Source organism: Taudactylus pleione, unplaced genomic scaffold (assembly GCF_031769625.1).
Source record: "Taudactylus pleione unplaced genomic scaffold, aTauple2 ptg001288l, whole genome shotgun sequence".
NCBI lineage: Eukaryota > Metazoa > Chordata > Amphibia > Anura > Myobatrachidae > Taudactylus > Taudactylus pleione.
The window spans coordinates 105390-384876 of NW_028285688.1; the positions used below are offsets into that span (position 1 = coordinate 105390).

The 279487-nt window shown below is 44.6% G+C and overlaps 5 protein-coding genes and 1 non-coding gene across 9 annotated transcripts; 3 read left to right on the plus strand and 3 right to left on the minus strand.

Annotated features, from left to right (window-relative positions):
- The first annotated feature begins 80813 nt into the window (after positions 1–80813).
- LOC148443368 (non-structural maintenance of chromosomes element 3 homolog) lies at positions 80814–118125 on the plus strand. The gene is made up of 11 exons (XM_088462917.1): positions 80814–80938; positions 86388–86458; positions 87848–87955; positions 90979–91042; positions 92655–92734; positions 100986–101080; positions 101472–101551; positions 102203–102245; positions 102342–102404; positions 108730–108844; positions 116960–118125. The coding sequence occupies exons 2-11, from the start codon at positions 86399–86401 to the stop codon at positions 117065–117067; spliced, it is 816 nt and encodes a 271-aa protein (XP_088319043.1). The 5' UTR covers positions 80814–80938; positions 86388–86398; the 3' UTR covers positions 117068–118125.
- On the plus strand, positions 113124–113238 carry LOC148443369 (U5 spliceosomal RNA). The gene has a single exon (XR_015875683.1). It is a non-coding gene; the product is annotated as a U5 spliceosomal RNA (small nuclear RNA).
- PFKFB1 (6-phosphofructo-2-kinase/fructose-2,6-biphosphatase 1) lies at positions 116936–162368 on the minus strand. Of its 3 annotated transcripts, none has more exons than XM_088462916.1 (14): positions 161970–162368; positions 135746–135871; positions 133614–133710; positions 132583–132649; positions 130374–130448; positions 129048–129104; positions 128174–128295; positions 125671–125878; positions 124814–124960; positions 124005–124109; positions 122311–122440; positions 121487–121549; positions 118654–118718; positions 116936–118235 (listed from the first exon to the last, which is right to left on the minus strand). In XM_088462916.1, exons 1-14 carry the CDS (start codon positions 161992–161994, stop codon positions 118176–118178), a joined length of 1347 nt encoding a protein of 448 aa, XP_088319042.1. In that variant the 5' UTR covers positions 161995–162368; the 3' UTR covers positions 116936–118175. The 3 variants fall into 3 exon arrangements, with proteins under 3 accessions (XP_088319042.1, XP_088319041.1, XP_088319040.1); XM_088462915.1 differs by lacking the exon at positions 161970–162368 and adding an exon at positions 139005–139337 and having other exon boundaries at positions 121487–121546; XM_088462914.1 differs by lacking the exon at positions 161970–162368 and adding an exon at positions 139005–139335.
- A 2227-nt stretch (positions 162369–164595) lies between these two features.
- On the plus strand, positions 164596–180796 carry APEX2 (apurinic/apyrimidinic endodeoxyribonuclease 2). Of its 2 annotated transcripts, none has more exons than XM_088462908.1 (7): positions 164596–164775; positions 167371–167486; positions 169262–169345; positions 175859–176039; positions 176379–176525; positions 176604–176673; positions 179248–180796. In XM_088462908.1, exons 1-7 carry the CDS (start codon positions 164747–164749, stop codon positions 180193–180195), a joined length of 1575 nt encoding a protein of 524 aa, XP_088319034.1. In that variant the 5' UTR covers positions 164596–164746; the 3' UTR covers positions 180196–180796. The 2 variants fall into 2 exon arrangements, with proteins under 2 accessions (XP_088319034.1, XP_088319035.1); XM_088462909.1 differs by having other exon boundaries at positions 164596–164771.
- Positions 180797–184465: 3669 nt separating this feature from the next.
- Positions 184466–208048, minus strand: ALAS2 (5'-aminolevulinate synthase 2). Its single transcript, XM_088462903.1, has 11 exons — positions 206059–208048; positions 200284–200479; positions 199973–200140; positions 198543–198677; positions 197753–197975; positions 196592–196776; positions 196108–196287; positions 192709–192873; positions 189777–190045; positions 187087–187249; positions 184466–185592 (listed from the first exon to the last, which is right to left on the minus strand). Exons 2-11 carry the CDS (start codon positions 200459–200461, stop codon positions 185429–185431), a joined length of 1830 nt encoding a protein of 609 aa, XP_088319029.1. The 5' UTR covers positions 200462–200479; positions 206059–208048; the 3' UTR covers positions 184466–185428.
- A 53017-nt stretch (positions 208049–261065) lies between these two features.
- TREX2 (three prime repair exonuclease 2) lies at positions 261066–265150 on the minus strand. Its single transcript, XM_088462910.1, has 2 exons — positions 265123–265150; positions 261066–261794 (listed from the first exon to the last, which is right to left on the minus strand). The coding sequence occupies exon 2, from the start codon at positions 261762–261764 to the stop codon at positions 261087–261089; it is 678 nt and encodes a 225-aa protein (XP_088319036.1). The 5' UTR covers positions 261765–261794; positions 265123–265150; the 3' UTR covers positions 261066–261086.
- Between the last annotated feature and the right edge of the window lie 14337 nt (positions 265151–279487).

The following is a 279487-nucleotide window of genomic DNA, read 5'->3' on the forward strand; positions in this document are numbered from 1 at the left end:
CAATCTAAAAAACACCTGGGGCATACTTGGGGTCCCCCTTGGAGTCTATTTTGCTAGTTTTTACGTTTTCCCCCCAACTTTGTACTTTTTCAATGTAATTTTTTGGGGTGTTCTTAAGGTTTTTTAAAACTTTTTTTGACACAGTTTACCTTTGGGGGACTGTCCCAAGGGTGCTGGGTGGATCCTGCAAGTTTGCACCCCAAAACCCCAATTCTGCACTTTTTTTCGACAGGTTTCATAGGCGAATCTTTTTCGCCTATTCCAATGCATTGACTCTCCGCACCCGCAAAAAGTCTTCGGAATTGAATACGGGGATAAGTTTTCGCCAGGCAAAATGATGTCACTGGCAATACTTTTCTGCAGAAATTGACTTTTTGCACCTAATTGAATACCCCCCTTAGAGTTAGGAATAGAGTAACTGTGTACCTGAACAAACCATGTTGCAATGCAAGGGGTGCAAATATTTATTTATTTATTTTATTTATTAAGTTTTTTATATAGCGCAGCATATTCGGTTGCGCTTTACAATATATACTTGGTTTTACCAAGATGCACAGTTACTTGCTCTATCTTATGGTGTGTACACACTGGGCGATTAAAGTGGACGACTGAACGATAACGATATCGTTATCGTTCAGTCGTCCACTTTATCGTCCATTTTTAACACAAAAAAGATGAACGATGACGACGACGCGCGTTCCCGCGGGTCGTTCGTCATCCTCGTTCATCGGGCTGACATGCAGGCCAACCTGACGACCTCGTCAGGTTGCTGCATGTCAGGGAATGGGTGAGAGAGCCCGGCGCTGAACGATATCGCTAATGATATCGTTCAGCGGCTGTGCTCAATGTCATGAACGACATTGAGCACAGCCTGCCGGGGACACACTAGACGATATCGCTCAGGGAGCATATCGTCTAGTGTGTATGCACCTTTACTCTATTCCCTTCTCTGAATCAGGCCTAGTGTTTTGAAAACAACTCACAATTGGTAATTATATAATATATACAACCATGAGATCAGTAATGTGGGTGCTTATATTCATATATTTCTCATTTAAATTAAATATTTATAAAGAAAGTTGCATTAGGAACAATGGGTAAATAAATACCCGTTGATGTGTCTAATACTCCATTCACTGTATTATTATATATTTCAGAATGTCCTCTGGGAGAATGTATATGTATAGTATATAAGGGGATGGCCTGTTGAATAGGATCTATCTCTGTTACTTATCTCAGGAGGAACCCTGTTGGTAAGTTTGGCCACTGGGTGATCCCAAAACTTATTTTAATAATTAAGTTTGGGGAAAGATATTATAAATAGTTTATACGCTACATAGTTTGTGTTTAGGAGACGATCTATGATAAGAATTAGTTCTTTCAGGTTTTGTCGCGCCATCGCCATGGGGTAGTGGTAAAGGTGAGGACTGGTAGGGAGAATTACTAAGATTCAAATCCCAAAGAAGTCAGTTGTTTTTTACACTTATTTAAATTTAAAATATTTTTATTTTTAAGTGATTTTTTAAATGTTTTATCTGCATTATATTATAAGACACGTGTGTATGTATTTCTATATGTAAATTGAATTTAGGAAATAATATTAAAATGTTAATGAATTAAATCCTTTTTAAAATAGAAAGATTATGGTGCGTATTCACCCTCGTAGGCTGTATGGCCTCCGATGATTTAGTATTGATCTTGATGCGAGGGATACTTAAGTATCCAACTCGCAGTGGGGGATAGTTCACACCGGAGCAATTCATCATTGCTCTGGTTAGGGGACAGCTGCTCCAAAAAGCAGCTGTCCCTTGGTTAGTGTCGCAGCTACAGTTGTAGCTGCGTTACTTACCTCCTCTCTGTCGGCCCGGCTAAGCATGCGTGACCCAAGGTCACACATGCACACAGCCACCGGGGAGTCTGTGAGAAGGCGGTGGAGGGATCCGCTCGGATCCCTGTTCGCGTCCCTGGGACTCCTTCCCATAGGAAGGAGCTGGACTACAAGAGCAAGCTCCGTCTGGTGATGGAAGTTGTTCTCGTGAGCAAACTCTGAAAACTTTCAGTTTTCGGCATTTGCTGAATATCAGGGGGTCCTATCGGACCCCTGATGATTAATGGCCCAGTAAGTAAAATGTGTGGAAACTAGTGTTTTTGCATGGTTACTGGGCCATTTATCGATGATGAATAGGCCGCTATGAGAGAAAAATATTCTGTCAAAAATGAATATCAATTACACCTGAGTTAAAATTATACACCAATGAGAATCTAGGAGAACTTGGAGAGGCAGGTACATAAAGACACTCATTTATTGACCACATTACTCTTTGATAAAGATCCCTATAGAAGCACAATGTGTTAGTGAAGCCTTCTAAGGTGGTCTTGCTGCCCCTGCATTTGCTGGTTCAAATGCCAGGTGCACTGTTGATTAAAACATTGCAGTGCTCCCGGGACAGATTCCTGCACTGTGAGAGAGCATCGATGGGGAATACCTGAGTAGAGGTAGAGTGTGCGGCGGTGTAAATATTTCTATGCCCCCGGATGCCAGCATGAGATCAGCTGTGTACTGCTGACCCACCCTCCTTCCTAGACGTGCGTTTCACCTGTCGGCTTTCTCAGCAGGGAGCAGGGTAAGTGTCTTAAAAAATCCAAACCTCTTGTAGGCTGACGGAGAGTGACATCATGAGCCTCCGCCCTTGAAATCAGAGGGGGAAGTACAGCCAATGGCTGTTTCCTAGGGGACGGCTATAAACTACTCCATGGCCATCATAAACCTCCTCCCTTCTTGTTAGAAGGAGAGATTGCATCTACCTTGGGGACGGTTATATACTTGAAATTTCAATATGAAAATCATTGCGGTATATAGTCCATTGTAAAAAACCTTCTTTTAGAGCCGGGGGGGAGAGAGAGGTTCTGTATCCTAAGTAACACATATGGCCTCGCCATTAAGTTTAATGCAATGGATGAACCGTCATATTTACAATTAAAACATAAGTCTATATCACCCACTGATAGACTCTCATGTAGCAAAATGAGGGAAGTATCTACAGTGTGCTGCATTACATCAGCATCGATCACAACATCAGTAACATCGGTGTCAGTTGCTCGTGGCCTGCCAATATTAATTGTACTAACCAGTTCAGGATAAGACCTATTAGGCACATACATATAGGTTTATTAATTCATAGTGCAATATCCCAACATCGCTGGAGGTGTGTGAGACATTAGAATATAAAGCATACAGTATACAGTACATATTTAGAATCACTCGTTCAGAGCGTTCTGTTACCATGGTGCAGGGAGCATATGTCTTAAAGAAATAATGGCACCCACAAAACCATATCAATCCCCACTTCTGAAGTCACTAGGTCATAGCGCTATCTTGCATTAGCGCTGGTAATATATACAACATAGAGATGGTGGCATTTGTCCAAGGATGATTGAGATGGTGCTTTGGATATCTATGAGTAGGGATAATGCCTTTGTGTGCCTGATGCTTTGTATTTACATTACTAATAAGTTATAACTGGATTTAACCCTAATATACCAAATCACTGCAGATGTGTTTACATATAGCCCTACTTGTATGTGATATCCTCCTCACTTGTATGGTCTATGTGTTGTGTCATGTCAAGGGAATTCCTGAAGTGAACAATATAGGATGAATGAGAGGGATCCTGGTACTCAGGATCGAATGAACAAATCAACTATGTGATCTTCTTACCTACTAACTGCACTATGGATTAATGAACCTATGTGTACAGTATGTGCCTAATAGGTATTATACTGAACTGGTTAGTACACGGTTTATATTGGCAGGTCACGATTAACTGACACTGATGTTACCGATGTGTAATCGATGCTGATGTAATGTAGCACACTGTAGATACTTATATCGTCTGTGCAATTTTATGTCTTCCCTCAATTCGCTATAGAAGAGGGTGATATTGATTTGTTTTATTTGTAAATACGACAGCTCATCCATTACATTGGACTAAGGACCTCATTCAGACCCACTCGCAAGCACCTATGCGTTCGCAAGCGGGTCGTTGGTGAGGTCCTGCGCACCTGAAGGAACGCCTGCCGTTTGTAGGCGGCCCTACTGACATCAGCAGTGATGTCAGTAGGTAGTTTCCTGTTCTGTTAGAGCAGGAAGCTACCTGGAGCTTGTGGGAGGTGATCACCCACAGCTTAGCGAGCGTCCAGGAGGCCGGATTTTAAAGAAGCGGCCGCCCTCATTCAGAGCGAGCGCTCTGAGGTTCCAAATGTAGAGGTCCATGGTTTACTTGGAATATGGCACCTCTCTCTCATCCCCCCTCCCCCGGCTCTAAGGGAGGTTTCTTACCCGGACCCGTTCTGCGAATGTGTGTGATCACACGCAGCCCCTTCTATGCTTCTGTCTGATTGAGGGGGGACGCATTCCCAGAAACTAGGGCATGTCAGATCCATTTTCTGGTGGTGGCAAGGCCAGGGCTGCATCCACGAATGCAGTTTCATGGCCTCGCAAGCCAGAAAGACTGCGTAAGCTGAGGCTTGATCAGCTGGTCGGCACCGTCCACCATCACGACCGATGGTCACAATGGTTATCCCACTGTCACTTGGTGCTGGGATCGTAAATGTAGCAGGGGGTGTCATACAGTGGGTGTCATACACCTCTTGCTGCATTTGCATATTTGCAAGGACGGAATTGCAAAGCTGCTTGTGTACCGCTTTACCATCCTTCCTCTGCTGAATTAGCCCCTATATGCTGAATTATTATAAGTGCCCTTATATTAGGGCTGAATAAAAAAAAAACAGAATTCTCCCATAGAGAACTCCCGAGGGGGGGCATGGTGTTTAAGGTACTAAACCTCAGAAGCTGTTGGAGGTACCAAGCTGAAATCTGGCATGGATGGGAAGAACTGTCGCTCGGTGCTGCATGCCAAATTTCAGGGTAAAAACTTAAAAAATGAGCATTTGGGAGTAATCTAAAGTTCCAACTGTCAGTTTTTTCTGACACTCAATTAGGACCACTTTTCTGCTGTTCTCTATGGGGGATTTTTGGGAAGGCATAAGTCAGGGTACAGGGCAAATTTAGACTTGGGGTTTGTCTTATTAGGTAGCTATTGTTCCAGGGTAGGTGCTTTTGGGGTTCAGGTAAATTAGAAACGTAGTTTTTAAACTAGGTGCCTCCAGCAGGGGGGTGTACTCACTGTGGCTTTACTTGGGCGCACAAAGATGGTTGTCTTTTGAAGGCAGTAGCAGCAGTTTGACTCGGGGGAAGGTAGTGGGCATCATCGGTAGCAGCGCGGGTGTTAGCGTGCAGGCAGTGGTGGTGCGGGCTGCAGGACTCACGGGAGGTAACGGGCATTAGCGGCAGTGGCGATGCAGGCGGCAGTGGTGCAGGCTGTAGGATCCAGGTGAGGTAGCGGGTGTTAGTGGCAAATGCAGGCATGGATCAGGAAGATAGATGATGTCTGCATCTGTGTATAAATAAAAACAGATGCCTGGACAGGATCAGTGAGATCCGTCTGTGCTTTTGTGTTTTAAAAAAATGTAACCTGTGTAAAAAAAAAAAAAAAACAGCGTGCCCCCCCCCCAAAAAAGAACAACCAGCCTTGGGTTTTGGAGACCCAGTACTGGTAGTGCTAAATACAGGGGACAAGCAAGGTAGGGGTCCCCTCTATTAAACACAACCAGCACTGGGCTTTCAGAACCAGTCCTGGTTGCCAAAATACAGAGGACAAATGACATAGGGGTCAGCGCAACCAGCACTGGGCTGTGAGCCGGTCCTGGTTCTGGAAATACAGGGGAAAAAAAAATATGTGGGGTCTCCCTGTATTTACCAGAACCTGCACCGGACCCTTTCTAGTGGGGGGGTGGGTAATGCCACAGTCATAGGAGCCCTTTCACCGTGGCCCCCAGTAGCAGCATCACCCCTGACTGCTAATCAGCCCAGGCTGGGAATCCCTGGGGAGCTGGGGACCCCCTCAATAAAAGGGTCTTCCTCTCCAGGGCACCCCAGGCCCAGGCTGGATCTTTGGGTGCCGGGTTGATTGTGTTCAGTGTGGTGCATTTGATGATAGTAAAAATATTGTCTTTTTCTGTGGAACTAAAAGTTCCAGCAAGCCTCGCTTGCATGCTGGTACTTTGAGAAGTACAAGTACCAGCATACGGGGCATTATGGGCCTGCTGGTACCTGTAGTTCCACAGCAAAATAAATATTAAATAAATATATTAAATATATAAATTTTAAAAGAAACACAAGACACACATTTTTATTAAAACATACATGCACACACACATGCACACTCGCTATCTCACATACTCACCTATGCATCCCTGAAGCCATCACGTCCACTTTTCCAGTAGAATATCCATAGGGTACCTGTAATAAAAAAATCCATACTCACCTCCTCCTATGCGTGGATCACGTCATGTTCGTTCCATGTAGCATTTCCGGGCTTGGCAAAACAAAAAAAGGCAAATATGCGGACCCACGAATTTAGTACTGTCATCCAAGGACAGTACTACCCGAATGACGGCTCCGCCGTGGGATTTCACTATATAAATCCCTATGTGGAGCGCTCATTGGCTGAGAGAGGCGAGCCTTCGGCCTCTCAGCCAATGAGTGGTACTTAAGGTTTCTTTCATGCTCATTTCAAAACTATGGCGCCTCAGCGCCATTTTTTTAAATTCAAAGATGGCCGCAGCGAGACAATCACCACCAGCGCTAGTGTACCATTTTGTTGCCCTTCTCTCCTGCAGGTGGCCCAATTTACTGCTCCAGTCCCTGATGGTTAATAAATTTCACGAAGCCTACTGAATTTCTGCCATCCACACCGCTCTGTCTCCTCCCCCCATCCACCCCACTCTTATCCAATCTACGCGGTATGCAGTCGGGAAACCGAGTGCCTAAATACCGGCAGCCGGCTTCCCGACTGTCATATCCCGGCAAGGGTGAAATGCCGGGCGTCTAGATATAGACGCCCACATTTCCCCGATCATAGTGATGCCGGGCGCCGCGAGCGGACAGCCGCGGGGGGAAGGGTTAGGTTTAGGGCTCCCGGGGGGGACTTAGGGTTAGGCACCCCCGGGGGGGACTTGGGTTTAGGCACCCCCCCGGGGGACTTAGGTTTAGGCAGCGGGGAAGGGAGTGGTTAGGGTTAGGCATTTAGAGGGGGGATTAGGGTTAGGCACCCCTAAGGAGGGTTAGGTTAGTAGATACTCACCTATCCACGATTGGGATTTCCAGCGCTGTCGGGCTTCCGCTGCTCGGAACTCTGCTCTTGTTGGGCCGCCGCTGACGGGAATCAAACCGCCGGCCACGCGGCCGGCGGTATTTCATACCCATTCCATCTACGCAGCACTATCTTCTGCATTTTGCATAGACTGCATGTGTGTATTCCAATGAGCACACAATTCTGTGAATTAGCATCTCCACCATTTTGTGTGACAGCAATCTCACTCTGTGAGAGAGCTACATTTGCAGTTAACCACAGGGTGTGATGGCATACCATAGCTGTATTGTGCAAGGAACACGTCCATTAAGGCGTCAGCTTTTTTTTAGGTTGAGTGGCAGAAATTCAGTAGGTTTTGTGAAATTTCAGTTCATGTCTAAGGAGCCTTAATGGGATATGTGAAACCGTAAGTTTTTTTGTCTATGGAATATGTATATGTTCCAATGTGTATGGTTGCTATAATTTATATGAGACCTATTGAAAATATCTGTATCCTCAAGTGACCATTGGTGCATATGTGTACTCCTATGGTTGTCATGGATCATGTGACCTATTGTAAGTAAAAATCAAAGTATTAACTGTAAAACTCCTTAATACTTGGTATCAGGAAGTTATAAGGACTGTATATTATTAACAGTCTCCAGCATCCTATTAAGTATCTTATGTACTTGTGCCATTTATAGTTATTATATGTGATGTTATTGGAGGGTGCCTTTCAACTCTATTCTTTGATAGAAGAGCTGTGTCAGGCTATGGCCTAGGATCGGCTGTTACTCACCCCAGCGCCTATTTCCCCTGACTTCTCCAGCGGTCAGACATCAGGTGCGGCAGCGAGTGACGCACTGAGAATTTTGCCTTAGATTCACTTGGACTCCCATGTGCGGCTCTGTGACTTGATTACTGAGGTTACCGTCATGGGTGTCATGATAGTCTTCATCACCTGACTGACCCTTCGTCCAATGGTAGCATGGTTGTTGTCAGCTGATACTATCCTCCAATGGACTGCTACCTTAGGGTATATAACTGGGCTCTGGACAGCAGGAAGTTACTACTGGTGTATGCTTGCCGTCACTTTGTTCCAGGTTCCTTGCTTCCGCTCTTGAGTCATTTCTAGTCTCTCTCTCCTGTGCCAGCGGTATGTCTGAGTTCCAAGCCCGTGTACTTCGTCTAACATCTGAGTACAACTACATTGCCATTCTCCTGCGCTAGTGGTGCGTCCAGGTCCTCAGTAAGCCTTATTCATTGCCCTTCAGTGTACTACTCCGGAAGTTATTTTATGGTGCCAATACAGTACCAAAGAGGTACAGAATCCTCACTAGTGCTTCTCCCAGAAGTACATCCTCCTGGGCCTCATCTGTGTTATCTCCCTCCATTTCCCACTTGTATCGGATACCTGACCAAAGGGCCACGACCTGTTTGCTGGGTGCAGCTAAACCCATATTCAACTTGGAGTCTCATCAACATCCGATACTTGTGGATGAGGAGGACATACATCCAGGCCCGGGTAAAAGGGGGTGTGACCTAATAGCAGGAGGCGTGGTCACACCCCCTTAGGTAAAAAATAAAAAAGTTTTCAAGTGCCGTAAAGTGGCGCTGCGCGCTGGCGAAGGGGAGCAGTGTGCCCCCTCAACCCGGTGCATAACCAGTGGGGGCGCAATCAGCTTGATTGCTCCCCCCACAGGCATAGATAGGAGACTGCTGTGGCTGCTTCTTACTAGCTGCGAGCAGTCTCCAAGTGCAGCCCAGCACACAGCAGCGTGTGCTGGGCTGCTGTGATGTAGGAAGGGGGGCGGTGCTGGACCCTCTAGAAAGCCCAGGCCCGGGTAATTAGTACCTCCCTCCCTCTCTGCGCCCCTGCATACATCCAGGTCCCTCGCCTCCGATTCCTTCCTCAATCCGGGACCTTTGCTTTCAGCTCCTCAGTAGGAGATCCTCCTAAGTCGAATGTGACAAACTGATTATGTTTTGGCTGCAATATTGATTAGAATTGCTGACATATCCAAATTTGAGGCGTTATCACTGAGAGTGTGTGCGCATTAACCACTCAGACTCATGTGTGTATCTGAAGCATTGATATATGCAAGATTATACTTGGTAGATACTGAATTATCCTTTGCTGATGCATATGACGCTGATGTTTTTGGATATGACTTGCTATATGTAACAACTGGGATATATTCAGAATTATTGATAATTATTTACAAGCATATCTATATCTCACCATTTCTCTCCCGATAAGATGTTATCCGGGAAAAATTATTTTGTATAACCTATTTAATACTTATTTTATTTTGTAATAAATAATGCCAGGAAGTTGGAACACGTTATGTGCAGGCTTGCCGACTTTCTGGCTGCCCCTTCCAGGAGGGAGCAGCCCGATCGGCATTACAGGGGGGCGTGGCCATCGTGGAGGCGGGGCCGGCCAAGTGATGCACGTTTGTGGGCAGAGCGGGGCCATGCGATCGTGTCATTTTGGCCCTGCCCCCGCTACACAATGCCGATATTACAGGCATTCTGAAGCAGGGGGCAGAGCTAAAATGACACGGTTCGGCGTGAATGGCATCACTGCCCCCTCGCTGCGGGAGTTTCTAAGGTAAGTGCAGGGGGGTTAAGAGGGGTGGGCAGCAGCCGGGAGGGGCACCCAATTTTCAAGAGGCTCCCGACCAAATCGGGAGGGTAGGCAAGTATGGTTATGTGTCACCTAACATTTAAAAGTCTTTGAGTATTGTGTACAGAAACGTCAGAAAGTGTCCTCAGTGTCCTAAAAAATGCAGTTGTACCCAATGCCCACTTAACCATGTGCATGTGGACAAGTGGAACAGGGCAGACTAAGGACTATATGACTGACAGCCCACTGGGTAGATGTATCATCTTACGCAGCAACAACAGCAGCATCACCAGTAGCAGCATCTCAGAAACACCAGCTCGTTCCAAGGCAGGCTATGCTGTGTATCACCGGTTTTAGTAAGAGGCACACCGCCGACAACCACTTAGAGAAACTGAGGGAAATCATCGCCCTGTAGCTTACCCCACTTAGACTCTCCTGGGGATTTGTGATATCTGACAATGCCACCAATATTGTGCGGGCATTACATCTGGGAAAATTCCAGCACGTCCCAAAAATTTCTGGCCACTTTCGCCATTCAGCGACTGCGTGCCGAAGACTGAAGCTCCAGCAAACACTCTTGAACCTGATGCAAGAGATTGTGACGAGGTGGAACTCAACCCTCTATATGCTTCAGAGGATGGAGGAGCAGCAAAAGCCTATACATCCACCTATGACATAGGCAAAGGAGGGGGTATGCACCTGACTCAAACGCAGTGGAGAATGATTTCCGCGTTGTGCAGGGTTCTCCAGCCCTTCGAACTTGCCACACGTGAAGTCAGTTCAGACACTGCCAACTTGAGTCAGGTCATTCCCCTCATCAGGCTTTTGAAGAAGCAACTGGAGAAAGTGAAGGAGGAGCTAAGACGGAGCGAATCCGCTCGGCATGTAGGACTTGTGGATGAAGCCCTTCATTCGCTTTGCCAGGATTCCAGGGTGGTCAATCTGTTGAAATCAGACTACTACATTTTGGCCACCGTGCTCAATCCTAGGTTTAAAGCCTACATGGTGTCTCTCTTTCCAGCTGACACAAGCCTGCAGAGGTGCAAAGACCTGCTGGTGAAAACACTGTCAGCTGAAGTGGAACGTGACACGTCAACAGCTCCTTCATTTTCTCCCGCAACTGGGGCTGCCAGGAAACAACTTAGGTATCCTAAGCAACCCGCTGGCAGTGATGCAGGACAGGCAGGACCAAGTTTGGACATCTGGTCTGGACTGAAGGACCTGGCAACAATTTCTGACATGTCTACTGTCACTGCATATGATACTGTCACCATTGACAGAATGGTGGATTACATCGGTGACAGCATCCAAATAGGCATGTCAGACAGTCCGTACCTGTACTGCAGGAAAAAGAGGCAATTTGGAGGCCCCTGTACAAACTGGCTCTATTTTACCGGAGTTGCCCCCCCTCCAGTGTGTTCTCCGAAAGAGTGTTTAGCTTGCTTCCACAAAATGTGTAGAAGATGATGTTCATCAAAATGAATTATCAACTCTTCCAGGGAGACCAGCCTCCAGAACGTACAGAGGGACCAGTGGTGGTGGATTCCAGCGGGGATGAATTAATACTCTGTGAGGATGAGGATGTACGCAACACTGCAGAGGGTGAGGAATTGGTGGATGAGGACGACAACTTGCCTCCGTAGAGCCAGTTTGTGCAGGGACAGATTAATTGCCAGCTTGTTTTGTGGGGGTCCAAACGAACCAATAATTTCAGCCACAGTCATGTGGCAGACCCCGGCGCTGAAATGATTGGTTTGTTAAAGTGTGCATGTCCTGTTTATACAACATAAGGGTTGGTGGGAGGGCCCAAGGTCAATTCCATCTTGCACCTCTTTTTTTCTTTGCATTATGTACTGTTTGGGGCCTAGTTTTTCAAACTGCCATCCTGTCTGCCACTGCAGTGTCACTCCTAGATGGGCCACGTGTTTGTGCCGCCCACTTGTGTTGCTTAGCATAGTCATCCAGCTAACTCGGTGCAACCTTTTGGACTAAAAACAATATTGTGAGGTGTGAAGTGTTCAGAATAGACTGGAAATGAGTGGACATTAATGTTATTGAGGTTAATAGCATAGGAGCAGAAAAACCTGCAAATTCGGTGATTTTAGCTGTTTTTATGCTTTTTAAAAAAAAATACAGATCCAAAACACAAAACCCAAAACACGGAAGGGTGGTTTTGGCAAAACCAATCCAGATCCAAAACACGAAGAAAGATCCAGATCCAAAACATGAAAAGTGGCCGGTGCACACCCCTACTATATAGTGATATGTTAAGAATAATAGGGAACAGCATTTGTTTTGGCAACTGTTCAGACTTTATGGAGTTGTCCTTCACTTCTAGCAGTTGTTTTGTTTTCCTATACTGTATGTCCTAAATGCTTGTGGTCATGTCTTTACGTAAACTCCACTCATCTGGAGAATGGTTTTATTATGAGTTTTGATTGGCGTTAGCTGCTTTAAATAGCAGCATTCAGCGGGAATGCTTTGAAGTTATAAGGGTAGATGTAATAGGCTGTGGCTTTGAGACAGTGTGAGTCCCGTGCGAGACTGCCCAGTGTTTTAAATTAGCAGTCTTTTAATAGGCATAATCAACCTGCATTTGCATACTAAACGACTGCTACTTTAAAACAACTGGAAGTCTCTCACTGGACTCGTCGATGCCTCAAAGCAGCAGTCAGTTACATTTATCCCATAGAATTTACATACTACCACACCTGTGCTCATTTTGCATGATCTGCTTGATTTCTTGACCTCTGTTTGTGACTTTGACTCTCATGTAGTGGCATTTTGGCAAGGCTTTTGGGCTATTTCTTCATTCTTGAAATTAAGGGCAATGTACAACCCTTTAGAAAGGGTTGGGGGGCCACAGACATGACCCTTAAAGTGTAATCAGGGAGCCCACCACTGAAGTATGTTCTCATGAGAAGCAAAAAAATACAATAAAAAAAAAATATGAGATATGGTAAGACCTTACCTTTGTTATCTCTATTTCTACGAAGTCCATAGGGTTCCACAGGATACCTTGGGTATAGGTGATGACATCAGACATCGGGCACCATAGAGTTAAGTTTCTGCCTCCCAGGATGCACTAGGGTCCCCCTACTATACCCCTCCCCCGAGCCAAGGCAACTCAGTTAGTAACTAAGCCATAGGCCGGAGGAGGAGAAGGAAGAGAGAGAAGAAAGATCTGGACACACACGAGAATCACATTCTCACCAAAGGGAGACGGAAAAACCGGTGACCAGAGTAAAGCCCATCTGCAGCACAGATGCGACAGGGCGGGAGTCCTGTGGAACCCTATGGACTTTGTAGAAATACAGATAACAAAGGTAAGGTCTTACCATATCTCATATTTTCTACTTCAGGGTCCATAGGGTATCCACAGGATACCTTGGGGATGTCCCAAAGCAGTATTCTTTAAGGGTGGGGACGCTCCTGTGCTGAAAGGAGAATCCGCCGCCCGAAGGAAGCATCCTGAGAGGCGAAGGTGTCAAACCTGTAATACCTCACGAAGGTATGGACAGAAGACCATGTAGCAGCCTTGCAGATCTGGACTGCAGAGGCACCACGTCGAGCTGCCCACGAAGGACCCACAGACCTAGTGGAATGAGCCTTCACAGAAGGAGGAACCGGCAGGCCTTCATGAAGATAAGTTCAGAAATAGCCATACGGATCCAGGCTGCCAAAGTTTGCTTTGAAGCAGGCCAACCCTTTTTACAGAAGCCATAGAGGACAAACAAGGTGTCCGACTTCCTAAACGAAGAAGTGCGGTCAACATAAGTCCTTAAGGCCCGCACAACATCCAAAGTGGCCTCACCCACTGAAAGGCCAGGTGAGTTAAAGGCCGGAACAACTATTTCCTCGTTAACATGAAACTGGGAAACAACTTTGGGAAGAAATTCAGGACGAGTGCGTAGCACTGCCCTGTTCCCATGAAAAATCAAGAAAGGGGGTCTACAAGAGAGAGCCCCTAAATCAGAAACACGTCTGGCCGAAGCAATGGCCAGAAGGAAAACAGTCTTAGCCATTTAAGATCCACTGAGCCCAGTGGTTCAAACGGCGGTCCTTGGAGAGCCCTCATGACCACAGTCAAGTCCCAAGGCGCAACAGGTGGAACAAAAGGCGGCTGAATACGCAGAACGCCCTTCAAAGACACAAGGCGAAGCCCATGGTCTAGTCCCGCTTGTAGGAAGGCGAGTACCCGAGACAGACGAAACCCCCGTGGTGCATAACCTCTCAGACGACACCACTGGAAGAACGTATGCCACACGCGATAGTATATTCTCGCGGAGGACGGTTTCCGAGCTCTTAGCATAGTACGGACTACAGAGCTTGAAAACCCCCTGGACCTTAACATGGCCGTCTCAACAGCCACGCCGTCAAAGACAGCCGAGTCAAGTCCGGGTGAAGACAAGGATCCTGAGACAGAAGGTCCGGTTTGAGCGGTAACCGCAGAGGACTGTCCACGGACAGACCCTGAAGGTCTGAGAACCAGTGCCGTCTGGGCCATGCGGGAGCTATCAACAGGAGTATCCCTCCTTCCTGTTTGAATTTCCAGATTACCCGTGGAAGGGAAACCGGCGGAAAGAGATAAGCAAACCGGAACGTCCACCGGACGGACAGAGCATCCACCAGAGACGCCTCTTCGTCTCTTGTGCGAGACCCGTACACGGGCAACTTGTTGTTGTGCCGGGACGCCATGAGGTCGATCTCTGGAAGACCCCACCTGTCCACCAGCAGTTGAAAAACGTCCGGGTGCAGGGACCATTCCCCCGGATGAACGTCCTGGCGACTGAGAAAGTCTGCCTCTCAGTTTAGCACTCCCGGGATGAAGACAGCTGATATGGCCGGAAGATTGCGCTCCGCCCATACCAGGATCCGAGACACCTCTACGAGAGCCGCCCGACTTTGGGTTCCTCCTTGCCGGTTTATGTAGGCCACGGTGGTAACGTTGTCCGACTGGACCTGCACTGGGTGACCCTGGAGAACCCGATATGCCTGCTGGAGAGCATTGAAAACCGCTCGGAGTTCCAAGATGTTTATTGGAAGCTCCGCTTCTGCCGGAGTCCACCTGCCCTGGAACAAGTGTGGACCCGAAACTGCTCCCCAGCCCTGAAGACTGGCGTCCGTTGTCAACAGGACCCAATTTGCCACCCAGAACGGACGACCCTTGTTGAGATGGGTCGTCTGCAACCACCAGGCAAGGGACAGGCAAACCTCCGGAGTGAGCACTATCGTCTGAAAGTGGTCGTTGCGGATTGCAAACCTGAGGAACTGTTGATGGCGCAAAAGAATAGGGACATGCAGGTAAGCGTCCTGTATGTCCAATGTCACCATGTAGTCCCCAGGTTCCAGCGCCAGAATGATGGACCGCAGGGTCTCCATCCGAAACTTCGGCACCCGCAAAGACTTGTTGAGAGCTTTGAGGTTGAGTATCAGACGAAACGACCCATTGGGTTTCTGCACCAAAAAGAGATTGGAATAGAAACCCTGGCCCCTCTGGGAGAATGGAACAGGCACTATAACTCCAGCCTGGAGCATAGTGTGCAAGACCTTCCGCAGCTCCGTGGCTTTGTTCCGGTCTGATGGTAGACCCGTGGTGAAGAATCGAACCGGGGGTCTGTGCCAGAAGGAGAGGGCGTACCCGTGTGAGATCACCTCGAGAACCCAAGTGTCTGTCGTGGTGACTGACCAACACCGGGCGAACTGCAGCAGGCGGCCTCCCACTTTGGGATCCCCCAAAGGGAGGCCCGGACCGTCAGGCCGCAGGCTTGTCATCTGGTTTAGGGGTCGGACCTGGTACTCCAGGCCTGCTTCCGGGGCTTGGCCGATTTCTTGGGGCCAGCCTGTCGGGGAAAAGACTGTGCTTTAGGCCTACCCTGGGCCCTAAAAGACCAAAAGGACGATGTACCTGAACCAGAAGGAACAGCAGCCGACGGGAGATATGCTGATTTAGCTGCCGCCAGCGTGGCTATAATCTTGTCCAGGTCCGGCCCGAAGAGAATCTCTCCGTTAAAAGGCAATGCCTCCAAACCCTTTTTGGAATCAGCGTCCGCCTTCCAGGATCGCAACCACAAGGTGCGACGAGCAGCCACTGCCGCCGAAGAAATTCGAGACGCCAGGGTACTAATATCTAAGGCCGCTTCGTTGATATAAGTAGCCGAATCCCGGAGATTGCCTATCAACTCCGTCTGCTCAGCCGGACAGTCGGGATCGAAGGACGCCTCCAGCGTATCAGCCCAGCGCTCCATAGCTCTGGCAACCCAGCAAATGGCCATAGCTGGCCGCGCTGCCTCCCCTGCAGGGGAATAGACGGACTTCAGGCAGATCTCCACCTTGCGGTCCGTAGCATCCTTAAGGGAGGACATGGATGGCATGGGCAATGTGGCACTACGGGCAAGGCGTGTCACATGAGAATAACCTGTGGAGGGGATTCCCACTTGGCAAAATAATTGTCCGCAAACGGATACACCACTGCTAAACGCCTTTGCGGCTGATATCGTTTGCCTGGCTGTTTCCACGCTTCCTCTAGGTGGTCAACTAATTTTCCCGAAAGAGGAAACACTGTGGTATCTCCTTTAAAATCCTTGAAAAAGGCGTATTTGGACTTTGATACCGGAGGTTCCACATCCTCAATAACTAAAGCAGTACGGACTGCACGAATAAGGCCAGGTATATACACCTTAGACTTAGCGTCCGACTCTTTAGGACGGGGAGTTTCCTGGTCAGAAAGATCCAGAATCTCCCCATCATCGGACGTCCCATCGTCATCCTCATAAGGAACGGACTGAGACGCCACCGACCGCTTGTGAGGCCGCATCACAGACTCCCCCTGCAACACGTCTGACAACTGCTGTACAGAGCTTGTTAACGAGTTAACCCACGCAGGCTCATGAGAGACCTGAGGAGGGGAAATAGGGAGACCGTGGCGTACCATTAATTGTCTCGGGAAACCCTGCATGGGTGACGACACCACTGACTGCTGGGACAATCCCATCTGAGTGAAGGCAGGCTGCGGAGCTAACTGGCCCACGAGGGTTGTAAGCGCCTTGGCGAAACAAGCCCAGGGCGGCTCCTGTACCGGAGCCGTGCCCGTAATCGGCCGCGACAATGAATAACACTGCCAACATAGTCCCTTCGCACTACCATCCCCCTCCGCCATAGGTACCTTGCATGTAGTACATAAAAGCTGGAGAGGAAAGTCACTTTCAGACATAATGGTAAGTGTGTGACCCCTCTCACTGATACTCGTTAGTATAGTGTGAGACCACCCTGCAAGCACCGCACCGCAAGGGCTTTAGCAGAAAGAACAGGGACAGTTAAATGCTGACAGATAGAAAACAAAGTACAGGCAGCAGACGCTAGCATAGGTCACATACCGTGTTTCCCCGATAATTAGACCTACCCCGAAAATAAGACCTATCCTTACTGTTGATGAATGGCCCAAAATAAGCTCTACCCCGAAAGTAAGACCTAATAAAATCAAAATTTTTCCCGGCCCCTGCACTATACTAATATGGCCCCAGCTCCGCCCCCTGCATGAAATACGGTACTAAATGAAAGAGCTGGAGGAGGCTGCCCGGCCCGCTCGGGCCGCTCCTCCACCAGCTTACAGTACTGTAGTCAGGTTGCAAAACAAGCTTTCAATAAAGCTTGTTTTGGAGTCAGCATGCGTGACGTCATGACGTCACGGCGCGCCTCCGCAGGTGGACATCGGAGGAGCCAACGGATCGTGGAAGAAGGCGCAACTCTGAAGGTGGTGGAGGAAGGAGCCGCCTCCGGATTCTTCTTATTGTAAAGGTAAGTGAGGAAATGGCTGCATTCAAAGGGGAGAGGGACAGGCTGCATTCAACACCGGGGTGGTGGGGGGGGGGGCGGGGCTGGAGAGGCACAGGCTGTATTCAACAACAGGGGGGGAGAGACAGGCACAGGCTGCATTCAACAACAGGGGGGGGAGGGAGAGGCAGAGACTGCATTCAACAACGGGGGGGGGGGAGGGAGAGGCAGAGGCTGTCAGTGTTAAATAAAATAAGTCCTACCCCGAAAATAAGCCCTATTGTGTTTTTTTGGCCCCAAAAAAAAATAAGACAGTGTATTATTATCGGGAAAACACGGTACAATGCAAAGAAATCAATCCTGCACTATCAGCACTGATCCTCAACTACACAGACTCAGAGCCTGGTAGGACACAGCGCTGCATACACAGACCTTAATCCAATGGAGGAGAGGTATGCAGGGGGACCCAGACCACGATGCCACCGATCTTCAGCGTCCAGCAGCGCTCACCATGCTTTCCAAAGATGGCCGCCGAGGAGCAGAGAGGAGGCCGGCCTGGGGGAGGAGCGCTGACACAGGTCCAGTCAGCACAGTGCAGAGAGGGCTGTGTGCAGCGGGGGAGGGGCCGGCTGTGAGACAGGGAAGGCGCGCTCCCCTGGCATGCATTTAACCCCTGGGATGCCGCAGCGCTACCGCTCTGCCGCGGTCCTGCTGTCCCAGGGGGGTAGTGGAAGCGCAGGTTAGAACCTGGCTCCACGCTGCTGCCAGTCCCCAGGGAGCTCCCTGCCTGGGGACTCTGGACCATGTATCAGCGGGGACCCACCGCGGGACCCCGCTGCTTACCTTTGTCCCCCCTTGATTCCGGCCATGGTCCGAAACATCTGGGGTCACCGCTGGCTGTGACCCCAGATGCCTACCAGCATCCCCGGATCAGTGCCGGCGTTCTGGTACCGGCGGGGGTGTAGGGAAGACAGCTTGGACGTCAGTACTGACTGTCCATGCTGTACTTCCATGATGTGCAGCCACAGCTGCATTTGAAGAAACTTCAGGGGCTCTTCATAACCCCCCTCTAACAGGTGCATCCGACTCCGGCCGGGCACCAAACAAAACTGAGTTGCCTTGGCTCGGGGGCGGGGTATAGGAGGGGGACCCTAGTGCATCCTGGGAGGCTGAAACTTAACTCTATGGTGCCCGATGCCTGACGTCATCACCTATACCCAAGGTATCCTGTGGATACCCTATGGACCCTGAAGTAGAAAGTCTCCTTATATAATCAAAATAATTTTACCGTGCTTCTTTGTATCGGACCACAAAACACACACACACACAAAAGAACAGCTTAAATAAAAAAAATAAAAAAGCACACCCCCCCCCATAAATGTCTGTCACACATCAACATATCTCCTGTCATTAGCAGTTCAGTATTCCGGACATGGAGTAGGAGGGTCATCAGAAACAAATGGTTGGTAACCATCAATGTTATCGATCCGAAGGAAATGCATTTTACATCGTATATTGGCAGGGAGTGTAACTCCAGTGTTGAAACACATGTTTGCTGCAGCATGGCTGCTCCAGGCCTGCTGTAGCTACATCATTATGCGTCAGCTATAAGCGGACAGAGAACTTCAGGCCAGAGCCGGATTACCGACAAGGCGGCACAGGTGGGCACCTATGGCCCTGTGGTCCACCCCTAGGGGGCACGGCACACACCTACCAGTGTGAGTACTGCTGCGTAGTATTCCCTGGATCGGCTGTGTACTAGCAGCCCGGTATATAGAGGCAGCAGAGTGAGAGCTGCTGGTACACCGGACACAAGGGAGCAATGCTACATATATGTGATGTAGCATAGCAGGCAATGTACAGCCAGCCTCCATAATGCAGACGTAAAGCGAGCCCATCATACAGGGACCAATCGAAACGCAAGCTATAGCCGAGACCCCATGCTGGCAACCAATGGGATGAGGCGCCTGGCGAGCGATCCTCCACCAGTCATGCGAATGTTGTCTACCAGTATGGAAGACGGGAGCTGTGGCAGCAGCATGAGACCCATTCGGTAACCGCACTGTCCGACCCCTGAGCAGCTGTCAATAGGTACACTTCAGCAACGTCACCTATCCAAGTGTGTGTTGTGCCACTTCAGCTCTGCAACATTTACCTGCGGAAAGTTGATGCTTGGACATTTTGCATAGAGCATGTAGCGTCCACCACACCCACCCGGGATCATAGCTGTGCGTACTATGATGAACACGCATGCTAATGCACGGTTCTTATGTGTGTGCCGTACACATCTGGGCACCAGTATGAGACAATGTCAAAATGCAACTTAAAGCATTTTAACAGTGTCCCTAATTTAACTATAAATATCCTGGGCAAGCAGCGTGGTTAATTATTTAGTAGCTACACTATTAAAATAGTTAAAGTCGCATTCTTGGCATTGTTGGCACACTGGCGGCTTCCACATATGTAGTGCCCAGATAATGATTGCCACACTGCCCTATGTATTCCATTCCCTCTCTATACATTAATAGGGAGGCCCAAACATGATCTTGCCTTGTGCCCTCCCTTTGGAGTCTATTTGCAAAGCAGTGTTAGGAGATAAAGTGAATGGTGATAAGGTGCCAGCCAATCAGCTCCTAACTCCATGTCACAGGCTGTGTTTGAAAAATGACAGGAGCTGATTGGCTGGTACCTTATCTCCTAACACAGCTTAGTAAATAGACCCATTGGTCTGGCTCTGGTTCAAGGACCGCCATTCGCTATAAAATCCCCCACATCTCTAAACTCAGAAGGTCCGTGTGACCAGTTGCCGGCGTCACGTCGCTCCGTGTCCGGTGTAAATTCGTATCATCATGATAAATGGCAAGGCCACCATAATGGGCGCCAAATAAGCAGCAGCCAATCAGCTGCATTGTTCCCTCACGTCAGGCAGCCTCCATCACGTGACAGGAGTGACATGTGATGAGGAGGGGCGGGGCCGCTGTGTTACGGTGCCAGGAGACCGCGCTGTGTCGCCGCCGTGGTTCTGTGGTTGTCTCAGAGAGGTGAGCGGTATAGGGAGGGACGGGGCCGCTGCCATGATGGTAGCTTCTGTTATTTAGGTTTCTATTCACGTGTGACGTAGTAATAATCCCCTGCTATCCACCATTGTTCTTTCCTCAGTAAACAGTAATAGGAGTAAGCTGGAGCCTTCTGATATGTAATATACACATTGTGTTTCTCATGCTGTAGTTTTGTATGTCAGTAATAAGTAATGCAATGAGTCTGGGGTCTTGTGGTTCCCTCCATCATTCTCTCACTATAGACTGTGTTTTCTATAAATTTGTAGCTCTTAAGGCGCGTATCCACTACACGAGAAAAATGAGCGATTGAACGATTACAGCATCGTTATCGTTCAACCGTTCATTAATCGTGCCATAAAACGCCAGCAACGACCAGCAATTAGCGTTTGTCATCGCCTGAACATGCAAGCAAACTTGACGAGATTGTCAGGTTGTGCATGTTCGGGGATGAGGGAGGGTGCCTGCACTGAACGACATATCGCGATGTTGCTAGCGACTGGACCCGGTAACAGCAAGTGCATATGGACCAACGGCGGGGGACATGCCGCATTTGGCAGCGTGATCCCTGCTAACGATATTGCCCGACGTCAGTGACATACAGCCATGGCCAAAAGTTTTGAGAATGACACAAGTATTGCTTTTCACAAAGTTTGCTGCTTCATTGTTTTTAGACCTTTTTGTCAGATGTTACTATGGTATACTGAAGTAAAATTATAAGTATTTCATAAGTGTCAAAGGCTTTTATTGACAATTACATTAAGTTTATGCAAAGAGTTAATATTTGCAGTGTTGACCCTTTCTTTTTCAAGACCTCTGCAATTCGCGTGGCATGCTGTCAATGAACTTCTGGGCCACATACTGACTGATGGCCGCCCATTCTTGCCTAATCAATGCTTGGAGTTTGTCAGAATTTGTGGGTTTTTGTTTGTCCACCCGCCTCTTGAAGATTGACCACAAGTTCTCAATGGGATTAAGGTCTTGGGAGTTTCCTGGCCATGGACCCAAAATTTAGATGTTTTGTTCTCTGAGCCACTTTTGCCTTATGGCAAGGTTCTCCATCATGCTGGAAAAGGCATTGTTCGTCGCCAAACTGTTCTTTGATGGTTGGGAGAAGTTCTGGCTGCCCCGCATCTCTTAAGGTCATGTCCCGTTTTTGGGTGACCACGTCCCTTTTTCGGGTGTGCACAATAGTACCTCTTTTCACGACAGGCACCCTGCCTCTCTCCTGTCCTGGCATGAATGCCAGGCCTCTGTAATGCCCCAGCCATTTTTCAACATTTTCTTCTGGTTGTCTATCTCAATCACATTCTGTTTTTCTGCAAAGATCTCTCTTCTCATTGTGTCAATGTCAAAGAAGCGTTGATCTGTCATTCTCAATAAAAGCTCTACTACAAACTTGAAACCTGTCACTGAAGTAGGCTATACCTCTCCTGGCATACATTATTTGCGGCACAGGATTTCAAATGAATCCAGAGAAAGTTAAATTAATTATTAATTGCACCGACCTTCTGATTTAAGATCTGTTAAGCCCTTTGGCAGTTGGCTCTTGAGAAGAAATTAGACCTTCTACCATTTAAACTGATCACAAAAAGCTGCTGTATCAGACATCTATCCAATCATCAATCCCAATTGTCTTCTATCTGTTACAACCAAACCAGTCCTCCCCGAGCAAAAAGCTTCAAAGTGCCCAAGTTACGCAGTAAACTGATAAATTGGGACAGAGGACCTCATTCAGAGTCGGTCATAAGCGGCCGCTTGGTCGTACGCCTAACGATTGAGAATCAGAAAAAAAAAATGGCACGGCCGGGCGATCGCAACCAAAGTGACACCCATACATGATCAAAGCACCTCCTCTAGCTAGCGAGTGATAGCAGTTAGCGATCGAGTCAATCGTTGTCAGTCGCTGTATGTTAATTTTCTTCTGATGGTTGCGGCCGCTTGTGTTGTATGCAAATTACACCAAAAATTAACAAAAAAAACGCATAGAATAAGCCATCCCCATGAAATGTATTCTTATTATTCGCTAATGCAAACGCAACTGAATCAATTACAAGCCAATTAGCAGTATTATTAGCAACAACAAACGATTATTATCTGCTTGCATTGTATGGCACAAAGTAGAAACATCAAACATAACATCAGTCACATTCGATAGTATCGATTGTACTCTGGGGCTTGAGAGAGCACATACCCAACCTCAAGCTGTACGATCAGCCAGGCCTCTAACCTGCTCGCAGAGTGACGTTTTACTACTTCCGGCCTTCTATGTCGGTCGTAGCAGGAAATTTATGTACGCCCATGAAACGCCCTGAAACGGTGAGGAACGTCTGCGTTTTTAGACCACCACCCCCTTCAACACCCACAAACGGCCTTTCATGTCAATCAACTCTCGGAAGCCACTTCCTGCTCATAAGCCGTACGATCGACAGTATTTTTTATCGCAAGGTCTCGTACGCACATGCGCACAACTAACCGTATGCATGCGTGGTTTGGAAACATCGGATGCGTACGACCGACTCTGAATGAGGTCCAGAATCTGAACTGGCCGCATATGTTTCAGTCTTACTTATGCTAATGCAAGAAACTGCCTGTGTATGCCAAAAGTCCCTGTGTCTGCGAGGTGTCTATGGAAGCCTATCCTGCCCTCTGTTTGTAAGACCACAGCCATCATCATTGGTGTCTGGACTTGCACATACAGCATGCTGGGTGCAAAAGATCCATATGAAATAGATATCCCATGTCCGTCAGCGCTCTATGATCATGCATGGATGTCGATTTAAATGCCCAAGATACTCTGAGATGGAACAGTTACTCAAATGATGGATCAATTGGTTTGCAGTAGCACTCTGTCTATGTGCATATGCCTGTTCCAATGTATGTGCAGTCGCCGATTTCTTACTTTGGTGTATGTTCCCATTTTTCAGGACACATTGGAGGTTTGTAATACTCTAACACATGCTTCAGAATGGTGGTCAACCCTTTGTTAAAGATGTGGAACAGCTCGGTGGAGCTTTTTGTAAGTGGGCCCAACATAAGGTTACATGCAGTCCATTACTACCACTATCAGTCCCAAACAAACTTAGTCACATATTGCCATGGATTTTATTAGATATTTATCACCTTCTGCAAGACACAACACTATCTGGGTAGTGGTGGATATCTTTTCAAAGATGGCTCAATTCATTCCTTCCAAGGCTCTCCGCTCTGCAGCCTTCCTAGCTAAACTCTTTTTCAAAGGGATCTTTCACCTCCATGGATACCAAGATCATCTCTGATCATGGAGTCTTGTACGGCAATGTTCTGTAGACTCTATTTAATGTTCTTTAGATCCTCTAACAAATATTTGGAAAAGTTCTTCCAAAATTACATTTAATCTTCCAGTGTTCCCCACAGAAAATGTTGCCAGCCAGGTGGCATCAAGAAGTAGCCGGGTGGGGGCCTTCGCAATAATAAAATGTTGCAATCCTGACCTTATATTGATTTAAACTTGAGATTAACATTTTATTTTATATATTATTCTCTTCTTCTTAGAGGCTCAGTTGTCTGCAGCTTTTTTCATAATTAATAGTCTGTAGGATCTGGTCCCTGTCACAAGGAATTCCTCAGTTGGAGGACTAAGAGCTGGGGGCTAGGAAGCACTGATGGGATGACAGTAATAATGTCCTCCTTAAAGGCTAAACCCAGCGATTGGCTAGACCTAACCAGAGGCGCGGAGTCTAACCCACATGGTGGTCTTCACCATTGACACCTCCTATTGGGATTTGGGTTTCGCCGCACCAAGTGAGCAGGTCGCGGCCCTCTGGTCAGGTACCTGGGAATTACGAGGAGATGGGAGATGACACTATATGGATTGCACTGCAGGAGAACTTGTAATGGGAAACACTAGAGATCCAAACACAAACGTGTACTTTAAAATATTGTAGGTGATCCAGACGCAGGATTGCTCTAAGAAATAGCACTGTACATCCAAACACAGGTTTGCTCTGAGAATAATATGAGATATGGTAAGAACTTACCCTTGTTATCTCTATTTCTACGAAGTCCATAGGGTTCCACAGGATACCTTGGGGAATAGGCGATGGCGGCAGACATCGGGCACCTCAAAGTAAGTTTTCAGCCTCCCAGGATGCACTGGGGTCTCTCTCCTATACCCCGCCCCCGAGCCAAGGCAAATCTGTTACGTAACAAGCCATAGGCCGGAGGAGAAGAAAGAGAGGGAAGAAAGTTCTGGAACACACAAGAATCACATTCTCACCAGAAGGAGACTGAAAACCCAGTGACCAGAGCAAAGCCCATCTGCAGTACAGGTGCGACAGGGCGGGAGTCCTGTGGAGCCCAATGGACTTCGTAGAAATAGAGATAAGGGTAAGTTCTTACCATATCTCATATTTTCTACTTCAGGATCCATAGGGTATCCACAGGATACCTTGGGGATGTCCCAAAGCAGTATTCTTTAAGGGTGGGGACGCTCCTGTGTTGAATGGAGAATCCGCCGCCCGAAGGAAGCATCCTGAGAGCGGCGGAGGTGTCAAATGCATAATACCTCACAAAAGTATGGACAGAAGACCACGTGGCAGCCTTGCAAAGCTGAACAGAAGAGGCACCACGTTGAGCTGCCCATGAAGGACTCACAGACCTTGTGGAATGACCTTTAACAGAGGATGGAACAGAAAGGCCTTCATGCATGTAAGCCTCAGAAATCGCCATGCGAATCCATCCTGCCAAAGCTTGCTTAGTGGCAGGCCAACCCTTATTACAGAAGCCATAGAGGACAAACAAGGAGTCCAACTTCCTAAATGAATTGGTACGGTCAACATAAATCCTTAGAGCACGTACCACATCCAAGGAGGCCTCACCAGCCGAGAGGTCTGGAGAATTAAAGGCCGGCACAATCATTTCCTTGTTAATGTCTAGATACCACCTTAGGTAGGAAACCAGGGCGAGTGCGAAGCACCACCCTATCCCTATGAAAAATTAGAAAGGGAGGTCGAAATGAGAGTGCCCCCAATTCTGAGACCCTTCTGGCCGAAGCAATGGCCAGAAGAAACACAGTCTTATCTGTAAGCCATTTTAAATCCACTGAGCCCAGTGGATCAAATGGTGGTCCTTTGAGAGCCCTCAGGACCACAGCCAAATTCCAAGGAGCCACTGATGGAACAAAGGGAGGCTGAATACGAAGTACACCTTGCAGAAAGGTGCAGACATCAGGAAGAGTAGCAATCCTAAGCTGAAACCACACTGACAGGGCAGAAACTTGCACCTTCAGGGAAGCAAGGCGAAGACCATGATCTAAGCCCACCTGTAGGAAAGCCAAAACCCTGGATATCCTGAACACCTGAGGATCATAGCCTCTAGGGTGACACCATTCAAAAAAAGTATGCCACACTCTGTGGTAAATTCTTGCAGACGCTGGCTTCCGAGCTCTGAGCATATGTTAACTACAGAGCTGGAAAAAACCCTGGACCTTAAGAGGGCTGTCTCAACAGCCACGCCGTCAAAGACAGACGACCCAGGTCCGGGTAATGGCAAGGAGCTTGAGACAACAGGTCCGTACGTTGAGGCAACAGCATCGGAGTGTCTATGGAGAGACTCCGAAGATCTGAGTACCAGTGACGTCTGGGCTATGCTGGAGCTATCAACAGGAGCGTGCCTCCTTCTTGCTTGAATTTTCAAATCACTCGAGGAAGAAGGGAGAACGGAGGGAAGAGGTATGCAAACTGTAAGGTCCACCGGACCGATAGAATGTCTACCAGAAGAGCCTCCGTGTCTCTTGTTTTTGACCCGTACACAGGCAGCTTGTTGTTGTGTCGGGAGGCCATGAGGTCTATCTCTGGAAGGCCCCACTTGTCTGTCCATCAGGAGTTGAAACACCTCCTGGTAAAGAGACCATTCTCCTGGATGCACGTATTGACGGCTGAGAAAGTCTGCTTCCCAGTTGAGGACTCCTGGTATGAACACTGCCGAGATGGCAGGGAGATTGCCCTCCGCCCAATTCAGAATGCGGGACAACTCTGTCAGTGCCGCCTGACTGCGGGTTCCTCCTTGGCAGTTTATGTAAGCCACCATGGTGGCGTTGTCCGATTGTACCTGCACGAGTTTTCCGTGGAGAACATGTCTTGCTTGCTGGAGAGCTTTGAATACCGCCCGAAGTTCCAAGATGTTTATTGGAAGCGTAGATTCTGCTGGTGTCCACTTGCCCTGGAACAAGTGTGAACCCATCACTGCTCCCCAGCTTCGGAGACTGGCGTCCATTGTCAGAAGGACCCAGTTTGCCACCCAACAGGCGAGTTGTCTGCAGCCACCAGGCCAGAGACAGTCGTACCTCCGGAGAAAGCACCATGATCTGTGCCTTTATCCGATGGGGCAACCCATTCCATCTTGGGAGGATCAATTTCTGCAGAGATCTGGAGTGAAACTGTGCATATTCCACCATGTCGAACATTGACACCATGGAGCCCAGTAACCTCGTCGCCGAGTGAACAGACACTCGGTGGCTCTGAAGGCAACTGCGTACCTTTGCCTGTAATGCAGAGATCTTTTCCTCCGTCACAAAGATCCTCTGTTGTTGAGTGTCCAACAGGGCCCCAAGATGGAGAATCCTCTGCGAGGGAACCAGGGTGGACTTCTTCCAGTATATCAACCAGCCGTGATTCTGCAACACAGATATTGTCAGTTGCAAATGGCGCTGGAGGATCTCTGGAGACCATGCTAACAACAGAAGGTAGTCCAGAAAAGGCAACAAGCGGACCTCCTGCATCCACAGGTGGGCCACCATGACTTTGGTAAAGACACGAGGCGCTGTGGCCAGACCAAAGGGCAGTGCCTGGAAATGTTGGTCAAGCACTGCGAACCTGAGGAATTGCTGGTGTGCTAAGATAATAGGGACATGCAGGTAGGTGTCCTGAATGTCCAACGACACCATGAAATCCCCAGGCTCCATATAATAATGGAACGCAGGGTCTCCACCCTGAACCGAGGGACCCTCAAGGATTTGTTGAGGGATTTGAGGTTGATGGGCCGGTAAGACCCATTGGGTTTCTGCACCAGAAAGAGATTGGAATAGAAACCCATGCCCCTGTGGGGTAACGGAACAGGCACTATAACTTCAGGCTGGAGCATAGAGTGCAACACTTTCTGGAGTTCCAGGGCCTTGTCCTTATCTGATGGAAGGTCTGTGGTGAAAAACCGGCTGGGAGGCCTTCGCCGGAAGGAGAGGGCATATCCCTGAGAGACCACCTCTTGTACCCAAGTGTCCTTGGTAGTCAGGTACAAACTGAAGCAGGCAGCCTCCCACTCTGGGGTCCCCCAAGGGGAGGCTTGTCCCGTCAGGCTGAAGGCTTATCGTCCGACTTGGGAGTAGGATGTCTTGTACTCCAAGCCTGCTTCTTTGGCTTGGTAGATTTCCTGCTACCCGACTGTCTGGGAAAAGACTTCATCTCGGACTTACCCTGGGCCCTATAAGGCCAAATTACCAGACCCTGATGGGACTGTAGCCGATGGCAAACACACATATTTAGCTGCTGCCAGTGTGGCCACAATTTTGTCCAGATCAGGACCAAACAGGACCTGTCCATTAAGGGCAAGAATTCCAATCCCTTCTTGGAATCTGCATCTGCTTTCCAAGAGCGCAACCACAGGGAGCGGCGAGCCGCTACTGCTGCCGAGGAGATTCTAGAAGTGAGGAGACCTATATCTAAGGCTGCCTCGTTGATGTACGTGGCTGAGTCTCTGAGATTTCCCACTAATGCCACTTGTTCAGGGGAACAATTCCAGTTCCACCTGTTCAGGGGAAGAGTCAGTGTCCAGAGATGCTTCCAAGGTATCCGCCCACCGCTCCATGGCTCTGGCCACCCAGCACACGGCCATAGCCAGTCTGGAAGCCCCTCCAGCAAGGGAATAAATGGATTTTAGGCATATTTCCACCTTGCAAGCCATAGCATCCTTTAAGGAGTACATGGAGGGCAAGGGCAATGTAGCACTCCTCACTAGGCGTGTGACATGAGAATCCACCTGTGGAGGCGTTTCCCATTTGGAAAAATAATTATCCACAAATGGGTATGCAAAGGCCAAGCGTTTTTGAGGCTGGAACCACTTACCAAGATTTTTCCACGCCTCCTCTAAATGATCCACTAACTGACCAGATAGAGGAAATACAGTGGCATCTCCCTTAACATCCTTAAAGAAGGCCTTATTTAGATTTGGCCCGGGTGGATCCTCATCCTCAATAACCAAGGCCGCACGGACTGCCCGTATAAGGCCAGGTATATAGACTTTAGATTTAGACTCCGCCTCCTTTGCACAAAGAGGCTCTTGGTCTGAAAGTCAATAAATTCACCGTCATCAGACGTCATGTCATCGTCATCATCATACTGAGCCGTCTGAGACAATAAAGGTCACAATGGTGCCTGCCCCTGTAAAATGTCCATCAGGTGCTGTACCGTGGCGAACAATGAATTCACCCAGACAGGCTCCTGAGAGACCTGGGGGGGCGAAACAGGGAGTCCCCAAGGTATCATCAACTGCTTGGGGAACCAATGCATGGGTGATGAGACTACTGTCTATTGCGATAACCCCATCTGGGGAAATGCAGAGAGCGTCACCAGCTGGCCCACAAGGGTTGTAAGTGCCTTAGCAAAACAAGCCCAGGGTGGTTCCTATACAGGCGCAGTGACAGAAATCAGGCATGATAAGATAACATGCCCTGCATAACCCTCAGCGTTCACATCTCCCTCCGCTAACAGTACATCACATGTGGTACATTTTAGCTGAAGAGGATATTCACGTTCACTCCCAGACATGATGAGTGTAAACGGAGCGTATGTGACTCCCCTGTGAGGCAATGAACACCCTGCAACACTGCACCGCAAGGGCTTTAGCAGAGGAAGAACAGGGATATTAAAATATCTGACAGTCAGAAGTGAAAGTACAGTCAGACAGTGCTAGCATATAGGACCTCATTCAGAGTCGGTCATTGCGGCCGCTCGGTCGTAAGGTAAAAGGGGCCGGATATGCAAATGAAGTTAGGGTAGGATCGTTAGCTGGACAAGCGAGGAGAGGATGCGGCCATAAGACTAAAAATACGCCCCCTTCTCGTTCGCATTATACATCATCTCCGGGCATATAAGGATGAATCGAGACCATCGGGAACCATCGGAGCTGTTCGTAGAGCTTAAGGTTGACCATACCCTCTCTTAAGCACTACGATCATGTCAGTGTAAAAACCTCCCTTGTCACATGTGCGATGACACTACTTAGTTAATTATGCACTCCCATAAAATGCCGTTTGCATAGTCAGGCACGCCTGCGTTCGGATCTCCACTCCCCCGTTCAGAAGCACCTTCCCCTGTTACCACCCACAAACGCCTCATCCTGTCACTCAAACTAACGACCTGGCTGTGTTCAAGGAGAGAGCAATTTGTGATCGTAATAGCTAGTTTTTGTGCACGCACATTGAGAATTTTACCCATGCGCAGATTAGCGAACATCGATGGCGTACGACCGAGCGGCCGCAATGACCGACTCTGAATGAGGTCCATAGTCACATACCATGCAGAAATAATTAAATAACCTGCACTACAATCACTGTGATCAACTACACAGTCCAGAGCCTGGTAGGAAACTATGCTGCACACTCTGACATTATCGGAGAAGAGGTATGCGGGGGGATCCGGACCGCGATGCCATCTGTATCAAACTCCAACAGCGTTTGCACACTTCCTAGAAAATGGCCGCCGAGGAGCTGAGAGGAGGCGGGCCCGAGCGAGGAGCACTGACAGCTCACCGGACCGCTGTGAAAAGGCACTATGCAGCGGGGGAGACGCTGGCTGTGAGACAGGGAAGGTGCGCTCCCCTGGCATGCTATTAACCCCTGGGATGCTGGAGCATATTCACACTGCTGCAGCCCGCTGTCCCTGGTGTTCTAGTGGAAAGCGCAAGATCAGTACCTGGCTCCATGGAGCCCCCTGCCTGAGGACCAAATGACTGTGAATAGACGGGTACCCTCCGTGGGACCCCGCCGCTTACCTGACCCCCTTGAATCCAGCCATAGTCAGGGATATTCCGGGGTTACCGATAGCTGCGACCCCAGACACCCACCAGCATCCCCGGATTAGTACCGGCGGGGTGAAGGAGCAACAGCATAGACGTCTGGCTGACTGTCTAAGCTGTACAGCTCATCTTGTGCAGCAAACCTGCTTGAAAATAAACTTCAGGGGCTGATGAGGAAACACACAGAGTATCTCAGCTGAGACTGATGAAAGCACACTGGTGACATACAGCCAAGTCTAAAAAGAGTACTGGAGATAAATACACAAAGTAGCACACTGATAGTAATGAAGTTACAATGGAGTTCAGCATGAAGACGGTGCTAAAGTGATAACTGAAGATCCAGAAGCTGATAGGGCAAAGAGTCGGGAAGCCGTAGGACGGAATCCCGACACCGGCTTCCCAACTGTATAATCCCGGCAAGGGTTAAATGACAGGCGGTGAAATCCCGATGCCTTAGGCACCCCTAAGGGAGGGTTAGGGAGTAGAATAGCATAATGAGTACTTAACTTTCGACGATCAGGATTTTCACTGCTGCCAGGATGCCGCTGTCAGGATTTGGTAAATCATACTGAATCCGCTGATAGTAGTCACTAAAAGTGAATGACAACGTGGAATCTGGAGCGATGTTACAGAATCACAGTCACTGGAGAAGTGAAGTTGAAGAGCAGCTTCCTGTTCCTGGAGTCGGACTAAATATAGCGTTCCCGCTAGGCTGTTTTAGCGGGGCACTGCACCCTGCCCTCCAGAAGGAGGGCAAAAAGCGGCCTGCCCTCACAGCCTGCGGGTGCCGTCTTCACCCACAGGTCGCAGTTTCCCGTGGGTGGAGAAATGTGCGGTGACCTGATCACCTCCGGAGAATAGACGCCGGGCGCATGCGCCCGGCATCTATTCTCTCTGTCTGCAGTGCTTGGGGGCTTAGTAAGTGCCGGGCACACCCCCAAGAGTAACGAAAAGGGGACGCATCTTATAGACACCCCCTTTTCGGGCCTGCCGCCGGAGCTAGAGTGAACACTATAAATGCCCTTAGATAGTTGGTCACTGGATCAGAAGATCAGCTGAGTGACTTCAGGACTACCATTGGGAGAGACTAGCCAGGTGATACGGACCAACATGACCACCACCGCGGGAACCAGGATGCACGAAGGTCATCGGTTGCAGCATTAATATAAAGACGCGATTGCGTCCTCCTCTGAGTCAGGCCCAGAGTGTTTTGCATATGCTTTGTGCACCGAGACGTCCTCTTTCTTTTACCCCTATTATTAACCATGCATGTTTTACAGATCTCAGTGTCACAAATGAAATTAGCAGCACATGTGGATATTTTAAAAAGTGTCAGCCAGAAATGAATACATCCGTCCACTAACCAGGAGTTCTGGAAAACAGGAATCATTAGGGGTCCCTGAGGACTTCACTGCCTTAAATGAAGCTACATCTTATGTGCAATCTTTCCTACCATAAGTATCATTGTTTCTATACTGTTAAGTGTATAAGATTTGCAATAATAATACAAGAGGAATGTTTTGTGCACAATTGTAAAGCCTATGTCAAAGACATCAGCTATGGTCTGAAGGAATACTATATAGCAGGGGTTCCCAACCACGGTCCTCAAGGAACACTAACAGTCCAGGCTTTGAGGATAGCCATACTGTCCGCTCGCAAGTGGGTCGATGGTCTGCACTGCGCATGCGCACGACGGAGGGAGTTCCGTCGTGCGCATGCGCGAGACACGACGAGCGAAGGACTTTCCTTCGCTCATAGTGTCTGATCAAAGGGGGCGTGCTGTCGATGTTGATTGACAGCACGCCCCCTTTTAGTGGGCGTGCCGGGAGCGTGCCTGCCAGACGGAGGCGTTCCCAAGGGAACGCCTACCGTCAGAAGCCGGCCCCACTGACATCACTAGTGATGTCAGTGGGAGTGATTTTGGCTCTGATAGAGTCAAAATCACTCCTGGCCTTGCGGTTGAGAAACTCAACCGCAGATTTCTGCTCGCAGTGGCGATGGTCGCGATGGTCTTGACCATCGCGACCATCATCCTGCACGCTCGTATATGCTGTGGGTGGTGACCCACAGCTATATGAGCGTCCAGGAGGATGCTCCATATTAATGGAGGTGGGCCCTGATTCAGAGCGAGCGCTCTGGTCAAAGCGTCCGGCTCTGAATCAGGGCCTTAATTAGTACCTCAGTTAATTTGATTTAACCATCTGTGCTCAAGCCTGGATATCACCAAAACCAAGACTGTTATACCCCTTTTCCACCAAAATTCCGGGTCTGACCCGGAGTTGGAACAGAGGGCCTGATTCAGAGCCGCTCGTAAGCGGCCGCTCGTTCGCTCTGAGCGATGTTCGCACAACTGCGCATGCGTATGGTTCACAATGCGCATGCGCAAACCAGTCATTGCGGTCGGAAATCGTGCGCTCGTAAAACAACGAGGGGCTGCTAATTTGATTGACAGAATGTACCGTTTGTGGGTGGTAACAGGGGAAGGTGCTTCAAAATGGGGAGTGGAGATCTGAACGCAGGCGTGCCTAACAGTCAAAAGGGCATTTAATGGGAGTGCAATTAGTAAAGGAGCGTCATCGACCATGTCACTTGGTTGTCTTTTAGCCTGAACTGCTCGCAGTGATAGCAGGAAGTAAATCCTACCACAAGCACTGCGAGCAGTTCAGATGCCTTTCGATGTTCCCGATTAATCTAATAAATAACGGAGATGACGTGTGATGCGAACGGCAAAGGGGCGTCTTTATAAAATAGCGAGCACATTTTTCGGACGCTCGCTCAGACATAGAGGTGTCAACACAACGCAAAGAGCGAGCGCTCAATTTAAATATCCGGCCCCTTTTTAAGAATGAGCATCCGTAAATAGCGTCCGGGTCTGAATCAGGCCCAGAGTTCCTATCCGGATCAGACCCGGATATTCCCGAGTCGGCGCCGCTCACACCGGAGTTGGGTCTGCATAGACCTGGCTTTCCTGGCGTGAAAGTGGATGCTTGGAGATGACGTCATCTCCAAGCGCCACTGAAGCCGGACCAATCGGCTGGCTAGCAGCGCACTCCAGGTCATCGTGACCTGGAGTGCGCTGTTCTCACAGCAGGGTTTCACAGGCTACGCCCGTGTTAAACCCTACTATTTATCTAGGTTGGATTACCGGGTCATTCGACCCGGCGATCCAATCCTCTCCCCTTTTACACCAGGGAGCTGCCCGGGTTAACCCTGCAATAACCTGGGTTTTAGCTCAGGTGTAAAAGGGGTATTAGTGTGCCTTGAGGAGGTTGGGAATCACTGCTATATAGTTTTATATAGTATAAAGTACAATACCATCAGACAAATAGTATAGAGTATAAACCTTATTATGACAATTGTAAATATAGTACTGTACACCTCAATCACAAAGCACACTGCAAATCACAACAGTGATAAGTCTTGGTTCATCTGGTGGCAGAACAATTCTGCATGTATACGTCACATTAATGATCAGCCTCCTGCCCTTTAGATCCACTCTGTTCATCAACGTGAGCTTTGCCAATGTAGAATCTTTTAAAGCTTGAGTTATTAAAGAAAGGGAGAGAACTTCAGGACTTTCTATATTACATGTGCAACTTTCAGGTGCAAGATGCCGGATAGTACAAGACATGGCTTCTGCCAACTTAAGGGTCGATTCAATAGTGCGTTATGCCCAGGATGTACAGTGTCAATAGAGTGGAAATTGCAACAATGGCCCATCATATCTCCCCGGTTACACCACCCAAAATCGAAGACTTTTATTTGCAGCACCTTTTGCAGGGGGGGGCCCTGTAAGTGCGGCTTACAGAATCATAACAAGGGCCCTGAACACCCTGTACCCGCCCCCATTGGTCTTGATGTCATGACATTGCGCTTAGGAGGGGCAGGGCCGCTGGCACCCAGGACTGCAGTACTGCACAGAGAGTCTTGAAGATGCTCCGGGCAGCTGTAGTTATTGTAGGGTGCCTGCCTGTAACATCAAAAGGACGCTAAAGCCGGCACTGCCGCAGTGATACTGGCTGCCATTCCAGGCACCCTGCTAGCCAGAAGCAAGGGCCGTTGGCTGGTGACGGGGCCGTCTACAGAGCCCTGCACTCTGTGCTGCCACACCGGTCACACACCTCTAGTTACAGCTCTGGCGGCATATGCTCACACTTACTCATGGGCAATGTTGCCATTGCCTGCAGTTGAATTGACCACATACATTCAGCGAATAATGTTAGCGTTATTACCCTCATGCAAAGCAAGAAATGTGCCTAAAATTCACAGTCTCTAGTCCCTTATCTCATTTCCATAAACCTTTTGACACAAAATTGTGTTCCTCCAAAAAGGCCATCACCTTGCCGGGCAAACAAAGCACTTGGCAAATTCTCATGTACTATACTGTACATAATATTTCTGCATTAACGGGAAGCAGATATGGCGATATTTGGAACAAAGTGAACTAGAATATATTGCACCAGCTGTAGTCACAGATAATTGGTCTGCCAGAAGACCAGAGACATTGTGATCTTGACTATGTCATTTATTTGATTCAAGAATTAAGCAAGCGACTTGTAAGCAGTAATATGTAGAGTTAGAATTAGTGAATCTTATTACTCTTCTTGACCTCAGACAGAGCTGCAATGTTTTGAAACATTTATAGGTCTATTTAAGCTTGGACCCACCTGTTTTTGTTTTGGTCTTGGCAAAACCACTCTCAAGTGTTTTGGTTCTGATTTTGGTTTTGGATTTCTTTAAAATTGATAAATAATAGCTAAATTCATGTCATTTGGGACTGTTTACATGCAAGCCAATACCAGAGATTCGTTTTTTAAAACCGAGTTACAGCAGACCCGAGCCGAGACTGCTCGGAACCTCAAAAGTGATGCGAGTCACAATGTGATTGGTTATGCAAAATGCATCGGACACACCCCCTAACACTCCCACTGCAAACCAGGAAGTGTGTGGAGTGTGTAAACCTTCAGCGGCCCTGACAGCGTGGACACCGGGAAGTGAATTACCACTGAAAGGAGCTCATCAGCAGTGTGCACTGGGGACACAGTTCTCTCTACCAGTGGCTGCAGAACAACCGCCCAGCTTACCGGTAAGACCATACAATACCCTCTACACACTGGACTCAGGGCCATCTCTTTCATTGGGCTTGTTGGGCAGTTGCCCAAGGGCCCTAGGTTGTAGGGGACCGCCAACCCGCCCTACTGCAGCTGCAGCCAGTTGGTAAATTTGTGATATTTTTATAAGCTGGCCGCCGGTGCACTGTATTCTGATCTAACCTTCCCCCCCCATCCCCCGGTGATGAGTACTCACCTCAGTCCCAGTTTCACTTCATCCGCTGGCTTCAGATCAGTCAACAGTCTCTCTGCATGTGTGGGAGGTCTGATGGGCATGCAGGAGAATTCAATTTTATTGACAATTTACATTTTTTTCCCGTGAATGGGTGGGTACGGGCCCCAGTGCATTGCTTTGCCCAGGGCCCACACTGCTGTTAAAACAACCCTGATTCGACTTGGTATGCACATCGGTCAATTAAACAAATAGGATCCAAGGTAGGAGACACAATTTGCAAACCACAAGTGGATACAAATTGACTGTTCAATACATAGGCTGCACACAGGGGCATTTCAAGAGAGAAGGGGGCCCATTATGCAATCTCTGTCCGGGGCCCCCTCCTCTCTCTCTCCGGCGGCTGGCAGTGCACTGAGGAGCTCATTCAGACCCGCTCGCTTGATGCGTTCGCTCACACCCAGCTTATGCAAATTCGGCTAAGTGACAGCACAGCAGGCGATCACACCGCAAGGCATAAACACGCCCACTATGTTTAAGCATGTGATTGCTTTGTGTATGTGGACACCCACCAGCCTGTCTTAAGACGCCCTCTTGAGGCTGCTGCCTGCTGATTCCAATGTGAGGGGATTCCCCCATGCAGCTACCTGGGGCCCCCCTCCTCAGCAGTCTCTCCTTGGTGCCAAGTCTGATGCCCGGGGCATGTGCCCCCCCCCCTAGCTCCCCACCTAGTTGTGGCCCCATATTTAGATTAAATTACACACTGAAGATAAGGACACATTATGCTCTAGTATGTGTCACATACATCTAATACTGTACTTATATCCTATTTATTTTCAGCTCCACCTAGGAGACAACCTCCTGAAAGGCAGCCATTACACCCTGATGATGAAAGGACAGGCATTATACTATAAAGTCATTTATTATAGAAATTGTCTACAAAACAACATTAGAGAGTATCAACGTCACCCGCGCACACAGGGGGGGTTTCTGAGTACCTAGCTGCACAGCTGAACTTTTTTTTTTTTTTAAAAGAGAAGCTCAGGCAACTGTGCCTGCTGTCATACTGTGCTGGCTGTAGGGGGAGCTGCAGTGGCAGCGCACAGTCCCTCCTAGGCAGTTCACATGGCAGCACCAGTATTGTGAGAGGCTGAGAGGGAGCTGCTGCCGGGTGACAGAGATCTGATCGTACTGCCGGCAGTCTCTCCTGGACTCGAGCTGCACTGCAGGTCTGTGTATAACATGTGGGGTGTAATGATGCCAGAGCTGTATTTATTTGTGTTTTTAAGTGAGAGGTGTGTGTCAGTGTAGTCTTTGTCAGTGTGTGAGTGTGTCAATGTCAGTATCTGAGTGTGTGTGTGTGTATCAGTAGTCTGTCAGTGTGTGTGTATGTCTGTAGTCTGTCAGTGTGTGAGTGTGTCTGTGTCAGTGTGTCTGTCAGTATGTGAGTGTGTGTATCTGTGTCAGTGTGTGTGTCTGTAGTCTGTGTCAGTGTGTGTGTCTAGTCTGTGTCAGTGTGTGTGTCAGTGTGTGTCTGTAGTCTGTGTCAGTGTGTGTGTCAGTGTGTGTCTGTAGTCTGTGTCAGTGTGTGTCTGTATCAGTGTGTGTGTGTCTGCAGTCTTTTAGATTTTTTTTTGCCATTGATTGTGTAACCTAGCATTTGGAAACCCCCCTTTGCAAATCCTGCGTTTGCCACTGAACGTTATTCCATTATCAAATATTTGCATGTTGTTTTTGGTTTCAAGGCTCATCACGTCTAGGCAGACAGCAGCCCCCTAAATCCACCTCCATCTTGAATGCCGGAAAGTGAGGGTGAGGGTGACACACTGATTACAGCCAAGTTGGATCCATCTCCTGTAGAGGTTTCCGGTAAGGGATAATTATCCTGTAACGTGGAAACAAAAAAGTCATATTGTGAAAAAAAACTTTTACTTAATCTTTCTCCACTTTATCTCTCTTTTCAATATTTGATATATATATATCCCTCTAATTTTCACAACACAAATTGTGATGTTATACAGGCATTGGGGCTGATGTATTACGCAGTGGAAAGCATGGATAAATGAACCAGTGGAGAAGTTGCCCATAGCAACCAATCAGCATGGATGAAGCATTTATCTAGAAAATTCTATTAAATGATAATTAGAAGCGTATTGGTTGCTATGAGCAACTTCTACACTGGGCCACTTCTCCAATCACTTCACAGCTTGATACATCAACCCCTTTGTTATTAAACATACAGTTATAGGCGGATTGTTTGGTATTTCATCTCTACAAGGTTTGATACATCTCCACCTAATTGTGACAATGCAAAGTGGTAATTACTACATGCACAGTAATGATGCTGGTCTGTACTATAAAGACTGCTATATAAAACATTTTACCCCATCTGCATTACTGCACAGCAGGGCCGGATTAAGGCCTGTGGGGGCCCCTGGGCAACAAACATGTGGGGGGCCCTATTAAATGTGATAAACTGGGGCCATGCGCAATGGGGACCTTATGCAGAGCCCTCAGTAGTGTCAGTGCCCACAGTGGTAGTGCCCCGTATGCAGTGCACCCAGTAGTAGTGCCCCTTATGCAGTGCCCCTATTCAATACTCCAATTAGTAGTGCCCACTGTAGTAATGCCCTCTGTTTAAATGCCCCCAGTAGTAATACCCCTGTAGTTGTGCCCCAAATAGTAATGCCCCCAGTAGTAATTGGGAGTGTGCCCAATAGTAATGCCCTAGTAGTAATGCCTCCTGTATAAATCCCCCAGTAGTAATACCCATGTAGTTGTGCCCCCAATAGTAATGCCCCCAGTAGTCATTCCCCCTTCAGTAGAGCCCTCTGTAGAAATGCCCCCAGTAGTAATGCCCCTCTATTAGTGCCCCCAATACTAATACTCCCTCTCTAGTAGAGCCCCCAATAGTAATGCCCTGATTAATGCCCCCAGTAGTAATGTCTCCCCCTCCGAGTAATGCCTTCCCCCCTAGTAATGCCCCCAGTTGTAATTCTCCCCCCAATAATGCCCCCAGTAGTAATGCCTCCCCCCTCCCCGAGTAATGCCCCAGTAGTAATGCTCCCCCCTGAGTAATGCCCCCAGTAGTAATGCCCCCCCACCAGTAATGCCCCCAGTAGTAATGCCTCTCCCCTCCCCGTGTAATGCCCCAGTAGTAATGCTCCCCCCGAGTAATGTCCCCTGTAGTAATGCCCCCCACCAGAAATGTCCCCAATAGGCTGCTTGCACTAAAAAAAAAAAAAAACTTTAAGCTGAGCCCCGCGTCCGCTGCAGTCCGCTCGGCTGCTCCTCTGCACTACGGCAGAGACATCATGACGTCTCTGCCATAGTGCTCTGTGTGAGCCGGAAACTGGAGCTCACGTGAGCTCAAGCCTCCGACTCCGGCTGCCGCTGCGGGGAGGGAGCCGGGCGCCCGCTGGTTACAATGGTTGCCTGGTAAATGGAGCCTCCCTGCGGTGCCGGCATTAGGTTGGCCGGAGGAGGCGGAACTGGTTCTGTCTCCTCCAGTCCACTTTAACCCCGATGGGTGTGGGGGCCCTTAACGTGTGGGGGCCCAGGGACGATCGCCCCTGTTGCCCCCCCGTTAATCCGGCCCTGCTGCACAGAAGTATATAGTCGCCCGGATGTGTTTGTTATAAGAAAAAAAAAAACATCATCACACACTAATAACTTTCTTCTATTGACAGAGTCTGAACTATCGCTCTTTGGTGACAGCAGCTGACATGAGCCAAATGTACCTGGAGATGATGAACAACTGGTGACTCTAGAATGACTTCCAATTAGAATCCGTGGTGGCCACAACAGCAGAAGTGGGGAGGTGAGCAGCAGATGTTATTACTGTATTGTTGTTAATCAACAGGTGTTATTACTGTATTGTTGTTAATCAACAGGTGTTATTGCTGTATTGTTGTTAATCAGCAGGTGTTATTACTGTGATGTTGTTAATCAGCAGGTGTTATTGCTGTATTGTTGGTACTTACCAGGTGTTATTGCTGTGATGTTGGTACTTACCAGGTGTTATTGCTGTGATGTTGGTTATTAGCAGATGACAATTGCTGTGATGGACTGAGGTAAGATGTTATGCAGATGACTGGTTGTCCATGGTTTTCCACCGGTGACTTTCAAAGGAGAAGCCACGGAACCGGCACTGCTCCTCTTCAGATATCACTGGCTTCTCTGATGCCTCCGGTGGTATTAAGTCATCCAGTGTATGATCTTTCAGCATAGTAACTGGGGTCTATGAAGAGGAGACAAATTAGATCCGTCATGTAAACACAAAATAAATGCACAGTAATTGGGCTCTTTGTCACTGTGTCATAATGAAGAATAATTAGGTAATGTGCAAACTCTGCTTACTATACTATATTATGCAATAGCTGTATGTTGCATGATTATATAAGCAATCAATAAATTAATATATTAGATACAACTATAAACTGCACATTAGGTGGCAGATATATGTATAACAGTAACTAGATGCCTCACTGACTTTGGGTTGCTGTATAATTGTTACAGAGTATGTTTTAATTTTTGTTTTTCTGTTTTTTACCCCGCTCTCAGCTATAAAGTAACTTAATTTTCTCAGCACATGATAAAATAGACTTTTTAATATTGAATGTAACAAATAGTAGATACTCTGTAACAATGTTTCTCTCTGTTTTAATGCATTAAGTTCCACATGAATATGCCTGTGCTATATATCTTATTATAAGTTTATTAACTGCCACACAATAAATTGTATTTTAATGTAATTATATTGAGTCCTTTCTGAGTGATATAACTATAGGACGTCCAAGCTCCTTTTCTATTTTTTATGTTGTACTGATCACAGCAGGCTGCAACAGGTAGAAGTCAACGTTTCAGAGCTTTAAGCTCTTTTATCTGATTAATAGATTATGAAATAACGAGGAAATAGCCCACACCTGTCCATGAAATAGCTTTTGAGTTGATAGTCCAATTACATTTGGCCCCTTAAAAAGTGGGAGGCACATATAGAATCCATTGTAATTCCTACACCGTTCACCTGATTTGGATGTAATTACCCTCAAATGAAATCTGAAAGTCTGCAGTTAAAGCACATTTTGTTTGTTTCATTTCAAAGCCATTGTGGTGGTGAATAGATGCCAAAATATGAAAATTCTGTCAATGTCCCAATATTTATGCACATGACTGTATATATATATAGAGCATTCACATCTCTCTTAAAGTGACAGTGACTGTGAAGTCCCTTATAATATTCTTTTAGTGAATCTGGTATACTAAGCGTCAGGTATTGTGTACTCTGGGCCTGATTCACTACAGATTGCTATTGCGATCGCAGCTGCGATTACGCCTGCAGCGCCGCTGCAAAAATATGTGAATGAATGCTATCACAATGCTGTCGCACAGCCGGCATAGAGACGCCCACTGCTGCCCACTACCGTTACCTCACATCATTAATACCTCGCAGTCCTGCGTATACTACGGGAACATTGAGCAACATCGGTCCCTCACTCAGAATTACAACAGGTCTGACCTTACTCAGAAATTGCTAACCTCGTCGCACGCAGTATGTACACAAGCTGCGTATGCCATCGTAATGGCTAATTTATGCACGCCCATGCAACGGTGATCAAATGGAAAACATGCCTATGTTTCCCCAACCACTCCCCCGTCACCACCCCCAAATGCTGACTACCTGTCACTCACTCTGCAATGGTTTACCATGCTCGGTGTGATCGCAGTGTATTGCAATGTAGCCATCGTGCATAGCAATGCATATGCCGTACACAACCATCGCCCGACTGTGGCCCTGATTCAGAGTCGGACGCTCTGAAAGAGCGCTCGCTCTGAATCAGGGTGTTTTGGGGTTTTTTTGTGCGGCCTCCTGGCAGCTCGCATAGCTGTGGGTGACCACCCACAGCTATAGCGAGTGGCCATGATGAAGGTCACGATGGTCAAGACCATCGCAACCATCAGGCTTGCGATGAGACCCTTGTGGTAGGGTCTCATGGCCGCAAGCCCCAGAGAGCTTTCAGGCTCTCACAGAGCCGGAAGCTCTCCAAGTGATGTCAGTGGGGCCACCCCCAAACGAGAGGCATTCTCATGGGAACGCCTCCGTTTGGGCAGCCACCCCCCCGGCCCTCCCACCAAAGGGGGCAAGCTGTCACTCAACATCGACAGCTCGCCCCCTTTGTTGCGAGACCTGGAGCGACGGAGTGCCCATCGCTAGCCGGGTCTCGCGCATGCGCACGACGGAGCCGGCTCCGTCGTGCACATGCACTGTAGGCCACCATCGACCCGGTTGCGAGCGCTCAGCGCTTGCGACTGGGTCTGAATCAGGCCCAATGTACGCTGTTGCAATTGAGATTCATAATGAATCAGGTCCTCTCTACACTATGTAGTATCTATGAGATAATAGGACTGTATGACAGAGCACATATTGTGTGCATTCCTATATTGTACATATACTCACCGGCTGCATTATGAATGGGGGAGATGTCCTGCCAGCCTCTAGGGCTTCCCAGTTAATGGGCCAGAAAAAAACATGATCCCTGATGTTACAATATAGCTGCTGCCTCCTCTCTGGGGATTTGCATAAGAACTATGAAAGGAATAAACAGAAAAGTATTTATGGCAGATAAGCACTAGCTGACCAATGTCATACCTTTTCCTTATGCTACTTTATTCTCAGGATGACATGTATAAATATTACTATTTTACAACTACATTTGCTGGTGGCTTATGCAAGGTAACTGCTATTGTTCTAGAATTTATAAATATTTGTGAGGTTACTTATCTGTCTCTATTGTTCCATAACATATGACCTGCTCACTAACTTATTATTTACTTTCATTATGTAATATGGAAGAACAACGCTGACCCTGACAGGGGGTTACCCAGGTTTGGGCAGCTATTTGGTTTGGCTCTGTCCTCCACCCCATTTGCTAAGTGCTTCCCTTTTCCTGCCACTGATAATATGACTGCCTATGTAGCCCAGCTCCCTGCAGGCCTTACTTAATGCCCAGCTTATTAACCATTAGGAAAATAATCAATATAATAATACTTAAAGCCTAAACCAATTACAGCTTCATGATAGTTCCCTTTAAATTGGGGCAATGTTCCCAGGGCACACTAGTCACCCTTGCCACCTTGGTACTGTAGTTACAAATGAGAGTTGTAACTATAACTATGTGGTGGCATGCTGACTGCCTATGCTAGTATTAATGTATGTTCTCAGACCTGTGCCTTATTTCCCCTGTGACTGTATAAACTCCTGACCCTGTGATAAGCCTGTATACTGCATACTCACTCGCTTCATGATGTTTATAATGCTAGGACTTAGTTCCCCTGGGTAGACTGGGTCATCACTGAGGACAGATCGTACAATCTCCAAAGACTCTTCACCACAATAAAAGGGTTGGTATCCTGTGGCCATCTCATACATTGTGACACCCAACGAGAAAATGTCTACCATGGCATCATATGGATCCCGACTAAGCATCTGTGAAAACATGATAGAGAAATGGATGGTTAGTACATTGTCCAACCGGGCAGGAGGCACCGGGTTATGCTGACAGCTCTGCTGTATGTACACATTGAGAGATCTGATGGAAGGAAGAATATCAATGAACATATACTGGTAATTACACAGACAGCATTCAGCTGAGGGTTTATGTGATAGAAATCAATTACTAAATTAAAATAACTGTAATGGTAATGACAGTGTAAGAGAATATTATATAGAAAGCCGAAACAAGCAGAGGCAAATGAGTAGAGGAAGGACAGCTTGGCCACCTTTTCTGAAGCTATTTACATATGAAAATGGGAACATCAAGAAGGATGAGAGCTCCCAGACTGTATATACCACAGGGTCATAAGACTCATTTGAGGAATGAATACCCTGTTGATGTAATTCATACACTGTACTGACTACTATATATTGTTACTGAATCATTCCTGGTATAGGCTTTTACTCTTTAGTAAAATATTTTAATTAATGTAAACTCACTCATCTACTAAGCTCTCACCCACACCTCTCCTCCCTACATCTCCAGCCTCATCTCCTCACATGCTTCCTCCCACCCTCATCTCTCTGCTAATCTCCCTGATCATCACTTCCCACTCTCACAGTCAGGACTTCTCCTGAGCCTCTCCTAACCTCTGGAACTCCCTCCCTCACTTCATTAGTCTTTCACCTGCTTCCCAGCCTTTACACCTATTGTTTTCATTCTACCCTACTACCCTCCCTACTACCTCTACAGTCTCTGCCCATCTCTACTTTACCCTCTGCCCCTATTGTGTCCACCCATATCCCCTATAGATTGTAAGATCGTGAGAGCAGGGTCCTCTGTTCTTTTTTAATCTCTACATAATTATGCTATTTGAACATTGTAATGATTGGGTCTATTCATAAATAGCAATGTTCCCATGCACATTAGCATTCCATGTCGCCGCATATTACAGTGGTATCCTCTTTCTCTGGCCAAAAACTCCACTTCACTGCCTAATAATTAGACCCCTATGTGACTATGGGCCTAATACAGAGGTGAATGCAGTGTTGATGTCAGACACAGTGGACTGATTTTTGCCACTTAACCAAAAAACGAATATATATGGGCGCTACCCTATATAGATGGTAATTGAGACTCAAAAAAATCATCAAATATGTATAATGTTTGATATCCAAAATGGCTGACAGCAGCCCTTATATAGATGGGAAAATTGCTGGATTCCCATAAATCAAAGAACATACAGACAAAGAATATATAGGTGCTGGTCAGTGCCTATATATTCTTTGTCTGTATGTTCTTTGATTTTTGCCACTGCCCATGTGTCACTGCCGCACTACACACATGCGGTGATTGATTTGAGACAACTGACTCAGTGAGGATTTATTCACAAAGTAACAGATAGTAACTATTTAGGGGAAGTAACAAGGGGTGGCTACAAAACACAGGCATGTCGCCACCATATTCTGGGCACCTCCTAGCCAGCCACTGCACATTTGTTTGCAGTTGGACTGGCCCCGGCCTCTTAGTTGAGACGGACATTATGAAACACCATAGGGTCGCTCAGTAGTTCAGTTCTGGGACCGATGTAGCGTCTTTTGTATGTAAGCAGTGGATCTAAGACATTGGCTGGTGGGCATCTCTGTACACACACATGTGTATGCAACGGCTGTATGAAAATATGCAAATGTCACAGCCATCTAGATTTGTATTGAGAGGATCTGTACTGTGCATGCACTGATCTCCTACTGCAAGATCTCTTACAGATCTCCATATCCGCAGCCTGATTCACAGGGTGTTACCATTTTGGGGGTGGGGAGTGGGTGGGGCCAGCCTCTGTTTCGGAGAATAGGTCAGGGCCCTGGCCCACAAGGCCAGGGTCTTCATCTTCCAATGCTGATTTCCTGGCCTTGGCTACAGAGCTGCGAGGGACAATGAGAGTAACCTCAAGGTTACTCAGCTGGATAATGGTCTCATACAACATCCGATGCATCTTGGGATGCAGCACTCGGATCTGCAATGCTGACAGGTGTCTATGTACACCAGATGCCTACTACTGCATTAGCTTATCAGTTGTAGGGTATTACACAGCTGCTTCTCTGTGGCTATGCAATGCCATACAACTCTGACTCAGCACCTGCATCCATCTCTGAATCAGACCCTGCATCCATCCCTGAATCAGTCCCTGCATCCATCCCTGAATAAGCCCCTGCATCCATCCCTGAATCAGGCCCTGCGTCCATCTCTGAATCAGACTCTGCATCCATCCCTGAATTAGCCCATGCATCCATCTATGAATCAGACCCTGCATCCATCCCTGAATCAGACCCTGCATCCATCTATGAATCAGACCCTGCGTCCATCCCTGAATCAGACCCTGCGTCCATCCCTGAATCAGTCCCTGCGTCCATCCCTGAATCAGTCCCTGCATCCATCTCTGAATCAGACCCTGCATCCATCCCTGAATCAGACCCTGCGTCCATCCCTGAATCAGTCCCTGCGTCCATCCCTAAATCAGTCCCTGCATCCATCTCTGAATCAGACCCTGCGTCCATCTATGAATCGGGCCGTGTTTAGATATCATTAAGAACTAAGATGTTGTAGACAATGAATCTGTTACTCACCTCTGGGGCCATGTAACCTAGCGTACCAGTAACTCCTAACACCTTCTGGTCACTGATGTCCTTCACTGCAAGGCCAAAATCGCAGATTTTGGCATGGCCAACTGCATCTAGGAGCACGTTCTCCGGTTTGATGTCCCTGTGAGGAGAATGAGTGTAAGTTTCTGCCTGTCAGACAACTACCAGCTGTATAACTTTGTTTGTTGCAGAGGAAGATTCCCAGAGACACAATAAGAACCATGTCAGTGTCACAGTGTGCATTGGTTGCAGCCACAATGGGGCCCTGAGCTTAGGGGGCCCATCTTCCTTGTCAAAGTTACATGAGTTATATACATTTTTCACAATTGGGTGGTACATAGGAATCCTTACAAACTTTTGCTATGAGGCCTTCAAATATCTAGTTATGTCCCTGGTGTTAGTTTATGGGGCCAAGCTCCATAATATTTCCCATTCCAGAGCTTGGTAAGTTCAGCATGTATGCAGCCCTCATAGAAACATATAGAAACCTATGGGGGCTGTTTTTGTGATCGAAAATGGGGAATTGCAGCAGATATCCCCAAGATGTGCTGAGGTCCCCCATACATACATTTATGGAATCCTTAATATTTACAGGTGCCAGACAAAAATTGGTATTTTCAGGGGAAATCTATGATAAATAGGCTCCTATGTATGTGGTGGGATAAAGAGGGAGATAAGAGGGTGTGTGAAGCAGTCACAAGAACCTCGCCCTACATATCATGTAACTCAAGAATGAATGATCCCCCATTTTCAGAAAAGGGCAGAGACACTTCTCTATAGCCTGACCCCTAGCATCATTCTAGCTATACTGTAACTACATATAGGGGGTTACTGTATGTGATCATTAGAAATAATGAGTTACCTATGGATAATGCCCCTTGAGTGGAGGAATTGGAGCCCACAAAGGATTTCTGCTGTTAAAAATCTGATGAGGAAGAAAATAAATATTAATAGCAAATATTTTGAAAGTAAAATGACCAATAATGAGATAGTACATTCCCCCTGATATACTATCAGAGTATAAGAGTGACACGTGACATATTATTATCACACATGCTCTCTGTATGGCTGAGTTACACAATGGAGACCCTGTGTCCAGGAGACTCTGTATTATACACAGGCCTGTCACCATGGACACCTATAAAGGCCCAGCCTGGATTTGTTAGGCCACATAGGCCGGACCCTACTGCAGCCCAGGTGCAGGGATGGAAACACTGATGTTACTATTTGTCATATCAATAATAATAATAATAATAATAATAATAATATAACCATATTCTCTCTTACCTGGTAGTGGCTTTACCTAATGGGGCGCTCCTCTGTATTAGCTGGTATAGGTCTCCCCCACTCAGGTATTCCATGATGAAGATGACGTGTTCCTGTGTAAGAGGCAGAGAGTATGATATAAGTTACATTATGGACATTACTCTGACACACAGCAGATGATAATCAGCAATACTCAGTCACCACTAGTGATGTGAATGAGGCCCAATGTATACGCTGTATCCAGCTCTTCTTCTGTCTGAGATGGGCCTCTACATATATAATGTACACAGGACATGGGGTAAGTGAGTGAGTCAGTGCTGGATAGTGAGGAGCATGGGATGAAGTATCCCATATACTATACAAAGGTACAGAATTAGGATAATAAACATCTGTGTCAGAATAATGCTTCATACAATATGTGTCATTGGAATTATGCCGAGGTCCCACAATAGTAAAACAATTGTCTTATATTACAAAAGTATGTTCACTGCACTAGAGTATATATATATATATATATATATATATATATATATAGATCTATATACAATATTTAAGTTACCTAACCCTCCCCAAAGAGCACAGTGGTGTATTCTTAATAATATATTACATTTATTAGAAGGTTCAATAGGAGGGGGTGCTACCACAGACAGTATACAGACATATATCACATAACGGGGAATGGAAAAGAGGGAAAAGAAGTCTCTGTCTGGTGCACACAGGTAACAAGGTAAGTATTTTGTTAAAACTTAACTTTTATGATATTATTGAATAAAATGAATGTTGTCATCTCTAACATGAGAAATAAGTGAAATAAAAACAAGATAGAGCGTGTAAAGAAAATAAAGATGTGTAAAAAGATTGCTTTGCTGGTGCGTCTTATTTGTGGTATTGTTTTTTTTTTTCAAACTGTCATATGCCACACATATTATACAGACCCTGGTTCAAGGACTATTTACCCTATGAATGGGGTTCTGATTGGCTGTTACACCGATCCTGGTATTGGTTCCTTATTACCCAAAAAATGTGTTTTTAACCCACATTTATTTGATATCTTTATTTACTGTGAAAATCGTGATGCTATAATATCCCGGTATTTATTGCCGGCTGTATTTCCTTATTAGGACTGTCTGTTCGTATAATAATTTCACAGGTGTTCTTAAGGTGCGTATACACGGTATGATTAAAATGGACAATATGAACGATAACGATATCGATCATATCATTATCATTCATATCGGCCATTTTTCGCCCACCAATGAACTGCGATATGCGGGCAAGTATGGTCGATATCAATCATCGCCCGTGTATGCAGGCCAACCTGGTCGATACTGACCAGGCTACTATAGGAACCCACGATCGACGTTATAGTCGTTGGTGGGTACATGGTGTGCTGGATGATTGCTATCGATCATCCAGCACACCCGTTAGATCGAACAACGATATTGTTATCGTTGTCGATCGTCCGTCTGTACAATAGTCTTTGCACAATGAAATCTCCGCGTTCCTTCATATATTATATCAGCAGATCAGAAAAATATGTCTAGAATATAGCGCTGTTCATTTTCCGCTATACATTATACATGATAATAATTGTGGGTGTAGGGCTAGTTAGTATTATATACATTACATTCAGTGCTTCACAGAAGTCCCTGGACGGACTGATTATTGGTTTTAAATCTCCACCTATACTTGTATTACTATGCAGGGTATTGATACATAGCACAAATGAAACGCACTAGCAAACCAATCTTTTTAAACACATCTTTATTTTCTTTACACACTCTATCTTGTTTTTATTTCGCTTATTTCTCATGTTGGAGATGACATAATTACACTTTTGTTCAACAAAATAATAAAAGTTATGTTTTAACATAATACTTACCTTGTTGCCTGTGTGCACCAGACAGAGACTTCTTTTCCCTCTTTTCCATTCCCCGTCATGTGATATTTGTCTTATATTAAACAAGCTGCTAATCAGAGGTAAGTTACAATTATGACAGAGACTCTTACCGGGGTCTGGGATGTGGCATAGCCATGGGTAAAGAAGGAGCTGTTGCCGGTGACTTGAAGGATGTCCCGCTCTATAAAAATAGGGTTCTTACTCCTGAGCAGACTCCTCTTCTTCACCAGTTTGACTGCCAGTCGCTCTCTGCTGTTGGGGTGGGATGCCAGCAGTACCTGCATGAGACAGATAATAAGGACTAGGGCACAGTGGCATAGAAAGTAATACAGGGCAGGTGATGCTGTTTCACTGGTACTAAGAGTCAAAATTGACTGAGGAGCTAATTAAGTCACATATGCTCAAGTATGGATATCCTTAAAAGCTGGACTGCAATGGTGGAATTAGGAAACCTCTATACTATAGGTAAATGTACTAGGGACCAGCATCTTCCCTGAGCCCAGCATTGTAGGAGAACTCTTGTGTCCAACATTTATTACAGATGACCCAATCTCCCCATTTAGTAGATCCTTGTGGGTGTACACTTGTTACTGAGATCCCAACCAATCATCACCAGCTTCTCAGCCCCTATAGTCTCTGTAATAGCCTGTACACAAGCAGGACATTGACGTGAGCTTATTTGGTGACCGTTCTGGTAAACAACTAAGATGAGTCTTAATGCAAACTGCTCCAGCCTATTATACCAGGGGAAAGAGAGCAGAGGGGTGGGGGTGGCCATGTTAGGAAAGGAGGGTTTTGAGAGACACCAACAGTTCTATTGGAGGGAGATTTCTATACAGAAGTATTGTAATGTAGACAGTGTTCTGCTTTAATTGGCCAATTCACACCTTATCCCCACTGACTATGAGCAACATCTTACACAGATACCACAGACATGGCGGTCAGTCCTAAATCTCAGAAGCATTCAACAATTCAGCATAACCTCACATAGATAGTAACACCACCAGGACAGTGGGTCAATGATCCTTTTGAAAATGTCATTTGTTTCCTGGCACCTTCTTTATATACTGGTGTCTGCATTCTCAGGAGACAGAATGATCTGGATCAGAACAGCAGAGCAGGGTTATCCAGCTATATCTGCGATGGTGCAATGCAGCATGGGACCGGCTAGTGGTAAAGCTCTAAGGCTCCTCTCATTAACAGTAAATGGTACAATAGATTAAACCACATCCCTTAGGGAGCCCAACCCCATCAATGCAGACTCTGCACTTACTGTAGTCACTGGGATAAGTGGACACAGGGCCTGATTCACTACCGAGCACAACTGCAATTGCAATAGCGATTACGTGAGCAATCTCACTGTGATAGTATGCTAATCCATTGCGATCACTATGCTACCGCAGCACTACATAGGGACGCCCATCTTACCTTACACACATCCGTAATGTTTAGCAAGACTGTGAAACCATCAGTACACTGGAGTACCATCACAGCCTCATGTACACTTACACATGCTCTGACCTTACTCAGAAATTGCTAACTTCAGCGCACGCTATCAGGCCTCAGCTGCGTATGGCATCACAAGGATAATTTATGCATGCCCCTGCAATGGCGTTCAAACGTACTGGCACACCTGCGTTTCCCCAACCACCACCCATCACCACTCACAAATGGCGCTTCCTGTCAATCACTCTGGGCTCTATTTATTAACATTATTTTTACTAAAATAAAGTGAAAAAGGGTGTTTTCACACCCTTTTCACATTATTTTAGTTTCACCTGTATTTATTACAGGGCAATTGGAGTAGAATTAGTAAAATTCTACTCCAACCCCCAGTATCACTTATTTTTAGTAAAGCAGATTGCATTTCCCATAATTGTAATGGGAAATGTGATCTGTGTGCAAGTTACTAAAAATAAATCCGCGATCGCGGGGGGCGGGGCTTAGCGCCGGGGGCGGGGCTTAGCGTCGGTGGGGGGGTAGTAGCGGTGGCCGGTCGGCGCATGCGCGGGCTCTTAGTCGCGGTATTTTTTCCGAAAACACCGCGACTAGAGTGCGGATGGGATCCGCAGAGACAGAGCTTTATCGCAACCTCTGTCCCTGCAAGGGATTTATAGTAAATCCCTGTGATAGTACCTGAATTCGCAATGCGAATTCACTCGGTAATATCACACTACAATCCGCATTCAATATGCGGATTGTAGTAAATAGAGCCCTCTGTGTTGGGTTTGCATGGTCACTGCGATCGCAGTCCCGATCACAGTGGCCAGTTCATGCACACGCACTGTGATGCATGCTCAGTACGCAACAAACGGCTGATTGCATACATATTAGCAACTGCGACCCAAGCTGAATCAGGCCCACTGTTGCCAGCCATGTACATGGGGGCAGGGTGGCACAACGATGGAGGAGCTCCAATCCAGCACTGCCACATCATCTGCCATCCCCCAGGAAGAGGGAGGTGAGTGATGTGGCTATGTGGGAGCATGTCACACACACACCTCACAAAGACCCTGCTCACGTCTATGTCACCCACAAGTTGAAATTAATTAGAAAATATCAAATCTTTCTTATGTATCAGATCAGAATATAAGAGCTATGGGCTGGGTGACAAAGTAGCCTCAGTTATGAAGCAGACAGCACCAGATCTCACACTGACCTATTACATGTAGCTCAGCTCTGGTGAAATGCAGAGCAGAACTGTCCCCTAGCACCTCAGAGTGGTACAACAGGCTGCATAACTAATATCATTGCCATGCATGTGTGCCCTAGCTCCGCCCTCACTTCTACACTGGCCACGCCCCTGTCAGCTGCGCTAAGCAACAGTCCAAAACCATGTATGGAGGTAAGTGTGGGAATTAGCCACTGTATCTTCTATATTTGCCTTGTTACATAGGCCCCATTGTATATTTAATGGAGAGCTCCCAATGTAAGCATCCATGTGCATGTAATGATAGATAATTATATGATATAGTTATTAAAGCAAAGTTCTTAAGTCATCAGAAGTTCTCTTATATTTGCTGCAGTGTTTACAGGTAAGTCACCAAATCTGTACTGATCACTTACCTTCCCGAAACCGCCCTCTCCAATAACACTGTGATAGATGAGATGTTCCAGTATGTGAGAGGCAGCAGATGTTTCCGGGGGGCTGACTGGAGGGGTCCCACTAACACCTTGTGGCATAAAGAGAAATCAGATTTATTGACTGATATAAACAGATATTTGGCATCTTTCATTTAAAGGTTTGAGATAATTATAGCATAGAAAGTATTTATATCCTGATTTTATATAGTATCTGGTAATAATATTGTTATGTTGCCTAATTATGTATTGTTGGGGTATAAAAGAAACTAATGAAATAAATTAAAATAATAAGAAATAGCTGCCAGCATTGGATAGGACAATGTAACAACAGCACAGGTACTGTAGAATAGTAATAACAAGGTATAAAGGTGTTACAGAGAGATAGGTGATAGGGAAAGGATGTGATTGGTGGTGAGAGCTGAGAGCAGTGACCACAAGGCTGTATCACAAGCTCATCAATTTTGTGTGTTGTAGTAGCGTGGCCGCAGGCAGCACCTGACCAACCAATAGGCTATTGCGTCGCCCCTGGGTCCCCTCCCCCTCTCTCCACTGCTGACCACTGTGCACATTACCTGACCTGCAGCCAGAAGAGAGGCAGAGTGAAAAGTCTGCCTGTACAGTGCCGGCCGGATAGAACGGAGATCAGTGTGTGCAAGGGAGGAATCTGTGTGCATATATATTGTCATTAATCCAGTAGTGTGTACAGGTTTCCCTGTAAACCATAGCTCCAATTTGGTATCAGTGGCCACAGATATGGTTGGTCAGTGATGGGGGCGTAGCCAAAACTTAGTAACATTTTGAAAGGGCCCTAATGTTTCAAGAGAGACACCTTTTTCAGCATTAGTTGTTTATTTTATGTCCCATACTAGTTCTGTAATGTTATGTTCCATAGTAGCGCCATTGTTCATTGTATATCCCATAGTAGCGCCCTTAATCATTGTATTATATGGGGTCTATTTACTAAGCTTTGTTAGGAGATAAAGTGAACGGAGGTAAGGTATCAGCCAATCAGCACCTAACTGCCAAATCATAGGCTTTATTTGAAAAATTACAGTTCAAAGCTAATTGGCTGCTACCTTACCTCCGTTCACTTTATCTCCTAACAAAGCTTAGTACATAGACCCCTATCTCCCATAGTTGTGCCCTTGTTCATTATATGTCCCATAGTAGCACCCTTGTTTATTATATACCCCGTAGTAACACCCTTATTTATTTTATGCCCTATAATAGCGCCTTTATTCATTGTATGTCCTATAGTAGCGCCTGTGTTCATTATATGTGCCATAATAGTGCCCTTGTTCATTGTATGCCCCATAGTAGCACCCTTGTTCATTTTTTGCCCCATAGTAGTGCCCCTTGCTCATTGCATGCCCCATAGTAGGTCCCTAATTAATGTTGTGCCCCATAGTAGCGCCCTTATTCATTGTATGCCCATAGTAGCACCTTTGTTCATTATATGCTCCACAGTAGTGTCTTTGTTCATTGTATATCCCATAGTAGTGCCATAATTAATGTTATGTCCCATAGTAGTGCCTTTGTTTATTGTAAGCCCCATAGTAGTTCCCTAATTAATGTTATGCCCCATAGTAGTGCCTTTGTTAATTGTATGTCCCATAGTAGTGCCCTAATTAATGTTATTCCCCATAGTAGTGCCCTTGTTCATTGTATTTCCCATAGCAGTTCACTAATTAATGTTATGCCCCATAGTAGTGCCCTAGTTCATTGTATGTCCCATAGTAGTGCCCAATGTCAACTTATGGCCCATAGTAGTGCCTATATTCATTATATACCCCAAAGTACGTAGTTCCTTAATTAATGTTATGCCCAATAGTAGTGACCTTGTTCATTGTATTCCCAAAGTAGTTCCCTACTTAATGTTATGCCCCATAGTAGTGTCCTTGTTCATTGTATGTCCCATAGTAGTGCCCTTGTTCATTGTGTTTCCCATACTAGTTCCCTAATTAATGTTATGCCCCATAGTAGTACCCTTGTTCATTGTATTTTAAATAGTAGTTCCCTAATTAATGTTATGCCCCATAGTAGTGACCTTGTTCATTGTATTTCCCATAGCAGTTCACTAATTAATGTTATGCCCCATAGTAGTGCCCTAGTTCATTGTTTGTCCCATAGTAGTGCCCTAGGTCAACTTATGGCCCATAGTAGTGCCTATATTCATTGTATACCCCATAGTACGTAGTTCCTTAATTAATGTTATGCCCCATAGTAGTGACCTTGTTCATTGTATTTCCCATAGTAGTTCCCTAATTAATGTTATGCCCCATAGTAGTGTCCTTGTTCATTGTATTCCCCATAGTAGTTCCCTAATTAATGTTATGCGCCATAGTAGTGCCCTTGTTTATAGTATTTCCCATAGTAGTGCCCTTGTTCATTGTGTTTCCCATAGTAGTTCCCTAAATAATGTTATGCCCCATAGTAGAGCCCTTGTTCATTGTGTTTCCCATAGTAGTTCCCTAATTAGTGTTATGCTCCATAGTAGTGACCTTGTTCACTGTATGCTCCATATTAGTGGTCTAATTCACAATATGCCACATTGTAGTGTTGCCTGTATATATTATGCCACACAGTTGACAATAGTAGATATCTGAATTGTGAAATATCTGACCTAGGGAGCCTATATACAGCGTCAGACTGAAGCATGAAGGGCCCACCAGGGAATGCAGTTGTGTGGGCCCAAGCTTAAGGGGTGTGCCCATCCACCAGGGGGGGTGTGGCCAGTCACCACAAATGAACTTGACCAACTATAAAAGAGGATATGCAAGGAACAGGGCCCCCTTATAAAGGAGGGGATGGTTATGGCAGGACCACCCTTTTTGATTGGCAGGAGGGATAACTTTAGTGTAGTTTCCATAGAAACAAACCAAGCTCCCAAGTTCACCCATGATCCTGCTTCACAAAATTATTGATACCTAGGGGTAAATTTACTAAAGTGAGAGTTTTTAGAAGTGAGTTTTAGAAGAGATGTTGCCCATAGCAACTAATCAGATCCTACTTAACATTTAACTAGCACCTTCTAGAAGATAATAGCTAGAATCTGATTGGTTGCTATGTGCAACATCTCTTCTAAAACTCACTTCTAAAAACTCTCACTGTAGTAATTTTACCCCCTAGAGTAAGGGGGCAGCACTGGGGATAGCTAGTTACAGCCCTGCCTATTAGGCCTCATTTACACACCGCCGTAAAAGTACAGGCTTAGTGTTTTCTTACTATGCTCATCACATATAGAGTAAACTTACAGTGTAGCAGCTCCCCCATCACTGATACTTATGCCAGCGATAACGCAATAGTGCAGTAAAATGCATTAAAATTCCCTGTACTAAGAACAGCGCACATCAGCGCCTATGTGGGAATGAGCCTTATTAAGGGTTAGACACAATGGAGAGTGTAAAGGGCAGAGTTTGTATGTGTTACATATAATATTAGGGTGATGGAGTCTGTACAAAGCTCCACATTTTCAGATTTATTACAAATTTTCCAGAAGTTGAACAAATATTTATCATGTCACCGTATTACGTCAGACCTGTGCGCTCTGTAGCCATATGCTCGGCGCTTACACACAGGAGGTGCAGGAGCTACACTTGTTATGTAAGTACTAACCTACACCTCACTTACTTCTCTATTACATTACGTGCGGGGGGGGAGATGTATCAATCCTTCTAAAGGGAAAAAGTGGAGAAGTTGTCCATAGCAACCAATCAGCTTCTGTCATTTGAAAGCTTATTGGTTGCTATGGGCAACTTCTCCACTTTTTATCTTTAGAAGGTTTGATACATCTCCCCCTTATTAGTGTTTTCAAGCAAAAAATCTTTTTACCTGCTGTTCCCTTTTTAAACTTCTTTTGATGGTCTGGGTCCTCACTTTTATAAGATCTTTTCTTGCCCCTCTGAGCTGTGAGCTCTATGATGGGTGCACTGGGTCCCTCTCCTGGGTTGTCATGTTTCAGCTCCTCCTCTCTCTTTTTCTTATTGGTGTCACTCTCCCTCGTATTGTCTGAGGGTCTCTTTCTAGACGCTCTTTTACTGATGGTGCTTTCTACCTTGAGCCTTTTATTTGGAGCCTCATCTGGCTGCTTCGGTGATCTAGCCTGGCTCTTCTGGCTCTTCGAAGTCACCTCAGTTTGCTGGATCTTCTCACACTGATGGTCCTCTCTCCCCTGAATATCTCCTCCCTCTGTGATATTGGGAAAATCTCCTCTTCCCACACAGATATCCTCCTTATTACTCCTACTACCCTCCTTAATAGCAGACCTGTTGTTATCCGGTCGCCTTTTCCTCTTTCTTGATCTCATTTCAAGAAAAATCAGGAAAAATAAACAAAAATTCGCTAAGCACGAATAAAAACGCCTTCACACTGCAATAGGTGAAAACACACAAACGTATCTTATGCAGGTAATCAACTGAGCCAGCAGCTCTATGACATCCTAAACAGCATTGTGACATCACCAGCTGCTGTAGGCCCAGTGTCACTGCCTGTTACCCACAGTCCCTCTAATACAACCATGTTTATATAAATTACTGGTGGGCCCTGTCCCAAGCACTATGATGGGAATATTTGGGGCTGTTCCAATGTGTCACCCAAATCTCATATGTAATTACTGTACTTATTTTGCCTATCAGAGTCAGGTGATACCTGTCTGTCTGTACTGGCTGCTGTGATATATAATTCTCCCGGATCCCGCTAGTACTTCTGAGACCATTTTCCTATGTTCTTCCCTTTTCTACTCTGAATTTCACTTACTATTCACTTCAATTTTAACCAGGGGCGCCGAGAGGGGGGGGAGCGGGTACAGATTACCGGGGCTGGGCTTCCTGCGGGGCCCGGGTTCGGCGCCGCTCCCCCTCCCTCACAGCAGCCCAGCACACAGCAGTCTCCTATGCCTGTGGGGGGAGTGATCACACTGATCACGCCCCCACTGGCTTTGAGCAGGGCTGAGGGGGCCCAGAGCGCCTCCCTCCGCAGCACGCAGCCACGCTTCGCGGCACTGCAAATCTTTTTTTTTTGGAAGGGGGCGTGGCCACGCCTCCCGCGATTAGGCCACGCCCCCTATTACCCAGGCTTGCCGTGGCTCTCAGCGGGCCTGATTTTAACAAAAAGAACAAAGAAAATGGGCTGCTATAGTGGGATACACAGGTTACACTCAGCTTTTATTTTGTAATAGTAAAATTATACATAAAATTATTCATATTCAGCAAAATATTGACATAATAGAGAAACCTTATGCTGGGTACACACTGCACAATATATTGTTTGTACACAGATAAACTATAAATTGTTCAGTGTATCTGTCCATGTGTACACACGATATGTCTGTGAGCTATACAATATATCTGGAAGATATTGGCCCTCATTCAGAGCCGCTCGTTAGCGGCAGTACGCTCGTTCCGAGCGATGTTTGCACATCTGCGCATGCGTACGCTTTTTAGTACGCATGCGCGAACCAGTCAGTGCGGCCGAAAATCGTTTGTACGCTATATAGCGAGTGCCTGCTATTTTGAGTGACAGAATGAGGCGTATGTGGGTGGTAACAGGGGAAGGTGCTTGAAAATGGGGAGTGGAGATCCGAACGCAGGCGTGCTTAAAGGTCAAAACGGGCGTTTTATGGGTGTGTATATTTAAAACAGCAGCGTCATTGACCACGTCACTGGGTTATTTAAGAGCCAGAACTGCTCGCAAATTTGTGGTAGCAAACACCAACCACAAGAATAGCGAGCAGTTCATACGCTGGTCGATGTACTCGATTAATCTAATAAATAGCGGACATGACGTAGGATGCGTGCGGCCAGGGGGCGTTTTTAACAAATAAACGAGCGTATGTTTTGCTCGTTCGTTCAGACTTAGAGGTGTGAACAGACTGCAATGTGCGTACGGATCATTTGAATAGCCACCCCTTGTTTTTAAACGAACGACCGCAAATAGCGAACGGCTCTGAATGAGGGCCATTGTTCACATCTACTCATGTGTACACACGGCCGTCCAGTGACAATGACATCACAGCTGGTTTCTATGGCCAGACATATTGGGCCTCAATTATTAACGAGTCTTATCACCAAAACGAGTGGTAAATGTCACTGTGTATGATAAATGTTGCCGCAATGGCCATTTTCCCTGTACTACGCATGCGCAAACGATGGGAAAATAGCAGTGGCGGACATTTTTCCAATAGTTTTTACAGGCGCAGACACCAGAGCCGACGTGAGAATCCGGAGAGGTAAGTTTGATGGGTGCAGGGTGTGCGGTATGGGGCCCCCCCTGGACCCAGGGGCCCGTGTTCCCCGCACACCTTGAACCCATTATAAATACGCCCCTGAAAGCATGGTTCATCAATATGTGGGGTTTATTTACTAAGCTTCAGCTTGTAATAGCCACTACAGCACATGTTTAAGCCAAAGATTTAAAAGGGCAATGATTTTAATAGCATCATGCTCGGGCGGATTTCCCGCTAGGCAACAAAGGCACCCGCTTAGGGCCCGGCGGGTCCTAGGGGGCCCGTGGCCAAGGTTGTGTGCGGGGCATATCCGGTGGATCACAGGCTCTGCCGAAAATGTCACAGGGTGCGCCACGCTGGCTGGCTGAAGACTCTGGCTGCTGTCTTAATGGTGCACTGATAGACTGCCGGGTACACTGTCGGCTCCAGGGGGCACACGCTGCTCTCTTCTGCTGTGCTGTGCATGTGATGCCATAACGCTAGGGCGTATGATGTCACACGCCTGGAGAGAGGAGCCAGCTGCCCGCATCGGGGCTAGAAGTGATAGGAGGATGAGCAGCAAGGTGTGTGCTGTCGGCTGTTATTAAATTGTATAGGAGATGGGGGCCTGCTATTATAATAGGGAGGGGGAGAGTGGGCAGCTGGGTGGCGCTGAATAACTGGCTGCTACTAAACTTTATAGGAGATGGGGGCCTGCTATTATATAGGGGAGGGTGGGCAGCTGGGTGGCGCTGAATACCTGGCTGCTGTTAAACTGTATAGGAGATGGGGGACTGCTATTATATGGGGGAGGGTGGGTGGCGTTGAATACCTGGCTGCTATTAGAGAACCCATCACTTAATACTTATTGTTACACCCAGGGTCCAGGGCCATCAGTGACCATTGCTTGCTACAATCACTGAAAACACGGCCATGGGTGTAACAATAAGTAATAAGGGATGAATGCCACTGCCTGCTACAATCAGCAGGGCCGACTTGAGAGACGTTCTTGTGGAGATGCCGAAAGAAGGCACAATGCAGCTGCCGTGATATATATGGTGGAGCGCTGCTATGCCCAGGTCTCCATGTCCTCCAGAATCTGCGACCGCATTGCAGGAATAATGGCTGAGTCTGCCTTTTTGCAAATTCCTGCCCCTGGGCTCTCCTGGGTAGCTCAGATGCAGGCTGTGTGTGACCTATAGGCGTCAATGTGATGTCTTACGTCATACTGCCGCTCGCTGTCCAGCCCGCACTCACAGTGGAGATGCAGCCAGTGGCTAATTACTGAGGCTGCTGCTGCTGTGTGCCAGGGTCACGGTGGGGTGAAGGCTAGTAGGGGACCAGATGACTGGTCACTGAGCCTATGGAGCTCCTCTTGCAACTTTCCCTGCAGCTCTGTGAGGTGAGGTCACTCAGTTTTCTGGGATGGGTGGGGGATCAAGAATTAATGTATATTTTTTTTCCTTTGGGGGCAATAAATTAATGTACAGTATGTTTTATTTAATTTTTTCTGTGGGGACAATTAATTATGTGTGTGTTTAATATCCATTGCCAAACAATGTGTGTGTGTTTTTGTTTCCCATGGTGGACAATGTGTGTGTTTTTGTTTCCCATGGTGGACATTGTGTGTGTGTTTAATATCCGTTGCCAAACAATGTGTGTGTGTTTTTGTTTCCCATGGTGGACAATGTGTGTGTTTTTGTTTCCCATGGTGGACAATGTGTGTGTTTAATATCCGTTGCCAAACAATGTGTGTGTGTTTTTGTTTCCCATGGTGGACAATGCGTGTGTTTCTGTTTCCCATGGTGGACAATGAGTGTGTTTTTGTTTCCCGTGGTGGACAATGTGTGTGTGTTTTTGTTTCCTGTGGTGGACAATGTGTGTGTTTGTTTGTTTCCCATGGTGGACAATGTGTGTGTGTTTTTGTTTCCCGTGGTGGACAATGTGTGTGTGTGTTTGTTTCCCATGGTGGACAATTTGTGTGTTTTTGTTTCCCGTGGTGGACAATGTGTGCGTGTGTTTTTGTTTCCCATGGTGGACAATGTGTGTGTGTTTTTGTTTCCATGGGGAACAATGTGTGTGTGTTTTTGTTTCCCATTGTGGACAATGTGTGCGTGTTTTTTTCCCTGTGACGGACAATGTGTGTGTGTTTTTTCTTCCCTGTGATGGACAATGTGTGCGTGTTTTTTTTCCCTGTGACGGACAATGTGTGTGTGTTTTTGTTTCCCGTGGTGGACAATGTGTGTGTGTTTTTGTTTACCAGTGACGGACAATGTGTGTGTGTTTTTTTTCCCTGTGACGGACAATGTGTGTATGTTTTTGTTTCCCGTGGTAGACAATGTGTGTGTGTTTTTGTTTACCAGTGACGGACAATGTGTGTGTGTTTTTGTTTACCAGTGACGGACAATGTGTGTGTGTTTTTGTTTACCAGTGATGGACAATGTGTGTGTGTTTTTGTTTCCAGTGGTGGACATTCTGTGTGTATTTGTTTCCCGTGGTGGACAATGTGTGTGTTTTTTTTTCCTGAGACGGACAATGTGTTTTGACTTTGACTCTGTATTTCTTTACTTGTCTTCTGTGGAATCATTTGTTAAATTAAAAACTAGGGAATATATTTTTAAGTTAATAAAGTATTATGAAAATAGCTGAATTTGGGTCGAGGGCATGCCCCAATCAGGGGGGGGGGGGCTCTGATATATAGAGCGGTCACTAATGGCCCTGGGTGTAGCAATAAGTATTAAGGGATGGGTGCCTGATACAATCAGTGAGTAGGGAAGGGGGGATGATGACACGGTCACTAATAGGTGTAATACTAATAATAAGTATTATACGGGGATGAATGCCTGCTACAATCAGTGAGGGGGAGACACTGATGTATAAAGCAGTCACTAATGGGTGTAATAATAAGTATTATAATGGATGGGTGCCTGCTACAATCAGTGAGGGGGGGAGGGGGAGACACTGATGTATAAAGCAGTCACTAATGGGTGTAATAATAAGTATTATAATGGATGGGTGCCTGCTACAATCAGTGAGGGGGGGAGGGGGAGACACTGATGTATAAAGCAGTCACTAATGGGTGTAATAATAAGTATTATACGGGGATGAATGCCTGCTACAATCAGTGAGGGGGGGAGGGGGAGACACTGATGTATAAATCAGTCACTAATGGGTGTAATAATAAGTATTATAATGGATGGGTGCCTGCTACAATCAGTGAGGGGGTGGGTCACTGATTTCAAATGTGGTAACTGAGGGGTATAATAGTGGAAATTAGACGAATATGGTGCAATGGAATCGGTATGATATGCAGGCTGTCGGGATGCCTCCTGACAGAATACCGACAGTGGCATCCTGATGGTTGGTATCCAGACAGGGGTCGGGTAAGTATGCTTACCCCTCCCTTCTGGTAGTCTAACCCTAACCCTCCCCACCCCGTACCCTAACCATCCCTGTTAGTTCCTGAACCTAAGCCCCCTCCTTCGGGCCTAAAGCAAGCCCTGCCCCCTTATTGCCTAAACCTAACCCCCCAGTGGTGTCTGACCCTAATCCTCCTCCCTAGGGGTGCCTAGCCCTAACCCCCCCTAAAACCTAACACTAACCCCGCTAACTGCCCTAACCCTCCCCCCCCCAGAGCTAAGCGGACGGGCACCCGGACTTACCTCGTTCGGGCATCCGTCTGCTTTACGGCATCGGGTTTAAGATAGGAGTCGGTATTTTGACGCCTATCTTAACTCCCTTGTCGGGATATCAGCGTCGGCATTTAGCTGACTACATCCCGGTGCAATCAGTGTAGGTGGGACAATAATATAATGCAATCAGTGAGTGGGGGTACTTTATAATAATAGTAATTAGGGGGGATGGGGGTCTGGTACAATCAGTGAAGAGGGGACAGTAATATAATAAAGTCAGTGAGTTAGGGTGTAATAATGGGAATTAGAAGGTATGGGGATATGGTGCAATTAGTGAATGGGGAAAGTAATATAACAGAGTCTGTGAGTGAGGGCTATTCTAATGTAGGTGGGCTGCGAGCCCTAAGTACAGTAAGTAAATGATCAATTTCCATGAAGCTTGGCTCTGATGAGTTTGTGAATCTTATTGTCTAGCCTGGTCTATACCTATGATAAATGCAAATGTGAATTCTTGCTGTTTTATCTCTACTATTTTGGAAAGAGCAGACTGAATAGGATAGCTATGGGCCAGGGCTCTTTATTTTTACATACATTGATTGCACTTTCTATGATATCAGGGTTTAAAAGTTGAAATAAATTATTTTGTATTATATTTGTACTGTGTTTTTAGGTTTAAAACTTTAAAAAGTTGTATATATGGATGAAAAACGACATAAAATAGGGGGCATGAATCAGAAACAAAAATATAGTGCTATGGCTTGTTTAAGGGAGGGGGGCCCAAAACCGGTGTCTTGCCTAGGGCCCTATGAGGTCTAAATCCGCCTCTGACCATGCTTCATGTTTTATATTAAAAGCATTGACCTTTTAAATGTTGGGTTTAAACACACCAGGAAGCTGCTGCTTGCTTAGTAAATAAGCCCTTGTGACACCAACTGCCAATATGTAGAGTAGGAAGCGTGATCGTCTGGGGCTCTTTTGCTGGATCCAAAGTCAGCAACTTGCATGAAGTTACTATCACCTGGAAGCAAAAGGGCGACCTCAGCATTTTGCAGTGCCATGCAATACCCTCTGCTCTGCGCCTAATTGGTCAAGAGTTCATCCTATAACATTAACCTGAAACATATGTCCAGGCTATATCAGAACTGCCTTCCGAGGAATAAAACTAGACGGTAGGCTTCATATCATGGAGTGGCCGCAATTTAGCTTATTTGGGGTGAACTGGACAGAAGGGTAAAAGCAACTAACCAATAAGCTCAACACATCTGTGAGAACTTCTACAACAGTGTTGTGAAGAACTTCCCAAACTCTATTTGATTTCCGTTGTAGAAAGAATGACTATGAGTCAAAAATGTAGATTAAAATTTGTTAAACAAAAAGATTATATGGGAAAGATTTCTGGACTGCAGGGTGTGCTGTCCAGAAATCTTTCCCATATACTCCATTTAATGTGCTTTATTGCACACCTGAGGGAAAGGAGACGCCCTCAGTCTGGATTAGCACCCCTACCTTATTGGTTTAAAAGCATGGAGTCTTGTGATGAATATGCACACTAGTAATAGGCACAATTCTAGGTAAGTCCTACAAGTTTTATATACTGTAGTGCAACTTTGGTTCATTTTTGGGGCGTGGGTCCCCCTGGATTGCCTTTGTTGATCTGTTTCAGGGCACCGCATTATAACACATTTTTCTTTTATAACACATTTTAACCCTTCACTGTTTGTTTATTATATATGTACCTCACTTTTTATTTTCATTCTTTATATGCAGCAGTAGCTGCTCCTAACTATCTCTTTCACACTGCACTTTTCTTACTATTGCGGTGCCCTGGGGCGGCTTATCTGAGCTAGTTTGGGGGTATCCTGTGCTCTGGATTTGAATCGTAGTATGTTAGGGACCTACCCTACAGAGGTTACCTGGATATGGTGGGTAGGCCCATAACCTTGGCTAAGATTATGCTAAAAACCTCTACTGATTGCAACATTTTATTGCATTTATATATTATTAATAATTTGGAGTTGTGCACCTGAGATCTGTCTGTTTTTGTGTAAACAAAAAGATTCTATGATTTTTGAGATATTAAACTGCATAAATTTCAATAAAACTGGAAAAATGTGGGTGTTTCAATACTTTTCACTGGTAGCGGATATAGGGTCTGATTTAGGGGGGTATTCAATTAGGTGCGAAAAGTCTCGGACTTTCGCATGCCAGAGTTTCCGCCGTCATCGCTGGTTTTGCATGCGGAAAAGTCTTGTGCTCATCCCCGCTTATCCCAGTATTCAATTCCAAAACTGCGAAAATGGAACCCGGTGAATTCGAAACCAGTGAAAAGTCCTGTCAACTTTGGGGAAATCAGCCTGACACCCCCCAAAAGATGCACTGATATTGGGGATCACTATAGATACCCACGAAAAGCCCTACTGAAGGTATTTGGGTTTACTTAAATGCTCTCAATAGCTACTAATTAGCGTCTTTGCAGAAGTGGTGAAGAATAGCATTTAGCAGTTGTTTTTTTTTTCTTTTAAACTTGTATTTTATTGATTCAAAAGCATATTTTGACAAGAAAAAATAAAAAGCAATTCAATACAATATAAAGTATTCTAGAAATACGAGCAGGAATATAAATATCATCGAATATACAGTACAAGACAAATGACAGAATACATCATTAAATCAATCAAACATAAATTTAAAATAAAACAATGTAAGAATAAACAAAATCATAATATGTCAAACATAAAACATAATGGTGCTATGTGGACTAGGGTTCCCCAGCTAGTGTTATGGGAGGGTCATTATCTATTAAGCGCCTCAGATACCATGAGGTTGATGAAAAGCATTTGTCAATCAACCATTGGGTTTGCAAAGGGAGTGTAGCTATATAACTTTCCCTAGTGTAAAAAAATGTAGACACCCTAGATTCTTTACACAAAGAAGCCTCCACCCAATCCATTCTAAACAAATAAAATAATGTTTCCTTAAATAAAGAAAAGGGAGGCATCCCTGGTTGAATCCATATCTGTAATATGGTTTTTTTAGCAGCCACACTCAAAGCAAGCAAGAGTTTATGACTCCCAAGAGACACTCTTTGGCCTAGAGGGAGGACCCTAATATGGCCCATTCAGGGTTAAAGGGAACAAAATTGACCAAATGCCCCAGAGCAAATGGACGAATTTGAGGCCAAAAGGCTCTAACCAAAGGGCAAGACCATAGGCAATGGTATAAATCTGCACTGTCGTCCCTGCAACGAGGGCAGTTGTTTGCGTGAGAAGAACCCATCAGGAAGCCCCTTTTTGGACTAATATATGTTCTATGAAAAACATTTAGAAATAATTCTCTATAAGAACTCATTGGAAGGAGACAACAGGAATCATAGAGGGCCTTGAGCAAATGATCAATTTTTAAATTCGGGAATTGTTGTAACCTCCGGGGTAGGCCAGATTGAGATTTGGTGTAGTCTATATTATCACGTAAAAAAGCATAGTGGAGAGAGATAGCTCTGCTGCTAGGAGTGGGACGTGACAGAAACTCATCTAAGGGATTATCCCAATCCTCATCAGAAAAATTACGGATCACTTGGCTAATATAATGGTGGGCCTGGAAATATGTAAAAGGGTAGGGAGCCAAAAAAAAAATCAAATTTATCAACTGCCTGGTGGAATGTGAGGGGTCTTTTATTAAGTAATCTACCAATCATCCAATAGATGTGATACCCTTTTCTGACCATGATAAAAAAGGATTAGAGGCCGAACCTCTCTGGAAATCCTGGTTGCCTAGAAAGGGCAGGAAAAGTGAGCATTTAGCAGGTTTTTTTGCAGGATATAACTAGTCCCAGCAAATTTGGGGTACATGAAAATGGGTGCTAGCATATTTTGAAGTTTCTAAAGTGAAGTTTTAAAAGTCTTTAAAAATCCACGTGCTATAAACACCTGCAATCTAAAAAACACCTGGGGCATACTTGGGGTCCCCCTTGGAGTCTATTTTGCTAGTTTTTACGTTTTCCCCCCAACTTTGTACTTTTTCAATGTAATTTTTTGGGGTGTTCTTAAGGTTTTTTAAAACTTTTTTTGACACAGTTTACCTTTGGGGGACTGTCCCAAGGGTGCTGGGTGGATCCTGCAAGTTTGCACCCCAAAACCCCAATTCTGCACTTTTTTTCGACAGGTTTCATAGGCGAATCTTTTTCGCCTATTCCAATGCATTGACTCTCCGCACCGGCAAAAAGTCTTCGGAATTGAATACGGGGATAAGTCTTCGCCAGGCAAAATGATGTCACTGGCAATACTTTTCTGCAGAAATTGACTTTTCGCACCTAATTGAATACCCCCCTTAGAGTTAGGAATAGAGTAACTGTGTACCTGAACAAACCATGTTGCAATGCAAGGGGTGCAAATATTTATTTATTTTATTTATTAACAGTTTTTTATATAGCGCAGCATATTCGGTTGCGCTTTACAATATATACTTGGTTTTACCAAGATGCACAGTTACTTGCTCTATCTTACTCTATTCCCTTCTCTGAATCAGGCCTAGTGTTTTGAAAACAACTCACAATTGGTAATTATATAATATATACAACCATGAGATCAGTAATGTGGGTGCTTATATTCATATATTTCTCATTTAAATTAAATATTTATAAAGAAAGTTGCATTAGGAACAATGGGTAAATAAATACCCGTTGATGTGTCTAATACTCCATTCACTGTATTATTATATATTTCAGAATGTCCTCTGGGAGAATGTATATGTATAGTATATAAGGGGATGGCCTGTTGAATAGGATCTATCTCTGTTACTTATCTCAGGAGGAACCCTGTTGGTAAGTTTGGCCACTGGGTGATCCCAAAACTTATTTTAATAATTAAGTTTGGTGAAAGATATTATAAATAGTTTATATGCTACATAGTTTGTGTTTAGGAGACGATCTATGATAAGAATTAGTTCTTTTAGGTTTTGTCGCACCATCGCCATGGGGTAGTATTAAAGGTGAGGACTGCTAGGGAGAATTACTAAGATTCAAATCCCAAAGAAGTCAGTTGTTTTTTACACTTATTTAAATTTAAAATATTTTTATTTTTAAGTGATTTTTTAAATGTTTTATCTGCATTATATTATAAGACACATGTGTATGTATTTCTATATGTAAATTGAATTTAGGAAATAATATTAAAATGTTAATGAATTAAATCCTTTTTAAAATAGAAAGATTATGGTGCGTATTCACCCTTGTAGGCTGTATGGCCTCCGATGATTTAGTATTGATCGTGATGCGAGGGATACTTAAGTATCCAACTCGCAGCGGGGGATAGTTCACACCGGAGCAATTCATCATTGCTCTGGTTAGGGGACAGCTGCTCCAAAAAGCAGCTGTCCCTTGGTTAGTGTCGCAGCTACAGTTGTAGCTGCATTACTTACCTCCTCTCTGTCGGCCCGGCTAAGCATGCGTGACCCAAGGTCACACATGCACACAGCCACCGGGGAGTCTGTGAGAAGGCGGTGGAGGGATCCGCTCGGATCCCTGTTTGCGTCCCTGGGACTCCTTCCCATAGGAAGGAGCTGGACTACAAGAGCAAGCTCCGTCTGGTGATGGAACTTGTTCTCGTGAGCAAACTCTGAAAACTTTCAGTTTTCGGCATTTGCTGAATATCAGGGGGTCCTATCGGACCCCTGATGATTAATGGCCCGGTAAGTAAAATGTGTGGAAACTAGTGTTTTTGCATGATTACTGGGCCATTTATCGATGATAAATAGGCCGCTATGAGAGAAAAATATTCTGTCAAAAATGAATATCGATTACACCTGAGTTAAAATTACACACCAATGAGAAACTAGGAGAACTTGGAGAGGCAGGTACATAAAGACACTCATTTACTGACCACATTACTCTTTGATAAAGATCCCTATAGAAGCACAATGTGTTAGTGAAGCCTTCTAAGGTGGTCTTGCTGCCCCTGCATTTGCTGGTTCAAATGCCAGGTGCACTGTTGATTAAAACATTGCAGTGCTCCCGGGACAGATTCCTGCACTGTGAGAGAGCATCGATGGGGAGAGGAATACCTGAGTAGAGGTAGAGTGTGCGGCGGTGTAAATATTTCTATGCCCCCGGATGCCAGCATGAGATCAGCTGTGTACTGCTGACCCTCCCTCCTTCCTAGACGCGCGTTTCACCTGTCGGCTTTCTCAGCAGGGAGCAGGGTAAGTGTCTTAAAAAATCCAAACCTCTTGTAGGCTGATGGAGAGTGACATCATGAGCCTCCGCCCTTGAAATCAGAGGGGGAAGTGCAGCCAATGGCTGTTTCCTAGGGGACGGCTATAAACTACTCCATGGCCATCATAAACCTCCTCCCTTCTTGTTAGAAGGAGAGATTGCATCTACCTTGGGGACGGTTATATACTTGAAATTTCAATATGAAAATCATTGCGGTATATAGTCCATTGTAAAAAACCTTCTTTTAGAGCCGGGGGGGAGAGAGAGATTCTGTATCCTAAGTAACACATATGGCCTCGCCATTAAGTTTAATGCAATGGATGAACCGTCATATTTACAATTAAAACATAAGTCTATATCACCCACTGATAGACTCTCATGTAGCAAAATGAGGGAAGTATCTACAGTGTGCTGCATTACATCAGCATCGATCACAACATCAGTAACATCGGTGTCAGTTAATCGTGGCCTGCCAATATTAATTGTAGTAACCAGTTCAGGATAAGACCTATTAGGCACATACATATAGGTTTATTAATTCATAGTGCAGTATTCCAACATCGCTGGAGGTGTGTGAGACATTAGAATATAAAGCATACAGTATACAGTACATATTTAGAATCACTCGTTCACAGCGTTGTTACCACGGTGCAGGGAGCATATGTCTTAAAGAAATAATTGCACCCACAAAACCATATCAATCCCCACTTCTGAAGTCACTAGGTCATAGCGCTATCATGCATTAGCGCTGGTGATATATACAACATAGAGATGGTGGCATTTGTCCAAGGATGATTGAGATGGTGCTTTGGATATCTATGAGTAGGGATAATGCCTTTGTGTGCCTGATGCTTTGTATTTACATTACTAATAACTGGATTTAACCCTAATATACCAAATCACTGCAGATGTTTGCACATATAGTCCTGCTTGTAAGTGATATCCTCCTCACTTGTATGGTCTATGTGTTGTGTCATGTCAAGGGAATTCCTGAAGTGAACAATATAGGATGAATGAGAGGGATCCTGGTACTCAGGATCGAATTAACAAATCAACTATGTGATCTTCTTACCTACTAACTGCACTATGGATTAATGAACCTATGTGTACAGTATGTGCCTAATAGGTCTTATACCGAACTGGTTAGTACACGGTTTATATAGGCAGGTCACGATTAACTGACACTGATGTTACCGATGTGTAATCGATGCTGATGTAATGTAGCACACTGTAGATACTTATATCGTCTGTGCAATTTTATGTCTTCCCTCAATTCGCTATAGAAGAGGGTGATATTGATTTGTTTTATTTGTAAATACGACAGCTCATCCATTACATTGAACTAAGGACCTCATTCAGACCCACTTGCAAGCACCTATGCGCTCGCAAGCGGGTCGATGGTGAGGTCCTGCGCACGCACAGGGGCCGCAGTGCACGTGCGCAAGCCCCGGAGCGAGTGATAAATTCACTCGCTCCGGGGGTTCCCTACAAAAGGGGCGGCTGTCGATGTTGATCAACAGCTCTCCCCGTTTTGTAGGCGGGGAGGGGGGGGTGGTCGGACAAACGGAGGCGTTCCTGAAGGAACGCCTGCCGTTTGTAGGCGGCCCTACTGACATCAGCAGTGATGTCAGTAGGTAGCTTCCTGCTCTGTTAGAGCAGGAAGCTACCTGGGACTTGCGGGAGGAGAGACCCGGCCCCAAGGGTCTTGTCGCATGCCCCGATGGTCGCGATGGTCTCGACCATCACCTGGTCAATCGCTAAAGCTATGGTTGATCACCCACAGCTTAGCGAGCGTCCAGGAGGCCGGATTTTAAAGAAGCGGCCGCCCTCATTCAGAGTGAGCGCTCTGAGGTCCCAAATGTAGAGGTCCATGGATTACTTGGAATATGGCACCTCTCTCTCACCCCCCCCCCTCCCCCGGCTCTAAGGGAGGTTTCTTACCCGAACCCATTCTGCAAATGTGCGTGATCACACGCAGCCCCTTCTATGCTTCTGTCTGATTGAGGGGGGGCGAGTTCCCAGAAACGAGGGCGTGTCAGATCCATTTTCTGGTGGTGGCAAGGCCAGGACTGCATCCACGAATGCAGTTTCATGGCCTCGCAAGCCAGACACTGCGTAAGCTGAGGCTTGATCAGCTGGTCGGCACCGTCCACCATCACGACCGATGGTCACAATGGTTATCCCACTGTCACTTGGTGCTGGGCTCGTAAATGCAGCAGGGGGTGTCATACAGTGGGTGTCAAACACCTCTTGCTGCATTTGCATATTTGCAAGGACGGAATTGCAAAGCTGCTTGTGTACCGCTTTACCATCCCTCCTCTGCTGAATTAGCCCCTATATGCTGAATTATTATAAGTGCCCTTATATTAAGGCTGAATAAAAATAAAACGGAATTCTCCCATAGAGAACTCCTGAGAGGGGGCATGGTGTTTAAGGCACTACACCTCAGAAGCTATTGGAGGTACCAAGCTGAAATCTGGCACGGATGGGAAGAACTGTCGCTCGGTGCTGCATGCCTAATTTCAGGGTAAAAACTTAAAAAATGAGGATTTGGGAGTAATCTAAAGTTCCAACTGTCAGTTTTTTCTGACACTCAATTAGGACCACTTTTCTGCTGTTCTCTATGGGGGAATTTTGGGAAGGCATAAGTCAGGGTACAGGGCGAATTTAGACTTGGGGTTTGTCTTATTAGGTAGCTATTGTTCCAGGGTAGGTGCTTTTGGGGTTCAGGTAAATTAGAAACATAGGGCCTGATTCAGACCCACTCGCAAGCGGCTGTCCGCTCGCAAGTGGGTCGATGGTGTGCACTGCGAATGCGCACGACGGAGGGAGCTCCGTCATGCGCATGCGCCAGACGCGACGAGCGAAGGACTTTCCTTCGCTCGTTGTGTCTGATCAAAGGGGGCGTGCTGTCGAAGTTGATTGACAGCACGCCCCCTTTGGTGGGCGTGCCGGGGCGTGCCTCCCAGACGGGGGCGTTCCCAAGGGAACGCCTACCGTCAGAAGCCGGCCCACTGACATCACTAGTGATGTCAGTGGGAGTGATTTTGGCTCTGATAGAGCCAAAATCACTCCGGGCCTTGCGGTTGAGAAACTCAACCGCAGGCTCCGGCTCGCAGTGGCGATGGTCCTGACAATCGCGGCAATCAACCTGCACGCTCGTATAGGCTGTGGGTGGTGACCCACAGCTATACGAGGTTCCAGGAGGACGCTCCATAATTATGGAGGACCGCCCTCTGCTCAGAGCGTCCGGCTCTGAATGAGGGCCATAGTTTTTAAACTATTGCCTCACAAATGCACCATTATATAGCTAGGGTGCTTCAACTCAGTAGGTGCCTCCAGCAGGAGGGTGTACTCACTGTGGCTTTACTTGGGCGCACAAAGATGGTTGTCTTTTGAGGGCAGTAGCAGCAGTTTGACTCGGGGGAAGGTAGTGGGCATCATCGGCAGCGGTGCGGGTGTTAGCGTGCAGGCAGTGGTGGTGCGGGCTGCAGGACTCACTTTGCCCCCCCCAAAAAGAACAACCAGCCTCGGGCTTTGGAGACCCAGTACTGGTAGTGCTAAATACAGGACACAAACAACGTAGGGGTCCCCTCTATTAAACACAACCAGCACTGAGCTTTTCAGAACCAGTCCTGGTTGCCAAAATACAGAGGACAAATGACGTAGGGGTCAGCGCAACCAGCACTGGGCTGTGAGCCGGTCCTGGTTCTGGAAATACAGGGGAAAAAAAAAATATGTGGGGTCTCCCTGTATTTACCAGAACCTGCACCAGACCCTTTCTAGTGGGGGGGTGGGTAATGCCACAGTCACAGGAGCCCTTTCACCGTGGCCCCCAGTAGCAGCATCACCCCTGACCGTTAATCAGCCCAGGCTGGGAATCCCTGGGGAGCTGGGGACCCCCTCAATAAAAGGGTCTTCCTCTCCAGGGCACCCCAGGCCCAGGCTGGATCTTTGGGTGCCGGGTTGATTGTGTTCAGTGTGGTGCATTGATGATAGTAAAAATATTGTCTTTTTCTGTGGAACTACAAGTTCCAGCAAGCCTTGCTTGCATGCTGGTACTTTGAGAAGTACAAGTACCAGCATACGGGGCATTATGGGCCCGCTGGTACCTGTAGTTCCACAGCAAAATAAATATTAAATAAATATATTAAATATATAAATTTTAAAAGAAACACAAGACACACATTTTTATTAAAACATACATGCACACACACAAGCACACTCGCTATCTCACATACTCACCTATGCATCCCTGAAGCCATCACGTCCACTTTTCCAGTAGAATATCCATAGGGTACCTGTAATAAAAAAATCCATACTCACCTCCTCCTATGCGTGGATCACGTCATGTTCGTTCCATGTAGCATTTCCGGGCTTGGCAAAACAAAAAAAGGCAAATACGCGGACCCACGAATTTAGTACTGTCATCCAAGGACAGTACTACCCGAATGACGGCTCCGCCGTGGGATTTCACTATATAAATCCCTATGTGGAGCGCTCATTGGCTGAGAGAGGCGAGCCTTCGGCCTCTCAGCCAATGAGCGGTACTTAAGGTTTCTTTCATGCTCATTTCAAAACTATGGCGCCTCAGCGCCATTTTTTTAAATTCAAAGATGGCCGCAGCGAGACAATCACCACCAGCGCTAGTGTACCATTTTGTTGCCCTTCTCTCCTGCAGGTGGCCCAATTTACTGCTCCCGTCCCTGATGGTTAATAAATTTCACGAAGCCTACTGAATTTCTGCCATCCACACCGCTCTGTCTCCTCCCCCCATCCACCCCACTCTTATCCAATCTACGTGGTATGCAGTCGGGAAACCGAGTGCCTAAATACCGGCAGCCGGCTTCCCGACTGTCATATCCCGGCAAGGGTGAAATGCCGGGCGTCTAGATGTAGACGCCCGCATTTCCCCGACGCCGGGAGATCGGCGCCCGGCATCCCGATCGTAGTGACATCCCGATCGTAGTGATGCCGGGCGCCGCGAGCGGACAGCCGCGGAGGGGAGGGTTAGGTTTAGGGCTCCCGGGGGGGACTTAGGGTTAGGCACCCCCGGGAGGGTTAGGCTAGGGGGAGGGAGGGTTAGGCACCCCCATGGGGGACTTAGGTTTAGGCACCCCCCCGGGGGACTTACGTTTAGGCAGCGTGGAAGGGGGTGGTTAGGGTTAGGCACTTAGAGGGGGGATTAGGGTTAGGCACCCCTAAGGAGGGTTAGGTTAGTAGATACTCACCTATCCACGATCGGGATTTCCAGCGCTGTCGGGCTTCCGCTGCTCGGAACTCTGCTCTTGTCAGGCCAATGACGGGAATCGAACCGCCGGCCATATTTCATACCCATTCCATCTACGCAGCACTATTTTCTGCATTTTGCATAGACTGCATGTGTGTATTCCAATGAGCACACAATCCTGTGAATTAGCATCTCCACCATTTTGTGTGACAGCAATCTCACTCTGTGAGAGAGCTACATTTGCAGTGAATCACAGGGTGTGATGGCATACCATAGCTGTATTGTGCAAGGAACACGTCCATTAAGGTGTCAGCTTTTTTTTAGGTTGAGTGGCAGAAATTCAGTAGGTTTTGTGAAATTTCAGTTCATGTCTAAGGAGCCTTAATGGGATATGTGAAACCGTAAGTTTTTTTGTCTATGGAATATGTATATGTTCCAATGTGTATGGTTGCTATAATTTATATGAGACCTATTGAAAATATCTGTATCCTCAAGTGACCATTGGTGAATATGTGTACTCCTATGGTTGTCATGGATCATATGTGACCTATTGTAAGTAAAAATCAAAGTATTATCTGTAAAACTCCTTAATACTTGGTATCAGGAAGTTATAAGGACTGTATATTATTAACAGTCTCCAGCATCCTATTAAGTATCTTATGTACTTGTGCCATTTATAGTTATTATATGTGATGTTATTGGAGGGTGCCTTTCAACTCTATTCTTCGACAGAAGAGCTGTGTCAGGCTACGGCCTAGGATCGGCTGTTACTCACCCCAGTGCCTATTTCCCCTGACTTCTCCAGCGGTCAGACATCAGGTGCGGTAGCGAGTGACGCACTAAGAATTTTGCCTTAGGTTCACTTGGACTCCCATGTGCGGCTCTGTGACTTGGTTACTGAGGTTACCGTCATGGGTGTCATGATAGTCTTCATCACCTGACTGACCCTTCGTCCAATGGTAGCATGGTTGTTGACAGCTGATACTATCCTCCAATGGACTGCTACCTTAGAGTTCCAAGCCCGTGTTCTCCGTCTAACATCTGAGTACAACTACAGTGCCATTCTCCTGTGCTAGTGGTGCGTCCAGGTCCTCAATAGGCTTTATTCATTGCCCTTCAGTGTACTACTCCTGGAAGTTATTCTATGGTGCCAATACAGTACCAGAGAGGTACAGAATCCTCACTAGTGCTTCTCCCAGAAGCACATCCTCCTGGGCCTCATCGGTGTTATCTCCCTCCATTTCCCACTTGTATCAGATACCTGACCAAAGGGCCACGACCTGTTTGCTGGGTGCAGCTAAACCCATATTCAACTTGGAGTCTCATCAATATCCGATACTTGTGGATGAGGAGGACATACATCCAGGCCCGGGTAAAAGGGGGTGTGACCTAATAGCAGGAGGCGTGGTCACACCCCCTTAGGTAAAAAATAAAAAAGTTTTCAAGTGCCGTAAAGTGGCGCTGCGCGCTGGCGAAGGGGAGCAGTGTGCCCCCTCAACCCGGTGCATAACCAGTGGGGGGCGCAATCAGCTTGATTGCTCCCCCCACAGGCATAGATAGGAGACTGCTGTGGCTGCTTCTTACTAGCCGCGAGCAGTCTCCAAGTGCAGCCCAGCACACAGCAGCGTGTGCTGGGCTGCTGTGATGTAGGAAGGGGGGGCGGTGCTGGACCCTCTAGCAAGCCCAGGCCCGGGTAATTAGTACCCCCCTCCCTCTCTGCGCCCCTGCATACATCCAGGTCCCTCGCCTCCGATTCCTTCCTCAATCCGGGACCTTCGCTTTCAGCTCCTCAGTAGGAGATCCTCCTAAGTCGAACGTGACAAACTGATTATGTTTTGGCTGCAATATTGATTAAAATTGCTGACATATCCAAATTTGAGGCGTTATCACTGAGAGTGTGTGCGCATTAACCACTCAGACTCATGTGTGTATCTGAAGCTTCCATTGATATATGAAAGATTATACTTGGTAGATACTGAATTATCCTTTGCTGATGCATATGACGCTGATGTTTTTGGATATGACTTGCTATATGTAACAACTGGGATATATTCAGATTTATTGATATTTACAAGCATATCTATATCTCACCATTTCTCTCCTGATAAGATGTTATCCGGGAAAAATTATTTTGTATAACCTATTTAATGCTTATTTTATATTGTAATAAATAATGCTAGGAAGTTGGAACACGTTATGTGCAGGCTTGCCGACTTTCTGGCTGCCCCTTCCAGGAGAGAGCAGCCAGATCGGCATTACAGGGGGGACGTGGCCATCGTGAGGAGGCGGGTCCGGACAAGTGATGCATGTTTGTGGGCGGAGCGGGGCCACACGATCATGTCATTTTGGCCCTGCCCCCACTACACAATGCCGATATTACAGGCATTCTGAAGCAGGGGGCAGAGCTAAAATGACGTGATTCGGCGTGAATGGCGTAACTGCCCCCTCGCTGCGGGAGTTTCTAAGGTAAGTGCGGGGGGGGTTAAGAGGGGTGGGCGGCAGCCGGGAGGATTGCCTGCCTTCCCGGGAGCGGCACCCGATTTTCAAGAGGCTCCCAACCAAATCAGGAGGAGAGGCAAGTATGGTTATGTGTCACCTAACATTTAAAGTCTGAGTATTGTGTACAGAAACGTCAGAAAGTGTCCTCAGTGTCCTAAAAAATGCAGTTGTACCCAATGCCCACTTAACCATGGGCATGTGGACAAGTGGAATAGGGCAGACTAAGGACTATAGGACTGTGACAGCCCACTGGGTAGATGTATCACCTTACGCAGCAACAACAGCAGCGTCACCAGTAGCAGCATCTCAGAAACGCCAGCTCGTTCCAAGGTAGGCTACGCTGTGTGTCACCGGGTTCAGTAAGAGGCACACCGCCGACAACCTCTTAGAGAAACTGAGGGAAATCATTGCCCAGTGGCTTACCCCACTTAGACTCTCCTGGGGATTTGTGATATCTGACAATGCCACCAATATTGTGCGGGCATTACATCTGGGCAAATTCCACCACGTCCCAAAAATTTCTGGCCACTTTCGCCATTCAGCGACTGCGTGCCGAAGACTGAAGCTCCAGCAAACACTCTTGAACCGGAAGCAAGAGGTTGTGACGCGGTAGAACTCAACCCTCTATATGCTTCAGAGGATGGAGGAGCAGCAAAAGGCCATTCAAGCCTATACATCCACCTATGACATAGGCAAAGGAGGGGGTATGCACCTGACTCAAATGCAGTGGAGAATGATTCCCGTTTTGCGCAAGGTTCTCCAGCCCTTCGAACTTGCCACACGTGAAGTCAGTTCAAACACTGCCAGCTTGAGTCAGGTCATTCCCCTCATCAGGCTTTTTCAGAAGCAGCTGGAGAAAGTGAAGGAGGAGCTAAGACGGAGCAAATTCGCTCGGCATGTGGGACTTGTGGATGAAGCCCTTCATTCGCTTTGCCAGGATTCCAGGATGGTCAATCTGTTGAAATCAGACCACTACATTTTGGCCACCGTGCTCAATCCTAGGTTTAAAGCCTACATGGTGTCTCTCTTTCTAGCCGACACAAGCCTGCAGAGGTGCAAAGACCTGCTGGTGAAAACACTGTCAGCTGAAGCGGAACGTGACACGTCAACAGCTCCTTCTTCATTTTTTCCAGCAACTGGGGCTGCCAGGAAACAACTTAGGTATCCTAAGCAACCCACTGGCAGTGATGCAGGACAGGCAGGACCAAGTTTGGACATCTGGTCTGGACTGAAGGATCTGGCAACAATTTCTGACATGTCTACTGTCACTGCATATGATACTGTCACCATTGACAGGATTAGATTGGTGACAGCATCCAGATAGACAGTTGGTACTTGTACTGCAGGAAAAAGAGGCAATTTGGAGGCCCCTGTACAAACTGGCTCTATTTTACCGGAGTTGCCCCCCCTCCAGTGTGTACTCCGAAAGAGTGTTTAGTGCAGTTGGGAACCTTGTCAGCGAAAGGCGTAGGAGGTTGCTTCCACAAAATGTGGAGATGTTTATCAAAATGAATTATCAACTCTTCCAGGGAGACCAGCCTCCAGAACGTACAGAGGGACCTGTGGTGGTGGATTCCAGCAGGGATGAATTAATACTCTGTGAGGATGAGGATTACACAACACTGAAGAGGGTGAGGAATCGGTGGATGAGGACGACAACTTGCCTCCGTAGAGCCAGTTTGTGCAGGGACAGATTAATTGCCAGCTTGTTTTGTGGGGGTCCAAACGAACAAATGATTTCAGCCACAGTCGTGTGACAGACCCTGGTGCTGAAATTATTGGTTTGTTAAAGTGTGCATGTCCTGTTTATACAACATAAGGGTGGGTGGGTGGGAGGGCCAAAGAACAATTCCATCTTGCACTTCTTTTTTTTCTTTGAATTATGTACTGTTCGGGGCCTAGTTTTTCAAACTGCCATCCTGTCTGCCACTGCAGTGCCACGTGTTTGGCCACCCACTTGTGTTGCTTAGCATAGTCATCCAGCTACCTTGGTGCAACCTTTTGGATAAAAAACAATATTGTGAGGTGTGAAGTGTTCAGAATAGACTGGAAATGAGTGGAAATTAATGTTATTGAGGTTAATAATAGCATAGGAGCAGAAAAAAAAAACACAAATTCTGTGATTTTAGCTGTTTTTATGGTTTTTTTTTTTTAAAAAAATACAGATCCAAAACACAAAACCCAGAACCCAAAACACGGAAGGGTGGTTTTGGCAAAACCAATCCAGATCCAAAACACGAAGAAAGATCCAGATTCAAAACATGAAAAGTGGCCGGTGCACACCCCTACTATATAGTGATATGTTAAGAATAATAGGAAACAGCATTTGCTTTGGCAACTGTTCAGACTTTATGGAGTTGTCCTTCACTTCTAGCAGTTGTTTTGTTTTCCTATACTGTACGTCCTAAATGCTTGTGGTCATGTCTTTACGTAAACTCCACTCATCTGGAGAATGGTTTTATTATGAGTTTTGATTGGCGTTAGCTGCTTTAAATAGCAGCATTCAGCGGGAATGCTTTGAAGTTATAAGGGTAAATGTAATAGGCTGCGGCTTTGAGACAGTGTGAGTCCCGTGCGAGACTGCCCAGTGTTTTAAATTAGCAGTCTTTTAATAGGCATAATCAACCTGCATTTGCATACTAAACGACTGCTACTTTAAAACATCTGGAAGTCTCTCACTGGACTCGTCGATGCCTCAAAGCAGCAGTCAGTTACATTTATCCCATAGAATTTACATACTACCACACCTGTGCTCATTTTGCATGATCTCCTTGATTTCTTGACCTCGGTTTGTGACTTTGACTCTCATGTAGTGGCATTTTGGCAAGGCTTTTGGGCTATTTCTTCATTCTTGAAATTAAGGGCAATGTACAACCCTTTTGAAGAGTTGAGGGGCCACCGACATGACCCTTAAAGTGTAAACAGGTAGCCCACCACTGAAGTATGTTCTCATGAGAAGCAAAAAAATACAATAAAAAAAGTCTCCTTATATAATCAAAACAATTTTACTGTGCTTCTGTGTATGGGACCACAAAACACACACACACAAAAGAGCTTAATAAAAAAAATAAAAAAGCACACACCCCCCCATAAGGCAAAATCAATGTCTGTCACACATCAACATATCTCCTGTCATTAGCAGTTCAGTATCCAGACATGGAGTAGGAGGGTCATCAGAAACAAATGGTTGGTAACCATCAATGTTATCGATCCGAAGGAAATGCATTTTCCATCGTATATTGGCAGGGAGTGTAACTCCAATGTTGAAACACATGGTTGCTGCAGCATGGCTGCTCCAGTCCTGCTGTAGCTACATCATTATGTGTCAGCTATAAGCGGACAGAGAACTTCAGGCCAAAGTCGGATTACTGATAAGGCGGCACAGGCGGGCACCTAGGGCCCTGTCGTCCACCCCTAGGGGGCACGGTGCACACCTGCCAGTGTGAGTACTGCTGCGTAGTACTCTCTGGATCGGCTGTGTGCTAGCAGCCCGGTATATAGAGGCAGCAGAGTGAGAGCTGCTGGTACACCGGACACAAGGGAGCAATGCTACATATATGTGATGTAGCATAGCAGGTAATGTACAGCCAGCCTCCATAATGCAGACGTAAAGCGAGCCCATCATACAGGGACCAATCGAAACTTAAGCTATAGCAGAGACCCCATGCTGGCAGCCAATGGGATGAGGCGCCTAGCGAGCGATCCTCCACCAGTCATGCGAATGTTGTCTACCAGTATGGAAGACAGGAGCTGTGGCAGCACCATGAGGCCCATTCGGTAACCGCACTTTCCGTCCCCTGAGCAGCTGTCAATAGGCACACTTCAGCAACGTCGCCTATCCAAGTGTGTATTGTGCCACTTCAGCTCTGCAACATTTACCTGCGGAAAGTTGATGCTTGGACATTTTGCATAGAGCATGTAGCGTCCACCACACCCACCCGGGATCATAGCTGTGCGTACTATGAACACGCATCCTAATGCACGGTTCTTATGTGTGTGCCGTACACATCTGGGCAAAAGTATGTAGAAGATGTCAAAATGCAACTTAAAGCATTTTAACAGTGTCCCTAATTTAACTATAAATATCCTGGGCAAGCAGCGTGGTTAATTATTTAGTTGCAACACTATTAAAATAGTCGCATTTTTGGCATTTGTTGGCACACTGGCAGCTTCCACATATGTAGTGCCCAGATAATAATTGCCACACTGCCCTATGTATTCCATTCCCTCTCTATACATTAATAGGGAGGCCCAAACATGATCTTGCCTTGTGTCCTCCCTTGGGAGTCTATTTACTAAGTTGTGTTAGGAGATAAAGTGAATGGTGATAAGGTGCCAGCCAATCAGCTCCTAACTCCATGTCACGGGCTGTGTTTGAAAAATGACAGGAGCTGATTGGCTGGCACCTTATCACCGTTCACTTTATCTAACACAGCTTAGTAAATAGACCCATTGGTCTGGCTCCGCTTCAAGGACCGCCATTCGCTATAAAATCCTCCACATCACTAAATTCAGAAGGTCCGTGTGACCAGTTGCCGGCGTCACCTCGCTCCGTGTCCGGTGTAAATTGAGTCAAACCTCCTCGTCTCACTCTTGTTTCATTATGATGAATTGCAAGGCCACCATAATAGGGCGCCAAATAAGCAGCGGCCAATCAGCTGCATTGTTCTCTCCGGCACGTCACGCACCCTCCATCACGTGAGCGGAGTGACATGTGACGAGGAGGGGGCGGGGCCGCTGTGTTACGGTGCCAGGAGACCGCGCTGTGTCGCCGCCGTGGTTCTGTGGTTGTCTCAGAGAGGTGAGCGGTATAGGGAGGGACGGGGCCGCTGCCATGATGGTGACTTCTGTTATATAGGTTTCTATTCACGTGTGACGTAGTAATAATCCCCTGCTATCCACCATTGTTCTTTCCTCAGTAATAGGAGTAAGCTGGAGCCTTCTGATATGTAATATCCACATTGTGTTTCTCATGCTGTAGTTTTATATGTCAGTAATCAGTAATGCAATGAGTCTGGGGTCTTGTGGTTCCCTCCATCGTTCTCTCACTATAGACTGTGTTTTCTATAAATTTGTAGCTCTTAAGGCGCGCGGCGTATTCACTACACAATTACACTATCGTTCATTAATCATGCAGCAAAAAAACGGCAACGCCCAGCGATGAGCGTTCCCGCTGGTCGTTGTTGGCATTTGTAATCGCCTGAACATGCAAGCCAACCTGTCGAGATCGTCAGGTTTTGCATGTTCGGGGATGGGGGAGGGTGCCTGCACTGAACGACATATCGCGATGTTGCTAGCGACTGGACCGGCATCAGCAAGTGCATATGGACCAACGGCGGGGGCCATGCTGCAATTGGCAACGTGGCCTTTGCTAACGATATTGCCCGAGGGGTGGGAGCGCGCATTGTCAGTGATATACAGCCATGGCCAATAGTTTTGAGAATGACACAAGTATTGATTTTCAGTTTCACAAAGTTTGCTGCTTCATTGTTTTAGACCTTTTTGTCAGATGCTACTATGGTATACTGAAGTAAAATTACAATCATTTCATAAGTGTCAAAGGTTTTTATTGACAATTACATTAAGTTTATGCAAAGAGTCAATATTTGCAGTGTTGACCCTTCTTTTTCAAGACCTCTGCAATTCGCCCTGGCATGCTGTCAATCAACTTCTGGCTGCCCATGTTTGCCTAATCAATGCTTAGAGTTTGTCAGAATTTGTGGGTTTTTGTTTGTCCACCCGCCTTTTGAGGATTGACCACAAGTTCTCAATGGGATTAAGGTCTGGGGAGTTTCCTGGCCATGGATCCAAAATTTTTATGTTTTGTTCCCCGAGCCACTTAGTTATCACTTTTGCCTTATGGCAAGGTGCTCCATCATGCTGGAAAAGGTATTGTTCGTCACCAAACTGTTCTTGGATGGTTGGGAGAAGTTGCTCTTGAAGGATGTTTTGATACTGTTCTTTTTTCATGACTGTATTTTTAGGCAAAATTGTGAGTGATCCCACTCCCTTGGCTGAGAAGCAACCCCACACATGAATGCATAAACACTGGACCTAACTCCCATTGGGTGTGATTCAATTAAGCTCGCTGTTATAAGTGCCGACTAAAGGATTTCTTCTGGATTTTCCTCAGGAGGGTGCGAGCAGAAATCTGAAACGAGGCTGTTTGCCGGTTTAACGCTGCACTAACAGCCTCGCGGCCTGCTAAGTCATGTTAAGTCATGAGAACCGGCATTCTCCAACTTAGAGCCGTATTCAATTTGAGCCGAGCCACAATACTTTTTCGCGGCCCGGACTTTTCATCTGTTTTGTACGCGGGAAAAGTATCGCGCGCGTGCACACTTCACCCTGTATTCAATTTGAAAGTACGCGAAAACGGGACCCGGCGAAACTTGAACAGGCGGAAAGTACTGTCAGAATTTTGGAAATCAGCCTGACACCCCCCAAAAGATGCTCTGACATGGGGGTTCACTATGGTTACCCCCGATTTGGCTTGCTGAAGGTATTTGGTGTTTTTAAATGGGCTCAATAGCTGCTAAATAGCGTTTTTGTATAAGGGGTGAAGAATAGTATTCAGGAGTATTTTTTCCAGAAAATAATTTTCTTGCTGCCCTTTTCAGTAATTATTTGGGGTGTCCTTAAGTGTTTTTTAAATTTTTTGGGGAGGACTGTCTGATGGCTGCAGGGGGGTTTCCGCAACATTGCACCCCAAAACCCCAATTCTGCACTTTTTTCCGCCTGCTATTCATAGGCAAAACTTTTTTGCTTAGTACATTGCATTGATATGCGGAAAGTCTTTCAAATTGAATACGGGGTAAAAGCAAAACAGGCGAAAATGACGAGGTATTGCGTATCAGGACTTTTTGCCTCAAATTGAATACGAGCCTTAAGTTGTAAATCTGATATGTAATATCCACGTTGTGTTTCTCATGCTGTAGTTTTGTATGTCAGTAATCAGTAATGCAATGAGTCAGGGGCCTTGTGGTTCTCTCTATATAGACGGTGTTTTTTAATAATTTGTAGCTCTTAAGGCACTTATCCACTACATGAGAATAATGAACGATTACGGCATAGTTATCATTCAAACGTTCATTAATCGTGCAGTAAAATGCCGGCAACGACCAGCGATGCGCTGGTAGTCGGACTAAACAGCGATGTGAATTGAATAGCTCCAGGACCAACTTCCCGGGATGCAATCGGGAAACCGACTGTCTTAATCCCGACAGCCGGCTTCCCGATTGCTTTATCCCGGCGTGGGATAAATGACCGGCGTCTATATCTAGACGCCTGTCATTTACCCGACGCCGGGAGACCGGTGCCCGGCATCCCGAACGAAGGGATGCCGGGCGCCGCCAGTGGACAGCCGTGGGGGGGGGGAGGGTTAGGATTAGGGCACCCCCCCGGGAGGGTTAGGGTTAGGCTAGGGGGAGGGAGGGTTAGGTTTAGGCACCCCCGGGGGGGACTTAGGGTTAGGCACCCCCCCCCCGGGGGACTTAGAGTTAGGCAGCAGGAAGGGGGGGGTTATGCACTTAGAGGGGGGATTAGGGTTAGGCACTTGGGAGGGAGGTTAGGGTTAGGCACCCCTAAGGAGGGTTAGGTTAGTAGCTACTTACCTTAGGGACGATCGGGATTTCCAGCGCTGTCGCGCTTCAGCTGCCGGGAACTCTTCTTCTGTCGGCCTGCCGCTGCCGGGATTCGAACTGTCGGCCACAGGGCCGGCAGTATTTCATACTGATTCCAGCTTCCCGGTGCTATTCGCTTAATTGAATTGCATCCATTTATTTATTTATTTAACAGTTTCTTATATAGCGCAGCATATTCCGTTGCGCTTTACAATTGGAAACATTTATAGAACAAAACAGGGTAATAACAGACAGACATAGAGGTAAGAGGGCCCTGCTTGCAAGCTTACAATCTCCCATTGAAACACACGTTAACGTAACACAGCTTTTTATTTGAATAGGAAAAAGTTGTACGACCCGGTTTGCGGATAATTGAATCTGCCTCATAAATAACACTGTGGGACGACCTAAGCCATAGTCCCAGACCGACCAATTATTGCCTCTGGTGCTGCTTAAATTGCATTTTATTTGTTAAAGCGCCACCTATTTGGGGAAAAATCTGGAGTTATGCTTTACATGGCACCAGATTGACTTAAAATTCCCAGTGCGGTCCTACATTTATCTGTTTCTTTTTTTCCTAAGATAAAGCATCATTATAGCTATACATGAGGAGACCTTATCATATGACCTACTCGTCTCTAGGATGATAAAATATACTTTTTTTTTTTTTTTTTAATGTATACATACATATGTGATCATACACATCTTTGCTGCTGTCATGCTAAAAAGACCCTCTCGGCGCTCCAGGTCACTTGAGACTCTGCTGGCGCCGAGCGTCTGTTTTTGCATATTTTTTTTTTTTTGTTGTTGAAAATGCGTGTAACTTGCAATGCAGTGTGACTAGGACGCAGCAGCAGAATGTGCTGATTAATTTTATATTTGACACTTGTATATCTGTGTACGACTAAAGCTGGCCACACACACTAGACCAACTTACATCCAACTAGTTGATTGGTTGGAATGAAAATCTGGTAAGGTATGAAAGCAAATGACAATCAGGAATTTGCTTCCAAATGCCGGAAAATGGACAAACACTGTTTGAACAAACTGTTAAAATCAAACATTTTTGTCTGAACGACCATTTTCATCTGTTTTCTGGCATTTATTAGCAAATTGCTGATCATCATTTACTCCCATACGTTACCAGATTTTCATTCCAACCAGCCAACTAGTTGGATGAAAGTTGGTCTAGTGTGTGGCCAGCTTAAGTCTCTGAATCTGTATACGAAGTGCTACAATGTAGCGGCCGCAGCTTTTTTTAATTCCAAGTTCCGTTGTGCTTCATATACATACTGTCGCACACAGATATACAAGTGTCGCATATCAAATGAATCGGCACAGTATGCTGATGCGTCCTAGTTGCATCATATTGCAACTTAGATGCATTTTCGGCAAAAAAACCCAAAATACCAAACGCTAGCAGAGAAGCCTGGGACCTTGCGGCTCACTCATGCCAGGCAAGTTGTGCTGTATGGTGTATTGAGGCTATATGCAGTGGACACATCTGTAGTGCATGAGGTGCATTTTAAGAGTGTGAGGAACACTGGTTGTGGAAATACTGCCACTTTGGCAAGTGTGACCTACCACAGAAGCTGGATATTGGAAGGGACCCAACAATGCTGGTCTAACCTACTGAGGTCCATGCACTGCTCATTTGAGCATGGGCAGGGGCTAACACATCAGCTGATTGGGTTGTCACTGCACAGCAAAAGAGCAGATCTGCCATTGCCATCTCCACCCCAGAGCTTTGCAAAATGGCATGGCAGTGAAGTGCTGTGTTAACATCCTGAACATCTATTCCATATAAACTTAGATTCAAATTAAAGTGGGGAAAAAAAACTATTATAATTAAGGATTATGTTTTAGTGCATTAACATTTTTCTTGACACGCACACTTTTATATAATATTTATTTCTAATAATATACAGATATTTAGCACAATCCAGAGTGCACACAGATTAACCAAGGTGGATCATAGTGCTGGACCACATTGAGAGCATATGGTGATTTGATCCATACATTCCCGTATTTCATTGGGGTTGTCTATTAGTATGAATCTCTCCTGCTCCACAACTAATTAGATGTACATAATCAGGGTTTTACCACTTAACTATTTTATTTATTATTATTTTTTAAATTGACAATGGATAACTTTGAGGATATGGGCTACTGTACCCGGCTGACGTGTGCAATGCCTGGCGACACATTACCATGAGTTGAATTCTCCCCTTGTCTGACTGCACACATCACTGAGAATTATGGTACAGCAACATTGCACATTTTCCTCTATGGGATCCGAGGGAAAATGTACGATGTTGGTGTCCGCAAAAAAATGCTGATTCTTCTTTGACATCGCCAATAATTAAACTTCCATCTTCATGTTTAAAAACAAAAAAGAAAAGTGTATAGTTACATCTTGAAACAATGGTAGTGTTTTATGTTTTTTGAAGGTATTGTGAAACCCTGACTTTAGGATTGTATAAACACTAAATAAAACTAGTTTTTGTGAAATGTAACATTTCTGTATTTCTTTAATATTTGATGTTCTGTGATCATTATTTATCCTTTTGAGATGGTTGTATTTGCTTGTGTGTTACTTGCAAAGCATTAATGTTCAGGATATTGCAGGTCCAAAAGCCATGTCACAGCAGAGGAGGAGAGGCCGGGCCAGTACTTATCGGGACTCTCGACAACTTCAGGTAACATTCGTAATCTTCTGAATGTTTGTGGGGTTTTTTTGCTTTAGGTGCTTAAACTTTAAAAATGTTCTATGGCCGGGACTCTAATAATGTGTGTTAGTGGGAAAGTTGCAAATACCAATAGACTATTCTGTATAGTTTGGTGTGCTCAGAGCGGCCATTGGCGAGACCCCTCCATGGCTGTTTATACCACACCGCAAATAAATACACTGCTGATAGGCTAAATCACCATGAACCTAGAAGATTGTTCCTCATGGTACAGCTCGCAGTACACCTCTTTTGTGATAATCCAATCAGCATGATTAACATGACCTGTTTTGTTGTGCTGTGTTTATAAACATTTGTGGAATATTGAGAGATGGTGGTGATAATTGCTAATCTGCAGTTTTTTTCAGGGGAGCTAATTAAAGAGGGCATGTCACTCCATTTGAGTTCTTAAAGCTCTTAATACACTAACCATCAGCGTATGTCCAGTGTTTTTCACTATGTGCAGTTCTTGTTCCTATCCAGTGGCGAGACGGCCCTGATGATTCCATATGTCAAACACGCTCTGTGCTGTTAATCCTGGCCTTTTGCGTCTATTGATGGAGTAAAGCTGGGTACACACTAGACTTTTTGGTGCGATTTGCCCGATTCCGACGGATCGGAACGACAAATCCTCAATCGTCTAGTGTGTGCCCACTATGTCGGGTGGTGCCTGCGGGGTCGTCGGCCGCATCGTCAGGTTGGCCCTACATGCAGGCCAACCTGTTGATGTGGCTGATGACCCAATGCAGCGGGATGTACCAGGGGCCGACATATCGGGCGGTTGGGCACCGGATCGTCTAATGTGTACCGGCTGCCTGATATGTCTGCTGGGAGTCGCCCGTCGGATCGCTGGGTACACACGTTGTTTAGTGTGTATCCAGCTTAGGGTTTCTCACTGCACTTCACAAGCAATCAGTATTGATCATGATGTCACTGCAGGCTTGGTGCAAGCACAGATGCTGCCACTGCAAAATATAGGTTTATGTTAGGTAAGAGGTGGTAGTAAGGATAATAGGGAATAAATTCAATTGATCGTGCTGTAAATCCGTGACTAGAGGATTTTTGCTTGCACCTTCTGGAGGAGCGAGAACAAATCCAAATTAACTAGTGTCGCGGGGCAGTATCGTGTGCGTTAACAGCAGCCCAGCACTTAAATCAGAAATGCAGTTTAGCACTACTGAGCCCCGGGCATTAGTCACTGTAAACTGCATCTTCTGGCTTAAGTGCAGGGTGCAATGTGGGCAATTGAATATCTCGTGGCACTCATCCCAGAAGCTTAGAATTGATTTGCCCCCATAATCTTCATTTAGTTGTAGTAATGTTGAGCTTCATTTACTTTTCTTTTGTTTCCTGTGTGTGTAGGGTCAAGATGTGGACATGGAGGATGATTTTAATATCACTCAAACTCAGACTCCATCACAGGTGCAGAAAAATTTGGTCAAGCATTCTCCTGAACAAGTCAACCTAAAGGTACAGTTGCAATAATGTACTAACAGAATTTAGCTTGTTACATTATTTCAGAACTATACCTTTTCTCTGCCTACATCTAAATGTTTTCTATTATTAAAGACTGGATGACTCCTGAAGTGAAGTGATTTGCAGACCGTTTACTGTAGTGTTTGTAGAAAATATAGTTTGTTCATAGGTAACTTGCTGAGCAAGTAAATAGGTAATGTACAGGGCGCTCTCTATGGGTTTCTTTCAGACCAAAAAATAAATAAAAAGGGGAGGGGAGGGGTCGGCTGCAGTGGAGAGAATCCCTTATTCTCCTAATAACATATGTTTAATATTCATACATGTAAACATGTATAGGAGGTCTGCGCCTGATAAACAACACGGTACGTTATGAGTGAGTGAGTGTAGAACCGGGTGAAATAATGCCAACAAATATAATAGTAACGAAATCCCTTTTATTTGAGTCGCAGTGCTCAGGGAATATAGATTATGCACATGCTTGAATTAATCTAATTGATCTGCTTGTGTGGTTTAATGAAATAGGATGGGGACACTGGGGGGGGGGGAAGGTTTTTTTTTTGGAAAGGTGATAATATGAAAATAAATGGCTACTGTAGAGTTTGCAATGGCCAACTGAAATATGAGGTATCTGGATGGAGATCGGTAGGTTATGAGGCATCCCTCACCCCCACCGCAGAGCATCACTGTGGTATCTCAATTAACAAGTCCGTAGCCTGACCGGCATGTATTGCCTGTCCGATGTCTTCTTGCTTCTCTGCGATTGTCCGGCCCGTATTCCTGTGTGTGTGCTTCAGTTGCACACCGGCATGGTCCCCGCAGTGCCCTCTGGAGCAACGTCCGTCGGCCTGTACAGTGCTGTCGGGAGACAGCAAGGTCCGGCCATGAACGGAGCTCCTGGGTGTCTGCTCACTCAACGACTTGGAGCTGTCAGAGTGTCTTGTCCTGGTATGTTAGTTGAAACCTCCTTCTCCAAAGCGTGTCAGCCTTCTGGCCTTCCTTAGAGAGTCTGGAGACTCCAGCTCCAAGTCTCCTTCCTACCCAGTGAAGTTGAGCGCGCAGACACCCAGGAGCTCCGTTCACGGGCCGGTCCTTGCTGTCTCCTGACAGCACTGTACTCGCAGACGGACACTTCGTGGACCACGCCGGTGTGCAGCTGACGCACGCACACCGGAATACGGCACGGACGATCGCAGAGAAGCAAGAAGACAGAAGACATCGGACAGGTGACGCTTCACCAGAGACTATACATGCCGGTCAGGCTCCGGACTTGTTAATTGACATACCACAGTGACGCTCTGCGGTGGGGGTGAGGGATGCCTCATAACCCACCGATCTTCATCCAGACACCTCATATTTCAGTTGGCCATTGCAAACTCTGCAGTAGCCCCCCCACATGTCCCCATCCTATTTCATTAAACCACACAAGCAGATCAATTAGATTAATTCAAGCATGTGAATAATCTATATTCCCTGAGCATTGTGACTCAAATTTCGTTACTATATTTGTTGGCATTACACTCACTCACTCATAACGTACCGTGTTGTTTATCAGGCGCAGACCTCCTGTACATGTTTACATGTATGAATATTAAATTTACGGAACAAGTGCATTTCATGGTCACTTGCAATGTTCGATTACTGCACCTGTATAGTTTAAATCAAGTATCTTTTTTTTTTTTATTATTTTTCAATTTTAACATGCATAAAACATGCCCTAACTTAACAAAATAACGAGGTATAAAGGCGCCACTATATCGCACACAGGTAACAAGTGTCAGGCAATTACTAATACGTCTTTAGTCACATAAGGCTGTGAGAATTAGGCATCCAAACACCTATATATCACCATTCTGCAGTACCACATAATATAAAATAGAAGGCAGGATTGGACCTCCTGGGACTTCCTCATGTCACGTTAGCTGGACGCTCATTAGAGTACTTCCCATGCCTATATGATAGCTAATATTACCATGTTTTATTATATTTGTGAGATGCTTTCTTACCATTATACATGTATCTTTCATGGTATATTTCACAAGAGCTTTCCATCTCACTAAATCGTCCACCACCACCCATCTTCTAGCTACGAAACCTTTGCCAGCGTCGTACAATTACAAATATATACACGCCTTAAGATCTAGGGGGCGTAGAGTCCAGGTAAAGTGCTCCAGATTCAGTCTGACTATCTTTTATACGTAAAATTAGTTTTCACCCAATACACAGTATTTGTTTCATCCAATGTGTTGGGGAGCATCTCTGTAATAAGTACTTGACTTCCCAGCTTGTACTTTCCCCGGTATTCCAAGTTCTCTTTGCAACATGAATAGAATACCAGACGTGCAGCAGGTGAGTTTATTGTTAGAAAATTGTCTGCCATGACAGGCTTACCTTGGCCTACAGGAACCCAGAGGGCGAGTACTTTTATTGTTATGTATTTTTGGTCAAGTACTTATTCAAGTGGTCACATAAAGTGTAACCGCTGCTCACAGTTGAAATACTTGTGGAAGTAATAGGGAGCACAAGTATTGGAACTCTTAATTATTGGTCACTATATACCAAAGCCTGTATATTTGTGAGATCCGTAGAATGCAAGAATGAAATATGTTTAGATTTACGATTTCATACATGGACATGAGACACTGGAAGTTGGATGGGACATGCTATCGGCAGCAATGTAGCCCCTCACTTAAAGGGCATCTGCACTGCAGAGTCAGATCTTGAGTGGGAATGAAGATGTGAATGCGCCATCTGACTGGACAGATATTGTGGTTGTCCAGTCAAGAGGTGAATTCCTGCCATCCTTGCCGTTTCAGTCCATAGGACAGCTCTTTTTTTTCCACTATGGAATGTAATTGTTGATATTTAGAAATGGCCATAGTCTCTGGGTCCTTGTCAGGATAGAGCGAAGATCCTGGGAAACCTACAAAACTAAAGAGACTTTGTCCGAAATCTCTTGTCTGCTTGTTAAATTACCTAGCCGAAGTTAGGCAAATGATTTTATTTTTCCTGTTTTGTAGGTGGGTGAGGTGGTACAATACCTGTTGATCAGAGACCAAAAGAAGTTGCCAATTAAGCGGGCAGGTGTGTTTCTACGTAATCTTGTACTGGAAGGTTGAAAAATAATTGCCTAAAACATGATCTAAATTAAAGATAAATAATAACCGTGTCGGGTGCCCGGTGTCTAGTTCCTAACGCAATTATAAACCTGACAGCTGACAAAAAAACATGCTGTGTTGTAAAATGCGTTTTATCTTCTTCTTTTTTTTTTTTTTTTTTTGTTTCTCCAAATTTTTTGAGAGCCACACTGAATGTTCTTTTAGATAAACCACTGCTTAAGTACTGATTCTGATATTATTTACCCTTCTACCGTTATAACCTCTTTAGCACCAGTGGCTCCTAATTGTTTGACTACCAGAATAAAATAGCTTGAATATAAATAGTGAACATTAGAAAAGCTATAGCAGGTGAAAGAGACCTCTCCAGAACATAAAAAAAAATGAGTCTGGTCATAAAAGGAATCTTAAATCCTCAGGTTGATTATATAGTGGCTTGCAAAGTATTTAATTCCTAAAAAAGTCACTAGATTTGTTTGTATTACAAATGAGATATACACGGATTGTTCCATAGCGTTCCCGCTAGGCTGTGTTAGCTAGGCGCAACACCCTGCCCAATTTTGAAACTCTAAAATGAGCCCTGCCCTTATGGCGGCGCCCCGCTGAAACGGCTGGCTGCTGTCCCCACCCATGGGCCACAGTGTCCCATGGGTGGGAATAGTTTAACAGTCACTGTCGGGGGAATAGATGCCATGCGCACACACTCTGCAGGGAGTGCTTTGGGGCTGCCCAGTATCCCCTTTTCGAGCGGCCATGGCCCCATGTTCGGAGGCGCACGTGCTGGTGCCCTTTTTCATGCCTGGCGTGAACACTAGTTCCAGATGGCCTTTATTATTGCCAACCGGTAGGCTCTTAAGGAATTATGAGTTTGAAGATGTACTTTATTTGCTGATACTGAAAAAAGCTGCTTGCATTAGTATTCAACTCCATGCAAACTAGTATTTGGTAGAACCACCTCTTGCTGCAATGACCGCTTTAAGTCTGACTTTTGCCCATTCTTCCTTGCAGATTTGCTCCAGGTTGGTTGGTTGATGCTTGCGGACTGCAATTTTAATATAGTGCCACCGATTCTGAATTGGGTTGAGATTTGGACTTATAGAACATTCACCTTTTTGTTGTTTAACCACGGCAGTGTTACTGTGGTCTTGTGGTTGAAGTCATTGCAGACTGGCATAGGTTGTCTTGCAGTATCTCCTTTCATTTTGCTAACTGACAGCCAATTGTGCTTCCACAACACAAGGTTTGCATATTTACGCAAGCACCATTTTTCATTTACATATTTACTATTTCTAAATATACTTAAAGACCCTACTGTTTCACAATAAACATAATGTCTGGAACAAACTGTGTCATTTGTAATACAGAGAAATCTCGACTTTTTAAAGGGTTGAATACTTTTGCAATTCACTTTTTTTCAAGTCAGTAATTGGGTTTATCCCTCTTATTTGTATGAAGGAAATTGTAATAAGACCTCTTGATCTGACTCTCTAGGGTAAGGAAATGCCAACCAAACCAAACTCTGTATTTGGGTTTGTAGGGTACATGCTGGGTGACTTTTAAAATATTTTTGCATTTTGTAGATATTGTGAAGAATGTGGTTAAGGAGTACAAGGACGTATATACCGAAATATTTGGCCGTGCCAAGAAAGCACTGACTGAGGTGAGGCAGTACAGCAGGACACCATGCACTCACCAGTCCTGCATTGTTGGTGCTACACAGAGCAAAAATACACGCTAGCACTCAATGGTGATTTATTAAAAGGATTTTTATTATACAGTAAGTTCTTTTAATCTCCATGTTTTGTTAAATTGAAATTCAAAAAGTAAAAACTGGTAATGATGCTGTCAAACAACAATCCTTGTGTATATGAGAGGTTGCTTGGGATGTGTAAAAGCGATGGTTTTAATTACCCAAACATTGGCCAACAGAGAGAAGATACTCCATTCTGAACCGCAGGTGGGAATGTGGCTGTGGTGGGTTTTAGATTCATTAATGATTATGAGCTGCTATCCTTGTCCACAAGAGAGCCTTGTGCTACGAATTCTGTCCATGATCCAATAAGCACAACAACTCGGAAGAATGTGATGCAGGAGGACCCAGAAATAAATAGAAATATAATGTGTATCCAATTGAACAGTCATTAGGGATGCACTCCCTAATGAAGTACAGGTTGAGTCTACCATATCCAAATATTCCGAAATACGGAATATTCCGAAATACGGAATATTTTTAGCATGACTGAGATAGTGAAAACTTTGATTTTTGATGGTTTAATGTACACAAACGTTGTTTGAGCCACAAAATTATTGAAAATATTGTATAAAATGACCTGCTGGCTGTGTGTATAAGGTGTATATGAATCATAAATGCATTCTGTGTTTAGATTTGGGCCCTATACCTAAGACATTTCAATATGGTATGCAATTATTCCAAACAACGGAATATTCCGATATCCAAAATACCCCTGGTCCCAAGCATTTTGGATATGGGAGACTCAACCTGTATATATGAAACCCCCCTTATTATAATTTAGAAGAACGAAGAACAAAAAAATCAATGTTTTTTTTTTTTTTTGTATATAGATTCTATCAAGTTCCTTTAAAGTGGAATTACTCGCCTCAAAATAAGGGAGGGGTTAGGCGAACAAGGATGTTAATATTTGAAGCCTTTCCCGCAAAGGCGTTCAAGTTGTCATGTAGAACAAGTATCCAATGTGAAAACAAAAAGGAAACGGTGAACAGGGCTGGTGATTAAATAAATGTGGTAAACTGGACTCTCGTCTGGGAGTGATTCTCATCAAATGCATATCTTTTTGAGCCAACATATTCTGTATACGTATTGGCATAGTGCACAGTGTTTTTACGAAGAACGCACAATGAAATGGTTGTTGAATTGGGCAGCTTACGTTATTCTATTTATTTATCTGTGCATCGGACTCTTCCAAGTTATTGTGTTTTCACCAATTGGGAGTTCTCTTTCTTTTTTTTTTTTTAAATCCTAGGCAGCGGTCCATCGGAGTTACACGCAACTTTATGCCTGATGAGGGCCTGTATTCTGGAGGTTCTTTGAATCAGTTGGCACTAGCTTTTGGCACTGTACCTGCTGCCATATTGTGAAGAGATTTAGGGCCTGATTCAGATTTGGGAATAGAGTAAGATAGAGCAAGTAACTGTGTACCTAGACACTAAAACCAATTTGCAATCATATTACAAACAAAAAGGAGCACAAATAATTTTAAGAAACTTTACTGTCTCCATTTGGACATTCAATTACATAAAATCAAAAAAATACAACACACAGATATAATATATTATACATAAAAATGTATTACTCTCCCCTCCGGTTTAATGCAATCCAAAATAGAATCTCTGAAGTATCCACAAATAATAAATATACCAGGAAATAGTTCCTTAGATAGGAAAAGTCTTGGGTATTTAAATCCAAATGTTATATTTATGCTTTATCCAGCCTTTTAGTAATAATTCTTGTGGGATATTAATAGGTCTTTAACGAATAGCTGATGAGGTGAAATCACTGCTACCTCCCCATTCATAAGGTCTCTTTGGTGAGTAATTTTAAAGCCCTTGACTGAGCGTGGACATATCCAGTCCAGCTGGAATGAGAATCCAAAATTCTTACCGCTGAATGCAGTAGTCGGGCAACTCACTAGATCCGGAGAACATATCCTATATAGCGGGGAGGGAAAGCACCAGTCGCCCGTGGTATGTTATGTGTCCACGCTCAGTCTAACTCCCTCTGCACATTTTACATCTGCCCCACATGCAGTGCAGCATGGTTTTACCAAGGCACACAGTTACTTGCTCTTTCTACTTCAGGGTCCATAGGGTATCCACAGGATACCTTGGGGTATAGGTGTGACGTCAGTCGCAGGGCACCAAAGAGTTAAGCTTTCAGCCTCCCAGGATGCACTAGGTCCCCCTCCTATACCCCGCCCCCGGGCCAAGGCACCTCAGTTTAGTTTGGTGCCCGGCCGGAGTCGGGTGCACCTGTTGGAGTGGGGGCTAGAAGAGCCCCTGAAGCTTATTCTTCATGCAGCTGTGGCTGCACATCTGGATGAACAGCATGGACAGTCAGTCCTGACGTCCATGCTGTCTTCCCTACACCCCGCCGGTACCAGAACGCCGGTACTGATCCGGGGATGCTGGTGGGCGTCTGGGGTCACAGCTAGCGGTGACCCCAGATGCTCCGGACCATGGCCGGATTCAAGGGGGACAGAGGTAAGCAGCGGGGTCCCGCGGTGGGTCCCCGCTGATCACATGGTCCTAAGTCCCCAGGCAGGGGGCTCCCTGGGGACTGGCTGCAGCGTGGAGCCAGGCGACCAACCTGCGCTTCCACTACCCCCTGGGACAGCGGACCGCAGCAGAGCGGTAGCGCTGCGGCGTCCCAGGGGTTAAATGCATGCCAGGGGAGCGCGCCTTCCCTGTCTCACAGCCGGCGCCTCCCCCGCTGCACACAGCCCTCTCTGCATGCTGCCGACTGGTCCTGTGGCAGCGCTCCTCCCCCAGGCCAGCCTCCTCTCTGCTCCTCGGCGGCCATCTTCTCCAGAACGCATGGTGAACGCTGCTGGAAGCGCTGGACGGAAGCATCGTGGTCTGGGTCCCCTCGCATACCTCTCCTCCGCTGTGGTCAGGTCTGTGTATGCAGCGCTGTGTCCTACCAGGCCCTGTGTCTGTGTAGTTGAGTGATCAGCGCTGTTAGTGCAGGAATTGTTATTTTTCTGCATTGTATGTGACTGTGCTAGCGCTGCTGCCTGTAATCTTTTCTTCTCTAAACTGTCAGCTTTATTACTGTCCCTGTTCTTTCTGCTAAAGCCCTTGCGGTGCGGTGCTGCAGGGTGGTCTCTCGCCTATTTAATACTTAATTGGTGAGAGAGGTCACATACGTGGTGCCATCATGTCTGAAAGTGATTTTCCCCTCCGGCTACAGTGTACCACGTGCAAAGTACCGTTAGCGGAGGGGGAGGGTAGCGCGGAGGGCCTTTGCCGGCAGTGTTTGTCCATGGCGCGGCCTATTACGGTTACAGCACCGGTACAGGAGCCGCCCTGGGCTTGTTTCGCTCAGGCGTTAACAGCTTTAGTGGGCCAGTTAGCTCCGCAGCCCGCGTTTACTCCGATGGGTTTGTCCCAGAAGTCTGTGGTGTCGTCACCCATGCAGGGGTTCCCACGACAATTGGTGGTACCCCACAGTCTCCCTATTTCCCCGCTCCCGGGTTCTCAGGAGCCAGCGTGGGTTAACTCCCTGACGAGTTCTGTACAGCACTTGTCGGATGTGTTGCAAGGGGAGTCTGTGATGCGGTCTCATAAAAGGCCGGTGGCGTCTCTGTCCGCTCCTTATGAGGATGACGAAGGGACGTCTGATGATGGGGAGATTCTGGATCCTTACGATCAGGAACCTCTCCATACTAAGGACGCTGATGCTAAGTCCAAAGTATATATTCCTGGACTTATTCGGGCGGTCCGCACAGCCTTGGTGATTGAGGACGAAGTTCCCCCAGCGGCTAAATCTAAGTATGCCTTTTTCAAAGATGTGAAGGGCGATGCCACAGTCTTTCCTCTTTCGGGTCAGTTGGTGGACCATTTAGAGGAGGCGTGGAAACAACCTGGCAAAAGATACCAGCCGCAGAGACGCCTGGCGGTGGCTTATCCGTTCGCGGATAATTATTTTGCGAAGTGGGAATCCCCTCCACAGGTGGATTCTCACGTGACCCGTCTTGTCCGTAGTGCCACATTGCCGATGCCATCCATGTCCTCCCTTAAGGATGCTACGGACCGCAAGGTAGAAATCTGCCTGAAGTCCGCTTATTCCCTTGCAGGGGGGGCAGCACGGCCGGCTATGGCCATTTGCTGGGTTGCCAGAGCGATGGAGCGCTGGGCGGATTCATTAGAGGCTTCTTTTGAATCCGACTGTCCGGCCGATCAGGCGGAGTTGATTGGCAATCTCCGTGATTCGGCCACCTACATCAACGAGGCGGCTCTAGACATTAGTATTCTGGTGTCTAGAATTTCTTCAGCAGCGGTAGCTGCTCGTCGCACCTTGTGGCTGCGATCCTGGAAGGCGGACGCAGATTCCAAGAAAGGTCTGGAAGCGTTGCCGTTTACCGGAGAAGTTCTCTTCGGTCCGGATCTGGATAAGATTGTGGCCACGCTGGCGGCAGCCAAATCTGCCTGTCTCCCGTCGGCCGCTGCTCCTTCTGGTTCGGGACCATCGTCCTTTCGGTCATCTAGGGCCCAGGGCAGGCCCAAACCACAGTCGTTTCCTCGACAGGCTGGCCCTAAGAAATCGGTCAAGCCCCGGAAGCAGGCATGGAGTACCAGACGTCCGGCCCCCAAGCCAGATGGCAAGCCTGCGGCCTGACGGTCCGGGCCTCCCTTTGGGGGATCCCAGGGTGGGAGGCCGCCTGCTACAGTTCGCCCAGTGTTGGTCGACCACTACGACAGACACTTGGGTTCTGGAGGTGGTTTCCCACGGATACGCCCTCTCCTTCCGGCACAGACCCCCGGCTCGCTTCTTCACCACGGGTCTCCCATCAGACCGGAACAAGGCTACGGAGCTGCGGAAGGTATTGCACACTATGCTCCAGGCTGGAGTTATAGTGGCGGTTCCATTCTCCCAGAGGGGCCAGGGTTTCTATTCAAATCTATTTTTGGTACAGAAACCCAATGGGTCATATCGTCCGATTCTCAACCTCAAAGCACTCAACAAGTCTTTGCGGGTCCCGAAGTTTCGGATGGAGACCCTACGGTCCATCATTCTGGCGCTGGAACCTGGGGACTACTTGGTGTCATTGGACATACAGGACGCTTACCTGCATGTCCCTATTCTTTGGCGCCATCAACAGTTCCTCAGGTTTGCAATCAGCAGCGACCACTTCCAGTTTCGGGCGTTACCTTTTGGCCTGGCAACAGCACCACGTGTTTTCACCAAGGTGATGGCGGTCATGGCGGCTTCTCTGCGGCTGCAGGGAGTCCGCATGTTGCCGTATTTGGACGACCTGTTATTGGTGGCAGGATCTCCAGAGCTCCTGTTACGCCACTTGGACCTGACCATTGCACTGCTGCAACGGCACGGCTGGCTAATCAACTGGCAGAAGTCCACTCTAATCCCGTCTCGGAGGATTCTGCATCTTGGAGCCTTATTGGACTCGGGACAGCAAAGGATCTTCGTGACGGAGGACAAGATCTCTGCTTTACAGTCAAGGGTGCGCAGTTGTCTGCACAGCCGCCGGGTGTCCTTACACTCGGCGATGAGGTTACTGGGCTCCATGGTGTCGGTGTTCGACATGGTGGAATACGCCCAGTTTCACTCCAGACCTCTGCAGCACCTGATCCTGTCCAAGTGGAACGGGCTGACTCAGTCTCTGAAGTCCCAGACGATTGTGCTCACCCAGGAGGTTCGCCTGTCCCTTACGTGGTGGTTACAGACGACCCACCTCAACAAGGGACGTCCGTTCTGGGTTCCAAATTGGGTCCTGTTGACAACGGACGCCAGTCTTCGGGGCTGGGGAGCAGTTTCGGGTCCACACTTGTTCCAGGGCAGGTGGACGCCGACAGAAGCGGAGCTTCCAATAAATATCTTGGAACTCCGTGCGGTCTTCAATGCTCTCCAGCAGGCACAGCGGTTTCTCCAGGGTCGCCCGGTGCAGGTCCAGTCGGACAACGCTACCACCGTGGCCTACATAAACAGGCAAGGAGGAACTCGCAGTCGGGCGGCTCTCGTAGAGGTCTCTCGGATCCTGGTTTGGGCGGAGCGCAATCTTCCGGCCATATCAGCGGTCTTCATCCCGGGAGTGCTCAATTGGGAGGCGGACTTTCTAAGTCGCCAGGACGTTCATCCGGGGGAATGGTCCCTGCACCCGGACGTTTTTCAACTACTGGTGGACAGGTGGGGTCTTCCAGAAATCGACCTCATGGCGTCCCGGCACAACAACAAGTTGCCGGTGTACGGGTCTCGCACAAGAGACGAAGGGGCGTCTCTGGTGGATGCTCTGTCCGTCCGGTGGACGTTCCGGTTCGCATACCTGTTCCCTCCGGTCTCCCTTCTTCCACGGGTAATCCGGAAATTCAAACAGGAAGGAGGGACGCTCCTGTTGATAGCTCCCGCGTGGCCCAGACGGCACTGGTTCTCAGACCTTCAGGGTCTGTCCGTGGACATTCCTCTGCGGTTGCCGCTACGACCGGACCTTCTGTCTCAGGGTCCTTGCCTTCACCCGGACCTGACTCGGCTGTCTTTGACGGCGTGGCTGTTGAGACGGCCATGCTGAGGTCCCGGGGGTTTTCCAGCTCTGTGGTGCGTACCATGTTACGAGCTCGGAAACCGTCTTCCGCGAGGATATACCATCGCGTGTGGCATACGTTCTTCCAGTGGTGTCGACCGAGAGGTTATGCACCGCGGGAGTTTCGTCTGTCTCGGATTCTCGCCTTCCTGCAAGCGGGACTAGATCATGGGCTTCGCCTTGCTTCTTTGAAGGTACAGGTTTCGGCCCTATCTGTCTGGTTTCACCGTAGGATTGCTACAATCCCGGATGTGCGCACCTTTATGCAGGGTGTTCTCCGCATTCAGCCGCCCTTTGTTCCACCTGTGGCGCCTTGGGATTTGGCTGTGGTCCTGAGGGCTCTCCAAGGACCGCCGTTTGAACCACTGGGCTCAGTGGATCTTAAATGGCTAACAGCTAAGACTGTTTTCCTTCTGGCCATTGCTTCGGCCAGACGTGTTTCTGAGTTAGGGGCTCTTTCTTGTAGACCCCCTTTCTTGGTTTTTTATGGGAACAGGGCAGTGCTCCGCACTCGGCCCGAGTTTCTTCCCAAAGTTATTTCCCAGTTTCATATTAACGAGGAAATAGTTGTTCCGGCCTTTAACTCACCGGGTCTTTCCGTGGGTGAGGCCTCTTTGGATGTTGTGCGGGCCTTAAGGACTTATGTTGACCGCACTTCTTCGTTTAGGAAGTCGGACGCTTTGTTTGTCCTCTTTGGCTTCCGTAAAAAGGGTTGGCCTGCTTCAAAGCAAACTTTGGCAGCCTGGATCCGTATGGCTATTTCTGAAGCTTATCTTCATGAAGGCCTACCGGTCCCTCCTTCTCTGAAGGCTCATTCCACTAGGTCTGTGGGTCCTTCGTGGGCAGCTCGACGTGGTGCCTCGGCAGTTCAGATCTGCAAGGCTGCTACGTGGTCTTCTGTCCATACCTTCGTGAGGTATTACAGGTTTGACACCTTCGCCTCTCAGGATGCTTCCTTCGGGCGGCGGATTCTCCTTTCTGCACAGGAGCGTCCCCACCCTTAAAGGATACTGCTTTGGGACATCCCCAAGGTATCCTGTGGATACCCTATGGACCCTGAAGTAGAAAATATGAGATATGGTAAGAACTTACCCTTGTTATCTCTATTTCTACGAAGTCCATAGGGTTCCACAGGACTCCCGCCCTGTCGCACCTGTGCTGCAGATGGGCTTTGCTCTGGTCACCGGTTTTCCGTCTCCCTCTGGTGAGAATGTGATTCTTGTATGTGTCCAGATCTTTGTTCTCTCTCTTCCTTCTCCTCCTCCGGCCTATGGCTTGGTAACTAACTGAGGTGCCTTGGCCCGGGGGCGGGGTATAGGAGGGGGACCTAGTGCATCCTGGGAGGCTGAAAGCTTAACTCTTTGGTGCCCTGCGACTGACGTCACACCTATACCCCAAGGTATCCTGTGGAACCCTATGGACTTCGTAGAAATAGAGATAACAAGGGTAAGTTCTTACCATATCTCATATTTTCGCAAATCTGAAAAGGTCTTTAGTCAATGATTAAACTCTTCAGACACCTGCACAGTTGCACCTCATAACTACCCTCCAAATCGTACCATTATTAAACATACATCCATAAAGTGTGATTTATAAGCTTCAACGTTTTTCTTGTAGGTGTTTGGTTTTCAGCTGGTGGAAATTGATCTCAAGAACCACGTGTACGTTCTTATAAATAGACTGGACCGTGTGCAAGGAGATGGCCTGAAAGTGTAAGACACTACCTGAGACTGTGGGGTGGCTGGGTCAGGGTTTCTACAATGTGAAATAATAATGATAATAAAAACCAAACCTTCATGTTGGGAACACTCTTGAATGGCTGCAGGAAAATAACTGAATACTGTTCACTGTAGTGGCCACATGTAGCCCTGTAATGCCTTAAAAAAAAAAAGACACTTTAAATCCTGCAGCAAATCCGCTGTTTAGTAACTAAATCCCCAGGTTCCTAACTGTTTACCAACAATTTGGATTGTCCATATTATTTCCTATAATGCTTTTGTAGCTGGGATGATCCAGTAGGGGCTACAATAGTTACATACACTGTGACTCAGAAACTAAATGGCACATTGAGGAGGAAGTGCAACTCTTGTATTTGTATTCCAGGGATGACAACACTGCTAAACTGGGGTTGCTTACAGTCATTCTGAGCCTCATCTTCATGAAGGGCAACACGGCTAAAGAGGGTAAGTAAGGTGTTCGTTAAGATCATTTTATGACCAAATTAATCACCTTTTTTATTTTAGATATGTGTTTTTGTTTTTTTAATTGCACATGAAATCTACAGTAGGTTCTGATGAGGAGAGACACTGATGGCATCTTGAATTTGTCATGTCACACTTAGTGATATGGTTTTATTGCAACTGTCACTGTCCATAAAACGGTTAAAGACATACTACACTGAGGTGTTTATGGAAAAGGCTTCTAAAGAGAAAGTGTCATTTTACTAATTTAAAGAGAAAAAAATATAACTTACAGAAGCGATGTAGGTACGCCCTCTACTGGCTGTTAATGAGTACTTCAGGAATAGCTGACAGAATGGCATTTTGCTAGCGTTTTTTTCGAGGGGTGGAAAATAAATGTTCGTTCTTTTTCACCAATTTATATGCTGGTGTGTTCAGAGCAGCCTGTGGAGAGCGCCCTTGCTGCCTACACCACACCACAGAGCAGCTTGCAGTTCTTCTACCAGTCTTTATCAGCTCTCTGGTAAATACATTCGTAGAAAACTGCATACATTTCCATCCTTGCATCTTTTTATGCCATTCTATTGTGGACATTACCTTTTATCCAGGAACTTGCTAATTTTATGCTTGTCAAACTCACTTTTTATTTGGCAGCTGCTATTTGGGAGTCATTACGGCGTCTGCGTATCGATCCAGGGTAAGTTATGAAGCTCAGTATTACTGTGTGGTAATTAAAACATTTTTACATGCTTGAGACATTTACCTTTTTTTTTTTTCCTTTTTATATATCAAGAGAGAGGCACGATGACTTTGGAGACGTGAGGAAACTTGTGACTGATGAGTTTGTAAAGCAAAAGTAAGTTGAGTAGATCTTAAAATCTTATTAGGAAGATCTGCATTGAATGCTGGCATCTTCAGAGCAGCCTGTGGGCAATACTCTCGCTACTTGCCCCACAGAGCAGCCTGTGGAGAGTACTCTATAGCTACTTGCGCCACAGAACAGCCTGTGGAGAGTACTCTATAGCTACTTGCTCCACAGAGCAGCCTGTGGAGAATACTCTCGCTACTTGCTCCACAGAGCAGCCTGTGGAGAGTACTCTCGCTACTTGCGCCACAGAGCAGCCTGTGGAGAGTACTCTCGCTACTTGCGCCACAGAGCAGCCTGTGGAGAGTACTCTCGCTACTTGCGCCACAGAGCAGCCTGTGGAGAGTACTCTCGCTACTTGCGCCACAGAGCAGCCTGTGGAGAGTACTCTCGCTACTTGCGCCACAGAGCAGCCTGTGGAGAGTACTCTCGCTACTTGCGCCACAGAGCAGCCTGTGGAGAGTACTCTCGCTACTTGCGCCACAGAGCAGCCTGTGGAGAGTACTCTCGCTACTTGCGCCACAGAGCAGCCTGTGGAGAGTACTCTCGCTACTTGCGCCACAGAGCAGCCTGTGGAGAGTACTCTCGCTACTTGCGCCACAGAGCAGCCTGTGGAGAGTACTCTCGCTACTTGCGCCACAGAGCAGCCTGTGGAGAGTACTCTCGCTACTTGCGCCACAGAGCAGCCTGTGGAGAGTACTCTCACCACTTGCGCCACAGAGCAGCCTGTGGAGAGTACTCTCACCACAGAACAGCCTGTAGAGAGTACTCTCGCTACTTGCGCCACAGAACAGCCTGTAGAGAGTACTCTCGCTACTTGCGCCACAGAACAGCCTGTGGAGAGTACTCTAGCTACTTGTTTTTTGTGAAAAAGCAGCTTATCGCGGCTAATTGAATTTCCCCTTAGTTGCTATTCTAAGTAGTAATTTATATCAGTCCCTGCCCCATTGGAGCTCACAGTTTAGATTCTCTACCGAACACAATAGGGGTCTATTTTTATCAGAAGCCAATTAACCTGCCAGTATGTTTTTGGACTTGTAGAAGGAAACCCATAAAAGCTTCACACAATTGTTGTATTTTTCCAATTTCAAACCCCCCCTTTTTTTTTTTTCTTCTTATACATTCCCCCCCCCTTTTTTATATATATTTTTTATTGCCGTTTACCACCTTTTTTAACCTGCAATCATATGTGACTTGTGACATCCAGAGGCCTTTCTTTTTAATGGCATTCTAGTTTATTAACTCATTAGTTACCATTTTTCTGTGGAAACTACAAACCATTTTGACATATATAGATCTATTATAAACATAATATTTGCAAACAAATATTAAGTTATTTTCAGTTTTTTTCCCATTGAACATTGTAGTATACTCCGTAGATCACTGTTTATATTGGTATTTTGTCTACATCACAACGAGTTACCATTGGACGCATTTATACATGCGTAGCATTCAATTGCTATATTGCTGCTATTCACATTTCCAGTGTATACTTAATCATGTTTTTATGTTAATTTGCGTATTAATGTGAACCTTTTACTCTATTTTATTTTATCCAAAACATATTAAACATGTATAATCCAATCATTCATATAACAATTACTTATTTTATATATACTACACCACCGTTTTGGTAGACCACACCATCTGTGCGCCCTACAAGACCCAATCCACAAACTATTTCACACAGATAGGGCCTTGGTGGAAATCAAACCCAAGACCCCAGTGCTGTGAGGCAGCAATGCTTACTTGGTTGATGCTAATTTAATATTTGACAATGTTCCAACATATCTGTATTTAAAAAAAAAAAACTGCCTGTATACCATGGCTTAAATGTAATATGGGGAATACGAATGGTAAATGTATCTGCCTGGTTCACATTAAATAATATCCTTAGTGAGGAGGAAAAGATGGATTTAATTTCACATGAGATCAACATACATTGCTCAGGACCCTGTAAGCATTATGACAAGCAATATGAATGTCACATTGATTAAAACAAAATATGGATTTAGAATTATATATACACACACCTATCTTGCTCTGTTATTCACTTTTCTGAAAGTGAATAACTGCTTAGGGATTAGTGGGAATTTCTGCTTAGGGATTAGTGTACGAGGCAGGCAGAGTGAGTATCGGGGGTGTTTAGTGTACGGGACAGGCAGACTGATGGGGGGTGGGGTTAGTGTACGAGGCAGGCAAACTGATGGGGGGTGGGGTTAGTGTACGAGGCAGGCAGACTGATCATCGGGGGGGGGGAGGGGGGTTAGTGTACGAGTCAGGCAGACTGATCATCGGGGGGGAAGGGTTAGTGTATGAGGCAGGCAACCTGAGTATTAGGATCTCAGTGTGCTGATCATGGGAGATGTAGAGCGCTCAACAATTTTTAGTACAGGTATAAGGAATAGTATTCCATTTAACCATACAGCATTGGTAGGGGGTGTAGATTATCTTCTTTGTAGGATTTTGGGTATGCATGCCGCTTGTCTGCACAACTTTTCCAATTAGCTAGCATTACTACCTAGAGACTGAACAAATGCCAAATCTTGTATTGCAAAGCTGGTTATGCACCATCCATTCTACAAAGCCTGATAATCCTCATTGGTGGGGACGGTGTAAAATACAGGTACACAATAATCGCTGCCATACTCTGTATGGTGTTATCTTAGGACTCATAGACCTCACCTTTACTTGCCTGTCAAGATACTGAGTTACCCGATTTTCTCGCCCCATGTCTGCGCCCAACCTAGTTTGTCAGTGTATTGCTGTATTGTTACCAAGACTTGTCAGTTTCTATTATGTGTACCATTTAGATTCCCTGAGCGGGACTGCAGAAACTATTTTCGGGTAGATCTACATTCATAACGTTGACACTAAAATGTCAACATGGTTCACAATCTCAACATCTGGAATATTGCCATGTGAATATGTCGCCATTCTCAGAATGCCGACGGTTAGGGGAAAATACTTTCTGGAACTGCTGCTCACATGGCTGCCAGGACCCAGAAGACTACACTAGAGCCGCTAGGCCAGCAGGGATGTTAGGTCGACATTCTTATGTCGACATGACATCTGTGTACACACGATGACTGACCTGTTCGCTGTCAACACTTCGACATGCTCATGTCGACCTAACATACCACACCTGCGGAAACTGTTGTGGCTTAAAAATAAGATAAGCCCCACTGCTAACAGTGGGGGCAGAGCACCGTAAAACCATTTTAAAAATCCAGTAAACCGTTATACCAGTGGTTCCCAACTCCAGGCTCACCCACAGGACATGTTTTGTGGATTTCTTTAATCATGCACAGGAGAACTAATCTATTTTGCTGGCTCATTAATTATCCCACTAGCTTCCACAGACAGGAATTCCCCAGATCACTGCTGTACACTTACCTTCATTCAAAGCAGTTCTCCCTGCTGCACAGCATACTGTATATCAGGTGGTTTTTGGCATGCTAAGCAATGCAGGAACGGTTATAGGGCAGGTGACTGGAGGGGACTTTATAAAGAACAATAAATATATTGAATAAAACAGAGTACTCATATTCCACATTGCTTGCCAGAGACTAGCCATTTCATATCCATCCCTGCTCCCAATGGAACGTACAATCTATATTCCCTACCACATGGATGCACATAGACATTATGGTTATTCTTTTTGTCAGAAGCCAGTTAACGTAAAGCTGGGTACACACTAAACTATGTGTGTACCCAGCAATGTGACACCCCCCCCTGCCGAATGGGGCCGACATATTGGGTGGTCTGTACACAGTGGACGATCTGGATCCCGGCCGCCCAATATGCCAGCCCCTGCCGCATAGCACGGTATAGTTGGCTGCATCGCCTGATTGGACTACATATACTAAAGATCAGGTGATGCGGCTGAAGACCCACAGGAGCGCACAATATAGTGCTTACACACTGCACGGCCAAATCGTTAAGGGGCCATAACGGGGGGTTTTGGGAATAGCTACAGAACCAGGCAGTCAGAATGAACCATTCAATTATAGAGGCCATATTCAGTGTATCTGCATCTGGTAACAGTCCATTTGTATTTACTGTGCTTGGCTAACTTACATAGCTAGTGGGATGAACCAGATAGGATGCCTCTGGTGCCTGTCCATTCCTTGGCTGCAGTCTCACTTTAATGATTTAAGGTACCTTTACAGAGTTGGCTTGGGAAGGGGGGCCAGCTATAGAAAACCTGATCAAAAAAACTTTGGTATTTGATGCAGATTTTGAGGCTTCAGCAATGCTAGGAAGCCATAGTTTTAGTCCTTTTGACTAGAACTAAACTTGGAACCCATAACAATGCAGTTATATTTACTGGCTGCTATCAATTAAATAACTATTTACTATGTAAACATTGAGGTGAGTTTCTAACATCACTGGATCATTCCCCATCGGAGCCTTTCACCCAGTATTTTGAATGAATGAGCTACCTGCTACTATATTGGCCAAGGTGGGCGAATGTTCATGTTCACCAGATTAAATATCAGAGCTGCTGTTCCACTCAGCAACAAAAATAACAGAAGACATGTGGATGCATAGCTGATAGGATTCAATATATTATATCATGGGCTTTAATTCTGTCTAGTAGTTGCACACTAGATATGAAGAGAGGCCCCGCGCTCTTGGTGGTGCTATGACATAGGGCCAGCCCGTCCCTGTTAATTTGTCTGGGCGAGAACACCAACAATAGTGCACCACAATAGCACAGCCCACCTATAAGCCCCACATTTGGCCATCCCTACCCACCTCCCTTGCTGCTCCCCACCATCTGGGTTCCAGCAGCCAGCACTGAGTTCATAGAATTGATATCTGTACTGAACTGCTACAGCGATCTGGCAGACATATCAACCTAGGTTGGAACAGACTGCAGGGGAACAGAAATTTTTTATTTTTGGGGAGGGGATGTGAAGAGTCAGATAAGGGATAGGACCACGAGAGACAGATTAGGGCTGCCATCTCAGCTAGTGACCTGGCAGGATTAATAGTCAGAAAATAAAAGCGAGGGAAACCATTAAATAGGTAAGAAAAGTGCAGATGCAGTATTAAAGGGGAGAGGGGAAGAGACAATAGTTAGCGACCTATGGTGCAAACTACTATATTATGCACACCTGTGCTTGGATGCCTGCCCTCCATGAAAAGGTGTGACCTCTGCTAGGGCTACTTGGAATACACTATTCTTGGTGTTTTTCTAGTCACTCAGTAGTTATCAGCTACCACAGGTGGGAATGCTGACCCACGTTATAGTAGAGGGTATGATTTGTAACATGGTGTGTGTGTATATTATAGATATATATATATATATATATCAGATGTCCTGACTGACTCCAATGCCCAGCCCAAACTACCTAGAAACATGAAATTTGGGCAGTATACTGCAGCTTTCCATGATGTAAGCACCCTCTAAGCAGGGATTTTTCAAAATTTGACTCCAAAGGGAGGTAGGGATTTTAAAATGTTTCCTCGCTCTGTGCAATGTCCTGACTGATCGGGGCTGCAGCGCAGTCCAAAATTCAAACCCCAACTGCTGCCAAACATCACTGGCAGTTGGTGTGGCTCCCCTATTAGAATATTGGACTGCGCTGCAGCCATACCTCTGGAGCCACCACTGCCCGTATGGTCCTGACGAGGCTTATGAGGCAGACAAAGCGGTAAAATATTTTCACGGATTCCTCAATAGCTCTTTAGCCTCAGGTGAGGGAAGGAATGTGTTAGTACAGATGTGAGAGGAATGTGTTACTACACAGGTGAATGTCAAATGTGTTACAACACTGGCAAGGGGAAGGAATGTGTTACTACAGGTATGAGGAAGGTTAAGGTCTTACCAGAGCAGTGATGGCAGGAAAGCATTACTATGGGAGGTTACTGTGTTACTAGAGTGGCGAGATAGAAATGGAAACGGCAAATATCTAATGGCGGGTACACACTAGACTAAGTCTAGTGTGTATGATATCGGCGGGACCTGGCATCGGCAAGCACATACACACTTGCAGATGGTGCTAACGAATACGCCCGTCGGACCTGCATGCAGGTGCAGTGGCAGAGGTTGCTGACTACAGCATAGTCAGCGATATAGCAGGTGCACACTAGACAATGTGCCCTATAAGTCGTCGGATCGGACGACATAGTCTAGTGTGTACCCGGCTTTAGGTTTACCCGGGTGAAACTGGGAACATTAGCTAGTATAAAATACAGCAAAAACAACTTCTCCTCCAGTTCCTTTTCAGCTCTATATGTTCTGATTTAGTTAGTAAGTGTGACAAAAACACACAGACCTTTTCTAAGATTGTTTTCTGTTATTTAGGTACCTGGAATATAACAAAATCCCCCATACAGATCCCTTGGAGTATGAATTTCGATGGGGGGCGAGAGCATTTAAAGAAACCTCCAAAATGAAAATCTTGGAATTTGTCTCTAAGGTAAGGAAGTTGTGCAGGAACCTGGTGGTGCACAGGACTACACAGAAATGGCAACAGTTTGCTTATGCAGATGTATGCTGCTTTCTGGTTTCATGGTGTGTAACCTGACTGCCTTGGGGGTGTATAACTGGGGAGAACTATCCTACATTTGGCAGACTGAAGCTAATATTTGAAGTCTGTGCTGTAGACCAGACATTCCCAAACCCCTCTATTACAGACAACATTTTAAAGGTTATCCATGTTTGAGCACAGGTGACTTAATTAGTACCTCAGACAATGATTAAAACCTGGACTGTAATGTCACACTTTGGAACCTCTGCTGTAGACCAATGCACAACAGCTTTGTTTCTCCTGGCATCATCTAGAGCAGGAATTTTCAACCCTAATTCTCGAGTATCACCAGCAGGTCATGTTTTGAGGATTTCTTTAATCACATACAGGCGAGTTTGTTGGGTCCCTTCTGTTTCCAGACAGAAATCCTCAAAACATGACCTGCTAGTGGCTGAAAACTCCTGATCTAGAGCAGGGTTACACAGCCTGTGGACCTACACAACCATATATGCCCTAAAAGCAAAACTGGCAGTGTTTACTGGGATTTGTAGTACTACTGTAGTTGGAGTGCCACAGTTTGCCTATCTCAATCTACAGTTTCTTTTAAAAGGGAAACCTTTTTCTAAAATAAAAAATTGTCAACCAGAGGAGGGGGGGTGCCTTTGTTTTGAGAAGGGCGCCTTTGTTTTGAGAAGGGCCTGAAGCCTCAGCCTTGTGCACACAGTAGCACACACCTTCAGCTGGGTACACACCTAAAGATTCTGTCCAACCATCCAACTAGTTGATTGGTTGGAATGAAAATCTGGCAACGTATGGGAGTAAATGATGATCAGCAATTTGCTCCTAAATGCAAGAAAACAGATGAAAATGGAAGTCAGACAAATTGTTTAGATCAAACATTTAACAAACAGTTTTTGTCCATTTTCCGGCATTTGGGAGCAAATTGCTTTCATACCTTACCAGATTTTCATTCCAACCAATCAACTAGTTGGACAGAAAATCTTTGTGTGTACCAAGCATTAGGCCATTAAAACAAATTATGGGTGTCTATCTTAAGGCCCCCATACATCAGCAATTGATTGCAGCAATCAATTAAAAAAGGAAAAGATTTTTATACACAATCGATTGCTGCAATCAATTGCTGATGTATGGGGGCCTTTAGGCCTAGTAATGTCCAATGCCTAATTGTCCAACTGAATTGCTTTGAACAGATGATTAAGAACATTTTCACTACTTCTCTCACAGCTAAAATAAGCTAATGCAACTTGTAGTTAAGTAACAAATGGGGAGATGTATGAAGGGGCAATAGAGGGGGAAACTGTTACCACTTCCTTGCATGTAGTAATGCAGGGAAGAGCACACAATGTGTCCGTGTCATGCTCGGCGTTCCTATATTTAAGATGTGCAGGCAGATGTATGAACGGTCAGTTGCTGCAGCTATTGTTGCCACATGCACGGCATTGTCAGCTGCTGGGCTCCTGGCTGTGCTCAGGAGATGGTGATGCTTGGTAGATATCGTGCATGCCCACTGGAGCCAGCCAGGAGGTTAGACAGTGCATCAGCACGAGGCATATGTGCTGTGGGCTCTAGCAGGGATTGCCGGATTGGGGAGTTAACATCTCGTCTGCCGAACTAGGAGAGTCAACACACCGCGTCAGTACTACTTCCTGCTTTGCCTTGGCAAAGATCTGTGCGGCTATAATACATCTCCCCCCAAAGTTATTTAACTATTCTGGAATACAATTAAGGAAAGGGGAAAAGAAAATGTGTGGTCTGCTTTTGTATTGTTCACAATCCAGTTTTCTTTATTAAGGGCCACAAAGTGTATGCAGTCCATGGGGTAGAACAGGTTTGCATGCTATACGTAACCGCATTGCAGAAGTACATACTTGGCATGGATACAAGACATGACATTAAAACCACAGAGAGGAGGTAGTGAGTACAGGGGAAAGGGTAGGGCAACTCACTGAGGCCTGTAGGCGAGTCATTGTAGGTTAACAGGTCTCAATGATCACTGGTCTGATGGATGAGCACACCATATAAGACAGGCAGCATTGGTGGCATGTTACTGCTAGGGGAGGAGAGTGTTAATAAAATAGTCTCCACTTAAACACCTAAATATAGTCAAAAGGAGTGGGTGATGTCAGTAGGCACTTAGTCATTTTTCTCCTTCATCCACTAGGAGACACTGGAGTTCAAGACAGTGGGGTATAGACGGTGGTAGAGCAGAGCCTGGCACTTTAAATAATTCTGAAGTGTGACTGGCTCCTCCCCCTCTATGCCCCATCAGCCCCAGTTTTTAGAATGTGCCCGAGAGAGCCGGTCACATAGGGCTGAGCTCCAGCCCACTCTTAGTATTTTTTCTTTTATTTTCCTTTATTTTAATTTCTAGCTTTCACAAAGCATTGAGGACAGGCTGACAGAGTACTGCGTCTGTCAGCCTGCTACATGGAGGCATCAGGTGACCCGCCACCACTAAAAAAAGAGTGCGTGTCGGAGTCCCAGGCACCCTGGCAGTAGCTCAGGGAGGACACGCCACAGCTTAATATAGAGGCTGTGTCCGTGCTTCCGAATGCCTAGCTGCAGCCCTGATGCCAGCAGTGGTAAGTATAGCTCTGTTCCCCTTATGGGAAACAGAGTTTAATCTGCGGCCCCTCCGCCCCCTCCCAGGCTCATGTGGTATATACTGTAGAATATCCCCTCCTGGAATCCTGTAACGCCGCTAGCGTTATTACAAGGGGCGGAGCTACCGCGCATAGAGCGCGGATACCAGTACAGGGAGACTGTTCAGACAGTCTGTAATGTTGCTGCCTAGCAGCATGCCTGATCCCTGCACGATGAGCGCTGTCTTACTTTATAGAGCCTGACAGCGCTCTGTTTGCTGCTCTCACGAGAGCCGAATCCTCCCTCTGCTCTATCCCCACGAGGAGGGAGCCTGCCGCGCCCCGCTACTCCCATAAGGGAGTCTACATAGTGCACCAATTGGCGGGGCTTAGGGAGCTACTCAGCGCGGCTGTTCCCTGCCGCGCTGGTGCTTGTAGAAGCGCTGGCTTCTGCACACAGCCGCCGGGAAGCGAGGCTGTTATTCACAGCGCTCTCGGCTGCGGGTTGCGGCGCCGGTGCTTGTATGAAGATTGCACCGGCGCTGTCTATTTCATTCCCGCTCCCCCACTCGCATTATGCCTACAATACATTGTTTGCGCCCCGCCCGCTTATTATAGTAGGGGCAGAGTCTACTCCATGCTGGCGTGCACAGATGCCGCCATACTCCAGGAGTATTATTAGCATATGCACCTGCCTTAAAAGGAGCCGGGGCTTATTGCCAGCATCTCCTGCATCCTCACTCTGGAGTTGTGTGGGGGGTGCAACCCTTAACAGGGTTGTGGGTTTTATTCCCAGTACGGCCCTAGCTGTTTGGAGTTTGTATGTTCTCCCTGTGCTTGCATATGGCCTCTACCGTTTTTTTCTTTACTTAAACCTACAGCACCTGGTCTTATTAGGTTTAACGGCACAACTGTGGAGTTTGTACTTTAACCTGCAGTCCTTATAGAGATCTGGCTCTGCCTCATCTCGGTTATATTGCAAGTAGTTCCCCTACGGAACTGGGCAGTGTACTGGTTTAATATTATATAGAAAAATTAAAAAAAAAAGGACCCGCCGCCACTATTATAGAGTGAGTGTCCGGGTCCCAGGCACCCTGAAGCACGGGGAGGAACATGCCACAGCCTAATATAGAGGTTGTGTCCATGCCACTTTGCCCACCACATATCTATCAGCGCCTACGGCCACACGCCCGATCTCGTCTGATCTTCGACGCTAAGCAGCGCCAGGCCTGGTTAGTACTTGGATGGGAGACCGCCTGGATATACCAGGTGCGACAGGCTTATTACATTGCATTATTCTGTTACACATCAAGCATATTTGCCCCAGATGTTCAGTGTGTTTCTTGCATCTATAGCTGCCAGAGATCACTCTGCCTAAAAAGTCGGGGCCACTGTTCTGGCTGCTGCCAGAAATTACGGTTATTGCATATCTTTAACCCAAGGTTAGCACAAGGGTGCGTCCCATCCCCAGGCTTAGGCCTCACATTGGCTCGCCTAAAGAATGAGCCGTACTCTTCTCATGCACATATGTGGCTACACATGTTAAATCTCAACAGCCTTCGGTGCTTACCTTAGAAGGTATGCATCTGTGCATCTATAGGGATTTATATCTTATTTATTCCCTTATACTGTGGTTTCTCTTCAGATCGAATAAATCTTTCGCCTTTTACTAAAGATTTCCGTGGAGAGAAACAATCATGAGTTTCATGTACTTTTTTGATGCCCGGCAGCTGCTGGGCTGCACACACAAGAAGTAACGTATGGCCGTTGTAGTGGTTGGCATTGCTGTCTCACATCACTGAGGTCATCTTTTGATTTCCATCATCTGGAGCCAGAAGGGCACACCTGATAAGGCGAGTACACCGGTAACGGAAGAGTCCCAGGATCGCAATCAGTCTGGGATAGTACGTTGCTAACATTTCCTGCCCCAACACCGTAGCAGAATGACGGCCACGCGCGGCACATGAGTAGTCTCCCTGTGTGGAGGTAAGCCACATGTATGTATGTATATACTTGTATTTTGTACTAAACCCTGCGTTTAGACCTGGGGCTCAGTTCCTTCTAACTATTGCCCATGTTATATTTTTCAAATTATATCGCCACCTACTAATCTTGTATGTAGGTACGCGTAGGCATGTAGGGATTTATGTATATATATATATATATATATATATATATGTGTGTGTGTATATATAATAAATATATATATGTGTATGTATATATATATATATATATATATAATTGCTTCTTATCCTTACCATTAAAGCAGGGGTAGGATATGTTCTTATCAGTTTTATGTCTGATACCTAGCATATTTAAAGAGGATGCTGCGATGGGAGGCTGGACTCTCCTGATCTGGTAGTTTGTTCTATAACTCCGCTTTACACCATCTCTCCCTAGGGATTGGGTGGTGTGTGTATATTATGTATATAATTATGGATATGTGTAGGTATTCCTATACTTCCACATTCATTAAGATACATCTTATTCCACGTCTGGAAAGCTGCCAGGGTTTACCAGAAGCTGTTGCTTATATCCATACATATTATATGGTGGCTCTATAGATTAGAGACATGTTCTGTAGCTTACATAGGATAGTCAGAGACTCCTACGGCATTGCTTTTAGTATGGACTCTATACATGTCCTGGGGCCTTCCTGTATGTCCACACATGTATATAAGGATATGTACTTATACCCGCCTCGGGTTATAGTCCTGTTTCCGTTAGTCTATATCTACAGTGTCCACTTCAGGGGACCTATTAATTACAACTACACTCTAGGGCGCACTTAGTAACAAACTTGTAAGACACTAGGAATGCAATGTGTGTATATATAGATATAGCATGCTGATCTCCTGGTGCGGGATATGTGTATGTGTATGTGTGTATATGTGTGTATATATATATATATATGTAATGTAGCGTGCGGATCTCCTGGTGCAGGAGTTCGACAAGTGACTTACTATGTCGGTACTAACTCTTCCTTTCAGAGAGTTTGCCTTTTCATGCAGCTATGTTTATATGTGTGAATGTGTATATATACTGATATATTCCCGTTCCTTGTATGAATTTTCCTAATAATTGGAGAAATCTGTTTTTGCCCCTGACTGGCGTTATCACTACGGATATATCTCTTCTTTACTTGGGATAATTAACGCATTCTATGTCTATGTACAGGTACCTTTCCCAGTATCGATTCTGGTACCTTATATTATTGTCTTGTCGCATATCTCACTACAATAGGTATCTGTAGGTCCCTTGGGTACATTTCCTATCAGTACATAGAGAATCCAGGATCTATTCCATCCTCATGGCTTATTTAGTTAATTTACATGAGGCCTAGGGCCACCCGCCGATATAGGCAGGGTCTGGCCTCAGTTGTATCAGATTGTGGGCGTAATACACAATTCACCATTATAAGTGTTAATGTAAGGATACACTAGCAGACCGTTTTTTGGGTATGTGTAATCTCTATATGGATACATATCCCTAATGGAACAGGCTCAGGTATAGCGTCCTGTTGTACGACCTTCTTGTCTCCATTAACAATTTGCTAGTTTCTACAGTATTTTCTTCTGCAGTATCTCCAGACTGAAGTCCGTGCTGTAGAGCATTGATCTTTGCCCACTGAGGCTACTCTCTGTACCTGACGTGGTGGTTTGCTGTGAGATGAATAAGGTCAGTGACATCCTACATAGCGTCCAGAGGGCTTCTGGTCGCTCACAGGTAAGAAGGCTTACCCCACTAATGCCTCGGAAGATGCTTTCTTTTTCATGCATCCTGACATAGCTGCTGTTCTCTCTTATGCACCCTAGTTGCTGTCCTAGCAGCCTTCCGCTCTTTTAAATCAGTTGGCTGTACACTTTAGAGCTTTCCTGGTGTGTGGGTGCATAATTGCAACATTGAGATTTGTGACCCTATTCTACTGGAATCTGTTGGGGTTATGGACTGAAGTACATCTATGGGCTAATGCACATCTTTACTATAAAGTGTGACAGTCTCTATGTTCCATACAGGGGGCCTGGTTTGTTTCCTGTTCAGTATCTGTTGATAAATTCAGCACACTGACAGGTACCTGAATGGTACCTTCATAGTTGTCCTAGTGCTTTAGCCTTGCGGATGGGATACTTCCCTATATTGGTAGCTCTCCCTGGCTGGAGGTGGCATCCGTGCTCTTTTTCTGCTAAGGGTATCCTGGGTGTTTTCATACTATGTTCAGGCCAGTTGTTGGTACTGATTACACTCTACCATCATGTAGGAAGTTGTCTGCTGTTTGACAGGATGGGTGGTACTGCCGTCTGACCCACTGGAAGGAATTGTAGTCTCAATCCTCTCGTATCCGCCTCTGCCTCATGCCCAGTGGGATCTCCACTCGTTGACAACTTCTATGGTTTAAACCTTCCACTGGTTACCAACCCTTTAGTTGTTGGACCTCGAGAATGGTTCAGGGCGACTGTTAAGGAGGCAAGAATCACGACCTGTTTGCTTTGTTAGGAGTCTGTGGACAGGTCCTGCTCTTTCTCTGTATATTGGTCTCATTATACTTTTTATCTATATGATGTCCCGCAGTGCTGGGATTCTGCTGTCAGACTGTTGCAGCTTCCTGTAGTTGTCGCTAATACGGTTTTCTCATGTTACTGCCATTCTATGGATTCTAGTTGGGGTTTTCTGCTCCCAACGGTCTTGCTTGGTCTGTTTTTGGCTGAGCTTACGGTGTTCTGATGCTTTTCATCTGCGGGTACTCTCTCTAGCCGTATTCCATTGAATTTACGCTGTAAGTTGTGGAATGTCTGTGACTGTTCAGCAAGGAGCTCTGATTGTCTCCTGGCTCTACGACATGCCTCCAGTCTTGGGCTGTCCCTGTTTCGGTTGGCCGGAAGGTCGGCAAGTACTCCGCGCTTCCCACCCGGGAGGTTGGCTTTGGGACGTCCCCACTGTCTTGAACTCCAGTGTCCCCTAGTGGATGAAGGAGAAAACAGGATTTTGGTACTTACCGATAAATCCCTTTCTCCGATTCCACAGGGGACACTGGACGCCCGCCCAGCGCTGCGTTCCTGCCGTTTTGTTGGGTCCTTATCTAGTTGTGTGACTGCATGTGTTCCCTGCAGAGGGTTCCTCTGTTCTTCTTCAGTCGGTATTGTTCCGTTCTGTGGTCTTCTCCTTCTCCTCATTTTCCTATTGTCTACCGTCTCCTCTCGGGCTCAGTTCTTAAACTGGGGCTGATGGGGCATAGAGGGGGAGGAGCCAGTCACACTTCAGAATTATTTAAAGTGCCAGGCTCTGCTCTACCACCGTCTATACCCCACTGTCTTGAACTCCAGTGTCCTCTGTGGAATCGGAGAAAGGGATTTATCGGTAAGTACCAAAATCCTGTTTATACATTGAAAATCTAGCTGTGCTCACATTAGCAAAGATCCAGCAAAATAAAAGGCTGTACTAAAATTGCTTCATTTGTTTATAGATCCAACAAAAGGACCCCAAATCTTGGGTAACACAGTACAAAGATGCACAGGAACCAGCAAGTACTCAGTCACAAGGACCAGCTCCCTCCCAGGGAACAAGACACTGATCTTTCTGTGCATTATCAACTTGGCATAGTGGGTAGGGACCAAAAAAAAAAAAAAAAAAGCAGCCTTTTTTTGATTTATCAATGGAGCATTTATTAGTACAAAGGGTACATCAGGGACAGACATTTATGGTCTTTAGCAGTTCTGTGTTTAACACCACTAGCGCTTTAAATGTTGACCAATGGCGCAAACTTTTTGAGGAATGTTACCACGTCCTCTTATCCAACACCTGAAGCCTTAGTAGCTGAAGTTCTATAGTTTTTAATGTTTGTTGTATATAGTTATTTAATAAAACTTTGCAGTCTAGAACGTCTAGTTATTTTATCTCCATGTAATTAATAGTAACCATGACACCCCATTATTATATAGTCTAATGCATACAGGTTAATCTAAAAAAAGATTCTGGCATTATGGCTGCTGTGTACTATAGCCTCTACAAAAGGAGGTGACCAATGTGTCACACGGACACTTAACACATCAACAATCATACTCCAGATACCAGAGGTTTAATACAAAAAAAATATATATAAGACCAGAGAGGAAGCTTTTCCCTGCACATAAAAAAATGCAATCTAAAAAAATAAAAGTATAGGCACATAATGTACTTGGCTTGTACATACATAAGTGGTTGATAGTCGTAAAATGCTATTCCTTGTTACAGTAGCAAATTGAAGTCAAACAACTTTGTATGTGGATCCAGGAAGATTGAGGATGGAATGTGTAGTTGGTAATAGCAGTCACAGATGTTACGTAATCTCTGCTAATGACTACAAGCCTGTGGAGGAACTGCAAGTCTAAAATAAAACAGACAAACCATATTCTATTAAGTAGCTGTAGACCACCAATACAAAATGTGCCCCCTTGTCCTAGATGGAACTCTATTACATTTAAAAAGGTCATGTTATACACCCATATTTTATGGGGTAAAAAACGGCAGGATTAAAAATGCGTGCAGATTTTTTTTTTTCTTTTAGAACCACCTGAATTGAGGCACATTTAAAACAAAAAAAAGAAATGTATTAAATTGAGTGGTCAGTGGCTGTTCCTGGTTCCTTGGCTTTCTTGTTGAAAAATTAAAAAATAATTAAAATGCAGCTTCATTATTCTGGTTTAAAAGTGTTCTGGGACAGTATCCAAAGCTTCCTCCGGATCCCGTGAAACCTCCACATTCTAAATATAAAAGGAAATAAAAGGATTAAGCTGTGATTATGGTACACCGTTGGAATTAGCAGCCTTTTCTCAAAAAAGCACAAGTTTCAGTTGTATGTTTTGTGCAATTTTATCCATGTATTAAACCCCTTTATAGGAAGTGGGCATTATCCATGTTACACAGACATTAAGGGTCATTACTGCACAGATTTCTCTATCTAGAAAGATAGATTTTCTAAAGGAAATTCTCATCTCCCCCAACACAGTGATCATCAGTAGTGCATGCAGGGGGGGGTTTCTAGGTACTTGGGAGCGAACTGCAACGGACACTCATGCTGTGCACCCACATGGCAAACAAAATCTTGGACTAGAAGGGACAAAAGATAACTAATGATAGTAATTGGCCTACCCACACAACTTCCCAAATCAGCCAACATACCAATGGTTTTTCCCTATGCGTATTCACTGCTTCTATATTCAGGTAAATGGATTCTACTTTGCAACCTACAGACAGAGAAAAAGGATAAAATTAGTCTTACACTACTTAGTTACACTCCAGTAATCAGAGCACCTGCTGTGCATTCGAATTAAAAAATCTAAGTTTGATAAATCTAATGCAGTGGAGAAAACTGAAAACATTTCAAAAAGGGATGTGATCAACTTGAATGTATGCTCTTACATTCCCCTATCCACCGGCCCCAGGCAAGCAAAGGTTCTACACTGTCAGCTCCAATTACAAAGAGAAGGTACAGGTGGTACAACAAAACAAACTAGACAGATTAGTTTACTTCCACCTCTTAAAATCAGCATAGAACAGTCTTCATGGGGTTTGGTTTGCAAACCAGCTGTTGACTATAAATTGTATGCGGTCTGTCTCTTTAGGCTGGGTACACACTACTAGGGGAGGACAATAAGCCGCCCCCCAGATTTTGTAAAACTACACATGCCAGTATGCCCTGCCATAGTTTTGCTATTTGACCATGCTAAAAATGTTGCAGTGCATGCTGGGATTTGTGAGGCGAATCGTAACGCCATATCATTCAGTATATACGCACTATTGCACGTCCCATGCGATGCTCATTGCATCTTCAGATATTTAATGATTTTGTTCAAATAGTCCAGTGCAGCATTTCCCAACCTCGGTCCTCAAGGCACACAAACAGTCCAGGTTTTAGTGATATCCATGCTTAATCACACATGGTTAAATCAAAATAACTGAGGTAATAATTAAGGCACCTGTGCTCAACTATGGCTATCCTTAAAACCTGGACTGCTAGTGTGCCTGGAGGGCCATGGTTTGGAACCCCTGGTCTAGTATGTACCCCCCTACCAGATGACCAGGCGAGAGGTCATTCCGAACTGGCCAACATCACCTCAGCTACTCCCATCGCCTTCATTTTGTGGAACGCTGAGGAGGCGCAGTGGTGTCAGCAGTCCTGAAACGTGTCCCGATCTATACTGCTGTATGTAGTAGGTTTGTTTTCATGCATTCACTTCTGTGTAAAGCATTCAGCAGGTACACACCAAGCCTCACTAGTCACAGAGCAGAACTGCGGAGAGATAAAATGGCGCCTGCTTTTTATACCCTAGAGAAAGTTCTGCCCATTATTTAAATTTAGCAGAAATCTTTAAGATGGTCGTGTGGTGTTTTTAAAGCAAACTATATAATCGTTAAAAACCAAGGTATATCATTCGCTCGTTTGAATGCAGTATATAGTTTGATTTAGGGTTCAAGGGAAACCGGGACGATCATTGCATCGTTTGCACAGTCTAGTGTGTACCCAGCTTTACACCACCATACGTGACATATTACACCGCATGTAGCATAAAAACGCCACACCGGCTGCATCAATCCATAATAAAAGAAATATAGACATTTAGGTGGATAACTCCTTTGGATTACAGGGACTCGCCCACGCAGACAGATAATTGTGCCATTTATGGTAATAATTGATTCCTATGGGGATAATTAGCATTGAATGCAGAGCTGGGAATATTAGGATTACTGGTAAAAGATCAGGCTCTATGCCCTTCATTGGCTGCCCCAGAACTTCAGTACTTTATAGTGTCTGCTGCAGCTGGACACTTATCTGTACGGTGTGAATGCAAGATAAGTGGTATGACAGTACCCACCCCTAGTACAAACTGTAGAGAAACGTGGTCCAAAAGTAGAAGAAAATGCAGATAACCCTGTACAAATCAAATGAATACAATGTAAAATGCAATCATCCAGGCTGTTTGGCAGCCATAGGGTGGAGCTAGCCAAAGAGCCTGGCACTAAGGGATATTATTTGATTGGCTTAATCACATATGCCCCTGCTCCCTACTGCCAGCGAGAGTTACTATTAATTATCCTTTATTTCTATGGTGCCACAAGGGTTCCGCAGCACCTTACAAATGAGCTAAACAAGAAAGCGATGACTTCAGTACAAAGGCATGCAGGACAGTACATGGCTTATAGACATTGCTGTATCCATAATCGTAACGCTCAAATAAGCAACCAAAGGTTAGGTACCGTGGTAAGGAGTATAAGATAATGTAAAGTAAGGGAAAAGAGGCACATGAGGGCCCTGCTTGTGAGAGCTTACATTCAAAAGGGAGAGGCAGACAGGGATGACAAATGGGGTAGACTGTGAGGAAGGAGCATGGAGCAGTAGGTTAGGATGAGAGCTGTATGGCTTGGATGAAAAAGGTCTTCAGAGTCCCTTTGAAGTTTAGTAGAGTCTGATGGGGAAACGGACCAGCACGAGCGAGATACTGGAGGGGGTAGTGGGAGGAAGGAATCAGTTGGCAAGAGACGGCATGGATTTGTGGAGCAAAGCGGGCAGGAGTGTGAAGGAGATAAGGACAGATGAAATGGGTGAGGGTTTTGTGAGGGAGTGTGAGAAGCTTGAATTGGGTTCTGAAGGGGGAGCCGGTGTAGGCCATGTAGGAGAGGTGAGGCAGAGAGAAATTACATCTGGAGAGGAAGATGAGCCGAGCACCAGCATTGAGGACAGATAGAAAAGTTACAGTAGTTCCATCTCGAGATAACCAGTGAATGGATGAGGGTCTTAGTTGCCTACAGGGTGAGAAAGTTAAATAAATGAGAGGCAGCCAGTCATATCCATCCCCTGTATTACCATCGCCAAAATAGCAGTGGAACATGACCAGTCACTAGAACCACTGCTGCCAAGTCATGCTGAATGTTGTAGTTCAACAGCCAGTGCCAGCTTCCACTCTCTATCTCCCCCAGTCCTAGATGTACTGTAAGATACAAAGCAGACACTCACCATAGGCAACGGGCGTCAGTTTCAGCACTGTGTGAAGGGGACATTTCAAGTATGGCAGTTCTTCTGGGGAAAGTGAAATAAGATCAACCAATGAAGCATGTTTTACCAAAATGTATAGGACACAGGAGGGCAAATGTATGAAGCTCTGGAAAGTGATAAAGTGCAGAGTGATAAACGAGCAGCCACTCAGCTCCCACCTGACATGTTACAGGCTGTGTTTGAAAAATGACAGTTGAGAGCCGATTGGTTGGTCGTTAACCACTTCCCAGAGCTTAATATATCTGCCCCAGTGTATGAACTACGATAAGGCTACAACATTGGAGAGTTGGTAGGACAAATCAGACTTTGCTATAGAATACAAAATCTGTTGGGAAGACAGTTGTGATACACAGGGTAGGGAGGGCCCTGCTTGTTGAGCTTGTATAAGATAGGTCACCCTGGGTCGGTTCCACCAATTGTCATATTTGCTCACAGCCCCTGTCTCGTAGGCTTCCCCCATACTGTCCATCTGGTCTCAGTTGCCCCTTCTAATTGAACAGCCACCCATGTTATATATAGACCATGAGACCGAAGTGCCACCTGGAATACGGGTTCAGTGCAGGTTCTATTACCTGGCGGGAATGTGTGACCAGCTCTAACCTTATCTAGTGCAGACTGTACAGGGGCTACATATATTCTCACACCCATAGCAATATAGCCCTGGATCTTTTAGCGCACTGCATCCAATTGGGCCCACTGTGTGCAGGGTTTACAACCCGGGCCCCCCATGGGGCAGAAGGCTAATGGCTCATTATAAAATACTATTTACAAAAGAGTATAATCACCTGCAGTTTTGTCCAGAAAGTAGGCCAGCAGGCAGCGCATTACAGCTTGGTGACAGATTACCAAAACATTCTCCTGACGCTCCAGCTCCATGATAACCGGCTCCAGTCTCTGCACCAGGTCCTCATAGGACTTTAGTGCAAAAAAAAAAAAAAACAGAAGTAAAGTGAGCAAGAAAAACTACATCCTGCTGTTCTCCATTACACCAACCACATTAAAAAGTATTACTGTACCATTATCTCAGGACAAGACTGTGTCTAATACACCATTATTTTTACCTCCACTTAGGATTTAAAAATTGTATTGTCCCATAAGGGTCTTTGCTAGTTATGTCTGGGTAGCTGTAATGGTTCCCTGCCTGTAATATTCTATACCCTGGTTCTCCGCTGTAATTAGAAGCTGCACTTAACACGAGGGATCCACACAGTGTCATTTACAGGATGTCACAGGTTTCACATTCCCACTGCACATAGCTTGTTTTAAAAACAATAAATAAAAATACATAAGTAAGAATCCTTGTAAAACCTATACATTACATTAATGGAAATCTGCAGCAAATTGTTGAAGGTGGTAGTTTATAGCAAGAAGCACGAGTGAGAGAGAGAGTCCCACAGAAGGGGTGATAAACAGAGCAGGCGCTATGAACCGGTTGGGTACGGGATCCCGGCGGATAGAATCTCGATACCGGGATCCCGACAGGGTTAGGACAGACACCCATTGGTCAGTATCCTAACCCTCCCCCCAGTGCCTAACCCTCCCCCTAAGCCCTGTACTTACTATCGGGATTATAACTACATCCCCTATGACAGGCCAGGGACTTAGAGAGGAAGCTTTGCCTAGATAACAGGTGTGGAGGAATACAGCGAAACAGAAAGCACCATATAGAAATAACGATCTGCAACAGAAACAAATTTCAGATAGGAACTTGCACTAATGGAGAATGATTGTGGCTTATCATCATCGCCACAACGTGACTTCACAAGTTGGAGTAAAGCTGCATACACACGATTTTGTTACCAATGATTTTATGAACGATTTTCTGTCAGATTTTTTAAAGTGTAATGAACGATTTTTATGAACTACAAACGATTTTTGCATATTCCCTTAATGAAAATCGTTCAGTTGACAAGTCTGACTAAACTACAAATGTGAACGTGCATGAACGATAATCGTTCATTGTTTGACTCAGAAAGTGAACAATTTTTTCAAACGATATCGTTTAACGATAATCGTTCAAAAAATAGTTGTGTATGTATGCAGCTTAAATGTTAGCAGGCCTCATGTGCAGACATTGAACAGGCTATCAGATTGGATAGCACAGTGGAACCTTTGTTAGCATTGCTGTCTCAGTGCTAGGGTTCAAATCCAGCCAAGACCATAAGATTATCTGTGTGGAGTTTGTATGTCCACTCTTGTGTTTGCATGAGTTTCCTCCCACACTCTAAAAACATATTTGTAGGCCAATTGTGTTCAGACTGCAAGATTCACAGACTGCATACTACATGTACAGCGCTGCATAGCAAGATTGGCACCATGTGTAGATAAGCCTGGTGATAAATACAGAATGACACAATTCTGATGAGATTCCCTTAGCATTTGCCGTGCATCCTTCTGAAGAGGATTTTGCGTTATGAAACTTTATGCACTTTATCTTTTAATGTGCTACAGGAAGCAGTTTGGCTTTATCCCCACTCACCTCTCCCTTGGGGTATCTGTAGCGATATTTGTCCTGGTCTCTCAGTGCAAACTCCTCAGGGTAATGATCCTGTATCTCTTCATAAGTCATCTCCTCGCACACACCCTGCAAGGAACGGGGCAGAAATTCAGATCACAACGCCCTATGTGGCCGCTCTCCCCAAGAAGGAGGGATGACATTACTGAAGGTGGGTGTACATAGTAAGAGATTAGCAAATGTATCAAACCTTATTGAAAGTGGACAAGTTGCCATTCGCAACCAATCAGCTGCTGGCTAGCATTTATAAACTACCTCCTATAATATGATAGTTAAGGCCCCCATACATCAGCAATTCTGCAATAGATTGAAAAAAAAGGAAAGATTTGTATACACAATCGATTGCAGCAATTCTGCAATTTGCAATCAATTGCTGATGTATGGGGGCCTTTACAAGCTGATTGGTTGCTAAGGGCAACATCTCTTTAGAAGGTTTGATAGCTCTCCAATAGTCTCAGTCTTAAAGCTGGGTATGCACTTGTTGATATAGCGTTCTATCAGTGAGCGATCTATATCCGGAGTAAATCACCGAGCGATAATTAATCAGTTGGACCTGCAGCACACATCAGCACGTGTGTAAGGACGACCCGCCGGCCGCCCGTACACTGGCTGCAGGAACCGCTGACATTGACATCGCAACTGGGCGGGCAAATTTAAATGCCCGCCCAGACACATCAAACGGCCGCTTGGTAAACTACAATCGGCCACTCTGTCAGCGTCATCAAAGTGTGTACCCAGCATAACAGTGAAAGAGAAGGTTACACACTACTCACTGCATCAATCTCATTCAGTGCCTTCCACTGCTCGTAGGGGACATGCAGTGCTTCTGCCGTCTGGATGGTACGTTTCATGTGACTGGTCCATACCTTCAGGTCTGTAATCTGCTGGGACTTAACGAAACTGCCGAGTGCGTGAGCAAACTGTAAGAGACCAAGTAAAGATCAGATCGAGTAAAGCACAGACTGCTTCCTTTTGGTTAGCAAATGCAGTAAAAACCAAGATTTTAAGTTTTTTAAATTTACCACGTATGGGACGCTAACTGCACGCAAAGCCACTATTCACCCAGTTGGCAGATGTTGGAAGTACTACGCATGCATCCTGATGGTTACCGCCAGGAGAACAAATTTGGACGCGCGAGTTGTGGATTTCAGTGGCCGTTCCTGGGTGGTATCGGGTGGATGGCTAGCCAGAGCGGGCTTGTTACCGACAGCGCTTAAAGACGCAGCAGCGCAGACACCGGACGCCATGTTCAGACAGGCATTGCACCTGCCATGGGGCTGGTGCAAGCTTAAATGGTGCAACCGATGGTGGCGTCTAGAAATGCACAAAGACGGATAAGTGCCGCTGACAGGCGTCTAGATAGGAAAATCATTGGTCGCCGCATCAGCATAAAGACACGGCTGCGGTAAAAGAAGAATCAGGCCCATAGGCAGCAACATGGGGTAGTAAAAGCTTAATGTCTGTTACAAGAATGAGCATTTCGCAAGAACGAAGGCACTGAAACGACCTATACATGATAGCTGAAGGCGAAATGCGTCATACAATGCAGAATCTGTTGTCGTTGTGTAACATCTCAGATCAGGGGAATACCAGGCGTGTACAGACATCTCCCAGCCACCACACATCTTACCTGCTTCCCCCGCTGTGACAGCCCAGGGTCCCCTCCAATCCTGCCCATGAGGTTGAGCTCACTCTCTCCATGCCGGGATAGGTAGATAGATCGGGGTGTTACGTGGATATTCATCAGGTAGTAAACTGTCCGGCTCTGCACGTGATCCTGCACTCTATTCACCAGATACCGGTTCCCAACATTAAATATCTTAATATAAGACAGAGATCTGGGGGCAGACGGATGGATAAAGAGAACAAGGTCATATAGTTTAGATATATTTTATATCAGTCTTCCATCTAATGTGTTAAAATAATCTATTCATAGCATTCAACAATTGGAAGATTGCTCCAGAGATGGTATTATCAAGCGTTTAAAAAATAAAAATAAAAAAAAATTTAAGTTAAATGGACTCAGGACGTCATCCTCCGACTTATTGCTCTATCAGGATGGCGGTAAGCAGATTACAGCAGGAGAAAATGACCAAATTCTCCATGGTTTCCCATCACTAGGTAAATTGAGATAAGGCCTCTCTCTGGCAAGAACGCCAGACAAAGCTGATCAGAGTCAGAAACAGACCCCACAGTGTGGCAGAGTTGTGGTTTAATATGATAGATATACAAAAATAAAAAAACTTACACAGAGCTTTTAAATGTAAAAAACAAATTCAATACTAAAATCCTATTTAAAAGAATGTGAGGAATACTGTATTTCAAATTCAATAAATAGCTGCTCGTGTTAAAATCTTATTAGATATTTTAGGGTTAAACTGAACAAAAAACATTTCTTAGGGTACACACCAGAACAACTTGTAATTGGACAGTTTGTATATCCAATTTCCCTTGAGGCCAGAACATACGATATTGAGCGTACACACTGTCCAATATCTCATACGACCGAACGATTAATGGTATCGTATAAGATTTATTGCTGCTCTCGTACACACTACAACGATCACTGGCTCCTAACCGCATGTGATCTCTTCCGGTGGACCGTGCAGCACGGCCGGCCGGAAGATGCCACATCACACCCGCGGGAGCGCGCAATAGTGCGTACACACTAGCCGGTAAGCACGATTTGTCATGCAGATATATCGGCCAAGTGTGTAGCTGGACTAACACTAAAAATTCCATGTTAATATCGCAAACAATTTGTTCATGGTCTAATTCCGTAATCTAAAACGAAAGAATCCAATTCCATTTTTCATGCAATTGCTCTCAATACAGTCCTCTAAAGTTAATAAAAATGGTACATTATCTATACATTACAGCTATAGGACAGTGTTTTAGGTTTCAATCTGCAAACTGAGAAATATGTATTGAAAAAAAGAAAAAGTAAAAAATGTAAACGGCTGCACTGAGAATTACCCAAGCATGCACGCACGGTAAACTACTATTGAGGCTGCTGACACAAGGATATCAAACGAGCACAAACTCTATAAACACTGTACACAATCTATTCCTTTCACCAATTAGAACTTACATGTTACATGTGACCTACGACCACCCCACCAGGAGTCCTGAGTCTTGTGAAAGGTTACTGAATGGGACTACAGCACAAGGCAGGGAAGTCATCTCCTCCCCCTCTTATCCTACAATCCAGCTCTGGCCGGCTTCCAGCCAGTCCTTACACTGGACTTTGAATGTCCCTCATGTGGCACAGGGAACAAAAACAGCCCTTGGGAAAAACAACTTGCATCGCCTTTATTTAATCAGCTCTTGAAGACCTTCCTTTTAATATTATACACCTGGAAGTCTGTAGGTCTCAACATAACCTTGATATTCACTCATGTCAATCATTTGTCCTATAACATGTTCTCCAATGGGAGTCCAACTCAAAACGTGTCCCGCTACCTTTTAGGTAACTGTACCGCGTCTAAACGGCCTCCCCTTGTTGTCAGCATCTCTCATAACAGGCAAAGCATTTCCCAGAATGCCTCACTTTTATAGAGGATAGCTTATTTCAGTCTACCGATTTATATGCAATATCTACATCACACTAACAATTCACTAACATTAGAATATATGTATCTTGTCCCAATTATCCTTACATAAAAGTATATTAAAGAAGAAAATTCATGAACTACATAACTGACTCCACTGTACTCCTACAGATCAAAATATAAAAAGTGTATATTAGAATTAGGAAAACCGGTGTTAACTGCCATTAACATGATCATGGATGTGCAGCGTGTCCACAGCATTGCTCTCTACACCCCTAAGATTTTTTTTAAATGCAAATCAGCGTTCAGTCCTAGGGGTATATTTACTGAAGTGCAGGTTTTTAGAATTGGAGATGTTGCCCACAGCAACCAGATTCTAGCTGTTATCTTCTAGAAGGTGCTAGATAAATACTAAGTAGAATCTGACTGGCTGCTATGGGCAACATCTCCACTTCTAAAAAAAACACACTTTAGTAAATATAACCCCTAGGGTTCCACTAAGGAGATGGAGATGAGATAAGGAAGATAGATCCAATTAGTTATAGACAGAAGACAACCATTGTATGTGTATTTTATGTTTACCCGTCCAAGTCATCATGCAGGGGCTCGTAATTCAACTGATAACAATCAATTCTCTTCAGGAAGTCTTCCACCACTTTTTCCCGATCACAGTCCTTGTAGTCCGGACTAGACAGCTTCACTTGCTAGGACATGTAGAAAGTTCAATAGAATAAAATTACACACACGCTTACGCCAACAGACAAAGCTGTTCTTGCAGCAGAAGGTGGTTCTAGTAAGTACTAGTCTGCAAGGGTTGAATACTTCTGCAAGAAGACTCACTTCATCATACAAGCCTATCAGCCAGCATAACACTCTCCTCAAGTTCCCTCCTTCCCCCATAGATTGTAATCCCTCATTCTCTCCTCCCACCACTAGCCCCGTTACCAGAGTACATCTGTTCCCCTGTCTCCTATCCAGAGACTGTTCCTGTTATTCATCCACTCTGTGGGTATAGGCTCATTGGGGGCGATTCAATTCAACTCGATGTTGAATAGCCGCGTGAGGGAGCTCCCTCAGTTATTCAAATGCAAAGCGCTGTTTGGGTGCGCTAAGGATTTTTTCCTTGCACCCCCCTGGGGATGCCAGAAGAAATCCGACCAAAGTGCCGGACGAGCAGCTGTTTTTCTGCATAGAGCGGCGCCAACAGTCGCCCGCCCGGCACTTTGGTCAAAGAATGCCGGTTAACGCGCCTTAACACCCTTGTTAAGGCGCGATAACCGGCATTCTCCGACCACACGGCGTACTGAATTGAACAGCTCTGGTAGCTCGCTCCCGGTGCTATCCAATTCACGTTGAATTGAATCGCCCCCATTGATTGCAGTCCCACCCCCCTTTCTCCTATGTGTAACCCATCATTGTCAGGTCTACGTCTATTTATAATAAGTATTGATCTTACTGTAATATTTTCAGCAATGATATCGGGGTCATCACAGATGGATTCGATAAAGAACACCTGCAGTTAGGAGAATTCAAAACCAGGGGGAAAAAAAAAAAAAAAAAAGTTATTGAAAAATCACTGTATAGGAATTACTGTAATAAACTGTACATACACAAAATGGCCCACCAAATGCCTGATCTAAAGCAAATTACAACCACGTATTGTATTATCTACATGTTTTGTACATTTACAAAAGCCATTTGAAAAGGTTTGTCATAAATGCAAAAATGCAGGCTTCTTCCTATTGCTACACTTAAGAAATATTAACCTTTATTTTATTTTTAGTGGTTTGAGTTTTTCTTTTATAGAAATTTGGCATTACAGTTTGAGATGCACCATGCAGGAAACAAACCAGGGAAATTACCGGTGGCTCAACTGCAGTGCACGTAGAGAAATATTATATTATATATTATAGAAAACAGACAAAGCCACACACACGGGGATCCATCTGCTTTAAAAAAAATGGCAAAGTGTGTATTAAATTAGTGTCATTGGAGCAATTCCTTATATAAATGTTTTGTTTCCACAACTGGCCAGACAGCCAGAGGTAATTATGCAAGATTTAGACCAGCGATTATGTAATTGTGCACATTTTGTGCGACACTGCTTAAGACACAATTGTGTCATGTTTAAAGGGTTATAAAGAGCATCTGAGTAACTCATATTACAGTACTGCTGAAGCAATGTTGCAAAGTCACCCACAGGCTGCTAACATTGGGACATCTGGCTCTAGAAAAAAAAAAAAAAAAAAGAAGTTTGCTTGAGATAATCTTAAATGTAAATGGTCTTGTAAGTAGACAGTAGGTTGGTGTGTGTGTGTGTGTGTGTGTGTGTGTGTGTGTGTGTGTGTGTGTGTGTGTGTGTGTGTGTGTGTGGGGATGGGGGGGGAGGGGGGGGGGGGGGGGGGAAGAGGGGGGAGGTCAAGATTTACTTTGGTGCACAAGCTTTGTGTCAGCAATATACTCCCCCTCCACCCCTTGCTGGAGTACACTGTAGGAAGTCATAGCAGAACAATAGTTTGCTCTCAAACCTTACAACAGGTGTAAACAACAAGTCACAACTTTTACACATTAAAAGAAAATGATACAATGCACCTTTTAATACTGGATAAAGTCACTTTTTTTTTGTAAGTGGTACTTTAGGAGACGCACTGATTAAACTGCATTGTCTTTTAATAAAGAATCGGGGAATAAAACAAAAGGAATATACAAACCACTTGAAACAGACTAAACATAATTATTAAATAGACGCTGGAGAAAGCAGCGAAACACGTGCGGGCTGTACCTTGTAACCATGTTCCTTTGCAAACTGCAAGATTATAGACCTCCTCTCCCTCGTAGTGTTGGTGGCATCAAAAACCTAAAAATGCATAATCAAATCCTTTACACTGTTTTGCAGATGACCAGATTCCCTGTATGTACTATAACAGTGTATTACTATGAAGTTAACGCCTTTTGCATTGCTTGCAATGGTCCGGCATAATACAGGTGGCTCCTACTGTAGATGGATGCTTATGTCCCTCCCTGAGGCACTAGGACTTGTTCACAGCACATAGAAGAAAAACAGTTAAAGCTCTGCTGGGGAGATAAACTAAGAAAGGGATCATTGCCTGCTGCCTAATAGATGTATTACAAATTCCCCTTAAAGTGCAGCGATTGCATTAGAGCAGTGTTTCCCAACATGTCCCCAAGGCACACACTTGGACAACGGACCCACCGATCGATTTTGGCAAGCATACACACTTACCAATCGGCTGCACGATAGGTCTAGAAAGAAGAACAGATTTCAATATGCCCTCCCAGTTTTGATGGTGTTTTGTATGGTTCTTGCTGCCAACATAATGTGTGGTTGTTTGGTCATGTGTATACACTATAAAGGTGTGAATGATATATCTGTACAATATACATCGCATCAGCCGTGCAGCACGGCCTGTGTTATACATCTGTACAGTGTCTTTCACAAATATGCAGATGTATTGAACGATAGATAGATCATTAGTCAGCTGTATATAAAATATATTGTCCAATGTGTGCCCAGCAAAACAGTCCAAGTTTTAATACTAGACATACTTGTGCACAGGTGACTCAATCAGTACCTCAATTATTTTGTTTATGATATGCGCTCAAGCATGGATATCCTTAAAACCTGGACTGCTAGTGGGCCTTGAGCAGTGGCGTTTTAAGAGGAGGGGGCCTGTGTGAAGCCTCCGTTTGGGCCCCCTCCTCCGTCAGCACAGTAGATTCTGGCTTAATGCCAGAATCTACTACTGCGCATGCACTGGTCTCCTGGGAAACGGCACCCGCGCCATTTACCGGGGACATCTTTTCTGCGCATGTGCAAGTCACCGGGAAAATGGCCGCAGCCATTTTCCCTGCTCTGCAGCACACTGGAGTTTGTGCAAAGGTAAGTATAACTAAATATGGGTACAGGGTGGGCCCCACTGGACCCAGGGGCCCGTGTGCACCGCACACCCTGCTCCCATTATAAACACGCCTCTGGCCTTGAGAACAGAGAAGGTTGGAAAAAACTGCAGTAAAGGCTTGAAACTATTACAGCACTAACTTATATGCAGCATTAGCCATAGCCCAGACATGGTTAGCAGACACACTGGAAGAGGAGAACTGATCAGCCAGACTTGTAGGGTTTATATGAACCAAGATAGTTTAAAAGAGCAACTAAATCCATTAAGCAACATTAATATTTAGCAAAGGCTATTTATTATAGAGCTTAATAATATTCTTAAATAGGTGTATTTAAGCTTCACTAAATAGGTCTACCAAACTTTCTCTCAGGTCACCATGTGTATATTTATGAACAATGTGATTCTCTAAGCAGACAGGGACTGAATGACAGTTTTGTAGGCTTGCTGTGCAGAAATGCACTGTTCAGTTGGCTGATTTATATACAGGGCCAATGACCTGTATGAGAACCTATAATGATAGGGTCCTAAAGATGTGGGAGGAGCTTTAGCCGCCTGATGGACCAGCGAGATAATAGTTGACTGTTTTTATAGCCACTTTGTATTTGTTAAAAAAATGTAAACGGTTCATAACTGAAAAAAAAAAATTAAAACATTTTTTATTTTTTTATTTAATTTGGCTCGACACTGATGAAAGCTTACAAGACACTGACTTTAAGGCCGGTCATAATGCATATTGCAACAAGTCTACACAGTACTCTTCGAGCGACTGGTTCCTTGTTATGCTTTCCCAAATGCACTATAAAAAGAACAGCGTTTGGGTAATAAGAAAAAAGTGTTATTTATATGCTACAGTCACTTATGTTGTATAACATTTACAGATAAAGTATTACAAACAAAATACAAGAATATACCAGTTCTTAAAATGTACATGTCTAATCCTATTCAGGCAACAATTTTCTGAGCGATTAGTGTTACACGGAACTGCTTTCAGCCACTTTGTGCCTCAATGAATAACAATGACAATTAACCAGTAAAAGGATCAGTTAGCACATTTCTTTTCCAACCACTTACAGCAACATGTCCCTCTTCCCGTGACAGATAAGTGTGGACGTCCCTCAGGGCATGGAGTGCACACTGCCTGTAAAAAAACATGGACACTGTTTAGCTCAAACATGGCTGCCCCACGCCGAGCAGTCAGATGACTGAACAATGGCTGTTCCACAGTACAGCTGCACAGGACACACAAGCCAATCTGTAAACTTTGGAATTACATACAGTATTAAATATGGGATTGCCCATATTAAATGTACCAAATATTCATGTAACAAAAAATAATCCACACAAGGAACATTGGTTATATATTTTTGTTTCCAGCACACCAAATAGTAATTCTCCATGATCAGGAGTGACACCACCAATCTTGCAGGGGGAAGGGGGAGGTCCTAGTGTTTCAGACTCCATCCCATGAAATTAACTTTATCAGGAACAATATGGCTGCCATTCCCCTCAGTCTGCCATAACATTGCATTAAGTTGGTCTTACAAGTTACATCTCATATGCAAGGTTCTAATGGCTCCACCCAAGAGGCAATGTGGGTCGGAATTAGGATTAACGGTTGTGTAATGTGCACAAGATCACACACCACCCTCCCATCAAGCGCTGCTCACTCATGATACGAGCGGGTGAAGGGGGAATGCGGTCAATATCCCGATCACGGGGTTCTGGCGGCAAGAATGCTGGCGCAGGCATCTCGACCGCCAGAATCCTGACGGCAAGTAGATGGGTTGGGGGATGTTAAAAGGCACTGGGGATGGAGGGTTAGGAGAGGGGGAGGGTAAGGATACCGACAGACAGGTGTCGGTATCCTAACCCTATCGGGATTCTTACTGCCAGGAACCAGAGCTCCGCATCCCGTACCCATCTCCGAGCGGGTGGCTGGTATTACAAAGTGAGGTGTCCAATTACCACTTTTACAGAGCAAAGGATTATTTTGCTAGCACATTATAAATAATCCAGCGAACCACTAACAGGAGAGTGCACGTAAACATGAACCATCAGAGAATCCATTACAATCATTCCGTTACAGAGGTTGGAAAACTCACTTTCGTATCGTCATGGCTTCCTGGTTGTCCGGGCGGAAAAACTCATAGTTTTTGTAGGTCTGCACAGCCTCACGGCGATACTGCCCCACATTAAACACTGAGCAGAATAGAAGAAAACAGGTGTTAAAACGGAAAGGCCGACAGTCGGCATCGCATTTCCGAGCGGTCAGCTTATGTACTATATAGTCATCCAGTTTTATAGCGTTCACACACAAAACATAATCATGTGCAAACGCCTCACTGCTGTGCAAAGTTCAGTAAAAGGAGTGCGAACCTCAGCTGGATATCCCTTAAAGCCTGCTGCATCAACTCAACTAGCAGAGGTACATAGTTTAAGGAGTATATTGCTGTGGTCCTTGTGTTTACACTACACAGTTTGCATACAAGACAGAAGCTCCTTCTGTTTGACCCCTTCATTTAGGCCTATACATGGGAAATGTGAACTTGGGAGGATAGATCAGTGAGGTACAGAGAGAGAAACATCTGTGGCTGCTGAGTATTGTAATATAGTCAAATATACAAATTTAGGATCCACTTATAGCTGACAATACAGAAGATGCAATAGCCATTATAATGCACGAATATGCTGAAATAAAAGTAATCTGGAATAGCTGCCATGTATTAATGTAAAGCTAAGACGCTTACTGCTGCATCTGCTACAAAAGGGATTTTTCCGCTACAGATTAAAATTACACAGATGTGACCTCATATACCTAGCGTCTATAAGCCATTTCTCACGAGACTGCCGGCACGACAGTCGCTACAAGAGGTGTAACATACAGTCCTATTCGCATCGGAACACCACTCACAGTGTTCTAGAGACACACGGCTGACACTAACTGCACAGGAATTGGTTTTAAACCTATACAGAGACGCAGATGAAGCACAATAGAACTTGGCATCGCAGCACTTTGTACACAGATTCAGTCGTACAAAGATATAGAAATGTCACATCAAATTGATCAGTGTAATACAGAAAAGTAGTTTTGACGCTCCCAATTTTATTTATGCGAATAAGATGCACATTGAGGCATCCGGGACCTGGGGCACAGAGAGGGGCTATTTTATAGTGTCTGAAGCCAGGGTAGGAGGACACGTGGTTTATTTAAATAGAGATTATGTATCAACCACTTCCCTGGTGTGGTCGCATCATTTTTGGATAAATATCAAATAGATGTTCTTGACCTAATTCAATCACACGGGAAAAATAAATAAATAACGACAATTTTGGAGAGAAAAAATAAAATAAAAAAAATTGCCAGTTAAGTGGTTAAAGCAAGAAAATGTAAAGGAAACACACCCTGACTTGTCTCTTTGGTGCATAACTCTGTCACCTGGCAAGGCAATTTTAGCAACTTATGCTGGTTAAACACTAGTCAAACTGTCGTCCAATCCCGTGGATTGGGCAGACATATCAGGCATATCGTCTAGTGTGTACCCGCTATGCACGCTTCCGCGGGTGGTTCATCGAGGTCGTTCCATCAGCCTGCGTGCACGGCCAATGCAGCGACCCAGCTGCCTATGCCGGCAAGGTCAATGGTGCTAGTGAACTATATATCGGGGGGTCGTTCACCGGATCGTGCAGGGTGTACCGACTTTCCAATATATAGTTCATCGTCGCACTGGCGGGTCACGAAGTGTATACCCCGCCTTATGCTGGCCATACACGGGACGATTGATCACACGATTTGGGCAGTTTCTACAGGTTGGACAGACCAATCATTTGAAAATAGTTGTATTTTGAGTCCTCTGCAACCCCGCCGTCATCTAGTTGGATCGCAGATCAGATAGTTTTGCAGAGAGATCTCAACTGATCGTGTAGGAAGTGACACACATTATGTGATGTGATTGATCAAATCGTGTGGTCTTATGTGAAATTGTTGCATTTTAAAAACAAATCGTCCTGTATCTGAAGGGAAGACTTTTCAAGGGAAATCGTACAACTGATCTGACCAAATTTTGAATCTCACTGTGTATGGCCACCTTTAGACCTCCAAGCCATCTTAGTTTATGAGGTTCCAGAAACCCCATGACTGGCCAGTTAGGACAGATGGGACATGGTGTACTGATAGAGGTAGTTTATAATAAGTTTCATATCACACTTTACTCTGGTCTCCAGCTAGGGCAGTTACCTTTAGTTGGGGTTCCAATCCAGTTGAGGTAGCGTGTAAGTTTCTTTGAGATGTAAGTCTTTCCACGCGCAGGCAGGCCTACCATAATTATCATCGTGGGCGAGTTTGTGAATTGGGGTACGGATGCTGCAATATAAATGAAGAAAAAATGAAAACATCCACTTGCAAAGCACTGAATGTAGCATGACATTCTTATCTCCTGTCATTTCCTCAGGTATACATCAATTCTTGCATGTACTAGAGTTAGCAATCATGCAGCAGTATAATTAAGCCATACATTCCTTATACAGTTTTATGACTTTCTATATTCCTATAATAGATAACGTTTTGCATCCACAAATCAATTTTTCTGTAGCACAGTAAAATACTTAATATGTGAGTCTCAAATACTTGAGTAGAATGTATTCAATAGAACACTGTCAGAGGAAACTGACCAAGCCATAAGTGAGTGGCTTTCAACTTTAATTCTCCAAGTAGCACCAACAGATCAGGTTTTTAGGATTTCTGTCTGTGGAAACTGGTGGCATAATTACTGACACACATCACAAGAGAAAAGAAATTCCTTAAATGGGGCACTCACGGATCAGAATTTGTTGCCGATGCATAAAGAAGATGTATGACCTACAAGGAGAACCATGTAATATACAAATAATGAATGAAATACATAAAATGTAACTTTTATTGTGTTAATTTAAAATATCGCGAAAATATAAGGAAATTATTATTTGAAAAAATAAAATAAAATAGTGTGACCACTGTTAACTGTATGCTAATATCCTTAAATATATATTCCTCCTTATATGGCTTAATAGCTGAAATGAGGGTATCCTACTGGGGTGTGTCTGTATACTAAGGGACAAACACAAACTACTATAGAATTACTCAAATGTAATATATCTCACAAGGATGTTAGATTCAGAAACAGATAGTTAATCCATGCCCATACGGTTCCTCTGATTGACAATACAGAGTTTATCCTGTTCGATCCTTGTATTAGATGAAATGGATGTCTCAGATGTTATTCATATTGTTATATTTATAAATGTCCCTAATAGAATGTTTACCATCTCCTTATTCATCCATCCCAAAATTGCTACAATGTTGTAGAATAAAATAAAATAAAATTTTATTCTACAACATTGTAGCGATTTTGGGATGGATGAATAAGGAGATGGTAAACATTCTATTAGGGACATTTATAAATATAACAATATGAATAACATCTGAGACATCCATTTCATCTAATACAAGGATCGAACAGGATAAACTCTGTATTGTCAATCAGAGGAACCGTATGGGCATGGATTAACTATCTGTTTCTGAATCTAACATCCTTGTGAGATATATTACATTTGAGTAATTCTATAGTAGTTTGTGTTTGTCCCTTAGTATACAGACACCCCAGTAGGATACCCTCATTTCAGCTATTAAGCCATATAAGGAGGAATATATATTTAAGGATATTAGCATACAGTTAACAGTGGTCACACTATTTTATTTTTTCAAATAATCATTTCCTTATATTTTCGCAATATTTTAAATTAACACAATAAAAGTTACATTTTATGTATTTCATTCTTTATTTGTATATTACATGGTTCTCCTTGTAGGTCATACATCTTCTTTATGCATCTGCAACAAATTCTGATCCGTGAGTGCCCCACTTAAGGAATTTCTTTTCTCTTGTGATGTGTGTTTATATGATTTATTCCAGGGTGCACCTCCCTTGAGTAATATAGCTATTATAGGACATTGGGAAGGATATACAATTTCATTTTGATATCTCTGTGCGGGTTATTTCTGCTTCTTTACCATGACATAATTACTGACGCTGCAACATAAAACTCACTTCTGCATGATTAAAGAAATCCTGAAAACATGACCTGGTTGTGTACTTGGATAACTGGAGCTGAAAACCACTGCAGGGATATTTGTCAGTTGTGAGACCTCTTCAGGCTCAGATGTTAGGAGATAAAACCTATCACACTTTAAAGTGACAAATTATCCCATCACAATGGGCCCAGTGTAGGAATGTATTAGCGTCTGTTCATGGCATCTGCAGTGCAGAATAAGGTTACGCTGGCCATAAAGTTTAATGAGCATTAAGAACATAACAGGGATGTGTAAGGTTTTAGCAAAATACATGTTGCCCTCTGGAAAAGTTAATAATCAAACAAGGTTATGAACCTAGAGGGAGTTTGGGGAATTAAGAGCATGAAAACCCTTCTGTATTTACATTTGCTGATGAAATATAGGGCACACTGACAGATCAGCAGCTAGGTATATATTCCTTTATCAGCTGTGAACCTGAAAATTTCCTGGAATTCTCATTAAATCATGGTCATATACACTGGATTGACCAGAAGTCCCAGTGACGCTCGCATGTTGCCATTTGGACTATGGGGTCTAGTTACTAAGCAGTGTTAGGAGACAGAGTGAAAAGTGATAAGGTACCAGCCAATCAACTCCTAACTGCCATCTCACAGGCTGTGTTTGAAAAATGACAGGAGCTGATTGTCTGGTACCTTATCACTTTTCACTCTGTCTCCTAACACTGCTTAGTAACTAGACCCCTAAAACATCAATGTACTAAATTTCTCATTCAGCGATTTCAGTAGCAGGCCGATGCCGCAATATTGTATTATACATATACATACACACACAAACAATGGCAGCACTCCAGTATCAAAGTGACACAATTTTTGCTTGTATACATTTAGGGACCTAGGTCTCTATGGATGACAAAAGGGTTTGTAAAGTTGATTCTACTGCAGAATCCCTGGCAGAAAGAGATGCTAATTATATTAGATATATATATATATATATCTATATCTCACACACACACACATATAATACTCACACATATACAAAAACACTCACAGCGGTCAACAAAACAAGGTACAGTATATGGGGCACACATGGATCCGGTGGTGTTAATGTTACATTTTGGTCTGTTCAGTAACAATATTCTTGCATGGTTAATAAAATCGGTGATGTATAGTAGGTGCTGTGTACTATATAGTCTGCTCATTTGGATTGGGAGGGGGGTGAACAAAAATAATAAAAAGCAAAAAAAGGAAGAAACACAACCCTACATAGTGGCATCCTGGTGGGAATAAGCCCCCTAGCCAAGCGTCTGTGCCCACTAGCTGGACATGTAGTAATGCCTCACACTTGCCCTATACAGTATATAATGCAGCAAGTCCCCTCTGCTGGAGTGCCCCCCATGCCCATGACGGCAGCAGGCTCCGGCACTCACATCCTCTCCGCTGCTGCAGCCTCTCGCTCTGGTGCGGGATCCATATCTTCTGCAGCCGCGTCTGTGTCAGCTCCCTCAGCCGCTCAGCCATCTGCTGCCTCTGCGTCCTGACCGCCGGCACTGTGGCCTCTGGCACTGCAGGCTCTGTGTCCTGCTGGCTGTGCATGGCCGGCGCTGACCTGTGTCACCTGACTCCGCCGTGGCCGGTGTGTGGCTCAGCGCGTGTTGTGCGATCGGTGCGGGGCTCCCAGCTGTGTGCGTCCTAGACCTTCCCTCCGCCTGCTGCTGCCACTGAGCCAGATACTTAATACACACACTGCCAGGGTGGGAGGGACGTAATCCCAGCTGAGAGGGGAGGGAGCCAAGGACAACAGAACACACAAGTCACTCTGCAATCATACAATCTGCATATCCAGGCCCAGCCAGCTCACAACAGGATGCGGGATTCTACTACGACCCCTCATGGATTGCAAGCTCTTTAGCACAGCCGTGCAGTCCTGCTGCAGGAAGGCATTTGTTGCAATAAAGAACCCATATTATATTGTTTGCAATCTGCCTTTACGACTATTTGTCCTAAGAGATCGTATCATTCCCTGCTACATCAGGGTAAAAGGTTATGGCTGTGAACTAAAGATATATATTACTCGTGAAACATTACAAAGTATTACAAAAGAAGAAGAAATACCAACTACTTAGCTAGCTAATAACCTTTTCCAAAAATTGCTCAGAAATTGTCAGTTAAAAATAAATAAATATATAATTGTAATAATAATATATAAATAAAAAAAGAAGATTGTGGTTTGTTGGAGAATGTCTTCCATAGCTCTCAAGATTAAAGCTGCCAAATCTTACAGAGTTATTTAGTATTAAAAAAAGGTAAGGTATTAGACCACATAGCGACAATGCCACAGAGCCATTCATCTTATATATGAAGCTCATTGTTCTGTTTGTAGGTCTGTCCGGTTATGCATTTAGACATCCCTGCACCGATTGGGATGAAACCAACGAGAGGTGGTCCAGTTGGATCTTGGCCAGGTTTTAGGAGGGTTAGGGTCCCAGTCGGACTATGCGTTGATGTACGCTGGGCAGAACTTTGACCCGTGGAGCCTGTTCTGAGCTGGATGGATTTGTATGAAAACTTCAGAGTGGTAACATTGGATCCCATTAGACAGACTAGGTGGTTGAGGTCCCGGTCTGACCTCCCGTTTGTGTACGCTGGACAGAACTTTGACCCGAGGAGCCTGTTCTGGGCCTTCCCCTGGAAGTATTTGAATGAAAACTTCAGATGGGTGGCAATTGGTCTGGGATCAGGGTCTGGCTGGCAAGTTTTAGCCTGGGGGGCAAATGCATGCAGGTGGCCCTGGCAGAGGAGTAGCGTGTAGCCAGGGTGCCCGGAGCACGTGCGTGCTTAGGCGCCCCCTCAAGTGTTCCAGGGAGGAGGCGGGTCCATATGGAATTAATGTAAAGTAAAAATAAAGCTATGGGGCAGCCCCCTGTAGTGGTGCCCATATGCAGTGCCCCCTGTGCCCCAGGAGAGGACCCCCTTATACAGGCCACCAGTAGTGATCCTCCTATGCAGTGCCCCCAGTAGTGGTCCCCCCTGTGCAGTGCCCCTTGTGCCCAGAGTAGTAAGCTTCTTATATAGTGTCCCCAGTAGTGGTCCCCCCTGTGCCCCCAGTAGTAAGCCCCTTATATAGTGCCCCCAGCAGTGGTACTCCCTATGCAGTGCCCCCAGCAGTAGTCCCCCCCCTTGTAGTGCCCCCAGTAGTAGTCCCCCTTTGTAATGCCCCCAGTAGTAGCCTCCCCTTGTAGTGCCCCCAGTAGAAGCCTCCCCTTGTAGTGCCCCCAGTAGTGGTACCCCCTATGCAGCGCCCCAGTAGTAGTCCCCCCTTGTAGTGCTCTCTCCCTTGTAGTGCCCCCCCCTCCCACAGTACACACACACACACACACACACACTAAATAATTTAAAAAAACCCACTTACCTGAATCCCCGCTCCCGCCGCCATCCGATTCTCCGTCTGTTCTCCCGGGCCGGACCGCTCTGCATTATGGGAGAGACGTCATGACGTCTCTCCCATTACCCACTGCAGGAGCCGGAAGATGGAGCGGCTCCTGCAGTGGGCGCAGCGGCAGTCAGTGAGAGTCTGACAGACTCTCACTGGCTGCCGCTCAAAACAAACACAGCTGCCGAAGCCGGCAGCTGTGTGTTTGCAACTGTGTAGCGCTGACCGAACTCCGTCCGGTCTGCGCTACACGCGCGGTGCAGCTGTGTCACACAGACTGCTCGCGGACCGCATGGCACCCTGCCCCCCGGTCCAGCCCGCCACTGTCTGGGATGGATAATGGAGTGGGTGGGGTCCCGGTCAGACCTCACGGCAGAGTGTGCCGGGCAGAATTTTGACCCAGGGAGCCTGTTCTGGCCTTCCACTGGATGGATTTGGACGACATCACATAATATATGTAATAACGCGAAGATTTAAACCCGGGCAATGCCAGGTACTTCAACTAGTATATTTATAGATTTTAGATAATTATATTGTTAAAAAGAGAAAAGTCCCTCCCCCCCAATGCAAATCACAACGGAGCATATCACCGGGGAATGATCATCAGACCCCCGGCTGATCTCTGCATTTGGCGTTCAGGGATTGGCAATAGTTCCCCCTTTTTGCACTTCGTTTTCGTTTTGCTGCCAGGTGCATGCACCCCAGAATGTTGTTCGCATGACACCCTAGGGCACAAAATCAACAGTGATGTCGACAGTCAGTCAGAGTATACTTACCTACTCTACGGAACGGCCAAGAGGCTTCCAAAAATCAGGTGGTGCTCCCAGCCGGAAGAGTGGGCAAGTCGCCAGTAGCCGTCCACCACCCCGGCCACCCACTTCCCGAGTGAAGTGAGTGATAGAGGCGGCCGATGACACGATTCGCGTGCCCCATCCCCGCTTCACAATACCGGTAAATGCTGGATCGTCTAGTAGGGGTGGGGCCACAATGATGCGGCTGCATCACCACAGCCCCTTCACCACCTACTTCTACCACCACCAGGGACGTAACTAGGGGTGTGCGAGCGGTGCGGCTTGTAGGATGCCTTTCAGCAATCTCTGCAGCAGTGTATCCTGGAGGATGCTCAGGGCATTGATGCAATTCCCTGTGTTTATGGGCCCGCCCCTCCATATGACATCACACAGAGGGGCGTGGCCTGCACTGGGACCACTAGTTACGGCTCTGACCGCCACTCACCCCCTGCAGCGCCAACCTGTCTGCCCCCTCCCAGAGGGAGCAGTCAAAAAAAAAAAAAAGGCAAGTATGAGGGGCCTATTCATCAACACTAAATGGCCAGTTAACCATGTGGAAATTCAAGTTTCTGCATATTCAAAGTAATGGGCCATTCATCATCAATGGTCCGATAGGAGTTTTCGGAGTTTGCCTGCAAGAACAAACGCCATCTTCATGCTTCCTATGGGAAGGAGTTCCTGGGATGCGAGAGAATCCCTCCACCGCGTCCTCACTGCCTTCACAACAGCTTTGCGTATGCAGGACCTCAGGTCACACATGCACGGGGGGAGGTAAATAAAGATGCTCCTTCTATAGCAGTGTTACTAATCGTGGGGACAGATGCTTTTCGGAGCAATGATGAATTGCTCCAGTGATAAGTATCCCCTGCGGCAAGGTGGATACGATGAATAGGCCCCTGGGTCAGAGTCCACTACAACACTGCTAGAGGACACTGGGGGGACTGAGCAGGCTAGCATGGGCTGCAATGGTGTCAGGGACAGCCCAGCTAGTTGCAGTCTTATGTGGTTAGGACATGATAAATAATCATCATACATTTACCAGTGCAAATTGTAAAAAATTAGAGCAGAATGGTGGCCCATCAATAAGAAACACCCAGGGCACGGGTTTTGACCAGACGTCAGAATAGGGATTTTGTTACAAAATATTCTAAAGGTGCATACACACACGATTTTTGGAACAATTATTGTTTAACGATAATCGTTTGAAAAAATCGTTCACTTTCTGAGCCAAACAATGAACGATTATTGTTCATGCGCGTTCACGTTTGTAGATCAGTCAGACTTGTCAACTCAACGATTTTCATTAAGTTAATATGCAAAAATCGTTTGTAGTTCATAAAAATCGTTCATTACATTTAAATGAACATAGTAAATGAACAACTTTAGTAAACGATTTTAGTTCATTTTTTCAAGGTAGAAAATAGTTTACTAAAATCGTTCATTAACTCAATCGTTGTGTGTGTGTATGCAGCTTAAGTATTAATATTGCCAACTAATATTTTGTAGTGCCTGGTGAATATTTGATACACAAAATGTCAGACAAACACCTTTATGAGTGGACATAAGGACACATTCTGAAAACTAAACTATACAGGAGACTGTGACTAATTGCATTTCATTAGTGAGGATTTATACTCTAGTTACCTGGTTTCATATTTTACATTGTTTTATACAAGGACCGATTTAAGTCCAAGGGACACTATTTTATACATGTATGTTTTATTATGTGGTAGATTTGTTACATCTCATGTGTGTCACAATTGCTAATTTTGATTATATTACATTTGTTATATTTTACTAAGAGAAGCCTTGTCTAAATATTTTGTTTCAAAGTCAAGTGGTTATTACATTGTAGTAAATTTTTATTAAGCTTCACTCTGAAGCGCCATCCAACAATCTTTTGGGTCTATTTGGTTTTGAGAATGAAGTAGCCAGCTGGTACTGGCTGATTGGATTAGCAGCTGTGAGTGGGAAGACTAAATTATTTACTTACACTAGTGCAAGGATTTCAGCGACCGGGAAACAGTCAGGCTGTAACATAACTGTGTCTGCACTGTGCAATCTTGAAATCCTGTGTTGCAATCTTGCTAATCAGCACTGTGCAATCCTGTAGTGTAATCCTACTTATCTGCACTGTGCAATCCGGTTATCCTGCATTGTAATGTGGCAATCACAGTCAGGGGCGCAGGTGCTATTAGCCAGGGCCAGTTAGAGGGGCCGGCGGGGTCAGCTGCTTTGGGGGATATCCGCCACCTGTGCAGCAACTGGCGCCACCAGTACAGCGGTGAGGAGGAGGGGTTGTAAGGGCGGGGGGCATGTGTACAGGTGGGTGCAGCTGCGAGGGACCACACATACTATGTCTTAGCATTTTTAAGAGAGGCAGTGGCCACGCTCCCTCAGTATAGGGGCCCAGGGCCACTCTCTATGGCCCTGATCACAGTGAAAGTGATTGAAGGAGAAATATACCTCTCTCTTTAGGACCAGACCATATTTTAGTTTGGTCATGTGGGTAACATTTATTATCTAACTTCCATCATATTTCAACTAGTCAGTGAGGTTTGATTTTGGGTTAAACTAAATCCACCAGGAGCGGACTCATAAGAATACAGTATAGGACAGGGAGATTATGTCTTTAGTAAAGTTGTCCAGTGAGCGATCAATGAGTAAGCAAATAGCACATAGTGCTCCATTTAAGTACGAGATATTTATCACTCTTTTCTTATGCCAAATGGGGTTATGACAACCAGCACCGTATCAGGACGGCAGTGCGCTCTGTGCTGCACTGCCGCCCCTCTTGCTCGTTCCCGCCCCCTCCTTCCCGTAAGCATTTACCTTTTCATCGGGTGGAGGGCGGGAATTTCTTTAAAGTTACTCTGCCTCGTAGCACTCCAGGACAGGGCCGTAGCTAGGGTAGTGTGGCCGGTGCCATCGCACAGGGCACCACAGGTCAGGGCTGTCAAACTTCTGTTTATTATCACTCTCACTTGTAGCTTCCTCTTATTTCATCCCCAGCATCTCCTGGCCTCCCCTATCTCTTCCCTGGCCCTTCCCCATGAGGCCATTCCCCTTTTTTGGGTGTATTATATCCCTTTGAAAAATGAGGGGGGCGCCAATGCTCTTTCTGGCACAGGGCACCAAAAAGTCTAGTTACGGCTCTGCTCCAGGAGGTCTCTTCCTGCAGACCTCCGGAGCCCGGCAGATTCCGCCCTGTGCGGAGGCACCGGCCGCATCACCCTCCCTAAGGCCGTGATGACAACTATTAAAGTATTTAGCAAACAGCTTCTGAAAATATCCTCACACCATCTGTGGATGAAGTTGGCTACAAAGTCCCAATTGCACAGCCTTTCCAGCTTCAGTGAATGTGAAATAATGGTGGTATACTAATAAGAATCAGCGCTATTGCTGGTTACAATGTGGGGATCCCACACGGTTTTCTTTAATGTATACAATCCTTTTGTTTTGTACTAGTGCAGACATTTATGCTCGTCCGCCTACAGAAGGTGACATTTCATTAAGAAACTTTTTGGAAATCATCCACGAACATTTGTACTATTTCAAAGACCGTTTGTCCCACGTTTTCAGATTATCGTTTATGTCCATACACTGAAAGATAATGGTTCAGAGTAGTCATTGAATCTAACAGATTGGAAAGACTATATTTTAGTGTAAGGCCAGCTTGAGAGTTTACTGCCAGACAGTGGCATAAATTCATCCCAGGCGCCCGGAGGCAAGTTATAATTTTGTGCCCCCACCCCCCTACCCAAAAAAAGATAGAAAATAAATATGGAAGAGGTGCCATGTATTGGGCGGCCGTGACAGTGCACTCTGGGTACAAATTTACAGCCCTAAGTGGGGTGAATATATTGTGGGCAATGGAGGAGGTGCCCCTTCAGTGCTGGCGCCCGGCGGCAGGCGCCTCCATTGTCTCCCATAGTTCTGCCCCTGCTGCCAGATAGAGCTACCCAGCACAAAATGCAAAGGCTTCCACATTAGGCTGAAAAATCTATCATTGAGAACACAGTATACATACATTGTGTTATCAAGAACTGCAAGGGATGGTACCTTCCTCTTCTTCTACGCCTCCCCGGGTCATCCAGTACCTGTTACTTTAACAGGATTTGATTCACCAACACTGCTATAATAATTGTCCTTCAAATACTACACTTTCCACACAGTGCAAAAGTATTTGCTCCCAAGCTTCCCTCTAAGGGCCAGGCTACACTATTAGTGATCTTAGGCTGATATTACCAGTTATTTATATATATATATATATATATATATATGTGCTTGCGTGGGTTTCCTCCGGGTACTCCGGTTTCCTCCCACACTCCAAATATATACTGGTAGGTTAATTGGCTCCTAACAAAATTACCCCTAGTGGTAGGGAATATAGATTGTAAGCTCCACTGGGGCAGGGACTGATGTGAATGGCTGAATGTTCTCTGTAAAAGCGCTGCGGAATATGTGTGCACTATATAAATAACTGGTAATAATAATAATAATAATAATAATAATAATGTGATAGTCCAAGGCCTAAAGGCGGATATCCACTAGGCGATTTTGACAGGCGATTGCACAATAACAACGTCGTTATCGTGCAATTGCCAGCAATTCACCCGCAAATTGGGCATGTAAATGACAAAAGCCACCAGCGATGCGCATGCCTGCTTGTCGTTTTTGCCATCATCGCCCGTACATGCTGGTCAAACTGACGATCCCGTCAGGTTCAGCATGTACGGGGATGATGGATGTGGCTGGACTGAACGAGTGAACGTTCAGTCTAGGCACATCACTAGACAAACAAACGACAGCACGATTGCAATGTTGTAATCGTGCTCTCGTTTGTAGGTCTATAAGTGGATACGCACCTAAGGGTGATGCGATTGGCAATCAGGACATTTCCACTAGACAAAGTTACCCAGAACTGTAGCAAGGGCAATGCCATCATCCAGGATGCCATGGCTTGGAGGCGACACAGCCGCAGCACCAGCATATGATGGGCCTGCCAGCCCTCCATGTAGTGCCGGTCGCCCACTTCGATGGCTAAGAAGCAAGTAGAGCGCCCAGCTGTCCCCTGCCCTGCTCCTCGTCAAGACATCCTCACGTCTCTTCCACGTTAGAGACCTAAGGGAGCAGCACAGGTGCCAGTCAGCCTGAGCCCAGCCTCGGAGACAGAAGAACAAAAGAGGAGAAAGGAGATAGAAGAAGCAGAAGAAGTGGAGGGTGCAGGTAAGAAAGAAGATAAGTGAGGAGAGGCAGCCAAGGTATAAAATTATTAAATATATACTTGGGACCTTCCCCCTTTTCGTAGACACCTCATGTGGATCACAGATGACCATTCATGCCCTAGATATGGCTCTCAAAGGGCTGAGTTATTACACAGCTTATGGGAGTGTCCGGTAATACGGAGATTTTGGATACCGGTAGGGGTTAGGTCAATCAACATTTAGCTATATGCCTACCCTTAACTTTTTGTCATACTACCCGAAGGCACCAGGGGGAGGGGTATGGAAATTACTGTTCGCTATATCAGCCATAGCTAAAAAATTTATTTTACAAATGTGGATACAAATCTGCTCCCCGTCCATTCTCCCTCTTTTTACAAAAAAAAGTTTTCATGTTTTTTAGAATGGAGTGGTTAGAGGCCTCATTACAAACGTATTACCACTCACTTAAGGAACAGATTTGGAAGGGTTTCAGAAACACTCTACGGTATGAAACGCTGTATGTTCTCAAGACCCTTCGATTTCCCTCACTGCTGACTAGACTATGGCGGATTTTAATCATAGTGAAGACTTTATTTTATATTTGTTACACGGGTATGGGCAGCGGAAGAGTAGATGACATGGATTCGGGTTCTCACCATAATTCTTATTTTTTTAATTTAACATTTATCTGGAATGTAATGATCGACTAACTTTGATGTAAATTGCTTATGTGTCCCAGAAATTTATAATGTTGCATTTCCTTTGAATGTATTATAATTGATGTGCTTCAATAAAGAATTATTAAAAACAAAAAAATTTAAATATATATTATATATAGGTAATTTAATAAAATAAATAAATTTAAAAAAAATCTGATTCCTCAAGGTGCCTCTTTTACGCAAACAGACCCCTCCAGGTGCCCCTTTTATGGAAGCACCCTTCACATGCCCCTTTTACACCACTAGACTGCTCCACTTGCCCCTTTATTAGAAGGCTCACTTGTAGAATACACCAAGGCTTGTAATTGTCAGGGCCGTAGCTAGGGTAGTGCGGCCGGTGCCATTGTACGGTTTATTATCATTCTCACTTGTAGCTTCCTCTTATTTCATCCCCAGCATCTCCTGGCCTCCCCTATCTCTTCCCCTTTTTTTGGGTGCATTATGTCCCTTTGAAAAATGAGGGGGGCGCCAATACTCTTTCTGGCACAGGGCACCGAAAAGTCTAGTTACAGCTCTGGTAATAGTGTCGCAGTGTGGGGAACAGTCTCATCATTAGCACAGATTCTAATAGTTTTCCCCATACAGGTTTAGGGACCTCCCAGGGTGGGTTAGGAACCAACCAGGGAGGGTTAGGATTAGGCTGCAGGGAGGGGGATTTAGGGTTAGCCACCACCCCTTAAGGGCTAGGTTTAGGGTGCTGGAAGGGGGGGGGGTTAGGCATTAGTATACTTCCGAAACCCTGTTGAGATTTTGCACATCAGGATGTCGCTATTGGTCTTCTGACCGCCGGTATCCAGTGAGCTGGCTATTCATACCGATTCCATAGGAGGAAACGCCCAATGTAGCTCCAGGAAAGAACCGGATTCCCAATAAATCATGCACATAAATACCTCCAGCAAATGAGAAATCACAGCATGGTGTGCAGCATCAAATTAGTGGGTACCCCTTGCTTAAGGTCCTATGCCATAGCGTCAAATTATCGCTATGCAATTGACTGAATCAAGGGAACAAGTGGATTTGCTGACAATCTGGTGGAGCAATCTTTTAGCACTGATGTCCCATTAGTTAGCCTATTACATACACATCCCTCGTCTTTCCCACCTCATGTAACACAAAACTTACTACTTCATACTACTTGCATGGCATACTACTTGGCGACAAGCCAGAGCTCAAATGAAAGTCTCTCCTAGTGTCTCCTAATTTCTTCCCATTGGTCATAACCCGGGGTTCACTGCTGGGTTGGTAAGGTTTTAAGTTCCTGGAGCTCACAGGGACTTCGATATATTTATCAATTATTAGATCCATCCACCATGAATATTTATTCCCACAACCAATCACAGGAAAGATTCCCTCGTCTTCCAATCCCAATATTCATCTACTTCCAAGTACGTAACTATGTCACCACTTTAATCCCTTGACTCCCCATTTCATCTGGGAACAGCGGTTTGGATGATGTGTTGTCTCGCTGCCCTTCTATGTTGTTCTCCACTTTCACACTATACACTTATATACGCCGGGAAATAAAATTTGGAGGTGGAGACAGCTGGAGTCGCTAAATGGCGTTCTACATTTCCTACCATATCTTTACCCACTATTTTTAAATCTTTTGTTAGACTTAACAAACAATTAATCTCGGCATCCTATGCTGAAATGCATTATAAGTTATTGCATCGCGCCTATTTCACCCCCAAACTAAGATTCCTTACAGGAGCTTCTACAGACTCTAATTGTTTCAAGTGTAAACAACCTGATGCAGACCTCATGCATTGTATGTGGTCCTGTGCAGAGGTGCAAAGGTTCTGGTCCCTAATACACACATAAATATCCACCACGCTGGGAATTAGTTTTGAATTAACACCTGAGTGGGCCATGTGTGATATTATGCCATCGTCTAGGCCATCCTGCCCCCCTAGAGGTGCCCGTCTGCTACTAACAAAGATTGCAGCAGCTGCAAAGAAAACCATCCTAACCCAATGGATCTCTGCTGGCACTCAAACACAATCTTCTACAATCTAGAATATCGTACCTATTCAATATGGATTGGATAGAATGATCTCTTAACCACTTGCCTGGCACGGTCGTATCAGATACGACCACACCAGGCTGGGCTTTCCCTGACATGGTCGTATCTGATACGGCCAGTCAGAAATGGCCACTAGGTGGCTGTGGGAAGCTAATCTTCCCGCAGCCGCCTACATCAGAGGGACCTTCTGGTCCCTCTGCAAGCGTGGCTGCCTCTTCAGCATTTCCCGATCACTCCTGGCCACAGTGATCGGGCAGAGTCAGCAGCAGCCCCCTCCTATAGAAGCAGCAGTGCTGCTGCTGTGACCCGATCACTGTGACCAGCAGTGATCAGGCAGCCATCTCCACCCACTTCAGTAAACAGAAGTAGCGGCGGCTCTGGTGGCCGCCGCTATGTTTCCGGGCCGCCAGCGGGACACCTTCCTGCTGCAGCTCCGGAACTAGTGTGATCACTGTGTGAAGGAGCAGCAGTGGCGGCTCTGGTAGCCGCCGCCATGTATCCGGGCCGCTAGCAGGACACCCTCCCGCTGCGGCTCCGGAACTACAGTAATCACTGTGTGTGAAGGAGCAGCAGCCGCGGCTTTGGCTGTTGCTTCCAGGTAGCCCAGCACACTCCATCCGGCCTCAGCTCCTCCCCAATGATGCCCGATTTTATAAGGGCCAGTATGTATACACTATAAATATATATATATATTATATATACACACACACACACACACACACACACGGTCAATACATATATATGTACCGATAGATATCACAGAGCCTCTGAATAGGGATGGCAGCCGACCATCGGTGGTTTGTGAACAATTGATGGTCTGACTGAAAAAAAGTGGTTTGCCATTGCTGGTGGCTATCAATGTTGCACCATCGATGGTAACCCTCAATCGATGTTTAGGAAACATCGGCAGTTGTGGTCTACACAGATATCGATCAATCGCTAAAGAATTGATGGCTTCTAACGATGGTTGAATCATCGATGGTACAGCCGTCAATGGCCATCACTACAGTATAACATAAAAATTGCTATTTTTATGGTATACTGTGTTTTAAAAAAAAAAAAAAAAATTTTCAAATAAAATAGTGATGGATAAGTTTAAAATGATGTTCTTGACCTAATTCAATCATAAAATAAACCGACAATTGTGGAGTGGTTTTTGGAAAAAGAATGTCAGTTAAGTGGTTAATAAAGATAATGGAGCAGAGAAATTTTTTGACACCCGTATGTGCACACATTACCATGCACCATAGGTCAAAGATACACTCCGCTTCAGTCCAGCTTACAGCTTGGTATAACGAAGAAACCCCGTCTACAGGTTCCACTCCCTTTTAGGGTCTGTAACACTACGTTCCTCATGGACTTAGATATGGTCTACTGCTGTACACCTACTGATGTCTTGCTATTTTATTGACCATTATGTTGTAATGTTCACTGCAGTCTTACAATAAAATAGGTTTAAAATAAAAAAATTAGTGGGTATATCTCATGTTTCCCAAATAACCCAAACAATAAAAGAATTTAATTTTAATACATCATTGATTGAATTATGTTAAAAAGAGGTAGCGGTATATACTAGATCAACATTCATCAACCGTCCCTGGTGGTCTAAAGGGGTCTTACCTGGTCCTGAAGGCAGCTGCGTCTTCAACAACAGATTCCAGATCCCTGCGGAGCAGTTCCGTAGAAGTCATCTGATGCTCTAGCGTCTCTAACCCCTCCTTCTAATCCCTAACCCCATAGTGCCTGACCCTTACCCTATCATCCCACTGCCTAACCTTAATGTCAACATTCTGACAATACGGGCACTTCACATGTCGACATTTCAATAGCGACTGGGGAGGGAGGGCATTCTCAGAGCGAAGAGGGTCAGAACAGCAGAGTACAGGGAGTGGTATCTCAAATAGTGGATGGAAGAAAGTTAGGGGGGGGGGGGGGCATGGCAGATGCGACCATTAACCTAGGAATAGAATATCAATTCAGAGGTCTCCTTTGTAAGACACATCTAAGTATGATAATCAGCCACTGTCTAAAGGTTACAATGCTTGGCCTGCAGGCTTTTGAATGCTCTTTATTTTCCTTTACTGTTTTCAATGCTTGAGCACAATCTAAGCAAATTATTTATTAAGCAAATTTCACTGACTCCATCGCAGTTAGATTGTTTCCAACCCCAGAAGGGAAAAAAACAACAACACACACAAATAATGAAGTATGTTAAAAAGCAGCAGCTCTGCAACATATAAAACAAACAAGACCTCCTTGTCCTGCAGAGGGCAGCAGAGTGCATATTAAGGCTTTAGGCCCGTCATGTACAGAGTACAAAACAAGATGTTCCCTACACCCCCCCCCCCACCTCACCCTCATTGCAACACACATTCCCTTCCTCATTTTACCTTAAAGCAGGGATCATCTGACAGTGAGCAGTAAGGGGGAAGGGAACCCCACTAAGATAACTATTTGACAATTAGGGATCACTAATTACAAACTACATATGGTTAAAGCCAAAATACTGTTGAAATAGTGTTTTTCGATACAAATAAGTGTGTACTCAGGGCTGGCTTAAGGACTGTGGGACCCTCCAGTCCAAGGCAATCAAGAGTTAACAGGTCTCATAAATAGGAAGTTTTATCCTTATATAGGTCAACCCATTAAACATTGAGTAGATGTATTCTGTCATAGAGAATTGAGAAAAAGGAGAATTGTTTGTCTTTTAAATGTACTTATCTGTAGGTATTACTAATTTGTGACATATGTATAATCATATACTTCCCTACTGTCCCGATTTTGACGGGACAGTCCCGCTTTTCAGGCATTATCCGAACGTACCACCCGCAGTGTCCTGCAGTTGGGGAGGGGAGTTTGGAAGAACCCCCACTTACCAGCTGCTTTGCAAAGTGCATACACGCGGCATCTATTCAGTGCAGAGTGGGACTGGGGGCATGCTTTTCACGCGACGCCATGTCCCCCTTTTTGAGCGTGCGCAGAAGTCCCAATCTGTATTTGGAGAAAGTTGGGAGGTATGTATATCACATGGTTTAATGCAAAACACAGATTTTTATAAAAAAAAAATAATAATAATAATAAAAAAAAAAAATTACAATGTTTCAGGAGGTCTTCTACCAACAAAGTTCACAACATAAAACAAAATTCCCCCACGGTGAAGAGAGACTATTAAGGGCAATACAAATATAACTCCGTCCTGATTAGATTAAGTTTTTTTTCAGGATGAATATTAAGAACTATTAGGGGTAAATTTACTAAAGTGTGGGTTTTTAGAATTTGAGATGTTGCCCATAGCAACCAATCAGATTCTACTTACCGTATTCATCTAGCACCTTCTAAAAGAGAATAGCTAGAATCGGATTGGTTGCTATGGACAACATCTCCATTACCCTTATAGTTTATTTTCAAACATATTTTATACCATATATTTGTATATTACAAAGAAACCCGCCTCTTCTTTTGAACCCAAAACTCCTCTAAATGCAAATTCCTTCCCATACACCTTGTGTATTCTACATTTTATTTTCCTATTATTTTCCTTATAAAGGAATTAGAAAACTTGCAGAACCTTTGCTGTATCATACTTCTGCACATTGCAAATGGGGAGCCCTATATAATAATCATCCTGTACAGGTTACCAATTTCCGCTCCAGACCCACAACTATTCTCTCCAAATGTCCCCACTCTTCAAAAACCCCTCTATTTTTGTAAATTATATATATTATATCATTCCAAAATCCTTGAGCGGATGGGTCTACAACCACCTTTCTTTCCTCCCACTCCCTGCTTGACCCATTTCAGTCGGACTTTCATTCACTCCACAGAAACTGCCCTAATTAGAGTCAGTAATTACCTACTTGCTGCCAAATCCAAGGGCCACTACTCTCTGCTTATTCTCCTTGACCTCTCTGCTGCTTTTGACACTGGCCTGGGGATGGACATCGATGGTCGATGTTTGGACCTCTCCTGTTCCATACTTGCCTACTTTAATTATCTCCTCTCCGGTAAAAGCTCAGAGAGGAGATGCAGCCATCAGCTTCAGGGATGGGGTTGGGCTCTTCACATCATTAGGCTCCACCCCGAACATGGCAAAATGCTGCAATTCACAGGTCCGTTGGGAGGACTTGGGACCAAACTATGCGATTCACGCAATTTTAGTCCGCTTCTCTCTACGGACCCAAGATTCCCTGTATTATCTCTCCATCCTGCCCACTTCACTAGGAGGGGGGCAAGATGAAAGAGATCCTCCTACTCTTCCGGGGTGTGGGAGCCTGCCTGAAAAATTGTGAGCCTCCCGCAACTTTCGGGAGAGTAGATAAGTATGTTACTATTCTCAATTTATACATCTCAATGTATACATCCACCTGGGGGCTTTACCCCCAGCCTGACGTTATTTGGAGGCATGCCATGCGCACACGCCTCCTAAGAATGTCACTTAGGGGGGCGTGGCCTATAGTAATGAGGCCACACCCCCAATTTCAGTCTACAGGGCGCATCATAAATGGCCAGTACAGGGTGCTCAGACCCCTGGAGCCGGCCCTGCCTGGATGTCACAGTACTTTCTTAAACTTAACAAGACTGAACTGATCATCTTCCCACCCTACCGAATAACCTCACCTCCCACAATTTCATTCAACTATTGACAACACAACCATCTCCTCTAGTCTTGCAGTTATCCTCGACTCCTCCCTCTCCTTCAAACCACACATTCAGTACCTTTCGGAGTCCTGCCATTTCCATCTCAGAAATATTCCAGGATCAGACCCTCTCTCACTCTGGAGGCAGACCCTCATTCACTCACTAGTCATCTCCAGGAGGTTACAGTACTCCAGACTGGACTACTGTAACCTCCTCTTATCTGGCTTCCCGTCTCTCTCCACTCCAAAATCTATCCTCACCGCTGCTGCCTGGCTCATCTTCCTCTCCAAACCTCTGCATCCCCTCTCCTACAAGCAATACAACTAGCTCCCCTTCAGAACTCAATTCAAGCTTCTCACACTCACAAAGCAGTCACCCATTTACATCTGTGACCTTCTCTCTGTCAGGGTTCAGCCGTCTCTTACCTCCGAGCCAGCTTCCCCTGTCTTCTGGTGCGGTCAGACATCTGGTGCGGCTGCAGGGGACGAGCTGAGAATTCTGCCTTAGGTTCTATAGGATTCCATGGGAAGCCCTGTGGTTCGGAGATGGGAGTTTGTGTCATGGGTGCCGACATAACAGTCCTTTCTCATGTGACAGGATCTCTACCAATGGTAGCTTGCTCTCGGTCAGCTGACGCTGTCCTCCTATTAGCTGCTACCTGTGGGTATATATATTCGGCTACAGAACTCCAGGAAGTTGCCTGAACAACATTTGTCATTCCTAGTTTATGCTAGTTGAGTCCTTGTTCCAGGTTCCCCTGAGCTTACCTCAGTGTCTTCTCTAGTGCATTTGACCATCTCTGCTGGAGTACTACCCTGTGCTATCTTCAGTGCATCATTTCCATCTCAGCCTGTGTGCCACTCTATATTACCATCTCTGCCAGCGAGCCAACTCCGAGCTATCTTCAGTGTAACAGTGCGTTACAACAGCTCAGCCTGTGTGGTAACTCTGCACTACCATAGCGCAGCAGTGCGTCATAACACCTCAGTCTGTGTACAAATCCAGTTGTACCTTTAGTGCAACATAACATCTCCGCCTGTGTACAACTTAGCGTCTCCCTCCGCAGCAACTGAGAGTCTTACCACCTCAGCCTGTGTACAGCTTAGAGTCTCCTTCCGGAGCTACAGTGCGTCATACCACCTCTGCCTGTGTTCAATACCAAGGAGTTCTTCTTCAGCGCAATAGTGAGTCTACACACCTCTACCTGTGGGTGCCTCAAATACCAATTCCTAGTGCAGCTGTGCCTCCTGGGAGGCATATTCCTCAGGCCACCATCTGTGTGTTTGTCTATTCCCATGGGGTTTGGATACCAGATCAAAAGGACCGCGACCTGTCTGCTGGGTGCAGCTAAAACCCATATCCCGATTGGTCACTGGTGAACACCTCCCAGTAGGTTAACTCCGCACCATTGATAGGGTCTCGTTAACGTCCAAACTCTGTGGATGAGGAGATCATACATTCAGGCCCCTCGCCTCCGATTTCTTCCCCAAGTTGGGACCACTTCTTTATCAAAGTCTTGATGCAGCAGTGTTTATAAACCTTGTCCATGTCCTGCGAGACATTTTTTTCTTGGTTTTGTTCATACTGTTTATATACTTTGTAAGGCTATGTGGACCCCTTGTGGTTTATATAAATAAATGATAATAGTTACAATAATCAGAGCCATAACTAGACTTTTTGGTGCCCTGGGCAAGGAAGAGCATGGGTGCCCCCCTTCTCCACAATTTTTAAAATAGGGACATAAGACGCACACCCAAAAAAGGTGCGTTGCCTTTTAGGGAAGGGTTAATGACAAATCTAATTTGTCCCGTATGATGATGAAGGGTTACCGATCCCGTTGTACCACTATTATCCAGGTGTCACTGCCAAATACAGTGTGAATCCAATGGCTGCAGTGATGATACGCAGGGCTGCCAAGAGAAATCCTGGGCCCCGGTACAGCAGTTTCCCGGGGCCCCCCTATGTGTGATATATATATATATATATTTATTAACTCTCATCTTAGTAAATTTACCCCCAAGAGGGGACGATTGTGTAGTATTTAAAAAAAAAAAAACTATTGCAATAAAATATCCAATATGTATTAAGAGTACATGAACTAATCTTACAAATTTCCAAAGACCAGTAGTCACCCAACATGTTTAGCTGTAAGCAGCTTAATCAGGTACGTGACCGATTTCAGGAGCTCATTCAGACCCACTCGCTAGATGCGTTCGCTCACGCCCAGCGTATGCAAATCCTGCGGACGCCCAACAAGGCAGGTGATCGCACGGCAAGGCATTAGCACGCCCACTATGTCTTGGCATGCGATCACTTTGTGTATGCAGACGCCCACCAGCCATTCGTAAGACACCCACTTGCGCACGTCACCTCCTGGAAGTGCATGAAACCATTGGTACATCGAGCACCATCGGATGCGATCGCAGCGCTTGAGGTTAACTATACCTTGCCGCAAGCACTGCGATCACTTCAGTGTGAAATTCAACCAGGTGACGTGTACAATAACGCTGCCTGTTAATTATGCACGCCTCTGAATCGGCGTTGAGACACTCAGGCACGCCTCCACTCCCCAGTTTCTAGTGGCCTACCCCTGTTACCACCCACAAACGGCCTCTCCTGTCACTCATTCAGCTGAGCTGTCTATGCTGGGCGAGCGGATGCTTCCCGATCTTTCGCAGTGGTTTGCGCACTGCGATGCATTCGCACAATGCGTACCATCGGCAGCTATGAGCGAACACTTCTTAGTGAGCGGGTCTGAATCAGCTCCTCAATTCAAAGTGCTTAGATAGTGTAACACAATACCTTACAGTCAAACTGCATTTACAAAAAAACTCTTTAGCCAATGACCTCATGAAGGCTACACCAATATGGCTGATAAACATATTAACTGGTGTAAAGTAATCTCACCAGGTTCTCAATCAATTAATACTTTCTTAAATGGTCTTAATACATAAAATGATTCTTTCCCCTTTAATTTCAAACTGAACTGTAATATTAGAAATAATGAACCACCATTTTTGGAGAGTCCAATAATCCAGTGTTGGACATACTTCTCTGGATAATAGGGTATAATGAATATAAAAACAAAGCAAAAACAGAATTTCTGTTTTTGCTTTGTTTTTATATTCATTAAATATTTACTATTATTTTAACCTCAAGCGCTAGTGTCACTTTAAAAACGTTATATTATACTTCTGTGGATGCTTGAGATTGAAAGTTCCGCCAATATAGGGCACGATTTAACGCTTACATTAGCTCCCAAAACCTCCTGCATACAAAATACACACCTCGCCTTTTTACAACGGAGCTGGTTATGTTACCATTTCACCTCTATATACTGAAGTCAGATGCTTCCGCTTTATGTTATAGGCGTTTCAGAATGGCCACCATTGTCACATCCTCCAATTGAGGCGCAGAATACAATTACATCCTCCTGATGGAGCACAAATAAACTTTTTTGAACCCCAGCAGGAGACTGCTATACCACCCAGTAATACTCGGTAAATGTTCCAGATGTAGAGTCTAGTACACAGGTTTGTTACTGTAGGGACTCTTAAGGTGTATTCTTTCAGGGAGCACCCTTAAATTAGTATAATAGTAGGAGACTGCAATATTTCCCATAGGCTGACGCTGCGGTCTTGTGTGATAACCTGACTGGGGCACCATTACCTGTGTTCTAGACTCTATGGGCTTTGCACCAACTGCAGGTGTCGTTTTAAATTTTCACCTGCAACCCGCCAGGAAGAAGAAAATAAAGCCCTACATCTGGAACATTTAGTGGGAGACATAGCAGTCTCCTACTGCTGTACCACAAAGGGTGATCCCTAAAGGAAAACACCAGAACTATACAAAGAAGAACATTGGGCCTGATTCAGAGCCGGACGCTCTGACCAGAGCGCTCGCTCTGAATCAGGGCCCTCCTACCTAAAATTGGAGCGGCCTCTTGGACGCTTGCATAGCTGTGGGTTACCACCCACAGCTTATGCGAGCGTCCATGATGATGGTCGCGATTGTCAAGACCATCGGGCTTTTCGACGAGACCCTTGCGGTAGGGTCTCATTGCCGCAAGCCCTGGAGTGATTTTGGCTCTATCAGAGCCAAAATCACTCCCACTGACATCACTAGTGATGTCAGTGGGGCCGGACCCAGACGGTAGGCGTTGCCATGGGAACGCCTTCGTCTGGGCAGCCACGCCCCCGGCACGCCCACCAAAGGGGGCGTGCTGTCAATCACCATCGACAACACCCCCCATTTGGTGCGAGACCCCGAGCGACGGCTTCCCCGTCGCTCACCGGGTCTCGCGCATGCGCACAATGGAGCTCCCTCCGTCATGCGCACTTGGGCACCATCGACCCGCTTGCGAGCGTACATCGCTCGCGAGTGGGTCTGAATGAGACCCATTGGGTCTTTATTATTTGAGCTACACCTTCTCACCACCCCTAGTGAGCACAGTATTTGCCCCCATTTTCTATCCTACTTTAGTCCATGGTTCGGAGGGTCAGAGCTATGGTGGTACACAGGAGCAAAAGCAGGTAGCGTTGGTCACTATCAACCCCCCCCCCCCTTCACACAACTGCAAACAGGTTCTCAAGACCACTTCTTTATGAAAGACTTGATGCAGCACGATTTATAAACCTTGTCCATGTCCTGCAAGACATTTTTTTCTTGTTTTGTTCATACTGTTTATATACTTTGTAAGGCTCTGTGGACTCCTTGTGGTTTTATACAAATAAACGATAATAGTTATCTATAAGTAGATAACTTGCTTCAATAAAGATATTTACTGCCACTTAAATCATCATTAATGATCACTTGTCAATAACTAGGTCACTTATACTGAATCACTTCCATGGACGACATTCTTCACTCTCATATCAGATTAGTAAACAGCTCAATGCCACAAAAAATATATAAAAAGTTAAATATATTTGCGACCGTGGTAAGTTTTCCTTTGCAAATCCAAAATGAATGGAAGCAGTTTGACCTGTTGTATCCCAATGTCTAAACAGAAGAGATGCCCAAACAAAGTTATTCCAGTATTAAACAGTTAAACTGGGTAGACACTACATGTGTAGTATACCCAGCAATGGTGCGAAGTAACTATACATCTTTCTGTATTTTTAAAGCGGAAATCATTTTAAAAGTAAAACCAGCTTTATTTTGCCTTTAAAATGATTGCCGCTTTAAAAATTATGGGACTACTTGCAGGACTTCCCGCAGCAGCTGCAAGTCGCACTCTATTACATACGACCTTTTCTGCATGGACTCAAAATGGTGAGTTTTTATATACAGCGCATGCGGAGATGAGAATTTACGCATTTCTGCGTATCTCTGTCCTATTCCGAGTCAGACGGAACTGATCTGTAATGGGAGTGTAGCTAAAGCTCCGTGCGAGTCACAAGCAAGGCAAGTGGTAGCCTGTTGCTGACGGATCTCTTGCATCTAGCAGGGGAATGGTGACGGATGCGGAGGCCGACATACAGTCAATGGGCATCAAGTCTTCCCACTTGAAGACGCACGAACCACAGCATTAGTCCTACCGATTCTCGCGAGGTAATAAATTAGGCTTCTCATAACTACAGTCACTGTTTGTGCAACTAAGAATTGGCCCCATAGCAGGGTTGCCGATATTCTGGCTGCCCCTTCCGGGAGGGAGCAGACAGATCGGCATTGCAGGGGGCGTGGCCGGACAGGCTTGTGGGCGGAGCAGGAGCGTGGCCACACACCCGCGTAATTTTGGGCCTGCCCCGCTACACAATGCCGAGATTACCGGCATTGTGAAGCAGGAGGTGGGGCCAAAATAACACGATTCACCGTGAATCGCTTCATCGGCCTCCCTTGCTGTGGGGTTTCTCTTAAAACAACAGGAGGGGGGGGGGGGGGGCTTGCCTGCCTTTCTGGGGGCCCGATTTTCGGAAGGCTCCCGGCCGCATTGGGAGGATAAAAAAAAAAGTATGCGCCATAGACACAATGGCTCACAATTGAAATTATTAGGCACTAGGGCAGATGGGAAATATTGTAGTATATTATGCTATGATTGCAAATAAAGAAAAAGGTGCTATTTAAAACTGAATTTCCTGGTAGGGTGAAAAAAAATAAAAAATATCTATATATATATATATATATATATATATATATATATATATATATCTATATCTATATTTATTAATAACAACCTCAATAATATTAAACTACCATACTACCAGGAAATGCACCAAGCTGATGTTGGTTTCCTAGGCTCCATGGTCCATCTAACATCCCTGGCCAAATGCAGAGGACTGTATGAAGCTGTAGGAACGAGGATGTTAACTTACTAACCAATAAAGGTGCACACACACACACACACACACACACACACAGATTTAGTAAATGAACGATTTTAGTAAACGATTTTCGTTCATTTTTTCAAGGGTAAAATTAACGAAAATCCTTTACTAAAATCGTTCAGTTACTAAATGTAATCAACGATTTTTTTGAACTACCATTGATTTTTGCATATTCGCTTACTGAAAATCGTTGAGTTGGTCAGTCTGACTGAACTACAATCGTTCATCGTTTTAACTCAGAAAGTGAACGATTATTTGAACAATAAACGATATCGTTTATGATAATCGTTCAAAAAATCGGTGTGTGTGTATGCACCTTTAGAAGTCACAATCACGCAGAGTGCAACTTCCTATTGGTCTTCCCTCTTTTACACAAATTTTAAAATGGAGACCAAACCAATTTTTTTGGCTCAAAATTTATAGAATAATCAGAAAGCATTGCTGGTAATTTTGTACTGAGTTATGGTTGAAAACAACATGGCACGAAAATGTAACATCTGCACAGTGCAGCAACTTTGTTCCAACAAAGTACACGTAGCTGACTGACAAGTTCCACTGTTGTGAGTGGAGAATGCCCAGATTGCTAGGGGTATATTTACTAAAGTGCGAGTTTTTAGAAGTGGAGATGTTGCCTATAGCAACCAATCAGATTCTACTTATCATTTATCTAACACCTTTTAGAAGATAGCAACCAATCAGATTTTAGAGTTTATGGGCAACATCTCCACTTCTATAAACCCATACTAAAGTAAGTACACCTCCTAGTGTTTTGCTTTTTTTTTTAAGTTAGTTAAGTTCACTAGGAGATAGATTATAAAACAATTAATATTTATTCCCCCCAACAAAGTTAATAATTATTTGCAAATCATTACTTTACTGCCAAATGGGGAAAAGAGTTTACTAGTTTGTGCGCAACCAACTGGACAAATCAACATTTAGGATCATTCTGGGCCCAGGAAGGTTTTTGCTCTTTTTTTTGTTATTATGTTTAATAAAAAATAACATAAAACAAATACACCCCAACAATGCACAAACCAAAATGTGCCCAAAACACACTCTGTGTATATTTGTAATTCATTCTAATTTAGGTGTAACAGAAAGTTAAATATAAAGACTAAAAGAAAAGAAAAGAAAATTCTGAGAAAATAAAATTATACAAAAACAAAAGTAATAAATTAAACCAAGACAGATAAAACAAAACAAAACCACATGTGTGCCATGTCAGTCCAGGCCCCAGTCCAGCAGTCAGACACCTTACCTGGGATTCTGCAGTTAATCTCCATTGTGTTCTGTGCATATGACCCTGGCCTCAAGCAGCCTGCAGCTCCTGACACGTATGAAAGGCCAGCTTTACCAAACAGGAATAAAAATAAAACCAGCCACTGCCCTTTATGTCTTACTGACTGCAGCTTAATATATTCCTCAAACACCTGCTGTTCTTGCTACACTCAATAATCCTCTGACAAGTGAGCTGCTGACACACTGGGCCAATCCCAGGACACCCTGACTTAAAACATATTAGGGGAAAAGAGGTTCCTGCCAAACAGGTACTGCAGCAAGTGGCCAGTCATCCTATGGTCTCTAACTGGCATTATTCTGCTGCAAAGGTCTGTAATAGGTTGCCGAATGGGTCTATCTCCCTTTGGTATGGGCAGGATTAAAGGAAGGATCTTGACTAGATTGTGCGTGTAATGCATAGAGCCTGTGTTTCTGCATGTGTATAATGTATCCTGTGAACTTGGTGCACTACCCTCCCTGACCTTGGGCAATTCAATTTACCACAGGCTTCACTTCAGTCATTGGACTGAGTGATTTATGGCTTTGTTCTATATAGTGTAGCAGAGGATTAACCCTTCAGTGTTTTTTTTGTTATTTGCATACACGCACAGTGCAGAAGGGACTGTATAATAAATAAAATGCCATTCCCAGCCTAATGAGAGGGTCTCATTAAAACCACAGTTTAGTTCAATAACATTGTTTAGCCCGGGTTAATGAAACTGGGAAATAATCCAGTGTCGGCTGATCTGAAGTGTTTTGCTGGGCATACACTATACATTTATCTGTCAGATATCTGTCCAATCTGGCTGGTTGGAACGAAAACCTGGTAATGTATGGGAGCAAATGCCAATCGACCATTTGCTCACAAACACTGGAAAACAGACAAAAATGGTCATTCGGACAAATTGGTTAAAACACACGAATTTAACCAATTTTTTTTTGTCTGTTTTCCAGTGTTTAAGACCATATGAGCGACTGTCATTTGCTCCCATACATTACCAGGTTTTCATTCCAACCAGCCAGATTGGACCGATATCTGACAGATAATTGGAAAGTGTATGCCCAGCATGTGTGTGTGGGTGGGTAGGGGCCCCAGAGCATCGCTTTGCCCAGGGCCCACACTGCTGTTAAGACAGCCCTGCATACATTACCAGGTTTTCATTCCAACCAGCCAGATTGGACAGATATCTGACAGATAATTGGAAAGTGTATGCCCAGCATATGTGTGTGTGACAGGGGGATCTGCAGAACTGTCTTGCAACGACGCAAAACACATATTACTTTTTAAGTCGGTTACTCAAAACCAATACTGTGCGGAGCCTGTACAGCACTGGGTGCTCCCCACCTTTCTGTGTTTTCCTGGCCTAGGCTATGAAAGCAGCAGGAATTATGTAGTGCATCTTGAGGGTTCAACCCCTCAATTTTAATTATTAGCAACACAAGTTACAACTCTTATAACTATAACCCCACAAAAACATCCAATGAATGAAATACTTTTTCAAGTGCCAGCTTTAGCTTCTGTTTCATATTATTGTATTTTTTTTCAAGATCCCCTCAATGTACTGTGATGTGTAACATGTCAGCACCTTATACACAAAGACCAATGGTTCTCTGCCATCGATGGATGACTGTGAGACGATTTTTTTTTTCTCTTTACAGGACGAAGCTTAGCCCCACCCCCGCCGGCTGCTATATCCCACTCCTATTTTTTGATTGGCTCGCAGCCCAACATCCCCCAGCAGTGGTGGCCATCAAGAGGGTGCAAACCATTGATGGTTCACCAAAGATCGTGTGTTTGCCATCGATGGAAAGCACTGATGGGACCATCGATGGACACCCCACCGATGGCCATACATACATTCAAATTGAATCATCAGTGCCATTTCCCTGCATTGGTTTTAATGCACAATGATTCCTACAGCTAAATGCATTTTCAAATAAGGTTTCTCGTGGCCACTTCTATGGAACCACTTGTGCAATACAAGAATAAGCCCTGCAATGATCATTGTGTTTTTATCAACAAGTAGATCTTACACCCCGCGCTCATAGGTGGTGCTTTCACAATCTCCCTGAAATGCTTTTTTAAAAGTAGGCAAGCAAGCCCTTGCATTTACCCCAGGTGCGCCGCCTTTTGGACAATTCACGACTCCCTGACTCGCCACGTCTGACCCCATGGTCCTTTACTCTCTCCCCCACAGCTGGAGCCATTAAGGGGGCCCTCACATTACAGAGATGGGACAGACCATTATTATATAATATTAATGTTTTGACCTTGCCATAAGGCATACTTTCCCAAGTCCCAAACAGCCATACAATACACAAGCCATGAACCAGAAAGATATTAGGAACCAGTCTCTCTTTATGCTTTCTACTGGCAACTGTGTCATATATATATATATATATATATATATATATATATATATAATACATGTAGATCTATCTATCTCTATATAATTTGCAATATTGTTTTTTCTATGGCAGCCTCTGGGGAAATAAATATACTGCATCAGCTTCTGTATACATCCAATACTGTGACTGACTATCTGGGTGTGTGATAGTGACATCATCCTCCGCCCCTTCCGTGTTATGTGCAGACACGTGTGATGTAACCCCGCCCCCTTAGTGACGAATATTCTCCGCGCTGAGAGTCCCCAGACAGACCGTCACCGTCATAGCTCTGAGTCTTGATGTATCGGGAGGCGGGAACAGCTGTCTCTGGCGGGATCTAGCAGTCCCCTGTCTTACGGTGGTCCCGACATGTCGGGGGATAAGGAGCAGAGCTGTAGGTCTGTCTAACGTATATGCTGTGCCTGACCTGCTCACACGCCAGATATACACAGCAGCTGTCCAGCAGTGGTGGGACTACAAGTCCCATCATGCCCTGTCCTGCAGGGGTCACCGGGGAACGATATAAGGGATGCCAGCTCCAAGCTGCCTGCTACAGTGTATTGATTGCCAATTAAAAAATGTTGACAGTAAACGAAGTTATTGGGCATAGATCTCACCACTACAGACCACATCTCCCATGCACTGGTTCCTGGGGTGCTTTGGCCTCGTAGATGGGGAATGGCCGCTCTGGGCCAGTACAAAGCTATAGAAATAAGCCGCATGTGTTTCATAAGGATACTCCAGCTGTTACTATGTTTCCTGTGCCCATTGGGGGAGGGACGTCTTACGGTGTCAGGGTGACACAATTGGAGGCATAGCGCCCGTGCAGTAGATTTCCATGGCCGCCAGTGCGCAGAGACAGGAAGTGGGCAGAGTGTGATAATGCCATATGTGTCACCACAAGCTGCAATGTTGCATGAAAAATCATTTTGCAGTGAGGGGGGGAGGTGGTGTTAGCATAGGGTGATCATCATCCCCTACGTTCCGGAGACCATTTTGAATTCCCAGAAATCTGGGAGCGTCCCAGACATGTATACCTCAGTGCGCACACTAGTCGTGCTTCAGAATTTGTGGATGGATGTCACGCTTTTTAGTAACTGGCCATGCGTCGAAGACAGCATAGGTGGCTTGGAGCAACTAGGGCGACTCAGAGTTGTGCGCATCTACTACACCACCACTTGCTATGTGAAACTGGACGGCAGTGGGTGTTCGCACATAGGATAAGTGAGCAGATGGATAGGAGTGGCACGGCCAATGCTGCATTTTTTTTCCGGGCATGCATTGCACTAGGGATGGACATCAGTACCCTGACAGCAACATCACAACCAGCAATACGATGGCTACCAGTCATCACATTGAAACCATCTGATGGTATAACCAGCAATAGTTATACTGTACGTAGAAGCATTCACAGTTTCGCACATGCACACATAGTTGCAGACACCACTCCCGGGTACCCTTAGACTTAGCATAGGGAAGATCATTGGGGACTTTAGTGAGGGCAGTCTTGGTTTAGTGAAGGCTTTACAGAGCCTCATGAAATAAGTGATTTTGGGCACAGAATTGAAGGTTGTTAACTAGGAAATGGGTTAGATGACTATTGAAAAAATTCTTAAAGTTGTTTTGTTTAGCAGAACTGAAGACACAAAGGTAGGCTTAAAGTTGATTTCCTCCAATACTGCTTTTTGCAAATGGGTCTGCTTGGAGTGCCACAGTTAGGGCCAAACATCGGAGTCTGAGTGATTGCAGGGTCACTTGTGTCCAGAGCTGAGGTGTGAGTGTGTTTACCGATGACAAAGTGTTGATGGGAAAGTAGAGTGGTTCAGATGTAAACCGCTATGTAATCAGCTACTGTGTCAGTCTAGCATCAGTGCAGTAAGAAACTGGGGGGAGGTCGCAACCCCTCAATCCCCTCACAGTTAGCTTTCACTGGCTGCCTGACTCCCAGATCCAGCTTCTCTTCTCTATTCAGGGCTGTTTGGATGCACAGGACTTTTCCCTGTATCCTGTCCACACATAAAGCCAGCGATGCCCCTTCCCTATGCGGCAAGGGAGAGGAGAGGAAAGGAGGGATAGAGATGATAGAGAGAGACCGGGGGCGCCAAGATTGGAAGTTGGGAAAAGAAAATCCTGAAACATCGGATGCAGTAGCTAGCGACCTGGCAAATGACAGGTCCAAAATACTTGTCAAGTATAGTTGGGTAACCCTGCGGAGAAGTGTGTGGACAAATACACAGCCACAAGAGCAGAGCTCATGGCTTCTTGTTGGTCCTCCTGCTCACATCTATCTCAGCTGCCATTTTAGTAGGGTGGATATTAATGACTCCTACATCCAAGTGGGAGCGCCATTTTAAAGTCATACATTTATTTTAACACCATTATAATAGATCAGACTTTCATACTGTCCATTGTGTTGTAATAATGTATGACTTAACATGGTTACCAATATATTGCAGCCTTTAATAACTATTTGTTAGAATACTTTACCATTATTCTTAGCTATTCCAAGTTCCTGTTTTGCTTTTAATAGTAATAATAATAATAAATTCTCTCTAGCAGTGTCTCCCAAACTCATTCTTCAGCGAGCACTAATAGTTCATGGTTTCCATTTTTCTTGTTGGTGCACAGGTTTAGTCCTTGCTGGCTGACACATTTTAAAAGATCCACAGGTGGAGCTAATTATTATACTTGTGGTGCTGTGAGGTGACCTGGAAAACATGCACTGTTAGTGGTCCCCAGAAGTAATGAATTCTGGAAACACTGCCCTATAGATATGCTGTTCCTATTTGATGTAAAAATAAATATATATATTTTTTTTTTCTCAACTCGTGGTATGTGATCATTAAAATTGGATTTTTTCTACTATTTGGTGAGTGCCCATTATATGTCATACTTACATTTTGGACCTTGCTGTCTTTATTGGAGCACCTGGAAGTATTTCACTCTGACATGTGAGTGCAGCTCATTGATCTATATATATTTTTTTCTGGTAGAATGAAGATTGTGAGCTGGAATATTAATGGAATTCGGGCAACTCATGTGGCACTAAAAGAAATCCTGGACTCTCTTGATGCTGATATTATCTGCCTGCAGGAGACCAAAGTCACCAGTAGGTGCTTCTGTCGGGGGTCTGCAGCAACTGCAGGGATGCGGGAGGGATTATCTCATCTTCTCTATCAGTGTTGTGCTATACATGGTACAATGAGTCATAATGGGCTCCCCTGATTGTCATTGTTTTCAACAATCACAGGCCAATGAAAGCTGGTGATAGATTGCTCTTGGTTAAAGCACCTCATTGGTTATGCACACTATGCTATAGGCTTCACGTTGCAATACTCTACTGTAGTAGTATAACTGTTGAGAAACTCCAACCTCATCCTCTATCTGCCAGAAGAGTGTTCAGAGTTTATCACGGGATATGCAATGTATTTACTGTGACCTCCTTAGCAATCTGACAATTCCTAGACCTAACTATTGAGGTGGGTGTCAGAGCTGTCAGTCGCTCACACAGCAGAACGCATGCTCCTCTCACACAGTATCCTCTCTCCTTCCCTATGTCAAGGGAAGTCTTTCCACCAATCGCCAGACAGCTCTCTATTTCATGTGAGCATTGGGTTTAGAAAGGAGAGAGCATGCTTGTAATTGGTGGATTTATTGGCAGTTTTGTTGAGTGGTAAGGTGCCCACACACATAGCGATATTTTATCCGATGTGGCCGATTCCGACGCATTGGAACGACAGATTGTGTAAAATATGCCAAAATCGTGAGTCCCCACTCACGATGCGATGCGCGTCCCCATTGGTCGCACATCGCATCATCAGATCTGCCGTGCAGTAGGGCAGATCTGACAATCTACGATACAATACACAGTGAAAAGTCTGCATGCAGGAGAGATCGTTTGAAGATTGGACATCAAATTGTGTGCAGAGCTGCCGGGGAGAGTTTCAATGGAAATCGTACATAAATCGTACACATTGACTGATCGTGTGCACATCGGTATGTGTGTGGGCACCTTTAGATAATGAGTTTCCTAACAGGTAGTGTGTTAAGGATTTAGTACATGTTTCTGAAAAGGAGAGGAAAATCAAATTAAGTCAAATATACCATACACAAAGATTCCAGTAGATTTGAAAAGGCACATTACAGTAGCTGATATTCATTTTATTTCCAACTCTGCTGTTACCTGGCCGATCAATCACTGCTTTCCAAATTGGCTTTTGGTGTCTGTGTCCCTCAAGTATCCCAGACAAGCCACATTTTGAGGATAGTGATTTTGGTGATTAACTTGGCATGTTAGGACAATTTGAGCAGAATGAATGAAAGGACCCCATACATCAGGCAGCCGTTTCACCGATTCCCTGATCCATCCGGAACCACCTATCGGAAATAACGCTCGGCGGCCATCATTGATTGCAGATCCGTCGGGGAGTCAGTGAAATTCTTCATATTAGAAATAACTGATTTGCTGATCGGCAAATCGGGGAAATCCAACATGTTGGAATTCACTGATGCCCCGACCCCGGCGTCTCAGAATCGGGGAATTGGCCCAATACATTGCTGATGTATGGGGTCTGTACTCTGACCCTACATTTGTTTAATTACCAGATAAGGAGTTTATCCCTTGTGTATATTTTTGCAATTATCATGTAGCTGCTTTTGTAAATGTTATGTAACTTGTAATCCATTTATTTTTCTACACATACAGCAGTGTTATTGGTTGTATTTATGTTATATGTAAAAGAAAATGCAGAAGCCTGAATGAGGTATTTTGTATATAGTATGTTTTGTGTCTATATAAAATGTATAGTGAGAGAGATTTGCATCACTTATTGGTACAGACTGGTTAATGTGATAACATCCCCCACTCGTATTGCCTGTGTTTAGGAGACCTGCTGGATGAACCTACTGCCATAGTAGAAGGATATAACTCTTACTTCAGCTTCAGCCGTGCGAGAAGTGGCTATTCGGGTAAGAAGTAATTGTGTCCATACTCTACGCACAGATGGCCTGATACCCCAGGTGGATGCCCGATCTTTTAAATCTGCACATGCATCCGCCTGCCCCTTAGTCACTGTTGTATGGCAGCTGACATGTTACCCGGGACACTCCTTTCTTCTTCAGGGTCTATAGGGGGTCCACAGGGTTGACCTTGGGGTATAGGTTGGGAACCAAATCCGGGCACCGCGCAGTTAAAGCTTTCAGCTCCCAGGATGCACTGGGTCCACTCTCCCTATAACCCCGCCCCCAAGCCAGAGGCACCTCAGTCTAAGTTGGTGCCCGGCCGGCTTTTTTTGGAGTTTTTTAAAAATTTTTAGCTTTAAAGACTCTTCAGAGCGGCAGCGTCGGACTGTCCATCGGACGCTCCTACACCTCGCCGGCGCTGCAACGCCAGTACAGATCTGGGGATCACGGCGGGACCCCAGAGTCTGTGCTAGCCGGGCTCTGGGGGATCGCTAGACTGCTGCCGGATCGACAGGGAACAGGTAAGGATCAAGCGGTGACCCGCGTGTGTATCATGCAGTCTCCTGCCTCCGGTCTCTGGGGACAGACCGGAGGCAGTGGTGGCAGGCTCCCCCTCTCATGAGGCATACCCCGCGCGTCCACTAGACCACCGGGAATTAAGTGTAAAGCGGGAGCCGGCATCCCGGGGGTTAATAGCCGGCCAGGGGAGGCAGCCTTCCTTGTTCAGCGGCTCCTCAGCTCAGCGCGCCTTTCCAGCGTAAGGTCTGCCGTCCCTGAGCTGCTTCCTCCGTGGGCCACGCTTCCTCTGAGGTCTCCGGGCGGCCATTTTCCTCTATGGTGCAGCGCAGGATGACAGTGAGTCCAGTCCCCCTGCATACCTCGCCATTTGGGTCAGTGTAAACAGGGCTATAGCCTTCCCAGACACTGAATCTGGGCAGTTGAATGGAGTGCCATTTGCAGTATATTATATATAATGTTTATGTATATATATTTCTGCATTATATGTGACTTACAGTATGCTAGCGCTGACTGTCTGTGCTTTATTCTCTCACCTGTCAGTGTATGTGTATCTATCCCTTTTCTTTACAATCTGCCCTAATACAGGTGGTATAATATAGGGTGGTTCTGAGGCCTCACATATATATACTTGTCAATATTTGTGAGGTTTGTCACATACTGTTGCTACACGTTGCCACATTTTAGATGGAACTGTGTGTTGCATACGCTGATAATGGGTCCCTGCAGCTAATCTTAGCGTCAGTCAGGACCGGTATAGCGCTGCTTGATATATCCACGATGGTTGTTAGTCAGATGGGTTTGACCAGGAAATAGAGCACGATACTGCACCCATTTTTGCTGTCCTGCAAGTCATGTGCTGCAGGTATGAGTACGGAGGATTTGACTCAGAAAGGGTTATGTAATAGGTGCCATCAGGTGCCGGGACCCTTACAGGACCCCCTTGGGCGGTTTGTTTCTCAAGACCCTGGCCTCCATTGCGGATCGCCTGGCGGCCCCCATAGTTGTAACCCACTTGGGGTTGCTTCAACACGCTGCCCTTTCATCTCAGGGTATCAGTTCTTGCGGTTTACCCTTGTGACACAGACTATCGCTCCCTACCGGGGTTTTTCAAATTCCCTCAGGTACCACAACAGTCTGTCATTTCCCTTGCAGGGATTACCACAACAGCCACCCTGGGTGGATGTCGTTTCTAAGGAACACAAGATGGCGTAATAAACACCCTGTGGTTACTTCCCAGTCTGCACTGCTGTCTAACACAGATCGTCAGCCAAGGGTGCACTGGATGATGTATCGGACTCCTATCCCTCTCACACGAGGGGGAGCCTAAAACAAGTATTATTATCCCTGCTTGGGTGATGGAGGTCAAGTCTATCCTAGTTCTAGAGGATGTAGAACCTGCACCTAAATAAAATCGCCCTCAGTTTAAGCATTAAAGTGTCTTCGGCTGTGTTCCCCTTCTCTGACCAGCAGGTGGATCACATGGCGGGGGTCTGGCAATCGCCAGATGAGAGGCATCACAAAAGGGTTTGGCCTCATGTTTCCCATTCCCTGAGGGTCACTTCAAGTAATAGAAATCACCTCCTGGGGTGGATTCTCATGTTACTCGTCTGATTACGAGTGCTACTACGAATCCCATCCCTGCTCTGACGGATTCTACAGGATATGTAGGTGGTAACTTTGCCTGAAATTAATATACTCGCTTTCAGGGGCAGTTGCCCATCCAACCATGGCTATCGCATGGGTGGCTAATGCTAATGAGTGCTGGGCTGATGCATTTGTAGACCTTTTTCCCTCAAAAACTTCTGGGGATCTGATGCCTTTTGCTGCTCACATTCAAAATGCAGTTTCATATGTTGGAGTAACAACATTGGATGCCAGTCTCCTAACCTTCAGAGTTTCGGCTGCGACTGTATCCAACGCCATACCCTATGGCTGCTCTCATGGAAGGCAGAGGTGGACTCCAAGATAGGCCTTGAAATGGATTACCCTATATTGGGGAAATCTTGTTTGGTCCTAACCTTGACAAGATTGTAGCAACGTGGGCAGTATCACAACCGGCAAATTTCCGCCTTCGGCTACTCCCACTACAAGGCCTCGGACTAAATCTGTTAAGTCTTTTTTTTTTTTTATTCTTTATTTATTCAAGGAAACAAGAAAAATAGACATTAATAAAGAATATGCAATATGTAACAAATGTTTCCCTAATTTTTTCCTGAGTTTTGAGAAAACAAGGTACAAATAAAAATTCAAGACATAGGGTAGGGAGGGGGGAAGGAAGGGGGAACATAAACAGGTACATATCAAACAATATGTATTACCATAATACATAAATATAAAGAAATACGGCTTACCAGAGTACAAAACAAATGAACCGATTAGGAGGACCCGAGGGAGGCAAGGCAGACATACTAAGAGCCCCGAAATTACAAAGGTAGCACTAAACCAGGGGAGGGAGATGAGCTATGGTTGCCTCTCAAAAGCCAGGGGCCCCAGACTAGCTAAAATTTATGAGGACAATCATGTAGGTAATAGGTAAGTTTTTCCATGCTCGCGATGTACCAAACGTAATTCCCAAGAGCAAAAATTGCAGGAGGGTCAGGGGACTTCCATTGTCTAGCTATTAAAGATCTGTTAAGTCTTGTTGTCCTCAGGGAAAGCCTAAAGGCTAGTCCTTTCCTATGCTGTCTCCTCCACATTGGCCGCCATGCCCGGAACCTGGCAGACCTTGAACTCCAGACGCCCTGATAAACCTTCAGCCTGACGGGACATGTCTTCATCTGGGGGATCCCAGAGTGAGTTGCCGACTTTTTCAGTTCACCCAGTGCCGGTGTTAAACCACCACGGATGCTTGGGTAAGAGATGGGGACTCTCACAGGTACGCCCTCTTATTGCTCAGACGGCCTCCCCACCCTTCTGCAGACCAGAACAAGGCCTTACAAATACAGAAAGTACCATTCTCCTTTCTTTCTGGTTCAGAGGCCGAAGGGTCCTCATTGGTCTATCCTCAATCTCAAATCCCTGTACCAATTCCTAAACGGTGCCTCGGTTCAGGAGGGAACCCCTACACTCCATCATCCGAGCTATGGATCCTGGGGACTTTATGGCATCGCTGGATATTCAGGACGCGTAACTACAGAGCCCTCTCAGCGCTATCGCAGGTTTGCTGTGCCACAGCAACACTTCCAATTTGCAGGCTCTGCCCTTTGGACTGTCCACAGCCCCGCCGGGGTTTGTCAGATTTATGGCTTTTATGACAGTCCAGCTGCTCAGGGTATCCGATGGCTCCTGTATCTGGACGGCCTCCTGCTCTTAGCAGGATCACCAGGGTACTTCAAAGCCATTTACAGTTAACCATTGCTGTCTTTCACAAGCACAGATGGTTAATCAACTGGGAAAAAGTCCTCCCTGAATCCATCACAGTATGATTTATCTAGGAGCCCTGCTGGATTCTCAGAATCAGAGAATCCTTATGACGTCAGTCAAGATCTTCACTCTTCAACTGTGAGTGCGCAAATGTCTCCACAGTCGACGAGTGTCTTTACACTCAGTAATACGGGTTTTGGAATCCATGATGTCTACCTTCGGAATGGTAGAATATGCTCCGTTCCATTCCAGGCCTTTGCAAAAAACTGATCCTCTCCAGGTGGAACAGGTTTCTCCATCGGATCAATGTTCAGATGATGATGCTCTCTCCGGAGGTGCGTCTGTCTCTATCTGGTTGGCTATGGCCATCTCATCTAATCAAGGGTCGTCCCTTTTTGTATCCAGGACTGGGTAATCCTTACAACAGACGCCAGTCTCTGGGGCGCAGTGACCGGTCCGCATTCCTCCTTTCAGGGCTGTTGGATGTTGGTCGATTCAACCTTGCCAATCAACTTATTGGAACTTCGAGTTGTCTTAGGGCCCTCACTCTGGCCTAACATATACTTCACGGTAAACCTGTAAAGGTTCAGTCCGACAATGTCACAACAGTGGCTTACATCTAGGAGACATTCGAAGTTGGGCAGCAATGACAAAAGTGTCACACATTCTGACATGGGCCAAGGGTCTCCTCCCGGCCATCTCTGCAGTGTTCATTCCGGGAGTTCTCCATTGGGAAGTGGACTTCCTCAGCCGTCACGACGTGCATCCCGGGGATTGGTCTCTTCACCAAGAGATGTTTCAACGCCTAGTGAGCAGATGGGGCCTCCCAGAGGTGGACCTCATGGCTTTCCGACTCAATCACAAACTGCTTCTGTTTGGGTCCAGTACTAGGGATACCGAAGCAACCTTCGGTGACGCATTGTCAGTGAAGTGGACTTTCCAGTTTGCGTACATGTTCCCTCTAGTCTCCCTTCTTCCTCGAGTTCTTGGGAAGTTCAATCAGGACGGGAGGTATTGCCCTGCTGGTGGCTCCAGATTGTCCTAGACGTCACTGGTACTTAGTTTTTCGGAGTCTCTCCATTGACACTCCGTTCCTGCTGCCTCAATGTCCGGACCTGTTGTCTCAGGATCCTTGTCTTTCCCTGGACTTGGATCGTCTGTCTTTGACTGCGTCCCCACTGTAGTCCAAATGATTCTCTGGCTCTAGCATCATCGGGATGTTTAGAGCGCGTAAGCCAGCTTCTGCTGGTATCTACTACAGAGTGTGGCGTACATATTTCTTATGGTATCGTACCTGTAGCTACGATCCTCAGGTATTTAGGATTTCCAGAGTTCTGGCATTCCTTCCAGTTGGATTGGGCCAAGTCCTCCACCTGGTCTCCCTGAAAGTGCGGGTCTCTGCACTGTCAGTATGGTTCATATGTGGAATTGCTCCACTCCCGGGTGTCCAGACCATCCTTCAGGGTGTTCTCTGGATTCTACCTCCCTTGATCCCCCTAGGGGATCCCTGGGATTTGGCAGTAGTTCTTCGTGCCATCCAGGGGCCTCCATTTGAACCACTAGTTTTGACAGCCCTTACGTGGTTTATAGCTTAGACACTCTTTCTTACGGCGTTTGCATCTGCCAGGAGAGTGTTGGAATTGGGAGTGTGCTCATGTGGCTCCCTCTTCTGGAAATGTCACCATGACAGGGCTGCGCGTCGCACTGTGTTTCTTCCTAAAGTGGTTTTTAAGTTCCATATTATTGTACCAACATTTCGGTCACAAGTCCTCTTGGATGGTGGGGTCTCATTGACTGTGGTCCGGTCTCTCAGGTTTTACGTGGACCGTACCAGTTCCTTCCGGAAATCAGAATCCTTATTTGTGCTCTATGGATTTCACAGGAAAGGATGGCCGGCCAATAAACAATCATTGGATAGATGGCTTAGTATGACTATCTCAGGGGCCTACACACAGGAAGGCCTTTCTGTTTCGGCTTCTGTTGATGCTTATTCTACTTGGGCTGTTGGCCCTTTGTGGGCGGCTCGCTGTGGCGCCTCGGCTGTTCAGCCTTGCAAGGTGGCCACGTGGTCTTCTGTCCAGACCTTTCTAAGGTTCTTTGCATTGGATACCTTTGCCTTTCATAATGTTTCCTTTGGGCGCCGGATTCTCCTCTTAGCGCAGGAGCATCCCCACCCTTATTTGGACTGCTTTGGGACATCCCCAATGTCAACCCTGTGGACCCTGAAGAAGAAAATGAGAGATATGGTCAGAACTTACCCTTGTTATCTCTCTCTCTTCGAAGTCCATAGGGTCCACACGCACCTGGCTTCATATGGGCTGTGTTACTGGTCACCGGTTTCCTGTCTCCTTCTCCGTGAGTGTGGTTCTTGAGTGTTCCAGACTTCTCTCTCTTTCTTTCCTCCTCCGGCCTTTGGCTACTTACAAACTGAGGTGCCTCTGTCTTGGGGGCGGGGTTATAGGGAGAGTGGACCCAGTGCATCCTGGGAGCTGAAAGCTTTAACTGCGTGGTGCCCGGATTTGGTTCCCAACCTATACCCCAAGGTCAACCCTGTGGACCCTATGGATTTCGAAGAAAGAGAAATAACAAGGGTAAGTTCTTACCATATCTCTCATTTTCTGTTTCTTTGCTTTGAAGGTGTTGCCACCTTCTGTAAAAACAGCACAATTCCGCAGGCAGCAGAGGAGGGTCTCTCTGGACAGCTGACCAACCAGAAGGGGACTGTCGGCTGCTATGGCAGCACACAGGAGTTCTCTGAAGAGGAGCTGCTGTCTTTGGACCAAGAGGGAAGAGCCGTGATCACACAACACAGGATCCTGTAAGACCATTGTCTCTCCTTTTGCTTTGCCCGATATCCGCTCTTTCACCTGACTTTATTTACTGCATGTTGGTCAAGGGGTTTGTGAATGTGAGCACATTTTCCTGTGTTCTGCAATATTTAGGGAGAAGTATATGTTCACGTTTATGTTTTACCATCCATGCAGACACTTCCTATCTCCAGTAATAATTATTGGCTTGATTTAATATTTTTTTTATGTGACTATAACAAACTAACGATTTAGTATTATACGGCTTGTGTAGTCCTAAAAAAAATAGTTATCATTTTTAAATATGTTTTATTGTGTATGTAATATTGTAAGTGGCTGCTGTGTTTTAGCACAACTGATGATAAGGAGGACACTCTGACGGTGATTAACGTTTACTGCCCCTGTGCAGACCCGGAGAAACCCGAGCGCAAGATCTACAAGCTGCGTTTTTATCACTTGCTTCAGATACGGGCAGAGAGCATATTGAGGAACGGCGGGTGAGTCTCGGGGCTAGAGGGGAATGCCTGTCCTACCTGCACTGACACTGAATGTGTGATAATGCTCTGATGTTTCAGCCATGTGATTATATTGGGTGATGTGAACACCTCACACAGACCTATAGACCACTGCGACCCAACTGATCTGGTGAGTCCTATACCTACTTCATGGCTCTCGCTGCTTATCTGTCCGGATGTGTGCATGTTTTCTGCTTCTACTTAACGGGCCAGTGTATACAAATAGCCTTTTATTTAAATCTTCCTGTCCCAAATACTAATGACATTATCCGGTTGCTGTCAAGGCTGCACTGAGGAGCCCCGTGAGGGCAAAACCGTTTCCTCTTACAAAGTCTGAGGCATAAGGTAGTATTAGTGTATTACTCACTGCCCACCAACACATCTCTTCTTGCTTGTAAACCAAACAGAGTGTGGCAATGTACGACTCTCCTGGAGCAGGCGGGTACTCTGTATAATTGCAGTAGGCGGCCCATGTTGCAGTCTCAGCAAGGGGCCCCGTAAGAGTCATAGGGGTATATTTACTGAAGTGAGAGTTTTTAGAAGTGGCAATATTGCCCATAGCAACCAATCAGATTCTACTTAACATTTATATAGCACCTTTTAGAACATAATAGCTAGAATCTGGTTGCTATGGGCAACATCTTCACTTCTAAAAACCTGCACTTTAGTAACTCTACCCCTTAGAGTGTAACAGACTTACACGCAGCTAGAGATGTTCTTTTCACAAGTACTCTTTTATATAACGTGAAAGTTACCTTATGCCATTAAACAAATTGCTTGTTTACGCATCATTTATACAGTGCTGTTCTTTTTTGTCCTCTCGCACCCATTTGTATGAATTTTATGGCACTGAGTGCTCACCTTCCAACCAGATCTATATATGGGTTCGGTATATTTTGTCGATATTCATGTCGACTTCCCTGGTATTCTGGGTCTGGCGGTCAGTTGATCAGGACTTCCGGGTGCCATGGAGCCGTTCCGGCGGCAAGTAACCCTAACCCTTCTCTCTTGCAGCCTAACCCTAATCACCTCTTAGTGCCAAATCCTTTCGTCCCTTAGCCTATCCCTAACCCTCCACTCGATGCACACACACCTGGCTGGAAGATGGGCTTATATGGTTCTGCATTGTCAGGCCTTGTTTGGTAAAATACTCTTCAGCAGATACTGTATCACTGGCAGGGTCAGGACTGTCTGGGCTCCCTCACCCACTTCAAACTCCATAATTGAATAGCTCTGTGTGTGATTCAATCATTGGCAACATAGTGATGATGTCACAAGGGAGAGACAGACAGTGTTTTGTGCTGATGTTATATGCATAGTGGTTATGTCATAAAGATGAGGCAGATAGTGTCTTTTGCTGATGTTATATGCTTTGTGGTGATGTCACAAGGGAGAGACAGGTAGTGTATTGCTGATGTTGTATGCATAGTGGTTATGTCACAAGATAGAGGCGGGTAGTGTTTTGTGATGTTATATGCATGGTCATGATGTCATAAGGTAGAGGTAGAGAGTATTTTGTGCTGATGTTATATGCATTGTGGCGATGTCACAAGAAAGAAGACGTTTTATGCTGATGTCACAAGGAAGAGGCATGTACTGTTTTGTGCTGATGAAATATGCATGGTCATGATGTCACAATGAAGAGACAGTGTTTAGTGCTGATGAAATATGCATGGTCATGATGTCACAATGAAGAGACAGTGTTTAGTGCTGATGAAATATACATGTTCATGATGTCACAATGAAGAGACAGTGTTTAGTGCTGATGAAATATACATGGTCATGATGTCATAAGGAAGAGGCAGATGTTATATGCATGGTGGTGATGTCACAAGGTAGAGACTAGTAGTGTTTTGTGTTGATGTTCTATGCATGGTCATGATGTCACAAAGTAGAGGCAGATAGTGTTTTAAGCTGATTTTGGATTGATGGTGGTGAGGTCACAAGGGAGAGAGAGTTAGTGTTCATGGTGATGTTGGATGCTTGGTCATGTTGGCTCCCTCTTATGGAATTGAAGTCCCAGTGGAGCTTTACTGTACATGCTCCAGTCCACTGCACTGCAGGGGCCTGGTCTGGATTGTCGAACAGACACCACCGGCGGGCCCAGTAGAAGCTGCTTGAGCTGTCACAGCAATCGTTCCGCCTTTCCTCTTCCCGTTAACTGAAGCCAGGAAACTCTAGCTACAGCTAACAATATTTTACTATAATCCATCCATTGATACTTTACTTACTACACACAGCAGGATATATTGAAGGGTGCATGTACAAATGTGGACATTCCTTTATCACAAGTCTGTGACATCATACTTTAAAAAAGCAAAACACAAAAAAACCCACAAAACTGATATGGCACTACTCAGTGAGCAACTGATAAATGATTTTCTAACTTAAGCTGTTATGAATAACATCACCACAATCATGATTTATTACACATTTTTCTCAATGTAGTTTTAGTGCTTTGTGAGAGATGTCACATTCACCTATCGGGGGTCATTCTGAGTATGCCAGCTAGGTGGGTGGCACAAGTAAGATGAATAATAGCCATGTTTAAAAAAATGTCACCGATATATTAAATTCATGGAGCTGTATATTTTATTAGTTTTCTTTGAGTCGATCTATAAACAAGGAGGCTTCAAACCATTAAAAAAAATAAAAAACTGTTGAATTTATGAAAATCTAATTTTATCTGCTGTGAACATTTTAGGAAGCCTTTGAGGAGAACCCAGGACGTCAATGGTTAAGCCAGTTCCTTAGTGACCCTGCTACATCTGAAATGGGGGATTCAGATCCACCTAATGGGGGTCTTTTCTACGATACTTTCCGGTATTTCCACCCCACTCAGAAAAATGCATTTACATGTTGGTGTTCTGCTTCTGGAGCCCGGCAAACCAACTATGGCACCCGCATAGACTACATCCTCGGCAACAGAAGACTGGTGGAAGTAGAGTTTTTGGATTCTGTAATTATGCCAGAGGTTGTAGGATCTGACCACTGTCCAGTGAAAGCGTTTATGAAGTGTTACCCTGTGGCAGCTGACAAGTGCCCACCTCTCTGTACTAAATACCTCCCGGAGTTTGCTGGCCGGCAGCAGAAACTATCTCAGTTTCTGGTGAAAAAAAATAAAGATTCTACTACAGGTGGTAAGGAGCTGCCCAACTCTCAGTCCTCACGCAACGGTCCAGAACCAGCTTCCGTCCATAAGAGGGCACTGGATGAAGTTAATGGAAGTACTGGTAAGAAGAATAAGTTGGGCACAAAGAGTGGGCAAGGCAGTCTGCTGGGCTTTTTTAAGCCTACAGGGCACAAGGAACGGCCGACACAGGAACAGAATAATTCTGGTGACCCAGCGTGCGAGACAGAGAATGCAAAGATGGCGGCTCAGCAAGAAGGCACAGGTATGCTTATCTCCGTCTCCCAGAGGGGAAACCAGCAGCAGGCTGCCTTCTGGAAGACATTGTTGAAAGGACCCCCTCCTCCCCCTAACTGTAAAGGCCATGGAGAACCCTGTGTCTTGCGGACAGTAAAGAAGACCGGCCCTAACTGCGGGCGACAGTTCTACGTATGTGCGCGGCCCACAGGCCACTCTTCCAACCCACAGTCACGTTGTAACTTTTTCCTCTGGGTTAACAAAAAAGCTGCAACAGATGGATGATCGCGCTATGAAAATAGATGTTGCCTTTATTTTATTAACATACATGATAGTGTTAAATGGCCAATGCCGTGTGGGGTCAGTGAGAAGACTACTTACCTGTAGTGTACCAGCTGCTGTCCTAGAAGAAATGACAAACAGCAGGGTGTCCTATAAAATACTTTGCCCACTTGTTATATCCCCTCTCTTACCACCAGCTCTATGCTTTGCAGAGAAGCACATTCAAATCGAACTGTTCCATTATACATCACCCTCTCTATCACACCACTGTCGCTCTAACACAACATTGGCCAGTTATACATTGGGGTGAAAAATCCGGAGCACTGTATTTTGTCCTCTGGGAATTTTATCTAAGTCTTGTCATTTATCACATTCCTTCATCATGGAGCCACCATTGCATTTAGCTGGTATCCTATGGCGCAGTCTGTCTTATTCCTCAGGAATCTAATCTAAAGCACTTATATACATTCTTCCCTATGATATATGTATAGTTTTATGTCTCTAATTGTCCCAATTGTCACTTGGCTGATGAAAGGCTGCTTTGATATTTTATAAAAACACACATTTTTGTACTTGTTGCCAACAATAAAATAATTGACCTAAATGAACTTGTACTTTAGTATTTAGTTGACATTTCGTACTTTAAGTTTATTTTTCTAATTACATGGCAGCAAATTGTGAATAGGGAGGTGGTAATAATAAGAAAAACAATATACCCTTTTAGCGTTCCCGCTAGGCTGTTTTAGTGGGGCGCGGCGCCCTGCCCTCCTTCTGGAGGGCAAAAAGCACCCTGCCCTCCAGGAGGAGGGCAAAAAATGCCCTGCCCTAACAGCCTGCGGGAGCCGTTCTCACCCGCGGGACGCAGTGTCCCGCGGGTGGACAAACATGCGGTGACCCGGTCACCGCCGGAGAATAGACGCCGGGCGCATGCGCCCGGCATCTATTCTCCCTTTCTGCAGCACTTGGGGGCTGCCCGGCATGTCCGTAAGCGCCGGGCACGCCCCCAAGTATGACGAAAAGGGGACGCGTCTTATAGAGACGCCCCCTTTTCGGGCGCACAAGATTGCCCTCTCTAGCTTCGGTGCCCTGCCTGCCACCGGAGCTAGAGGGAACACTACCCTTTAGAGCTGTTCTGGCAACTAGGAATAAGTAACTAAGTAAATGTTTGCCTGTATGTCCATTTTCCTTAAAAGTAGTCACTGGGAAAGGAGACGTGTCAAACCTTGGAGAGAGAGAGAAAGGAGTCTATTTACTAAGCCATGGATGGCGATAAAGTACCAGCCAATCAGCTTCTATCTGTCATGTCACAGGCTGTTTGAAAAATGATAGGAGCTGATTGGCTGGTACTTTATCTCTGTTCACTTTATCTCCATCCAAGGCTTAGTAAATAGACTCCAAAGTAGCAACCAATCAGCTTCTAACTGTCCTTTTTCAAACCCAGCCTGTAACATAATCAAGAAATTGTTCTCCACACAGGACACCTTACATTCTGATTATCAATTAAATATATATATGAGTAAGTTCATCCAAAATATCCCAAAATATACACTTTGATCCTTTTATTTGAATTATTTTTGGGATGTGCTACCCATCGACTTAGCAAAGATTACCAACAAAAAGAGAAAAAGAAGTTATCTGGCAGTGCACTTTGGGCCAAGTATATAAAATATAACTTTTATTTATGTTCATTAAAATAAAATGTATACCCCTATGAGACAAAAAAGGGGGTCTCCAACCAAACAAAATATTAAAAAACTTTATGCATAATGATATCTATGTGAATATAAATAATATAAATGTGTGACAATTAAAAACTAATCGCCTATGTTCCGGTTATAGAAATACTTTAATATTACCAGTGGTTTCCTTATCTTTTAATATTAAATAATCATTAATATCTCCCAGATTATTATTAGTCAGCTACAGTGGTGTTGTATACAGTTATCTTATGTTAGAAAAGAATGATATTCCACAGTCCAAAAAGTATCTATTTATTCTACAACTATGTTTCTAATTCTCAAAATATATATCGACTTTGTATCAATCATTAGCACCACTAGCCAGAGGGTGTTTTCTAGCTGATCTGTTTTCATAAATAGATTGTAGCTAATTGTTAAGTACCATATCCTGGATTATCATGCTCATAAGGTGTATATTAGTTTATACATGGCCGTTTATTGATATAATATTCATCAACGTGAAGTTTGCAATCTTCATTAATTGGAGTGAGCCTGCAGATATGAGCGGTTGACCGATCATAACTTTATAGAGCAGTAGCCATGTTTACTTTGTAATTTATATCGTTTTTATACAATGGAAAGAAGTTTTTGGCTCACTAGCTTATAATGTCAGTTTGTCACCCACCCCGATCGTCGTTATATATCCAATGAAAGCAGTCAGCTTCCTATTACAGGTTGAGTCTCCCATATCCAAAATGCTTGGGACCAGGGGTATTTTGGATATCAGAATATTCAGTATTTTGGAATATTTGCATAATATAATGAAATATCTTAGTTATAGGGCCCAAATCTAAACACAGAATGCATTTATGATTTATATACACCTTGTACACAAAGCCTGAAGGTAATTTTATACAATATTTTAAATAAGTTTGACGCTCAAACAAAGTTTGAGTATATACATGAAATTCATTTGTGTCATATACACCTTATACACACAGCCTATAGGTCATTTTATACTTTATTTTCAATAATCTTGTGCTTTAAACAAAGTTTGTGTTCATTGAACCATCAAAAAGTAAAGTTTTCACTATCTCAGTCATGCTAAAAATATTCCGGATTTCGGAATATTCCGTATTTGGATATGGGAGACTCAACCTGTATTTCAAATTATTCAATTCTGCAGCTTTTGAAAATTCTAGTTAACATAAGATTGTCAGTGTCATATATCATGGCTGTCAGCTGTATTATTTTAGCTGTTCCGCTATGGTCAAGTTTAATAATCACCGTTTAAATATGTAGTTGTCGGTTTCATGTTATTTATTCATAGCCTACCGGCGATCTCAGTCAGCATGAGGTTGTTCGTTTATCTACGTAATTAGGATATTAATATAATCCTTATATCATAGTTGCTATCTGCTTTGATTTTTAGTGTGGTATGTCACGGTTGTCAGCTCCGTGATCATTACAATTTAATACACGGCTGTCAGCTTCATATTATTCACACACATATCAGTCAGCATGGTGTCAGTATTTTAGATACAAAATGGGAACATTTATGTAATCCTCATGAAACAGTAGCCGCTGACCCAGATTTTCCGTGTGGTGTCTTGCGGCAAATCAACTATGCTGCCACATTACAATCAGGTTCAGTCACCACTATCTAACAAAAGTTGGTTTCATAGTAATTATGTTATCTGCACTAATTATAATCCCACCTCCACCTAGGATCATGGTATACATATTCAGGATAGAATCTTTTACATCACTTATATATACATACAACGCCACTGTAGCTGACTAATAATATTCAGGAATACATAATCTGGGAGATATTAATGATTATTTCATATTAAGATAAGGAAACCACTGGTAATAATAAAATATTTCTATAACCGGAACACAGTGGATTAGTTTTTCATTTTCACACATTTATATTATTTATTTTCACATAGATATCATTATGCATAACGTTTTTTTAATATTTCGTTTGGAGACCCCCATTTTTTGTCTCATAGAGGTATACATTTTATTTGAATGAACATCAATAAAAGTTATATTTTATATACTTGGTCCAAAGTGCACTGCCAGATAGACTTCTTTTTCTCGGTACAGCCTGTAACATGACCGAAGCTGATAGGATGGTACTTTGGGGTCTATGTACTAAGCCTTGGATGGAGATAAAGTGTCAACCTGTAACATGCTCGAAGCTGATAGGATGGTACTTTTTCTCCAAAGTTTGACACATGTCCCCCTTTATGTCACAAAAAAGCATATATGCTGCAGTTTTGTACTTCTATTGCTCACAAGAGAGTCTTAATGGTGTCACTTGTTCCTAGTCCTATGCTGTATTCTTATGAAAGGTCCAGTCCACAAAGTCGCTGTCTGAACTTTATAAAGGCAATGGGTGACCTGTACAATTGAATGCTCTTTGCAGATATGTTTCTTATTAGTGCATCTAAAGAACCTTTACAACAATTACACACAGGGATTACAAGTTAGAAATGGTCTCATATCCAATTCTTCTCCGTTAGTCTTTTATATGAAATATCGCGCACATTACCAAACACAGATATAACCACGATGACTCCTTGCATAATACTTTATTGTCAGTTTTTTTCATGTGTGAACACACCTTCAGCTTGGACACAGATGATCAATCTGTAACATACAGATGTGTACAAAGACACGTATCCTCAAATCGCACCAAATAGCCCCACGGACTTTGTGACTTAGCCGCACCAAACACACATCCTAAGTACCTAGTAGGCAATTGTTAAACTAAGATGCAACAAAATTGAGGAAAAAGTAGCACAATGGAGGTAGAAGTACACAATGTAGGGTAAGAAGGCATAAGACAGCTCCGATACGAGTGACCCGTGCATTGTTATGCTTAATCTGCGACTTTATAACAAATACTTTTCTACAAAAAAAACTAATCCCAAGCACCCTAGTATACTATAAGCAATGTAAGACGCACAATTCAGGAACAAATATGCAGACTGTGTAAAAAGGCAAAATATACCAGTCTGATAGGAGTGACCGCGCTGTGCATCGTTATCTGCGACTTTATACTTATTCCTTTGTGACAAAAAAACTAATCCTAAGTACCTAGAACACTATATGCAAACTAAGGTGCAAAATGGAGGAAAACGTAGCACGGGAATCGTGCCATATGGCGCAAAAGGGGAAGGTGTATGAGGACACGTGTGTACAGCAGTATTTTAATATGTTGCATTTTAACCTCCTTTATAGTAAGGAAATAGAAAAAAAATACTTAAAATAAATGAGTATTTGAGGCTGGGAATAACATTATATTAGTGGCTAATGATATAGCAGAGACAGGGTTATGTAAAGCGGATATTTGAGGCTGATCTGTGTTTTAAGGGAATAGGGCATTGCTCATTGCGGATGACGGAAGGGATCGGGATTCACAAGCTGCGTGGACACAGTAACGGGTACAGAGGGATTCCAGGGGACATAACTAATTTAGTGATCACCTGGTTTGGTCTGTGGCTATTGATTGATCTGGGTGTGATAAGGCACTCTTTGTAGAGTTACGCGTACATGGTGATGTATTTTGGCTCCATGTTCCCAAAGTAGGTGCGTTCCCACTCGCTCATCAGGTCAAAGTGCAGCGGACGGTGGCAGAAGTTGCACTCGGCAGCGGACGGTGACTTTAAGGGCATCCCAGCTTCCTTCCATGTGTGGACCAGGCTCTCTGTGATAAGTGGAAACCCAGAGTCAGTATCAGCAGCTACACAGGCAGAGGGGTAGTTAATGAACCAAAGTTTCTGGCACAGAAATCAGACCTTCATTTACCGGGTTTATGATAGCAGTCTATGGTCACTTTATATAAAACCACAGAAAACCTTATTTGTTGGTAAGAGCAGCTGCACTGAGGGCCTGATTCATTACGGATCGCTATTGCGATTACGCACGCAGTCCCACTGCGAAAATATGCTAAAGATTGCTATCGCTGTCGCAGCCTAACACAAGGACGCCCACTTCGCCTTACACACATCCGTAATACTTGGCAAGTCTGTAAAACCATTGGTAACATGGAGTACCATCAGAGCCTCACACACACTTGCACAAGGTCTGACCTTACTCAGAAATTGCTAACCTCATCGCATGCAGTGAAAGGCCAAGCTGCGTACGGCATCGCAGTGGCCACTTTATGCACGCCCCTGTAACGGCGTTCAAACGCACTGACACGCCTGCATTTCAGCGAAGTCCCAGGTCTGAACCGGGATTTGGAACATGTTTCCAACCCGGCTCAGACCTGGGACAGACACTTACCTACTGCCGAACCAGGATATTCCCGAGTTGGCGCCGCTCACACCACAGACCCGGCTTTTCCGACACTGCAGTGGATGCTTGGAGATGGCGTCATCTCCAAGCACCACTGAAGCCAGCCAATCGGGTGGCACGATCCGATCATTGTGACCCGGATCGCACCGTTTACATTACAGGGTGACACGGGAACGACCCGTGGCCAACCCTGCAAAATACTCGCGTTGGATGTGGGTGGATCCATTTACACTGACAAAAAATCCCGGGTTGATCACGTGCAAAAACATGGGATTTTGAAGTCAGTGTAAAAGGGGTATAATACAACAGGTACAACGCTCCAGTTCGTGTAAGTATAAAAATGTTTAAGCATGCACATAAAAACATGCACAGACGGTGTAATGGTTAGCAGTACTGCCTCACAGGGCCCTGGGTTCGATTCCTACTATGGCCCTAACTGTGTGGAGTTTGTATATTCTCCCTGTGCTTGCGTGGGTTTCCTCCCACACTTCAAAAATATACTGGTAGGTGCATTGGCTCCCAACCTAAATTACCCCTAGTGTGTTTGTGTGTGTGTGTTTATGTGTGTGTGTACATGTGGTAGGGAATATAGAGTGTAAGCTCCCACTGGGGCATGGACTGATGTGAATGGCCAAATATCCTCTGTAAAGCGATGCAGAATATGTGTGAAGAAAGAACCTATCGGCATCAGCTGTGCATTTGCTATTAGCCAATCAGAAGAGGGTGGTACAGGAAATAGTTATTGTGAAAATGCACCTGCAACTGATACATCTTAGTCAGGGATATATGTGCTGTCAGTGTGCTGATCTGCATCTGTTCGCTATTACCAACATTATATTAGTAACATTGTGACCTGGCGTGGTTCCCGCTCTGCATCTGCCCATCTCTAACCAACACTTACCCACAAAGTAGTTCATCATGTTAGGAGCATGGTGGGGGGAGGGAGCCAGCCTCAGCAGCTCTTCCCCACGGGGAACGGTTGGATAATTGATGGCCTGGACATAGATGTTGAAGTCGGAGAGGAGGGTGTCGCAGATTTTGTTATTTACTGCGGCGTTGCCAACCTGGTGTAGAGGGGACAGAATAAGGATCAGTATAGGATGGGTACTGCCCTACCCTCCAGCACAGTGGGGGTAGAGATTAAAGGTCTGAATGCTGCTATTTACATGTTCGGATAACTTTCAGCACCCTGCAATAGTTTTATACCATGATTTTAAAATTTGGAAAAGCAATAACCCATTCACTGAAATCCCCTTCCTTATAGTAGATGTGTGTGTACAGCTAAGTGACTGTAATCATAGAGGACATTTCATGAATTTAGCCATTAAATAACCTGTACACACATCTAAAGACGAAGAAATAAAAATCCGCCAGCTCACATGATTGCTGTCTCTTTGGGAAAGTAACTTATCCTCATTTGTTACCTTCTGGCCAGTGCCGCTCGCTCTCTACGGGGCAAGCTGCATCTCTGCCATGCTACAGTAGTGGCCATCACTGTCAGCAGTGAGTGCACAGAGCTTACTGTATGACAACAGGCAACTACAGTATGAAGGTGCATTCTCCCTATAAGCCTTTAGGTGTCGGCGTTGTTACCTAAGTATTGCTAGAGACTCTAAAGTGATTTATGATGATCATGATTAGATACTAACTTTTGATTTTCAGGTTTACAAATGTTTTTTAACATATTTTATGTACAGACAAAGTTTATTCTTGAAATCTTAATCCTGATTTTCTTTGAAGTTGGCCTATGCTGTATTCAGATGGCTACTTTAAAAAATGAAAACATACAAGAGATGGAGATGAGATATAGCACATGTAATTAATGTGCTTATCTAAGGGTGGAGCTGTCGAAGACTAATTTACATAATTCCATATTTACATATGCTTTATGCTGTATAATGAAGCAGTACATGAGATTTAACAGGGCATTGGTACTTCCATTTTGTTTCTCTGTCCAAACTTAGATTTAAATGGAAATGAGTGTGATGTCTTTAAGGCCACACCCGAGGGAAACTGTTTATCTAACACAGTGAAGAGATCATGCCCATATATGTGTCCTTGTGCTGGGGAAACTATTCAGACTAAATATGGGATGCAATACTCCATGAGTATCACTCAAAAGGAATTCAGTTTCGAGTCTGATTGTCAAGGAGGAGTTAACAAAAATAAGCTTTGTCTATTATCTGATAATGGTAGTGGGCGTATAAGGGGCGTATGATCTGAATATTGTAATAATGTATAAGTACTGTGTGACAATGTCAATCATTGTTATTCCTGCATTATAACCCTGGGAGAACATGTCCCAGTTAAGGGCTTGATCTAATTATTTAATTAATTAATAAAATGACAAATTCTTAAGTATAATGGTTTGGAGAATATTACTTATTATGGAACAACACCTGTTAAAGGTAATATTAGACAGTCTATAAGATCCATACAAGTTAGTACAAAACGTTTTCTTGAAACGTGGAGTAGTCACTAACAATTTCTCCTGATTGACTGTTCTATAAAGACCTCTATACCAGTGGTTCCCAACCTCGGTCCTCAAGGCACATTAACAGTCTTGGTTTTAGCGATATCCATGATTGTGCACAGATGGTTAAATCAAAATAACTGAGGTACTAATTAAGTCACTTGTGCTCCAGTATGGCTATCCCTAAAACCTGGACTGTTAGTGTGCCTTGAGGACCGTGGTTGGGAACCCTGCTCTATACTTTAGTTATAAATCTTGATTTAGGTTCTTTAGAAAAACTGAATTAAAAGTGGATACAGTATGGTTAAATATGAATGCTGATTGCTGGGAAGTCTTAAGCTGGCCACACACTAGACCAACTTACATCCAACCAGCCAACTAGTTGATTGGTTAGAATGAAAATCTGGTAAGGTATGATAGCAAATGACAATCAGCAATTTGCTCCCAAATGCTGGAAAATTTACAAAAACTGTTGTTTGAACAAATTGTTTAGGTCAAACATTTAACAAACTTGTCTGACCGACTATTTTCATCTGTTTTCTGGCATTTAGGAGCAAATTACTGATCATCATTTACTCCAATTTCTTACCAGATTTTCATTCCAACCAATCAACTAATTGGATGGTTGGATGAAAGTTGGTCTAGTGTGTGGCCAGCTTTACTTGCATTAAGAAGGGACATGCCATTTACCATTATTATACTGGGAGGGTATGGTGTTTATAGGGGATTGCCAATTCTGGAAATGCACAGCTCCCTAAATCCGAACCCTCAGATTATTCATTAAAGAGTCCCAACAAGGTTAAAACAGTCTGTAAATGTGAATTCTGTCTCAGTGGCGGCCTTTGACTCTGATTACCCAGCGGCTACAGCATTTGAGGACTGAAATGGCTGCCACGTAAATGGTATAAGAAGTATATTATAGGAGCAGCTTATTTGCATATTCTCACTAGTGAGTATCTTTAAACTCTAACTCTGGTCCCTGATTGGAGGATTCAAACTAGAGTACTGTTTGTCTCATTGGATACGTCACCTATTAAGTGAATTGTACAATACACATAAGTAAAGCTGGTAGTCTGTAACTTGTGGATGATGAGGACCAGCTGGTGGGAGCTACTCACCCGTATGGGGATGATGTGGCTAGGGCAGTTGATGACCGGCAGCCCAGCATCCATCAGGAGTTGACGCATGTGCTTGACGTTGCGCTGATGGGCACGACGGAGAGCCTGTCCCTCCTCGCTTTTCAGGACACGCACGGATTCTAATGCTCCAGCCAGCAGCATCGGAGGCAGGGAGGTGGTGAAAATGAATCCAGCAGCGTAAGAACGCACGGTGTCTATGAGAGAGGCCGTGCTGGCCACGTAGCCACCAACACAGCCGAATGCCTTTCCTGAGGAAGCAGAGATTAGAGGATTAGCGATACAGCAAAATCAGGTATATTAAGTCATTAAAAGCAGAAATTGCTTCCCTAATGTCTGAAACCAGTTTATAGCTAAAATGTAGATTTGAAAACCAACAGTAGGACAGATTTGCAACTCCAATCCTGAAGTACCCCCAACAGGTCATGTTTTCTGGCTTTCTGTAATTATGTTCAGGTGAGTTAACCTATTTTGCTGGGTCAGTAATTATCCCACCTGTTTCCACAGACAGAAATCTTGAAAACATGACCTGCTGGAAGTATTAGAGGATTGGAGTTGAAACCCCCGTCCATACCTAATCTATGAGAATACTTTCCATTAGAGAAATAATCTAGATTTTAAGTGGTTTATTTTAGCAATTCCCCTTGCTCAGCAAATTCTATTTGACTATATTCCTTGTGTGTCACAGTCCTGCACAGCTGATGTGGGACAGGCCTTGTGCTATCTCATGAAGACATGCACAGACTATAGTGGCGTGTCAGATAAGCTGCAAGGCGTGGGCACATGGTCTGCAAATGTTCTTACCCGCCACACCCAGGAGATTTGGTACAATCCCCTGCAGTGTAATCGCTGCTGACTGTGGGCTTTATATAGGGACTAGTAACCCATTTGCTGTTTCCCATAATACAGTAGTTAGCTTATACAAACCCTGGGTGATACTGTATTTTTACTACTTTATCACTTAATAGCCTGTAAATAAGTTGTATGTGCAAACATTGTTTTTTTTTTTTATTTTATATAGGGCTGAGCTTGATACCGCACTCATCCCTGTTTATCATTACTCGGGCTGTTATTAACAAATACATGCTCTGATTGGCTACGCGTTGTCCTAGCGTCTTGTACAGGAAAGTTGGCTGAGCGGAAATACTTTTTGTGGCCAGTAACATTATAATGCTTTGATTGTTTACAATTTGTTCTTGTCCCCCACACAATTCATCTCCTGCACATTGGAGCTGGCTCCGTATTATTGCATCAAAGACAATAATGGTCTGAAAATTAAATCAGTCTGCACCTCCGATGTGGCATAATGTGTATGTTGGAAACAGTAAAAGGTTGAAATATGATAGAGTGTGTGTTTATTTCTGTTTTTCCTTTTCTATAATGTACTATCATTTTATAACATTGTTTGATGTATCAATCACTTTTCTATTCTGTGACTAATGTGATATTTACATGTCTTTTTTTTTAATATATATATATGTCTGTTTAATGCTGTTTGTCAACTTATTACGATGTCTGTTTTACATGTCTTTTTTTTTTAATCTACTTTGACTTGCACTGTCTTGTTATTGCCTTTTATCGCATACGATGCTTAAATAAAAATATTTAGAAAAAAAAGGATAAAATACTGCTTGTTTAGCTTTTTAACTATATGTGATACTTTTATTGTGGTTTAAAATGATCACTTTGTTGGAAGTGCACCTACAGATGTGCTGGTACACAGACGTGTGCTTGGAAAATGCAGAACGTGTCCCATCATAAGTATGTCCGGGTCACTGTGGGGCCAGAAAAATCCTTGTGGGGAGAAAAGGCTGTGCACCCTTCCACAAAACAGGAAATGCCCCTGTAGTTGTGCTTTCTCCATCTCTGTCCCTAATTAAAATAATTCCATCCCTCACATGCCCTCCCGCTGTTGCCATCTTTTGTCTGTAATCCATATGCTTTCCCTGTAAATGTTGGTGCACTTGTGGAAAAGTAAGCGATTAGTGCACTTTCGTAAGTGGGCCTCGACAGCTGCCTTGTCAAATAAACGTTAAAAACTACTTGTATGCAAATTTTGCTATTTAGTTACATATTTCTCCCCCATGTCATTCTAGCATCTCTGTATGCCAATGTCAAACAAAGTAAATAGCACTAATCGCCTTATAGTAGCTGACTACACAGTCGGACTGGTGTATTTTCCATCTTAGAATAAACCTTTGTCTCTCTACTCCTGCCTGATTTAGAGATGAGTTTAGAGAAGTCTTGTTTGTGTATGAGCAATGATGCACACTCGCATTGACACCTCTGTAATTTTAAAATGTGCACAAACTTAAATCTAGTGTGTAGATGATACCAGGGCAAATATGCATTAAACATCATCAACTTCAAAATTTGCAGCTGGTTTATGGAGGAGCAAAGTATATGTCTTCCAGTTAATGTATTTTAAGATATGTGCTAATTAAAAGACACATCTAAAAAGGACGTGCTTAATGTACTATCACTTTCATATTACCACCCCTTATCTGACTGTCCAAGCACGACGGGTGGCAAGTGCAAGATGAGTCTAACCCTAAATACAATAGACACTTGCACTTTCCTCTTCAACAGCTACAATTCAGCTACCCCATGGTTTAAGTGCTCCCCACACTTCTTAGACTGTTGGATCATTTAGGTGGGGTCATCTTTACCGTCTGTTTCATATAATTCTGTTATTTATTTGTATTAGGATCCCCCAACGTACAGCGTTGTGTAGTATGTACATTAAAAAATAACAAATACAGATACAAGTTATTTGTGCACCAATAGGAATCTTTAAATCGCAGAAGTGCAACTCCAAATGGGGGCCATAGTTTCTATGGAAATAGGCAATACTTTTTATCCAAAGTAATTCTCATCCATAGTTTTACATAAGGTTATTGTTTTCTTCACTTACCCAGTGTCCCTGAGATAATGTCTATCTTGTGCATGACCCCATCTCTTTCTCCTACTCCTGCACCTCGCACCCCGTACAACCCCACTGCATGGACCTCATCCACAAATGTCAGGGCTCCGTATCTGTGTGCCACGTCACACATCTCCTCCAGGGGGCAGATTGCTCCTGAAATGATGAATCACATAGGAGTGTAACCAGCACAACAATATCACTGTAGAAGGATATAGTAAATACACTATGCTTTATTTACTTCTGTAGACAACAGGCAAGCAAGATTTACATGTATCACGTTATTAACACAATTGTAGTCACTATCTTTTTGGTGACAAGCAGATTATTTTAGTTCCTGATCTTTTGATGTTATTAAAAGAAGTTATTGATGGAAAAATAAAAGCGTCTGAACCATAGGCTGCTCAGTTAGTCAATTCGCAGCAGGTGTTATAAAGGGAGGAGTCATCTAAAGGCCCCCATACATCAGCAATTGATTGCAGCAATTGTGCGATTTGCAATCGATTGTGTATAAAAATCTTTCTCTTTTTCAATTGATTGCAGATTGCAGAATTGCCACAATTGATTGAAAAAGGGAAAGATTTTTATACACAATCGATTGCAAATTGCACAATTGCTACAATCAAATGCTGATGTATGGGGGCCTTTAAAGAGAGAGACACAGGAAACCCCTCTGCACAATGCTGTGATCCAGTAACAAATCTGCTACTATGAGTAATAAGATGCAGGGGTCTCTAATACAGACACGATTAGCCACCCAGCTTATAGAGTGGGTGTGACGCTAACCATTGGGAGTCCCTATATTTGGTCACATTCATGGGTTTTAAAATTGAGAGCTAACTCCCCCGGGGGCACCCAAGGAGCCTCCACAATGGCAATAGCAGTGCCAACTACAGAAGTGGAAGTTCAATCAATTTATAAGTTCACATTAGATGGTACAAAGACAGGGATCATAGAGAGACAGAGATCTTTCTGCACATGGCTGTGCACCAGTAAAATAGCTGATGTTCCATTTGTACATAAAATGCAGGATGGTCCTGGGGTACCTCCAGATGCATTGTCTCTCCATTTTAAAACACATAACTATGTGACCCACTATAGGGTCTCTCATCATTTAAAGTTAGGTCCACTCTATTAGAGGAAGCACCTGGATGTGGAGAGTGGCTCTTCATATACTGTATTTGCCCATGTGTATAAAAGGGACTCCTAGTTTCTACATATACATAGAATAGCAGCTCTTTACTGGCCCCCAGTGGTGTGCTGAGGGATTTCTCTTTGAAGAAAAACCAAACTAAAAATAAACCACGATTGTTAAAACTTGAATAACTAATACCCCTTTTCCACCTAAATTCCGGGTCTGACCCGGAGTTGGAACAAAGTTCTTATCCGGATCAGACCCGGAATTTTGCCGGCGCTGACTCGGGATATTCCCGAGTCAGCGCCGCTCACACCATAGACCCGGCTTTTGCGGAGTGAAAGTGGACGCTTGGAGATGACGTCATCTCCAAGCGCCACTGAAGCCGGACCAATCGGCCGGCTAGCAGCGCACTCCAGGTCATCGTGACCCGGAGTGCGCTGTTCTCATAGCAGGGTTTCACGGGCTACGCTCGTGTTAAACCCTGCTAGTTACCTGGGTTGGATTGCCGGGTCACTTGACCCGGCGATCCAACCCTCTGCCCTTTTACACCAGGGAGCTGCCCGGGTTAACCCTTCAAAAACCCGGGTTTTAGCTCCGGTGTAAAAGGGGCATAAGTTAAAGTTCATCCTATACCTCTCGTCACCAACTAGTTCAGAGTGAAATGGTATAGCGTAAGTCTGAGGAGTGCTGCTAAACAAAATACAGGGGCGTGTAAGTATAGATTGGCATTATTTTAAAATGACAACGCAAAAAATACCTTTTATCTGGGAAACCTTTAAGTGCCAAGCTCATATATCTTATTGGAACATAAGGTTTGTATTTTGTAGAGACCATGATTGATTAAAGTGGGAACAGGCCAATAGGCAACAATGGCCCTCATTCAGAGCCGTACGCTCTGAGCAGAGCGCACACGCTCTGAATGAGGGCCGCCCTCCATAATTATGGAGCGTCCTCCTGGACGCTCGTATAGCTGTGGGTCACCACCCACAGCCTATACGAGCGTGCAGTTTGATGGCCGCGATGGTCTTGACCATCGCGACCATCGCCACTGCGAGCCGGAGCCTGCGGTTGAGTTTTTCAACCGCAAGGCCCGGAGTGATTTTGGCTCTATCAGAGCCAAAATCACTCCCACTGACATCACTAGTGATGTCAGTGGGCCGGCTTCTGACACAAGGCGTTCCCTTGGGAACGCCCCCGTCAGGGAGGCACGCCCACCAAAGGGGGCGTGCTGTCAATCAACATCGACAGCACGCCCCCTTTGATCAGACACCACTTTCCTTCACTCGTCGCGTCTGGCGCATGCGCACGACGGAGCTCCCGCCGTCGTGCGCATGCGCAGTGCACAACATCGACCCACTTGCGAGCGGACAGCCGCTTGCGAGTGGGTCTGAATCAGGCCCAATGTGTTTTACAGGTATGCAGTCGGGATGCTGACGGTCTAAATCCCGACTGTAATCCTGGCAAGGGTCTAATCACAGGCTTCGAAATCCCGACGCCTGTCATTTTACTTACGCTGGGAGCCCGACGCCCGGCATCCTGATCAAAGGTAAGCCGGGCGTGGACAGCTGCGCGGGGGGGAGGGTTAGGTTAGGGGCTCCCGGGGGGGATTTAGGGTTAGGCAGCCCGCTGGAAGGGTTAGGGTTAGGCACCCCCCCTGGGAGACTTAGGTTTAGGCAGCGGGGAAGGGGGGGTTAGGGTTAGGCACCCCTAAGGGGGGGTTAGGTTAGTTTGTACTCAATTTAGCTGCTGTCTGGATCTTCACCTCTGCCGGGCTTCCGCTGTCGGGATTTGAATGCGGCGGTAAATCATACCGATCCCGTTTTACAAGGCTCAAAACCAAAAAAAACTTTAAAATTGGCAGAAATGCCATACGGTGGGGTTAGAACTTGGGGAGTACAGAGTCCTTGCTCGCTAGACTAACTGTGATGGGCAAAACCACCACAAACTAAGTTGCATATGTATCAAAGCTTGATGTGAGATAAAATTGTGAAATATATATCACCAACCAATCAGCTCCAAACTATCATTTCTTAAACACAGCCTGCAAAATGTAAGTTAGAAGCTGATTGGTTGGTGATATATACAGTATCTCACAATTTTATCTCACATCAAGCTTTGATACATATGCCCCTAAGAACATAGTAAATCTTAGTATAGATGTGGATTATGTGACTGTCTCCCCCAGCACTAAGGAACTGCTAACACCCAACAATCCGATATCCTAATTCCACCAACTTGGACTAAGAACTTACCATCCATAGAGTGGACGGTCTCAAATGCAACAATCTTGGGTGTCTTAGGGTCTGACCCGCGGAGCAGTTCTTCAAGATGGTCAGGGTCATTATGGCGGAAGACGTACTTTGGGACGCCGCTGTTTCGGATGCCCTGGATCATAGATGCATGATTTCCAGCATCAGAGTAAATCTCGCAGCCTGGAAACAATGAAATGTCATGTGTCTTTCTGTCATACAGGTGATACTCAGCACACAGTGGTCTATCTAGTTGTACCTTTTGTGAAAAAGGGCAGAGTTCTAAAGAATGCTGTATTTGCGTTACTAAGGTCACACCTATCCCATAATGTGACTGCAACCACTACAACAACAGTGTTTAACATGGTGGCAACTGATTCATACACTAACTGACAAAGGGATTAGGTTATGCTTCATCATTTCATCAGCTGTGACATCTCTCATCGGTGGATAAAAGGGGGCAGATCACATTTATTGTTGCACCTACCTGGGAGCATTTTTGACAAGGTGAACAAAGTGGAGTCATTGGCGACAAAGCAGGAGGAGAAGAGCAGCGCTGCGTCCTTGTGATGGAGATCTGCTAATTCACACTCCAGGTCCACGTGGTATTGGCTGGTGCCGGATATGTTCCTCGTTCCTCCTGCCCCAGCTCCATGTCGCTGAAGAGTCTTCCTGATGATAGAAACACCAATAAAAGCTGGAAAGGGGAGATGAGACCAAGTACAGAGCCTGTGTGTCTCCTCTTCTACAACAGCCATAGGGGTCTAGTTACTAAGCCTTGTTAGGAGACAGAGTGAAAAGTGATAAGGTGCCAGCCAATCAGCTCCCAACTGTCATTTTTCAAACACAGCCTGTGAAATGACAGTTGGGAGCTGATTGGCTGGCACCTTATCACAGACATCACTTTTCACTCTGTCTCATAACACTGCTTAGTAAATAGACCCCCTAGTCACTAGATTTAATAACATGGATGATGTATACCTGAAGCAAACTATTATGGCCGAAAGTATGTAAATGTTTTTATAGACCACAGGTTCTCAAACTCGGTCCTCAGCACCCCAGACAGTGCATGTTTTCCTGGTCTCCTAACAGAATCACAAGTAAAATAATTAGTTCCACCTGTGGATCTTTTAAAATGTGTCAGTGAGTAATGAATACACCTGTGCACCTGCTGGGTGACCTGGAAAATGTGACCTGTGTGGGGTCCTGAGGACCGAATTTGAGAACCACTGTTGTAGACTATACACAGTGGAGACAGCTATTTATAAGGTAGACTTCAAGAGAATATATCAATGTACTAGAAACTAGTTACTTCACTGAGGCATTCTATCACTAATATTCATGAGGCCTGACTAATATTCATGAGCTAGTTCTTATTGATTTGAAGGCAGTATGAATATTGGATGGCTGTCTCCATTATGTATAGATATACTGTAAGTGCAGAATACATCACCAAGAAAAGAAATACTATGTTGATTAACATAATGTGTTTTTTTTATAGTTTAACTAGAGGAGCAGTTCCTGGTTAGAAAGTAGGCAAGCCTTGACAGACAAAGAGGCAATTAAGCTTTCGCTGCATGCAACACCTTCAAACCGCATTCAACAACATGTTACAATGGTATGATAGCATCTCAGTGTTTGTACTCACGAAATGGCTTTCAGCACCCTAGGGTGCTGGCTCATGCCCAGGTAATCATTGCTGCACCAAACGGAAACTTCCTTCTTATTGCCCTGGAGGTCAGAGAAATCGTCAGCGAACGGGTAGGCATCAGCTTTGCGGTTCACAGTTTTGAACAGCCGGTACGTGTGGTCCTGTTTCTTCTCCTCAATCCTCCGGTTGAAGAACTCATCGTAACCAAAGGCAGCTCCACCTGATGAGAGGATGTGCATTGTCCGTTACAAAATACACAGACTACTGGGTGCTAACACCCATGCCTTCCGGCGTCGGTATTACATCCGGCGGGCTTATGTCCGGCGGTATGTCATACCGATTGTGGTCAGGAAGCCGGCGGTCAAAACGCCGACCAATGGTTTCCCGACTGTGAAATCCCGGCATGGGACTAATGATAGGTGTACCGATCGAAGGTAAGCCGGGCGTCGGGAGCGGACAGCCGCGCGCATTAGGTTTAGGGGCTCTCAGGGGGACTTAGTGTTAGGCATCCACCCCCGGGAGGGTTAGGCTAGGGGATGGGGGGGTTAGGGTCAGGCACCCCCCCCGGTAGGGTTAGGGTGCGGGGAGGGGGGGTTAGGGTTAGGCACCCCTAAAGGAGGGTTAAGGGGGGAGAGGGTTAGGGATAGTTACTTACCCTGTCGGGATCTTCAGTCTTCTGCCTTCCGGCGTCATTATTACATCCGCCAGGCTTATGTCCGGCGGTATGTCATACCGATTCCACCCAATAAGTAATATGAATGATTCCTTAGGAGGTAAAAGAGTGTACCTGTCATGTTTTCTTTAATCAGATGAGTTGGAATGAGAGGAGCCCCAGTTCCAAGGTTCACTTTTTTAGGCGAAGAACCAAAGAACTTCTTCTTCAGGCTTGACTGGACATCATACAACAGAGAACTGAGAACATCTGGAGAATAGATAAATGTGATATCATTGGTAAAGGGCTGTAGTTATCCCAGGAACCGCAAGATCTGTGCACTGATTCACCGTCTAAGGTCCAGATGCAGCTAAAAGTCTGATGGCAACCAAAGTTAATGTTTTGGTGTCAGTGCATTGCCAGTGGCTCACCTGATCTGCACAGCTGACTTTACTGTAAAGGTTTACACTGCTCCTGTGCAGAGGCACAACTGTACACACTCATAATTAAGGTTTGAATATCTTGGCATCTTGAATTAAATCCTGTTTGACGGACATCATAGTCTTTAGATTCTGGTGTGAATTACAAAACATGAGAGCCAACGAGTAATAGCAGCTATGCTATACACTTGCTATGATTTATATGACACCTAAACTAAAATACAAGTTGCCCCAAAATGAGAAAAGAATCTTCTAACTTCTCGATATGAAGGTAAAAGTTGCCATTCCTTTACAGAACGTCAGATGCTCGACCTTTAAGTTTGCTTTTCAACTCGTGCAAACTCATTTTAGGCTGCCTACAGTGAGACCACAGACCAAGAAAAATTTTCAAACTTGCATTTGTGAACGTTACAAATACTGTAGCTTTTGTTTTACATTGATCCTTTACAGTAGTGGTTCTCACCTCCAGTACCCCCAGTAGGTCATGTTTTTATATGCCTATATTGCACCAAGGTGGTACAAGTGCGGACTGATAGTGTTCATAGCTATGGCACCAAGTATAGGCAGGGTGTGGTTCATTAGATCGACAATAAATAGGTGTATAGGTCGACCAAACAGTCGTCAGTCAAAATGTCAACATGGGTATGGCCGACACAAAAAATGGTTGACATGTTTTTTTTCTAAGCCTAATCTTCACCCTAATTCTCCCCTTGGTCCCTAGCCGTCCCACCTAGTGCCTAACCCTAACAGTCCCTCATAGTGCCTATCCATAACCCAGCTGTAAGTGCCTAACCCTAAAAAACAACAACAAAAAACCCTGTTGATTATATTTTTCGTTGACCATTCCCATGTCGTCCTTTTGAACCTGTCGACCTAAAACCCATGTCGACCTTTTGTACCTGACAACCTACTGACTGTCGACCATCTGGTGTCGAACCATTGCTTGTCGACCTTTCATCCAGTACCCGAGTTTGAACGGGAACGGTCTGGCCGCACGGGTGTGTACAACTCTGCATACATGTGACAATGTGCATTTTGTTCCGTGTATGCAATGCAGGAGCAATTACGTTCCACATGCGTTCATCTCTGTGAGATTTGTTCAGTATGACTTTGCAAAGCACGTACCTGTTTTGAAAGCTTTTAGATCCTCCTGCACTTCAGATCCAGCTTTGTGGACTATAACGCTACCTTCATTCTCCATCTCCCCCTCGATAAAAGGGCATTTGGCGTTGGCAGTGGCGGCTTGTGGGGCTGCCTGGGCCAGGGTGCGCCTGTTGGAGGCTCCAGAAGAGACTGAAACATTAAAAGTTGCATTGTATTATCTATGGTAAAAATGATGAATTAGAATATACCCTTTTAGTAATGCCAAGCCTTAAGAGCCTCTGCATTATGCTCAGAATTATGTTTGCACACATTTTCATTTAAACATGACTTACCTCCAGTGGGTGGTGTGGTATCCTTGACCCGCTGCTGGGTACCTGCAGAAGTAGCCACAGTGCGAGCCACTAGGACCGGGCAACGCTCTGCACTGCGCAGGATCATGGGGCGAGCCATCCGCAGGAACACAGAGGGGTCCCGGTTGTAGAAGGGACAGAGTTTGATGAAAGAAGCCATGTTCACACGTTAGGGGGTCTGCAAGGAGGAGAATATAATGAGACCAAGGAACTGTGTAAGGTTAGATGCTGGCAAATAAAATAACAATAGCAAAATTGCCTGGACAGTATTTTCCCCTTCTCGCTGCATTTGATGAAATCTATGCCAGCTCCGGAGATTGCAGACCCTCAGTGTAACCTGTCTCCTTGTGTAATAGGATTGCTGTTAGTTAAACTTGTTACTTGTGTAATAGTTTAGTGATTAGATGAAATGACTCCCATTGAGAAGACAGATGCAGTTGTTGCGGAAATGCCTGTGTGTCCACATTGCAGGTTGTGGTTACACATCATGGCTATCAGAAGGAGGATACAGGAGGAACAGTAACAAGAAGAGCAAATTGGATTATATGAACTTCCTTTTATATGGAGGAGCATTTCACACCACAGTCTCCTTGCACCAGTCTGATAGGAGACTCCCATCACTGCTCTGTGCTGCTCCTTCTCCTACCACCAACTAACTCACAGTCTGTGGCCTCCATTTATTTTGCACCATAAATATGAGATATTAATCTACACAATGTTATTGCCTAGTTTGCTGTTCCTGGAGGGTTAGGGTGAAGATTAAGGTTAGAAAAAAAAACCCACAAAAACACGTGTTGACCATTTTCTTGTGTCGACCATTACCATGTCGTCCTGTTGACCATGCAGACCATTTGTACCTGTCGACATACACCTGTCAACCAATTGACTGTTGACCTATTGCTTGTCGACTTTTTTACTGTCGATCTGTTAATCCACACCCCATTAATTCTGTCAACATAAGTAAATATGTTGACAGAATGCAGGATGCTAGCCATTGTATGATCTTTCTATGACCCACAGGAATTATTATACAGAATATTTCACAATAGTCGTCATAATTGGCAACATTGAAATCTAATCTCCAGGCATTACCCGCTTGGCAGGTGGACCTATGAGTTTTGTGGTTTGGTACCCTCTGGACTGGAGGCAGCTAACCTGTGACTCTACAACCTTTCTATAGCTACTTGGTTTCAACATTTCAGAGTGGCTACTGCCATCTGATGATTTAAAGTGCTGGCTGTGAGATGAGCTGACAGGGCCGTAACTAGGGTAGTGCGACCAGTGCCATGGCACAGGGCACCGCAGGGCAGGGGGGCACTGTTTAAGCCTGTCAGTTTTCCTATTTATTATAATTCTCACTTGTAGCTTTCTCTTCTTTTATCCCCAGCATCTCCTGGTCTCCCCTATCTCTTCCCTGGCCCTTCCCCATGAGGCCATGGCCCTTTTTCAATTGTCCCTATTTAAATAAATGGGGGAGGGGGCGCCAATGCTCTCTCTGGCACAGGGCACCAAAAAGTCTAGTTACGGCTCTGATGAGCTGCACATATAACTCGTGCTCAGCTGAATGGGACTTTCTTGGTGACAGGCGAGTTGGGGTATTCAGCGTGTCCATAAGAGATAAAAGTTGCAGAGAGTGTTATCTATGGCATTACCAGTCACACCCAGCTGATCCCAGCCCAGAACACACAGGCTGTACTGCAGATCAAGCATCACACAACGCAAATAATATGGGTCATTGGGAAAATTACAATTATTATGATCTGAATGCCCAAGTAGACTATACAGTAACTCCACATACATCTCAACCCTGGTATAATAATTCTGATATCAGTCCATGAACAGTCTATAGATTATTGGCCATATAAAACATGTAAGATTACATACATAACATTGAAAAGTGAAACCCTTTATCAGACTTGCCGACATCCCGGCGTCTGCCTTCTGGGGTCCCCATAGTGCTTGTCGGCAAACAAGCTACATACCCGTAAACCTATTACAACAGTAGAAATTGTCTTTGTCCTTTTGTAATATATATAATTTCCAAGCTTTCAGGATATTCATGTACACAGACCACCTCTCCTTCTATTAAATATGGTAACGATGAAGGCCGGTCCAAGCCCGAACGAAGCGTTATTATTCAGTGTGCCGTTTAAAGCAATGCCTTGCTGAAGAACAGGGCTCGAATAAGCTTGTGGGGGGCCCTACTTATAAAATTGTCAAATATAATGTGGAAATACTCCCAGCACTGCAAATGTGTTAACACACTGTAGTGCCCTCAGTACACATTCTGCCACAGCGCCCCCACAATGGTGGTGTAGGTATGTGTGGGACCGTCCTGGCCTCCTTGTTGTTAATCTAGCACTGGGAAAGAGGATCCCAGCCAGAACACACATCAAGTCACCAGGATGACGCAGGAGGCTTCCCAGGGACTGCATTGTGCTCACAGACCTTGACAGTACAAGGACCCTCAGAAACATATGTTGACCTTACACTAAGCTTATTCATGCTGCCACTTGGCCTAAACCACTTTGCGAACACAACAAAGGTGAAATGTAAAATATCACAGCCAAGGGAGATAGATAGATAATGTTTTATACAGCACTTTTCTCCCAATTGGACTCAGATAAGGGAATACATACGGGATACACGGCATTCTGACTGCCGGAATCCCAGCGGCCATGATAGTTTCACGTTCGCTCACCTCATGGTAATGGCAGCTTGTAAACAAACACAGGGGACAGATGCAAAGATCCCAAGGCACCCTGCTTACTGCCAGCATTGCTGAGATGTCAGGGAAGCTATGCACGGGCAATGAGATCCCATTATAGACCATCTTTCACTGACAGCTGTCTATGATGCTCTATTACTTCACTAGCTCAGAGATACAGCGTTCTAATAAATACAACGCAGTGCTCCCTCCTTATAACGCCAGCGTAAAGACCAGGTCAAAACTGTTCTTGTAACAAGAGTGGCGTTATAAACCGGATGACATTTAATAGCATGGACGCACTTTTATGAACTTTAGCGCAGAGACTGTAGGTAAGCAGCCACATGCAGAAGACGTGTAATAGCTGTTAAATCATTTCCATGCGGTTTTAAAGATAAAATATAAATCAGGGAGCACTGTATGTTACATTATGTGGATTTTCAATGATCAAACTTATCTATTATGGTTTTTTTTTTTTTTTTAAACAGATATCAGGTTTCTCCCTAGGGGGGGGGGACAGGGGCGTATTTATAATGGGTGCAGGATGTGCGGGGGCCCCCGCACCGCACACCCTGCACCCATATTATTACTTACCTCCCACGTCGGCGAGGGGGTCCGGCGCTGTAAAAACGACTGGAAAATGTCTGCGCGGCCATTTTCCCGTCGTTTGCACATGCGCAGTACAGGGAGAATGGCCGCCACGGCCATTTTCCCGGTGACCTGCGCATACTCTATAGACTCTGGGCGCACTCTAGTGCCCAGAGTCTATAACTCCGGCGCTGGCCACACACAGCTCAGTGCGCTGCCGACCACTGGACAGAGAGGAGGGGGCCCGTGTCAGAGATTGCACATGGGCCCCCTCCTCTCTAGAAATGCCGCTGGGGGGAGATGTGCTAAGTCTTGGTGAGAGATAAAGTGTACGGAGATAAAGTACCAACCAATCAGCTCCTAAATGGCATTTTTCAAACACAGCCTGTAAAGTGGCAGTTAGGAGCAGATTGGTCGGTACTTTATCTCTCTTCACTTTATCACTTTCCAAGGCTTGGTACATATCTCCCAATATCAAGCCCCGCAGCTGACTCTCGTTATTGTAAACCACTGCAGGCTGTAGCCATTGCTAGGGCTCTCCTGCAATAAAGCATGAGGAAGCTAGTTACTACATATTTACCGTACAGCTGGCTTTCCTCCAGTGTTAGCGACACACAAAAAAAGTTTTTTTTTTGTTTGTTTTTTCATTATTATACTGTATAGTAAAATAATTATAAAAAAAATATATTATAATTTCCATTTTTTAATATGTTAGTTAAACCCTGAGACCTGACGCACACGTGCACAAAAGTTATCCTGACTGGTCGAAGATGCAGTCATCACTTACTGCTGCTCACCAGTATCGCTCTATAATAATATAATATATATTTTGGGAGGGTCTATTTGATAAATAGGTTCCTTATGCCCTTGACTAACATACCTGTGTATTGAATTTTCATTTTGTATACCATTATTCCAGTGATATGCTCAGTAATGTCATGTCACTTGTTATTATGGTGTGTGTGCTGAAAAGCTAGAAAACAGCCAGACGCCGTCAATTTGGATCTGGGCAGGTCTGATTTGAAAGTCTTATTACTTAGAACGGCTACTTTATCAGGAAAAGAGTTGGCTATGATAACAGGGACATTCTGGCAGAAAGAAGATATGAGCATACAAAAACTTCTGCTGACGTCAACAGCAACCAAACACTACAGAGCGACATTAACATAACGCGATGCACAAAAATGTAAATAAAGGAATATGTAATATGTGAAGATATTATCCTCACTCAAAGTACATCTTTTAAATAGTACAGTATAATAGTATAATTGAAATAAAAAAAGATAAATATATCTAATGAAATGGGTGAAAAAATTTAATTAACGGAGATGGGATATAGGTGAAAAAATTAAGAGGGTTGTGCATTGCATTTGTAGAATGTACTGGGAGTATAACTCAAAAGAAATGTTACACAAATATTTATATGAAACTAAAATATATTATATGTGGAGGAAATCAATAAAAGTAAATGGGTATACAATTAACTTATAGTTGTGCGGGATGGATGTTTTTTTTTTTTTTTTTTAAATTCTAAAACCAAATTATTAACATGTATAAATAATTAAAAATAAAATTCGACTTTAGAAATCTGCCCTTTAACAATTGAAATTGATAACTGCTGTGGTCTAAAAAAAAAAAAAAGAGCTTATCTTTGAGTGGTGTTTCGCTGTGCATTGCTAATAAGATGCAAATTTAAAGAAAAAAACGCTACGCTACACCGCTTGATGCGGCTAACTCTCACCAGACATCTCGCGGTTAGGTGTATGAGGACACATCTGTATGACATATATTTGTAACCCATGGACAATAAATGTTGCAGATCATGTCCCACAGTGTACATACATGGTACACACACCCCAACAACTTAACTTTATATTTAAAGTGTTTTTCAGCTATTTAAATATCACTAAGAAATTAGTTCACTGTAGTAATAATAATAATAATAATAATAATAATAATAATAATAATAAAAAAAAAAAACATGAACAAGAAGATCAGACTTTACACCAATTTACCACTTTATAATTTATACACATTAGGGACACTTAAATTTTTGCAGAAATAAGATGTACGTTTTAATGAAAACATCAATAAAAAAACCCCAATACAATATATAACTAATAAAAACAAATAATACATTATACACCTAATAAAATCAAACAATACAATATATACCTAATAAAAACAAACAATACAGTATACACCTTCCAAAAAACAAATAATACAGTATACACCTTTCTGTGAAATTGTTAACATTTTGTATCATATTTTAAATAACTTAAGGCAACCTGGCAGTAGAAGGTAATTTAGCTTCTCGGGGTTAAATTGCTAATCAAGACTTTAAATGTTTTATGCCCATATTGTGCATATTATCATTGTAGCTGTGTGTGTTTTGTAATGAGCACAGTGTATGAAGTGTACATTTATTATCAGACAGACACAGTGGTAGTAAGATTGCTTACCTGTTGCCCTGCACTGAGGACGAACATGAAGTGATAGACATCATTGCTGCAGTCTGTGGCCAAGTGTCCTAACACACCCACAGCCACCTCTCATTGGTCCGCGGGGTGTCACAACTCTGAATGGGAAAATAGAGGAAACATAATAGTGAAGAGATCTTTCCTGTAACTGACAGGCATTGGAAGAGCTTATTGTAAGAGTATGTAAGAAAGCGCTGGGTAATCAGTGTCAGAGACGGATTTACACTTCATGGGTCCCTATGCAAGTTATCGGTCTGGGGGCCTGATTCAGACCCGTTCGCACGCAGCCTGCCAATGTTTGCATTCCTCGCATGCGTACAAGGCACGAACCAGTCTCTACGATCTGGAAGCGTTCGCAGCCAGTACACAGACGCTCCACAAGCATGAGTGACAGGATGTGCCGTTCGTGGGTGCTGACGGGGTGGTCGATGGTAACGGGGGGGGGCGGTGGTGTGAATATAGGCCTGTCTGTGCGTCTGAACGCCATTTCAGGGGCATGCATAATTAAGACTCATTGTCAGTATACACATCACATGGCTGAATTACACACAGCAGCACTCGCAGTGCTTGCGTTAGGGTATGGTCAGCCACAAGTGCTGCGTATCGGTCCGATGTCAGCCAATGTTACGATTGTTTATTCTGTCTGGAGAAGATGTATGTTACTAAGGGAAAGTGGGCGTCTTGTGTCAGGCTGGTGGACGTCTAATTTCATACCGCGATAGTACAACAAAACACAGTGGGCGTGCTAATGTCTTGCTAGCGATCACGAGATTTGCATACTTTGACTGCCGATGGCTGTGTATGAATGCAGCCATGCGACCGGGTGTGAATCAGGCTCTGGATCCCCAAAAGAAAAATATATAAAAATGCTACATAAACTAAAAATATTCTGCAAGGAATAAAGCATTTTTTTAAGGATTTTAATCCATTGAAACAACAGGTACTGTGACAATACAAGTACCGCCATAATACCTGTGCTGTACATATGGAGAAACTATACTGGTGAAATCTGGCATATTTTACTGCCTTCGGTGTTTTTGCCAGCGACAGCAGCGTTATAGAGAGACAAAAATAATTTAAAACAGAAGATTGTGCTTACCAGCCTTCCTCAGGTTTCTCCACGCCAGCAGGCTCCACCGTCTTCAGCAGGAAGGGAGGAGGAAGGGTAATTATACATACCTAATATTGTTGTTTTACCAACTCATGATTAAGCCCCAACTACCACATAATTAACGGCAGTCAGTTATTGCTAATTAAATAGTGTCGGATCTACTCTGAGCTGCCCATTACATGTCCTCCTGTAGAAGCTCTATTGGACTGATATCTGGTGACTTGAAAGGCTCATCCATTACATGGAATTTACTGTTGTGTTTCAGGAGCCATTTATATAGTTATCTTACTGTAGTCACGTTACAGTTAATTTTATATAGCTGAATAATTCAATTGCAGATCAACATCAGTGTTTAAATATCCACTGACATCCAAGCATTGCCTCATAAACATACTGCCCGCGCCATTGCTCCACGATGTATTGTGACACCTGGGAAGTCCTGCGGGTCATGTGATTTGGCCGTACAGTATATTGATCTTCTCAAAGGCATAAGATGGAACACATAGTCATCCAGTTAGGGTTTTAAATAAACTACAACTATTTAACTCCAGAGTTATATCTGCCAACCCAACAAATCGAGGTTGTGGAATCATGCATCCAGGAGAAAGATTATTGACCAGGTTTAGTAAACACATACTGTAGACCTGGTTATTTTCCCTACCCGCAGAAAGGTCACTGAGGTCATATATTGGAGTATTTGGACTTGTGTGTTTACATGTGTCGCAATATCTTCTTGCTTTCAGGCGACCAAGGACCAGGCATGGAGGAAGCAGCTCTGATCCATTTATGCTAGTAGCTCAGTCAACAAAAGGGCCACAGGCAACTGGACACTGGTCCTGATTCACTACCGATCGCAAATGCGATTATGCGCGCAATCGGACGTTTGTTGCATTCTGCATATGCATCACAGTGCGTGTGCACAAACAATCCACTGCGATCAGGACTGCGATCACAGCGACTACGTAGGCCATCACAGAGTGATTGACAGGAAGTACCATTTGGGGGTAGTGACAGGGAGGAATGGTTGGCGAAATGCAGGCGTGCCAGTGCGTTTGAACGCCATTACAGGGGCGTACATAAATTAGCCACTGCGATGCCATACGCAGCTTGGGCTTTCACTGCATGCGCTGAGGTTAGCAATTCTTGAGTAAGGTGTCAGACCTTGTGGAAGTGTTCTTGAGGCTGCGATATGGCACTCGATGTTGCCGATGGTTTCGCCATCTTGCTAAGTATTATAGAAGTGTGTAAAGGGGGCGTCCTTATGTTAGGCTGCGTAAGGCATTGCGATTGCAATTATTAGCATATCTTCGCAGTGAGACTGCGTGCTTCATAGCTATTGCGATCACAATAGCGATCCTTACTGAATCCGGCCCACTGTCGCTAGATCCTATCTGTAGGGTAAAAGGGACAACACAGAATGATTAATTCTAAATTTGAACATAGATTGATAATATAACAACACAAAGCACTTAGGTGGCATACAGTAACAATGTGATAGGTGATTTTAGGGGATGCGTTATTCCGGCGCCAGTAATGTAAGCATCGGCATCCCGGCGGTTGGGATGCTGATGCCTATATTACCGCCGCCGGAATACCAATGCCGGTCAGAATCCCGGTGCCAGCATCTCGACCGCCAGGATGCCAAAAGTATATAACGAGGTTGGGGGGAGGGTTAGGTTTAGGGGTTAGGCACTAGGGCGAGGGTTAGGTTTAGGGTGTGGGGAGGGGCCGGTTAGGTTCAGGCACTAAGGGGGGAGGTTAGGGTTAGGCACCGGGGAGGGAGAGTTAGGGTTAGGGAGCAGTGGCATAACTATAAATTTTGCTACCCCCTGCCACAAAAGTTTCTGGTGCCCCCCCCTCAATTATAATTGACACCTGAACTTCTTTCTCCGTGTTGGGCAATTAGCAGCACTGGGGAAATATGACACCCTTAGAGCGGTCACATCCTTATAGGCTCCAGTCTAGGGCCCATTGGTATATGGTACTGCTGGCAGGGCTCACACAAGTATCATGATCCTGTAAATTAAGAACTACAGTAGGTTGTATGTACTACTACTGCTTATTTAATGGTTGGTAATTGATTTTCTTCCCACATGAAGTCATAAGTTCCCAGTACTTTCTTTACCACTAGCTAATCAATAGCAACCAGTCTGGCTGTCTGGGGAAGTCACTTGAGATTGGCTATAGCACTAAAGGAGAGTCCCATGGATGCCCTGCTTAATCATTTAGGCGTAGACAGCAGGCAGCCATTTTGAAATTGTAAAATGTAGAATATAGGCATTCGGAAAGAAAAATGGTTTAATACACCTACAAAGTGGCCCTAAATAAAACTGAAGATATAAAAGTGTTCTGATCTTATTCCCCCAGCTCTAAGATTTATATTCATCAAAGAATATATTAATGAAGGTCGTCAAATACTGTCTAACCTATTACAATTTGAATTGTAAATTAATTTCTTTGCAAAGCTAATTGTATTAGTATATGGGATTAGCAGCAGGGCCGGCTCCAGGTGTTTCCGCGCCCTGTGCGGAGAGAGACTTCGTCGCCCCAAACCCTGCATGCGTCCGAAAAGGGGGCATGGCCTAATTGCCATAGGTCATGCCCCTTAAGTGACGCTAATTGGGTGCGTGCCCGTATGGCACGCCTCCCACTTACGTCAGGCTGGGGGCGAGCCCAGCACTCCTTCAGTAGCTGGGCTGCCCCCAGCCCTCTCACTGCACTGAATGGATGCCGCGCGCCATTCCTCTTCTCTGGGGCCGGCAGTGCCACACAGTTGCGGCAGTGGGAGTGCTCAACCTCCCGACCACCGGCGGGACTTTTTGGCCCATGGGTGGAACAGCAGTGCAGTGCCCCATATAGAGTACTCCAGTAGTAGTACCCCCTATGCAGTGCCCCTAGTAGTGGTCCATCTTATGCAGTGCCCCTTATATAGTGCCCCCAGTAGTAGTCCTAGCTATACAGTGCCCCTTATATAGTACCACCAATCCCCCCATGCAGTGCCCCAGTAGTGTCCCTTATATTGTGCCCCCAGTAGTAGTCCCCCTATGCAGTGCCCCTTATATTGTGTTCCCAGTAGTAGTCCCCCCTATGCAGTGCCCCTTATATTGTGCCCCCAGTAGTAGTCCCCCCTATGCAGTGCCCCCAGTAGTGGTCACCCCTATGCAGTGCCCCTTATACTATGCAGTGCCCCCAGTAGTGGTCACCCCTATGCAGTGCCCCTTATATAGTGCCCGCACTCCAGTAGTAGTCCCCCCCTATGCAGTGCCCCCAGTAGTGGTCCCCACTATGCAGTTCCCCTTATATAATGCCCCCAGTAGTAGTCCCCCCTATGCAGTGCACCTTATGTAATGTCCCAAGTAGTAGTTCCCCCTATGCAGCGCCCAAACTAGTGGTCCCCCTATGGAGTGCAAGAAAAAAAACAACAAACACTTACCTTAATCCCTGCTCCTGCACCCATCGCCGGTCCTCCATCCTCCTCCGCCCGGTCTGCACTATGGTAGAGACATCATGGTGTCATGACGTCTCTCCCATCATCCACTGCGAGAGCCGGAAGATGGAGCTCATGAGTGAGCTCCGGCAGTGGGCGCAGCAGCCAGTGAGAGTCTGTCTGACTCTCATTGGCTGCCAAGACAAACACAGTGCCGCTGGGTAGTACGGGTGTACTACCCGGCAGCAGTGTTTGTTACTATGTAGTGCGGACCATGGCCGCCGGCACCCCCCAGCTCCACTGGTCCGATGGCACCCAGGCCGCGAGCCCTGCTCGACCCCCCTTAGTTACGCCACTGGACTGTCCTGGATCCTTACTTCAAGGTCACAGTTAGTGGCTGAAATACAAAGGGGGACAATGTAAATCCCACTCAGCAGGCAGCAGTTTATTATACATCACAGTTCCGCCAATCAGCAGCTGACCTGGGCCCCTGCAGAGCCCCTCCAACAAATCCTTTCCCAGGTAAACTGTACCCCCCCATCCATCTCGGCACCCCTGCCACACTTTACTGGGTCCTAACACTCATACATCTGGTATCTCTCTTCCTTAATTGGAGGCCTCTCCAGAGCAGGAAAAGGTCCAACCCTGTGTGCATGATTGCTTGCTACTGATTGGAGAAACAGACAGGAGGGAGTGGATTTGGTGTATATTATACTTCAAGTGCAAAAATGTATTTAATTCCTATTTTAAAAAAAATTAATGACATCAATGAATACTTCAGCACATGTAATAAGCATAGTAAAGGAGGTGGGAAGATCAAAGCATTTAATGTCAGGTGGAGACTATTCTCTTAGACTGTATGTATGCGGTGGGCAGTGTAAACATACCTCTGTAGCAATAGCTGATGAGAGGAGCACCAGGAACCCAGCTTTATGTGCCCATTGGTAACTTAAAACTAAATGTCAGTATCAATCACATTTTATGCTGTTTTATTAACATTTCACCTTAGTAGTTAATTAAACAATAAAACAACAACAAAAATACAATAAAAAAAAACAATTATCACACATCACGCTACATGGTAATAGCACCCACTTTGGGTCATACCTTTTGGGTCATAGATCCCCCAATATGACACTACAAAGATCAGTATACACTACAACTACTGATCCAATCCATGTCTCTTAGTTCAGTGATACACAGATTGGTAGTTGCTCAAATAAATGTATTGGTCCATCTCAGGTGTATGTAAGGGAGGGGTTAATCTAGACTTCAGTAAGGGACCAGGGGCTGAGTAACTTCCCAGTATTGCAGAAATCCCAGTAAAAGTCATTGCCCATTGTATATAGAGCCCCATCAGTAGACAGGAGATAGGACTGGATTTGGATTATAGAATCTACATGAAAAAGATAGACAATGTATAGATAGACCCCACATGGTAGACAGTCAATAGGTTGACAGGGACAAAAGGTCAATAGGGACAAAATGTTGACACACAAAAGGTAGACATGGAGGAAGATAGACAGGGTCAAAAGGTTGACAGGGTCAAAAGGTCGACACAAAAATGGCTGACACTTTTTTTTGTTTTCTAACCCTAATCTTCACCCTAACCCCTTGGTGTCTAACCATATCTCCCCTCCTAGTGCCTAACCCTAACCCTCCGGTAAGTACCTAACCCTAACCATCCCTCCTAGTACCTATCCTTTACACTCCGGTAAGTGCCTAACCCTAACCATCCCTCCTAGTGCCTAACCGTAACCCTCCGGTAAGTGCCTAACACTAACCATCCCTCCTAGTACCTAACCCTTACCCTCCGGTAAGTGTCTAATCCATCCTCTTCATTTATCAACGAGTTTATCACTCAAAGCTAGTGATAAATTAAACTTTTTATGATAAATGGTGCTCCAGCCAATCAGCTCCCAACTGTCATTTGCTAGAAAAATGACATTTGGAAGCTGATTGGCTGAAGCACCATTTATCATAAAAAGTTTAATTTATCACTAGCTTTGAGTGATAAACTCGTTGATAAATGAGGAGTATGGTATTTTACTCACACCTGCTTTCAGTTATTGAGACTTATTAAAAACCTTTAGCCGGATGCGGCTATAGGTATATGCTATGGTACATATACATTTAATCAGTGATTGGCTATTATAACATAATCTTCTTGTGTAGTCTTAAAAGTGCTCTTTATTTATTTATTTATTTATTCAAGTTTATTGCAGACTGGAGTGGATTAAAGACATGTACAAAGGATCCTTAAAATTGGGGAGTTGAAAAGCCCCCCCCCCAGTAAATAAATCAGCAATAAATTACGACCCATAGAACCGTGGTGATCTTAGGTAATTTGAAGAAATTAGCAATCTTGTTTCAGTACTATTTATTGTAACATTAGGTGATACTTAATTGTTATTTTGTTGTATTGTCTGATTATTTGTTGTGTCACATGATCACAGACACACTATAGCACTCTGATCACCTTACTGCGTAATTTATACTATGTGTGTTTCATCATTATTTGTAATAAATTGAAACAATTTTTTAGGACATAACTGAATTTTCTTTTTATTAATATATTTATCCATTTTAATTTGGTGGCCATGGTGTCCCACAGAGCTGTTACTCTTTTTTTTGTTCTCCTTCTATAGCGCCGGTGGCTATATTTTCTTCTCTGATATTGAGCTGTGTCTGCTGCTGGAACTCAGGGAAGTGCTGTCTTTGGCCCTGATTCAGACCCACTCGCAAGCGACTGTCCGCTCGCAAGTGGGTCGATGGTCTGCACTGAGCATGCGCACGACGGAGGGAGCTCCGTCGTGTGCATGCGCCAGATGCGATAAGCGAAAGAAAGTCCTTCGCTCGTTGTGTCTGATCAAAGGGGGCGTGCTGTCGATGTTGATTGACAGCACGCCCCCTTTGGTGGGCGTGCCTCCCTGACGGGGGCGTTCCCAAGGGAACGCCTCCCGTCAGAAGCCGGCCCACTGACATCACTAGTGATGTCAGTGGGAGTGATTTTGGCTCTGATAGAGGCCCTCATTCAGAGCCGTACGCTCTGAGCAGAGCGCACGCTCTGAATGAGGGCCGCCCTCCATAATTCTGGAGCGTCCTCCTGGACGCTCGTATAGCTGTGGGTCACCACCCACAGCCTATACGAGCGTGCAGTTTGATGGCCGCGATGGTCGTGACCATCGAAACTGCGAGCCGGAGCCTGCGGTTGAGGTTTTCAACCGCAAGGCCCGGAGTGATTTTGGCTCTATCAGAGCCAAAATCACTCCCACTGACATCACTAGTGATGTCAGTGGGCCGGCTTCTGACGGTAGGCGTTCCCTTGGGAACGCCCCCGTCAGGGAGGCACGCCCCCGGCACGCCCACCAAAGGGGGCGTGCTGTCAATCAACATCGACAGCACGCCCCCTTTGATCAGACACAACGAGCGAAGGACTTTCCTTCGCTCGTCGCGTCTGGCGCATGCGCACAACGGAGCTCCCTCCGTCGTGCGCATGCTCAGTGCAGACCATCGACCCACTTGCGAGCGGACAGCCGCTTGCGAGTGGGTCTGAATCAGGGCCAGAGCCAAAATCACTCCGGGCCTTGCGGTTGAGAACCTCAACCGCAGGCTCCGGCTCGCAGTTTCGATGGTCGCGATGGTCACGACCATCACGGCCATCAAACTGCACGCTCGTATAGGCTGTGGCTGGTGACCCACAGCTATACGAGCGTCCAGGAGGACGCTCCATTTTTATGGAGGGCGGCCCTCATTCAGAGCGTGCGCTCTGCTCAGAGCGTACGGCTCTGAATGAGGGCCTATGTTTGTTCTCTAATGTGAGGTGCTGATGATAGGTGATCCTGAGGCTGGCGACTCTAACAACTTTATTCTGAGCAGCACTGATAACTCTTGAGGATGCGAGCAGCCGCCAGAACTGCTTCACATGGCCTCATAGGATGGTTCTCTCTACTGATTTCTGCTTGCAGCTCATGACAGTGATCGTGCTGAGCAAAAAAAACTGTGGGTCCCAGGGACCCCTCACTTAAAACAATTTTGGTCCTACTCCACTGTTTCTGGGTCCCATCACATATTTTTTGGGGTGAGGACAGGCAGCAGTTGGGTCAGTGCTGGGGGCAGGTAGCAATTGGGGTAGAGGGGGTTAAGCATTTAGGGTAGAGCTGGGGGTAATAATGCAGGGAGAAGATGGGGTAGAGCTGGGGGTAGAGGGGAAGAAAAGCAGGCAGTGCTGACGGTAGGTAGGGGGTAAGCGCAGACAGCATTTGCGGCAGTGCTGGGGGGCAAGGAGGGGGCTAGGGGCAGGCAGTGCTGGGGGTAGGGTCCCACCACACACTGGCAACACTGCTCAAATGTGTTCCAGCAAACACTTGCACTGCACAGTAGGGTCCCATGGGGCAGTAGTGACATGATGTTTGGGGGGCACTGGGCAGTGATGACATGGTGGAGGGGCAAGGGGCAGTGATGACATTATGGTGGAGGGGCATGGGTCAGTGATGAAATTGTGGTGGAGGGGCACGATGCAGTGCTGACATGATGGAGAGGAGGAGCACAGGGCAGTGATGAAATGATGGAGAGGAGGGGCACGGGGCAGTGATGACATGATGGGGTGGATGGGCATGGGGCAGTGCTGACATAATGGGGTGAGGGGTTCAGGGCTCTGACAGTGCGTGGTGGTGGTGGGGGGGGGGTACAGGGCTGTGACTGCAATTATTGAAAAAAAACAATAGGTGAATAACAACAACATTCACACCTGACATGACAGCGGTTACACAGAAAGAAGGGTGCCACAAAGTGTGCTCCGCTGGTTCTGGAGATGCCGCTTGTGGGAGGGGTCCCAGCCACTTGTCTCTCCAAGTTGCCGGGGTTGGAGAAGTAATCCCAGAGCTGGAGCTGGTTTCCAGCAGCTGCGAGCACTTTCAGAGCATGGAGTTCTACTTAATTACCAGAGGAATTCATCATTCCTCCTCCCCATAAGTATCTATTCCAAAAAGCTGTCATTATTGCGATGACAACTCTTCAGGAAATAGATACTTTTCCCTCTCTACACTAACTTACCGCAGCTGTAATCAGTGCTGCGCATGCGCCGTTATATCCGTAAAAGCAGTGCATGCGCAGGACTGCCTACAGCTGCGGTAATTGTGTGAATCCCCCAACCCTCCCCCCACCACCCTGTCCCCCACCTACCTGGCCACTGCAGCTGCGGACCCCGACCTCCCATCTGAGGAGAAAACAATAAAGTAAAAAAATTATATATATATATATATTTTTTTTACTTTACTGTGTTCTGCCGGGAGCTGGAGTTGGAGGAGGGACCAGGGAGCGACAGAGGGAGCCGGCAGAGGACCTGCCCAGCTGACAGCAGGTAAGTATAACCCGCTATACACCACCTGAGATTGCCGTATAGTAACACCACCAAATTTCGAAAATACATAATAATTTTCGGAATTTGATGAATATCATAATTTCCATATCCCCATACTAATGTATGGGGAGTGTGGAAATTAACGCAGATGGACTTAACCAGGAGATATCAGTGATATCTCCTGTGCTAAGTGTGTTCATGAATGCTTAAAAAAAATGGTAATTAAGGAAAATGTCCTTAAAACCGTTATAGTGTATGATGAATAGGCCCCTGATTCACTTGTCACAGACGTTTGGGATCTCTGTTCTCTTCTGATTATGCATGTGCTCCTCCTCTTCCTAATGTGCATTGCACAGACATTGCCAACGCACTGACCCTGCACGATTATGTTTGGCAGATGTCACATCGCCAAACAGCCGCTTTCTGTAAGTACTGTCAGCAAGGCCAGCAGGTTCAGGATCACCGTTCCGGATTATGTCATTGTTAATGAGCGCTTCCGAAACAGCGTTCCTTTGGGTTTCTGCAGAAAAATTGCACTGACCAAAACACACTAACTTTCACAAATGTATTAATAAAAAAGCAAAAATCTAATTTTTTGTATTCCAATGCAATTTTTTCTTATCATCCAATGTGAATTATTCTTAATTTACCACCGAGAGTAATTCCCAGGATTCGAGATTGAAGAAATCTTAATCCCGGGATTCCCAGGATTGAGTTGATCATTTAAATATTATTCACGGCCATAAATGTTATTTTATTCCTGGGGGGGGGGGGTTGTGTGTGTGTGTGTGTGTGTGGTGGTGAGCAGAGGCCTACAGGAAAAAAATAAATCTTTCATTGTCCCTGTCCCGTCCCCCACAGGAATAAATTAACTTTCATGGTCCCCCCAGCCAGCCCCCAGCTCAGCACTGAGAAAACAACATTACATTGACTCACCCTCCTCCAGAGTCCTCTCCAGTTGAAGTTTAGTCTCTGCAGCAGCACACAAAGCCTCCTCAGCTTCAGTCCAGTGGCGTCACAAGGGGGGTGCGGGCCGCCGAGGGGTGACACCAAACCGACTCCTCCTCAGTGACAGGAGCCGGGTGCTCCTGACACAGTGAGGGAGCCGGCACTTTGAAACGGCAAAACCACGCCCCTACCCGCAAAGCCTGGCCCGCTATCTCACGAGACCACAACCCCTAATCTAATCCATCCCCACCCCTGCCTGCACTGGGAGTCACCTCAATGAGGGACGCCACTGCTTTAGTCCTCTCAGCAGCACAGCACAGTTTGCAGAGTGCAGGCAGGACCAGCCCAGGCACTCACAGTCACTCCCAGTCCAGACTCCCCAGTCCTCCTCCAGAGCACAGTATCTCCCACTCCGAGTCTAGCCACAGGCTTCGCTCAGATTCACTGTCACCACACGGCCATGGCACTGAGTTGGCACTCACAGAGACCTCCGTGGGTGGGCGCGGCTGTTGAAGGGGCGGGCTGGTATGGGTCTGCACAGCGTGACGTCTGACATCACGCACAGCCCCTCAGCCTGCCCGGGCCAGGGCAGCCTCTAAGCTGAGTGCTCAGCTCTGCCCGGGTAAAATACAGATGTGCACATGCGCACTCTAATCCCATAAATCCCGGGAATGGAGGCACCAATCCCGGGATTCAATCCTGATGTTTTTGGGCCAAAATCACTACTGAATTGCATTAGAAGTGACTAGCGGGACATCGCAACTCATCTTTAACTGTAATTTTAGACTCAAAGACAACTTTACTAACAATACAAGATTCTACTCATCAGGATTTGTAACTATTAGCATTTATATCTGCTTTTATATACTGTAGTTCAAACTTCAAAGCACTATTTTGGAAAATAGGCTGGCAGTCACCACGCCCACAACAACCTATTATCATATATTGGGTGGTGAACTGTACCAATCATAATCTTGCCTTTAGTGTTTTTTCATTTACTCTATTTACTTGCTACATTATGCACACTATACAGCTCAGGGGTTGAGCACAGTGGACCTCATTCAGAGTCGGTCGTATGCGGCCGCTCGGTCGTACGCATCCCATGTTTCCAAACCACGCATGCGCACGGTTAGTTGTGCGCATGTGCATACGAGGCTTTGCGATCCAAAATGCTGTAGATCGTATGGCTTACGAGCAGGAAGTGGCTTCCGAGAGTTGATTGACATGAAAGGCCGTTTGTGGGTGTTGGTCTGAAAACGCAGGCGTGCCTCAGCTTTTTGAGGGCGTCTTAGGGGCGTACATAAATTACCTGCTACGACCGACATAGAAGGCCGGAAGTAGTAAAACGTCACTCTGCGAGCAGGTTCGAGGCCGGGCTGATCGTACAGCTTAAGGTAGGGTAGGAGCTCCCGCAAGCCACACAGTACAATCGATACTATCGAATGTTATTGATGTTAGGATTGATGTTTCTATTTTGAGCCACACAATGCCAGCAGCTAATAATCGATTGATGAAGCTAATAACACTGCTAATTGGCTTGTAATTGATTCAGCTGCGTTTGCATTAGCGAATAATAAAAATAAATAAATTTCATGGGGATGGCTTTTTCTAAGCGTTTTTTTTTTTGTGGGCGTCAACACAACACAAGCGGCCGCAACCATCAGAAGAAAATTAACATACAGCGACTGACAACGATGGACTCGCTAGCTAGAGGAGGTGTATTGTTCATGTATGGGCGTCACTTTGGTGGCGACCGACCGGCCGTGCGATTGCTTCCTTTTTCAGTTTCTCGGTCGTTAGGCGTACGACCGAGCAGCCGCTTACGACCGACTCTGAATGAGGTCCAGTATATATTGTTAATATAATATGCATATTGGACTAACTCTGCTCCTGGTGATATAACTTTTTTTCTGTACCACATCAGAGATCACCAAAGGAGGAGCAGAGATAGCAGCAGCCATGACAGCTGAGCTCACTGGGTCCAGCAGCAGAACTGAGATGGTTTCAGTAGAGGCCCCAAACCTCCCTGTTCTTGGTGTGATGACTCCTCAGTACTAAGCTGTCATTTCCCACAGATGTATCTGTGTAATATCAGTGGGAAGATGATGATGTGGGGTATAGGGCAGAGAGCTGATGTGACGCACAGCCATCACCAACTACCGCCCGCATGCCATGGTCAGGTGCCCACTGTATGTGCCGGGTATAAAACCCCAGCACACGGCAATATCACTGGCGTTTCCTCAGTTGAAGCTGTTGCTGATGCATGAGAGAGGCCTCACAAGAGAGTTTTCCCACTAGTGTCAGCTTCCAGCGATTCACCAGTGACCGGAGCTCAGCGCACAATCACACCTGTGCTTTTTCTTTCTGTTTGTTGCTTTTTTTGTTAGTTTGTGCACCTACCTTTCATCTTATTTGGCACTTTATCAGCAGCTGCAATGAGCCGGCGGGAGTTAGCTCAGCTGATTGGAAGCGAAGGTAAGAAACATGTTCAGTAAATGAAATCTTAGGCCAGTTTCTCATTCTTTAGCAGTTGTCCTTTGAAGTGGGAGGAATTATGATAGTGGTCTTTGGATGGTGTCCCTGTGTTACTGGGTGGCGCCTTCCATGCTATTAGTCAGTTACTGATCAGGACCCGCTAAACATTCGGGACCTGCATCCATACACTTATACCACTGCAGCTCCTTTTTGATTAATAACTTAAGATAATATATAAATCATGTTATTGTGTAACTCATTGTATACTAACAACATTTGTTCTTTACATGGTATATATGGCTATTTGTTATATCTATAAAATCAAATGTCCTGACTGACTGACTGACTCAAAGACTCACTAACTCATCAACGCCGAGCCCAAACCCCTGGACCTAGAAACATGAAAGTCAGAGAGTATATTCCTTCCATGGCGTACTGTAGGTACCCACAATTAAGGGATTTTTCTAAATTCAACTCCTAAGGGGATGAAAAGGGATAAAATGTTTCCTCCCCCTGTGCAGTGTCCTGATTGACTCATGGTGGCTACAGCACAATTCAATATTCAAATACCAACTGTCATGCTAAGTGCTGCCAAACATCACTGACATGTGGTGTGGCTCCCTTATTTGAATAGTGAGGGAAGGGAATGTGTTACTACATAGGTGAGAGAGGAAAATGTGTTACTATAGGGGTATGGAGGAGGATTGTGTTACTACGCAGGTGAGGGAGGGTAATGTTTTACTACACAGGTGAGAGAGGGGAATGTGTTACTATAGAGGTATGGGAGAGGAATGTGTTACTACACAGGTGAGGGAGGGGAATGTTTTACTACACAGGTGAGGGGAATGTGTTACTATAGAGGTATGGAAGAGGAATGTGTTACTACGCAGGTGAGGGAGGGGAATGGTTTACTACACAGGTGAAAGAGGGGAATGTGTTACTATAGGAGGTATGGGAGAGGAATGTTTTACTACACAGGTGAGGGAAGGGAATGTTTTACTACACAGGTGAGAGAAGGGAATGTGTTACTACACATGTGAGGGAAGGGAATGTAAAATATGTTTCTACAAGGTAAAGAAGGGGAATGTGTTACAACATGGATGAGGGAGGGGAATGTGTTACTACAGGGGTGAGATGGCGGGGGTAATGTGTTACTCCAGGGGTGAGGGAGGGAATGTATTGCTACACAAGTGAGGAAGGGAAATGTCAAATGTGTTACAACACAGGCAAGGGAGGGAAATGTGTTACTACAGAGGTGAGAGAGTGGAATGTGCTAGTACACAGTTGAGGGAGGGTAATGTCTTACTATAGAAGTTAGGGAGGGGATGAATTACTGTAGAGGCAAAGATTAATGTGTTATTGGAGTGGTGAGATGAAAATGAAAACAGTACATATCTAAGGTCTACCCAGGTGAAACTGGGTACATCAACTAGGCTACATTATATGAATGTCTTTTCAGATGGACCAAACCAGAGCATGAGTGGGACATGGCTGAGGTCAGGACGCCTCAGACCATCAGCTGGAAGAAGATCAGCACGAGTGAGAAATGGAGCATCCTCTAGAACAGCAAGGAACCAGCCAACTGCCAGCCAATATCAACAGGTTGCGCAGAATGCAGAACGCCTCATGCTGGACACCATCCTGAGGCTCATTCTGCCCCGTCTGCCCACATTCAGCAGACGCATTGTTGGAGGAGATGAAGTAGAATTCTGCGCCATCTGCATCTCCGATATTGAAGTTGGAACGGAAATGGCCGTATCATCCTGCCAGCACACCTTCCACGTTCCTTGCCTGACACAATGGCTGCAGATGAACAACGTTTGCCCCCTGTGCCGCAGGCAATGCTTCGACTTGGACATTGTCTCACACCTTATCTGAGAGACACCAGCCAGAAGAAGGAGACCTGAACACCAAAGGTCTAAAGCGGTGAGTTTGTTCATTTAAAAAACAAAAAAAAATTATTTCTACAATTTAAACTTTATTTATTTCTTTGCTGTTTATCCTCCTCTCTCTTTGCAGCTGTCTTTTACCACTATCAGCATCTTGATTTCAGCATTAGGTCCTGGGCAAGCTGCAGCCTCCGCAGCTGTGGAAAGGCCTAAATGGACTATTGAGGGGGACAGGAGGGGAGTGGGGGAATCGCAAACACAGTACGGGCAACTGTGCCACTGGCTGGTTCTCCTGATCCTGCTGCAGCTGTTAATCCCTCAGTAGCATTGGCAGGGATTTTGACGTCACTACTGCCTGTTTTGCCCAGTAAGGTGGCATTGAGTACTCCAGTACGGCTTCTCAGGTGTGTAAGAATAGTGCTTAATCAATTGCAGGGTTGGCTAGCGCCACTAGCTGGTGGAGTATTATCTTCTCTGGGTATCTAATGTCCATCTGTTTTTGCTGCTGATGGAATTAGCAAAGTGAGTGATTAGCCGATTACATCAAAGACCTTGACCTGGCACCAGGTTGGATGGCTCCAATGGAAGCAGTCTGTGCTCCCGCAGCTTAGGCAGGTAAAAGCATGCATTAAATTATGCTGGAATTTCTGTGGAGCCCTAATACTCAGGGACGATCAACAGTAAAGCGTGTTTTAGCAGGTCTCTTATTTATCTGCACTGTCTGTGCCCTGGCCTGTGTCTGGGGTGGGGGCCCCAGATGCTATGCTACTCTCTTTTTCAGATGGTGATTGGAGTTACGATCATGAGGATCCGAAGATGAGGGGAGTGCTTTGCATGATGAACGCCAGGGATCGTCACTTGGGTCTCATTCTTGTATCACATCTCCTTTTTTGCTGGTGTCTGATCTTAGCAGCTTCCCAAGGGTGCCCAAGAGAGTGGCTAGATATGCAAAATGCAAGGCCAAACTCCGAGATAAATTGTCGAAGCGTCTCCGCTTGCAGAGAAAGGGTGTGCATGCGTTTCACTCTGAGTGGTCCAACGGAGTCCATTGCGATAATACTGCTGCGTTATGTGGCCTGCATTCCTGTTGCAAGCATAAAATTACTAAAGGTAATTATGTGGACATTTTTGTCCTCACTGAGAAGTTGTTTGCGTTGCGGCGGAGCTCACCCCATCTCCAACTGATCTAGGTTGGCAGGACAACATGCGTCCAAACTAACCAGGAGCAGCGGGTCTAAATAAATCATCGATCCCCGATGTGTTTGGGCACCATGGCGAAATGGTTAGGTTAGTACCCAAGTGCAGCAGATGCGCAGTTCTTGTTTTTGGGTTTTCAGATACCCATTAGGGGTGCGGTATGGGTGCGTTTACATAGAATCCTACAGTCTGTGCGGTAATTGCCTGATATCCTTAGGACTAAGGTACAGAAGGAGGTGAGCCTTGGGCGCATGGTGGGGCCCTTTGGATAGCCACCCTTTGGGTACATTCATTTTTTCTGTTGATTGTCCTGTTTTTGTTGTCTAGTGTCTTATTTTTCCCTCGTCTACCATACTCGGGGATTAGCTACTCGCCGCTGTTGGCAGCGGGGGTTTGGAGGGATTTGGCCATTTTTTGCCTGTACTGACGGACTTAATTCAGCTAATTGGATATATTAATTGCAATTTGACAGTCCCTCAGCAGGTTTCGGTTTTACCTCTTGCCGAGTTATTAATTGTGTTACCCTGGTTTATCCTCCCCCCCCTCCACAATCCCCTCCCTCTTACCTTGGTACCTAGTATACCCTCATGTGTCTTTATGTTGCTTCAAATTGGCCCTGAAGCTTGTGTTGATTTGGCATTAAATATATATTTTTTTTTTTGGCAGATTCACCCATTTCATTACAATTTCAATTGATATTATTTTAACAATTTTATTTTCTTTTTCCCTCCTTATAGGTGTTCAGTTTAACAACCTTAGTGAGCGGATTGTTGGCCATTCGTATGTGTTTTGGGCTGCTAGGTTCATGGCTTCCAATGGTGCGCCTTCCTTTCTGTGCTCAGATAGTATTTGGTGGATTGGTGTGAGAGGGCCTTGTGGTCTAAGCTTTTGGATTTAGCCCAAAAATTTGGGCTTCTTGAAGTCTAAATTATACATCTACTGTAGGTGGTAACGATATAGGAAAGATGACAGGTTTGGAATTGAGATGCTCCATAGTGCACGATATTGACAGTATTTATTGGCTTGGCCCGCTTGTAAAGTCATTTGGTCGTTTATTGTGCCGAGGCTTATTTGGCATGGCTTCAATGATTACAAGGCAATTGATAAAGCCAGGAAGAAGGTGAAAACAGTGGTCGCAAAATTTGTATTAGCCAATGGTGGTAGTGTGGTTGGACATACCAGAATTAGGTTTGCTATGTTTATTTGTATAGGTCCGAAGGAGTCCATCTGTCTGATGAGGGACTTTTTGTGGAGGATGTTTCACGGTATTGCTTCTGTGCTTTAATGGTGCTATGGTGGCGGTGCAATGGGTCTGTAGGCAGACCTTAGTTTTGGCGGAAAAGAACAGTCACCACTTCGAGTGCAAATTTGGTTGAGTTGATTAATGTTATGGTTTTTGGTGCGTTCACCTCACTTCTTTAGGGGTGTGTAATTATTTGGTATGTGAAGCTTTGTGGGCTGATACTAAGGGGCATATACAATTAACCCGCGGCTAATTGTCGTGCTGGTGGTGATTCAATAAGCGGGGATTCCATGCACGGGTGTCCACGAGACCCCGTGCGCGAATCCCCGCTGACGGGCTTTACCTCGCACCTAGGTCATGTAGGTGCGAGGTAACAGCTGCACGAAGCTGCCCTTGTTGGCTTCGCGCGCGTCAGAAAAACACACTGTTTCCGCACTTCTCGCGGAAACAGTGTGTTCCCGCGAGCGAAGGCTCATTTACCGGCGCGGGGAAAAAGCTATTCTATTGAATAGCTTAACCCCGCGCCGCGGGACATTCGAGCCTCAATTACTCGCGGGAGAAGTCCCACAGGTAATTGAATATGCCCCTAAGCCTCTTTGTTCCTGTCTTCCTACAAACCCTCCCTCCCAAAAAAGTTGTTATTTTGATGGTGGTTTTGTCGTTAATTGTTTTTAATGCGGAAAAGATTGGCAAGTCGCCACTTTGAGTGCAAATTTGGTTGAATTGTTTAATGTTATTGTTTTGGGTGGGTCACTTTCATTGACTTTTCTGTTCGTTGGGCCACACAGACGGGGGTTGCGTCGTCACCCTACCAGATGGGAAGTCATATTAGAGGGTTGAGTGGATACTTATTTTTGGTAGTTGTTGATGTTAGTTGTGTGGTGCATTGTTGTAGTGGACTGATTATGGCTGTCCTTTCTTTGCCACCTTTTTTTCATTTAAACATACAGTATTTGAATATTCTTAATATGTCTTAAATAAATAGCTAAAAATTTTATTTTGCCAAATCTATGTCTCCGAGTCTTTATTTATATTATTGTGAGTGTGTTAATTATATGGTGTATGCAAGGGACACCAGTGATGTGCAGTGAGGAAAATGGCTGGGGAGGCACTGGCTAGTATCCGAGCCAGATTTACAGATACCCGAGGGTTCTTGTGGGCATTATACCAAGTCACAGCAGTATACAGTTCTGGAAATTTGGTGTGTTTTGATCAGGGATGTGCGGAAAAGGTAGACAGGGGAGGCAGTGCCTCACCTCCCATACACTTTTTACACCAGAGTTTTGACTATAAAAATTATTCGAATAATACAAAGGAGATATTTATAATAATTTCTTTCAATTTATCTAAGGGATACTCCAAAGTTTGACTATAAAAATTCTAAGTATGACAGGAAAGGTTCTGCCTCACCTACCTCTCCTGACTGCAGATCACTGTGGGACACCACTCAGATGATTGAAGGTTTAATACACTGTTAGTGAGTTTACTCTCATTTGTTCACAATCAGTCACTAGCATTATCCATGGATGCCCTTTCAAATTCATTATATCTGGTCTCTTTGTGTAACTAGCTCAGTTACTATCCTGTAAAGTCTCCTCAATATGTTTCCTGAGCAGCCAAGCTCGTCCCTTCTTCCCTGTCACCTCCTTCCTCTTACTGACATTCCCCTCTTCCCCACCTCCTTTTCCTCCTACACTAGTGCACCCGCCCATACCTCTGGATTAGAGATGTGTGGGCTCGGTTTTCTGAAAACCGAGCTCACCCAAACTTCATAGATCCAGATGAATCTGAGCACCAGCTCATTTGTTCCTGTCTTGCTTGGATTCCAAATTGAGGCAAAACATCATCATCCCGGAGTTGGATTCTCACGGGTTTTGGATTCTATATAAGTCCCTCCAGTGGTGATTAGGGTACCATTTCACACTAATTTCTGTCTGAGTGCTCAGCTGTGCTGTGAGCTAACATATCCAGTGGCTGCTGTGCTGTGTCCAACCTCTCCACCACAAGTGGCTGCTGCTGTGCTGTGTCGACTCGTCCCTATGTACAGTGGCTGCTGCTGTGTCCATCTACTTCCTGTGTCCAGTGGCTGCTGTGCTGTGTCCATCCTCTCCACTTCCAGTGGCTGCTGCTGTGTTGTGTCCATTCATCATTTTTTTTTAAAAAATACAGATCCAAAACCAAAGCACGGGGGTTGGCACACATCTCTATTCTCTACTATATATATTATATACTGTCAGGTGCATAAATATTGGGACATTGACAGAATTTTCATATTTTGGCCTCTATTCACCACCACAATGGCTTTGAAATGAAATAAACAAGATATGCTTTAACTGCAGACTTTCAGATTTAATTTGAGGGTAATTACATCCAAATCAGGTGAACGGTGTAGGAATTACAACAGTTTCTATATGTGCCTCCCACTTTTTAAGGGGCAAAAGTAATGGGACAAACTAAACAATCCTAAATCAAACTTTCACTTTTTAATACTTTGTTGCAAATCCTTTGCAGGCAATTACAGCCTGAAGTCTGGAACGCAGAGACATCACCAGACGCTGGGTTTCATCCCTGATGATGCTCTGCCAGGCCTCTACTGCAAATGTCTTCAGTTCCTGCTTGTTCTTGGGGCATTTTCCCTTCAGTTTTGTCGTCATCAAGTGAAATGCATGCTCAATCGGATTCAGGTCAGGGGATTGACTTGGCCATTGCATAACATTCTACTTTTTAGCCTTAAAAAACCTCTTTGGTTGCTTTTGCAGTATGCTTCTGATCATTGTCCATCTGCACTGTGAAGCGCCATCCAATGAGTTCTGAAGCATTTGACTGAATATGAGCATATAATATTGCCCGAAACACTTCACAATTCATTCTGCTGCTTTTGTCAGCAGTCACATCATCAATAAATACAAGGGAACCAGTTCCATTGGCAGCCATACATGCCCACGCCATGACACTACCACCACCATGCTTCACTGATGAGGTGGTATGTTTTGGATCATGAGCAGTTCCTTTCCTTCTCCATACTCTTCTCTTCCCATCACTCTGGTACAAGTTGATCTTTGTCTCATCTGTCCATAGGATGTTGTACCAGAACTGTAATGGCTTTTTTAGATGTTGTTTGGCAAACTCTAATTTGGTCTTGCTGTTTTTGTGGCTCACCAATGGCTTACAGCTTGTGGTGAACCCTCTATATTCACTCTTGTGAAGTCTTCTCTTGATTGTTGACTTTTACACATATACACCTACCTCCTGGAGAGTGTTCTTGATTTGGCCAACGGTTGTGAAGGGGTTTTTCTTCACCAGGGAAATAATTCTTCTGTCATTAACCACAGTTGTTTTCCGTGGTCTTCCGGGTCTTTTGGTGTTGCTGAGCACTCCGGTGCGTTCTTTCTTTTTAAGAATGTTCCAAACAGTTGATTTGGCCACACCTAATGTTTTTGCTATCTCTCTGATGGGTTTGTTTTGATTTTTCAGCCTAATAATGGCTTGCTTCACTGATAGTGACAGCTCTTTGGATCTCATATTGAGAGTCGACAGCAACTGATTCCAAATGCAAATGTCACACCTAGAATCAACTCCAGACCTTTTACCTGCTTAATTGATAATGAAATAACGAGGGAATAGCCCACACCTGTCCATGAAATAGTTTTTGAGTTGATAGTCCCATTACTTTTGGCCCCTTAAAAAGTGGGAGGCACATGTAGAAACTGTTGTAATTCCTACACCGTTCACCTGATTTGGATGTAATTACCCTCAAATTAAATCTGAATTTCTGCAGTTAAAGCACATCTTGTTTGTTTCATTTCAAAGCCATTGTGGTGGTGAATAGAGGCCAAAATATGAAAATTCTGTCAATGTCCCAATATTTATGCACCTGACTGTATATAGACAATGAAAGTGAAAGAGAGAACTATGGAGTCACTGCAAGCTGAGGAGATAGCTACAGTGTCAGTGGAGGCTGGGGAGAGAGTTATAGTCACTGGAGGATGAGAAGATAGCTATAGAGTTACTGGAGGCTGAGGAGATAGCTATTGGGTCGCTGGAGGCTGGAGATAGCTACAGTGTCAGTGGAGGCTGGGGAGAGAGCTATAGAGTCACTGGAGGATGAGAAGATAGCTATGGAGTTACTGGAGGCTGAGGAGATAGCTATTGGGTCGCTGGAGGCTGGAGATAGCTACAGTGTCAGTGGAGGCTGGGGAGAGAGCTATAGAGTCACTGGAGGATGAGAAGATAGCTATGGAGTTACTGGAGGCTGAGAAGATAGCTAGTGGGTCGCTGGAGGCTGGAGATAGCTATGGAGTCACTGGAGGCTGAGGCAATAGCTATAGAGTCACTGGAGGATGAGAAGATGGCTATGGATTATAACAATAAGTGAATTTCCAATAGCTGGAGTAAGTTCTGAAGTGATTTATAGTATAGCATACCCCCCTCTCCTCAACATTTATGAAGGAAAATCGGAATAAAATAATCCCTGTCCCTGATACTTCCGATCTCTGCACCTATCTGCTCAGCCATGCCCACTTTTAGCTGCAAGCTCGGTGAATCAGGACTACCTCAGCAGGTCATCTGGAGCAGTGTGTAAAAGCACACTTGATCGGGACAACAATTGAAATAGGGGAACCACACCAACTGCCAGTGAGTCCCAGCTGGTGATGTTTTGAAGGGCAGTTGGTGTGGACGGCACTGTAGCCCCACCTCTGGGGCCACCACTGAACAAGATTGGAGCTGTATTTTGGCTGTGACAGACCCTGTATCTCCACAATAGAACTTGGAATGAAAATTCAACATTTATTTTTTTGTTGTTGTTTTGTTTACAAATTGAAGAATGTTAATCTGAAGAACAGGAAAGCTAGACGTAAATTTGCATTTTTGATGTATTTTAAGCACTTTCAAATTAAAATCTTTGTGAAACTGATTCACCGTCATATTAGCAACTGCAAATCTCCTATGTAGAGAACATCCTTACATCAATTTGCACAAATTGATATCACCCACAAAATGGTCTATTCTTGTCAATCAATTGCGAGCAAATCCTCACGATGAGCTCGATCGCAATTAATTCGCCACACGTGCGCAATGCGGCTGTGGAGTATGCTCAAACCACCAATCATCGCTCAAGTGCGGGAAACTCACCATAGCGTTCAACTCTAAATCAGGCCCGTAGGATGTTAGCATCTTACACATAGACCACAGCACTTGTTTCGGAATATGCAAGACAATAGGTAACTCAGTTAGTTTTAGCACTTTTAATAACAAATTCACATCATACAATGACTGGGTAGAAGTGACAGTAAATGTATAATATAGGCATTCAGAAAGAAGAATGGTTTAATACACCTACGACGTGGCCCTAAATAAAATTGAAGGTATAAAAGTGTTCTGCTCTTATTCCTCCAGCTCTAAAGCTGGCCATACACTTAAGGTGCGTACACACTACACGATATGTTCCCTGAGCGATATCGTGTAGTGTGTCCCCGGCAGACTGTGCTCAATGTCGTTCATGACATTGAGCACAGCCGCTGAACGATATCATTAACGATATCGTTCAGCGCCGGGCTCTCTCCCCCATTCCCCAACATGCAGCAACCTGACGAGATCGTCAGGTTGGCCTGCATGTATACCCGATGAACGATGATGAGGAATGACCCGCGGGAACGCGCGACCCGTCGTTATCGTTCATCGTTTTGGGGTTAAAAATGGACGATAAAGTGAACGAGTGAACGATAACGATATCGTTCAGTCGTCCACTTTAATCGCCCAGTGTGTACCCACCATTACACGACCAGCATAAGATCCGATTCATCATACGATTTCCCTCCGACTCCCCGGAGCTCCCTGGCAGTCCCGGCAGCATGTTTGTTGTTTTTCTTAGCACACGATCTGTCATAAGATCGATCCTGTGTCTCACAGGCTCATAAGGGAAACAGTCATTGAAATTACTTGAATTTCCACACGATGGATCGCATGAACAAAATAAACGGCACGATCTGCACACGATACGATGGACAAGATGTGCTGCACATCTGATCATAAGATCCGATTATAGGAGCTGCGGGAGAGCGCATCAGATCGTATCTTGCTTAAAAAATACACGATTTTCACAAGATCCATCTTATGACCCATTGAAAATCGGGCAATCTGCCCGAAATCGTGCACGTATGGCCAGCATAAGATTTATATTCATCAAAGCAAATATTGATGAACGTTGTCAAGTACAGGGAGAGGGGGAGGGTTAGCATACTGACCAACAAGTGTCGGTATGTTAACCCTATCCCGGTGTCGGGATTCTGATTGCCAGGATCCTGACTGTCAGTATTTCATACCGATTCCGATTTTAGTATATGTGTGTGTATGGGCAGGTAACCGATTACAAACCCCTCTATTTTGTGGTGTCCAGTAGATGGACATAATTTGAGTTGTACATTGACATTTTAAGATGTTTTTTGTACAACTGCATTTAATATTTGTAAGTGCAACATGTTATAATAAATAATTCACAGACCTATATGTCAATCAGACAAGATTGTTTCCTTTTGTTTTTCTTATCAGTGTTCTGTTATGAATAGATTATGTGAGTATACCACTGAGGAGAAAATGTGCAGCCACAACGTATCTGAGACGTCATCAATCCCAATGATATGATAGTAAGCACAATAACAGAGAGGGGACCTCAGTGAAAGTGAAGCTTCTCTGTTTTTCCTCTTGGAATTGGACCACACTTATTGCACACTAATCTAATGGTACATACTATGTAGTGTACACACGGTACAATATTACGCACGATCTGGCCAGGGGCGGATCTAGACTGTTCTTTTAGGGGGGCGATTTAATGATTAGTTCTGACTCCGCCCCTTCCCGAGATCCTGCCCTGAGCGTGTCTCACTGTACTACACTGCTGGGCTGCTCTCCCGCCTCACCTCTGTCCCAGCAACAGCCGGGTATTTCTCACTTAAAATCAGGGCCGACAACAGAATTCTTGGGGCCCAGTACATTGATGTCTCTGGCCCCCCCCCCCATGACACCATCCCCCTCAGCCTATATATATATATATATATATATATATATATACACACACACAGTATATATATATATCCACATATATATATATATAAAAATAATATATACATATACAGTATATACACGCATACACATATATATATACACACACATATACAGTATATATATTCACACACTTATACAGTGTATATACACACATACATATACATATATACACACATACACATTAACACGTTTGCATGTATACTGTATATATATATATATGTGTGTGTGTGCGTGTATATATATATATATGGATTTCATTAGAATAGGAATTGAAATAAAGTTAAAAATCAACTTACCACAAGTTGTCACCATGCTGCGGCTGCCTCTGGGCACGGGGAGGGTGTCCTCAGCCAATGTCACTATAATGGAGTGTGATTGCCACCTACAGCTCTTCATAGGAGGCTGATGCATCAAGGAGGGAGGCAGGGATGGATTCGGAAGGTCGGGACAGCGCGGGCACAACATCATTCTTAATGACATGAGAGCAGCGTCCTTTATTATTATGGTGCATGCGCACTACGCAGCGCTCTCCAGTGAGGGAGGGGGTCACCAGGGAAATTACCCTGGCGGGCCGGCGGCTTGTTTATTTGTTCAGCTGCACCACACCGGCCCGGATGGATGGCGCAGCCTCTATTTGTTAATGAAAATTAGCAGCCGTGGCCCCCCCTGAACTCTCGGGCCTGGGACGGGGAACTGAGGCAGGAGAGCAGTCCAGGCAGCACTGTATTACAGTGGCACACACTCGGGGCGGGATCTCGGGAAGGGGAGGTGCGGGAGTCACCCAACCCCATCCTCCACCAGCGGTGCCGTGATAGAAGGGAGGAGAGAAGAATACAGACACACACAGCCTGCTTAGTGCAAGAGGAGAGAGATGACTGTGCTAGGGGGGGCGATCGCTCCAATCGCCCCCCCCTGGATCCGCCACTGGATTCTACGCATCGGAACGACAGGTCGTGCATAATATGTGCACATCGTGAGTGTCCACTCACGATAATGATGACGATGTGTGTACCCACGGGTCGTTCATCTTCTCGTCAGATCTTTCCTGCTGCAGATGTCGATCTCGTCCACGATCCGGCGGCATATCGTTCAGTGTGTATGCCTGAGCGATATGTCATTCGGATCTGCATGATGCTGCACACAGATGCATGGTCAGGTCAGTGAAATCCGTCCGTGCATGTGTGTAAAAAAAACAACAAATATAAGTGTAAAAAAAAAATGGTGTAGCCCTCTCCCCCCCACCCCAAAGCACAATCAGCCCCAGGCTTTGCTTAAGAGACTCATTACTGGTTGTGCTAAATACAAGGGACAAAAGACGTAGGGGTCCCGTTTATTTAGCACAACCAGCACCAGGCTTTTTAGAGCCAGCCTTGGTTGTCAAAATACAGGGGACTTGGGCAGAAAATGGACATACTAACCTGCTTTCAGCATGAGCAGGTCCAGAACCCTCCGTAGCTCTGTCCTCCGGCTCCAGCTGTGTGTTCTGCCTACCGCGGCTGCCGGGAAGCGTCTCCCCTCTGTGCACCGGTGGCACTTGTAAGTGCTTTTTCAATTAACTGTTTAAAGGGGAGACGCTTCCTGTCAGCAGCAGCATGCAGCAATGGGGTGAACATAGGAAAGTATTTTGAAAAAAAGTATAAGAAGCCCCCTCTGCCCCCAGCTCCTACTTGCAGCCCGCAGACTCCTTTCCCCGGTGCCCAGCTCCAAACTGCACCCGTGACATGGAGCCGCAGCAGGTGCAGAAAAAGCATCTCCCCGCAGGCCATGTGTGAGATCCATACCCCTGGATCATGTATGTAGCAGCAGGGTAAACCGTACCGGAGGTTGGGAGTCCGTGACTGCTACCTTCCGGAGGACAGAAGATTGCGGGGGAGGTTTGCGGCTTCAACAGTCTACCCCATCTGTGTCACCCCTGTTTGTCTTCCGCTCCCTTTTAGAATTTAAGCTCTTACGAGCAGGGCCCTCTACCCTCTTGTTCTTCTCCCTACTTTAGTTTCATCTACTTCTTACTCACCACTAGGGCACCTAACACTTGGTTGCTTATGCTCTGTTGCTTATCTGGGTGTTATTATCGCTAATGTAGCAATATATATTATCCATGTCCTGGTCCTGTATTGTATTATTCTGTAAGTCGCTTGTCTACAACTTGTTTATGTACTTTGTGAGGCGCTGCGGAACATTTGTGGCGCCATATAAATAAATGATAATAATAACAACAGTGAATGGAACAGGCAGTGGAGGGGAGCCAGACACGCCGCCAGGGGACAAATCCATGCACAGCGCTAACAGTGCAGTGCAGAAAACAGTGCTGGAGCAGGGAGACGGAGGGCAGCAGGGGATGGAGGCAGGGAAAAGTATCTATTTTCCGAAAAGCTGTAATCGCAAAAATGACAGCTTTTCAGAATAGATAGTTATGGAGATGAGGAATGATGCATTCCTCCGATAATTAGGTAGAACTCCAGGCGAGTTCTAAACCTAATTACTTCCAGAGAATTTTAAGTAATAATGAATATGGCCCCTTGGACTCCTAAATAAAATATGGATGAACCCATCCACTGTAACGCAAAGTTGAGCTCCAAAGTTTTAGAGACATGAGGAGGGATATGACGAGCAAGCGCCTCTGGTTACAAGTTGTTAAATTTGTAGCCAGAACCATTGGGAAGAGAGACTAAAGGATTAATAAGGGTCAGCAATACACTGTACACAAAAAGTGAGTGTTTATGTGGGAACGGACCCACCTGTACCCTCTTCATTATGTAATGTAGCTGCTAGTGGTTCGCTATACAAGGCATATATGGGGAAAGGCAGAATTTCTGTCTTGGGCCATTACTCACATTGAATACAGAGGAAACAAGCCCACTGGTTATGGCTGCTGATCCAATAGCAAAACTGTCGCAGGATATGGTGGGAAGTATAGTTCCACAGCAGCTGGAGGGCAACATGTTGAATACCCCTAGTTTATAGTGTGTCTGGTGTTGTCCAGTGCCTGGTTCATAGTGGCGCATAGTGACAAACCCTACCCGGTCAGGATTCATCTGCTGTGCCATAAATTAATTCAACCTGTTTACCGCCATCTCCACAAAGAGCTTAATGTCCTTACTCAAAAGTGAGATGAGCCTATAGTTTTAGCAGTTAATTAAGGTCCTTATTGGGCTTGGAGATCACGATTATGTGGGAGCAAGTACCCCCCTTTAGGTCATGATTATACACCTGTGTCGGTCATATAATCGGCCTTGTAATAGGAAGGATCACTGGGACACTTTTTTAAACTTAAGAGTGGGAGCCACCTCCTCCTCTGTAATAATGTAATAATGTACCCCCCGATACTTCAGACTGCTGCCAGATGTATTCTGCTGTCTTGTGCTTATAATTACCTGTTTTTATCCTCGTGTGTCTTTTCCTCTCCCCTCTTTACCCCCCACCAAACACTAACACTTTTGTTTTTTAAGTGTGATCATTGTGAACAATGTTTTGTTAGTCCTTCTAATACTTATAGCAGATTGTATGATATCCTTACAATGTTGTAATATGCGTCTGTCTTTTACTATGTCTGCTATTATGGTCAATCCTTATGCTAATATTCACATGTATTTTTTGTATACGTCTTTAATGACACTTTATGAAAATTTATAAAATTGTTTAAATAAAAATAAAAAAGACATAATAGCACAGCTCCAACAGGACAAAAGCTATATATATATATATATATATATATATATATATATATATATTATAGCTTTTCCACTATAAGAGAATTATAAACAAAAGGTTGATAATAAAAGGACATTAGCCGTAAGAATTGTTTTACATATTTTAACAGACTGTTCTTTCTTTTCTATACACTATATATTTTAATATTTCAGCAATTATCGAATCTAAACACTATTACTTTTAATGTTAACACAATATTTGATTCATAGTGCTCTTTCTTTTCCTTTTTTTTTGATAATATTGGTCATAGACTTATAGCATTGGGGTAGCACCATACTATAACCTTGTAGAGTATGTGAGGAAATTTGAACCTCTAATATTAAACGACAAGGTATAGTAATTGAACCATTGGTTAATGGATAAATAACAATATATATTTTCTAGAGACTGGTGCGGGATATAATCATAAGTGTCTCCCGGTTTGAACTTTACCCACTTCATGTAAGCTATTACTATCCAATATGTATACTGAACTAGTCCTCAATATTTTCCACTATACCTATTGCAAAGGCTTCTTTTTTTAGGTATGGGAGAGCTATATGGATGTTTTTCCTCTCTCCTCTAGATCTCAAATACAACACACCTCTCGGTATGAGCTCAGGATGGTAGCTAATGATCCTCCAGTTCATATTGGTTAAACTTAACTACAAGGAGGAAGTTGGGTTCATCCCACTGCAAAAATGAGGCTCTTGTGACGCTCTTTGCCTCCCCTTGGGTACATCTAATTTTTTATTTTATTGCTATTAACGGCTTCTCTGTTTATTGTAAGTTTGATATCCTCATACTTTGTGCAAAATATGTTTTATTTATAATGCCTATTCAGAGACCGTGTTTATTACATTGCTATTTGTGTGTTCTGTCTTTGGTTTATGTTACACTGTGCTGTAATTATTGTTTTGTTTCAAAAAGGTAGCTGAAGGCAGCATATGCCTGATGCTACATAAGACACGTCTAATGAAGGTTAGAGATTTTAGTAGGTGTTTTTAGTTACCCTGCCTGTGGTGATTGACAGATCAGGGCTGGTTTTCAACAGCCTATCACAAGCCTTGTTAGGGGAGGGTCTTAGCTCCTACACTTAAAGGGAGGAAGTAGGGTTCACTTCCTCTTTGGTTGTAGAGAAATTCCCGACTGTCCCTGCCCAGTTTGTTTTGTACAATGTTTCTGGTTTTATTAACCTTCCTTTCAATGTTTACATTATGAGACAGAAAAGCATTGCTCCTCAGCGGCCCAACAGGGTGCAAGTGGTAGTTGAGGGGCACCTTCCATTCGCAGGGCAAGTTGTCTCTGCCCTTAAGGGGGGACCTGGGCTTCTTCCTAGAGGTGGGGCCCAGTAGTACTAAGCCAAATAAAGGGGGGTGTAGCCTATTGTAACTCAGGTTGCGTCAGATGCCTTCAGGTAGCCTCATTTAGTATTTATCGTGGGCTAGAGCTTTGGAAGCAATGCTTTTTTCTTCGCCACCTAAAAAGGTTGTCTCCATGTTAATACATTTTTTTTACCTTTTTGACTTCACTTCAGTTGTCAGTGTCTTCATTCAGGTTATTACGGTAATAAAACTTCTGTGTGATGAGCGAACTCTTCATAGTATAGGGGGCTTATGCAATGTACTTTAATAAAAATATTTAAAAAGAAAAAAAAAGTTACTTTACAACTATTGCAAAAATATCTGCACATTTGAATAACAAGTTCCACAAATATACCCAGGACTGGCCCATCCCTTCAAAGAGTTCCATCCCAGAACTTCTAAAACCTTTTACTGCAAAAGTGTTAACATGAGCTAAAGTATCTTACTTGTGTATTGTACTTAAATTAAGTTGATGTAGATGTTGACTTGTAGATGCTCACTCATCTTTTTGCAGATGTGAATCACCATAAGTCATTCATCAGTCTTAACTACCAGATATTCCGGTAGGCAGAAGGAGTATTCTAAATAAATACCAGATTCCTGGAAATGTTTCTATTACAGGGTGTAGTTATATCTCCTCATTAGAGATCAACTGAAAAGGTATTTATGACTGTATGTTATGTCCAATTAATGAAACTTATGGTATAGGTAAAAGATTCCATAAGAAACATTGATATAAATTGAGCAAAGATGTTTTATGAAAAATAATTTAAAAAAAACCAGGTTATTACAATAGGGTAGAGAAACAATGGTAAGAGTAGAAAGAAATCCGAAGAGAAAGCAAAAAAATATATTAAAGAAACCCCCCCTTCCCTCTCTATAACGCTACGCATTTCCTGGACTGAACTGTCAACTTCATCAGGCTAAAGGGGCATACACACTAGACGATAAAGTGAACGAGATGGACGATAATAATATCATTCAAGATCGTCCAGTGTGTATGCACAATATCGTTAACGATGTCTTCCATCGTCTGAACTTGCAGGCCAATCTGACGATATTGTCAGATTCTGCACGTTCGGGGATGTGGCCAGATGACGTCACTGAATTATATAATTAACGGTATCGTTCAGTGTGTATGCTAAAATTGTTTGCCTGGGAGAGCCCGGGATTTCAAGGGATAACACTAGACGATATCGCTCATGGAGCATATCGTCTAGTTACTGTAGTATGTATGAGCCTTAACTCAGGAAGCAGACAGTTCAGTCCTGAAAACACATTGCCATTTTACTCTGTGGTTTTAGGGATAGCTTGGTCACTGAGACCAACTTCTGTAAGTTTCTATAGAACTCCACCGGTGCCTCATCCCACCAAAGATCTTTGTTTGTTAAAGGTGTAAGGTACAGCACTCATCTCTTCTCAATTTGATCATGAACAGATGCCACTAAATTATGTTTTATGCTATTAATGGGGATTAACAGACATACAAAGAGGTAAGTGCTGAAAATCTTACAATCTGTCTTTATTTAGCCCATGGACCAGTCAAAATAGCTGCTGTCTGATGTACTGGAGAATGGGCAGTCAAAAATAGGCAAAATCTGTTACAAACCTATAGAGGTAAATGTAATGCGCATTGCGGCTTCCCGGAGAGTCTGCCAGATCTTTTAAATTAGCGATCATTTAAAATGCAAAACTAACCTGGTTTTGCCTTTTATTAATCTGTTTGATGAACCCAACTTCCTCCTTGTAGTTAAGTTTAACCAATATGAACTGGAGGATCATTAGCTACCATCCTGAGCTCATACCGAGAGGTGTGTTGTATTTGAGATCTAGAGGAGAGAGGAAAAACATCCATATAGCTCTCCCATACCTAAAAAAAGAAGCCTTTGCAATAGGTATAGTGGAAAATATTGAGGACTAGTTCAGTATACATATTGGATAGTAATAGCTTACATGAAGTGGGTAAAGTTCAAACCGGGAGACACTTATGATTATATCCCGCACCAGTCTCTAGAAAATATATATTGTTATTTATCCATTAACCAATGGTTCAATTACTATACCTTGTCGTTTAATATTAGAGGTTCAAATTTCCTCACATACTCTACAAGGTTATAGTATGGTGCTACCCCAATTCTATAAGTCTATGACCAATATTATCAAAAAAAAAGGAAAAGAAAGAGCACTATGAATCAAATATTGTGTTAACATTAAAAGTAATAGTGTTTAGATTCGATAATTGCTGAAATATTAAAATATATAGTGTATAGAAAAGAAAGAACAGTCTGTTAAAATATGTAAAACAATTCTTACGGCTAATGTCCTTTTATTATCAACCTTTTGTTTATAATTCTCTTATAGTGGAAAAGCTATAATATATATATATATATATATATATATATAGCTTTTGTCCTGTTGGAGCTGTGCTATTATGTCTTTTTTATTTTTATTTAAACAATTTTATAAATTTTCATAAAGTGTCATTAAAGACGTATACAAAAAATACATGTGAATATTAGCATAAGGATTGACCATAATAGCAGACATAGTAAAAGACAGACGCATATTACAACATTGTAAGGATATCATACAATCTGCTATAAGTATTAGAAGGACTAACAAAACATTGTTCACAATGATCACACTTAAAAAACAAAAGTGTTAGTGTTTGGTGGGGGGTAAAGAGGGGAGAGGAAAAGACACACGAGGATAAAAACAGGTAATTATAAGCACAAGACAGCAGAATACATCTGGCAGCAGTCTGAAGTATCGGGGGGTACAATTTCTGTATGTTGACCAATTGGTGTAAACAGCTGGAGTCAGAATATGGATCTAACCTTCTGCCTCTATATGTCTCAAAAGGAATCAGGTAGTCGTCTCAAATAATTTGTATACCTTAGCCTGAGTGGAGTCATCTAATTGATCAATAAATATGCGAATCGAACGATTCCCTTTTCAACATCAGGCAGCGTGGCCTGTCTCTCATAGTAGGAGGGAAAAGCAGATGCACACTCTAAGCACTAAGAACACTTAATATCACAAAATATATAATAAACTATCAATAAACATGGTTTTAAATTGAGGTTCTTAGTACATATTTGGCCAAAGATGTTTTCCCACCTACCGCATCAAGGTGAACCTCATCAGGTGGGTCCCTAACATCCCTAATACTGACACATTGTATAAATTTATCTAGGACTAACCTGTAATAGCGCCCATTACATGTGTGTACTGCAATGCACAGGACCCATACTAATTAATATCACCTGGGGCAGGTAGGAAGAGTCCTAGCACCAACAAGTGTACCTTAAATACACGCATACACAGAAAAAAGTAAAGGGGGGTTGGGCTGCACATCCTAATTTAAACACAATCTGAGGTGCTACCTTGCTGAGATCTGTAGTTCTACAGCAGAAATAGGAGGGAAAAGCAGATGTACACTCTAAGCACTAACTGTTCTTAGTGCTTAGAGTGTGCATCTGCTTTTCCCTCTTTCTATTTCTGCTGTAGAACTACAGATCTCAGCAAGGTAGCACCTCATATTGTGTTTAAATTAGGATGTGCAGCCCAACCCTCCTTTACTTTTTTCTGTCTCTCATAGTATAAGATATTGAGGAGTGAAGTTTCTAGGGCTGAAATGGTAGAGGATAGCTTAGATATCCACTTACATAGTATGAGTTTCTTGGCAGCTGTTAAAATAACACATAACAAGGGTATAATAGTTTACTTTTCAGGGCCTAAATCCCAGTGTACAAAATTAAGAAATAAACAAGAGATGGGGTGGGAGGTGAGGTGCAGTGAAAATAGTCAATTGACATAGTGAATCAGTTTATTCCAAAAATCTTGCCACATTCCCAAAAACAGTGAAACAAAGGAGGTGTTCATCGTCCTACATTTTGGGCAGGACCGTCTCCTCCGGAACCATATGTCTCATTTCAGCAGGGGATATAAATGCTCTACAAAGAAATTTCAGGTGGGTCTCCTGTAATTTAGCACAGACTAAGGGGTTTATTTACTAAGCAGTGTTAGGAGACAGAGTGAAATGAGATAAGGTACCAGCCAATCAGCTTCCAACTGCCATGTCACAGGCAGTGTTTGAAAAATGACAGTTGGGAGCTGATTGGCTGGCACCTTATCTCTTTTCACTCTGTCTCCTAACACTGCTTAGAAAATATACCCCTAAGTACTTTAGCACTGAGCCACACCTACGCAGCCATATTTCATGGGTGTCAATAGCAGGAATATCACCAGTCCATTTCACAAGTAAGCATTGCCAAAGCTTATCTCTAGAGAAGAGCAATAAGGTATGATATAGATTATGAAGTCTATGGTATTCGGATAGTGTAGAAATCATATTGGAAAAGAGGGGGACTTTGTCCTGGTCAGGTGAATCTTTTACTGAAAGTGATTGAGTGAAATGCCTTGCCTGTAAGAACATATAAAAATGGTAATGTGGCAAGTGAAATTTATCCTGTACTGAGCTGAAATCAAGCATGGAACCTCCAGGGTCGAAAACATCACGCACTGCAGAATTCCCAATAACCTTCCAATAGTTAAAACTAACGCCGGGGTAAAGCTCGGATTGCCCCAGAAAGTAGTAGAAGGGGAACTAGTAAAAGTGCGCTTAAGTATATTATTATTATGTATTTAATTGTATCCTTTCACAGTGAAGGTTTCTAACTCGTTATTATGTTACCAATCCAATACTACAATGTATCAGTAATGCTTCTCTGGTATAACCTAGTATCATATATAGGGCACTTCTGATTCATATGCAATCCAGATCTTATAAGTGTTATGACAAATCTTCTTGAAATATTGAATTATAAACCATTGTGTATAATACTTGCATGCCCTATTTCATGTATTGGTTATCAGTACCACTCCTAGTTATATTATGTGTCCGAGCCGCGGCTGTGTTATGCCAGCTCACGCGGTAATCGGGAGTTTCTGCCCTGCTATTGTATCTCTGCCTGGTTAGGGCAGTGTAAAGCCGTATTACGCTAAGGAGTCTCTCTGGACTTACAGCTGATATCCGCTGAATCATGCTATGACTAGGGGAATCTACTATTTTCTCCGTGTATGAGACCTCTATCGCGTCATGTTCAGACAAATCTGCCTATGTTCACATATATCTCATAGCGATCAGCGTATACACATATCACATTGGGGCAGGGTATATCGGATACAGTGTGTTAGTATTTAAATGCTCATTTTAGTTTCATAATTCAGACATTAGCCGTCTAGAAGCCGCCGGCTGTTTCACCATAAGCTTTCTCAAGGCTCTAGCCCGAGCCATCAATTCCGTTGTCTTTTAACCCCTATGCTTCTCTCCTATTGGCTAAAGGGCTCTGTCAATCAGGAATATCATTCAATGGTAGTTTTATATTTTGAATTAAGAGGTATTATGTTATAATTCTATTTTTTACCTAGGTTGTTCTTGTATTTATAAGTACATGTTATAAAAATTATTATGTGATTCACATTAGATATCAGTTTATTATTTGCCTAAATATATAAAAATATAAATATAATAGGCTGCTCAGATTTGGTCCCAATATTCTCCCTATAGAACATAAAATCCAATTCCATCCATCTGGTTGGTATATTTTATCTAAACAAAAATTATTGAGCATCACTTGCATATAATATTTAATTAATTATATTTATAAATTATATGGATTTGTATATTCATGTTGTTTATTATATCATCTTGTGTAATTCTGCCTATTCTGCCAAAGGTGTGGCCTCATCCACCTCCATCATAGTTGGGGGCATATCATATGATCATAAAAAATAAATTCTAGTGCTTTTATAAGATGGCAAAGTTTTAATTATTTAAATACTATTATGAAAATTATTTATATTCTTTTTTAATTAATATAATCATTATGCTTATTATACAATTTATCCCAAAAAGTGGTACATAAAGAACAAATAGTAATAGCTTGCATTAAACTGTATTTTTGGTGTTTATAGCATGAAAAAATAACAATAATAATAAAGAAAAATTAATAAAGATAATCCAATATTGTGATCGTGTCTAATATATATTTATTTTTGTATTGTAAAGAAAAAGTTCCTCCATGAAAAAATACCCCATAGTAATAAAATAAATATTAAAAGATACTAATAAATAGGCTCTTACCTTAATTAAACAACTCCTTTGTGATCCACATCATAGAATAAGAAAATATTCATACAATATGAATAAATGAGGTTACATTTATACAATGAATCTCCTATTAAATGGGGGTGAATGTGAATCAATTATAGAAAACTTAAACCTAATCTAGTGATACATGAATTTCTGATGATGATAATAAAATTAAAATATACTCTTAAAGGGGTATTCAATATGGGAGCGATAACATCGTTTTTGCGTTAATATCGCACTTATGACGTCATTATCGCAGGTTTTAGTTTTACACCGTATTCAATTTCAAAGACTTTTCGCAGGTTAGAAAAGTCTTTGATAAAAAACGGGGATAACTTTTCACCATTGAATAGGTGTCGAAAAAAAGTGCAGAATTGGGGTTTAGGGGTGCAGGCTTAAAAAATATAGCCTGCACCCCTGGGAATGACATTTAAAAAAGAACTGTGTCAAAAAGTTTTTTTAAAAAAATAGGGACACCCCAAAAAATTAATGTAAAAATTGGGGTGAAAAAAAAAAAAATGGGAAAAAATTGATTAACAATAGGGAAATAGGTTCAGGGCTATTCTACAAGTATGTGGCAGGTGTTTTCTAGAATAGATTTATAGCGGCAGGTGCACAATTGCAGAATTTTAAAAACTTACTTTAGGGACTTAAAAATATGCTAGTACCCAAAAATTTATGGGACCACTTAAAAAAACGAAAAAAAATACCTAAGTGCGCTTCTGCAACACTTCTTCAATGTCGGGAAAAAACACCTGCTGCGGCTATTTAAATCCCCGACTTTCATTTAAAGGCTACCCATAGTGATCCCCCATGTTTTTACAACTTTAGGGGGGTCCTACAATTTTTTTAAGGAAAAATTCGTAACTTTACGCAAATCCAACTTCGCAGACTCCCGTTTTCGTTAATTTCATATTGAATACGGGGATAAGCGGGCGCGCGCCCGATACTTTAACGCAGGTAAAATCTCCGATATGAAACGTAAACTTCGACAGAGAAGTTTACGTTTCATATTGAATACCCCTCTTAATGTCAACATGAAGAACGTGTAAATCTTGTGTCATATACACCAAGGAAATAATAAAGGTAATATTAACTTTACTGATATTATTCTAATGATAGATCTCAATGTGTTTAGCTTATTCCTAAAATATCAAATTAACTTGAATAATGTAGAAAAAATTATATATATTTTTTATATAATGAAAATGTGAATATGTGAATGTAAAAAAAGTGACAAACCAAAAAATTATACTGTGAATACTGTGATTCAAAATAAAAAATGAATACGTGAAAGAATTTTACCCCTTTCAGATATAGCTTAATGAATAGTTCTCAAGTATATGGAATGAGGAATAATAACCCTGATGCTTTATCTCACTGGGAGCCAAGGACTGCAATAGTTCCTTAGTATAATGTCTATTGACATATCTGTATGCCCTATGTTATACTGTATTTAGAGACAAAAATTATATATATTTGTCAGGAACGCTGCTGCCGAGTCCCGACGCAGAGCCCAGTCGCCTGCGCTACTCACCTCTGGTCTCTGGTAGGTCTGGGCAGCCACCGGTCATCTTCGCGGCAATGCTCCAGCCGCAGGGCGCGGGTCTTCTCTTCCATACTGACTGGAGTCCCTCGTGTAGTGTGACGTCATCCTCTATGTTGCTGGCGTAGTCTTCAGTTCATGGGCACGGCCATCTTGCTGTAGCCTGGGTCCACCAGTCATTTCTGGATCTCTGGTCAGCTGGGAGTCAGTCACCAGTCAGCAACAGGCACTGCATATATAAACCCATCTTGGACGCTCATTCAGTGCCTGTACAACATCTTCTCAAGTCATAGTATTTGGCTCCTGTTACCGTTTAGCCTTGGACTTCCGATATATATCTCCGTATCCTGCTCTACGGTCTCAAGACACTACACGGGGTACAAACCCAGAGCACCTATAGACGCACACCTACGTATTCCGTCCCTATCTCCGTGATGCATCTAAGTGTACAACACCTGGAGTTCGATGCACCTTTGTGTACTCAAGACCCACACTCTTCGCAAGCCAAAGACATCACAGTCTAGCTGGACATACCTCTATACCTTTGACCTAGGATTCCCGTCTCGTCTTACTGGGCGAACCCCGGTGACTCGGACTCAGGATTCCTGCATCCGTCTATTGAGGATATTCAGTGTCATCTGACTAGTGTCCTGCTTGTCGTGGAGTTCATACACTTTTCCAATCGTCCTACTCCTACTACGCTGCTGCCTTCTCGTCACAGATTCTCAAGGCCCACGTTCTTATTCTTGACTATTAGTTCTGATTCAACCCATCATTCCCAACAGTCCTCTGTTCATTCAATAATTCTTGTATTCTTAAAATCTACTTGAACTCTATATTATTTATCTTATGAGGAAAAGCTATCTAAAAACTCCTCAATTCCTGCTACCACTATCTCAACCCACAGAGTCTGATTCATCACAGGGGGCCAACTTTCCTAGAGTCGTGACAATATTGCAGTACTATTCAGTAATGTTACTGTTGTAGTACTGTATAGATGTTGGTACTTTAGGGAAAAGATCATGAGGACATATCCGGTATTCCTTTTTTTATACCTTAAAGGAAGGTAGAGAATTGATTATGCTCATTCATTCCTTGTGGATCGACACTATCCAAAATAATATCCATTTGGTCTCCTTTTTCAGTAATTCATTAATAGTGTTTCCACCTCTGATTCCCAAATGAATTCATTGTAGACCAAAGGCTTTTAGGTCTTTAGGATTCCCCAGGTGGTTTTGTAGGAAGTGGCGTGCCATGCTAGTTATCTTTTTGAATTTGCCTAAATCTGCAGATGCATTTTTGATGTTTCTGATATGTTCCATGATTCTTATCCTTAACTGTCTTCCAATCATCCATATGTATTTTTTCCCACAGGGACACAGTAGACAATATACCACTCCTATCATCTTACAGTTGATGTAATCCTGTATATTCCTGATCTTCCCATAGTGATCCGTAATTTCTTTTGTCTGTTCAATGTACTGACATGTGTTACAAGTTCCACATTGGAAACAACCCATAACTTTTATGGCACCTCTGTACCAATGTATCTCCTATGTTCAAAGATTTCCTCCAGCTTGTATAGACTTTTTCTCCTAGCAATTTCTTTAAATCCATATCTGTTGTTATCACATCCCAATGTTTTTGTAGGATGTCCTGTATCTGTTTTTAACAGAATGTTCATATAAATCTTTTGTTCTTTATTTTCTTTCTTTTTTGAGCAGATGAGGGATTTCCTTTCTTTGTTTCAAGCAGCTCTGTAGCCATATTTAATGCTATTGTTGCTATAGCCCCTCATTCTTAACCCATCTGTAAGTTCCTTTCCTCTTTTTTCAAATTTGTCATCATTGGAACAATTGTGACGTATCCTTAGGAATTCTACTTTTGGTACCCCCCGCAAAGTTGCTGGATGGTGCAAGCTTTTATAGTGAAGGATGTTATTCAAGGCTGTAATTTTTCTATAAAGGTCTAAAGAGATTCTCCCATCTTCCTCTATCTCGATCGTCAGATCCAAAAATGTTATGGATCTTTGGCTTATTTCCGACGTCAGTTTGAGATTTAGTGAATTCTGATTCAAGATGTCGATGAAATTTGTTAGTTCTTTCTCTCCTTCCCAAATTATCAAAATATCATCAATATATCAAAACCAGCTTATCATAAGATCCGTATATCTATCGTTGTTATCCAAAAAGACAAATTCCCTCCCCCACCATCCGAGGTACAGATTAGCATACGTTGGCGCACACGTGCTGCCGATTGCTGTACCTCGGGTCTGGAGATAAAATCTTTCATTAAATACAAAATAACTGTTCGTTAATATGAATTCCAATAGTTTTAAAATTAGTCATTAGTTTAAAATTAGTTTACAATGACTCTACATCACAGGTGCAGAGCCATGTATTAGACGTTACACTCAGGTTCTCTATTTTACCCAGCATATCCAATGTGTCTTTGGTGTAAGATGGTAGGTCTAAGACAAATCCTCTCAGTTGTTCATCGATGAAGGTACTTGCCCTTTCCGTCAAACCCTCAATACCTGACACTATGGGTATTCCAGGTGGTTTAACGGGGTTTTTGTGTATTTTTGGTAGGGCATAAAATGTGGGTATCTTCTGTTAAAGTTAAAATCAAAATACTTCTGTATTGCTTCAGTGATTGTGCATTTATGTGAATAAATTAAACTCTCTTTAGCTAATTATTGCAGTGACCACGAGACCTCACAAGAGTTAACTTTATAAGAAGAAATACTTCTATTTAATATCGAACTATGGACTTGTTTGGACACGTTGGCAGATGGCTATGAGTAATGGAGAGAAAATAGAAACTTATCCTAATAAAGGACTCATTATGGACCTCTAATAAAGATTAGATGATCATACCAACCGAAATCAAGATGGACAATGAACCGGTTGACTAGAGACTCTTATGAACTATAATGAACTACTTTATACCCCCTAAAGTGAAGACTCTGCATTTATTGTCACGTAACACTGTAATTTTCCCCTGGACTTGCAAGATTTGCCCACTCCCCAGAACGCCCCTCATTATCCTATCGCATCCTTGTAAGTCCCCATGATAATGTATCCACCAATAATGTTTCTGTAATATGATGTATTGCAATGTAATTATGTACACCCTTATCATTGTTATTGGAGTGCATAAAATGTATTGTAGACTGATGCTGAATCAGAATATCTTCCTGATATCTCATTGTACATGGTCCATGTCTGTGCACACAATATTATGGCTGGACCCTTTAAAATAAATATACCTTTGTTTTCACCACAAGCTGTTTTAAATGAAGATTAACATTAACACTTCGGATACTCCACCCATAGATAGTCTCTCTCTTCATAATAGTACCTTCACAGGAGCTTTTTTCAATCAAATATTGATAGGTCCTTAGAAAATTAGCTGTAGGGTTTCATCATTTAGTTGTCTCATGACTTCTTTTAGATAGAGATGTTTTTTCCATATGACCACATTCCCTCCTTTATCAGAAGGTTTATTTAAACATCACTCCATCTCTCAATTTCTTTAAGTTCTTTCAATTCATCCTTGCTTAAATTTGGATAACAATTTGTTCTTTTATTTGAGTACAGCTTATCCAGATCTTGAGATACCAAGTCCAAATATATTTTTGCTTGTGGACATGTCTGATAGTTTGGAAAAAAAATGTAGTTTTTTTTTCTTTAGTTTGGTATTCCGAAAATTCGTTGTCTCCTTTGTTTGGAAATCAATACTCTCTTGAAATAATTCTGCAAGTGCATTGATAGCCTCAGTTTCTTTACTGTAAAATTTCTGTAGGAGTATCTTTCTGGTGAAAAGGTTTAGGTATTTTTCTATTATGAATCTGTCCATAGTTTTTGTTGGAGTGAAGTTCAAACAGGGATGGACATGGGATGCTGGCGCTCGGGATCCCGGCAGTCAGAATCCTGACACCGGCATTCCGACCAGGTTACAATCCCGATGAATTTAGGTAAGGCTAACCTAACCCCTAACCCTACCCCTAGTGCCTAAACCTAACCATCCCCCCAGTGCCTAAACCTAACCCTCCCTGCAGCCTAAACCTAACCTCCTCCCTCACTGCAGCCTAAACCCAACTCTCCCTCACCACAGCCTAAACCTAACCCTCTGCAGCCTAAACCTAACCCTCCTCCCCCCACAACCTAAATCTAACCCCCCCAGTGGTGCCTAAACCTAACCCTCCCCATAGCCTAAACCTAACCTCCTCCCCGCAGCCTAAACCTAACCCTCCCTCCCCGCAGCCTAAACCTAATCTTCACCCACCTGCAGCCTAAACGTATCCCTCCCTCTCCGCAGCTTAAACCTAAACTCACCCCAAACCTAACCTTCCATACCCGTAGCCTAAACCTACCCCCCCCACAGCCTAAACCTAACCCCCCCAGAGCCTAAACCTACCCATCCTTTTACGGTTTGTTGGCTAAATTAAATATGGAATACAAGCTGTTCACGGTCATATCATGGAAGGGTAAGGAGCCATGCCATCTTGAAAACCACAGGTTATGTTAAAGTGGGAAGTGTAATGATTGTGTGCATTCAAATCAGCTTTGTGACGCAGAATATGCCAAAGTTTGCGGGTGGTCCGAGGTCCGTGGAAATTAGCTGGTCATGCTGGTGGAGAAATCTCTTGAGATTCAATGGATAGACAAAGTTCTATTCTAGCCCAGTACAGGTGTAAGTTTAACTATCTATTATCATTGTGCAAATGCTGCAGACTGGCTGTATGGTTATAATCAGTAATGTTAGGAAAGTTGATGCAGCTTCCTGAGGCTAAACCTGGTGCTGGCACCCTCCCACCCGGTTTTGGGGGGGTTAACCACAAATATTAAGTTTCCCCCGGATGTATGAAGGAGGGATCGCAGCAGGTATCTCCGATACCTGCTGTGATCCCTCCATTCCCGCTTGCAGTCGGATATTGGCCCCCGCAGCTAACGCCATCTGAAGGTGGCATTAGCCGCTGTAGCCTATGGACTGCACCATCAATAATTAGCCGGCGGCGGGTGCCTTTCGGAGCCAGTATCCCTGCATGTGCCGGATGATACATCCGGGCCCCATGGTTGCTTATTGCAATGCGATCATGAGAGGTAATGTCGGATCGGATTGTAATATTTAATAAATGGGGGCTACAGAGAGTAAATTTGGTATCTTTCTGAGTGAGAAGTACAGGGAGAGGTTGTAGTAAGTACATGGGGTTGTTTACCAGAGTTGGGTTTTGAGTTGCCCATTTTGGAATATGAGTTAGACTGTCAAGGGGGCAATAGTCTGCCAGCTTTATCCAAAAATGTATCTATGCTATTGATACCCCTAAATCTATATACCCAAAATGTCGCTGTTTAGCGCTACAAGTCGCATAAGAAATAATTGCTTTCCAATCCAATTGTGGTTCCAAAGCACAAAAAGCTATATTATTCAATGAAAAGTATAACACGCTGTGATCTATACAATTAGCGCAAAAAGCAAGTAAATACAAAAGGTACAAGCCAATACATATGCGTGCACACTGGTCCCAGTATACATTCGTCTCTCCAGAAGCCTGTGGTCATCCAAGAAGAATGGCTGTATACTATAACCAGCACCCAGGCTATATACCTTACAGAACAAAGAGACTAGTCAACAGGTTTCCATTGGGTCTTGCTCCTGGACATTCTGGTACGATGCAGGTAATTGGACAGTTCATACAGTGTCACTAGGGGTATGTCCCAGTTCCTCAGATGTTGCTTTGTATGGTTTTCCCGCCGAAGAACTGGTTTAAACTAATAAAAGACACTACATACAGAGGTATCATGCAGACGCATGATGCAATCTCCTTGCCGATAGAACCGGAGATCTGCAAATAAACAGTGATTTAGAATGGTACCAAACATGACTTGTCTCCTAGTCTCTATACCTTAAACATCATATACTTTACATTTCACAACATAAGTATTAGCTAATAAAACCTCTAATATTAAGCTTAATGCTTGGGAACCTTTTTATAAGTGATTGCATGTGTGAAAGTGAGAATATTGTGTAAAGTCGCTAGTATGCGTTGTGTGTCTATGTGTTTAGTGCTTATCTGTGCTTTGATGAACAGCGCAACTGTGCGTTGTGCGTCTTGTATATTTAATATGTATTATTTAATGTGCGTATAGGTTATGGTAGGACTTTCAACAATATGCGGTAGCAAAGCAGACGCACAACACTAATAATCAAATATAGCATCGCACACAATGGTTTCGTGCTGACGACACAAGATGGTGTCGTCAGGGGCGACACAAAATGGCGTTGCCAGATATTAATTTAAGATTTGGTCTCAGCCAATCATCCGGCTTCGACAATGCTCATAGGGCAGAACATAGTAAAGTAGGTGGTGTAAGAATTAAGATAATTAAGAATTAGCATGATCATGTAACAGAATACAGATTGCTCTGATATATAGAGCCATAACAAGCAAGTTTTATTAAAAAACACATAAACTGATTTTGTGGCACTCAAGGGGTTAATCCTCGTGTAGGGATGGCCATCGACCATCGATGATTCAAAATCATAGATGGTTTATGGCCAGAATACTTTTACCATCGATGGCAGAGATCCAATGGTTCTTAGCCATCGATGGACCAGTGGGAGCCAAAGTTTTTTCTTTTTCTGTACGGAACGGAGCTTAGCCCCGCCCATGTTTTTGATTGGCCCGCTGTTCCCCACTGCAGTGGTGGCCATCGAGGGGTGCAAACCATCGATGGTTCACCATAGACTTTTTGTGCCATCGATGGTAACCACCGTTGGACCCATCGATGAACACCCCACCAATGGCCATCCCTACCCACGCGCTGCGGCGCCATCTTTAAATAGACCAATTAGTACCAAAGGCTCCATTTCTAGATATTTGCCAGTGCTTGGCATCATGGGTTTTTAAAACATTTATTTTTATTACTTGTATGATGTGCGCCGTAGCCCTGGGTCACCTCTGGTGGCTGTGGCAAGGCAGTGCTTATCTCCAGTACACCGCACCAGGAGATCTATGTATCAAGAGCTGCTGCAGCTGGGACATAGTCCCGGGCTGCAGGGCGGTGTGGGGATCGGGAGCTTAGCTTCCGGCACCCCAGGGAGCGCTGCAGCCAGGACAATTGTCCATGGCTGCAGGGCAAAGAAGCAACATGCTGGGAGACCAGGAGCGCCGGCTCATAGTACCCCAATGCGGGCAAAGGGGATCTAGGTGTGATGGCTGCAGCGGCATTAAATTAACCCTTGTGTGCTGCCCTGGGAAAAGAGTAAATGAACAGCACTACAGGGCCGCAGGGAGCTGCAGCTGCAGCGGTACAATTGACCCAGGTTGCATGGCTATAACTATGCAGGAGGAGCCAGTAGAGCAGGGGAACCAGGCAAGCCAGCTTCTAGTACCCCCCGACACAGCACCTGAGCGCTGCAACCTAGGGATGGCCATCGACCATCAGTGATTCAAAATCAATGGTTTATGGCTGATGTAGAATACTTTTACCATCGATGGCAGAGAGCCAATAGTTCTTAGCCATTGATGGACCAGTGTGTGACTGTTTTTTTTTTTTTTCTGGATGGGATGGAGCTTAGCCCTTCCCCCTAGTGCATGCTAAGCCCCACCTCTGTTTTGATTGGCCTGTGGCCCGTTGTTCCCCAATGCAGCACTGGCCATCGAGGGGTGCAAACCATCGATAGACACCCCGCCAATGGCCATCCCTACTGCAGCCTGGACGGAGTCCACCGACTCGGGCTGTTGACCCCTGGTGCGTTGCATTGAGGGAGAGCCCCCAGCAGTCTCAGGCTTCAGGGCTGTTTTAGGAAAGCCCAGCATGTAAATAAATAGATGTGAACTAAAATATTAAGCACTTATTGTTGTAAAGCACTGCCTTGGTATACTAAGGCTAGTGCAGGGCACTAGGCTTAGAGTTTATATATGTTATCATGCATTTGAAAAGGTATGTGCAGCACTGAGCCAGGAAAGCAGTTCCTGAGCTGCAGTGTTGCACTGTGTAAGGCCTGATGCTGTGCACAAGTGCAGAATGTTATATATGTAAAAAGGTTTTAAAGTAAAATTGCACTTACCTTTTCCTGGAGGTCCAGGATCTCTCTGTGGGCTGCTTGGTCCCACAGCCCTTCTCTCAGGTAACTGAAATGCCTGGCTCTGCTCAGCCTCATGTTTGAAAGCGGTATGAGGAGGTGCAGAGAGAACGGACCAGTACAACCAGCTATTTGTTTCAATTGAGCCTTAGTGAGCTTCCACTCGGCAGGCAGGAGTCTGCTGGCCTGGTATCTTGCCTACTGGCCAGAAGCCCAGATTCAGGTAGAGGAAGTGGCAAAGTCCCCTAGCAGAATCCTGAAAGTTTTGGAGGGAACCATCCCCCTCATGTAGACGTGCCGGCACCTGGGTGTAGAAGCTTGGTGGCGACAGCGTGTTACCCACACATGGCACAGTGGGTGGAGTCGGTAACAGGTTAATGACACTAATATTCCAAGTTTGGATGGGATCAAAATAATCTGTGATCACCTGGCAGAATGAGGTCATGCGGTCGCAGCTTCCATGTGTAGTCCACCTTGGGCGCAGCAGGCTACATTCTAACTACAGAGCTAACAGTAGAAGCAAAAAACTGAGAATAGCGCCTGTGAAGCAAACAATAGTGGCTTGTAAAGATAATCCAAGGACTGTGTATTTACCAATTTATAGTTTGACTCACAAATAATAAATACAATGCACTAAAGGACACTTATGTGGAGAAGAGCATAAATATTATACACTGAAGGTACCACCAAGTGGAGGTAGTGAGTAGAAATGTCATACACTGAGAGCACGAGTAGGTGCAGATAATGAGTATAGATGCAATACACTCAGGGCCTGATTCAGCAAGGATCGCTGATGCGATGGCGGCAGCAAGCACGTACGCAGTTCTGCTGCAAAATGATGCAAATGACTGCGATCGCAATGCTGCCGTAGCACAACATAAAGACGCCCACTTCCCTTTACTCACATCCGTAATACCTTGCAAGTCTGCGAAAACATCGGTACCATCAGAGCCTCACGCACAATTAAGACAGGTCAGACCTCACAAACTGCTAAACTTCCTGTCGGTATCTTGAGCACAGACTGCGCATGCTGTCGCAGGGGCTTAATTATGCACGCCCCTGTAAGGGCGTTGAAACGCACTGACACCTGCGTTTGCTCGACCACCCCCCCGCCACCACCCACAAACGGTACTCTCTGTCAATCACTCTGCGATGGGTCTGCGTACACACTGCGATCTCATTCCCGATCGCAGTGAACAGTTCACGCACTGCGATGCATACGCATGAGCAGATCACGAAAATTGGACAAATGCGTGCGTCTTAACACTTGCGATCCTTGCTGAATCAGGCCCACAGGACACACCAGGTAACGGTAGTGAGTAGAAATGCAATACACTTAGGACGCCACTAGGTGATGGTAGCGAGCATAAATGCAATACACTAAGAGCACCACTAGGTGGAAGTATTGTATATAAATGCAAAACACCTAGGACACTACCAGATGAAAGTAGAGAGTATAAATGCAATACACGTAGGACACCACCACGTGGGGTAGTGAGAATAAATGCTATAAACACCACCAAGTCAAGGTAGTAACTATAAATGCGATATCCTATGTGCACCACTAGGTGGAGGCAGGAAGCACAAATGCAACACCATTAGGGGGCCCATTTATCAAAGTATATTTGAGATATAATCCCCGAGAACACCAATTTTCGGGGGTTTACCTCAAATATTAAGTATCCCCCGGATGTATTAAGGAGGGACTTAAGTCCAGGGACTTTTTCAAGCTAGAACCATGAGGCTTGGACACAAAGAACATGTGGCATCCCATCCCCCACACATCCAACACCCCCATACTAACTTTCTCTCTAATTATCCCTGTATATCTTACATTGTATTTGACTAATACTATGCTTTAAAGGTATCTGGGTAAAACTTGCGAGTAGGTTACCTGCAATGCGTGGGCACGTATGGACGATAACAATATTGTCCATCGCCCGTGCCTGCAGGCCAACTTGGTCGATATCGACTAGGTTACTATAGAAACCCGCAATCGTTGATCGCAAGTCATTGGTGGTGTGCTGGATGATCTATATCGATCATCCAGCACACCCAGGAGATCGTTCATTATTATTATCGCTGACGGTCGTCCTGTGCATATGCACCATTATTCACCATATATAAGTATAGGAAAATAAAATAAAAATCCAACATCAAGATCATCTCCAAACACCGGCTCATGACGTGATGCCGATGAAATCATCAACTCGGCATTAGCGCCGGGTCGGGCCGCCTGTCTGTAAAGGGTCTCAGTCAGGTCTCACACGGGATGGGCGCATGAACAAAATCCCGGGTGCGACCAGGGACACAGATGTAAATGAGGTATTAATGCAAGCCACAAACTTTCTTGTTATGTATATTAATAAAAATATTGCTATATTCTGCCTTTAATGTACTAACAATGAATTTAATCAGCATAGAATTGGCTTTTAAAGAATACTGGAATTTTTATATAAATTATAGTGTAATAGTTATGTGAATTTAATATATTTTACTCTTGTTTTCTTCAAAAAAAAATTTCAGGTGAAAATGGCCCAATGTATATATTTGTACATATTGTTTTTAATTAAAGATAAAACAATATCTTACAACATGCAACTTAGTACTTCAATTAAATAAAAAGGCCAAAACAATGTAACAAAAACAGAAGTAATTTATTATTAAAACATAGTAGGTGACATTTTTGCAGTATTAAAAGGCAATTCAAAATATAAATGCATATATAAATCCCTCTATATCCCAGTTACCATAAAATCCATAAACATTTTTAAATAGATCATTTTTAAATGGGTTGGGTAAGGCATCCTGACGGCTTTCGGCGCGTATTCTAACCCCAAACCTGACCCTGTACATGAGCCTCTATCACAGTGGAATTCAACAATAGAGGATTTATTGGGTGGCTATTGTATCTACATACTGTGGAATTATTACTTTTATAACAATTTTGGTTGATGACAGAGTATCACATTCCTCATATTGGGGTTGTGTGAATTAGATGGATATAGTGTATATGAATAACACTGAAATCTGGAGAACATTAATGGGAGAGGTATTAAATCTTTGATAGTGATAAAGTGGAGAAGTTGCTTACAGCAACCGAACAGCTTCTAAGCATTTCATTTTAAAGACTCTGGGCCTAATTCAGACCCGCTTGCGAGCGTCCTGCGGGTCGATGGTGCCCTAATGCGCATGACGGAGGGAGCTCCGTCGTGCGCATGCGCAAGACCCGCATAGCGACAGCTTGGGTCACGCACCAAAGGGGGCGTGCTGTTGATGGTGACTGACAGCACGCCCCCTTTGGTGGGCGTGCCGGGGGCGTGGCTGCCAGACGGAGGCGTTCCCATGGGAACGCCTCCGTGTGGGTCCGGCCTCACTGACATCACTAGTGATGTCAGTGGGAGTGATTTTGGCTCTGATGGAGCCAAAATCACTCCAGGGCTTGCGGCAACGAGACCCTACCGCAGGGTCTCGTCGCAAGCCCGATGGTCGCGATGGTCTTGACCATCGCGCCCATCATCATGGACGCTCGCATAAGTTGTGGGTGGTAACCCACAGCTATGCGAGCGTCCAAGAGGCCGCTCCATTTTTAGGTAGGAGGGCTCTGATTCAGAGCGAGCGCTCTGGTCAGAGTGTCCGGCTCTGAATCAGGCCCTGTGCTAGATAAAGGACAGAAGTTGATAGGTTGCCCAATGCAACCTCCCCAATTTAGGTTTGATACATCTCCCCCTGTAGGCTCCATTTCCTTACATTGGGTCAGGGTGCATTTTGCACCTAAATGCACAGAATCAAATCACCAATTTATTTTTATTTTATTTTTTTACATGTTCTGCAAATGGCACAAGGAAAGTACTTGATTGGCTGCTATAGCCTAGTGCAGACTCATTTGCGTCTAATTTCAATATAAATATATAGGTCCTTTTGGGTACTTGCTATTTGTTTACATGGTTGACGAGACACTTTTCTGGTTTTGACATATGCTGTATTGTGCTGGCACAATAAGGGGGAGAATATCAATGTGATATGAGCCTGCATCCTAGTCGGTCATCGGGATTCCCATATGTGATGGTAGAAGAGAATATGGACAGATACATGTTACAACCTACAAACAACATATTTAAAATCATTTATCTTGATATAAAGTTCAGCGCCTTATCTTATACTGTGCATGAAAAGAGAATATGATTGTGCTCGATACTTCTATAATTAGAGCAGACAGGAGTTTCTGTGACCACACCTACTGCACTATGCACTGCCTGATGCAGTATCAGCTTGTATATACTGAGTCACTATGTACTCACAAGTATTTTCACAATGCAGACTTCTGATAAAGCACATTTGGCATAAATTCCTGTATATAGGTTAAAGAGCTTTATCATTTCCAAGAATTACCGCCCTTAATCAGAGGAGTGACAAGTATCATCAGGACTCCATAGAGAAGTATACTTCACCACCCGTTATACAGTAGCACAAGTAGACAGGTTTGATTACTACAGCAAAGGTAGATTATGACGTACCTGTGTGTGACAAATTATTATCATCATTTATTTATATGGCACCACAAGTGTTCCGCAGCGCCTTACAAAGTACATAGACAAAAAAGTAACCATTGACTTACAATACAATTCAATACAATACAGGACATGGATAAACATTGCTATATTAGCGACCTTAATGCCAGCATAAGCAGCCAAGTGTTAGTTGCCCTAGTGGGGAGTAAGAGATAAATTAAATTACAGTAGGGAGAAGCACAAGAGGGTAGAGGGCCCTGCTCGAAAGAGCTTACATTCTTTAAGGGAGGGGAAGACAAACAGGAGTGACACAGAATGGGGTGGGCGGGGAGAAAGGAAGATGTAGCAGCAAGTTAGGATGAGAGCTGGAAGGCTTTAATGAAGTAGTGGGTCTTAAGAGCTCGTTTGAAAGATTGTAGAGAGGTGCAGAGTCTGATAGGGAGAGGGAGGGAGTTGCAAAGGTGAGGAGCAGCACGGGTAAAATGTTGGAGGCGGGAGTGGGAGGAATTAATCAATTGGCATGAAAGGCGGCGTGTATTAAGTGAACGAAGAGGGCAGACAGAAGAGTGAAGGGAGATGAGATCAGAGATGTAAATGGGAGAGGAATGGGTAAGGGCTTTGTAAGTGAGTGTGAGAGCCTTGAATTGGGTTCTGAAAGGGAATGGGAGCCAGTGGAGGGCTTGCAAAAGAGAGGGGGGGGGGGGGCAGATGTAGAGCGTTTAGAGAAGAAAATGAGCCGAGCAGTAGCATTGAGCACAGACTGGAGAGGAGAGAGATGGGATTTGGGGAGGCCAGCTAGGAGAAGGTTACAGTAGTCCAATCTGGACATGACCAGTGAATGTACAAGGGTTTTGGTAGCATCCTGTGTGAGAAAGGGTCTGATCTTGGAAATATTCTTGAGATGGAAACGACAGGACTGCGAGAGGTTCTGAATGGGTGGTTTAAAGGAGAGGGAAGAGTCCAGGATGACTCCAAGACAACGCACTTTGGGACTAGATGAGATAGTAATGTCATCTATTAATAAAGAAATAGTGGGACATGATGTGGGAGGGTGGGAAAACTATCAGCTCAGTCTTAGACATATTAAGTTTGAGAAATCGCTGGGACATCCAGGAAGAGATAGCAGAGAGACAGTTAGAGATACGAGTCAGTAGAGAGGGGGAAAGATCAGGTGAGGAAAGATAGATCTGAGTATCATCAGCATAGAGATGATAACTGAGGTCAGAAGAGCTGATGAGTTTACCTAGAGAAGACGTATAGAGAGAGAATAGGAGGGGTCCAAGAACAGAACCTTGGGGAACACCTACTGTAAGAGGGTGTGGGGGGGAGGAGTCGCCATGAGAGGAAACAGAGAAGGAACGGTCAGAGAGGTAGGAGGACAGCCAGGAGAGAGCAGTATCAAGTAGACCAAGGGAGTGAAGGATATGCAGTAGTAGAGGGTGGTCCACAGTATCAAAAGCAGCAGAGAGGTCAAGGAGAATGAGCAGGAAGTAGTAGCCCTTGGATTTGGCAGCAAGGAGGTCGTTGCTGACTTTTGTGAGGGCAGTTTCAGTGGTGTGGAGAGAACGGAAGCCAGATTGAAAAGGGTCAAGGAGGGAGTGGGAGAAAAGAAATGTGGTGAGGCGGTTGTAAACAATACGCTCAAGGAGTTTGGAGGCAAAAGGGAGGAGAGAGATTGGTCGGTAGTTAGAGAGAATGTTAGGATCAAGGTTAGGATTTTTAAGCATTGGGGAGACACGGGCATGTTTGAATGCAGAAGGAATAGTGCCAGAAGAGAGGGAGAGATTAAGGAGGTGGGCAAGATGGGAGCAGGCAAAGGAGAGAGGTAGCGGAGGAGGTGGGAGAGGATAGGGTCGAGGGGAGAAGGATGTCAGAGTCGGTAAAATGGATGGGATGGGGTGATCCGGGAAAGGAGGAGGTGGAGAGCTGGGGGACTGGTTGGATATGATGTCCTGATGTATGGAATAAATTTTAGATGTGAAATAGGTAGCAAAGTCAGTGGCAGAGAGCAAGGAGGAGAGACTAGGAGGGGGTGGGTAGAGGAGGGAGTTGAAGGTGGAAAAGAGACGCTGGGGATTTGAGGACAGGGAGATGAGATTCTTGAAATATGACTGTTTAGATAGGGAAAGGGCAGCACTGTAGGATGACAGCATGAATTTGAAATGGAGAAAATCTGCCTGAGAGCGTGATCTTCTCCACTGTCGCTCGGCGGTTCGTGAACATTTTTGCAGGTATCTGGTGCATTTGGAATGCCAGGGTTGAGGTGTGGATTTGGAAGGGTGAGTAGTGATCGCTGGAGCAACAGAGTCAAGAGCAGAAGTAAGGGAGGCATTGTATAGGGAAGCAGCTTGTTCAGCGCAGGAGAAAGAGAGGATAGGAGAGAGAAGTGAGTCAAGTAGGGAAGAAAAGAAAGCAGTGTCAATAGCTTCAATGTTACACTTAGTGATGGTAGCTTTCGGAGGTAGTGGAGGGGAAGGAGAGAGGGATAGGCTAAAAGAGAGGAGGTGATGGTCAGAGAGGGGGAATGGGGAATTGGAGTAGGCAGAAATATCACAACGGTGAGTGAATACCAGATCAAGCAAATGCGCACTCGCATGGGAGGGTGAGGAGGTCCATTGGGAGAGACCAAATGAGAAAGTGAGGGTGAGTAGTTTGGAGGCAGCAGATTCTGTGGAGATATCAATAGGAATATTGAAGTCACCGAGGATAAGAGAGGGAAGGTCTGAGGAGAGAAAGTGAGTGAGCCAGGAAGCAAAGTTGTCAAGGAATTTGGAGGGAGGGCCAGGGGGACGGTAGATGACAGCTTCTCTGAGGTGTACTGGTTGGAATAGGCGTATAGCATGAACTTCAATTGTGGAGAATGTAAGGGATGGTTCTGATGGTATATGTTGGTATGAGTAACCAGGGGATAGAAGGACCCCAACACCACTGCCATGGCGACCCCCAGGCCTGGGGGTATGGGAGAAGGTGAAGCCCCCATAAGAGAGAGCTGCAGGAGAAGTGGTGTCAGAGGGTAAAATCCAGGTTTCAGTAATGGCAAGGAGATTCAGGGAGTTGGAGATGAAAAGGTCATGGGTGGGGGCCAGTTTGTTACAGACTGATCTGGCATTCCAGAGGGCACAGGATAGAGTGACAGAGTTGATCGGAGAGATGTGAGTGAGATTATCAGGGTTGCAATAGATGAGAATACTTTGGGAGACCGAGATGAATAGAGTGTAGGGATCATGCGTGCTCCTGTGCTAGGACCCTGTAGGAAGTGGGCAGGGAGGGAAGTTAAGGAGACATGAATGAAAGTGGGGTGAAGTGACAGGGAGATAAGTAAGGGAGGAAAGATTACCAGTGGGGTAGTAGGATCCTTGGGGGGGTATAAGAGAAAGAAAATGGAGTAATGAGAGAAGAGGGGGAGGAAGGCAGAGAGAGAAGGGGAGATAGGAGGAGGTGGAGGAGACCAGGGGAAAAGGATAGAGGTGGAATTACAGGGCAGAACAAAAGATTAGTTAGAAACTGAGTGAAGGGAGTAGCTGAAGACAACATGGTCATTGTAAGGATGAGGTAAAGTGTCAGCACAACAGAAATATATTATAGAGTTTTAAAAAAGTGGAGATAAGTTGGGAGCAGAAATTGAATATTAGAGTAGAGAGTAGTAGTAGCTAGATGATGTAAGACTAGGCCAAAGAGCTAAGGTAAAAAGACATTATTAGAGAGATAAGCTGACATTAACAGTATTCAGTAAGATTATCTGTTAAGCACAGAGACAGCACAAATAGTAGCAAGTGATGGCCAGAGTTTTTGTAGCAACCAGAGTTCAGTTTTGAAAGTCCAGGTTATGCAGTCTGCAGGAATTTGTAGCAGTGAAATTTTTAAATCACCTTTGTTGATGGTTTTTCTCCAAATATAGATTAGGTTTTTAGAAGTGCAGGTCTAACACCAGTATTAATCTTAAAATGCACTTTTGAATAGTGCACTTCTGAATGGGGCTATTCCAGCCTACTAATGACCAATATGTAGGAGACCTGGCATGCTAAATTACTGATTGCTTACAAGCCCAGCACCCTCCCACTAATATGGCTAGCAATAAATTGAGTAAAACACACAGCACATACCACTAGGCTAATAACAGGCTCAATGAGCTAACTAACAAAGAAACTAAAAACATCAAACTAATATACTATGCAGTGATATGCTAAATAACATTGCTTACCAGCAAAAGTCTGAGACTTGTAGTCCGTTACCTAATAAATACAGTTGCATTACTTACACACGCAGCAGATAGGCCTGTTTTTAGCTGCTTGTACATCTCTGCAGGGGGGGGGGGGGGGGAATAAATGTTATTATATATATATATATATATATATATATATATATATACACACACACACACACACACACACACACTCTATGTAGACAAAAGTGATTGGACACCCCCGTGCAAGCGAAATACATACCATTGCACACAAGTTCCAAAAGACCACTAATATGGAGTTTTCGTCAAAAACACTTGGTAGGGAGGCCTATGCACTTGCAGTTCTATGGAAACAATAAATGCTTTTATCAGGACGACAATGCCATATCTGTCATGTTTCCAGGGTGACGCTGGACTGTTATACAGAAAATTCAGTAACCCGGATGGACTGGCCAGCTCAGAGTCCAGATCTTAACTCAACTGAGAACCTCTAGGATGAATTGGAGCTACGGGAGTCGTTCATAAAATCGTTGGTAACAAAATCGTTGTGTGTGTATGCAGCTTTACACTTTGAAAATATATAAACAAAGTTCAGTTTAATGCACAATACAAAAAGAATAAACATTTATCATAATTTTTTTAGGTATGAGATATTAAATTGGAAAAAAAAAAAATCAGGAATGGACATGTTAGTCCTATAATATGAAATCATTAACTATCTCATGCCTAATCAAGAAGCACCGGATAATGATTATTGTAGAGTAGGCAACTTGTACATAGGGGTGATCTCTCCCCACCTCTTGTAACTGTCGGCTTCCAGTAGTTGCTCTGCTCTGGACATGAAGACCAGGATAAGGGTCAGCACGTCACCCTCTGCGAAATGAGACATAATTGGCTCCATGCCAAAGTAACTACGGTACAGTTCTGGAAGGGAGTACCGCCCTTTGACTGGGCTTGGCTGGCTCTGATTATCCAGGTATCTTAAAGCTTTTAAGGAATCCAGGCACAGCAAGGAGCTAGGAAAATCGCACTGGTGTTGCAGTAGCTCAACCTTTAGTAGGGGAAAGTCATAAAAAAAACCATTGTGGGCAACCAGACAGACAGGCTGAGCTTGACGATTCATAAACTCATTGATTGTGTTAATGAGCGTCTCCTCGAATAGCTGCTTCTCACAAGTGGTCAGCTGTTCATTGCTGAGGCCGGTGATTTCTGCAGCTTTGTGAGTCAGGGGCTTCCCTGGATCCACACACAGAGAAAGCTTGTCCAAGATGCGTGGCAACTGCAGCTTTCCCGAATCATCATGTACTGGGTTCCTCAAAGAGGACACATGGACAGCCACCAGAGACAGCTCTGTTATTTTAGGGTGATCTCCGTTTAGCCCTGTGGCTTCCAGGTCCAGGAAAATAAAGGTTTTCACCAAACTGCCCATAATTGTAGCCTATAAAAAAAATTTTTTTTTCTAAAAAAGTAAATAAAAAAAATGTTTGCAAAATGTACACATTTTCTTCTTATCACTAAAAGCCTCACTTGATGACAGATCTAATCCTCAATAAATTAAAAAAATTGACTGGCCCGGCAGATCCTGCCATACAAATGGATTTAATGTCGAGTTTGGCCACATACAATTTACCTGTTGATATGCTCGGAATATGAGCCTTACAATCAGCTTTTGCTAGATTGTATAATGATACAATCATTACTGAATAATGATACAATCGGCTACAAATTTAAAACGGCAATAATGCACAACATAACAAGTCGTGTTTTGCTTGGAATAGTACTGACATTTTTACAATTCCTGCTTGGGCTCCTTGAGAAGTGCTTGGTAAATTTACCCATAACTATGTTAAGACTATTGCAAGGTTAGATGCCATCTTAAGCTGGTCACACATCTCATTCTGGGCATACACTATACAATTATCTGTCAGATATCTGTCCAATCTGGCAGGTTGGAAAGAAAACCTGGTAACGTATGGGAGCAAATGACAACCGACCATTTGATCACAAACACTGGAAAACAGACAAAAAAGGTTGTTCAGATAAATGGGTTAAATCAAATGAATTTAACAAATTTGAACAATAGTTTTTGTAAATTTTTCAGTGTTTGGGACCATATGGTCAATTGTCATTTGCTCCCATACATTACCAGGTTTACATTACCAGGTTTTCATTCCAACCAGCCAAATTGAATAGATGTCTGACAGATAATTGTATATTGTATGCCCAGAATATCTGTCCAACCAGCCAGTTTAAAGGTGTATACACACGGTTAGATTTTGTCAGATCTGAACGATAACAATTTTAAAAATCATTCATATCTGAAAGAAAATCTGACATGTGAGCTTGCAACGATGAACGATGCGCGTTCCCGATTGTCAGATAACGATATCTGACATCTGATGTGTTTGCAGTCTGATTTGGACGATTCCATTCATTTTAATACTGTCTGAAATCGTTGAAATCATTGGTAAAATCGTTCATCTGACAGATCTGACGGTGTGTATGCACCATAAGACGGCATCTAAATACCTCCCCTACATTTTGGGATTTGGACACAAGTAAAGATTTTGAAGAAGCTGATTTTTATTTTTTATTTTTTTTAAAAACAGAAATTATTTTTATCTGCACTACAAAAAGGACTTTCAAATATGAGAGGGTTTCTCCACTACAGTTCTCAAGTACCACCAACAGGTCATGTTTTGTGAATTTCTTAATCATGTATAGGTGTGTTAAATTTATTTAGCTGGGACAGTAATTATCCCACCAGAAATCATCCAAACATAACCTGTTGGGAAAACTTGGGAGGGTTGGCGTTGGGAACCACCAGTATAAGATAATAGAACTGATTTAGCTCCTGTCTTACTTACGTATAATTATATAGCTGCATAATTATACAGTGAGGCTAGAAAAAAACAAAACACCACAAGTAAACATGTCCTTGATGTTAAAGCTTTTATAAATTGTAGTTGTTTAACAAGAAGGTAAGTATATTTGAAATAAAATGTAAATAGAAATACAGATCTAGGGGCCTATGTATTAATAATCGTGACAATGCCGAGGTTATTAACAGTCCGTATCATGACAAACTTTTTCATTGTAAACAAAATTTCACCTTCTATGTACTAAAGAAAACTCACAGAGGCAGCTGTAGCGATAACAGCTGTGCCTGAGAGTTGGATACCCGCCGCCTCGGTGTGAAAGACTCCGCAGGGCAATCTTACAGTCTCCGTTTCTGGAGCTGGACGGAGGCTGCAGGAGAGGGACCGTAAGATCCCTCCCCTGCCGGAATTCCTCCATAGGTATAAAGTGGTAAACCAACGGGGCCAAACTCCGAAAAGCGGTTTGAGTGGTAATTAGCCTTCCCGTGAAATCTCCTGCATTAGGCTGTTAGCACATGTTAAGGTGCATACACACGGTCAGATATGTGAGATGAACGATTGAACGACTGAACAATTTGCAAACGATTGAACGATTTCAGCCTGTATTAAAATGAATGGAAATCGTACAAAACTGACTGCAAACACATCAGATGTCAGATATCGTTATCTGACAAACGGGAACGCGCATCATTCATTGTTGCACACGTCAATTTTTCTTTCAGATATGAAAGATTTTTAAAACAGTTATCATTCAGATCTGAAGAAAAATCTGACCGTGTGTATGCACCACTAGCTTCTATGTAATTTTATGAATAACATACTTGATAAATAGGCATCTTACTCTCCCTGCAATAATACATTCTACCACTATTCAGAATGCCACAATCAGCACATACTTATGAGCCTGATTCAAATTTGTACGCAAACCCGATGGCTTTGCGATCTGCGCGTTTGCAGGAACTGTACTGCGCATGTGCAGATCAGCGTCAGCTGCAGCAGAATTGATATGCGGCGGTCGGTTGGGCGCAGGGAAGAGGTGGAAACGGGCAGTGTCAAGGAAAACAGGGACGTGTCTCCCCTACTAAATGGGCGTTCCAAGGCCAGCGGCTGCATCCTTGAACGCAGCTTCACTGGCCCCCGGCAGCGTGACCTACGCGGCCAAACTGAGGGTTACTCAGATGACCCCTGGCCACGTAGCTGGCGGCGTCTCCGGACGGCAGCACAAGATCAGAGAAGCTGGCAGTGGGCGTCTTATTACTAGAGATGCCTCCTGCAGCTGTTACATATTGTAGCAAATCTGCTGCGTACAAAGCCTGTGCTACAGCATCCATCTCTGAATCCACCCCTATATACCATTTACATTATAATCATTCTTGATCTAATCATAAAATGAATTAAACCAACGCTAGCCAGGGTGCTAGTGATCATTTAACAGGTCTAGTGAAATTCTCAACTTGTACCGTTTTGTTTTATGAATTAGAAAATTATAGATTCAAATTTGTACACTACCAACTGTAATTATATTTCAGATAAATCTAATGGTGCCTACACGGGACGATCGTCAATGAGAACGTTGAACGATCTCCCGGGTGTGCTGGATGATCGCTAGCACACCACCAACGATCACGGGTCCCTAAAGTAACTTGCTCGATATCGATCAGATTGGCCTGCATGCACGGGTGATGGACGATATAGTTATCGCCCATGCGTGCCCGCGCATCGCAGGTCGTTGGTGGGTTGGAGGCAGCGGAAAATGCATGATATAAACGATAACAATATGATCGATATAGTTATCGTTCATATTGTGCATTTTAATCGTACAGTGTGTACGCACCATAAGAAAATACATGTCATTTCAATATTATTGACAACACATAATGTGGATGTATTCTGAAAACATAGTAATACCTGATAGATCTCGATGCCACTGTCAGCTCTGCTGGTAGAAGTGATGCCTTTCTCTGAACATGTTTGGGCAGGCTTATAAAGTGCTAGTGTAGTAGGAGTACAGATGCTAATCCACTCCCCTACACAGCATGCACGACCCAGCCTATAGGAGAGGCAGCACAGCACTGTACACACCCCATTTGCATGTACTTTAACTAATCACAAGCTACAATGAATCATGCAGGAAAATGGTTTGTGTAACAGTTTCATTTCAATTCAGACGAAGAAACAAAACCAAATGATACTAAAACAAAACAAAGTATATATGCAAGGATGAAAGTTCAGTCTCACATACAGTAAACTATTACAGATCTTGTGATGTTTATACAATGCAACAGTCCTTGTTATACTGCACTTGAAACAGCTTAATGTAGCAGCACTTGGGGCTCTGGCTGTTATTTTACTGTAGGTGGAAGATCAACTTGAAGAGGAACACACAATATATATATATATATATATTTATTTATTTTTTTGACATATATATTATCATTGTTTATTTATATGGTGCCACAAGTGTTCTGCAACGCCTTACAAAGTACATAAAAGTGACCAGTGACTTGCAGTACAGTACAATGCAGGACAAGGACATGTATAATATATATATTGCTACATTAGCAACCATAACACCCAAATAGCAACAGCATAAGCAGCCAAGTGGGGAGTAAGGAGTAGATGAAGTAAAGAGAAGCACAAGAGGGAAGAGTGCCATGCTCGTAAAGGTATATATATATATAAATAATACTTTTTTGCATTTTTTTCCTGGGACTCTTCAATTCTTCTGGCAGTGGGAAGAGTTTGAAAACAAACAGATTGAAGTTTTGGATTGACACCCCTGTTCACACTCCCTAACCTACTTCCTCTACCACGGACAGTTTAATGTGGCACACAGAAGTGATTTACAGATATACCAAAATACAAGCGTCTTTTTGTGCTCAGTATGTGCGCCTTACTTGCATAAATAAAGCAACTGGGAGCGACGACACTACATTTCTAGCTTACACTGTTCAATTTGATGTGCAACATTTTTATATCTGTGTGTGACTGTGTCTAAATCTGTATATGAAGTGCTGCAGTGGCAGCGATCTGTGCTCATGTAAAGTACACTTGTGCTTCATCTGCGACTTTGCACGTGTTTAAAACTAAAGTCGCATGGTATCAAAATTATGTTATGTGCTGTACAATGATATTATGTGTTATACGTATATATTTGTACAAAATTATATATTACTGTTATTTGTGTGCTAAAGAGTCATAATAAAAATATTTTGGAAAAAAAAAAACAAAAGTCGCAGCCCAGCGTTCCTAGTGAACTGTGAGTGGTGTTTCACTGCATCTGCCATGCAAATAAGATGCAAAATGTAAAGAAAAAGATGGTACGCTATGCTCAGTCACACCCTATGGCTTATGGATGCCAAGTGTATGAGGACACATCGGTAAAAGACCTGATATTGAATAATGGTTTCTATAGCCAACAGCTTACTTACACATTACATAGACTAGTGAGAATTTATTATAACAGACACAGGGCCTGATTTGGACCCGCTCGCGAGCGCAGGACGCTCACAAGCGGGTCGATTGTGCCGAAGTGCGCATGCGCGAGACCCGGTGAGCGACGAGGAATCCGTCGCTCGGGGTCTCGCACCAAAGGGGGCGTGCTGTCGATGGTGACTGACAGCACGCCCCCTTTGGTGGGCGTGCCGGGGGTGTGGCTGCCAGACGGAGGCGTTCCCATGGGAACGCCTACCGTCTGAGTCCGGCCCCACTGACATCAGTAGTGATGTCAGTGGGAGTGATTTTGGCTCTGATAGAGCCACAATCACTCCAGGGCTTGTGGCAGCGAGACCCTACCGCAGGGTCTCGTCGCAAGCCCGATGGTCGCGATGGTCTTGACCATCGCGACCATCATCATGGACGCTCGCTATAGCTGTGGGTGGAGAGAGAGAGAGAGAGAAAGAGAATGAGAGAGAGAGGTGGCCAGGTGTGGATGGTGCTGCACCGCACAGTAGGGGTACCTGATCCTACTATTGGATAGATATGGTAAGATTGGAGGGTACGTGCGCTCCTTGGTTGTGTGTGTGTATTGGTGGGGAGAGGGAGGAGGGAAAAAAAAGGGGGGAGGTTGGGGGGAGCAGATGGCTGTATGGTTGGCTGTATGTGGTGGATGTGTTGTTGTAGAACAGAAATACTGAGGCTGGATGGGTGGTGGAAGAAACAAATACGTTTATTTGTATCTGTGTGTGCACATAGGGGGTGGTAGTTGCTCAGTAGGAGGCACAGTGCTCCTGGAGGATAAATGTCTCTTAGATGATTCTTGGCAGCACACACTGCCCAGTTGTTGGTGATTTGGGGTGACAGGGCGTATCCACAGTGTGGGGAGTAGGGTCAACCCTTTCAGGGGGCTCCTAGACATTCGGTCCTGACTACTGCATGCTTCCCTGCTGGACCTATGGTCGACAGACTTCTGAACTGGGATGCCCTGTTGGAGGTGATCAGGGGTGCTCCCACTTTGCGGCGTCCCGCACTGGTGAATAGAATGGGTGCTGACCTACCGGTAGGTGCCCAGGTCCGTTGGTGTGGGATCAGTTCTTCTCAAAGTCCAGTATGATGCCGCGGTGGGGGATGTGCACTGTTTCAGTGGCTCACGTCCGTGGATGCAGTGCAGGTGAAACCTGTACTGCGTGCGGTGGTGTGATGAGCGCGTGCAGTGGATGCATCTACATCCGCCCCAATCCGGGCACTTGAACGGCAACAGCGGCGCTTAACCGGACGCTGGTCCCCACTCACACCAGCCCCAGCCTCTGCCAAACGACAGCGCTGCACGCGCTCATCACACCACCGCACGCAGCACAGGTTTCACCTGCACTGCATCCACAGACATGAGCCACTGAAACAGTGCACATCCCCCACCGCGGCATCATACTGGACTTTCAGAAGAACTGATCCCACACCAACGGACCTGGGCACCTACCGGTAGGTCAGCATCCATTCTCCTCACCAGTGCGGGACGCCGCAAAGTGGGAGCACCCTGATCACCTCCAACAGGGCATCCCAGTTCAGAAGTCTGTCGACCATAGGTCCAGCAGGGAAGCATGCAGTAGTCAGGACCGAATGTCTAGGAGCCCCCTGAAAGGGTTGACCCTACTCCCCACACTGTGGATACGCCCTGTCACCCCAAATCACCAACAACTGGGCAGTGTGTGCTGCCACGAACCATGTAAGAGACATTAATCCTCCAGGAGCACTGTGCCTCCTACTGAGCAACTACCACCCCCTATGTGCACACACAGATACAAATAAACGTATCTGTTTCTTCCACCACCCATCCAGCCTCCAGTATTTCTGTTCTACAACAACACATCCACCACAACACACAGCCATCTGCTTCCCCCAACCTCCCCGTTTTTTCCCCATAAACAAATCACCCAGACTTCGATGGGCAAATTATCGTCACATTGAGGCAGTGTGCTAAGAATACTTGAGCTGCATATTGAAGAAACCCTGGACTGTGCCTAAGCATAAAGGGTCCAGCTATAGGCATGGCATTATAATGAAGGGCAGCAGATAACATCTTGCCAGAACAGAGGCATTCAGCATTTGAATGTGATGTACCTGTGATTGCACCTTTTGGAACGTTCCCTATTCTCCTGTAAGTGGGGCAAAGCACTTTCCACTGAGCTGTTACTAATACAACAAATTCTCAGTCACTGCTTCACAATTTGCTGTATCAGTCATTTACAGCATAAAATACATTAGAGAACAGGTCCTAATTAAAAGTATTACTTTCCAACCAACATTTTTACCTTTTTCCCATAAAATGGAATTAAGTATAACTTTCTAACTCTCAACAGGACTGTAGCAGAATTAGAATATAGGGGACATTAGAGAATGTATAAAGAGTTTGGATCTACGCTTTGTTCTATATAAGGGACATTAGTCAATCGCTACAGTCACAAAAGTGCTGACATTGACTTAACAATTTACAAGTACACAATTTATGTAATAATTACACAATGTACAGTATATAAAAGAAAAACTAATAATCATACATATGATCATTTGTGCTCTTTTAATTGTCTATTATATACATTGTGCAATTATTATTGTATATAAATTGTATGTGAAAAAAGTATGTCATCTCTTTTGTGATTTTAGCCGATTGAAATGTCTCGAAGAGCAAATCCAAACTTATTCCCATGTATGATTTAGGAAGCATTGCTGCCCTCTTGTGGCAGATCAAAGAAACGCATATGTCTGTGCACATATTTGTAAATGATGCCTTGATATCGGCACCTAATTATACCAGTATGCTTTAACATTTTAAAATACAACTACAAGCTGTGTGATTGAAAAAGAGTACTGAGAATTATAAAAAAATTATCTTCAAGAGATCTTATAGTAAAAATGGGACCCACAAAATGTAAAAGCAAAAAATGTTTCCTCCCCACCCAGTACATTTCTTCAGTTCCCAATCGAGTTCATCCAAATTCAAATCACACTATCACCCCCACACTTATGCCAACAATACTCAGATTTTTGTTGGTCCCGTTATGCTGCGATCCATACAACCCTAAAATTTGAATGTAAAGCGGCAAATTGAGAGAGATAAGTCTAATGCTGGGCATACGTACACTATACAGTTATCTAGCGTTCCCGTTAGGCTGTTTTAGTGTTTAGAGGGGCGCCGCGCCATACCCGATTTCCAAAAGGGCAGAATGCTCCCTGCTCCCCTTCGCGGTGCCCCGCTAAAACAGCCTGCGGGTGCCGTCCCCACCAGTGGGCCACAGTGTCCTGAGGGTGGGGAAAATTGCGGTATAGCGATTACCGCCAGTGAATCCTCACAGAGACATGAGCGCTTGGGGGCAGCCCGGCATGTCCAAAAGTGCCAGGCACGCCCACAAGAGTGATGAAAAGGGGCGAGTCTTAAATACACGCCCCTCTCCCCATGACCACGCCCCCTTTTCCCGGCACACACATCCTTTCTCTAGGTCCTGCGCCGGACCTAGAATGAACACTAGTTATCTGTCACACATCTGGCTGGTTGGCATGAAAACCTGGTAATGTATGGAAGCAAATGACATTCGACCATTTGCTCACAAACACTGGAAAACACAAAAATGGTCGTTCAGACAAATTGGTTAAATCAAACGAATTTAACCAGTTTGAACAATCGTTTGGGGACCATATGGCTGAATGTAATTTCCTTCCATACATTACCAGGTTTTCATTCCAAAAGGCTAGATTGGACAGATAATGCATAGTGTATGCCCAGCATAACGTAGTGCAGTTGGGGAACCAATTAGATCATACAGAGAACAAAATGGAAAAACCTTCATATGACACACCTAGGGTGGGCACACACCTGAACGACTGGCAATAGTGCCGATGTTCAGGGCGATTTGCCTTCACCCTGGACATGGCATGATTGCCGGTACACACTTAAAAGATTTAATGAACGTCGGAACGATCACTGTTCCGTTCTTCATTAATATGTACAACCTGGCATGCGATATCACGCAGAACGGCCAATCACACGATATCGCATGCGACCACGGGAGCGCGCAAATCGGGCATACACACTGCACGAAATTGCCTGAATTGTCGTTCCAAATCGGGACGATATTGTGCATGTGTGTAGCCGGCCTTAAAGAATATATTACCTCCATCACTGATAAACTGTCTGATTTGGAGGACAGATCATAAAGTATTAATACTAAAGAAGGGTCAAAAGTACTTTTATCACCTACTAATAATTGTAATAATAATAATAATAATAATAATAAATATTTACTTATATAGCCACCAACCTAAAAAAATAAGAATTATGGTAGACTTGCCTTTGTTAACTCTTTTTCTTCGAGGTCCACAGGAACTACCTTGGTGTATGTGGTTGAAGAGACCCAGGCACGCACCAAACAGTTAAAGCTTTAGCTCTCAGAATGCACTGGTCCTCCTCCATATAAACCCCGCCCCCAGCCACAGGCATTCCGTTTATAAACAAGCCTAAATGGCAAGAGAAGGAAAGTGGAGAAGGAAGTACAAAAATACCCTAGAAACACTCACAAAGATGAGGGAATCAGAGACAAGAAGGAACAGATCCCAACTGAGGCCAGGTGCATCAGGGTGGGCACCCTGTGGACCTTGAAAAAAAACAAACTAACCCAGCTAAGCCACCCCAAGGCACCGCTCTAATAAGAAAAGTGAAGTGTAAAAGGAAATAGTTAAGAGCAGCCGCATATAAAGAATGAAAATAAAAAGTGAAGTACATATATAATAAACAAACAGTGAAAGGTTAAAATGTGTTATAAAGGAAAAATGTGTTATAATGCGATGCCCTGAAACAGATCAGCCAAAGCACTCCAGGGGGATCCACGCCCCAAAATGAACCAAAGCTGCACTACACAGTCTAAATATTTGCAGGACTTGCCTATATTGTGCCTCGGACTGGAGTGCATATAACAATGCCAGACTCCATGCTCTAAACCAATGCGGTGGAGGTGCTAGTCTGAGTAGAAAGTGTCTCAAGATTTCAGGTGTGGAAAGCAATGCACTGATTGGTTTACATAGATAATAGGCCTCAGACTGCACACCCTGAACACACACACACACACACACACACACACACACACACACACACACAAATATATATTTATTAATACATGTATATATATATTATAAAAATTGGAGGTTCTACCTGTGGAGATCATTGATATCTGCACAAAAAGTCTATTCGTTTGCACCAGTTGTTGAGCAGCAGTGGATGGCTGAACCATACACTGATTTGAGTGAGCATAGGCATTCATCAAGAAAGGATGCATGAGGTGCATATACATAGCAGGATGTAACTGCTACGGAACCCCATAGTGGGAGGCAGTACCGGAGCTGCTGCATGGTCCGCTAAATGCGACATAAACTGGGGCGTGGCCTAGGAGCGCATGGAGTAGCACGCAGGGTGAAGTGCTCTCCAGGTCTCAATCATCCGGACATCTATCCTGTTTTCCCCCCGGGACCGAAAACTAACCGGCTGGCGGTGGAAGCTCTGGTGATCCTCCGGGCCGACCGCTGCACCACGCTGTTGGTGCTGCCGGAGGCTTCCTCGCTGGGGCCTGCTGCTGGGTCTGGCCGCGTGACAAGTCGCCGGTATCTCCGTCGGGCTCCACTGAACACAGCGCGCCTGAGCTGCGCTCTATACTCTTGGGCTGCTGACAAGGTGAGATCACCCGGGAACTCTGCTGGGAGAGGGCCTGATGAGCGGTGCTGAGACACCACAGTGCGGGCTGTTAACCAGATCACGTGATAGGCTGACGCCATTTTCCACCAATAAGAAGGTTCTTCCTTACAACGCTGGGGTGCCTGGTGAATCATCTGGAGGTACTGTGCTCTCATCTCCCTTGAGCTCTGTTGATACCTTTTTTGAGGCCTCTGAAGCCTGGGTATCCTATTTTGCCCTGCTAAGTGTGTTGTATAGATCACCTCAAGTATTTTCTGCCTTTTCTGTGTATAAGCACATAATTGTGCGGACTGTACTATCTGCATATAAACATGGTGAAACACCATCATCCAGCTGCTGCTGCAAAATTAGTACAATATGCTAGAGGCTCTGGCGCTCAATCTAAAGCTGCTGACCATGGGAGTGAATCCCCTCCTGTTTCGCCAGCTGAGTCTGCAGCCTCGGTCTCGGATAACCCCTCGGATGTTGCAATGCAGAGGGTCATTGATGCAGTTACGGCATGTGAAACTAGACTCTCTGATAAAATAGGTAAAGTCCAATCGGACCGATCGTTAATACATCATGATTTGCAATGTGTCAGAGAACGCGTAGGCGAGCTCGAAACCCGCACGTCTACCCTAGAAGATCAAATAACGCCTTTGGGTGTCAGAGTTGGATCCCTGGATACACAGGTGCTAGCGGTCCAGAAAAAGCGGCAGTGGGGCGGCTGAGAAGAAAATGTGAGGTTCGTGGGACTGCCTGAAAAGGAAGAGGGCAATAATCCAGAACAATTTATTGAAAATGGCTGACTAACACTTTCGGTAAAGACTTTTTTTCACCATATTTTTCAGTCGAGAGAGCCCACCGTATTCCTTTTAGGCCCTTGCCATCAGGGGCCCGCCCCGCACGCTCATTGCAAAGCTCCTTCACTACAGAGATCGGGATGTTATCCTTCGTTTGGCCCGTACAGATGGCCCTCTGCAGTGGAATGGGTCTCGGATTTCCGTGTTTCCAGATTTTACCATAGAGATCCAGAAAGAAAGGGCACAGTTCTCAACCATAAAAAGGCGCCTGAGAGATCTCAACATACCTTATGCCATGATTTATCCATCCAAATTGAGGGTGGTTGCCGACGGAGAAACGAAATTCTTTGCATCCCCACGAGATGCAGCTCTGTGGTTAGACCAAGACTGAACCTTGCATACCTCTTTTCTGCTGAGGTGATATTTTTTTTTTTTTAAAGTCATTACAACTATCAAAGTCCGTATGTGTACGAATATTTGAAATATGACTGATGTTTTTATTGCTAAAACACGTAATATGCAAATTTTTATTTTTATTGTATGCTAAGGTACAAAGAATATTCCTAACGGAGAGTTTATTTTTCTGAAGTCCCGGGTGCACAGACCTGGAGACCTCATTTGTGTTAAGCCTTAGGGCCATTATATTTTTTGCCCTAGTTACACTGTGTAGGTAGTGGAGTAGGGATATAATTACGCAGGCTTAGTTGATTACTATAAGACGTAGGGGCTAAGAGAAGGGAAGGGTTTTTTTTTTGCTTAGTTTAGGGATGAGGTATGCCGTAGTTCAGGCTGGTATACAGGGTGGGCTGTGGTTGAAGAGTGTAAATTGTTGGTAGTTTTTTTTTGTGCTGATTTGCTTCTGTATCCTCTATAGTTGGCAAAGTTTATACTATCTGAAAGCTAGACGTCTGGTCTCCCCATTATATAAATATCATAATATTGTAAGATGACATCACTAAATGTTAATTTTTTATTTTGGAATGTTAGAGGATTAAATGACAAAATCAAGCGTTCTTTGGTCATTAGGCAAATTAAACAATAAGCAGCGGATGTTATTTGCCTAATGGAGACACACTTGGTTGGAGGACGACTGATGTCATTAAAGAAACCTTGGGTGGGTTGGGCGTATCACTCAACTCATACATCAATGTCTAGGGGGGTCTCGATACTGGTTCGCAAATCAGTCCCCTTTGTACTAGATCAGATACAAACCGATGTGGGGGGTAGATATATTTTTCTAAAGTGCAGAATACATTCTATGTCATTATTGCTCCTTGCGATGTATGTCCCTCCCCCGTTTTCGCATGAAATCCTTAAAAAGGCAGCTAAATTTATAGCTACGTTCCCAGGATTACCGATAGTGTGTGCCGGTGACTTTAACAATGTAATGAGTTTGTCATTAGACAGACATGTTAGCACACAACTGGCTGGTAGAGATCGGGAGACTGGGTTTGCGAACATGGTCAGTGAGATGGGTTTACTTGATGCATGGAGGCTTACTCACCCATATGTAAGGCAATACTCATACTTCTCTCCTACTCATAGATCATTTTTTAGAATTGACTTGGCCCTAGTAACACCAAACATTATGCCCCGTATACTGAGAATCCAATATTAAACTAGGGGCATCTCTGATCACTCCCCTATTTCACTGAGCATTGATTTAGAAGGCCATAGAGGACAATCATTCTGGAAACTAAATCCGTTTTGCCTAACACGAATGGGTGCTGGTCTCGAATTGGAAGCTGCATGGTCCGAGTTTTTTGATCTACATAATGAACCGTTTTTTCGACCCAGTTTGTGGGATACTTTTAAGGCATTCCTTAGAGGTACGTTGATACAGAGAGTGGCCAGCCTTAAATCGTTCTATAAAAAACAGGAGCTTGAACTGGAGACAATGTGTAGAACGCTGGAGCTGACATACCTTTCTGATAACTCTGAATCTAACAGACAGGATTGGGTAGATGCGCAAAAGGCATGGACAAACTGCTTTTAGGATAAGGCAAATTTCAAACTGCTATTTTCTTCTCACCTCCAATATGCCTCAAGGGATAGACCTGGATCATATTTAGCCAATTTAGCTAGAGGCGAGAGATCATCTATAAATGTAGCCCAGATTATTGACCATGATGGAGTGGTATATAATTAGGTACCAGATATTGCAATGGAATTTGCTAAATACTACAGTCAGCTGTATAGTTCTCGTTTGAAAGATGGGATACAGGATATTCGTAACTACTTGGCAGATATATCTCTTCCAAAACTTAGCCCAGAAGGCCGCAATCTTTTAGACTCCCCCATAACCATAGAAGAGATTGAGTTGGCCATTAACTCCTTCCCCACTGGCAAAGCTCCAGGGGTGGATGGGATCCCTCTTGAGTTGTACAGGAAACAAAGCTTTTTATTTGTCTTGCCTGCTTAAACTCTTTAATCAAATATATGAATATAACAAACTCCCTGACTCTATGTCAGAAGCTCTTATAATTGTTATACCCAAGCCTGGTAAGGATGTTTCCTCTACAGATTCATACAGGTCCATATCATTACTACCCACTGATGTTAAGATAATAGCAAAAGTTCTAGCAACTAGAATTAACCAAGTTATACTACAATTAGTTCACCCGGATCAAACGGGCTTTATGCCTGGCAAATTGACTGCCATTAATCTCAGACGCCTGTTTACCCATTTGCAAGTGCCTCGAAGTGATGACTCAACATCCGTCATAATGTCTCTTGACGCTGCTAAGGCGTTTGATTCAGTGGAGTAGGAATACTTGTGGGAGACACTGGAGGGATTTGGAATTGGTCCGGGATATATAATATGGGTTAAACTACTATACTCGGCTCCAGTGGCAAGAGTTGCGGTAAATGGATTTGTTTCCTCCCAGTTCCCACTGTTCCGGGGTACTAGGCAAGGCTGTCCCCTGTCACCTATTTTGTTTGCCCTTGCCATTGAACCCTTGGCGTGCAAAATTAGAGCTTGTCCTCATATACTAGGACTTACCATGGGAACTAAAGTATATAAGATTGCGCTATATGCAGACAATATTTTATTATTTATTTCAAAATATACAGTTTCCATGCCGCATGTTTTAAGTACTATAGATACATTTGGTAGATACTCCGGTCTATGTGTGAACTGGGACAAATCCTACGTGCTTCCATTTGTAGATCCTGGCCCAACTGATCCACTGTTACGTTACTTGCTACATTGGGTAAATTCTTTTAAATACCTTGGGATCTGGATTGCAAAGGATCCCTCAAGGTATCTACCCCTTAATATCAACCCCCAGCTGGAGTTTCTTAAAACTCGAGTCTCTGTTTGGGGCAAATTACCACTCACTATGACAGGCCAGGTAAACAGTTAAAATGGTCGTACAACCCAAAATACTATATGTTCTTCACCATTCCCCAATATATATTCCACAGCGAATATTTAAACAGATTGATGGCCTGCTTTCCTCTTTAATCTGGTCTAGTGGGAGAGCTCGAAACAAAATTCACAGATTGACTAGACTTAAAGATTCAGGCGGTCTGGTACTGCCCTCATTTAGATTATACTACTATGCCACGCAACAGGCACATTTATGGCAGTGGTTCCAAGCACTACAGGTAGACTCAATGCTTAATCATATCATGGCTGAGAGCGGCACGGGTTTGTCTCCGGTTCAACTACTCCTTAGTGATACCTTGATAACTGTCAAAATCCCTTTGTTTAAACAAGCTGTAATGATTTGGAGATTGGCCTCGCGGATTCTAAAGGTGGAGGGATTAGATCCAAATGCCCCGTTAGCTCACACAAGGGCGCTTTCTGAGCAGCAAGTTGGGGAAATATGGGGAAGATGGGGAGTGACATCTATCGGGCAATTATATCGGGAAGGATATTTGAAATCTTTTCAGCAAATTCAGGAAGAATTTAAGGTCCCTGGGGAATACTTTTACAGATTCCTTCAACTTAGACATGCACTTAACGCTCAATTCAGAGGGGTTCCACTGCTTCTCCGTGACTCACCGTTTAAAACAATGATGACATCGATAGGTTCTTGCCGCCTGATTTCTATTTTATATAATAAATTATTGGATGGGCATCATGCATCTGACCTAGCGCATATTAGACAAAAATGGGTAAATGATGTTGGTGCACTCTGACGAGGCATGGCAAGTAGCCTTGGCCAGTCCACGCAATGCCACAGTGTCTGCTCGATTTCAACAGATACAGCTGTTCATACTCCACAGAGTATATATGACACCTACCAAGCTATACGCAATATCGGGGTAGGGCAAACACGCAATGTCCCAAATGTAACTCAATAGAGGCAGATTTTTGGCACCTTAAATGGCCGTGTCCAAAGATAAAAACTTTTTGGCAAGAAATATATGTCGTATTATATCAGACACAGGTATACCACAGGATGTCCTCACTCCGATGTCCTGTGTTCTGGCTAACATTGAAGATGAGTCTATTGGTAAATACCCTAAACTATTTGTAAACAATATGTGCATGCTCGCTAAAGTGTGCATAGCGAGGGAATGGATGGCACCTTGCGGCCCGAACATTAATGCATGGCTATCGTTGGCAAACAAAGTAGTTTCACACGAAAAATTTGTGTTTATAGCCAGGAAGTCAGAAAATAAATTTCTTAAGATATGGTCTAGATGGCTTGAATCGACATATGCTCGTCATGCCAACTAAACTTCTGTTGGTGTTTAGTGATAGTTTGTTGATTCCTGATGGAAAATGGCAAATGTCTGATATAATAATTTTACATTCATATGATGATTAGCTGAGATTCAAACGACACATATATCTAAGGCTTGTTTGACCGAAATCAATCCCAAACGACCATCTTAGATCCTCTCAGAAACTGTTTTTTTTTTATATATCATGTGTTGATGTTTGATTCTAACAAATTGAGGCCACGTCCAAGCTCTCTTTGAAATAGAATATACAAATTTATTGTGAATTAACAAATGTCAATATATTGTTTTAACAATGCTTCAGCACTGTCAGTTTAACTTTATGTCTGTAACTGTTTATAAAAATCAATAAAAATTTATTGAATTTAAAAAAAAAAAAAATGTGACATAACCTGATACCAAGAGGATGCCCAGGATGGCTCTTGCACAGGAGCTGGTGTACTGGATTGGTGAGGTAGCCGTCTCATATAACAAACAACACACAAACCATCCTGTATGAAATCCTGATCTGACAGGCTTGCTGAGCAAGATTTGCATGACACCAGCACAGGAGCTTCAACCTCCTGATTATCCTTAACCTTTGACATATCAATGCATACAATATATAAGGTACAAGGTATAAATGCAATGCAATGTGACAGTCTTCACAAGTACCAGTATTTGTGAAGTACACAGAAAACCCCCACACCTTGTACAGAGGGATGAGGAGAAAAACCAAAACAGTGATAGTTATAACTGACAGTCAGAAATAAAAGACTGTATCAAACAGCCGATAGCACAAGTCACATACAATGCATATGCAATTAAATCACAATGAGCTCTGAATCAACTGACCAACACCCAAGACTTGGTAGGATGTAGAGCACTATATACCTGACCCAGGGGAGAGGTATACAGGGAGACAAACCCAAACCACCTGAAAACAAACAGCTTCAGCAGAGCACCGATGGTGGGCTGTGAGCGTCTCATATACACAAGGCGGACAGGAGGAGCAAACCAGACACGGGAATACTTTCGTAGGGGCTGCGTCTGTGTAGGAGAGGCCGGGGAAGAGCCTACCTCCCCTAAACTGCATCAACCTGCCGGGTAAGCTGGCCTCATAGCAGTAGATGCGTCTACTGCTGATCCCTGGCGTCAAACAACAAAGGTCCCAGTGGTCTAGTGAGGCCACGGGAGAGGGGCCAGGCCTGCACTGCAGCGGCTTCTGGTGAATCTCCAGCACCACAATTAGAAGCAAAGTTATGATTCATTTTAGTTGACCTTGCAAGCAAAAATTTTACATATTTTGTCATGTTTGCAACCCTGTTGCATGAACACAGTGTATCACTGGGGGCTAAAATTTACATATGAAAGTTTCTTTATGTCGTCTATTATCCTACCAAATTTCATGAAAAACTACCACCGTCGGGTTGGACGCTGTGATGATTTGGCATGGAATGACCCAGTCCCCTTTTCAAAAAGGTGCGTCTGAACTCCTGCTGAGCACCAAACAAAACACTGAATGCCTGTGGCTGGGGGCGGATATATATGGAGGAGGACCAGCGCATTCTGGGAGCTAAAGCTTTGACTTGTTTGGTGCCTGGATCTCTCCAACCACATACCCCAAGGTAGTTCCTGT

Excerpts from the sequence above, each read along its gene's own strand:
- LOC148443368 (XM_088462917.1), top strand. The coding sequence starts at position 86,399 with ATGTCACAGCAGAGGAGGAGAGGCCGGGCCAGTACTTATCGGGACTCT. Across the intron at positions 87,956-90,978 it reads CTGAACAAGTCAACCTAAAG|GTGGGTGAGGTGGTACAATA; the intron begins GTACAGTTGCAA and ends CCTGTTTTGTAG. Across the intron at positions 101,552-102,202 it reads GGGCAACACGGCTAAAGAGG|CTGCTATTTGGGAGTCATTA; the intron begins GTAAGTAAGGTG and ends TTTATTTGGCAG.
- PFKFB1 (XM_088462914.1), bottom strand. The coding sequence starts at position 139,170 with ATGCACAGCCAGCAGGACACAGAGCCTGCAGTGCCAGAGGCCACAGTG. Across the intron at positions 130,449-132,582 it reads GGGAAGAGGGACATGTTGCT|GTTTTTGATGCCACCAACAC; the intron begins GTAAGTGGTTGG and ends ATGCATTTTTAG. Across the intron at positions 122,441-124,004 it reads ACAGATACCCCAAGGGAGAG|TCCTATGAGGACCTGGTGCA; the intron begins GTGAGTGGGGAT and ends TTTGCACTAAAG.
- APEX2 (XM_088462908.1), top strand. The coding sequence starts at position 164,747 with ATGTCGGGGGATAAGGAGCAGAGCTGTAG. Across the intron at positions 167,487-169,261 it reads GCAGGAGACCAAAGTCACCA|GAGACCTGCTGGATGAACCT; the intron begins GTAGGTGCTTCT and ends GCCTGTGTTTAG. Across the intron at positions 176,040-176,378 it reads ATCACACAACACAGGATCCT|CACAACTGATGATAAGGAGG; the intron begins GTAAGACCATTG and ends GCTGTGTTTTAG.
- ALAS2 (XM_088462903.1), bottom strand. The coding sequence starts at position 200,461 with ATGGCTTCTTTCATCAAACTCTGTCCCTTCTACAACCGGGACCCCTCT. Across the intron at positions 196,288-196,591 it reads CTTGTCAAAAATGCTCCCAG|GCTGCGAGATTTACTCTGAT; the intron begins GTAGGTGCAACA and ends CATTGTTTCCAG. Across the intron at positions 187,250-189,776 it reads GCCACATCATCCCCATACGG|GTTGGCAACGCCGCAGTAAA; the intron begins GTGAGTAGCTCC and ends CCTCTACACCAG.
- TREX2 (XM_088462910.1), bottom strand. The coding sequence starts at position 261,764 with ATGGGCAGTTTGGTGAAAACCTTTATTTTCCTGGACCTGGAAGCCACA.